The sequence below is a fragment of the Patiria miniata genome, unplaced genomic scaffold (assembly GCF_015706575.1).
Source record: "Patiria miniata isolate m_02_andy unplaced genomic scaffold, ASM1570657v1 HiC_scaffold_14, whole genome shotgun sequence".
Lineage (NCBI taxonomy): Eukaryota > Metazoa > Echinodermata > Asteroidea > Valvatida > Asterinidae > Patiria > Patiria miniata.
The window spans coordinates 6,025,604-6,269,396 of record NW_024037052.1 but is presented as its reverse complement, the minus strand read 5'-3'; the positions used below and the strand labels follow the sequence as shown (position 1 = coordinate 6,269,396).

General features: G+C 41.9%; 8 protein-coding genes and 1 long non-coding RNA gene across 16 annotated transcripts; 4 read left to right on the top strand and 5 right to left on the bottom strand.

Annotated features, from left to right (window-relative positions):
- Positions 1-1,649: 1,649 nt before the first annotated feature.
- LOC119721975 (NEDD8 ultimate buster 1-like) lies at positions 1,650-19,691 on the bottom strand. 3 transcript variants are annotated; one of them, XM_038191947.1, is made up of 12 exons: positions 19,553-19,691; positions 18,519-18,654; positions 17,592-17,833; positions 15,380-15,606; positions 13,220-13,415; positions 11,970-12,079; positions 10,447-10,631; positions 9,254-9,495; positions 7,940-8,135; positions 6,827-6,992; positions 4,942-5,086; positions 1,650-4,341 (listed from the first exon to the last, which is right to left on the bottom strand). In XM_038191947.1, the coding sequence occupies exons 2-12, from the start codon at positions 18,648-18,650 to the stop codon at positions 4,296-4,298; spliced, it is 1,887 nt and encodes a 628-aa protein (XP_038047875.1). In that variant the 5' UTR covers positions 18,651-18,654; positions 19,553-19,691; the 3' UTR covers positions 1,650-4,295. The 3 variants fall into 3 exon arrangements, with proteins under 3 accessions (XP_038047875.1, XP_038047872.1, XP_038047873.1); XM_038191944.1 differs by having other exon boundaries at positions 1,650-5,086; positions 19,553-19,689; XM_038191945.1 differs by lacking the exon at positions 19,553-19,691 and adding an exon at positions 19,348-19,532 and having other exon boundaries at positions 1,650-5,086.
- A 154-nt stretch (positions 19,692-19,845) lies between these two features.
- On the top strand, positions 19,846-92,774 carry LOC119721974 (1-phosphatidylinositol 3-phosphate 5-kinase-like). Its single transcript, XM_038191943.1, has 39 exons — positions 19,846-19,946; positions 21,390-21,626; positions 22,812-23,050; positions 25,666-25,881; positions 26,085-26,274; positions 27,216-27,405; positions 28,054-28,177; positions 29,097-29,254; positions 30,840-30,951; positions 31,853-32,003; positions 34,375-34,518; positions 36,610-36,696; positions 55,263-55,504; positions 56,236-56,373; positions 57,282-57,386; positions 58,429-58,569; positions 58,822-58,948; positions 60,036-60,130; positions 60,862-62,420; positions 64,077-64,248; positions 65,316-65,494; positions 66,727-66,840; positions 68,069-68,192; positions 68,706-68,890; positions 70,013-70,154; positions 71,153-71,378; positions 74,524-74,712; positions 77,107-77,190; positions 78,427-78,571; positions 80,121-80,216; positions 81,627-81,820; positions 82,873-83,046; positions 85,212-85,283; positions 86,742-86,921; positions 88,144-88,247; positions 89,329-89,554; positions 90,511-90,672; positions 91,589-91,663; positions 92,205-92,774. The coding sequence occupies exons 2-39, from the start codon at positions 21,413-21,415 to the stop codon at positions 92,318-92,320; spliced, it is 7,191 nt and encodes a 2,396-aa protein (XP_038047871.1). The 5' UTR covers positions 19,846-19,946; positions 21,390-21,412; the 3' UTR covers positions 92,321-92,774.
- Positions 92,775-95,254: 2,480 nt separating this feature from the next.
- Positions 95,255-103,653, bottom strand: LOC119721972 (EF-hand domain-containing family member B-like). The gene is made up of 9 exons (XM_038191942.1): positions 103,255-103,653; positions 102,944-103,003; positions 102,459-102,602; positions 101,615-101,798; positions 100,710-100,950; positions 99,331-99,637; positions 98,474-98,798; positions 97,782-97,963; positions 95,255-96,957 (listed from the first exon to the last, which is right to left on the bottom strand). Exons 1-9 carry the CDS (start codon positions 103,375-103,377, stop codon positions 96,793-96,795), a joined length of 1,731 nt encoding a protein of 576 aa, XP_038047870.1. The 5' UTR covers positions 103,378-103,653; the 3' UTR covers positions 95,255-96,792.
- Positions 103,654-103,932: 279 nt separating this feature from the next.
- Positions 103,933-117,882, top strand: LOC119721971 (ras-related protein Rab-5B-like). Its single transcript, XM_038191941.1, has 6 exons — positions 103,933-104,088; positions 107,314-107,650; positions 114,125-114,276; positions 115,054-115,176; positions 116,340-116,433; positions 117,584-117,882. The coding sequence occupies exons 2-6, from the start codon at positions 107,491-107,493 to the stop codon at positions 117,700-117,702; spliced, it is 648 nt and encodes a 215-aa protein (XP_038047869.1). The 5' UTR covers positions 103,933-104,088; positions 107,314-107,490; the 3' UTR covers positions 117,703-117,882.
- A 5,573-nt stretch (positions 117,883-123,455) lies between these two features.
- Positions 123,456-138,106, bottom strand: LOC119721970 (protein phosphatase 2C-like domain-containing protein 1). 2 transcript variants are annotated; one of them, XM_038191939.1, is made up of 3 exons: positions 137,985-138,106; positions 132,301-133,546; positions 123,456-124,695 (listed from the first exon to the last, which is right to left on the bottom strand). In XM_038191939.1, the coding sequence occupies exons 2-3, from the start codon at positions 133,502-133,504 to the stop codon at positions 123,665-123,667; spliced, it is 2,235 nt and encodes a 744-aa protein (XP_038047867.1). In that variant the 5' UTR covers positions 133,505-133,546; positions 137,985-138,106; the 3' UTR covers positions 123,456-123,664. The 2 variants fall into 2 exon arrangements, with proteins under 2 accessions (XP_038047867.1, XP_038047868.1); XM_038191940.1 differs by having other exon boundaries at positions 132,301-133,541.
- A 5,305-nt stretch (positions 138,107-143,411) lies between these two features.
- Positions 143,412-164,152, bottom strand: LOC119721969 (solute carrier family 35 member F5-like). 2 transcript variants are annotated; one of them, XM_038191936.1, is made up of 14 exons: positions 163,952-164,152; positions 159,138-159,271; positions 155,636-155,782; positions 154,260-154,316; positions 153,741-153,834; positions 152,779-152,835; positions 151,625-151,764; positions 151,203-151,284; positions 150,214-150,301; positions 149,371-149,540; positions 147,679-147,838; positions 147,037-147,127; positions 145,912-146,099; positions 143,412-144,355 (listed from the first exon to the last, which is right to left on the bottom strand). In XM_038191936.1, the coding sequence occupies exons 2-14, from the start codon at positions 159,240-159,242 to the stop codon at positions 144,262-144,264; spliced, it is 1,473 nt and encodes a 490-aa protein (XP_038047864.1). In that variant the 5' UTR covers positions 159,243-159,271; positions 163,952-164,152; the 3' UTR covers positions 143,412-144,261. The 2 variants fall into 2 exon arrangements, with proteins under 2 accessions (XP_038047864.1, XP_038047865.1); XM_038191937.1 differs by lacking the exon at positions 163,952-164,152 and adding an exon at positions 161,773-161,853.
- Positions 164,153-169,684: 5,532 nt separating this feature from the next.
- LOC119721968 (monocarboxylate transporter 12-like) lies at positions 169,685-188,635 on the top strand. Of its 4 annotated transcripts, XR_005270357.1 has the most exons (5): positions 169,686-170,200; positions 177,710-177,850; positions 182,724-183,563; positions 187,046-188,053; positions 188,291-188,635. XR_005270357.1 is itself a non-coding variant. In XM_038191933.1 (4 exons), exons 1-4 carry the CDS (start codon positions 170,005-170,007, stop codon positions 187,165-187,167), a joined length of 1,299 nt encoding a protein of 432 aa, XP_038047861.1. In that variant the 5' UTR covers positions 169,686-170,004; the 3' UTR covers positions 187,168-188,635. The 4 variants fall into 4 exon arrangements, 3 of the variants coding, with proteins under 3 accessions (XP_038047862.1, XP_038047861.1, XP_038047863.1); XM_038191933.1 differs by having other exon boundaries at positions 187,046-188,635; XM_038191935.1 differs by lacking the exon at positions 169,686-170,200 and adding an exon at positions 174,356-175,246 and having other exon boundaries at positions 187,046-188,635.
- Positions 188,636-190,669: 2,034 nt separating this feature from the next.
- On the top strand, positions 190,670-195,610 carry LOC119721967. Its single transcript, XR_005270356.1, has 2 exons — positions 190,670-194,634; positions 194,876-195,610. It is a non-coding gene; the product is annotated as an uncharacterized LOC119721967 (long non-coding RNA).
- Positions 195,611-223,962: 28,352 nt separating this feature from the next.
- LOC119722241 (snaclec mucrocetin subunit beta-like) lies at positions 223,963-224,765 on the bottom strand. The gene has a single exon (XM_038192286.1). It carries the CDS (start codon positions 224,665-224,667, stop codon positions 223,963-223,965), a length of 705 nt encoding a protein of 234 aa, XP_038048214.1. The 5' UTR covers positions 224,668-224,765.
- Between the last annotated feature and the right edge of the window lie 19,028 nt (positions 224,766-243,793).

Sequence of the window (243,793 nt, the reverse complement as noted above, 5' to 3'; positions counted from 1 at the left end):
ATTGTACAGTCTAAATCCAAATTGGGTTTTGTTATGATTATTACCCCTGACAAGGAGGTTATGTTTTCATCGGGTTTTGTTTGTTTGTTGGTTGGTTCGTCTGTTAACAAGATAACTCAAAAGGTTATGGACGGATTTGCATGACAATTTTATTAGGGGTGGTCCTTGGTACAAGTACAAATTGATTAGATTTTGGAAGTGATCCGGATCTGGGTCTGGATCCAGGATTCTTTTAAGGATTCCTCACCATTAATGCGAGTATTTCTTTTGGGCGTACAGACAATATGGCGGGGAATTGTTTAGCCTTGGAAGAGGTTTGTGCTCTCTGAGTGCTTTCTAGTTTTCAGATTAAATTCAAATTATTTTTTGAAGTTCTGTCTGCGATAGATAGCCCCCCTTTTAAAAGTACATGTGCATGGTTTCAATTGCGCTTTGTGCATTGTTTTCGTTTTTGAATTAACAAAATTGCTCAAAATCTTAAGTAGGGTGCTGAACAACTAGCCTGTTGAAATTTCAGCTCAGGCCAAGTTCGAGCAAGGACCATTAGTGGACTAGTTGTGAAAGACGTCAAACTCATCGTCGTTTACTACGGGACAGGCCAAGATGATCGAGGTTGATTTGTGACGTACCTTACGCCTGCGCACTAAGAGCAACGTGCGAACATCTCTAGTCAAACCCTGGTCAAAATGTCATCGCAAAACTTCTGGGTCCTGGCTCCCTGCTGTATGTTATGAATGCATGCGGCTATTGGTTACCAGCGATGCAACCAGCCCCAGTAGGTTGGTTCTAAATAGTCGACTAGCGTAGTCAACCATCGTCAACTAGACAGAGTTCGGGCAAGCATTAGTCGAACTACGGTTAACCATTGGTCAACTATTGTCCCTGCGCGAACTTACCCCTAGTGGATACTTTACATTTTGAGAAAACACAGAAAACGTATTCACAATTTTTGGGGTCTAGTAACTGGTTTCCATTGCAAATGCACGTTGGGCACACTTTTTTTAAAACCACCTTTATTTAAACTACCTTTAACCCTAGCCGCCCTGAATCCTCCAAAATCCTTTTTGCAAATTAAGGAATTTGCAGGATAAAGGTTACATGGCCAAAGAGCGTTGCTGATATCGGAGTACGCACTGTGTCAAGGTCTTGGGCCAGACCTTGTGTTTATTGCTCAGCCGTGCATAAATTTAGTCCTTGATTATACTTGACATCCTCCGCACTGCTCCAGGATGTCACTGCCTCTGCCTCAGCCTATTGACAGTCATAGCCGGAGGATTTTGCAGGATTCAGGCAGTGGTCACCCCTCCATGGACCACATTCAAGAAATAGCGGAGGAATTTGCAGGATTGAGGCTATATGCTATTTTTCCATGAGGCCAATTGGAGGATTTTGCAGGAATGAGGCTACATCCTAGCAAAAAGGCCTAGGGAGTTAGGGTTAATGATTGTTTTTTTTTTGATCGCAATTATTTCTGGTGGAAGAATTTCACAGGGTATTTGGTACCATCCTATCTTCACTTTGGACAAGGAGTCTCATTAAATCATTATTGATGGGTTCATTTCAGGGTAATTATCAATGTTCCTACATGCACTTAGATGAAACAAAAATCTCTTTAGAAAACCAATTAAGGAAAAATGAAAACCACGTAATTCAAAAAATCAAAATGAACATTTTATTGTGCATTACATTTACTTCTGAATAGGTAAATTAAAATTTTATCAAAAAACTTACACTATTCATTAGATTTTATTGAGAACAAAGTAAAATAATTAAGTAAAAGGTCAGCTGTCAATAAAAAAACAAACATTTCAGTATTTTAGTCGAACTCTAAACATCTTTTTTTATACTCCTTGTAAAATGTACGAGGATTCAAATTGTAACTTTAATATCACAATCTTAAAGTATCTCTTAACAAATTTTGGCTCCTAAAACTGAACTTCCAATAATGCACCAAATGTATTGCTTATTGAAACTTGGATATAAGGACAATCGTCCTGCATTCATAAAACTTTAATTTACTGAATAGTTCTTAAAATATAATCTCTGAATAACTATGGCGTGGGTAGGGAGTTTACAAGGCACTGATATACCCAAACCTGAGTAAATATTGGGGTTTTTTTTGGCAGCAAATAATGTCTTTCTTTTATCAAACCAGAAAAAAGACTTGGGCCTAAAATCCATGTTTCTGTTTTCCATGTGTTTATTGCGCTGTGCGTTGAACAGTTGCGGGTCCATGATGCGTATTCTGTAAATCCATGTATACGTATTTGTCTGAACACTTGACGGATGTAAAACTCAAATAGAGAACGCACAGCAGTTTTGCGAGAAGAAACGTAAAGAAAAGAAAAATCAAGTCTCAATCAAATTTTGAATTAGCTTTGGCAAAGTACACATTTTACAAAAATCAACAGATTATAACTTCTCAACACAATACAAAGGGTAGGAATATTGCATGTTTTATCAATGGGGTGCTTTGAAAAGTAATATCGAGGCAGTTCCTACTTTGTTTCAAAAAGATTCACATATAAACTGCTTCATTTTAAAACCAACCACTACATCGTTTCTTCAAGTTGCAAACAACAAATCCCATGCGTATTGTATGTGTCGCCCGTTTCAATCGCAACCTGAGGCGTACATAATTTCAACGAATAACGCACTACGGATAGCGCACTGTGCAATACGGATACATGGATCAGACCTTAGCCTTTCCATCCAGCCTGATTCAAAGACCTCTAGAAGCTGGACATCTAACAGTTCATTGAAGCCAGCCGGGCCTTGTACTCCTGTATAAACCTAGCCTCCTTCTCCAGCATCAGATGCTAGCCTCTCCATCCAGCCTGAATCAGTGACCTCTAGAAGCCGGACATCTAACAGTTCATTGAAGCCAGCCGGGCCTTGTACTCCTGTATAAACCTAGCCTCCTCCAGCATCAGATGCTAGCCTCTCCATCCAGCCTGAATCAGTGACCTCTAGAAGCTGAACAGCTAACAGTTCATTGGAGCCAGCCGGGCCTTGTACTCCTGTATAAATCTAGCCTCCTCCAGCATCAGGTGCTAGCCTCTCCATCCAGCCTGAATCAGTGACCTCTAGAAGACAGACATTTAACAGTTCATTGAAGCCAGCCGGGCCTTGTACTCCTGTATAAACATAGCCTCCTTCTCCAGCATTAGATGCTAGCCTCTCCATCCAGCCTGAATCAGTGACCTCTAGAAGACAGACATTTAACAGTTCATTGAAGCCAGCCGGGCCTTGTACTCCTGTATAAACATAGCCTCCTTCTCCAGCATTAGATGCTAGCCTCTCCATCCAGCCTGAATCAGTGACCTCTAGAAGACAGACATTTAACAGTTCATTGAAGCCAGCCGGGCCTTGTACTCCTGTATAAATCTAGCCTCCTCCAGCATCAGATGCTAGCCTCTCCATCCAGCCTGAATCAGTGACCTCTAGAAGACAGACATTTAACAGTTCATTGAAGCCAGCCGGGCCTTGTACTCCTGTATAAATCTAGCCTCCTCCAGCATCAGGTGCTAGCCTCTCCATCCAGCCTGAATCAGTGACCTCTAGAAGCCGGACATTTAACAGTTCATTGAAGCCAGCCAGGCCTTGTATTCCTGTATGGACCTAGCCTCCTTCTCCAGCATCAGATGCTAGCCTCTCCATCCAGCCTGAATCAGTGACCTCTAGAAGCCGGACATCTAACAGTTCATTGAAGCCAGCCGGGCCTTGTACTCCTGTATAAACCTAGCCTCCTCCTCAAGCGTCAGATGCTAGCCTCTCCCTTCAGCCTGAATCAGTGACCTTTAGAAGCCGGACATCTAACAGTTCATTGAAGCCAGCCGGGCCTTGTACTCCTGTATAAACCTAGTCTCCTCCTCAAGCGTCAGATGCTAGCCTCTCCCTTCAGCCTGAATCAGTGACCTTTAGAAGCCGGACATCTAACAGTTCATTGAAGCCAGCTGGGCTTTGTACTCCTGTATGAACCTAGCCTCCTTCTCCAGCATCAGATGCTAGCCTCTCCCTTCAGCCTGAATCAGTGACCTTTAGAAGCCGGACATCTAACAGTTCACTGAAGCCAGTCAGGCCTTGTACTCCTGTATAAACCTAGCCTCCTTCTCCAGCATCAGATGCTAGCCTCTCCATCAAGCCTGAATGAGTGACCTCTAGAAGCCGGACATCTAACAGTTCATTGAAGCCAGCCGGGCCTTGTACTCCTGTATAAACCTAGCCTCCTTCTCCAGCATCAGATGCTAGCCTCTCCATCAAGCCTGAATGAGTGACCTCTAGAAGCTGGACATCTAACAGTTCATTGAAGCCAGCCGGGCCTTGTACTCCTGTATAAACCTAGCCTCCTCCTCCAGCATCAGATGCTAGCCTCTCCATCAAGCCTGAATGAGTGACCTTTAGAAGCCGGACATCTAACAGTTCATTGAAGCCAGCCGGGCCTTGTACTCCTGTATACACCTAGCCTCCTTCTCCAGAATCAGATGCTAGCCTCTCCATCCAGCCTGAATCAGTGACCTCTAGAAGCCAGACATCTAACAGTTCATTGAAGCCAGCCGGGCCTTGTACTCCTGTATAAACCTAGCCTCCTTCTCCAGCATCAGATGCTAGCCTCTCCATCCAGCCTGAATCAGTGACCTCTAGAAGCCGGAGATCTAACAGTTCATTGAAGCCAGCCGGGCCTTGTACTCCTGTATAAACCTAGCCTCCTTCTCCAGCATCAGATGCTAGCCTCTCCATCCAGCCTGAATCAGTGACCTGTAGAAGCTGGACATCTAACAGTTCATTCAAGCCAGCCGGGCCTTGTACTCCTGTATAAACCTAGCCTCCTTCTCCAGCATCAGATGCTAGCCTCTCCATCCAGCCTGAATGAGTGACCTCTAGAAGCTGGACATCTAACAGTTCATTGAAGCCAGCCGGGCCTTGTACTCCTGTATAAACCTAGCCTCCTCCTCAAGCGTTAAGTCCAAGTGGTCTTCCTCGTGGTCCGGAATGTCCGGGGCGATGTCGGCAATGGCCTGTTTCTGCTCCTCTGTCAATTCATCTTCTTCATCATCTGGTGTTTTCGTTTGACTTGTTGATGATCCTGTAAGGAAAATAAATTCACAGACAAAAATCTGATATTTACTTTTTTCAAACCCCAGAAATGATTGACTTACTTCTCAACAGATGTCTTATTTATGTAAAATATGTTTTCGTTCATACAGATTTTGTGAGGAGTTCATGTTGTATAAGAGTTGTGTTAAATGGCAGTGTCTTGAGAATGTACTACGTGTAAAAAAACAACATGCCCTACATTTGGTCCTAAATAACTCTGTTGTTTACCAATGGAATAAACCAAAATTTCAGCTCATGTAAACAAGACATGACACATTTTATGAAGAGAGTTTCATCAGCTTTGTGCAAGAGGATCAGATTTAAACGGCATACAAAAAAAAAATACTTTCAGAATGTTGATACATCGCTGGAGACAGGTGGCAGAAGGCTGTGCTGTGGCCAAACATTTCTGAAGAAATGCAGGATCACCCCTGATGTCATTGCCCACCTCCTCGATCATGTGTTGCGCCAAATGATCGAGGAGGTGTGCAATGACATCAGGGGTGATCCTGCATTCCTTCAGAAGCTTTCGGCTGCAGCTCGCGCCTTCCACCACCGTCTCCAGCGCTGTATCGACATTGGAGGATGCTACGTCAAAAGTGGCAGATTCTGAAATTGAGTATTTTGTTCGTATGGCATTTAAATCTTCTCGCACAAAGCTGATGAAACTCGCTCTATAAAATTTGTCATGCCTTGTTTACATCATGTAAAATTTCAGTTTAATTCCATTGGAAAACAATACAGTTATTTAGGAGCAAAAGTAGGACTTTTTTTGGACACGTAGTAGGTATGCAGGTCTAAACCAAAGTTGGAGGTTTAATAAAAACTTAAATAAAAATAGAATTTGAGACTGAAGCACTTGTGACTCATCTGTGATTATCTTATGAGGATCTGACTGCAACTCTGGTTTTAAACCATTATTGGAACAGGGCGTGTGTCCTTAAGCAAGACATCTTACAAGAATTTAACTTGTATTGAGGAAATGGGTATGAGTTGAGAGTGTAAACACCCATGTAAATTCCTTGCAAAACAAAAAATCAACACAGTTCTGCAAGACATCGGGTTCCACAAGATATCGGGTTTCACCTCAACGACATCTGGCTCCCACTCCTTCAGACTGATGGGTCTCCTATACCCTAGGTCCTTAACCTTCACCTTAGACTGATGGGTCTCCTATACCCTAGGTCCTTAACCTTCACATTAGACTGATGGGTCTCCTATACCCTAGGTCCTTAACCTTCACCTTAGACTGATGGGTCTCCTATACCCTAGGTCCTTAACCTTCACATTAGACTGATGGGTCTCCTATACCCTAGGGCCTTAACCTTCACCTTAGACTGATGGGTCTCCTATACCCTAGGTCCTTAACCTTCACATTAGACTGATGGGTCTCCTATACCCTAGGTCCTCCCTCTACTGAGACTGCAACCCTACTGTTCCACTTCAGTGGGCAGTAAGCTTGCTCTAGGATCCCAGCTACTTGGCATCCTCACAGGATGCAACTTCACACTTCATTGACTTCGCCTTTTGCTACTTAAGTATTCACTTTCTTAGAGTTTAGGCACTCTCCTGAAGACGGTCAGAGCATACTGACCAGAACGTCGAGTTTATACCTCTGGTTCTTTTCAGAACCATTCTCTTAGTTGAGAAATTATTCGCACATGGTATTTCCGCAAACCTTTCATTGTTTAAAAAATCAACACGTTTATAACAGACTCAAATGATTTACCCGATGAAGATGCCCCTCCAGGCTTTGTTGACGAAGATGTGCATGCCGGCTCCGGAGGTAAAACCCCTCCTCTCGCGATCAGAACATCCACTGTTTTCCTGATATCACCACGGTAACGATACAGCGCCAGTCGTGCCACCTCCGGATCGAAGCCGAGCTCAGAAACCTGTACAGAATACAACAATGCAACAACCATTTCATTTCATTGGTTGATCATTGACCAATCACAAACAGTGTTACACAATCACATAGGGAAATAAGTTCTACTACGAGGGTTTGATACATGCTGGCACATGTGACATTTTACAACCGTCTGCCATATTTGTTTGAAAAAGAAAACCCAAAGATATACCATTAACATATTCTGTTTTTATTTATTTTAAAGTTTAATAGAAAAAAAGTTGTGAATTTATGACTGTGATAGCTCATAACTTTCTGTCTCATTTACCCTCTGTGTAACTGTCTATGACATCAACTTTGTGTAGGTCAAAAAGGTTAAGAAAAGTATCATCTGATTGGTCAGTGCTCATAGTGTTATGTCTGAATGGCAAATTTTAACCAATCGTATCACAGATTTAATTGCACACTTTCTTCACACTGGCCTATGCTAAATCAGATTGGTCAGTGACCGTAGTGTAATGTCTGAATGGCAAATTTCAACCAATCGTTTCACAGATACGATTGCACACTGACCTGTGCTTTAATCTTATTGGTCAATGCATACTGTGTTATGTCTAAATGGTAAATTTAGCCAATTGCATCACAGATATGATTGCACACTTCCTTCACACTGGCCTGTGCTATCATGTGATTGGTCAGTGTTCACTGCTCATGTTGTTATGTCTGAATGGCAAATTTCAACCAATCGCATCCCAGATGTGATTGCACACTTCCTACACAATGACCTGTGCTATCATCTGATTGGCCAGTGCTCATAGTGTCATGTCTGAATAATAGATAATTTCAACCAATCGCATCCCATATATGATGCACCCTTCCTTCACACTGACCTGTGCTCCCATCTGATTGGTCAGTGCTCAGAGTGTTGTCTGAATAATGGCTAATTTTAACCAATGGAGTCCTAGATATGATGCACACTTCCTTCACACTGACCTGTGCTATCATCTCATTGGTCACGTCCCCTTGCCACGGCTCGTCGATGCTATCTCCCAGTGCCAGGAGGTCAGGCTGTTCCTGCATGACCTGGAGTGAGTTATGGAGGTCGTTGTTGGTCTGTTTTAGTGCTGCCAGGACTGCTTGCTCAGGGAAACCCATGGACAGGAGGGAGTCGTAAACTTCAGATTTTATCCTAAAAAGAATACAGAGTAAGTACATTATTTCTTACTTGTACACGTACTCATGGAAATAGGGACCATTAGAAATGGTGCGGATACTATTATTAACCATTTCGCGTCAGGATTATTTTTACCTCGATGCCAGACGGGTTCAGGCCGTCATCTGCGGGTAGCACACCCTGATATTTCCACCCTCGCTCGCTGCGAGCGGGTCGCTGACAGATATTTCCGGGCTCGCTCGTTGAGTGATTATCTGTCATCCGTTCCAAATGCCGCTAAACCTTTTTGTGTATGCACATCATCCAAGGTGAACTGGTTATAAGAGCTCATTGGCCGAGAGCCCGTCACGTGGCCGGTCTTAAACGGATGATAAAGACATGGCTAGCTGGTCTTAAACACTTTTCCAGTGTCACAATAAAATGTGGACTCCTAAAAATCCAGTGCCTCTTATCGTTTCATTGGTTGAACGTTCACAATCCTCACGTAGGCATGCACAACACTACCAGGGAGTCAGAATTTTATAGTTCTAAATTCAAAACGCAACGCGCCAGGTGCGTTCTGCGCGATGTCGCGCAGAACATGATACGCGCGCGTCAATCTCCATAAAAGGGTTGTTTACATCTTACTCGCCAGCTGAACACTCCATTATTTTGCAAGAGGGATGTTTCAAAAAGCATAAAGTGAATTTGTTGAACAAAATCGGGATGGTTTGAACGAATTATATGATTTTTTTTTACCAAAAAGGTATTTATGAATGGGAATAAATATGTGCTCCGTCGGTATTTATCACTCTGTTTAAGACCACTTAGAGTCTGGGTGCTGATATATCAGCAGACAGACTCTAAGTGGTCTTAAACAGAGTGATAAAAACCTCCGGAGCACACATTTATTCCCTTATTAATAACATATGCTGTTAAATGCGCCCATCCCTATATTTCCCGCGACATCGCATCACTTACATTTTGCTTACATGAGTCCATGTCAATGCAAATGCATTTCGTACCAATGTGACTCGGACATGAATCAAATGACTCGTGACTCGGACTCAGAGCTGAATGAAATGACTTGAGATTCACACTCGAGACTCGACCCTAGAGACTCAGACTCAACTACAATACAGGGTCATACCCACCATTCACCGTTGGCCGTCTTTCCCAACTTTCGCTCCCTCGCCTTTTTCTTTCGTTCTTCTGCCTCCTTTTCTCGGATCTCCTTCCTCCTTTGTCTCTGCTCCGTTATCTTCGTAACGGCCACCGAGACGTTGCCGCTTGCCGCCCGCAGGCCCAGCCTGGCCTCACGGACGTCAAAGCCCATGGAGACCACCTGCATGAGCTTGTCCTCGTCAACTTGCAGGGTGGCCCGTGTGTTCTCTGCCTGTGGGCAAAACATAAGGTTGATAGACAGCATGGAAAAAATACGCCATCAAGATTGGACTCTTTGCAAACTGTGAGACATCCCAAACTTCAATTGGGAATAAGTTTTCCATGGTCCAGTGGTTGCGGTGTTTGAATCATGTATGATGGTACGTGGGTTCGAACCCTGCCAGGAACATGGCGTTTGTTCCCTTGGGCAAGACACTTTACTACAATTGCCTCTCTCCACCCAGGAGTATAAATGGGTACCTGTGAGGTTAGAGGACCGATTGAGCGCTGATATCGGCTGCCGCGTAGGCCCATGGCCTGATGAACGGGGAATAACTGTAAAGTGCTTGGTATTGTTGATACCATAGAGAACGCTATAAGCGTTACAATGTAATTAACTTTTTAAAATTTTGCAAACGAAAGTCAGTTGAAAATTAAAGGGGTAATTCCCCAGTTTTATAAACCTCAATGAAAAGAACTTTAAAAAAATCACCAAAAGCAACCAAAAAAATCCACGTATCATTTTTAAGCTTATAATCTGTATTTTATTGAAATATAGTAGTAACAACTGATACGTTTGATCATGATTAAAATGCACTTTATGATTATAAATTTTATTATGCACACGGTTTGAATTGTCCAAAGGGGAAGATCTGTATTAATTTTAACCCATTAGCATTTGTACTAGTTACATTGTATTACATTGTGTTTATTCACTGAAAAATCAGTAAAACCATAGAGTGCATGGGATTCGGGCGCTACAGTGAGTAATAGGCAGGGCAGTTTCGGCGCTACAGTGACTAAAGTGACAATATTTAAGAACATTATTTTGACCAGCTGGCTGGAAGAGTCTGTTTCTGAAAGAATTTCAAAAATTTTATTCAAAATCCAACAAAATCCTGTATACATGAGGATAATTTTGAGTCCCCCCCAAAAAACCCCACAACAATCTGAAATGTCACACCTTCTGCAGCAGTGAGCGAGCGACATCCATCCTTCCCTGATAGAAAGCCATAATACCCTGTAGTAAGTACAGCCTGACGTACAGCGCTAACTCTGTGGGACTGTCACCTTTTAGACTGGCTAGTCGCTGGAGATTATCACCGTAGCTGCGCCGAAAACCGTCCTCGCAGATCTTCAATTTGGCTTCTGCGAAGGAAAAAGCAAGTTCAAACGAGACAGGGCAAATTAAAGCTGATGCCAGAGTGCACAAAATCCTATTCCATTGATGCAGAATGGCAAAAAAAAGTTTGTAAACTAAGCTGTAGCTGAGCAATTCCGCAAAACATCCAATGTACATCCGACCACATGATGTACACGTACGTGGTCGTTAAGGTGGAGGTACCTTAGTTTGGTCGGTAATTGTTTTCTACTCATTAGATGTCACATTATAAGTGATGTATCACATTCACTTTTCAAACAGCAGCTCATTAAAGTGTCTGACATGCATGTCAAAATTTACGAGTATTTCCTATACCCTATCCTGAGTCCGAGTCCCGAGTTATGTGGATCGAGTCCGAGTTCGAGTCACGAGTCAAACAGGTTGAATCCAAGTCACCAGTCACGTTCAAGTAGTATATATATTGGAAATAAATGTTGAGGTGCTGCTAAAACCCCACATTGTAAATGTTTCCATTTTTTTTCACAGCTTTTCTCTTATTCAACGAACTGGAAGTACATGTATAACATGTCAAATTAACAAACCATGGGATAAGCCATTGAAGTTGATTTAATTTGTAATTACACATGTATTGTTGATGTATCTTATTGTGGCGCAGCCCCTAACGTGGCGCACTTTGATTTTTCGCCTGTAGCACCTAGCTAGAGCAAACATTTTAACTGAAATTTCCCAGAAAGTGAAATTACATCAAGTTATAAACACTTCCGTTCATAAATATCGAGTTTATCTACCCGTTACAAAGTTAGAAGAAAACTTTATTTTGGCGTGATTTTTCGATTTTATTTTGAAGTGCAACATGAACCCTTTGAAAATGCCCCGAAGACTAAGAAAATAATTTTCTGACAAACTTCTGGCTGGGTATGTAAGTAGAGATAATAATGATTTATCAGAATTTATCAACTTTACAGAAATTATTAAATGTTAATTTGTAGTTTTCCGAGATTTATTCAAGTGCGCCACGTTTGGGAACACTCCACCAATTTGTGCCCAATTTCCGGACGCCACCGTTTTTGAATTTTGGATTGAATTTCATGACACCAATATTTTTCACAGAGGTTAAAAAGCAAGCATTAATAAGGTAAAAGTACCAGTATTTCACTGCATGAATTTGAGGTTTGTCAACGAAGAAGTTTGGAAACGCTACACGAGGAAAGTCGGGTAAACGTTGAAGTGCACCACGTTAGGGAACACACCATATATTGTTGAGTCTCGAGTCACACAGGTCTAGTCCAAGCCTGCAGGGTCGAGTCCGAGTCCGAGTCACACAACTCTGTCAGTCAGTGAGATAGGTAACCAGTGATACTTACCAGCATCGGGCAGCTCACTCACGTTCTGAAGGCAGAGATAGCACCATACGATATCCAGGCAGAGTAAGGCGTAGTTGTCCACCGCTGTCAGGATTTCAGACCGACACTGACTGAAATTTGATAAGCAATAGACTCATTAAAAAGAAAGGCACTTTGCTGAATAGCTGATCAATGAAATTATATGCGAGATCAACTCAATGGAGTCTGTGCGCAAACAAGAGAGGGCGCTTTTTTACCACTTTCGAGAGCCCCGTGGACAGGACACACTGCAAGAATGCACTGTGCGTACGACTGAGTTTACTCTGAATGTGCACAAAACCATAATGTCTTTGCGTGAGCATCTGGCCCAGACGGTATAGACCATTATCATGTTGCAGCCATTTGACTTTTTCCCATTCAAATCAATGTAATCAAACCGAGGCTGGAAGGACAAATAGTCTGGTTCCTTTCTGCCCGAAAAACATTATCATTCAGTACTGTTATTGGATACAGAGAACATGACTGAAATGGTGGCAGCATGATAAAGGTCTACTGCATTCGAATGTCTCTCCCAGTGGTCTGTCCCAACTCTCCCTTTCTTACCATTGTGGGTGAGAAATTGTGCACGGAGCCCATTAAGTAAGGGGGGTGTAGTCTGACCCGCCTCTGTTTTTTTTCCCCATGCCATTTTTTTTTGTTTTTTTGGTGTCAAGCATTAGTCTTTTTGGACTGATGCTTGGGCACATTTGATATCAACATACTAGTCCTGCAAAATCTCAAAAATTCTATACAGGGTCCGTGCATAAGAAATTGCTCACTAACAGAGCCCAGTACAAATTAATGATAATGCGAACTAGAAAATACTTCTCCAATTGGGCTAAAAAAAAATAAATAAATAAAAATTTAGATGTTCTAAACAAACACACCCAAATGTGTGTTCACCATCGGTCGTGGACGTCCTATTGTCCCTCTTTTGTTTGTACTTTTTAGGAAGTCTCCCATAGGTTTTGTTCACGACCCCAATCGCGGACGTATGCTGGGAATCGTGGACAATATTGTTCTCTTTTGTTCTCTGGTATTTTTTGTGAATTGTTTGAAAAGATACACCTATTCATGCATTCTGAATTTCAATAACAAATATGCCCCTTTTACCAATGAGAGAAACTCTTCGAATCTCAGACATTTTTTGAGCAACGAGCTCTGAAGTGAAGTAGATATTTACTCGTCACGTGAGCCTACAACAGATTTCGAGTTCACAGAGTATACAAAACCTGAAAGCTTTTTCGGCCTCCAAAAGTATCAGCAATGCCTCGCCGTGCTGCTTTCGCTTTAGACACGCCCTTCCTTTCTCGTTCAGTGCGAGGGCGACAGACAACGCCTCTCTTTCGCTGTCCGGCAGATCAATAGGCTTTCCAGTCTGGTCGGCAATTTGGAGGAAGTACTGGTCCCCTCGACTCCGATGACCACCTATGGGGGAAAAAAAAAACTGAATGGGTAAAATGAAATGACGAGTAGCTTAGAAATAAAATACTGTTACCATCCAAAGTGGCATGCTTTGCACATTGTTTGTGAGAGTTTTTAAAGAGGTTGTGGAATGCTCGAAGACATTTCCGTCATTTTTCGGGTATATGTAGCCTAAGATGTGATGAAATAAAAATGACTATTGTTTCTGTCATAACATCAGTACAAAAGGTACTTTTGAGAGCTGTTTTTCAAGTCCTGTCATGCCTGTTTCGACCCGAACGTGCAATTTGTGAAAAAGTAGTCGTTGCGGGCAGCAAACAAAACACAGTAAATCGTGACGTAATAAACAGGACTCCCTATGCAGAGTAGCATAAACGAGTCCTGTTTATTACGTCACAATTTACTGTGTTTTGTTTGCTGCCCACAATGACGACTTTTACACAAATTGCACGTTCGGGTCGAAACAGGACCTGAAAAATAGCTCTCAAAAGTACCCTTTGTACTCATTTCATGACAGAAACAATAGTTGTTTTTATTTCATCACACCTTAGGCTACATATACCAAAAAAATGACGGAAATGTCTTTGAGCATTCCACAACCTCTTTAAGGCCCGTTCTAGACGATGTGCTACTGCCTTGCCGAACTCAATTTACCAGTTCGTGCCAGAGATGACGTGTATATACGCAAAGGTTTTGCGGTATAGAAAACGGCTGGGCACCATTATGTTCACGACACAGCTGACGAAGGATGTGCACTAGGCGGAGTGGCACTCAAAATACCTTTTTTTTTCGGGTTCAGCTTGATCATTTTGACATTTTGACAGGATCCTCTTCTGCATAAAGGATACATATTGTGTCATAGGTGAGTTTTTGCTTGTAATTTGAACGCAAATGTAAAATATTGGCCCCAAAAAAGCGTAAACCTCCTTCTAAGTCTCGTGTTTCCCTTTGACCCTATGGTCGCCCGATCATGTCCGAATGTTAAAAAAAGCCGATAAGTAGGGTCAAAGTTACTTGGACTAGTTGGGTCCGGTATTTCAACCGAGTCAATCGCAAATCCACTTCACAAGTCAGTTCACCATATATTATCTGGGGATGAAGCATGACAAATGAATATCAAGGTCCATTTGAATGTCACGGTTCATTTGATTTTTTTTGGGGGGGGCAGAGGGGCAACTGATGACATATTGTTGATGTACCCTAACGTGGCGCGGCCCCTAACGTGGCGCATTTTGATTTTTTGCCTGTAGCGCATAGCTAGAGCAAAATATTTAACTGAAATTTCACAGAAAGTGAAATTTCATCAAGTTATAAACACTCCCGTTCATAAATCGCGAGTTTATTTACCCGCTACAAAGTTGAAAAGAAAACATTATTTTGGCGTGATTTTCCGATTTTATTTTCAAGTGCAAAGTGAACCCTTTGAAAATGCCCCGAAAAATAGAAAATAATTTTGTGACAAACATCTGGCTGGGTGTGTAGGTAGATATAATAATGATTTATCAGAATTTATCAAGTTTACAGAAATTCTTAAATGTTAATTTGGAATTGTCCGAGATTTATTTAAGTGCGCCACGTTAGGGAACACTCCGCCAAATTGTGCCCAATTTCCGGACGCCACCGTTTTTTAATTTCGGCTTAAATTTCATGAAACCGAAATTGTTCACAGAGGTTAAACAGCAAGCATTAATAAGGTCAAAGTACCAGTAATTTCACTGCATGAATTTGAGGTTTGTCAACAAAGAGGTTTGGTAACACTACACGAGGAAATTTGGGTAAGCTTCGAAGTTCGCCACGTTAGGGAACACGACTATATAGCCCATCCATTGGCATCAAGGGGTAATCCTATATGATAGCACTGCCCCCTCACAAGTGATGTTCAGTCAGTCAGTTAGAGATAGGTGCAAAGAAGACACTAGCAATTATGACCTGTAATTATGAATGATTCACCCTCGCACAACACTGACCATCTTTTCTCTTGGCCAAGATGGCCGCTGCCTCTTTAGTCTTGACCAGCTGGGAAGCCCGCTCCTCACGTTGCCTGGCTTCACGCTCGCTCTGGGACAGACAGATGACCAGGACTTGCGAGCCGTTCCGGACGTGCTGGGTGTAGATGGAAGGGTCGTCCTGGATGACCGAGCCGCAGCTGATGAGTTTCAGGTGGTCTGTTGGTATGCTGCTCATGTTGGCAATTCTACAGGTGAAATTTAACAATATCATAATAATAATAATAATACCGGAGTCTTATATAGCGCACGTATCTACCAACAATTAGGTACTCAAGGAGCTGGTAATTATGTCTATTTTTCAAGACAGGTAAATGAAGTTTATGAGAAATGTGAGACCATTTATGAAGCACCTTATAAGGGTTTGCAAAGTGCTGCGGCGCACATTGCAGCCACTGCCAGAAACACCGGGCAAAACCCCTTCTCTTAGCGATAAGTGTTTACTGGGTTCTTTAACGTGCATTACACAACACACAGGACCTACGGCTGTACATCCCATCCCAAGGACGAAGCAATAATGGTAAAGTGCCTTGCTCAAGAGCACAAGCACCATGTTCCCACGGTCAGGATTTGAACCCATGCACCACGGCACACGAGTCAAACACTGTAACCATGGTAACCATTGGACCACAGCACTGTATTGATCTAAAAGGTATTTATAAATTGTGGCTGTTGATCAAGAAGGTATTTAGGGGCCTGGACCTGATATCCTTGCTCAGGCCCCCCCCCCCAGGCCTCTGACCAGTTTTAAACCACACATTTATAACAGCTCAATCACACTATTTTCCCTGCATTAAAAACACAATAAATTACATAATTGACTATGTAAGATTTTGTAAACAAAAGTCTACAAATTTTGCTAATTACAGGATTATTCACAAAAATACAAGAGTCCAAACAACTTTCCCGTTTGCTAAATTGACAGACAAAAATTCCTCAACACTGTCACAAAAATTGGCTTTAATGAGTATTTTTTCATTTTTGTACATTTTTGTGCCTTATACATAACTTTATTTTAACAGTGTTTTTTTTTGTACAAAAAGCGCTCCATACCATTTGGCGTGATTCTAAATTTTGGAATGTTCAACATACCATAGTTTATTCAGTTAAATGGAAGAGTCTAGCTTGACTCGCTAAAGTTAATTAGTCGTCATCTATGCTAAGCTCACCATTGTTTGAAGTTTCATATTCTTTTACTCTGCTAGGGCCAGAGAGTAAGTTTCAATGGTCTTTTGTTGGTGTATTGAGATTCCTCTGGCCCAGCATGTTACGTGCTCATTAGCCTCATTCCAAAAGGATTAAAGATATAGCCAACCATTTAAAACCAGAGTGCAAGGAATTTCAGTAGGGACATTTGTTGCCTGGGACGTGCTGGGTGAACATCCAGAGTACTGGGATGTTCCTGCGTTTTACTTTGGTTCTGTATGTAAGTTGTGAATTTGTTTTTTAAAACCTTGGGTCTGTTCTAGCCATTCCTTTTTCTCCTGATTGGTATGTTCCTTGTTTTTATGTATTTGTTTTCTAAAATAAAAAATAAAAGCTGCCCAAAAAAGTCTGGCGCGGCAAGTGAGGAAGTTGATAATTTGGGGCCGTATCATAAGTCCGACGCCTCATGAGGCGATGGACTCATGAGGCATAAATTCCGCCTCATAGGTCTGACGCCTCATAAGTCCGACAATGGACAAATGCTGTTTCCGACTTATGAGGTGTCGGAGCTATGCGCCGGACTTATGCGGCGTCGGACGGACTCGGACCTATGAGGCAGAATATATAAATGTTATGCCTCATAAGTCCGATGCCTCATAAGTCCGACGCCTAATAGGTCCGAAATTTCGGACTTATGAGGCGTCGGACGTATGAGGCGTCAGACTTATGAGCGGACCCCGACAATTTTTCTGTGATTTCAGTTGTTAACTCGAGTTGTTTATCGTATTTATTGGTTTCCTTCAAACCCAAATTTAGTTCTAGTGTCACCTTTAGGGGTTTTGTTACAATACCTTTATGTGTGCACGAGTCAGAGCTGTTATCAAGCCCATCTGAGGTCAATCACAAGTCAAAACACAAGCATGGCTCAAATGAAAGCACAAGTAGAGTCACTTGTAATGGGGGACAAAACACTTACTACTACAACTATGGTATGATTATCCGTAACGTAAAATGCAATCCGGCCCACCTTTCTCTGAGTTGTCTTCCAGTAATTTCCAACTCCACCTCCAGGTCCAGACACTTCCTGGCAGCCGACACGCCCTCTGGGACCTCCCCCGTTAGTTTGATCTTCAGCTTGGCCACGCCCACCCCTGGCTTGTTCTGTCGGGCGGCTAGCTTGGCCAGGGCGTGTTGCCGCAACCTCTCGAAAGTGTCCGCTATGGTCTGCTTCGGGAGGCTCAGCTCGGACGAGTAGCGGTCCAGGAGCTCCTGTTGGAGATGACAATGAGTCAAATTGACAGTGTACTGATGATGGACCACAAGTCATCACAAGTCCATAACAAGTGAACCACACGTCATCCAGTGCCATGTCACAAGCTATTCAAATGAATGGCGGCAAAGGCATTCCTTTTTCACAGTTATTGTTCATCCGCTGTTACTTGTGACTGGACTTATGAATTGACTTGTGATGTACTTGCATATGAACTTGTGATGTACTTGTGGTCCATCTGAAGTACCTCAACTACAGCAGTGCAGATTTCCTAGTCTATGGAATGTCCCCTTGCACAGCAAGGGTCTATATGAGCAGATTCAGCGATTAATTATGCAAAACAAGACTGCATCTTGACCTTAAGATTTTGACCATTCAGCGGGCGCCTTCTATCAGGTCTTCCGTAACCCATTGTTGTATTACAAAACCATGGCATCAAAATTACCCACAGCTTAGTCCACATTTCTAATCGAAATAACCTCAGTCTCTAAAGACCACTCCGATTGGCTGGCCCGGGTTCGCATAAAATTCACACGCTGCATCATGTTGCCTGTATGCAAAATTAGGCTTATTACAAAATCTGCAACACAGTCCATTTCAAGAGAGAATAACAAAAGAAGGTGAAAATGTTCAAAATCAATTTTATAAACTCCTTTTTTATTTGTTTAAGTTACACCATCAGACCTCAGGATATACTCCCATGGTTGCATTCTCCTGGGTGTATGGGGGCAGCCATAACTTCATCTTCTCACTGTTCAGCTTCTGTCGGATCGCTTGAGTTGCTGCCTCTTCATCATCTATGTTGTTGCTGGCCATTATTCTAGGCATGAAAATTTAAATAATACGTTATTTAAAAAGGGGACTATATTTTAATTTTAATTGTCTGTAAGGCCATGTAAATAAATAAATTAGTTTCTTGTTCCCACTTGCTGTCTTTTTGTAGCTTTCCTTTTTGTATTGTAGCTAGATGTAGAAAAGTTAGGTTTATGGCTCCTTTGGGCACAATATCAGCAAAATAGACGAGAAAATTGAAGAATCCATCGGCCATCTTGGAAAATCCACCATCTTTGGGGAAAAAAGAAAGAAAGAAAAAAACAGCACCCACCTCCTTCATTTTTTTTTTAAAAGGCCGGACGAGAAACTAGTTTTTGCTTTTACCTGGCCTAATGCATTATTTGCAAGTACACCCCCAGCATGCAACTCCTTTTTCGATTTGACTTTGGTAGATGCTAGTACAACCATGGTACGACCATTTACGACTGATGACCCAAGTCAAAATTTGAAAAAAAATGAGAACTTCTAAGTTCTAGCGCTCCCCAGTGGAGGCACACAGCAATGCTTGCTAAATTACCCAAAAAGATGCGTAATAAACTTCCTCACATCATGCACATAGAAAACAAGACTGTAGTCTATCTTGTCAATCCACAATCCCTATTTCTTTAAACTTAAAGAGAAATAAATAAATTAAGGCAAATATAACAAACACTGACAAAACTTGAAGAATGATACGTACATCAAACAGCCGTCTGTTACTCTTGTTCCCTACACGTACACAGAATGGCTCTTGTATTCAAATATGAAGCTATTTCATGTTTGTAACAGATGCAATTCAACCCAAATCAACAGCTAGAAAAAAGATCGTTAATCGTAAAGACCAAGCGAAATCGTTATTCCTCAAATGTCATACATGAGCAATGGGATCCGCTTTATATATTTACCTCAAGATTCGTTTTTACAATCTGCACCAACAGATAGATTAAACTTAGTTTAGTTTAAGCTGAATGTCAATTGTTTATTATGGTGAATTGAATGATGTTGCAAAAATAAATGCAATTTCCTCTCGATCAAAAAAAAAGTTAGCCTTTTAAGTATCCTATAAATGCGCTTTAAACATTAATTGTAACTACTAAAAGATTGCTTGATGGTAATATTTTTTTTAAAATAAAAAACACTGTTTAAAACAAATATTATTAGGGATTACTACATTGCAAAAATAATTAAATTGATCAAATACAAAATGGCGGCCTCCAGGGTGTTGACGTTTTGGAGGAGTGGCACGATTGGAATGAAAAATTAGCCTCAAAATCATTTTATTCTGAAAATAACAGTGAGGTAAACGTAATACTTTCGCATCTATTATTATTGCATGCAATTTGCTTTAGATATTATTGTACTAGACCATGTATTTTACGTGAAACTTTGTTGGCCTAAACTTTCTAAAGTTTACGTCGGAGACGGAGGCCGTACGCTACATGGCGTACACGAAGCCTTCGCCGCTCGTACACGACGTAGGTAACTGCAAGTACGTTCAGCTCAATTGTCAGTGTTAGTCACTCATGGGATGGGTGATCGTGTAGTTACGGGTCCCTCAGTCTTGATCGATCAAATAAGAGTCAAGGGTGCTTTTTTTATCATTCAAAAAGGGACCCTTTCAACCGAAAAGTAAATCAGACTTCTCTCAATATAATTATAAAATGACACCTTTTTTTGTAATTTTGAACAGTTCTTTTGGGTAGAAATTACGATTTTCGTACACAGTTTACTAGTAGCCCTAGCTGGAGTTACCCAGCCCTGAGTTTTATCATTGGGTTGTCAGTTTTATCATTGGGTTGTCATGTAGGACAACCCAATGATAAAACTCAGGGCTGGGTAACTCCAGCTATAGTAGTCCCATAATTTAAATGTGGCCAATTTACTGGACTAAGGCTCCGTAAATAAAGGCCACACTTGGAACATGTACCCGAAAATGTAGAACTTTGTCAAATTTTGATTTTCACATTTAGACTAGTATATTTGTAGTTTCAGTATGCAAGCACACTCACCCTTTTTAAAGTGATGGAAATGGAGTCCAACCTTTCTCAGACGTCTATTTTACGAAATTTACGTGTAATTTTCAAGTTCGTTTGCACACGTTTGCGTATCTAAATTCGTGCTGATGGATCGTTTCAACTGTCAGTCACGTAGACTTGAGTCAAGGTGCATGATGTGGCAACCCGGACACAAAAAAGACCATGCGAGTGGCAGAGCTTGTTGGCTGCGTGTGCCGCCACTGCACTCATGTGGTCTTTTTGCGAGGAAAATCTGTCTGATATCTAGCTAGGATGATCCTTAGCGTTATGTTTATGCATATCTCACCTCTTGAAAATCAAACTGGTTTCGGAGTATCAATAATGATATGATCTAGACATCTTGGCCAGTCCTACAACTTTTTCACTTACTTTCAAAAATTACTATTTCCCAGTTCTGTCTTATCGAATGCACTTCTCATTTTTTTCCTCAACAACCTTTTTACATCAAAAATACTTATAATGTACGTTTCTGCTGTCTATATTTGCTTACTTACAATCCACGTATGCTGATACCGCCTGATCATAAGGACTCTGTTGGCCAGTTTCTCCTTTGTGACTAATGTTGTGGGTAGTGGTGTGCACGACTTAAAGTCTCCATTATTTTTAGAGTATCGTCGAGCTTAAATGTTATCTCCCTTAATTAAGGCAAGTGACGACTCCAAAGGTGCAGTCACTGTGGACATGTGGTTTTATTTCCTCATGACAGTATCACAGTTTGATAACATCTAAATGGATCCGCGGGCTGTCTACGAGAAGAACTCAGAGGAAATCTCCACCAATATCTTCCGAGGCGCCACTGCTGGGGTGGTTCCTCAGGCTCAGCCCGTCATGGTCGTGGAGAATGACCACAGCAAGGACAAGATCACCTTCTTCCAGCGATTGTCCCCCGACCAAAAGAGCGCATCGCGTTTCTCCCTGCCGGATTGGTTTCGCCGTTCCAAAGGTACCTACTCAAAAGTTCTTGAAATCAAAAAAGAGTATTTGCCCGTCTTGTGAATAGTCTTGACTCCAGACTGGAGTTAGATTTTGTTAGCAGGTCCATGGCAAGTACAGCCAAACTGCATAGTGGTAGACGGTGATATCAAGAAGATGAATCAAATCCAGGCTTAGGAAGTTGGGCATTCAGGCCCGAGAAATTCGGAGCATACTGCACTCATGTTCTTTGTGAATATTGACTGCTTAACCCTAACTGTCTGAATCCTTCAAAATCCTCTTTGCCAAAGTGGAGGAATTTGGAGGATTGAGGTTACATGGCAAAAGTGCGTTACTGATTTCGTAGGATGCACTTTGTCAAGGTCTTGGGCCAGACCTTGTGTTTTTTTTGCTCAGCAATGCATAAATATAGGCCTGGAATCCTCAGTACTGCTCTAGGATGTCACTGGCCAAGCCTCAACATATTGACAGTCACTACCTCAGGATCTTGCATTATTCAGGCAGAGGCCACCCCTCCACGGACCATATTCAAGAAATAATGGAGGAATTTGCAGGATTGAGGCTAGATGCTATTTTTCCACGAGGCCAATTGGAGGATTTTGCAGGATTGAGGCTACATCCTAGCAAAAAGGCCTAGGGAGTGAGGGTTAATAACCCTCCTGCTGTCTGAACAGTCTCAGATAGTCAAAAAAAATCAATCCTCTCCCCTGCCATGCCTTTTACACAGGCTAGTCACCAAATGTCAGATCATATTTCAAGCAAGCACTGTGACTAGTCAAATTCAGTCAACAGACAAAAGTAGGCATTTGTCCCCAATTTACCAAATTTAGTTAGTCCGTATTTCATGTGCAATCGGTACACATCCGTGAATGGGTGCAAGCCAGCTAGTGTGGTTCCCTTGCCTGACAATTCAACGACGTTTATAAACTTCTCCGTTTGGTCTGAAGTAGGGTCAAGGAACCAGACTACAAGAACAGCATTTGTTTCTTGGTTTTTCCAGTATCTATGAACACAAAACTTAAAACAAGTCAGTGTAACAATATTTGCTATAAAATAGTAATCCCAGATCCATCCGTTTCTGAAAATTACAGCAAAAGCAAATGTTGTATATTACCTTTAATAATAACCAGGTAACAAATTTGATAAAAGTAAATTTCATCTTTTTTCTTTTTCCCTTATTTGTCTCTTTTAAAAGATACATCAGCACCGTCGGAGAAAGAAGCCTCCACAGCAAAGGGGAAAAAGAAGGACTCCTTGCCCCAACCCTTGCACTCTGCCTCCTCCCTTCCGGACCTCCACGCCAAGAGCCAACAGGAGGACAAGCCAGAACCTGTCAAGAAATCCGAGAGCGGTCTGAATGCCTCCTTCTTGGCACCGTTGGCTGAGCTGGGACAGATATCCTCTCGGCTGAGAATCGAGGTACCATGGAAGCAGGTACAAGATTCCTCTTTCTCGAAGAAATCTGGATGCATGTGGATTGTACAAATACAGCATGGTTTGAAGGGAAGTAGTGGGAATTACTGGTCTCGAGGTCAGCTTGACTTCCTCCCGACGTGAAGTGGAGGAAGGTAGTCAAGCTGACCTACACCGTGGGACCAGTAATTCCAACTACTTTCCAGAAATAAACCCTGTTTATTTGTTTTACTACACCTCATAAAATAGTAGCGTCACTGCCTTGTTATTAGCCTCACTGCCTTGTCGATAACGGCCTTCGTAGATTTTGCATCTATATTTAGCACAAGATATTCAAGTTCTTCGTCAGTCAGTGAAATAGTCTGGTGCCAACACTCTACATAAGCAGACTGGTTCCGTAAAGATTACATGCCAAAGACTACATGTCTACGAGGCGGGTTCCAGAGGGAATTTTTGATGCTACCAGAAAAAATACCGCACGGCAGCAAGCTGAATATTCACCGGGATGACCTGGGCGCGTATAATTTTTCCTTCCTGGACACGCGGTGGATCGGCCAATGAAGTGCTACAATTTGATCATGAATATTTATGAGGTGTAGTAAAAGTTTTTACACTGTCTTGCCTTGCATGACCATAGAGCAAGGACCCAAGGAGTCAGAACTCTTGGGCGATTTACATTTTGACCATTAACATACCAATCCCTTGGGAATGTCTATAGCTACAGTACTGTGACCGCAAGCCTCGACCATTCAAAGCGTGAATGCCAGCGGCCTTTAAACACGATGATCGTTGCCGCCTTTTTAGTTGGTAACCAACAACCTCCCTATATGCTGCATAATAAGTCATGTCACGTCGTTGCTCTTTTTTGAAAAATATATTTTACGACAAGATAGGTTTTTACAACTGCGCAGTTGTTAGATGTGAGTTATGAACTCAAGTTAGCAATGTGCAGTTGTTGGTGCTTAAAAGCGTTATCTGTCCCTGTAATTTGGAGATAAATTGGATTTCTTTCAGATAAGTTTTCATGTATTTTCAGACATTTTAATTGGCAATATATCATTGATGAAATGTGTTTTTTTGGAATATTTCACAAGTTTTCACACTAAAGGTACAGACCATTTTGTTCTTCATGAAATGATTGTTCCAGTGATGTTGACCACATTTATATACAGTATCATCCAACTGCGAACAAACACTTCAAAATCATTCATTTTTAGTGATGTATGACAACTGCGCATGCGTATTTACCATGGTACTGTCTACGAAGCCAAGCAAACTCCTTTTTTTGGCATTAGTGAGCGCGGATCTCTATTGTGTCGAGATTAGCGTAGTGAGCAACTGAGCAAGCTGGTGCCAGGTGATTTCTATTGTAGCTTTCGAGCGCGGCGACCATCATTTTACTTTTGAAGTCTTGGAGTACGAACTCCTTGGGTCCTTGCCTTGCATGACCAAGAAGGCTGCAGGCTTTCAAGAATTCCCACTTTTCCAACTTTTCCTTGTTTTTTACCTTGCTTCTTCATTTTTCTTGAAATTCCAACTTTTTCCTGTTTTTTTTTTCTCCACAACTCTGAAAAATGAAACCTCATTGAATATTTTTCATAACAGTGTTAGACACTGTCCTATGTAAATCGCACAATGAAGGGCTTGGGTGCAGGAGTACTGCAACGGTACTTCCAAGAGCTTAGTTGAGGATGGAGCACAAGTGTTGTGAGTACAGAACATGCCAAATGAGGCTTATGATGCCGTGCATTGGTGAATATCAAAAAGTACTCCTGAAAGCCTGCAGAAGTCCTATTTTTGACCTGATTTTGTCCTCCAAAGTCCTCCTTTCGTCCTTGTTTTTGATGAAAATTTTGATCTCACTATTCTCCTACTTTCTCACCTGTGTCTGCTTGAAAGCCTGAGACTTTACAATGGTCAGAAAATACTATACAATGGCTGAAAAGGTACTATACGCGGAAGAACCAAAGGTCTATGCATATAGTATACAAATATTGAATGCTTCGAGTGGTGTAGTAAAACTAGCCTCCCAAGGTGATTCATGGACATTTTTTTTTCCCGAGGCGAAGCCGAGGGAAAATAGAGTGCTCCATGGATCACCGAGGGAGGCTAGTTTTACTACACCGTGAGATAAAGCATTCAATATTTGTTTTATAACACTTCACCCACAGATTCTGCTTGGTTTTAATATATTAAATTATTTAAATCTGAACACAGTTTAAATAAACGTAAATTTCAATACAAAATTGGTGGAAAATGTGTTACCCCTTCACGAAATGTTTGAACCCAGCATGCATTTACACACAAATACTGCGCCGTGGATATAGTACTTTGGTTGCTAATGGTATAGTACTTTGGTTGCTATGGGTATAGTACTTTTGGCCGTGCACAGAAAGATAGCAAAAATAGAAAGTATCATGTGACTCGCTCTTGGCCAATCAAGACACAGAATCTGTGTGTGAGGTGTTATAAGTGCGCACATTGCTCATATTGTTTATCTTATGTTGAAAAAGTGATCTGTGGAGGATTCTATTTTCCTTGGCTTCGGGAAAACAAAACGCACCATGGATCACCAAGGGAGGCTAGTTCTACCACACCCCTTGAGCAGTCAATATTTGTATATTTTTATTCTCTAGGAGGTAACCAAATCAGCCTTCCAGAGCCCCACTCGTCAGGAGCGTCCACTGCCTCAGTCCAGGCTGTCCCTACCCCTCAAGCCTGGTGGCAGCCAGCGTAGCGAGGACTCCGAGTCACGCTCACAGTGGGAGTCCAGCCTTGGGAATAAGCAGCCGGCTAGGAGTCTGACCACGGTGCTTCGTCATCTGAGCACCGTGGTGGATAGATCTGGCCAGGTAACGATTCTAACACCATCCGTGCCTTGTAGTACATAGGTGAAGTGCTATGAAATGTTTGTTACTGAACAGAAGTTAAACACAAACAGCCATTGTAAAAGCTGTTCTTATCCTCATCGAAGCTGTTTAAATTATGTAAATCTTGCACATTTTATTTTATGGAATCGGCTGCTGGCACTGAACACCTTGCACTCTGCCTACAGGTACCGCAGGATTACCGGGACAGCGACTTCAAGCAGTACTGGATGCCGGACAGTCAGTGCAAGGAGTGCTACGAGTGCGGGGAGAAGTTCACCACGCTGCGACGGCGCCATCACTGTCGCGTCTGCGGCCAGATCTTCTGCAGCCACTGCTGCAACCAAGAGGTGCCTGGGAAGTTCATGGGATACACTGGTGAGTCAGTAGTTATGTTACACCCCAACTATACCATCGATCCTAACTATAGTTGGGCCGGCCTAACTATAATAGTCCTGGCCTCATGATAGTTTTCACTCCAGAATTCATCCAAAACGTGTCTAAGACAAATGAGTTTCTCTGGCACTTTGCAGCATATGTGACTGACGTGTACGTATGGCATGGTTTGTAAATGTGCTCCATCAAACATGCCACGCATGAGCATAAATAAGAAATAAATTAATCGACCATCATCCTACCCTATTTTTCCTGGCTATAAAACTTAGGAACCAATTTTTTTTCTCTTCAGAGTAATAGGAAACAGATCGTTTGTTGTTCTTAGCCTAATAACTTGACATGGATAATAAATATATAATATAGCAAGACTAGGCAAGCCTAGTAAAGCTGGTCCCACAGCAGTGTGGTCTATGGGATGTATGTTGTCATATGAGTCAATTTTTTGTGTCGCCTAAACAAAGTTTTGGGAGACACTAACCAGTCTTAAATTCTGTGTGACCATATGACCGTAGACTCGTATGTGTGTTGAAATTTTGCAAATTGTATAACTTCTACATGCTTTGATGGATTTTTACGAAACTTGGATGCAGTGACCCTTGATTTGGAGCAAGTGACAAGGCAAGACTGTTAAAGCTGGTCCCAGATTACACAAATTCTACATGTATTGGGTTTATTCAGAATGGCTATGTATTGGAAGTCGTTTTATGCATCTGTGTACACAGTGGGTCAGATGTAGCCCATTCATTAGCATTTAAGGCGTATTGCTATACCAAAGCACTGCCCAATTTTCAAGTGACAGTGAGTGGGTGAGTCAGTCAGTCAGTGAGGTACAAAGTGGACGCTAGCCGGGCCTTCTCCGGGACCTGCTCAAGTGTGAGACGAAATCGAGAGCAAGCATGTTTGAATCCATTCAATCCTGGCAGGAAATCTCCGCGTCTGTACCTACTGCTGTAAGATCGTCCTGAGCTATGCCCAGTCCTCCATCGGAGATCTCAAGATGCTACAAGAGGACTACTTCACCTTGGTGGCCGGGGAGATGCCTTCCTCCTCAACCACGCCCGACATCATGACACCCAGGAAGAAGGCAGCAGACCCCGGCATGCCGCGCCAGAGGTAAACTGGGCCCACGGCCCTATATCATGACGTTGTTGAGTAGAAAGTGTTGCCTAACAAAATTGGTTTGAATTTAACCCTAACTTCCTAGCGTCTTTTACTAGGAACTGGACCAAATTCATCAAACTCCATCAATCGCTGTGCATCCAATACAAAACTGTACATGACATAATGAAATCCACCACTGACGCACTGGTTGACATTCATGGACTTGCTACACATGGTTTTTATCACAATAGCAGTACAGGAAGCTAGGCAAAATCAATCAAATACCCCTAGCACTGCTTCAGGCCGTTAGACCCAAGTCCATCATACTCAATCAATATTTAGTCATGCCAGGCCTTCTGGACCAAGTCCCCCAAAATCCACCAAAATGGGGGGATGGATTTTGATGGATTTGGGGTGGTTAGGGTTAAACATGGATTTGTGTACGTTTATTTGCGATACGAAATAAGATGCCTTTAGAAAAATCAGTGATGTGAATTGACTCATGCGAGAATTTGACTACATTTGACTCCAGCAAACACACTAAACTCAATAGTGTTGACCTAAGTACTGGACTCCACTCGACTCAACTTGAGTGACAACATTCAGTAACATGTTACAACACCTTTAGTGATTTAATTTGTGGCTAATTTTTCTTTGGAGGACGTTCAGCAATGGCAGTACAGAGGGATGTTTTGACCCGTTTGAGTTGGTGCAAACCCCGACACCGTCCACGCTGGGGAGATCCTTTGATAGCGTTGCACAGGAGAGGCAGCATTTACTGAAGGTAAGTATCGCAACCAAGAAAAATAACACCGCAGGGGTCAATCTCTTACTTAGACATGGTCACAGTTGTTTACAAAATTGCATGTTGCGGTCACGTGATGTCAACTTTTAGCAAGCAGCTCTCTTCTGCACTGCATGTATATCTCTTGGAATATAAGAAAATCACTGAAGGTGGTTTAACACTGTGTGGGCACACTTTTTTTACATGCCTTCGCTACCGAAATTAGGTACGAGGCCCCAAAACCGTACATATGCTTTCTCTGTTTTCTAAAACTGTATCCACTGAGCTAAAAGTTCTACAGGCTAGTTGTTGTGCACCCTGCTTAAGATTTTAGCAAAAATGCGCAAAGCTAATGATCCTGTGTATCTGTGCAATGTTTAAAGCAAACACGACAAACCCTTGAAACTGGAATTAATATAATAATAATAATGATAATACCAGAGTGTTATATAGTGCACGTATCTACCAACAATTAGGTACTCCATGGGCTGGTAATTACGTCTATTTTTAAAGACAGGTAAATGAAGTTGATGAGAAATATGAGATCCATTATGTAGCACCTTTATAAAGGGCATACAACGTGCTGTGGCGCATATTGCAGCCACTGCCAGAAACACCGGGGCAAAATCCTTTCTCTTAGCGATAAGTGTTACTGGAATCTTTAACATTCATTACACAACACACGGGACCTACGGCTTTACGTCCCATCCGAAGGATGAAGCAATAATGGTAAAGTGCCTTGCTCAAGAGCACAAGGACTATGTTCCCTGTAAGGATTCGAACCCATGTACATTGTACCACGGCACACGAGTCGAACACTGTAACCATTGGACCAGAGCACCCCATATAATATCCTCATTTGATTGTCAATTGTCTACAACTTGTCTCCTTCCCATTCTGCTTTGCGTCCTGTTGCTAGGACTCAGCCCAACTCCACCAGCTGTGGCTGCTGATCCAGCACCCATCCAACGGCATCATGTTCCAGAGCCATCGGTTCCGGCTACGCACCTACAGCGACTGCATTGTGGGGAGTGAGTTGGTGGACTGGCTCCTGCTGAAGGACAAAGCCACACACAGGTGAACAGAGATGCCACTTTTCCGGTTTTAGCCAGAACTCCGTTTTTTTATTAAATCTCACAAAATTCCGGGGTTTTTTTTCCTTGTTGATTTTTACCTCATTAGTGCTCTCGAGTTTAGTACATGTAGGCCTACATGTTGTAAGGATTGCGCACGCATGGCACAACGTTGTTCGTTGAAGTAATCTTAAAACAAGTCTTTGTTGTTGCCGAGCCTGCATGCGACACAGGTGGCCAACGTACTTGCACGCAGTATACAACGGCGCCTCGGGTGCTGCATCGCGTGCTATAAGCACACAGAGCATTCAGCCTGGAAATCAAGTCTATCATTTCAGTAATCAGTGGTTTCTGATCGCAGTGACATATGTGAATACAAAAACGCATAGTGCAAAGGTCATGTACACCGACAGTGTTGTGGAATTGGGCATCTTTGGTGTGGAATAAACGTTGGAAATTGGGGTAGGCAGTTCCGTGGTTTTTCTTTTCAAGCAGACCCTGTGGCATCTCTGGGTGAAGAGATTCATTTCATAACCCTCCTATGCAAACATACACTCTGTGAAAAGTTGTCCTTTCAGTCAAAATCAGTGAAGTTACTTTTTTTTAACAGTTAAGGGCTCCCAGCCCACATAAAGCAGGATTGACTGGCTGTGACTGTTTATGTAACTTGATACAGCTATGCTTTGACTGTAGGTGATTGATAAGCCAGCTGTGCCTACCACTTACCTGTTTTTGTGTGTTGACCGAAGTTGACTGGTCACAGTGCTTGCAATTTCCAACGACGACCATCGTTGGGAAGAGACTGACTTTTTTTCAAATATGGCCCCTTTATTTACCAAATTTACTTAGTCCACATTTTGTTTGCAATTGGTTACACATCTGTGAAAGTGTGCAAACCAGCTAGCCTGGTTCCCTGACCCGACAATTCCCCGATGTCTATAAATTGCTCCGTTTTGTCTGATGTAGTGTCAGGGAACCAGACTACAAGAACAGCATTTCTTTTTCTTGGTTTTTCCAGCATCTATGAACAAAACTTTAAACAGGTCAACGTAACAATATTTGCTATAAAATACTAACTCCAAATCCATCCATTTCTGAAAATTACAGCAAAAGCAAATGTTGTACATTACCTTTCACCCTAACCTTCCCAACTCCATCAAAATCCATCCCCCTTTGGGGAGATTTTTGGGAGACAAGCCATCTGTACCTAGTCCATCAAATCCACCTATAGTAGTGGTGGTCTTGTGGTGGATTGCAGCAGATTTGGTCCTGACGCGTTATGTGAAGCAGGGTCAGTGATGGATTTTGGCGGACTTGGTCCAGCACGCAGTGAATACAGTAGGGAATTAGGGTTAATGAGGTGACTGTCACTTGTGAATTAGACTTGGACAAGTCGGTTACAAGTCTCACCTTGGCCCAGAAGTTTGAAGTACCTCATACCACCAACAAATGTGCGATATCTGGCCCATTGTGCAGTCCACATGCATGAAAAGACTTCCAGTGAATAGCAATCTTGTAGCAATTCAATAGAATTTGTGCACTGTGGGAGCTTTACTGGGCTTGCTTTGTGTTGTTGTTTTGTTTGCTAGGCTGCAGGCTGTCGCCATTGGCCAAGCACTACTAGACGCCAAGTGGTTGGAGTGTGCTGCCAGCCATGATCGTGTCTTCCACGATGAGTACGCATTGTATCGAGCTGGCAAAGTGAGTGTACTCCGTGCGCAAGTGCCCCCTCTATAGTCAGAAAGAGAGAGTCGAGGAGACCACTGGAAGGGACCCTCGAACACATTGAAGCCCACCCCTGAAGCTCACACGAAGATGTTGTGGGTCCGTGCACATTCAGATTAAACTGAGTCGCGCGTGCTTCGCGCCATATGCGCACGAACCAATATAAGATAAGATAAGATAAGATAGAACTTTATTATCCCTCAGGAGGGAAATTAAAATGGCCTTGACAAAGAATGGGTTATAAAAACATACAATCATTAATTAAAAAGATGTAGAAATGCAATGTAGTTACCACAAACTTATAAATCCAATAATTACAGGTAAAAAACAAACTACTACATATAATACACATATTACATTACATTAATGAGGGATCAGGGTCAGCCACACGGCAGTTCATCGTCCCAATTGCTCATTGTACCATTTGATAGCTGCTGGAACGAATGAACTGCCGTATCGCCGTGTCTTGATCCTTCGTTGTAAAAAGCGATTACTTATGGAGTTCGTTTGGAAGTCGGCATTCAGTGGGTGATGTGAGTCGGAAAGAACCGTCTTAATTTTATTGCACATAAAGAGACCTGTATAATGCCTCTGGAGACTCTTGTTGTAAACCAATAGCTTTACTGGCTTGCTTAACTATTCTGTCTAGCTTAATCCGATCCTGGCACCTCATATTTCCGTAAAAAAAATATGCACAAGCAGTGTGTCTTTCCCACTGGGATTTTGAAAATGTTCACAGAGCACCATCCAATGTTTGTGCACAAACCCCACAAATTTATACATTTCAGAGGAATGGATTTTTGCTACAAATATGCTCCAGTGTAAAATTAACACGGACCAACTTTTTACCAGGCTTATTTTCCCTTTTCCCCGTTAGACGGCTCTCTCCTCGGCTCAAGGGAAGGATATGGACATCAGTCTGACCGCTGAGGGAGAATTGGATGAGATCGAGGACAGGATGGAACCCAGCTGGTTCCGAGACATCAACCAGGAAGATAAAGGTGACCTGACTGATGACGACGGCCTGGGTGGGTATTCACTTGTCTATTTCTTTCAATTCTTTCTGGTAATTTTTACGCATAGTCACCCAGAACAAGGCTAAAAGCCGCCCAAGGTGCATGGCTACAAGAGAAATTTAAAAGGCGAGGTACTGAAGAGGTAGGGATTAACATTCCTCTTGAGACAGGACAGGTCATAGGTTGGAGGGAAACAAGCACCAGGCAAGGAATTCCAAAGAGATGCAGCACATGGGAAAAAGCTATTGGAATATCCTTTTGTTCTACATCTAGGTAATGCAACAGTACAGGGTGGATAAAAAACCGAAACCGAGATATTATTGCTAATTTGAACAGACGTAGGCCACATGTGAATCACAGGGAGATATCCTCTGTTAGGGTTGAATCTCCTCTTTAAAATGACACCCTGATCATGTCATTACATTCACGGTTGACTGAGCAGTGACCAATTTTATGAAAGGGTCTATTTAGAGAATTGCGCCACTTTTCATGGTGAAATCTCTTTTTCCCCCCACCTGCCTTGATTGGCAACCATAGCCTTTCACTCTGTGACAATTGACACAACAAAAACCAAAATTGAAAAGTGGCGCAGTTCTCTAAAAAGACCCTTTCATAAAATTGGTCACTGCTTAGTCAACAGTAAATGTAATGACATGATTAGGGTGTCATTTTAAAGAAGAGATTCAACCCTAACGGGATATCTCCCTTTGATTCACATGTGCCCTACTTCTGTTCCAATTAGCAATAATATCTCGGTTTCGTTTTTTTTTTATCCACCCTGTATATCGATGAGAACAGTCCGAAAGCCAAATTTCTCTCTCAAACACTCTGATTGGAGGAACAAGGATGGGCAGAGTAGTGGAGCAATTCTTCATACATATTCATGAATCAAATGTACCTTTGTCATTGGTTGAGGATTCATCGCGCTAGGGATGTAAAAGTAGCCAGCCAGTGAACGCATGATGCATTGCTCAAACTACCGCCCAGTTGGTTGGTAGTACTGTGAAAGCAATACCCAAATAGAACTCCTAGACTCCCAAAGTTATGAACAAGTTGCGTTGGCTGAGGTTGCTGGTTGTACCATACTAAAACTTTTATGACGGAGAAACGACAGAATATTTTCTGCTTTTGAGAATGAAACTAACTAAAGTCAACCAAAAAAGAAAGTCCCCCCTTCCAATACTTTTTTGTCTAACTCAAAAACTACTGAGCACCTCTCACTCAAATAACGACTAATCAGTACAGAAATTCCCTAGCAATCCAGCCATACTCTTTATTTGGCCCAAAACAGTCATAATGTGTACGAATTTATGCAATTTATGACAAATAATACTGAAAACAGTTGCACTTTTTTATACGTGTAAGTTGTGGTTCACACTCACCTTGCACGTATACAAAAGTGCAAATTTTTCCGGTACCATTTGTCATAAATTGCATAATTTTGTACACATTGTCACTGTTTTGCTGTTTTGGGCCAAACAAAGGGTATGGCTGGATTACTAAGGAATTTCTGTACTGATCAGTCATAATTTGAGCAAGATGTGCCCAGTAGTTTTTGAGTTAGACAAAAAGTATTAAGGGGGGACTTTCTTTTTAAGTTGAGTGTATGTATGAAAGGTAATAATGATAAAATGATAAAAGTAACAATGAAAATGACTGGAGCAGGGTTTGGACCTGCGACCGCCAGATTACCGTTCCGGTGCTCTACCAACTAAGCTATCCGGCCCTACGTTGGCAATTCTCATTATGTCAATGTCTTTGTTCAAGGGACAGAAGTCCGAAGCAATATATACCCGTGTATGCCATATAGACAGAGATCGCACCCTAGCAACATTAGCAATGCTGTAAACCTGGGAAATAGCAAACAGGAATCACTCAGAGGATACGGCTTTTTTATTAGAAATCGTTCAACTTTATATGCACTTAGTCCCTTTGTGGTTTATTTAACGATTTCTAAAGATGAAATTCGATATGAATTCTGTTCAAGGCAGTTTGCACTTTAACTCGTTTTAACCTGCCGGCTTTTGAATCAACTTTCAATAAATCTAAATGAATCCGTAATCATAAAGAATTTTTTGCTACAGAAGATTTGCCTTTTTTTAGTTTTGCTAATTTTTAAGGTTTGTACAGAGCAATAATACTGTCAATTTGCAAAAGCGCACTTGTTAATTTTGGTTTTATGTTCATTTTGCCTCCAAAAAATAATTTTATTGGCATTAAAATCATTTATAATACAAAAAAAAATTGTTGCGTTATTTTTCTTTTAAAAAAAAATATATTCTTTTACTGCTTTTTCTTTCTATTTTTGGTCCCCTAATTGCCTGTTTCACCCTAATTTTTGTTGATTTTTGCTAACCTTGTGTCCCCACCACACCTCTCGTAGTGAAATGTATGCCGACTCAGTCGGACGATGCTGAGTTTGTCAAGAAGCACCGGCGGGCCACGTCAGGGGGCGACTCGATCGGCACGTGGACCAGGGGACTGCGCCCCACCTCCGACCTCTTTACGTCACCCAGCTGTGACAAAGGTACTGGGATCGCAAGCGTTGTTTTAAAACTTTTGCCCTGTCAGCTAGAGTTGTAACCGAATCAAAGTACAAGTCAAATCGCTAGTCAGTCATAATTTAAAAAAAAAACATTCAAATGTCAAATATAAGTAAACCACAACTAAATCATGAGGCAAACACAAGTTAATTCGTAAGTCATTATAAAGTCAGTCACAAGTCAAATCACATATCAAATCACCAGTCAATCACAAGTCATCAAAAGTCAATCACAAGTCAAATCACATGTCAAATTACTAGTCAATCTCAAGACATTTAAATTTCAATCACAAGTCAAATTACAAGCCAGACACAAGTCAATTATAAATCAAATCATACTTTGAATAAGTTAACTCACGAGTCAATCACAAGTTGAATCACACGTCCATCACAAGGCAGTCACAAGTCAATCACAAGGCAGTCACAAGTCAATCACAAGGCAGTCACAAGTCAATCACAAGGCAGTCACAAGTCAATCACAAGGCAGTCACAAATCAATCACAAGGCAGTCACAAGTCAATCACAAGGCAGTCACAAATCAATCACAAGGCAGTCACAAGTCAATCACAAGACAGTCACAAATCAATCACAAGGCAGTCACAAGTCAATCACAAGGCAGTCACAAATCAATCACAAGGCAGTCACAAATCAATCACAAGGCAGTCACAAATCAATCACAAGGCAGTCACAAGTCAATCACAAGGCAGTCACAAATCAAACACAAGGCAGTCACCAGTCAGATCACAAGTACCAGTTGATAAACTTTGACTTAAATAAAACCTTACCCCCCCCCCCCCCCCCCCGAAAAAAGCTTACAAACAAGTGAAAAACGAAGCTGTTAACTCATAGCATAAGCTTGATTGGCACTAGCTGAAATTGTTGACGTACCTTTTTGATTTTGGAAGCTGTCTGGTTTATTTAGTTTTGTTTGCGTATTAACTGCAAATGCATGCTGTAGCGTAAACCTACATGTAAGTGCTGGAGCGGTTTGGGTCGTTATAAGGAGTGACAGCTATTTATGGCACAGCAACAGCAGGTTTTGTTTATTGGGCATGGGCAACTCTCAGCTAGAATAGAATAGAAAATGGACCATTTTAGAGAGCAATTCACTACAACAGTTCATAAGTGACTTTTATATAACTGACATACAGATCCTAGTCACTTACATCACGTGGCATTCGTTATTGCTCCCATTCATGCCACGGCTCAAAAAGTACTATCCGCCCATGGGGAATGGGTAATACTACTCAACAGTTGGGATCATGACGCGGTATTTGTGTGCAAATGCATGCTGGTGTGCGCGTTCAGCGTTGCGCGAACCGCGTATTGTCCAAAGAGCCAGCGCTACAGCGTTGGGTTCAAACATTTTCGTGAAGGGGTGGTTTGGAAGAGACAAATACATTTTCCTCCAGTTTTGTATTGAAATAAAAGTTCAAATATATCAAATGACAAGGATCTATATGTCAGTTATATAAAACAAATATTGAGTGGCTTTAAATTGTGAAATGGGAGGAATATTATCGCTCGGTAAAATCTGGACTTTTCCATTTCACTCGGCTTCGCCTCGTGAAATGGAAAAGTCCAGATTTTACCTTGCGATAATATTCCTCCCATATATTTGTATATTATTGAGTGCTTCCCGTTTATTTAGTCAATTCTTAAAGGCACGTACAGACATTGGTAGTTGCCCGAAAACAAACTTACGAATTTAACAAGAAAACCTGTCATCAAAGTGAAGATAGGGATGGTACCAAATACCCTGTGAAATTATTCCCCAAGGAATAGTATCGTTCAGAAGAAAACAATCATTGAAGATGGTTATAAAAAGTGTGCTCACATAACGATATTTATTAAATACTGCTGATTTAGGAGTTGTACTGGAGAGGGTGCAGTTTAAAATATGAAAAGGTATATAAAAGGTAAAATATGAAAAGTTCTAGAAAAGACTAGCTTTTTTTGCTTTTGTTTTCTTTTCAAAATGTAGAGTGTCCACGGAGCTGAAACTTCAACCATTTGTTGCTTCAAATGAAAAACAAATATCACAAAAAGCATATGTACTCTTCTTTGTGTTTGCAGCCGGTGTGGAAACTTTGCAAAGGGAACTCTCTGGACCGTGGGAACAAGAGGGACCTGTGCCGGGCCTTGGAGAAGTCTTTCCAAACGGTAAGCTCGATTACAATCCTCATTTTGTTAGGTTCATATACCGGTACTTCATTTCCAGTACAGTAGACTCATAAAGTTATATTTAAAAAAAAACAAAGATCATACTGTGTATACTACGCGCACATGCGAACGTGCCGACATGGACGCGCTGCCGCCATACTTTAGGTGAAACAATGGACCGATCGGGATTGGTCATAAGCCCCGCCAACCTTAGCAACGGCTTGGGAACGTCATACGCTTGGTCAAAGTCAACAAACTGCGCAAGTGCACTCAGTCTCCACTTCGCTCATACACCCCGCCCTGCAAACAGGACGCTGGGATACTCTGATGAGCTTCACAGAATCTTGTGAAGGAAGTGGCCTATGACCTATGTATAAAGCATCTGGCTGCAGCTGTTCAAGACCGCAGTTAGACAATGTGCGCAAATGCTATCCGAAAACTGCCATAGAAATGCACACGTTCCATACCGGATGTGATATCTGTTTCATTGCGGACCATGTGGACAAAATTTTGAGCGTCGCATAATGGATCCGACCGTTTGTGATTCGAAACGGAGCCTGAGCAAGTGACGGGAAATGTAAATTTACTTTACACTGAACACAGATATGTTTTACAGAATTTCCTACATTTTTACGCTTTTCAACGAAAACAAAAATCTCTAAACTGAAATAAAAGAGTAATGAATCAGTCTTAACGGCCGTTTCAAACCTTGCAGAGTCAGAATCCAACCAATCAGAGCGTGAATTCATCAGAGTATCCCAGCGTCCTGTTTGCAGGGTGGGGGGTACGAGCGAAAATCTCCGCATGCAAGATGAAACATAGATCATAGTACGTACGTACATGAATGCACGCACGTGCGCACATGCTATATCTAGAAATCAATTCAAAAGTGGGTCCATTGTTATACCTAAAGTATGGCGGCTGCACGTCCATGTCGGAACGAGTACATGCAACGAGTGCGCTCTCTAGTTTCTGAAATATAACTCTATGAGTTGACTACTCTGTGCATCAGTTTGGACCAGTGATTGGAAATAGGAAGAGGGTGAGGTTGCATTGTGACCTGCTCCGACAAATTGAGAACTAAGTCACCAAAATATCAAGTTATGAAATTAATGTCACAGCATCAAGTAGAAATTTAGCAATGTATAGAAATTCAACACCACTGGTTAATTGTTGGTCTTTAAAAGTAAGAGAGAAACTTGCAATTTTTTTAAAAGTACATTTATAAAGAATTTACCGCCAACTGATGCCTAGCATTTTAACTCCTATTTCTCCATGGTCGGATCAGGTCCAATGTAGTTGATGTTAATATGTGAGTTTAAGGAAAATGACGCCACTGCCTACAGATTGTCACATGCATTGGCATTTTGGGAGTCAAATTTTCGTGATGCGCATCAGCTGTGCAGTATTTCAAAGAAATTGTGAGCAACATGCGTGCGTGTTTAGAACATTTTGCACACTGCGCGCTAAAATGGAGTTGAACATGCAGTTGTAATTTGCCTACAAAGATGGCTGTCTATGAGAGGAGTCTATACAAGGAAAGCCTTGTAAAGCTGGTCCCAGAGTGCACAAAATTCTATTCAATTGATTCAGAACGGCTAAAAAGTTGGAAATGAAACATGGAAACCTGACTCATTGCCTAGCATGTATCATGTGTAAAATACATAAAGCAAGCGGCGGCAGACTAATTGCTTGACAGTCAGCGTGTCAGTAGGTGAGTCAGTCAGTCATGTGCACAAAGGACGCTGGGCTGGCCCTCCAGGATCAGCACAAACAGGTGACAGGGCTCAAAATGATAAAATAGCATGCAGTCGACACAGTGTCAGTATGTTTCAGTATCAGGGATGAGATTTGTCAGGATTGTTTCCTGATTTCAGGAATTCTTGTCACGATTTTTCCTGATTTCCGGATTTTTCCTGATTTCAGGAATTTTTTTGTCAGGATTTTCCCTGATTTCAAGATTTTTTGTCAGGATTTTTCCTGAATAAAGGATTTTTAAAGAATGTCTTTGGAAATTCGGAATTCCTGAGGTTTTTTACCCATACAAGTTTATGTAAAAAAAGACTTCAGGGGTATTTTAAGGGTTGCCTTTAGGCAAATTACAAATTTAAACATGTATACCATAGACCCGACGTTGCTTTTGGACTCTCAGCAACCTTCAAACCTTCTGCCGATTATTTTGTGGATTTCATATTCTCCCAATCTCACTCTTCCAGTATTCATTCATTTATCTGCCTTTCTTCGATGTTTTTGCAAAATTGCCAAAATCTTCTGAGCGTACAATTTTCTGCAAACAAAGCCTCCCTCCTCCATTTTTATCGAGGCCAGTTAATACAAAAGAGAACACGCTTTTTGCTTGTATGAGGAAAACATTGCTTAAAATAGTGACGCAACAATAGGCATTTCCCGAATAATCAATTCTAACTCCCTAGGTATTTCTGCTAGGATGCAACCTCAATTCTGCAAAATCCTCCAACTGCCTCCATGTAAAAATAGCATACAGCCTCAATCCTGCAAAATCTTACTCTGTTTCTTGATTGTGGTCCTTGGAGGGGTAACAACTGCCTCAATCCTGCAAAATCCTCCAGCAATCACTGTCAATATGTTGAGGCAGAGCCAGTAACATCCTGGAGAAGTGCGGAGGATTTCCAGTATAATCTAGGCCAAAATTTATGCACCGCTGATCGTAAACATCCTCCAAAATCAGCCATACACTTTCGCCGTATAGCGTCCATCCAGCAAAATCCTCCATTTTGCAAAGATGGTTTTGGAGGATTTGGGAAGGTTAGGGTTAAAACTTTATCTCTCAAAAATTTGTAAATTGAAATTTGATCACTGAAATCTTCTTTATAAAGTTTGTGAAGTTAATTTTTGATCTGTAAATCTTTGTCTGTAGTTGCAAAGATGTACATGTTTATTCAGCCACTTTATAGAGACACTGACATCCCATAATCGTTCACTGTGATGATAAGACGGGGAAAAAAATAAATGTACAAATTGTCACAGTGAATAGAAGCAAAGATCATATTGAAAGATAAACTTGAAAAAATGTTATGTCCAAATTTTGTACGGTAAGACTTGGAAGGTTTGTTTAACGGAAAATAGCAGTAGCACTATGTAGTCAGATCTCTTATGTGACTTTGTGAGGTTTTGAAAAGAACCGGCTGTGAAAAAAAATTGTTTTGTATGCATAATGTCAGACCATATGGTGTCATTTGCCACCCATTCTACAGTACGGTTGCATAACCCGTGCACTTCAGAAAATGTTGTTTAAACAAAAAAAAACTACTTTATTCAGATTTTAAACATTGCAAGTCTCTGAAAAATAGCTGTCATTTTGCGCACAAATGAACTGAATTGCTCACAAATGAGCTGAATTATTGTCTGGCAGTGAATTGTGCGAAGAAATAATTCAGTAGCTAAACACCGGTGGATTTTTTTGTTCAATGTCTCATTCAAAAATGAATAATTTTTATATTCCTAGGAAAATAGCAATTGAAACAAATTGATTTATATTTGGAGGTAATACTCGCAGATTTCATGGGGAATTCATCTTTTAAAGTATGTTGGCTATATCATTATTTGTTCCTTTTTCATGTAGCTTTTCTGTTCATGACTGAACGATATTGATAAAACCCACTTGCCATTAACCAAAGCAAGATTTGTATCTATGCCGTTCGGTCTTGCTGATATCATTTGGTAGTCATTAAACATTAACAGCATGGGAATAAGCCAGATTTTCTTTATTCCTTTTGTTGTTATCATAAAACTCCGGAGTCCGCAACTTCTCTTAGGCAAGAGACATGTACCCTTATCTTGCTGTATTGACATACCGATGTAGCAATATTATCGTGCGGACACTGAATAATCTGAACAAGCAGCTTCCGAGATTATATTAAATGCATACCCCTACTTCACTCATTGTTTTATCATTTACAAATTTTCAGAGACAAAATAAGTCAAAAAACTATACTATAGAGTGTCAACTGTCATTATGTGATGAAAGAATAGCCAATAGAAAACTTTCATAAGTTTTGCCTGAAACAGGGGAGAAAAAAAAACACTGGACGTTACTGTCCCACCCCTGGACAGTTATATTATTCTTGAATTATACAGGAAAAAGGAGCTGTTTAGGCCCCCCCAAAAAAGTCTCCGGTTTCTGGTATGGAGCTTGCCCAAAAAGTGGTGCGGCGATGCGGCTTTTTTTTTTTTTTTACCTGATTTTTTTGCTTCAAATGTCGGCTGATGACTGCAAATGGTGCCCGACTAAACTCAGTGCAAATTATATGGGAGTCCAGAGAGGCGACATAAAGCTTATTCTCGACCATAACCCTATCTAAAAACACGTTAAAATTGTGCAGCAGCAGGATTCCAGTCAGACCAGTGAGTTTGGCGGTTTTCAGACATCATCTTTCATTGAAAAAAAAACTTTTTCATTTTGTCGAAGCGCATGGCTACGGCGACTCGCGCGCATACCAGAAACCGGAGACTTTTTTTTTTTTGCCTTAGATGTGCTACATTTCTGGTGTCAGTTGTGGGTTATGTTTTTACGATGGTGTAAAAATCCTGGTAATTGTTAGGAATTTATTTAGAAAAATCTTTAAAAGGATGACACGGCAACTCTACCGTAACTTGCCTTTTGTGGAAGAAATATTTATAATTTTAATCTCGTCCTTACTAAGTGATATCTATCAGCTGCACACATGCGTATTTCTCAGATGTATCTATAGGCTATCTGACCGTATGAATTGATTAAGTTCATGGATAATGCTAGATTCTTTTAGGTATGAAGACTTTCAAATTTGACGGATAAAAGAAGGGTTTGTCACATTTTATCTTATTTACAAAGCATGCCCACTGCCTTCATTTCTCCTCAAACTTATCGGCAGGAAATTATTATTGACCTTTGGAGTTCGGTCGTGTGCAGTTTAGTGGAAGTGATTAAGAAAAATGCTTTTCAGTGAAAGTGCCGACATGTTGTGAGATAATAAAACATCCAATTACTTTGTTAAATTGATTTTAGGCATGCATGGGTTCTTGTCGTTGGTTCAAAGTTCATGATGTTTGCGAACGGAAAAGGCTTTCTTGGCAGGGACACCTTGATGCCCGTCTATTAAAGTGCATGTTTGTCATCCGTGGTTTTCAAAGGATGCAAAAACAAATACAGTTGGATCATTCTCTGTCAGTCGGCCGAAAGATCGCAGACAGCATGTATATTGCGGACAAGAAAATCTTGTTTGGGAATGCGTGGCTTCTGGCTATCAGATAAAAAGTGACTCTTTTGGAAAAAGAAAAGTCTACTTGAATGAAAAACTGGATACTGCATTATTCACGTCGGTCATCTGTGGTTTTGGAGAGATTTTAGGACAACTAATTAATAAGTATGTTGAAATTGAATATACAAACCCTGGAAAGTCATCTGCAGTACGTATATTTCGGAGAGAAATGAACACAGGCCAACAAACGTTTGCTGTATTGACCGATTTGTTCAGAAATGTTTTGGACTTTCACTTCAGCAATTTGTTTGCTGCAGAATTCATTTATGAAACTGGCCATTGTCGGCACATGTGTCACTGTAATATCTGCCAATGATGGACGTGTGCATTTGGATGATTCGTCTTTGTTATGGAGTAGTGACCTATGATCCTTCCTGTGCATTTTGAAACCTCTGTGGAACGTGTTTGATTACTGAACACGCTGGACCATTTTCAGCATGAGGACAGTTCCAATGCACATCTAAAGTTCGCTTTGGTAATACTGGATTTTCCCCCATCTACATTTTGTTGTTGTTGATAAGGCATGCCTGGACTTGTAGCGTTTTGGATCCAGCACGGAGTACTTTTGTTTGGAATGACTACAACTTTTGACAACGATATGTCAGCAGTTTGAATCTCTTCATAAGATGGAATTTACATCGGGGTGATGTACATGTAAATCAATGTTAGGTTTTGCCCTTCACCGACATATGAACACTGTATACTCAGTGTGTTACCTGCCCGAGTTAAGTTGGAAAAAAAGCTCCGGTGGGACTCGAACCGACAACGTCCTGCTTTTTAGTGCAGATCTTGATGGTTTGAGGAATCTGTTTAGATCTTTGCCAACCGTGGACAACAGCACACAATAGGGAAGTTAATATTCTATAAAAAGCCAACAGCCAGTTTGGTTTTCAGTTGAATTCGGTCATGGATGCAACCTTTTCAGTTCATCTTTTCGTATCTGTGCAAAGATTTTGTCTGTAAAATCATGTCTGATCCAGGGTATGACTACCTGAACTTGTCAAAAGATTGACTTATTCACAACTTGACCAAGTGACAAAATGGCATAAAGCAAACTCTGAAAATGTCAAAGTCACCAAATTCAGAAATGAGTAATTGCTGAGGAGCATCATCAGTTTATCTTTCTGGCACGGAGGAAAACTAGTTCGGTACGCCTCAGCTTTGTGTGGGTGTACATAACTGCAGACTTGGCTGGATTTATCACAGTTTATTCAATTTAAGAAACGGACCGAGTGCTGAAACCGTGTCAGCGACACAGTTAATTGTGTGAGCAAATAACCTGTTAGTGGGTCGCTGATCGCCTGTCCAAAATGATGGCACAAACAGGAATTTGGCAAATCAATGGCCACATCATTATACTCACTCGCTTTGTGCTGACATTTAGTGCTAGTTCACTTGATGCAGATTGTTATTTTGCAAAGGATCTGGAGTTTTGTTAACATTGGGTTTTGAACAACAGTTCTACCAAGAGCCGGAGCTGTGAACATCACCGATTCTTTGTGTTGCATCATTGTCAGAATAGCTTATTTTTGAGGATCAGTACCACGCGCAGAGACAACATGGATGATTACCGTAGTAGTAATGTCACTGGCGGGAACATTACAGGGACGACCGCGCCATCGTTGGAGGAGCCACTGCCAGCTATCATTGCTATGACGGTGTACATGTCTTTGCTGGCCGTACTTGGGTTGATAGGCAATACCTTGGTGATTATTTCCGTGGTCATATCCCCTCGCTTGCGCAATGCCTCCTACGCGTTCATCGTCAACCTGAGCGTGGCCGACCTCGCGGTGAACGTTCTGGTCATCCCTCTGACGATTGTGTCGCAGTTTCTCTACGGCTGGCCCCGCCATCCCTTCTGGTGTCACTGCATATTCTACCTCTTCCTCCTCTCCATCGGTCTCTCCCTGATCACCCTGGCGGCCATCGCGGCCAACCGCTACTGCCTGGTATCCCGCTCTTGGAATTCCTACCAGAGATACTGCAACCGGAGGGCGGTTACCATCCTCTTCATCTGCATCTGGAGTAGCTCCCTCCTTCTGGCCTTCCTCCCGGAGTTTGGCTTTGGGAAGATTCACTACGATCCTCAAGTCCGCATCTGCTATGCGGACAACTCGGACATCGGGACCTTCTGGTATCTCAACGTCTTGATAATCTACGTCATCATAGTCGGCATGATCTTTACCCCGTTTCTGTACTGGCTGACATTCCGGGCCGTTCGCGCCAGCAAGATGCGCGTCCGGAACATCCACCGCTCTTCCCGGTTCGCGTTCCACGCCAACGCAAACTTTCAACCGCGGATGCTTCGCCCGGAGGAAATCCGCCTGACGAAGATCATGGTCATCATATACGTCCTGATTATGGTCTGCTGGTTCCCGTTGGTGGTCATGCACTTTTTCAAGCATGCTTACGTGATACCGGTGACGTTAGAGAGACTCTCGCTCGTGCTTGTGTTCACCAATTCATCCATTAACCCTTACCTCTATGCTGGACTGAACCACCGCTTCCGACAAGCTTACAGAAGGATTCTGCTGTGTGGCCACCGCAGCAGGGCCACTGTATCGGTATTAAATGTATAGGTCAAAATCAGTTTCTAAATATCTGTAATTTGTTGCTGTAAATGTTTGCCTAATGTGATTTTTTCGGAAAGTATTTTTCTGATTTCCTTTTTGTTGTGCATATTTGTGCCTTCCATAATGGTACTCAGGGTAGGCAAAGGATGGTTCCGCAACGTTAAGGTTTCAACAAATGAACCTTTTTGGAGTTTTTTTTTTTGGGGGGGGGGCACACTCCTCAAATTTAATCCTGAAATTGGGATGGTACATGTACAGTTTTGTACACTAGTGTAATAAAAGAAAAAGTCAAAGCACATTTTTCAAACAAGGAGCAATTTCAATGAAGAACTGCAGTTCAACTAACCGTTGAAAGTGGTTCGAGGCTAGATTCTTGCTTATTTGAAAAGTGTTGGACCCAGAGTCTTTGGATAGTGTTAAAGGCCCTAAACTTATCGTTTCGGGTTGCAGTAACACCATGTGGTAATAACTACCGCTTAGAAGATATTTAGTTTTGAAAAGAACTTGTCCTGCTTATTATCAACTTTCGTTAAGTAGTTTTTAGTTCTGATCAGAACAGTCCTGCTTTAAGGCCCTAAACTTGCTGCATATTTTCCATACAAGGCTGATGTCATAACAGACTCTATTGACTTTATGGCTAGTTTTGCAGGTTGTGGGTTCGAGTCCAGTCTGGGGTTATGGTGCGTGTGTCCTTGGGCAAGGCACTTTGTAACTCATTGCTTCTCCTCACCTGGGAGTACATGGGTACCTGTGAGGGGAGAGATGGTTATATAAGCTGTTTGCTCCAGAAAAAATGGCTGCGTGGAGCTGTATACTCCCCAGGGAGCTGAGATGGAATAAGAATGCAAACCAGTCAATAAATTCCCAAAGGTACCAATGATAAATACCCACACTAAAAAATCAGGAGATTTTGTTTTCAGAAGTGATCAAGACATAAATCAAATGTAAGCTTGATTTACCGTCTTTCACTTTTTGTACACTTTTTTTTTGGGGGGGGTGTTAACCATGATTTTTCCCCAAGACAATCACCCTAAAAGCAGTCCTGAAGCCCATCGGCATTTTGAAGAAAAAAAAATGATGCCTACACTCATTGCAAAATAGAGCCATTTTTGATTCTATTTTCATCCCAAATATCTCTGATATACAACTTCAAAGACCAGTTTAAAGCTAGAACCCTTCATTTCTACAAATCCTCAAGTGCAGGTGCCACAAAACTCTATAAAGAGAAAGAACGACAGTATGAAAATCGTGATTTGGCCAGCATAGCCAATGCCGGGCCTATTTACTAGGAATTTTTTTTTTAAGGAATGTTTTATGGCTCCAATAATCAGGAGTAATAACAATGTATAGCAATTTAATCTTAGTCATGTTAGTGAAAAGTGCTACATGTATATAACTACCCATTGTTAATATTGTTATTATTAACTTCCTACATTTTGGGGTCTCTTTTATTAAGAGGTTTCTTGATTAAAAAATGAATAAGATTGATAATATAAATTGCCATTAATCAAAATGAATGCTTTTTGGTTTGACATCTTGCATTCTTTTATCTTCCTTCTCGGTCAGTCAGATGTTAATATTAACATGATTTTCCAAAAGGGAACGGCTGGGATGTTGGAATCCCAGTTTTGTAAAGAGGGAAGAAGGGGGGGGGGGGTAGGGAGGGAGGGGGGTAGGGAGAGATGAGCCATTGCAATCAGTGCGTACAAAGACCAAAGACCTGAAGTAATGAAGCAAGATTGACAGTATTGAGTGATGACGTTATTAACCCTAACAGGATCCAACAGGATCCAACTATATCATAAACCTGTTGGAGCCTGTTGGATTGAGCAGATTGAGTCATGTAATCCGGCAAAAAATTGCAGTGTCCACTTCCATATCAGCATGTTGGTTGCCTGATTAATACCTGTTTCAGACCAAGGGCGGATCCGGGGGGGGGGGGGGGGGGGGGGGCCAAAGGGGGCCATGGCCCCCCCCCCCCCAAAACGAAATCAATTTTTTTTTTTTATGTGACATCGCAATAACGGCAGGCAATGAGTACACCACCATCTTTTCCTCCCAAAAAAAACATTGGTTAAAGTGGTCAGAAATTGCCTCAGATCGCACCACAGAGCATCTAGAATCCAAAAAAATTTCGGGGCCCTTAAGCGGGCCCCGAACCCCACGCCGTAATTTTTTTGACCCACTTTTTGGGGGGACCAAAATTTTCTTGGCCCCCCCCAAAAATTTTGTTCTGGATCCGCCCTTGTTTCAGACCAGCAGTCCAGAGTTGTACCAAACGAAACAAGGGTCGTGACTAAAGTCGATCCGAAGAGAATTTGGTTTCAGCGAGGCAAACTTAATTTTCCATTGACTGACTCTGTAGTCATTCCAAAAGCCTGCAATAGTCCATCTTTCATGTGTAGTTGCTCCTAATAGACCTTTATCATGCTGCCGCCATTTCAGTCATGTTCCCCGTATCCAATAACAGTACTGAATGATAAAGGTTTTTGTGCAAAATTGTACCAGACTATTTTCCCTTCCAGCCTCGCTTTGGTTACGTTGATTTGGATGGGAAAAAATAACGATGGCCGCAACATGATAATGGTCTTTTGTTCAAAACGTGAAGCTTAATTCTCAGAATAAGTCTAAAACATGTGTAAGTAGCAGTGTGCATTTACATGTACAAGTACTACGTGAATACTTGCGGGAGCGCTTTTTAAGTTCACAGCAAAAATAGCGGCAGGCACGTGATGGTGAATGGACCAGTGAGAACTCGGCTCTCGATCATGAATATGTATGAGGTATAGTAAAATACAATAGTTACTTGTGTTCCCTGTTTTTTCTTCTACTCAACTTTTAAGTTTGTTGCTCGGCATACATCTACATGTATGTACATGTACATTGTACACGATAGGAAGTAAAGTATAGATTCACAGGCCGTTACATTCCCTGCATCCCCCTTGACGTAATGTGGAGTGCGTTTAAAAAAAGGTCAATAAATTACTAATAGTTGTGCATTCTGTGTATCATTTATTTCTATTAGATGTATTATTCCATGCTTAATCGGGCCAAATTTTTTGATTTTAATATTAAAAAATCCATCGTGCATGGTTCAAACAAATTCACTGCTGATCATGTAGTAAACTTACAATCTGAAATTTTTTGAAACACACCGATTTCAAATCTTTAATGTTCATATTCATAATAGGGCTGTCCTGAATATACCAAATATTTGAATTTCCGATCATCAATGGAATATTTGAGTAGCTTTTTACCGGTTCGAATATTCGAAGGAAAAAAATAAAACATGCACGTACATGACTGTGATGTTATTTTAATCGTAAAGTTACAGCTCTATATAAAGCCTCTGTACTGATGACGTCACACTTTGTTTACTTGTGCGCTTTTCTATTGTGCTACAAAACCATCGCCCCCATCAGGCTCCCATAAGAAATCAGAAAAACAAAGTGTGATGTCATCAGTACAGACATGGCAGAGGCTTATTACCTACCACTTGCCTGCTTTTGTCTGTTGACTGAATTTGACTAGTCACAGTACCGGTACTTGCTTGAAATATGATCTGACTTTTGGTGACTTGCCTGTGTAAAAGGCATGGCAGGGAAGAGGATTGATGACTCTTCAGACAGCAGGAGGGTTAATAAGTATTGAAAAACACTCCAGCGGCCATAACGTCAATCGCACGCAAATTTTATCGGATGCTTAGTTTTTTTAGTTGCAGCTGGCGCATGTAAATTTGATCAGCAAGTTTCGAATATTTGGATTCAGTCAAATTCAGTTTCCAATAATCGAATATTATGCGGAAATGGACAGCCCTAATTCATAAAAATTCATTATGTGTCCTCTTCTTAATTCCGCAGCAGATTTGATAAATGATCGTTAGTCTGCCACATGATTAAACAAATCTGCAGATTGAACATCATATTCATATCTTAAAAAATGTCTGAATTTGTACCTCGTGCCCCTAAACATTAAGTTCAATCATTAATTAAGTTCAATCATTAACTTTATGTACCACACCCTACCCTTTATCCTTGAGCTTAATGGACTAAACACAATTTAAAGGTATGGTTCAATTTATTTGTATGTGTTGAATTTTTTTTTAATAAGGCCAAAATGAAAAAGAAATTGTTTTGTTTCTGGTAAAAGCTAACCAACCCTAAATTTAGGATGTACATGGGGTCGGCAGTTCGTTTGGAAAGATAAAGAAAAAGAAAACAAAATTCAAGTCTGGAATACGTGTAAGTATACAATAAAGGGCCTACTTACAAGTACATGTGTGTCTATTTTGTGCAGTTTTTCTCCAATATATACTTGTATACATACATATTCTTTACATACTTATGTTGAAAAGAAAGGACTGATTTATTTTTTGCAAAGTTATTGGAAGCACAACTTCAAGTTTTTTTGGCCTGATAATAATTTTGCTGTTACAGAATTTCACTCATAAATACTTGGAATTTTCCAATGAGACACATTACTAAATCAAATCACCAACAAAAGTAAAGCCTGGGGTCAATTTCAAAGCACTGCTTAACAATACGCCATTTTCCCCTCTGCTTTTTATGAATAAATAGATATTAGTAAGCTTTTTATGAATAAAGAGATATTAGTAAAAACATTATTCACTTACATGTACAAGTGAGACCTCAAATGCAAAATGTGGCATAAATTTAGTTGCGAAATAATTTCTTCACAAACTCCAAATTATTTATGGCAACACTTATTCAGTTCTCGCTGGATAGACTTGTTCCCGCCCCACTACTAGCATCTATAATGCAATGATTGGGCAGGTGTCTACTCCTGGGGCGGATTTTGTTTTAGAGCATTGCAGATGCCCAAATTTATAGAAAAAAAATGTAGTGAAAAACAATACACAAGTTCAAAATTCATCAGAATAAAAATAAAAAAGATTATATTCATTGAAGAGTATAGAAAGTTCGTCATTAAGAAAGATTTTTTTGCGAACCATGACGAACGTGGTGGGTGAACTGAAGTGATAATGACGTTGGACAAACAAAGATATTCCTGTTGTAGCTATGGTTACTACAGGAAGTCAATTGTACAAACAAAGTACAATCGGGATTTATATTCCCTGGTGGGAAATGATTCTAAGCCACAGTCGTCTAGGCTTTTTTTTTCTGCTCAGTCTAAGAGATAGCGATTGGATGGGTGGGTTAGACTTGACTTATTATAATTAGCCACCAATGGACCATTCTTGATTGGGCAAGAAGTTCCGCCCACTTTTGGTTTATTTTCATCACCGCGTCAAACCTCTAGTTTAGAGCTATTGTCTGGGTCTTTGCCCCATTACAACTATGAGGGAACAAGCTGAAAACAGACGTAGCCGTAACTCTGGAAGCTCGCTTTGGACAAGTCCTGAGTTTGACCAATCTATCATGGTCAGCTGACCAAAAGTCACGATCTCTTTGGTCAATGTGCACTATTTGATTGCCAGGAAGGAAGGGTCCTTTGACTCAGGCTATAACACCAACAGGGTTTCTCCTGCACTTACAAGCGAAGCGTCGCTTGGATATCAGCTGTCTGAATGCGGAACGGAAGTTGCTGTTCAACCAGCCATAAATGAAAGGGTTCAGGGTCGACCCCACCAGGTACACGGTAAAGACGTGTTTCTGCATTTTCTCAGATGGCACAGAGAAGACCGTGATCAAGGTGATATTCAGCACAAGGGGCATCCAGAGGAGAAAGAAGATGATATAGATGAGGAGAAGGATCTTGGTCAAACGGAGCTCCTCTCTGGTCAGGCCGAGTCGCAGCGGCCGGCGCCGGGTCAGCGCAAAAGTGCGGATACGCCGCTTGCTCTTCCTGACGGCGCAGAAGGTCAAGATGAACTGTAAGGGGATCCAGATGCAGCCCAGAAGGACGAAAAGTAGCAGGGGAAGGCTCAGGACCCAGATTACGGCAGACGATGTCGATAGGATCTCCCGGCTGACGACTGTGTTGCAGGATGCGTAATCTGCAGAGAAAGTCATGGCCACAAGGCCTTGGTTTGATAAGAGCGACAGCGGGAGGAATGAGATGAAGATACCGGATGACCAGAGGGCCAAGAGGCAGATCACAACATTCGTGCGACTGCAGAATCGGCTGAAGGATGCCGCTGAGCGAGCCACCAGGAGGTAGCGGCTCGTTGCGATTGCAGCCAGGGTGAACAGTGCCACGCAGGTGATGTACCACATCATGTGGCCGGCGATGCTGCATGTGATGTCACCGAGGGGCCAGGAGCCACAGAGCGTTCCGATTATGTGAGCGGGAATCAGAACAAGGCATGACAGGAGATCCAAGACGGCGAGGTTCCCGATGTACACGCTGGTGGTCGTCTGAAGTTTGCGCGTTTTGGCAATGGCAAGAATGACAAACACATTGCCAAGCAGGCCCAGTACGCACATGATGCCCTGCACAGTCACTGACAAGATAACAGAGGCATCTGACTTCAAGGAGCAACCGTGATTGAGGTCAAACAGGGGCACGTCACTTGTCAAGTCCGGCGAGAATTCTTGGCTGTGGTTGGACATTTTGAAATCAGTGGTTACCTTTCCTGCTGCCTCTGATGACAGATGTCAAAGAAAAAGTCTTCTTCATATTTGAAGAGGCATTGCAACCGCTCACAGGTCAAGTCCAATGTGATGGTTAATCGGCTGTGCTTTAAAATCCACCAAATTGTCCTAAAATTTCATTCCATGTAAAGCCCTGAAGCCTCATCATTACATGAGAAGTTGACAGTTGCATCAACGGAAGTTTACTCAACTCAACTTGCGATATGCAAGTCTAAATGCTTAATACCAAATCCTGGTTACTGAAAATGGCCGGTATGGCATCCCCACAACGGAGATATTTCGCCGTAAGATTACCCTATCTGGTCAGTGCAGTCGAGATCCACTCCCAGAACCCACCTGTTTTGGGCCAGTTACAGCAGTCACGGCCAGCTGACAATGAGTGATGTACGTACTGTACTTTTAACCAGAATACCGTAGATAGTGCACACCTTAGCAGAGTCAGAAAACTCCCTGCTCAAAAAATATGTTATGTTCAAATGAAACTAGCATTAGACACTTGCTGAAGTCTCTAAGATGGTTAGGTGTTGGCCTTTCTCAAAATGAAGTGTCCAAGATTTGGATGGCTTTTAGGCAACCAGAACAGTTTGCCGAATACAAAACTGACGGGAAGACGTTCCTGCCACTGTATGCTAACTGCTTAAATGTCTCTGCTATTAGAAAGCATCTTGAGGTCTGGTTGATGGATTGTTACTTACTCTCCACGGAAGACGATCCATCATTCTCTCTTCTACTTCGAGAATTCTGCAAATTTACTAGCCACATATTCTTCAGCAACAGTTCCAGTAGGAGCGTCCTTCAATCCGTTTCAGTATTTTTCAACGGTTGCAGAGATTTTTCAAAACGTCAGCTGCACATTAATAAGTTACAGTGTTTCTCCTCGCTCGATGCTGTTCGCAGGCTTTGTTCCAAAAAAGCAATGTTTAACTGAAAAGCCAGACTGTGATGAAGTAACGCAAGATAAATAGAGGGTTGTGTCCAATCATTCCAATGCCTGCGTCATACCCATGAGTTAGAAAACTCATGCTTAATTTCTTGGCCGATATTTTTCCTGTCTACATCATAATTCATAGCTTAACTCCACCCCACTAAAAGAGAAAAAAAATACAAGACATCTGGATGTAAAGTTAAATGGGATCCAGTTTACCATTAACCACAAAAACCATGTACCGGTAAGAAAGAAGACAAAATAGAACCACAAATTAAGCTCTGCACACAAGCTGTCCAAAAAAGCTCTCACCAACGGTCATTTCTTTGTGATAAACAGCACAGCCTGTTAGCGGCCAAAACCTACATTAAAGGTTTTTACTGTTGGTATTAATCAACAGGAGTTAAATATTTCCCCGGCCCTACGTGCTTCCAACTTCCTTTTTCCTTTGTGGGTGCAGAATCCAGATGATCCGTTATCAGTAGTGCTGTGCATTTTTGTACTCGATTATTCCAACTTGGACTTGATTGAATATTCGAATATTTGAAATGCGCTGTACAAGTTTTACATGTACTAGCCTTAAAGGCAAGATACAACAGCTGCAAACATCAAAAGACAAAACTACCGAAATATTATGAAATACCTTACTTAACTGTAATAGTGAGCAATAGTCTCAAGCATCCTGTAAAATCATGGCACCTGGTGTGCCGTCAATTTCAAGAAAAGTGGAATTTTTGTATGCATTTGCAACGATGTTGGGGGTTTGAAACACAGCTGGCTTTTTTCAAATTCTGCTCCAAATTTACCAAATTTAGTTAGTCCACATTTTGTTTGCGATTGGTTACACATCCTTGAAAGGGTGCAAGCCAGCTAGACTGGTTCCCTGACCTTACAATTCCCCGACGTCTATAATTTGCTCCGTTTCATCTGAAGTAGGATCAGGACCAGACTACAAAACAGCATTTTATTTTTTGTTTTTCTATGAGCACAAATCTTTAAACAGGTCCGTGTAACAATATTTGCTATAAAAAGTAATCCCCAAATCCATCCATTTCTGAAAATTACAGCCAGTGCAAATGTTGTATATTCCCTATAGATAAAACTGGCTGTGGAAAAGTGCCATACAGTTTACAAAATTATGTATATACAAAAAATCATGTAACATGTATCAATATTTGTTTTCTAGGTAGCAGAATGGCTGCTGTTTGACAGATTTTAAAGAAGAAATTTGAGCTTATATCTTTAACAGACACTCTCAAATCATGCGAGCATTTGGTAAACTTACACCTGTGTCGTGCTCTGTCTTTTCATGTATGTCTGTCACCTGTCTGTCTGTCCATAGGCTGGGGAACAAAAGCTGCTGCTTCACCCCAGACCTAGATGTTGCCATTTATGCAGTGATGTAGTGCCTTGATGCTGGGCCTTGGCCTTAAGGCTGCCTTAAGGCTGGATTTTAGGGCCTTGGCCTTGGCCTCGAGGCTTGAGGGCAAAAGCCTTGGCCTTGGCCTTGGCCTTGAGGGTTCAGGGCCTTGCAATTTTGAGTCAAGGCTCTTCAAGGCACATAGATTTTGGCATTTTCCAGATAAATCTGTTCGAAATTTTGCTGTTACCATTTTAATCGTATTACCATGGAGGAGGGAAGCACCCTATAGATTTGTGTGTTGGGCACACTTCCACTTTTGTAGCATCATATTGTTACCATTGTAGTAGATTTGCTGCAAAAATATTCCGTACACTTGTGGGGCTAATGAGATGATCACTTTAATTGCATATAACTATGGAATAGATCTGATTGGTTGTATATGTCTCCCTGATAAGTGCTAAAGATTTGCATGTATCTGTTTTAGATAATGCTGATAATAAAAATTTCCCAAATCAGTTTCTTGGATCCCCCTTTTTTTACACTTGGGAGAATTGTGTGTCAATATAGAAGTGAATATTATTTTGTTTAGTTAAACCATATTGAAGACCTGAACTTATACTTAATAGATACAGTGCAGTCATAAAACGGTGTAGGCCTATGCGAGCATGTTGATTGCAATTAAAGAAATGTTGTTCTTCGTAACGAGCAATTCGTGATGATAAAGGCGGATCCAGGGGGGCCAAAAGGGGCCATGCCCCCCCCCCCCCAAAAAAAAACGAAACCATTTTTTTATGTGACGTCGTAATAAAGGCAGGCAATGAGTACACCACCATCTTTTCCTAAAAAAACATCGGTTAAAATGGTCATAAATTGCCTGAAATCGCACCACAGAGCATCTCGAATCCAAAAATGTTTCGGGGCCCTTAAGCGGGCCCCGAAGCCCAAGCCGTAATTTTTTGACCCACTTTTTTGGGGGGGACCAAAATTTCTTTGCCCCCCAAAAAGAATTGTGTTCTGGATCCGCCCTTGTGTGATGATGTGTCACTCATGTGACTATAATTAGTTCTATATCAGTGGTCATTTCATAAAACAGGGCCTTGGCCTTGGCCTTGAGGGTTAAGCCTTGGCCTTGGCCTCGAGGCTTGAGGGTCAAAGCTTTGGCCTTGGCCTTGGCCTTGGCCTTGAGGGTCAAAGCCTTGGACTTGAGGGTCAAAGCCTTTGCTCCAACACTGCATTTATGAATAGCATGACTTATCCCAACAAATTAAAAGAAACAGTGTTCACTGTTATATCAATTGTAAATATACAATCAACCAAAAAAGAAAGTCCCGCCTTAATACTTTTTTTGTCTAACTAAAAAACTACTGGGCACCTCTTGCTCAAAATTTGACTGATCAGTACAGAAATTCCTTAGCAAACCAGCCATACTCTTTGTTTGGCCCAAAACAGTGATAATGTCGTGAATGTGTACAAAATGATGCAATTTAAGACAAATGCTATCGAAAAAAATTGCACTTTTGTATACATGCAAGGTTAGTGTGAACCACAACTTGCACGTATACAAAAGTGCAATTGTTTTCAGTATCATTTGCCATAGATTGCATAATTTTGTACACATTATCACTGTTTTGGGCCAAATATAGAGTATTGCTGGATTGTTAAGGAATTTCTGTACTGATTAGTTGTTATTTGAGCGAGAGGTGCTCAGTAGAGGGTTCAACCCCAAAGTGGAACTTTTCCACATTGTACATATATACACATTATAACCTGCATTCATAAATAACTAGGACTGTTTACCCAGTTGTAAATATATATTCGCAGTGTTTATCACTATTGAATACTTAATGCCCGCAGGAGCTCTGTCTACTTTCGGGCTTGACCAGACGGATCTGGCCCGTGGTCCCATCCTGGCCCATGGTTGGCTGGACATGGACACCGTCAGCCAGGAGAACGGTGAGTTGGAGACCCTGGACACCCTGCGCTCCACCAGCTCCAAGACCCTGGTCAGCCTCGCTGAACAGCAACTGAGAGCCGAGGGGCTGGACCTGAGTTGGAAGGACACCATCCTGCCACTGGCCCAGAGAATCTGCTCATTGGTAGGTCTGTTATGATGCATGTCATTAAGGAGGGTGGTAGAGTCCTAGTGGGGTTGGACCTGAGATGGAAGGAATCATCTTGGCACCGGCCACTAGAAGCTGATCATTGGTAGGTCTGTGATGATGCATATCATTGGGGTAGGGTGGTAAAAATGGGATTTGACCTGAGGTTAAAGGAGACCATCCTACTACTAGCCAAGGGAATCTGCCTATTTGTAGGTATGGTGTGATGATGTTAGTTGGGGGAGGGTAATGGACCAATCCAGCCTGTCAATCAAACAGTGCGTACTGACCAATAAGATTACAACTTTGGGTCAGGTGACTTAACAACAGTTGCCACAGGTGTGTCCGCCATTAAACTCTCTCAAACTCGGTTACATGCGTTGCAAAAAGTGTACGTAAATGAATGGGATCTGTGGAGCCGCGCACGGTATTTTCGACATAAAATGTGGCTACCATCTGTGTACAATTCTTAATAAATGGACAAAATAGGCTGCTGCGGAACATGCGAATCAGACACCAGGTAGGCCTATCAAGGTCAAAGGTCACACACCAAGGTCACTCTTTACAGATAATCTTGAAAGCAGGCAAGATGCATGGTTCAAGCACCATCTTGTTGTGAATTACTCCTATTAAGGAAGTCAAGCTGCTATGAGTCTAAAGTTTCAGAATAGTTGCCATTTTCTTGTTTGAATGCCGGTCCAATTTTACGCTTCTGTTGCTTTACATAGGTCAAACCTGACGTGATGAATGGCGATGACATGGATATCCGCCAGTACGTTCACATCAAGAAGGTTCCAGGCGGTACCAGGGCTGACTGCTTCATGGTCAATGGGACCATCTGTACCAAGAATGTGGCCCACAAGAAGGTAGCTTGAAATGCTCCTCCAGTGACCCCCTCCCCAAAAATATAATGGGAGCAACAAAGCTACTTATAAATTTGAACGAAGTTTTACATTGATAGTAGACATTACTGGGATGGACTTAAAGTGTGGATAAGTTCACATTTAAACATACATGTAGATCATGCAAGTTTCTTTCAGTTTTATGCCCCCTCCCCTTCCCCCCAGTGCCCATCCGGTTCGTTAGTAAAAACATCATACATGTTCACGCACCACTGATTACTAGCGCTCATTGGATAAACACTCAAGCTGCATTAGCTTCCGGTTCCAATGGTTCCAATGCTACTTAATGTGCAGTTGGCGTGGTTTAAACTGAAGTGACGTCACACTAATGAACCGGATCCCCCTAGTTCAAAAGTGAAAAATGTCAAGGTTTTTGTCATCCCTCATTCATCCAGGAAAACATGATGTCCTTGGCCCAAAGCCAAAAAAAAAAAGTCTCCGGTTTCTGGTATGCGCGCGCGTCGCCGTAGCCATGCGTGTCGGCAAAATGAAAAAGTTTTTTTTTTAATGAAAGATGATGTCTCAAAACCGGCAAACTCACTGGTTTGACTGGAATTCTGCTGCTGCGCAATTTCAACGTGTTTTTAGATGGAGTTATGATCGAGAATAAGCTTTATGTGGCCTCTCTGGACTCCCATATATTTGCACTAAGTTTAGTCGGGCACCATGTGCAGTCATCAGCCGACATTTGAAGCAAAAAAGTCGGGTAAAAAAAAAAAAAAGCCGCGTCGCCGCACCACTTTTTGGACAAGCTCCATACCAGAAACCGGAGACTTTTTTTTTTGGGCCTAATGGTGTGTTACAAAAACATATAATATAAGTGTGTTCAATATGTAATAATTTTTGGGTATTTTGTTATGACATATTCTCAGATGTCGGGGCACCTGAGCAATCCCAGAATCCTCTTGCTGCAGACGGCCATTGAGCACCAGCGAGTGGAGAACAAGTTCTCGTCCATCGACCCTATCGTATTACAGGTACAAATCACATGTTGTAATCAAGTCTGTACCAGTCAGAACAAGCCAGTCTACTGTGGTTCAATAGTTAAGGGTTCGACGCATGTGCCATGGTACGTGGGTTCGAACCGTGACGGAAAACATGGTGCTTGTGTTCTTGGGCAAGACACTTTACTACAATTGCCTTTCTCCACCCAGGAGTATTAATGGGTACCTGTCAGTGTATGGGCTCTATGCGTGATCAAGAGAGGGTGCATTTTTACCACCTTCAAGAGCCTAGTGGATGGTACTCACGACCAAATCTATTCTGAATGTTAAAGGGCCCATGCAATGTAATTTGTTAAATGCAGTCCTTGAAAATGCACCTTTGTGTCCCATTTAACCTTATTTTCAATTTTCATTTTGCCATTGTCTGGGTATTTTGGTGCTTTTTTGTTTTTATGCTAATGCAAATGTCCATATTCATGAGGGGCTGAAATTTGGGGCTGAAACCTCAATGTTACAGCTATTTCAGCTCAAAAATTTGCTAGAGATTTTGATATTTTGCAGTTGTAAATTTTCTTTTCTTTGGTGATTCGTTGTTGTGTATTACATGGCCGTTAGCCAATCAATGAGCAAACCATTCTCACAAATGTTTTCAATGAGCAAATTTTGGGTTCAGAGCAGAAAACCCCTAAACCGAACAGTGTCTTCATGAAATGACATCACAGCAACAGGGCTTAATTTGTCTGGAAAAGCATGGACATTTTGTTAAATGTTTAAAGAAGTGCAGTTTTCTATCAAATTAACCCAACAGGGATGTCAATAGTTTTCATACGTTTAAGAGTAGTAGAAAGTTGCACAAATTGTGTTTCTAAGAAAAAAATCATCGCATGGACTCTTCAACAACGACATTACATCACAGAGTATTTTGGTACCATCCCTATCGGTATTTTGAGTTGAATGGTTTTTCTTATATAATGGATTGGTCAGTTTCTTGGTAACTACCAATGTTACTACGTGCCTTTACAACCGAAAACATTTTCTCGATACTGACCGCTCCTCTTTCATTTTCTGTCGTCAGGAACACGAGTACCTCAAGAACTGCGTTTTACGGATCGCCTCTTTGAAGCCAGATATTCTGATCGTTGAGAAGACCGTAGCGCGACTGGCTCAGATGTTTCTCCTCCATAGTGGCATCACGTTGGTTCTTAACGTCAAATCTGTGAGTTATCGGCCTTAAGCCCAATTTTAGTTATCTATTCTGTGCTAACTGTGCTTTGCTTGCTAGACATGAGGCTGAGCGATTGCAGTTCTCAGTAGTGGGACGTGTGGGCAGGCCCTACACACGGTACGCATGCGCAACGCGGAGGTAATATATATGCAACGCGGTTTATGTAAGGTAAATGAGCGTAATCATTCGCATGTGAAACCTGTCTATTAAATACTAACCCCGTTGTTGTTTTTGGTTTGGCAGTCTGTCATGGATCGCTTGAGTCGTTGCACAGAGGTCAGTGTGATTCGGTCCATTGACCAGGTCAACCAGACCACACCCATGGGTCATTGCCTCATGTTCCGTCTTCAGAGATATGAACTACCCAAAGGTAACAATCAGTCTTTGGATAAAGACATATTTGACAGACCCAAAGGGCCAGCCTGACTGACTGAGTCACTGACTGATTAACTGAATCGCCAAGTGTACATAATGTCCTAATAAACTGAGACTTTGAGGTTCTGCTCAACTAGACCAACCTGGGGCGTGTTTTCGCGACCGTGACCAGAAACATGTTTTGTGACGTCAAATTGATAACCAGAAACATGTTTACACATGCGCACAAAAACACTAAACCAAAAACCGTGTCAAAAAGTTATAAACAAACATAGCGGACATTTTGACACCATCGATTAGTTTTAGGTGTTCGCGGCCAGTCCTGACGAAGTTTGGAATAATACCTTGTGGGCTTGCAAACTTATGTACGCATTAAAAGTAAGCATTGCAAGCTTATTTTTCCCAACACTGTATTTTTACATCTTGAAATGCACTCCGTAACCGACCCTTGCCTTTGGTTCGGTTTTGCTCGGAACCTTGACATCACTCCAGCCAACCGCAGTCACGGAAAACACTCACAGAACACGCTCAACCAATGACCAAAGCCTGGTCACTGTCGCAAAAAAACGCCCCTGGTCTTGTTAACGTAAGCTTAGTGTATTCTACAATATCCTGTAATTGGTGAATTTGAAAGTGGTCTTAGTATGGGAACTTGTGAAGATGTAGGCTTCTCGCAAAAACCAGGTAATATACAACATTTGCTTTTGCTACCGCCACTGCAGTAGGCAAGCGTTTGGTTAGCAATCATGTCGTGCGTTGCAAACTAGACAGTAGGGCTTATTTTCATGTAAAATAACCGTGAATTCTTTATCAAATGGCATAATGATCACTACCTGTGCTGTGCACGGTTGTCATAATCATGCCAACCCAGCACTGGGTGTTTGCTCTGCATTTTTTCCCCAGTTTTGTCACCCATAACAGCTTTGAAGGTTGCCTACTACCTACTTTGCGCGGCTCTACACAACCTTGCCTACCACAATGGTGACACTGACTTTCCGGTACCGGGATGTAGGCTGGGTCGTTAGAGATACTCTTTTTTGGGCATGGCCCTTTTACTGTCATTTGTTTTTGGATTTGGGCAGGTTTTTCCAAGACACTGATGTTCTTTGAGGGTTGCCCCAGCCACCTTGGTTGCTCCGTGGTCCTGAGAGGTGGAGAGCATGAACAGCTTACTAAGGTAACTGCTTAAAGCAGACAGTAATTGCTAAGCAGATTTGTGCGCTAAGCAAAAAATGAGCTGAAGATCAGTTACAAGCAATCCCACATTGTACATGTCATCGCATCATTGCAATAAGGTCGTGGCTCCTAAAATGACATAAACCCAAAATGCAAAGTCAATGGACGTCGAGATATGACTTTGTTGCACGGAGCGTATTTGCGCGAGATATGAATTTGTTGCAGAATCGAGTTACTATCTTGCACTGACGCAATGATGTAAGAAAGTAACCAGTTAAAGCAAAATTTTGTTTAGATTGCCAAATATGTGCCAAGTGTGAAATCAGCCTGTGGTCTCAAAGATGTCAGGCTTTGCTTTGTATTTTTTTCCTGTGTTGTAGTCGAATACATCACAAGTCCTTACAAGTTCATCACAAGTCCTCCAGGCTCAAGTCAAGTCACAAGCTATTCATGTGAACTTTGACAAAAGTATTCCTTTGTTTATGTTACATCCCTGTTACCTGTGACTGGACCCGTGAAAGGGCTTGTGATTTACATTTAACCAGACTTACAAAGGACTTATGATAGACTTGACTGCAACACTGTCGATTATGTTGTATATTCTTGCTTTTCACTTCAGAGCTTCGAGGAAATGTGGGAAAGGGTTTAAACTTGGTGTTTTTTTTCAAATGCTTAATTTTGCAAGAACTTTTTTTGGCTTTCATATGTGTGGAAACTTTCATTACTTTCCAGGTGAAGCGGGTTCTGAATCTCATGATCTATGCCAGCTACCATTCCCGTCTTGAGATCTCCTTCTTGATGGATGAGTTTGCCAAGCCACCATCTCATTCGCAGGAGGCTGACTCCAAAACAGTTATCTCACCAGATGCCAGCTCAATCATCACCCCGACCATGGGAGCCTCGGAAAGCATCAGCGAGGGCCTGGCCTCTGTCCAGGATGGACTGGCTGATGGAGTGGACGGCGATCAAGTAGACATCGTCAGCGAGCAGGCTTGGGCCGAGGAGCAAGAGTTGAAGGAGGAAGCAGACGGAGGGAAGTTGGGATTCCGTGCCACCATGTCCTCCATGAAGAAGCGCATCCAGGCCACCGTGGCCAGCGTGAAGGCCCATGCCCACCCGGACGCTGAGCAGGAGCTGGTGAGCAGTCGCAACGGTGTCTTGGATGCTTGCAGAGACATTGAGACGTCAAAGGAAGCCACTGAGGTAGACACTCTGGAGAGAGACACTCAAGAAACTTGTCTTACAGAGGACCGTGGTGGAGACTCTACTGAGAGGACCGAGGAATCCGTCGAAGAAGGAAAACTTGAGCCGGAACAGATGACTGCAAATCGCCTGACAAAACCTACCCCCGGGGATTATTCTGAACAGGCAGAATCCTCAAGTGGCTTAACAAAGCCAGTTGAGTTGTCAGCAAACTGCGATCCACCTGCGGAGAGTCTGATGAAAGAAGCGAACCGACATTCTCAGGGGTCAGTGCCTGAATTTGACCACGAAGCAATGACCAAAGAGATTGAGTCCAAATTCCTGGAGCAGAGGAGGCACAAGCTCATCTCGGAAGACAGCACATCGATAGGAAGCCATGAGGACATTGCCATCATGTCCCCACAGCCCGTGGTTAAGACCAAGTCCCATTTCTCCACTGCATTGGAAGAGGTCCTGCTGTCCATTTCCCCTCTCATTAAATTCAGCCTACCGTACTTGGAGACCAAAGCGGGCAAAGAGTCACGCCTCCGATGTTTTTTCAAATCGAAGGATCTCTACTTGTCGCCGAAGCTGTACCCACCGTCAGATCCTAAAAGCTCAGAACATGGAGACAGTACAACCAATACAGTTGGCGGAGACCTGGCATATCATCATCATCTGATTTACACCAACGTAGACCGCTGCAGCCGCACCTCCGATGCCGTCATCATCAAGCCACCGCATCCTTTAACGTTCTCACAGCTGACAGAAGACGCAAAAGACGAGACCACGCGAAGTCTCCTGGCCGACTTCCGGGCCCGCGGAGGCCGGATCCTCCAGAGACCTGCGGTGGCTCCTCATTCCATGCAGCGGCAACTGACAGAAGCTCAGTCCAACGCCAGGGACAGTGCGGAGATGGCCTACCGTCGCCGGCTGGACTGCCTGGATATCTACAACCACCAGCGGATGCTGCTGCAGTTCTGCAGCTACTCGCACCTCTCCAGTAACGCTCCCAACCACTGCGTTGACCCCTGGACAGTCAACATGGATTTCTACAGCAGCAGACACGATCTGACCCTTGGAGAATTTCTGGAGAGATACTGCTTCAGGTATAATTCATCAACACTCTTGATTTTATAGCTCACCAGATTCAAACACTGAAATACTGAATGGTTTGCTGGATGCAGTATTTGAAATACTGATACTGAAAGGTTTCTCCCAAAGGATGGGTTTTTTGGGATGAGTATTTGAAAGATTTCATTTTACTCAATGGCTGTTTCCATTGCTTTCTATGTTGCAATAGTTTTCTGTATGCATTGCATTAATTAGTCATTTGAGCGATTAAATTCCAAATGAATATTGCAAACTGAAAATTGAAATTGGGAAATGTTGCTAATTTCCTGTAGAAATGTCTACATTCTGAACTATCTACAATGATGTCACTTTTTAACCCGCCAATGCAGACATACCGGTACATTTTGTCTAAAGTTTTCCTTTCAGTCAAAATCAATCAAGTGACTGTTTTCAACAGTTAAGAGCTCCCAGCCTACATAGAGTAGGATTGACTGGCTTTGACTGTTTATGTACCTTGACGCAGCTATGATTTGACTATATGTGATTGATAAGCCAGCTGTGCCTACCACTTGCCTGTTTTTATCTGTTGATTGAATTTGACTAGTCACAGTGCTTGTTTGAAATATGATCTAACTGTTAGTGACTAGCCTGTGTAAATGGCATGGCAGGGGGAGAGGATTTATTTTTTTGACTGTCTATGACTGTTTAGACAGCAGGAGGGTTAGGACCTGATAGTTGGATAACTGGATAATGTACATGTAGCTCTAGAATATTGGTTTTTATGATGTCTCCTTTGCTAACACATTCAAATTCATAAAACAATGGTAGTGTCATGTGTGAATTAGTGGAGATTTGTGGGGAGTGTGGCCTTAGGGCTTGTGAACTCATATTAAGAGAATCATGGGTTCGAATTGAGTTGCCGGCCATATGTTGTGTCCTTGGGCAAGCCACTTCACCCAAATGCACATGTACCTCTCTCCACCCAAAAGTATAGATGGGTACCGGCATTAGCTGGGGAGTAACCTGTGATGGACCAGCATCCCATCCAGGGGGAATAGAAATATTCTCAGCCAATGTCTTGCAGTGGACTAGTTACCCATCCCAACCCTATTCGGACTGTGAAGAGATTTGATTATCTTGTCTTGTTTCAGTGTGAGGGGCTGGTTCTTCCACACTTCGAGCCCACATCTCGAGTGGCCTTTGGCCTTGTGATGGGTGAATTTGCATTAAAAAAAAAAATTCATGCCACTGAAACTGAAGATGAACGCCAGCCTGATGAGCCATATTGGCTCATGACAGACTTTACTACAGTCGTACCTCGTTAATAAGTGGTCCTTCCAACTTTGCAGATCACCTTGTAATAACAGGAATCTTGTATTATCAGGAATGAAAACAATGAAGAACAAAGGATTGGGACCTATAAATGTGATTGTTATAAGCAAAATGTTGTATTAACAGTGCTCTTATTAACGAGGTTCAACTGTAGTTTACTTTGCTTATCCAAATTCATGTAAAAAGTGGGACAGGAAACGAACTTTCATGCTCGATGTAAAAATTGGTTTGTGAAGTAGTGGAGGTTTGTGGTGACAACGTCTGACAGTAAAACTCTTTTGTGAGTTATGCATGGAAGTTTCACCCATTGCCAAACTTAAGTCATCTCCAAATTTGGGATTGCCATATTTTGTCTCCAGCACCAAATACAAGTGCCCCAACGAGCTGTGCGATGCAGAAATGGTGGACCACGTTCGTCGGTTCGTCCATGGCAACGCCTCGCTCCACGTCCTCCTGCGCAACCTGGAGAGCCCCATCCCAGGATTCACGGACAAGATCCTGATGTGGAGCTGGTGTCGCAAGTGCAGACAGGTACATAGATAATTTACTTGTTGACTGCTGTGATGTGGGACATGGGGTTGAATTCACAAAGCCCTAGGATTTCAGCACTTAGTTACTTGATTAAAAAAAAAATCAAGAAACTTACCATGAGTTTAGTTCATCCTAAAGTTTAAATGAATTTCTTGGTCATCGTGACATGAGAAATTTCAAAGCGTCTTTTCATACCAATAAAATCAATTTAACGAGCCAAAAACCTAGATGTAAGGTATCAAGTTCATAAATTGAAGGTACATAAAAAGAAAAGTAATTTACCAAAAAAGATAAACTTGCAATTTCAACGTTTGTAAACAAAAGTATGAATTATACTCGTATTGAAGTTCATGCTTTACTGTTTCCACTTTGGAGCATTACAGTACGGCAGAAGGTCATTATAACGAGCATGATAGGGTCCATAAAATGTTGTTCCGAATAACGGTCGCTCATTAACCCTCCTATGCAAAACATACATTCTGTGCCAAGTAGTCCTTTCAGTCAAAATCAGTCAAGTGACTGTTTTCAACAGTTACAAATTCCCACCCCATATAAAGCAGGATTGACTGGCTGTGACTGTTTATGTAACTTGATACAGCTATGCTTTGACTCTTGGTGATTGATAAGCCAGCTTGGTGATTGATAAAACACTTCTCATGTTTGAGCACGGAGCTCATTGTCATGTAACAAAAATAACCATCGCGGTTGGTACGGCATGGTTTCAAACTGCAGTAATAAACCAGTTCGATATTCAACTGCGCATGTGCACAACGATATGGATCAGGGGTCATTCTGGATAATCGAACACTCATCGAAGGTGCATTAACGCGCACGGACCCAGGCGCATGATGCTCAGGTGTTAATTACAAGCAGAATGGGCGGCCGCGTAACATTGCGTATCATCACGTCAGGGATTTTATCGCGAATGATCTTTGACATGGACTACATCATCAAGGTACCAACCTGGCTCATTGTGAACAACAAATCCTGTAATGATAATGATCCTCTCATTGCCTCTAAGTGTCTTCCTTCTCTTAGTTGATACTTTCCTTACCTTTCTGTTTCAGGTTACCCCCGTCCAGCCCATGTCCCTAGACAGCTGGCATATGTCCTTCGGCAAGTACCTTGAGCTCCGCTTCCACTGTAAGGACTACGGTCGTCGGCTGAGTGCCCTACCCTGCGGCCACTCCTTACACCGCCATCACTACCAGTACTTTGGACAGCACAATATCGTGGCTTCCTTTAAGTAAGTTTTCAATTAACAAAATCTCCTTACGAGGATCACACCCAGCCACACCCTTAACACCTCTGAGTATTAAGCTTTCTCTTGTTCCTGTCTTCCACGGTAGACACAGCCCCACCCTTCTGAAGAAAGGCTATCTACTGCCACTGCGTCTTCACATCCAGCCAGCCCTCCAGCTACATAAGTCTGCCAACTACCTCTTGGCATCCAGCAAGCGGTCTAGCCACACTCAGCCACACCCTTAACCACCTTGTATTAACCCTTTCTCTTGTTCCTTACTTCTGTGGCAGATACAATGCTTTACTTACAGAAGTCTGCTCACTGCCCCTACCTCTCAGCATCCAGCAAGTGGTCTAGCCACACCCTAAACCACTTACTGGTATTAACCCCGTCTCTTGTTTCTGTCATCCATGGTAGATACAGCCCATCATCCTGAGGGAAGTCTGCTTAAGACCCCTGCCTCTCAGCATCCAGCAAACCTGTTTTTCACACCCTGCCACATTCAGCCACAACCTTAACCGCCTTCTGGTATTCACCCTTTCCCTTGTTTCTGTCTTCCATGGTAGATACAGCCCATCCTTCTGAGGGAATTCTGCCTGACGCCCTTACCTCTCGGCATCCAGCAAACCCTTTGGTCACACAGCCACTCCCTAAACCACCTCATTGTATTAACAATTTCTTTTGTTCCCGTCTTCCGTGGTAGATACACAAATGTACAACCCAACATCCTGAGGAAAGTCTGCCTACTACCCCTACCTCTCAGAATCTAGCAAGCATTCTAGCCACACCCAGTCACACCCAGCTACTCAATAAACCACCCACATGTATGAAACCTTTCCCTTGTTTCTACTGTGGTTACAGCCTCATCATCCTAATGGAAGTCTGCCTGCCACCCCTGCCTCTCAGCATCCAGCAAGCTGTCTAGCCACATCCAGCCACACTCAGCCTCTCACTAAACCACCCATGCATTAACCCTTTCTTTTGTTCCAGTTTTCCATTTTAGATCCAGACCTATCCTTCTGAGGGAAGTCTGCTTACTGCCACACCCGGCCCCACCCAGCCGCACCCTTAACCACCTCCTTGTTTTTACCCTTTCTCTTGTTCCCTGGAGTTTTCCTTGGTAGATACAGACCCATCCTTCTGAGGGAAGTCTGCCTACTGCCACACCCAGCCTCACCAAGCCACACCCAGCCGCACCCATTAACTCTTTCTCTTGTTCCTGTTTTTCACGGCAGATACAGCCCCATCCTCCTGAGAGAAGTCTGTCTGCCGCCCCTGCCTCTCAGCATCCAGCAAGCCTTCCGGTCACACCCAGCCTCAGCTGAAGAATTCAAGAACGTGTCTGCCATGTAAGTACATTATCGTTACAAACCTCACAAAATGAGAAAAGAAAATATGTAAAATCACGATGCTAGCAACATTATGGCCTGTCTCAATTCATATGCGGGACGAGTGCCGGACATTGTATCGGGTTCATGTTGCCAGATTGTGAACAACGTCCCCGCAATCTCCGGGCAATGAAGTTATCAGTATTGGTGAGTCAAGTAGTTGCTAATGAGAATTTCCCCGGAACATGTCCGGTACAAATGCAGAGCTTCTTCTGCACAAAGTTAACAATTCTACCCAAAACATGTCCATGACCTGTCTTCTTCTTCTTCCAAGAAAGTACATCTCTCTTAGAATCTAGAGCTCCAGAGGATTATCATACTGGATACGGTGCAAAAGTTGCAATGCAGGAACAAAATTTCACAAAAAGATAAACACGGAAAAAGTGATGACAAACTGCAAGTAAAAAGACAAGGGGGCTGAATTAACGCAGGGACAATGGGCTCAGCTGGTTCTGGAAGGCCTCCAGTGATGGGGCGGACACAACTGAGACGGGTACAGTGGAACGCCGCTATAACGAACATCGTGGGATCCACAGAAAGTGTTCATAATAACGATCGTTCGGTATAGCGATTTTGAACCGCCAGTACCCTCTTTTGACCAATAGTGAAGTCACTGAACTGGCATTTCTCACATCCCGCCGCCGCAAGAGCATTCAGCATTCAAACACGATGTAAGCATGGGTGGTTTGATGTTCGGGAATTAAAAGTGGCCCAAACAGTGTTTAATACATGTACAATCGATAGGTTTTTTTGTTAATCTGTTGACATTTTTCAACAACGATGTTCAGTACGTTTTGTACCTTGTAACCAGGAGCCAAGGATGATGTTCGGTATTGCCGAATGTTCAGTATAGCGGTGTTCGGTATAGCGGCGTTCCACTGTAGTACATTCCACAGGCATATGACGCTTGGGAAGAAAGTGTTTTGGTATGATTGGATTCTGCAGTGTTGTCTGAATTGTTGAGAGTGACCTGATGTGAAACTGGTAGTAGGGAAAAGATACGGTGGCTGCATGGGATGGCCACAAGTCCATGGACGATTCTGAAGAGCATGATGACCTTGTTGTGGGCACGACGTTCACACAGAGTTTGCCATTTTAGGTGAACTGAGACGGGCCCTTAGCAACTCTGTATACCCGGGAAATAGCACTCTGGAATCACCTTATTTATATTTTTGTTTATTAATATCAGGGGTGCCCAGCTGTTAAAGGAGATCCTGGTAAAGATTGATACGCTGACAGGGATGAATGGGGCCAACCCTCAGGCACAGCAGTATTTCGAGCAGAGGAATGCTGAGTTTACTTCCAAGCATCAGGTACTTCACTTAAAGCCATGTAGGATCATTTGCAATTAAATTCAAACATAACAAGGCAGCTCCATTTTTAAGGTTTTTTTTATGGCGAAAAAGCCATATTTTTTCTTCTGATTTGTTTCTTCTTCTTTCTTTCTTTCTTCTTGTTCTATCCCAAAACCCATAGACTTTGCACACAAATTTTCTAGGCGGTATTTTTGACAGCTTTCATGTTCAGATCTTGATCAAACTTTACAGTATCAATGACCATATAGTCCCCTTTGTGACTGATTGACTGACTGACTGTCACGTGTGAATTAGTTTGAAATTTCACTTTTGAAAAGTTTTGAAATTGGAATAACCTGCGACACTAATGAATGGGCCCAATCCGGCCCATTGTGTAGACCAGATGCAAGAAACGACGTCCAGTAAATAGTCATTCGGAATTAATTGAATAGAATTTGTGTGCACTCTGGGACCTGCTTCACCGGTTTTGTCTCGTCTTGTTTCCGTCAATCATTCCATTTGTCTCATCAGGTGGACAATCACAAGTTTTGGCAGAATGCCAAGGATTTGCAGAGCAAGATCACCACCTTGGCTAGCCTCATGTCTGCGGTGGATCAGCAGCCGGCAGATATTGTCAACACCCAGCTGGATATTGAAGACAGTGTGGTCAGTCTCAAGCACATTCTGTGCCAGATTGCCTTCAGCTGGAATAACAGGTGAGAAGAATACAATTTTAGGCACACAGATGTTTTCGCTAAAGGCAGTTGCCAAGATTCGTAAAAATATCAAAATGACTTGTCAAATTACTCTGAAATAGCTTACTTTGTTGTAAGTAAATATAAAGTAACAAGCATCCTGTGAAATCATAGCACCTGGTATGTTGTCATGTTTAAGACAATAGGAATTTTGTATCATTTTTTCCAATGATCACCTGGCCGGATCATTGTTTTCTTTAAAGGGCCCATAACGTGCATTTTACTGGGGAACACATTTAGTGTAACTTTCTATTCCTCATAAACGTATGAAAACTATTTGACATCCCTTTTTTGTTAATCTTATTGAAAAGTGTACTTTTTTAAACATTTAACATTTAAAATTGTCCATGCTTTCCTGGCAAATGAGGGCGCTGTTGCTGTGATGTCATTTCAGGAAGACACTGTTCAGTTGAGGATTTTCTGTTCAAATTATGAACCCAAAATCTGCACAATGAATACTGTGAGAAAACGTTACTCATTAGCCTTCTGTTATGTACTGAAACAACAACGAATCACCAAAGAAAAGTTTACGACAGCAAAATATTCAAAAGTTTGGCAATTTTGGTTCTGGAATAGCTGAAACATTGAGGTTTCTGCCTGACATGACATCACACTTTTACTCATGAATACACAAGTTGGAATCAGCATAACAACCAAAAATGCACAAAAATGTCCTGAACAATAGCAAAATGAACATTGAAAATAGGGTTGAATGGGACACAACGGTGCATTTACGAGGACTGCATTAGAATAATTACATTACATGGGCCCATTTATACCTCATCCATTAACGGGTGAAAGCCAGCTAATGACCTCATGTGTACCCTTGGTTATGCAAGCACATGTATGTACATTTTTCCATGACACAGGCACGGCCTATGTCCTATGGGTTTTATGCACGACAAGCTTTAACGTAGAATATTAAGAATGAACAGTTTTTCTTGTTTTCTGGCACCAAATGAAACAAAACATTAATCAGGTCAGTGGTGTGATGCATGCTGACATGTTGACTTGTGATTGGCCTGTAAATTATTGAGTAATTGACCTGTGATTGATTTGTGATCGATCTGTATCGACCTGCAGGTTCAGCGAGTTTGTTCAGCAAGAGAAAGAGCGAGCAAAGAAGAAAAACAGCCCGTCTGTTACCCGCCAAAACACTCCCATCACAGAAAAAGATGGTCCCATGTCTATATCAGCTGCTGCCGCTGTCAGAGATATAGACCAGGTAAGTGATAGTTCTAATAGTTTTACTATACCACTCAAAACAGGCAGTGTTCTTATGATATTGACTTCCAACAGTCAATATTTGTATAATATTGACTGTTTTTGAGTGGCATAGTAAAACTAGCATCTCATGGTTTCCATTGAACATTCTATTTTCCATAGGCAAAGCCAAGTGCAAATAGAAAACTCAGTGGATCAGTAAGGGAGGCTAATTTAACTGTACTACTCGAAGCAGTCAGTACTTGTACTGTGAGTTAAAGCAGTCAATATTTGTTTTTGAACACCTTAAACACGGCGTTTGCTTCTTTTTCTTTCTTTTATATTTAAGGCACATATCCACCATTATTGGTGCTCCAGGCGCTACATCATTTTTACCCTGCTCATTGGGCCAATGAAACATTCCAAAGACAATCTCAGCTCCCTGGGGAGTATACAGCTCGATGCTGCCATTTTGGCACAAAGCACCTAAAATCATCCACAGTAATCATCTCTGCCCTCACAGGTACCCCTTTACTCTTGGGTGGAGAGAAGCAATGAGTGACAAAGTGCCTTTCCCAACGGCAAGGTATACCGTTAGCTTGGTGGTCAAGTGGTAAGACATCTGCACTAGAAAGCAGGAGGTCGTGGGTTCGAGTCCCACCAGAGTGATTTCTTTCCATCTTTCACTCGGGAGGTAAAACACTGAGGATACAGTGTTTAAACGTCGGTGAAGGGCAAAACCTAATTTGAAGCATTATTAAGGTAATTGTACCAGTATTTAACTGTATGAGTTTGAAGTTTTTCAACAAAGGGGTCTGGCAACACTGCATGAGGAAAGTCAAGGGAAAGGTCGAAGTGCGCCACGTTAGGGAACTCCACTTTATTGAAGTGTCTTAAGACTTTAATACCTCAATCTGCACCTTACATTTGTGCAGTGTTGCATATTCTGGCTGCTGTTTTTGACAATTTCCTAGTTTAATTTTTTACATTCTATCAATTTTGTTCAAACATCACTTTCAGTTGTCACCGCATGCCGGCACCCCTCCCAGATCACCCAATCGGTCGTTACCCACCACCCCCAGAGACAACTCCCCGTCCACACCCCTGGGCGCCTCCCTACCGGTCACCATACCGCAAGCCATGTGGCACAGTGTCCCCACCCCCCTGGAGGTACAGAAAGAAGAGAGCTTTGGCAGCGTTGACGATGGGACCTTAGGATCGTCACACTCACGCGAGGGTAGCGACAGTAAGTCCAATCAAACAGCTTCCTTATTTCTTCCTTCCAGTCTGACTACATGTATTTTTCCATTTCCACCGTTGTTCTAGTGATGTCCTTTTCCAAATCCTCAAGTATAGGGCTCTCTAAGGACTGGGCCTACATCCGTATACCAGAAAGTCAGCGTCGCCATTGTAGTAGGCAAAGATCGCGCACCGCGCAGTAGGTACCGGTAGTAGGCAAGCCTTCACATCTGTGATGCATGGCACAAACTGTTAGAAAAACACAGAGCCAACAGCCAGTGCTGGGTCGGCACGATTATGACAACCGTACACGGCACAGGTAGTGACAATTATGCCATTTGATAAAGAATTTGTGGAGCCAACACCCAGTGCTGGGTCGGCATGATGACGACAACTGTACATGGCACAGGTAGTGACCATTATGCCAATGGATAAAGGATTTGTGGTTATTCTACGTGAAAATAAGCCATACTGTCTAGTTTATAACACACGGCGTGGTTGCTAACCAAACGCTTGCCTACTGCAATGGTGGCCAATCACAGGGAAACCGGATGGTCACATGGTACTTTGACGTCATGCGATTGGAGCCTATATTGATAGAAAGTTGTCATGGGCTCCATGCACACGTCCCCCTGACTCTAATACAAAGAGAGTTAAGTTCTCTTGTTTGGAATGCTTGATCATTTTCAGTGTACCTTTTTGTTAAAAAACACCACGCTGTTTAGTTCTTAGGTTTTATTCAACTGCACTACTTCCATTTCTAGTACACTTGTCAGACGTTGAAAAGGACCTGGTTGGAACACTGCATTCTACATGCTTGCACTGTAACTCATTCTTGTGTGTGGGGCCCCTTAACCTTGTTGGTGATTGTTATTGACAACACACATACATTTTGTGACATAGTTGAAGCTCAAATTGCTTTTTCATGGATTAGCTAAGGGGCCATCCATTATAATCAACACTTTCAAGAGGGTACGAAATGTGGGGGGGGGGGGGGGTGTTAACGACCCATGTACGCTTTAGAAATTTTCTAAAAATGTCGATCAATATTTTTGGTTCAGTATTTTTGTTTGTAATGGGCTTTCAGATCGTCTTTCATAAAAACCCCGATACCAGCCTACGGTGAAAAACATACGTGATGCACCCCTTTTCAGCCACCACTGTTGTAGCGATGAATTTCCATGCGTGTGCGCGCAGGACAAGCGCCTCATGTGCTTGATCTATCTTCAAGATGCTAATCCATAACTAATCGCGGCGCTATGAATGAACTGTTTGTTTCAGGATATCTTTGAAAATCAACATTTCTTTTTAAAGTACTCTTTCAGAGGGGGTAAGGGGTCTGCCAAAAGAGTATATTTGGAAACGCTACGTTACGGATGACCCCTAACACTATGTCTGTTTTCAAGCTGATTGTTTTAGATATCACAAAGGTTACATTACGCGTTATGCTAAACACGTACAGCAACGCGTACTGAAAATTATGCGTTTCCCCTTTTGTGTGTGCTTAAAAAAATTAAAGTAAGGGTTTAGAGAGTCAATGTACATAAATCTTTTTTTTTTAATGCTGAAATCCTCTAAGGCCTGTTGATTATGACAGTAGATACGTGGCCTCTAATGAAATTTCAGCACAAGTCTTTAACGTTTTGCACGAGTGAGAAATACAGGATTTTCCCCTTCCTTTCTTCATGTATTGAACACCGAAATCACTTCTTTGGCATTGTGTACGGCAAGCCAGCAGTTGACGTTTGTTGTTGGTGCACATGTATGTGACTTGTTAATGCGCATATTCATGACATAATACGAGTCCTAGTCATACATTTTCTTTCAAAATCTTGTAACTTAACCCTAACCACCCTGAATCCTTCAAAATCCTCTTTGCCAAATTCGAGGAATTTGGAGGATTGAGGTTACATGGCAAATGTGCGTTACTGATTTCTTAGGATGCACTTTGTCAAGGTCTTGGGCCAGACCTTGTGTTGTTTTTGCTCAGCCACGCATAAATAAAGGCCTGGATTATGCTTGAAATCCTCTGTACTGCTCCAGGATGTCACTGGCCAAGCCTCAACATATTGACCGTCACTGCCGCAGGATTTTGCAGGATTCAGGCAGTGGTCACCTCTCCACAGACCATATTTAAGAAATAACGGAGGAATTTGCAGGATTGAGGCTACATGCTATTTTTCCATGAGGCCAATTGGAGGATTTTGCAGGATTGAGGCTACATCCTAGCACAAAGGCCTAGGGAGTTAGGGTTTTTAAACTTGTTATTCTTGTGAATATACATCTGAAGCAACCGTCTAGTTTATAAACACAGATGTGTGCAAAAAGGTTTAGTACTTCACTGACAACTTCCACTTGCTGCAATATTTTTTTTCTCCAAAACGTAACCTTTTTCTTTCACTGTTGGCTTAAAAAATGCATTGATACACCTTTTCCAGCAAGCATTGTCCAAATATTTTTTCAATGTTTTTTGTTTTTTTTGGAAGCTATAAAAATGTTGTTTTGCTGACTTTGGTAAAGTGAAAGTTTGTAAAGTATTATTTTGAAAAGGCATTTTTTCCTCTTATATCACCTTTTGATGTTTTCTTGTGTTTATTTATCAACTTGACTTTGTTCATTGGTTCATCAGGTTTACTAATAAGCGTCACCTCAGTAAAAAAAAAAAATATAATTTTGTTTGCACAAATGTGCAATTTTTTTTAAGCTGAGTTATAAGAGCAATTAATTCTGATCATATACTGTTAACATAAAAACTTGTAACTAAAATGGTTTATAAACATAGATTTGCTTGCTTTTGATTTGGACTTGGATTTTTTTTAAAAATCTCTCTACATTAAGTTTCTCTAATTAAAAAAGAAAAACGGGAAAAATTTAAAAAAATAATATCTAAATTAAAGATAGCTTTTTTGAACAATTTGAATATCTTGGAATTTTTTCATGAATTCTTTAGTTTGTACACTGTATATATGGATAAATGTTGGCGTAAACCAATAAATCATTTACCACTCATTTTTCAGCTGATCATAACCAACAGCTTAAAAAAAAATATGTTTTGTTATTGTACTGAGTTGACATCTAACTAACAGCTAACATGCACCTTTCCTTTTTATGGTTTTGTTTGTCTTTTTTCTTTTGGTGTTCATTTATCACAGTCACTGCCATCCCACCTTCCCTAGCCTATCTTGACCACCTCGGTCTGCAAAAAATGCCCAATTATGGGATATCACCGGGGCTGTACGCTGGCCTGGCCTACAAGCCACCGAATGAGCCAGCTGACACCGTAAACACCGATAATGAGCTTCTTGTCATTGAGATGCCCGCCAAAGAAGACTCAGAACCAGGTCTTATAAAACAAAAAAAATCAAAATCCCCAAAATCGTTAATTTTGTTTTTCGGGGAAGCTGACTAGGTGCATTGGGGCGTCCCTTTTTAATTCTATGTTCTCATTTCCAACCGACCCTTTTTCTTTGGCTCCCGACCAAAGGCAATTAATCCTTTTTTTCATGCCCCCAACCCTGTCCTGAATTTCTTACCTAGAAAAAGAAGTAAAGAAATAAGGGTAATCTGTCCAATTTTGTGGGGAAAAAAGCGCCAAAGTAATGTCCAATATTTTGCGTGCATGCATTCACAATGGCGCGGTATGGATTGAGCGCAGGTACTGTGCTAGCCTTTCGCCAAGGCCATCGTGGCTTAGAGCGGCGGAGTTGCGAAGACCCGAAGCGACTGGAGCAAAGATTAAGTCAGCACGCACGAGTGGCGTTTTCGCCGCTTTGTCTAATGCGAGCAAGTTAAGCCACGATGGCCTTGGTGAAAGGCTAGTACTGTGCCAGCGCTATGCTTTGTGTGAGCACTACATGTACGATGTTTGCTGGTCCTCACCACCCTGTTGCATGCTGTTGGGAACAAGCGCTGCATACTGCTTTGGGGGCAACGGGTATTTAACTTGTTCAAGTCCTTACAGCACTTTATTTGTCATCGACGTGTCAGTGAAGTTGCAAGTAAAGTAATAAACAACCTTTTTAAGTTAACAAAAAATGAAGCTATTTCAGAACAAGACAGTCATATATTCAACAGTTTGCATCAATTTATGCAGCCTTTTGTGCATTCAACATGTACTTTTTTTTACCCAGATTTTTTTCAACCGCCCGACTGACCCTCCTTCAAGGCCAAAAACATATGAGAACCATAGAATTAAAAAGGTTGCCCTGATAGTAATTCTAAACTTGAGCAAAGAAATAGACTGGAGTTAGGTTTGAGTTGAACCTGCAACCTCCTGTTTCAACCCGGCTGCAGTCAAGTTCTTTGTTCAAGTGTAGCATTTTGTTTTTGCTGATTTTTGTGGCTAAAAACGCACTTGTTCCTTTGCGGCCCAGCTTTGTAAGAATGAAATAGAAAATTGTGGCTTGCCAAAGAAATAATTTGTTTTTAGCAGCACAAAGCTTGATGGATATTTTTGGAGTGATATTTGTTTTTAAATTGAAGTAAGAGAAACACTTTATTGTCAAGATAGTTGTTCACTGAATTACATTACTGTGAAATATGAAAAGCCAAGTAACAGGAACAATTTAAAGAGGTTGTGGAATGCTCGAAGACATTTCCGTCATTTTTTGGGTATATGTAGCCTAAGGTGTATTATGAAATAAAAACGACTTTTATTTCTGTCATGAAATGAGTACAAAGGTTACTTTTGAGCTATTTTCAGGTCCTGTTTCGACCCGAACGTGCAATTTGTGTAAAAGTTGTCGTTGCGGGCAGCAAACAAAACACACTAAATCGTGACGTAATAAACAGGACTCGTTTATGCTACTCTGCATCGGGAGTCCTGTTTATTACGTCACGATTTACTGTGTTTTGTTTGCTGCCCGCAACGACGACTTTTACACAAATTGCACGTTGAGGTCGAAACAGGCATGACAGGACTTGAAAAACAGCTCTCAAAAGTACCTTTTGTACTCATTTTACTACAGAAACAATAGTCATTTTTATTTCATCACACCTTAGGCTACATATACCCGAAAAATGACGGAAATGTCTTCGAGCATTCCACAACCTCTTTAAGGCAAACAGCAGTAGGAAAATGTGGGTAATGTTTCTGTCAGAGTGTTTTGTTATTAACAAACTCTTTCCATTCCCCAAAAACAAACTGGTAAAGATTTATTTGGGAACTAAAAAAATAACTTACAGTGGAATGTCGCCATACCGAACACCGCTAAATCGAACGTTCGGCTATACCGAACATTGTCCTTGGCTCCCGATTTTGTTGTACAAAACGTACCGAACATTGTTGTTGAAAAATGTCAACAGAAGAGCGACAATTGGCAATTTTTTCTCCAAGGAATAACAGGGGAAAGCCACCCATTGCTGTAGGTAGTAAGCTCAAACACTGTATAATTACATAATTCAATAGTCGGCACATGTTCAAAGTCGTCTTTCAGTAACTATCTGGGTGTTCAGGGTGAAGGGCGCCATTTATTGAAAAGTGAGTACCGGAGCACCGGCAGCTTAAGAATCTCTATACTGAACAATTGCTATATTACGAACAGTTTCTGTGAATCCCGCGATGATCGTTATAGCGGCGTTCCACCTTTATAACAATTTATCACTTGCACCAGTTCTTGAAATCGGAACATCACATACATTCATGTAAAATTGGCCTTCTAACTGGAAAATGGGGCTTAACTTTACAGAGGTTTTGAATTTATTTTGACAATTTGTTGGACTTTTATGTTTATCAGAGGCAAGTTTAGCTCCTGCCACTGCGACAGAATCTGCAGCAAACAAGGAGGGTGAAGACAAAGTGGCTGTTCTGCTGCCAGAGGGTGGGTAAAATAAAAAAATATCGTCACCTCTTAATCTTGTTCAACCTACCTCATGTTTTTTAGTTCATTGATTTTTATTTTCATTTTTCAAAATAACTCCTAGTTCTTAATAAAAAAAAAGTGTATTTAATGTTTATCATTCATATGTTTGCAATGAAAAAAATTTAATCTAAACGTTCTTAATACCAAACATCAAACCAAACTAAAGCTCCGTTTCCGGCAGATGTAACTTTGGAAGAAATGAGTAATTCTCACTGTTGCAATTGAAGACTGAAAATAAAAATCGAAAACTATAAACTGCGTGTAAGGCCCGTTCCAGACGCCGACGCTACTGCCGTGCTCAACTCAATTAATTTGACTTTTTGAATTTGGCAAGGCGATAGCACAGCGATGGCACGGCGGTTAGAGTGTCATGGCCTAGCGGTTAAGAGCACCGGACTCATGCTCTGGTGTTTCAGAGGCAACAGTGACGTGGGTTGGAGCCTGGGTCGACACTTGTGCCCTTAAGCAAGGCACTTAACCATTATCGCTTTGTCCTTCGGATGGGACGTAAAGCCATAGGTCCCGTGTGTTGTGTAATGCAATGCACGTAAAAGAACCCAGTGACACTTATCGCTAAGAGAAGGGGTTTGCCCCGGTGTTTCTGGCCTCCTGTTAAACTCCCACGCGGAGTTTTTAGGAGAAGAACCAACCAAGAACCATTTGGCTCGGCGAATTGAGTTCAGCACGGCACCATCCTTTAGGGCGACAGGGCTGCTGCCCTATCGTCGTTCCTAATGGCAGTGAGATGGCACTGTTCTAAACGCCGTGCCATCGCCGTGCCAAACTCAATTCAATTCCAAGTTGGGGCAAACATTTTAGGAATGCGAATGCTCACAATACCCTCTCTCGCGTCCAAATCACGGGGAGTGAAATTGGGGGGTAAAATAGTTTTAATCACGCTGAAAGTTCATTGTACTGCTTTAACCTGGCTCATTACTCCAGATGCATTAAGGTTTGACTGTTATGTTTGGTGTTTAGAGTAACTGCAGTGCTGTAGATGAGCTATTGCCGCACTCACTTCAATTGAGTTCGGCGCGGAAGTGGCACGGCAACTAGAACGGGCCTAAGATGATTGCGCGTCAATCTTTCTTTCGCTTGACCACCTTTCGACCTTTTGACCACCTTACGGTCTTAAGTCCTCTTTGGTTGAAACTTAAAGCTGACTGTTGGCCTGTCGTTTGTCTAAACATGTAGGCCAGGATCAGCCAGATGCGACATCGTCGAGAGGTGAGCTCCCGCCACCAAGCCCAGTCAAGACCAGGCAGAGCAACAGCACCATGAAGACGTTCTTCAGCACGCTGTTACCGGGAAGCGATTTGGCACGTGTAGAGATGCCATAGTAAGTCATATGGACTTTTCTCTTTTTTTGGGGTCACTTTTTCTTAAAAAAAATACACCTTGTTTTAGTAACAAAAAGGGCATAAATTTAAGGTGTGGTTGGCAACAGATTTTGCCAGAATTACATTTTCAAACCTTCGTTATTTGAAAAAGAGGTATCATTATTAAAGGTAGAGAAGATCATTTGCAGCTATTGAAAAAGTAACTGCTGAAATTATTGTTGAAAAACTACTTGGTTTAAAGATAGTAATGGCACTCCCTGTGAAATTATTCTTTCTGGCAAGCTGTCATTTTGAAGAAAACAATAAAAAAAGGGGCCAATTCCAAAAATACGTCAAGTGACACATTTTTGGAAATTTCCATTAGTAGTTGGTTTGTAATTCGGCTGATTTGGGTGTGCGGAAACGTTGACACAATGCACACGTGCGCGCAGTTGCTATTATTCGTCGGTTCAGTGCGTGACATCACGTAACTGGAATTTGGCTGAATGAGAACGTGTTCCAGACGCTGATTTTGGGCGTAATTCAAAACATGACTCCGCAACATTTAAATTGAAACTGAGATCCTAGAATGTTGTTTTTCTGGAATATACAGCATTCACATAGCTACTAGTTAATCTGGTTAGTTGTTAAGCAACCGTCTTTAGATTTTGAGTACTTTTGTTGCTTCAAACGAAAAAAATTCACACATGACAAACAATCTACCTTACCTTTAAAGATATAGTCCATCATTTGTAATTTGTGCATTTTGTTCGTTTGAAGCAACAAAAGTGCTCAAAATCTAATGAAGGATACTGAACAACTAACCTGATGAAGTTTCAGCTCAGCGTCAGCTGTATATTCCGAGAAAAAACAGCATTGTAGGATCTCAATTTTAAATCAAAAGTTGCTGAATCATGTTTTGAATTGTTTTGAATTGCAGTTATACGCGATGTCGCGCACTGATCCGAAGAATTATAGCAACCGCACGTGCCTGTGCGTCGTGCCAATGCTTGCGTGCGCTGCGCCGAATAACAAAACGAACAACTAATTAAAATTTTCCTACGGTGCGTCTTAAGACGCACCGTTGGAAAGGCCTTCTTTGTTGATTACTTCAAAATGATAGCTTGCCAGAAAGATTAATTTCACAGGGAGTTTAGTCCACTTACTATCTTTCAACCAAGTATGTTTTTCAACAATAATACGCCAGTTACTTTTTCGGATGGCTGCAAATGATGGACTATAGCTTTAAGTCTTTGGTACCTAGCGTTTGTTGCTAATTTTGTATTTTCAACAATCTAATGATATGTTTGGGGAAAAAATGAAGAACTGTTGTTTATTTTTGCAGCCTTGACCTTCCATAGTTTGCCGACCCATTGTCGAAAAGTGCCAACCACTATAGTTGGTAAAGAAAGATCTATACCGAGCTGTTTTCGCACATTTATGTTTCCATCAAGTTCAGCATGCACTTTATCTGTCTAGCAAAAAGAAGCATTCCTCCAATTGTGTATTGTGATGTTTTTTTTTACTTTTATTTTGAATTTGCTAACAAATTTTTTTTTTTCTGGCCAGCACACCCAATGAACATCATCTGTTGCCATCGTGTACTGTCATGCCAGTCATCATATATGATCAAGAATCCAGCTCTATTATTGCATACGCACTCAGGTAGGCTATTTGGCAGTGAGAGATCTGACTCAGTAAGTGTCTTACGATTTATGCCTTTAGATGATGCAAGTTTAATTGCACGGTCTAGCGAGCACTGTGTTCTCATTGATTTCCAAGAGCTTGTATTTGCTACTGTAGCAGCAGAAACTTTTCAGAAAAGGGTGTAAAATGCCCCCCCCCCCCCCTCATATCAAGAATGGCCTCTCCTGCCAATTTTGAATTTACAACAGCTTGCAGGGGTGTTGCTAGAAGGGTTGGGTGGTGGTGGTGGTGGGGGGGGGGGGGTAACAACACCCCGATTATTAATTTTTGTCAGCAAAATCATTTTCCTGTCGGCAGTATCAAATGTTTGTGTATAAAAATGCCACGATAAATAGCGCCACCTAACATCAGAAAGTGTCAAGTATTGTCTGGTTTGAACAGCGAATCTGTTAGTCAGATGGCATCTAGCCCCGACCCCCGACCCCCCCCCTCATGCGCCATTGTATATAGACCATAGACTGAACCAATTTGCCCACTTAAAGGGGCGTTCCTTTGTTCCACAGGGATACCCATGAGTAGACCTTTCGTACATTAATTGTTAATGAATTAAGGGTTATATGCAACATTTGCTTTTGCTGTAATTTTCAGAAATGGACGGATTTTGGGGTTAGTTTTTTATAACAAATATTGTTACACTGATCTGTTTATGCTGGAAAAACCAAGAAAAAGATGCTGTTGTTGTAGTCTGGTTCCCTGACCCTACTTCAGAGGAAACAGAGCAATTTATAGATGTCTGGGAATTGTCAGGTCAGGGAACCAGACTAGCTGGCCTTTCCAAGGATGGTCAGCTGACCGTCGTTGGAAATTGACACAAAAAATCCACCTTTTCTTGAAAATGACAGCACACCAGGTGCCATGATTTCACAGGATGCTTGAATAAAGCTACAATGGAACAAGCTTATAGATGTCAGGGAGTTGTCAGGTCAAGGAACCAGACCAACTAAAGTTGGTAAATTGGGGGCAGTATTTGAAAAAAAGTTATTTTTTTTAATGATGGTCGGCTGACCATAGTTGGAAATTGACACAAAAATTCCACTTTTCTTGAAAATGATAGCACACCAGGTGCCATGATTTCACAGGATGTTTGAAACTATTTTTCACTTACAGTCAAGTAAGGTATTTCATAATAATTTGGTATTTTTGGTCTTTGCAAATGTTGTATATTACCTTTAATTCATTATGAATCAAAATGACAACAACAAAAACACTCAAGATTGGTGCTGGATGCAAAGGGTTTGTAGGTTTAACTATGCAACAAACACAAAAGTGAACTGAAAATGTGCTTATTAAAAGGTGGCTAAAGGAGATCATATTGTGCAAAATTGCTGTTTCAAGAATCTCAAGCAAATTCCTCTCTTTTTTTACCAGTTCGGAACAGTACAAGACACAGCTGTACGAGCTCCAGCAGCCGGACTTTCCCAAGCCAAGCGAGGGCGCTCTACAGCCCGGCAGCAACCCCGGCTCCAGGAACACCAGCCCCACCACGCGGCGGCACGCATTCGCAGACAGCACGCAGGGGACGGCCGAGGGCAAGGAACGACCCAAGAAGGGACAGCTGACCAGTAGGCATTCATATTATTTGCAGTGCTTTGAACTTTAAAACTGCCCTCAGGTCAACCTTGCGACGACACAAAACAGTCAGCGACTAACTTTTCAGGATCAAGCTGCGCCTGAGCTACGACCGTCCGGAACATTTCAGTCGCTGATTTTTATTTTCATTTCTAAATCCCATTCCAGACGCCACGCTACTGCTGTGCCAAACTCAATTAATTTGACTGATTTAAATTCGGCACGGAGATAGTACGGTGTTTAGAACCATTTGGCTCGGAATATGAATTCGGCACAGCACCATCCTTTGACTTGACAGGGCTGCCAAGCTATCTTCATTCCGAATGGCAGTGGCACGGCACTGTTCTAAACGCCATACCATTGCTGTGCCGAACTCAATTCAAAGTTGTGGCAAACATTTTAGGAATGAAATGGGGAGTGAAATTGGCGCGAATATTTTGATCGCACTGAAAGCTCAGTGGACTGCTTTAGCCTTGGCAGTTACTCAGATGCATTGAAGTTTTACTATTAAGTTCAGCGTTTAGAGCAACTGCCATGCTGTAGACGAGCTATTGCCGCACCCATTTCAATCAAGTTTGGCGCAGCAGTAGCATGGCATTGAGAACGGGTCTAAGAGATCTAGAGTCCGTCTTTACTGATAACTAAATGTTTTCCGGTTTGTGCCATCACCAATTTGCTGATGTGTATGTGGGCCAATATCTACTTTAATTTTGTGGGGTTTTCGTACATTTGTTTGTCTCTGTTAAAATATGTGCAGGAATGCATACCTGCGGATAATAGTGGTTAACTTCTTAAGCTATTTGCAATAGCAAAATTCCTTCTCCAATTGGTAGTCAAAACAACAGGACAACGCCAAATTGTCACCCTGATGGTTTGCATCGCCCTCATATAGAAATGTTAAGTACAAAGTGTCGCCCTAACATAGAATTGAGGAGAATACTTTGTTTTAAAATTATGAAAGGAATATCTTTGTTGTAAACGTAGCAACCATAAACCAATCCTCAAATCTATATTTTACCTTCTTGATAAAATACCCTGTCTTTAGAAAGATCAAGCCGAGGTGTCATATCGTTCCTGCGGAGTAAAATACCAGACAGTCCGAGCAGTGCCTCGCCGGGCAGCCAGCGAAAAGAAGAAAGTCACTTTACCTACTCAGACACAATCCACTATCATGTGACTGCAGATGAGTCAACGTCATCCTTCTCCACAGAGAACAAAGGTTTGTATGTACAGGTTGTCCCACAAAAACCTAACAGTTGAATCGGGCATGTTTTCAGAAAAGTGGGGGTAGTATTCAAAATCTCACTGGTGTCTAATGAATGACTGAGTAGAATAATTGGTCTTCCAAATGCTTTTTAGTTGGTTTCATTAGGATGTTTTGTTCAAAAGATATCAATCACAATACGGGACTTGAAAAACCACTTGGGCCACTTTTTTATTTATATCTCCTGGTCTTCCAAAACTGATAAGCTGCGCTAAAACTTTTGACCCATCCTTTGTGAGTTTCTCTAAACTGCGCTTTCTCACTTTCAAGGAAAGTGGCCCAAGACGATTTTCAACCCTTGAGTTCGATGAAGCATAGCATTTGTTCCAATGCATCGATTTGAATGAAATAAAGTTTGTATGGCAGACTGGTTATCTGACTTTAAGAGGTAATTTGAAAATATTCCAAAACTCACATGCAGTATACCTTTATTAATGGGTTTTCGACTGTTAGGTTTTGGTGGGACAAGCTGTATTTTCCCTGTTTGTTTTGCTAGTCCCAGAGGGGCCAGCCTATGGGCTCCGTGCGCCAAGAGAGAGGGCACTTTTTACCACTTTTGAGAGCCCTGTGGACGGGGAACACTGCGTGCGCATACTGGTTCAAGCGTGGATAGCGTGAATTATGCACAACTTATTTTATTCTAAATGTGCACAGAGCCATAGGGTCTTTGTGTGAGCGTCAGGCATCATCGGCGATGTGTCTGAATGTCTCTCCGATGGTTTCCCCCTACTCTCCCTTTCTTGCCGATGAGGGGGTACTTGTGCACGGAGCCCATAGCCCTCTTTGTTCCTAACTGACTGACTGACTTACCGACTCATGCACTGCCTGCCACTTGTGAATTAGACTTGCTTAAGTCTCTCACAAGCTGACTGTCACTTGTGAATTAGACTGGTGACCTGTCTCCCTGGGTGCGTTCGAGTGTGTTACTCGTGCTAACACGATTATATACTCTTGAGCACACAAACGGCAGGAGTACCACCCAAGGGTAAGTGAGAGTAAACTCCCGCTCAGACCAGGAGTATTCTCTTGCACCGAGAGTAATGCGCACGCAACATTTTCTTGCACTCGGTGGTGGAAAGAGTAACACGCTCGAATGACTCACTCCCTGACTGACTCACTTTGTGACTTACACTGGTCTGGGAGCAGCTTTACGAAGCTTGCCTATTCATGTCATGTTGCATCTACATCACATGTGCATTAGTCTACATCACATGTGCATTAGTCTACATCACATGTGCATTAGTCTACATCACATGTGCATTAGTCTACATCACATGTGCATTAGTCTACATCACATGTGCATTAGTCTACATCACATGTGCATTAGTCTACATCACATGTGCATTAGTCTACATCACATGTGCATTAGTCTACATCACATGTGCATTAGTCTACATCACATGTGCATTAGTCTACATCACATGTGCATTAGTCTACATCACATGTGCATTAGTCTACATCACATGTGTATTAGTCTACATCACATGTGCATTAGTCTGGCACTGCTTGTTCCAAGTACTTTCTTGGTACATGTAACACTACAGCTTATTCTACGAATAAATAGAAGTGAATAGAATGCACTCTGATTCCAACTTTACAAGGCTTTGCAAGTCTTGTTTGTATGAATAAAGTAGACTTGAAACCATAGTCTTTTTCTCGTCACAGCCTCCTGACAATAGTTTTGAACATAATGTCCATATCTGCCGTGATGCCAAATTGAAAGCTCATGCTTGGTTTACATTACGTTACTGTGGGGGAAAACACGGAATTGACGGCAAGAAATGATGTCCACACATTGCATAAAATGCAGTGCATAGCATTACATTTGTAAGGCACTATGACCCCTTTCAGTGCCGTGCATTGGATGCGCTGTTTACTAGTTACTAGTTACCTGGAATTCTTGATTTTCCCCTGAATTCCGTTTTGTAAACAAAGCCTAACTTACATTGACAAAAGTGCCTGTTTTTCAATGTTACTTCAGTTCACCATACTGCATTATCCCCCCCCCCCTCCTTTCCAATAAAAAAATCTCAGAGACTGTTTTACCCTCATTAGTTTGGGGTCTGATAAGTTTTCTTAAAATAATTACTACTTCTTTGGCTGTTATTTTGTTTTTCTAGATGAAACAGACTTTGAATTCTTCAAAAGTGGAATGGAGAAGAGGGATGCCTCATCTCCCCACATTGACCTACGTGAGTTGCCGTCAGCAATTGTGTCCATAAAATCAAAGCTGAAAAGCCGATAAAGCCAGATTTTGATACTAAAAAGAATGATTGTGCACTTGATAATCTCAGTGATTGCCAAAGCAAAGGGCCATTTCAGATTGGGTCATAAGCCAAGCCAACCATTGGTATGAGTATCATCCGTTGTTCAACGGAGCCTGCAAGCTCCGCAACAGCGTATGCTATATTTGGGCATGCCAATTTTTAGGCGAACACACATGCCATCCAATCAGAGTCCACTGTAGAAATTGTGATGTCGTTTTGAGCAGAAATTCGGCCTAAGCTGTTGATTGGTCAATTGACTGCCATGTTTTTGTAATACAACAACGGGTTACCGAAGACCCGATGGAAGGTTCCCCGCTGACCGGTCAGAATCTGGAGGTCAAGACGCAGTCTTGTTTTGCATAATTAATCATCGAATCTGCGTGCATATCATATACACTTGCTTGGCAAGTGGCTATGACAGACTAGCCCACCGTTTGTTAAAATACATTTCTTAGAGTGGTTGTGACCAAGTGTGACCAAGCTACCATCATGATCACCTGCCCAAAAGTCTTGATCTCATTGGTCAATGCACAGCTTGTACCATGGTCACCTGACCAAAAGTCTTGATCTCATTGGTCAATGCACAGCTTGTACAATGGTCACCTGACCAAAAGTCTTGATCTTATTGGTCAATGCATAGCTTGTACCATGGTCACCTGACCAAAAGTCTTGATCTTATTAGTCAATGCACAGCTTGTACCATGGTCACATGACCAAAAGACTTGATCTTATTGGTCAATGCACAGCTTGTTTGACAGGCCAGAAGGGTTCATTCTTATTCATTAAAAATAAAGCAGTATATTTGCTCACACATTGAATGAATTTACACAATAAATCTGGCATCCCAAAGTTTTATTTTTATTTTTTTTACCACAAAAAGCAAACAACCTTGGAATGGTTGTTTGCCTTTTGTGAATTTCTTTTGTACAACTTAGATTTCATACTTTTTCCAAGCTGGTTAGGGGCCCCATGGGTGTCGCGCATGGGGGGGGGGGGGGGGGGGGGCGCAAGGGGGGTGGTTGCAAAACAAACAAAAAAGGAGAAAAAAAAGGGGGCAATAAGAAAAAGAAAAAGAGGCACAAAGTTATATTTCTGTTAATTTAATGGGGGGGGGGGGGGGGGGAATGTCCCTACCCAACCTCGAGAAATGAAAAACCGAGAATATGCTAGAAAAGTAGAGGGATTTCGGGGGAAAATGTGCTTTGCCCCCCTCTAGAACAAATCCTGGCGACGCACATATAGGGGCCTGATGCAGAAAATTCCCCAGGCAAAAGGTGAGGCCCATGATTGTCGGCCAGGTTCCTAACCCGTTTGGAACAACACATTTCGAACTGCTCCATCACCTTATTAAGCCCTTACTCGTTGATTCTCCTTCTCTCACAGAATTTTCAGACGCCACCAACACGCAGTTCTTCTGCCTAGTGTACCACGCCGATGAATTCCTGAACCTCAGGAAGCTGGTCTTCCCAGCCGGGGAAGAGACCTTCATCCGATCGTTGTCGCGTTCCATCACGTGGCTGGCTCAGGGTGGAAAGTCGCGCTCCAAATTTCTCAAGACAAAAGGTAAGGTTGGGGTTGGGTTCAGCAGGCATATGTGCTACTTTATTGCACGTGGGGTGGGGGTGTTTAGCCCCAAAACACCTCCCCCCAGATCTGCCACTGGCAGTTGAGCATAAATACAAAGATTGATTTACACTATCCAATGTAATGCACAAATAGGATTCAAAGCTTGGTCGCAGAAGTAGAACACCCCCCCCCAAAAAAAAAACCAAAAAAAAACAAAACAAAGAAACAAAAGACTAAAAAATATTCCCCCCCCAAAAAAAACACTGTATGGACGTAAAACAGACTCTTTTCCCCACATAAAACACCCATCTCTAGCCGAGTCTTCATGTGTAAAACAACCCATTGCTCACCCACCGTTTTAGTCACAAATGCACAGAGTTGTAATGACTCGAGTCAATGACTCGACTCGAGTCCAACTCAAGTCACAATTTTTGGTGACTCGACTCAACTCGAGTCACTGCGAGCAAATGACTCGACTCGACTCGAGTCCCTCATCAGAAGACTCGACTCGACTCGAGCGAAGGCTAATAGGACTCGAGGCACAAAAATAAAAGCACAACTTTGCGAAAAGTATTTGCAATGACTTATGGTGCAAAATTTATGCTCACTTTGCTTTGCGAATTAGTCATGTATAAATATACAACGTGTCACAGACTCCCACCTCATGGTTCTAGAACGCACAAAATACTATCCAGGAACCAGATTTTTTACACATTTTCTAATTCGCTGTTTCATCATTGGCTTTAGGCGATTTCTTACAAGGCTTCTGGATTCGAACGCTGGCTAAACTTATGGCCTCCTTTTATAAATTTTGGTATAGTGTTCAAATATTCGTGACTCGAATTGACTCGAGCTAAATATTTGACTCGACTCGACTCGACCTTTGGACCTAATGACTCGACTCGACTCGAGTCACTTCTTTTAAATGACTCGACTCGACTCGAGTCACTTCTTTGAAATGACTCGACTCACAACTCTGCAAATGCAATGTATACGTTCATTTTTGTCACATCTCTGTTTCTATTAACCTTTAACCGTTCAAGCAGTCAGGGGAACTAACACAGTACAATGGAGTATCAATGGAGTGGAGTCCAGAAGCTAGATTCACCATCATCATGTTGCTAACGTATGGACATGTTCTTGTCTTCTTCTTTTTTCAGACAAAAGCATTTATTATTAACCTTCCATGTCCTTGTTTGGTTTTGGTCTTTCTGTGCAGATGATAGATTTGTGCTGAAGCAGATATCCCGTTTGGAGTTCCAGTCTTTCAAGGAATTCGCACCGCACTATTTCAAGTACATCCAGCAAGCACACGCAGAGCAGGTAAAACAAAGTGTTCAATATAATCAAACACAACCAAGATTGTTGTGGTTAAAAAAAAAATTGACAAAAACATGTGTTTTAACCCAACACTTCACAATCAAAGATGCATTTTCCATGCCCTTTATTATTTCTCCTAATGAATTTTCAAATTGTATATTTTACTTTAGCAAAAAGTTCTTTAATTCTTTGCGCACAAATGGATATACCTTGCGAGTTCATTATCGATTTTGAAAGGGGGGGCGGAAACAGTCTGCCTTGTGAGAACTGCAAGATTGACTGGCTACAAATAACTTGAAATTTCTAATTATTACATAACTGAATATTGGCTAATTTCTTCATTTCATGTTTCATTCAAAAAGACCTGTTCCAGACGCTGCGCTACTGTCGTGCCGAACTTAAATGAAATGAGTGCGGAAATAGCTCGTCTACAGCACAGCAGTTGCTCTAAATGCTGAACGTAATAGTCAAACCTTAATGCAACTGGAGTAATGGGCAAGGTTAAAGCAGTTCAAGCAGTTCAATGAACATTCAGCGCAATTAAAATATTCGCTCCAATTTCACTCCCTGTGATACGGACCGAGAGAGGGTATTGTGAGCATGCGCATTCCTAAAATGTTTGCCCCAACTTCGAATTGAATTGAGTTTGGCACAGCAATGGCACGGCCTTTAGAACAGTGTCATACCACTGCCATTGGGAACAACGGTAGCGCGGCAGCCCTGTCCAGCCAAAGATGGTGCCATGCCGAACTCAATTTGCTGAGCCTAAATGGTTCTAAAACTTTTGCTATCGTCATGCCATCACCGTGCCAAATTCAACTAAGCCAAAGGATGGTGCCTTGCTAAACTCAATTCCCTGAGCCAAACGGTACTAAACCTTTTGCTATCATCATGCCATCGCCGTGCTAAATTCAACAAAGTCAAAAAAATTGAGTTCGGCATGGCAATAGCATGGCGTCTAGAACAGGCCTTACTTTTTGTATTGTTTGACAAGTAGCAACTGAAAAAAAAAAGGGGTGAAACTCGACATTAACACATACAGTTATGTTTAAGCAATGGTGTATACTGTCTCTCCTTTGGACAGAGACCCACCACCTTAGCCAAGATCCTAGGGGTCTACAAAGTGGGCTACCACAACCCCATCACCAACACTGCCCAGAAACAGGTCCTCCTCATCATGGAGAACCTGTTCTACCAGCGGCGCATGGCCCAGGTCTTTGACCTGAAGGGCTCCATCCGCAACCGCCACGTCAAGACCACGGAGAAGGGACAGCAGGACTTGGTCCTGATGGATGAGAATCTCTTGAAACGTGAGTCCAATTTGTAATGACTCGACTTGAATTGTGATTTTTTTTTTCGGTGACTCGACTTGACTCAAGTCATTACAGGCAGACCAAACTTTACAGACCAAACTGCAGAACATAGTCTATCAGATTGCCCCATCTACCAATCTCCGCATGGAGCAGATGGTCTAACTAACTTGGACCGGGAGACTAAATGATGGTTGACCCAACTGCAAGTTGATATCTGAATCTGTCTACCTGACAAACAAAAGAAGATTTCAGGCAAACGACTCGACCGTAGTCAACAGGAGTGACATCCAGCAAATGACTTGACTCAACTTGAGCCAAAGGCTCATTAACCTTTGAGTCCTTAAAAACGTGGAAAATAATTGCGCCGATTACCGCAACCTACAACTTGGAGTGCCATGGTCCAATGGGCCTTATGCACGAGTTGGCCATTTTTGTCGAGTTCCTTGAATGTATTTCATTAATTGTTAACTGTTGAAAGGGATGGCGCCAGACTATTTATGCAGGCATAATGCAGCCTTATTTTACTGTCATTTGTTTAAAATCTGGCTTTAAACATTAGGGAATGTTTAATTATTCATTAAAGCAGACTGGAATTAATTAGTAATTAAGTTGCTTTCATTTCTCTTCGCAAGTTCCAAAAATTAGTATTTTACCGCACTTTCAATTCAATATGGCCGACTCTTGGATAAGGCCCATGGCCACAGGGTCTTCTTACTAATGTGTGATGGAACGTGGGCTTGAACCAAAATGAGAAGCACGGTGCTTGTGTTCTTGGGCAAGACACTTTACTACGATTGCCTCTCAGTGACATGAACAAAGTCATTGAAAATTGGGAGACCATCAACATAAGGCTACGTAGCTCAGTTGGTAGAGCACCGGTGCAGATTTCTGGAGGTCGCAGGTTCAAACCCTGCTCAGGTAAATTAGTATTGATTCTTGTTGTCATGACACAGATATGGTGGACTCGCCCCTGTTCATACGCAGCCACAGCAAAGCCGCCCTGACCATGGCCGTCCACTACGACAGTATGTTTCTTGCCAGTCACTTCATCATGGACTACTCGTTGCTCGTGGGTCTGGACGCAACCTCCGACGAACTTGTAGTTGGCATCATCGGTAAGTTATTCCCACGGCAACAACACCGTTGCCTTGGCACAGACAGCTAGAAATATCATAGTAATTGGAAGCAATTTAGCAGCTTTATTTCAATCTTAAACGTTCAAAATGTAAATATGGAAATTGATACAAAAATTCCACTTTTCTTGAAAATGACAGCACACCAGGTGCCATGATTTCACAGGATGCTTGAGACTATTATTCACTTACAGTCAAGTAAGGTATTTCATAATAATTTGGGTTTTTTTGTTGATGTTTGCCAATGTTGTATATTACCTTTAACACGAAATTTGCTTTAGGGTAAAATTGGGCCCTGCTTTTGCCAAAATGAATCTATTTTGAAGGCACATTTTTTCAACATTTTCCATTGTTTCCCACAGTTTAAAGGTCATCTTAGGAACTTGGGTTCCAACCGTCTTGTTTTGTGGTTTAACCCTAACTCCCTAACGTCTTTTACTATGAACTGGACCAAGTCCATCAAAATCCATCAATCACTGTGCGTCCAATACACAACTGTACATGACATAATGGAATCCACCACTGACGCACTGGTTGACATTCATGGACTCGCTACACATGGCTTTTATCACAATAGCAGTACAGGAAGCTAGGCAAAATCAATCGGATACCCCTAGCACTGCTTCAGGTCATTAGGCCCAAGTCCATCATACTCCATCAATATTAAGTCACGCCAGGCCTTCTGGACCAAGTCCCCCAAAATCCACCAAATTGGGGATGGATTTTGATGGAGTTGGGCTGGTTGGGGTAAATGTCACTGGACCACAAATCTGTTGAATCAATTTTCCATTTTTCTTGAATCATTTAGATTGTATTTGTTGTAGCTTCAACAGCCCACCATTTGGATATTTTAGGATTTTAAAATTTTTACGAACTGTGGTTGACTTTGTTTTCCCAGACTACATCCGCACATTCACGTGGGACAAGAAGCTTGAGATGATGGTGAAATCTACAGGCATCGTGGGGGGACAAGGTACGTATTGTTTGTAAGACAAAAATTATTCTTGTAATGGAGACTGTGCGCAAGTACCCCCTCAACTATGACAAAGAAAGAGATACAACAGACTTTATCTTCAAGCGAAGCTGAATCCTTGATCCTGATTGGTTGATCCGTGGCAACACTGGTGTGGTATTATCAGTGGCGTAGCCAATAACTACCGCTATTCACTTTCCAAGGGACGTTACAATAAACAGCCACTCGCGGAAAAAAAAAGTTTTGTTGAAAAAATACGGACATAGTTGCGGAAAAAAGGGACTTTATGTTCTTCCAGCTAATCATGGTAACTTTTATGGCTGTTTTTTTCTCCGGATGCCAAATTTTCAGTGGGGGGGGGGGGGGGGGGGGGAGTGCGACTGGGGGGGGGGGGGGGGGGGGGGAGGGCGCAAACTTTTTAGGGGGGGGCGTGTACCCCACCTCCTTTTCATTATGTCACATTAAGAATTTGATGGCATGTAGAGCTGTATTGGTAAGATCAACCTATTAAATACTATAAATTAAACACTGTTTCTTTCAGGTAAAATGCCGACGGTGGTCTCTCCAGAGCTTTACCGGACACGTTTCTGTGAGGCCATGGACAAGTACTTCTTACTCGTCCCAGATCGCTGGACCAATCTTGGACAAGAGTTTTAACTCCCCACACATAGTGTTGTTGTTTTTGCCAAAACCAATCCCAGCATTGATTTAAAATCTCCTGACGCAAATCCCATCCTATAAAATAGTTTGGTTGCGTTAAACACTGCTACATGAGAAACGAACCAGCCAGCCAACCCCAGCAAGCTCGGTGGTCGAGTGGTAAGACATCTGCACTAGTAAGCTGGAGATGGTGGGTTCGAGTCCCACCGAGCTTGTGAATATTTTCTTGCAAGCCTCAGACAACACTGAGGTAACGGTGTTAATGAAAAAATATATCGATGAAGGGCAAAACCCAACATTAAAATGACATCTCCCTGATGCTAAGTCCATTCTACAGTATATCCCCCAAAAACTGTCGGTCTGACTATTCTTGAAGTAACTACAAAACCATGAAGTCAATTTTGAAAATTTTTGATTACTCAATTGTCAAATGATCACAACATTTTTGGACCCTGTCACCAAGTTCCTTGCCTTAATGAATTTCAGTGCTGTGTGTTGTAAGCTGTGTAAAATCCTGCATGTTGTGAAAAAAAAAGGCTGATGTGGTTTGGGATTGGAATCATTTGCCTTGAGCATTAAACTGAGGTCTTGCCATGATGACTGATAGCCAGGCAAATGATTCCAACCACAGCCCTTTTCACAACATGAACAATTTTCAAAATTTACTTGTTTTGTAGTTTGGGGACGTGCTGTATAGTCAGTCAGATATGTACTGTGGCACCCCCTCCCACTTTTGGAATGTTCTGTCCTCGCTGTTCCAAACTTACTGCTTTTGTGCGCAAAAAAATACCGGTGCGCAAAATAATTGCCGGTACCAGTACCTCAAATTGCTATCGTATGGCTGTTGCCTGCAAGAAGTTCCCTGAAATCATCCCAACATTGCTGTTTTATTGATGTATGTGGTCTGTGATTAATATGCTATGGATGCCTCAGGCTGTGACCATTGTTAAGATTAACAATGGCAGGTTTTTTAAAAGCACAAAAGATTTGTTTTCAAATAAATGCACAAAATAAATGCACAAACATTTATTTTTAAATCAAGATCTATAGCTTTTGTATTTGAAGTTGCGCATTCATCCATAAAGCAGGGGTGAGTTCCACAATACGCAAACAATGCTAACGTTTACCAATGTTTGCGCAAGTGGGACTGACTGTTTGCCGCCAACGTTAGCAACAAACGGCCTTCCCGAGACATTTGCTGTGTTTTCCAAAACGGCCGACACGCACCATGAATGTTCTGATCCTGTTGGGGCTGATCATACGTTCCGGGCATTGTTTTTTTTTTCGAGGATTTTTTTAAAAGCTGTTATCAAAACAGTTAAACTTGTTGGATCGGGGGGATACAGGGGCTGCCATTTTGAAAAAAGTTTTTCGAGGACATCATGGCTCCATTTTGGATTACATTTGTAGCATGTTTTTAAGGCATAGCTAACAAATGCAAACATGTTTCCGCGAGTGGAACGCACCCCAGCTTTGTGAGAGGGTATGCATTCACTTGTTGATCAAAACAGTTATTCCTATGCGAAGCGGTAAATAAACTTAGAGACATGAAATAACGGCATATATTTAATGCAATTTAATGTGTAAATTTATTACCACCTTTGCAGTACTGAACATGTTGTAAAGGCACTCTGATGTATGTACAAGAAAAATGATTGGACGGATTGGTTCTTTTTGGCATAAAGAATACTAACAAAAGTGAATTTTTGTAAAATGTGTACATGCATAGTGAATCAAAGTGTACAATTATTAGAAATGTCATAAAACAGGCAAATTCACTCTTAAATATTAATATTAAACGCCAGCATTCTTTGGTAATCACACAAAAAGCTTTTGCCACTGTATTTGTGCAATCTAGTGGTTGCACAAACTTAAAAATTGTAACATAATGATATAAGTACGCTTTACAAGAATTTATTTTATACACAAATATGTACAAAAAAAGTGAGTTTTTATATACATTGTTAACTTGAAATAAAGGCACTTTGTACATGTCATCTGCCAAGATCTGATTTGTTACCGTTGCAAACTACCGGACATAGTTCTTGAACTTGACAATTGAAAACATAAAATGGCGGTTGAGAAGTAAATGTAGAAAATGTATTTAGAAATCCGAATAAAAACTTGCCAAACTACACCATCAGAAATGTTTGACTGTTGACCAGTAATTACATTCAAGAAACTCCTCTAAAATTGAGTATATTGACTTGTGATTGTACAACGGCATGCATATAATAAAATTGGAAGTTCAAATTGAGACTGGAATAGTAGAAAAGGCACCTTTTAAGATATTGTTCGTTGTCATGAATTTTCTGGAAGATAAGAGAATTAAAAAAAAAAAAAAAATCGGTCAAAAAACATGTAGTGTTTGCATCCAAAAGCAGGTGGATTTTATCAGATTAGCCATAAATTAATCTTATTTTAACACGAATAAGTTTTGTGAAATCACTACTTTATGATTTTCTTCTGTTACGTAGAAAGTAAATTACCCTAGCACAGAATATCAAAGTACTATGCAAGTACTCTGATAGTCCTCCGTGTGCTATTTCTGATAAAATGCGACCAATTCCTAATTTTGGTCAAGGTTCTGGGGGCCAAAGAAACACGCTCGACTTGAAAACACAACTACATGCAACCTCATTTTTCCCACAACCAAAAACTGAACAAGTGGTGTGTTAGCACAAATGGTCATTCGTCATAATTTTTCATCATTTGTGCTGAAAATTTGGACATACCGCTTGCTTTAAGATTTTTTTTGCTCGCATTGAAATTTTACACTAGCATAAAGTGTGCTGATTTGATCTTCATCATCATTTTCCTCATAGTGCAATGTGTGTATAATTTAAAAATGGCAAATATTGTCAAAAGTTTTATGTCCCTCTTTTGAATACTTGTACTTTCAAAGACATACACAATGGCTTTTTTGGGGGGGTTCAATAAGGGCCAGAATAATTTGTTACATTACTTAATTGTGTACTACTTATTCCAAACTCTTTTGAGTGCGGAATAAATTGAATAATTTAGAAAGAATTAAAATGCCGTAATATATAACATATTTAATGGTATATTGGCTTGACCTCCATTACAGATGCCATTTTGAACCTGGTGTTATGGTGCGTGTGCCCTTGAGCAAGGCCCTTTGGCACTCATTGCTTCTCCCCACCCAGGAGTAGATGGGTACCCGTGAGGGCAGTGTTGGTTACTGTGAAAGATTGATTACGGGCGAGCGCCGAATGGCTGCCTACCGGCCGTGTATGCTCCCCAGGGAGTTGAGAAGGTTCTAGGAGAGTTTGCCCGTTGAAACAGGGGTAATATTAATAATTGTAAAGCGCTCTGATACCCCGTTGCTGCAATAAAGTGCTATATTAATGCCTGCCATTATTATAACGTGTATTATATATTAGAGAGGTTTCGCAAGCAAATGGATACACTTAGTGCGCTGGATATGTCATCAGTTTGTGTGCTCTTGTGACGTTATATGCAACCCGCTATCTGCTAAGCATGAACACAGCAGTGTGAAACACGTAGTAAATTGTTGATTAACACCCTCATTTTTGTAAGTTTGATTGAAGGAGGATGAAAGGATTAGCTGCAGATACAAGGCGTTCATCGGAGGCTGCTATTGTGGATGCGTGCTCCTATTGGTAGCGGTTCCGATAACTAAACGTATTCGTACACAATTCAAAACAACGAAATGGTAAAAATGGTTATGGATAGCTCACCATACGTGAACATGAATCTGTTTGGATGCGAAAACACATGGAGACTTTTAAAGTCTTGAACTGAGAATCTGAGGAACATTTTGTTATTTTCTCATTCAATGAGAACTACATGGAATTGTACATCATATTAATTTTTTGCGTATATTCATCATTCCAGATTATATATATATTTTTCATATTAAAACAGGAAGACAAAAAGTGTTCATTGGCAAATAAAGTACGACTATTATTCAGATAAAGTTTGTGTATTGCTGTATTGATCTTTGGAGAGTGAAACTGATAACATTTGTTGGAAGATAAGTATTGTAATAATTTGTCCTGGAAAACTCAACGTAGAATTGTACATGTTCTTTAAAAATTTGTTCTTACAAAGTTTACATCCAGATCTCTCATAACAAGGCACACATCCTCACCTTAGCATATACTTAAAGTGTACAGGCCTACAGTAGATTAAACCCGTTATTACTGTACCGCCCAAAACTGTCCTGACTTTTTCTCCCTGTATCGCAACAAACCACCCAACACTCAATAGTTTACGGATTCCTCAGTCAATAAACACCGTGTGATACAGGTGCTAATGGTTAATTGTATTACAAACCGATCAAGATTACTTGCGCATGACAAAAAATTCTGGAGAATTATTAAAAAAATGTGTAGACTTTTTATGGCAGCTTGCCCTAAGAGCACAGTTGCTTCTAGAGCTCAAACACAAACACAAACTTCCTTGCTTGGGAGGAATGAGACATGTTATGAGGATTCCACGCACTGACTGGCCTGTACCTCATCCAGCACACTGCGGAAACTCTCCACGCTGACCTGACCCTTGTCCGACCTCGACGTCGCGATCTCCCACAGCTTCTGAAACGTGTCGTTGTCCATCTGAACTCCGACTGACGTGAATATATCCTTGATCTGAGCGGGTGCAAGGCATAGAGAAAAAAATCCAAATTATTGTTGCAATCCAACACAAAAATTGGCTTGATGATAATACAAATGCCGGTTTTCAGAAGAATAGATTCTAAAAATTGTTTTTAACTCTTTTCCCCCTCATCAACTTTTGCTCCAAAACTGCAGCTGTTCCATGCTTCTCTTCATGCGGTGACTCCTACTCAAATTGAGACATATCGGCAAAAAACTCTTATGACTCGGACTTGACACTCATGACTTGTGTTTCAACACATATTTTTTTTAAATACCTTTTGAATACAAAACTCAGATGTTTATTTTTTGGAAAGTAACGCCATCAGAGAATGTTAAGCACATGAATCAAACTGCACCACTCTCCAGATGGTGTTGCAAATAATGGTTGTTCTTATTATATGCGCCCCTCCCTGTTTCCTGTGACCGGGCATCACTTATGTCACATGACTCAAGACTCGAACTCAACTCAAGTGACTCAAGACTCGGGACTCGACTGAAGTGACTCAAAACTCAGACTCGACTCAAGTGACTCAAGACTCTGACTCAACTCAAGTGACTCAAGACTCGGATGCAAGTGACTCAAGATTGGGACTCGACTCAAGTGACTCAAGACTGACTCGACTCAAGTGACTCAAGACTCGGACTCAAGTGACTCAAGACTGGGACTCGGACTCAAGTGACTCAAGACTGGGACTCGGACTCAAGTGACTCAAGACTGGGACTCGACTCAAGTGACTCCACTACAACACTGGTAATTACAAGCCGTCGACTTAATTCAGACAAGGGCAAAAAGTCCTAATCTTTACTATACCAACCTGTGTCTGGGGTCTTGCTTGGAAGAAGTCCTTTTCATAGACCCCCCTGTTGCTGTACATGGACGGGTTGATCAAGCCGAAGGCATCAGATTCATCCCCATAGTTCTTGTTGTCGCTGATTCTCTTGATCCTAGGAGCTGACAGGTCACTGCGAATCGTCGGGATCCCGTACATGCGGTAATCTGCAAATAACAAACGTGACAGATTATTACAAGTCTTTGTTGTAAGGTCTGTACTCATTTTCCACAACTTATTAATTTCTTCCCAAGTCCTTCAGGCAAGTTTACTCTGTCACCAAGCATTTGCATCACAGATGCCCCTTATTGACTTCACAGTGTTGTGGACAAATTAAAAGTCATCAAAACTTAATCACATATGAACTATGACAAAGGCAACACTTTATTATTGTTCAGCCTTGTTACTTGTGAACTGACTAGTGATTTACTTATGGCTGGACTTATGATGTATGGTTATATTACGGCCACCATCCTCATGGTAACCTCTGGTTCCGAATATGGCTGCTTCTGATTTACTTGGCTTCAGAACATTTACACATGCGTCTAAGGAAGTGGCTGAAGTGACTTCACATGTATTACTGCTCAGCCATACACTGGGTAAGGCTTGTACTCCAAATGCACTTTTGTCATTTTCCCCGTTCCGCAGTTCCTTTGCGATAGCAATCCAATTCTTACCTTTTGTGGACACCCCTCCTACTACGGCATTGATCATGGACGCAGACGTGCGGTGCTCCCCGATGGACTGGTCAATCTGTTTGTTGAGTCTCTCCACGTCCTCGGCTGCTTGCTCTGGCCGTTCGCCAACCGGGGGCGGCTCGACGCCCTGCTGCATCTTGTCCTTCCAGTTCAGGAAGTTGGCAAACTCGGCGTAATCGATGTAGCCGTCTTTGTTATTGTCGCAGTAGTCAATCAGCTGTTCTAGGAGCTCGGGCTCAATGGGGAGGCTGAACTGGCTGCAGCAGGACCGTAGCTCTTGAATGTCAATCTTGCCGTCGCCGTTCTGCACAAAGACAGGGTACTCAAACTTTAGCTGGGCTCAAAATCTCCACTGGATCGACTCTAGTACTTTTTGTGTCGGTAGTTCTTTCTGTGACTGACCTAGACCACTAGTGACATGGTTTTTGGAATACTGTTCATTGGTAATCCTACAAATGCTTTGATTGTAAATTTACAGCAGAGAAATTCGAAGGATTCGGGAAGTTTCAGACATAGATATAGGATTAGGAACACACACCTTGTCGTAGTGATTAAAGGCAGCCTGACATGGTTTTTGAAATACTGTTCATTGGTAATCCTACAAATGCTTTGATTGAAAACTTACAGTGGAGAAATTTGAAGGATTCAGAAAGTTTCAGACAGAGATATTGGATTAGGAACACATACCTTGTCGTAGTGATTAAAGGCAGCCCGACATGGTTTTTGGAATACTGTTCATTGGTAATCCTACAAATGCTTTGATTGTAAATTTACAGTGGAGAAATTTGAAGGATTCGGGAAGTTTCAGACAGAGAGATAGGGTTAGGAACACACACCTTGTCGTAGTGATTGAAGGCAGCCTGCAGATCATTAAAGTTGTGGTAGTTGGCCTTCTTGAGCTGTTGCCTGATGGCAGCTAGGAGCCCACGGTCCCTGTCCTTCCCTCGAAGGTAGCTCTCCTGGGATCGGCCGTGCATCAGGTCCCCGGCGCCGAACTCATCAGGCTTGATCAAGATCCCGAAGGTGTGGTCCGGCGGCACGCGAAGGGTTTCCTTGATTGGGTCGTGTACTTGGCCGAGTTGGGGCTGCGTGCGCTCACGGAAGTCATCCACCCGCTTGGCGACCACTTTAGTACCTTTGTCACTAAATCGGACAAAAAACGGTCAATTCAATATTATGTTTTTGCCCTTCACTAACATAGTTTCATAAGCAGTGCATACTAAGTATTGTCTGAGGGCTTGCGAGAAAAACTTCACAAGCCTGCCCAGTTTGGACAAGAACCAACGACCTTCTGTTTACTAGTACAGCTTCTACCACTTAACCATCAAGCTTGTCAGGGTATCGTAGGTAACCGCAATCACTATCGCGGACTTCCGCGCTGTGAATACTTTTTGTGAAATGTGACATAAATGGAATTATGCCATTGTGCACAGTTTTGTTAAATCAGCGCATGGCTTTAGTTACTATTCCCATTTCAAAGCTCCTGCATTGCCAGGAGTTTCGCATTCTCTTGAAGACGGACACGGCACAAGCTTCTAAAACGATCCGCGACGAAAGACATTCCTTTTGTTATTGTTCATCCCCTGTCACTTGCAGTGTTGTAGTCGAGACCCTGCAAGACCATCACAAGACCAACACAAGACCATCACAAGACCAACACAAAACCTCCAGTCTCAATTCAAGTCACAAGCTATTCAAATGAACTGTGACGAAGACATTCCTTTGTTATTGTTCATCCACTGTTACTTGTGACTGGTCTTGTGTCTGGTCTTGTGATGGTCTCGACTACAACACTGGGCCCAATTTCACGGCGCTGCTAAGCACACGTTTTTCTGCTAACAGAGCCTCCGTCTATTTCATGGAGACCGTAAGCATAAGCACAGCAAATGGCATGCTTACCTCAGAGGAAAAATTTGCTTAACTTAGTGACGTAACAATAGAAATCTCCATGCACGCGCGACCGTTAGCACACACACGCCGTGAAATAGTGCTTAAGGTTAGCAAATTTTTCTGCTATGCTAAACAAAACTTTTCTGCTAACTGTTAAGCAGCGCCGTGAAATTGGGCCCTAGTCACTTGTGACCTGCCTTGTTTTGATTTGTGATTTAACTTGTGCTGGACTTGTAACAGATTTGTGATCGTCTCAATTACAGCTCAAGGCTTTTGGTCTCTGTATGTGTTAAATAAACACCTCTGAAATGTCTTGTTAACTTACAGATGGTCATTTCGGAGCCACTTCAGCGTCTTGGCCACGTGTTTGCCGTCGTTGTCGTGAGGCGTTGCAATGCCGAACATGCTGTCCTTCGGATAGCGGCTCCAGTCGTAGTTGCGGTCCACCGCTTCCCCGACGTGGAACTCGTGGTGGGTCACTTTGTAAAGGTCGCGACCTGCTTCGCTCTCCTCCATGACCTGCTGGTAGGTCTTGTTGGGGCTGACCAGCTCGCCCGCTGTCACATCTAGGGGGAAAACGGAGCATAACATTTATTCGAATGTCCACTTCACCATGCATGCAATATTTTTCAATATAGTCAGACACGGAGACCTGTTGTTGTATGGATACAGTATTCAACTCAAATGGTGCAGTGCACAATGGTAGGTGGATTGGAACTAAGGGGAACACAGTGGTTGTGTTCTTGGGCAAGACACTTCACTACAATTGCATCACTCTACCCAGAAGTATGGGTACCTGTGAGAGTGGAAACCATATTGCGCTGATCTTGGGCTGCTGCAAAAAAATGGTCTCAAGGCCTAAAATGAACAGGCATAATAATTGTGAAACAATTTGGGACATTAGTATTAAGCACTACATAAAAACCACATTATTATGATTATTTTGTCATTTTAAACAAGACCAATGTTACCACTGTTTCAAGAAAAACAGCAGACATGATTTTATCCACTTAAACAAGAGTAGTTGAGTCACGTGGAAATCAATTCACAAGTTTGTCAAAATTTGAGTAAGGGGACAATGAACTGGTGACGAAAAATGACAAAAAATGACTTTGAATAATATGATTTGAGTCTGATAAACTTGTGATTGACTGTTACGGACTTGCAAGGACTTCAACCAAACTTTAACAATTTAACAATTCCATGAAAACATGAAAAAAAAAGACTCACCAAAAACATTCTTGATGCCAAACTTGGCCTCATATTGGTCCATCCCTTTGGGCAAACCCTTGCCCTGGTCATGTGACTTGCCAAGCGGGGCCTTCTGTTTGCTGAGGTAGAGGGACGATTCCTTCTTGTCGTCCAATCGCTGTGTGAATAGTGACTTTGGATCTGGGTTGATTAGCTCGCCAGACTATGGGAAAAAAAGATGTTTCAGGAAACATCAATGGGCAAGTCTGATTCCAAGGCCTGTTGGTTTATTCAAGATGTGTGTTGCAGGTGAAACTGCAAGCTGATAGTTATTAGAGTGCAAAGATCTCTGAAGTTAATGATCAGAGGTCAGTCACAAGCCAATCTTAAGACAAATCACAAGTCAGGCAAATGAGTAAGAGGTGACAAAGGAAGGTATTTGTCACAATTCATTGGAATGGTTCGTCACTTGACTTGAGACTGCATGTTGATGACTTGTGACTGACTTATGATGGCTTATGATGACTTATGATGACTACTGCAACCAGCCAATTTTATAGTGCTGCTTAAGCACAACATTTGCTTAAGCAAAAAAAACCAAAAAAAAAAAAAACTGCTTGATATAATCAGGTTACTGGCCAAAACTCCATGTGATGTTCATTGCTTGTGACTGGTTTTAAGCTGTTGTTTTCTTAGCACAACAATCGCATGGAGTTTTGGTGGGTAACCTGATTATATTAAGCAAAGTTTTTTGTGCTTAAGCAAATTTTGTGCTTAAGCAGCTCTATGACATTGCAGGTGATGGTGCTCGGGATGAGAATTTGGGAAACCGAGCTATTCCTCCAGTTTTTTGGTGGCAAGATCATCGGAACTTTGAACTTACAAAGAGCGAAGTCTTTGTTTTGACTCCATGGTTAACTGTGGAAGCTACGTCTGGATCCAGAGCTTTGCCGTAGAAAACTCGTCGGACTTGTGGCTCAGGTTGGGTAAAGTTCCGGAATTTCTTCACTTGATCTGGGGTTTGCACCTGAAAAAGGGATTTACAATTTATTATGTCAAAAGAATTTCTTTCAATTTGCAGATATTAATAATTATTATATCTCTATTTACTACTTTTTTTTACAATTTGGTTTCATATCACTTTGTATATTGGAGAACAAAAATGTTTTGTTAATGAATTTATAAAACTATGAGTTTTTGTTTTAAATTTTCAATAAGAGTGAGAAATGAAACAAAGGAAAAAAGAGCGAATTAAATTATACAAAGAATTTTTCGCCTAAATTGTAAATTGTGTTTCATCACTTCACAACACTAAAACAAAGAACAAAATTCGACAAAATACAAAAGTGACAATAAGTTGTTACATACCCTTTCAATATTAAGGCAATCTCTTGTTGTTTCTCCTTCCATTGTGATCAGTTTGCCCGCCTGGGAAATAAATCAAATTTAAATATCACTGGTGAAACACACAACTTGATTTTCCGTATTCCGTGGACAGTTTGAGTTTAAACTTCTTTCTGAAAATAATACAATTTAAAATACCAAATTTAAGTACCAAACAACATTTTCAATTTTCAATAGGCCTTTCCAATATGATAAACAAGTGAATTATTTCAGTATGGCCCGCTTGTAAAATTAAGACAGGAGTTGGCATAATTAATTATAAGATAAAAACTTACTGTAGTCATGTCCGGGTTTCTGTCCTTAAATCTGCCGCTGTTGCTCCCTATCGTGGGTTGAGATGACTGCCTTGTGCTCGGCGCAGAGCGTGACTGCCGTGTACTTGGCGCAGAAGCCTCCATGGTAAATTTACGTTGTCTGTCGACGTTGGCACAATTTTGCTTGACTCGAGTTTAACTTTAGGAAGTTCAGTCAGTCACGTCAGTGTGCTTGCCTTTAAATTAATTTGTTTTGCCCACCAAGTTATGTGTAGCTTAAGACAGAACTCTCTTTTTGTTAAATTAAGACGTCTTACTTTCGGTTCTTTTAAAGTTTGTATGCATGAACACGGAAGTCACCGGCGATTGCAGCTGTGATATGTTTACGTGCATGTACAATGCGCTATGATATGAGGGTGTCCCACATCACAGCGACCATGTGTAGTTGTTTACGTAGCAACCACCCCCAAATAGAAAACTCTCACAAAATGTTAATGTTGTCAGGATTTTAGTTAATTTTAAGAAAAATACTGATCAATAAAAATATATGTTACCATTTTTAAAATAATTTAATTGCAATTAACAATAAGAAGTTTTTAAAATAGACATTATGTTAACGTTATTCTGTCATAATTCTGAACATGGCCAGCTTCCTTTGACCTTTGCACCTAAGTCAAATTCACGGACTTTTTTCTATCGCAAACGAGACTTCGTCACGAGATTTGTCACCGAGCCGATGTCATCATCGTACGGGTTTCACGCCCTAATCTGCATGGTCAATGTCTCTTCCTGTACTTTTTATGTGTCGTCGCTTCGAAGAAGCAAAAAAGTTTTTTAAAGTTTCGGACCACGTAGGTGAGAAAATGTATTATTTTTTTAAAGGGAGGGGTCAGTACGGTTTATAAAAAATCCTACAAATTAATTTTTGTGGCATTGAAACTTTCTGTTGTAGCATCAGTTTAACTTCGAATGTTGTCTGGAAAATGGCACATATTTTTGCATAGCCATCCCATAGCGTACTGTGCACTGCCACTGCCCATTTAATTATTGCACACAAACAAAATAAAATGGGAGTCTAGTCTCTCTCGAGCTCAATGTTATTTTGAATTACGCCTACGAATTCGATTAAAACTTAATACAAGGGAGTATGAAATAGCTTTTACTAATAAAATTAATAAAAGCATACTGCTTGCATGGCTTGCATAATCATTGTTTGTTTTTGGTCCGTTTAGTTAGTGTAAAAAAATCATGATTGTTCTCAAAATATGTCGTCATGATCGTGTTTCAATGTTTTTTAATTTCATGTTTGGTTTTGGCTTTTTGCATAACAATTTGATCAACATTACATATGATTTAAGAGTTTATGAAATACCATTGCCAAATAACGTCTGTCTCCCATTAACCATCCATTCTTGCCTAATTACAATGATACTTGATCATTTGATAGTGTGTATGAACTATAATTTTGTTTTTACGTCACATGAAGCAGTTCAATTTTGTTTTCAGTTTATTGCGTTGACAAACAACTTAACAAGGACAAGGTCACCCAGCATCAACACTTTTCTTTTGAAGCCAGTGGGAATGGCCTTGCATACTTGTTTAATCTCCAATTACTTTCCATAGCAGAAATGCAGAATACCCCGCAACTCAACCACCAGGTGTGACTCGTACCCACGACCTCCAGCTTACTACAACTTGAACCTACAACTGCAGATATTCTTGTCACTCGATCATTGTCGATCACCAGGCTTGCACTTGCAGGGTCGGCTGGCTGGTTCGAGTCTGTTGCAGCAGCAGCTACCAGAACCAAATTATGATCATATGATGGAATTTGCGTCTGGAAGACTTAACTTTTACATCGGGTTTTGTCCTTTACTGAAGTAATTTGTAAACACTGTATACTCGGTGTTGTCCAAGGGCTTGTGTGGCTTTGTGAGAAAAAATTCACAAGCTTACTCGAGTGGGACTCGAACCCACGACCTCCATCTTACTAGTGCAGACATTGCCACACGACTACCAAGCTTGCTGGATTCGGCTGGCTGGTTTGAGTTCTAGTGTTCAGACAACTCCAAGTATACAGTGATTATAAAATACATCGATGAAGGGTAAACCCCAAAACAAAAAGATGTACGTTTACTGACAAGGTGAAGGACTAACGATGTGCATTTGATGTGGGCACCAGTGTGAAACAAGTTTGAAGTTTGACTGGACGAAAATGATTTCCCCCTTGTTAAATTTTCTGATGCGAAGAAATATTTGTTTCTGGCTTCTGGTCTAGTGGCCAAAAGTGTTTCATCTAGAATTTTAAAAAGTGCCTAACTTCCCGTGGCTCAAAAAAAAAGGGGGAGGGAGGGGAAGGTGGAGGGGTGGGGACTGGAGGGGTTGGGGGCAGGGTTTGGGCGGAAGTGTGTTACAAATCACTTGTGTTGGCAACGGTCAGTACTGTCAGTTAGGAATGTACAGAGCCTAAAAGTTCCATTGGTGATCCATTCATGGTGACAGGTACTGGAAAACCCGGTCACCATTATAAAAAAAAAAATTGAATTGGAAAATGTATGTAGCACGGCTGTAACCGAAATGAAACCAATACCATGTATAAACACTGGGAAATTCCCTATGGTAATAATCCTGTACGACGATTGGGAATTTTGTGGTAGAGTGTGTAAATTTGGCCTGAATTAGATTTGTATGTTTTTCTGCACTCATGGTCCCAATCTGCCGAGCGGCTGAATAGATCTATCTCAATTTAGCTGCAAAGTACTTGACCATTTTCAGTGTTAGTCTGGTACATGTACCAAATGCAGATTTGCCCCAATTCAGAATAGATTTTGTGTCTGTATTGGCTTCCCTTTTCTGCATACAGAAACACTTTGCCTGACCTTTTACTTTCAACTTAACTTAATGAGCTGGAGTGAAGTTAGGCTCAGTGACATGATCATTGCAAAGTATGTTAAGAGTGAAAGAAAGTGCGGTCAAACCAACCAGGAATAGGTTCATTTGAACGGCATGGGAGGCTAAAAATTGGTTTGTGTCCACTGTCCAACAAATCACTTCTGTTGGCAACGGTCAGTTGGGAAATACAGTGCCTAAAAGTTGCATTGTTTATCCATCTACAGTGAAAGGTGCTGGAAAACACGGTCATCATTATAAAAAAATAACAAAAATTGAATTGGAAACTTTGTGTAGCACTGCCAAAACAAAACCAATACCGTGTATTATAAACACTGGGGAATTCCCTAAAATAATAATTCCCTGCAATGATGAGTTGATGGCAAGTAATGCAACCTGACGTCTTTGCTAGATGGTGTAACACAGCTACATGTACCAGGGCACCAGCATGTCCATAGCAGTGCACACACTGGTACCCTCACAGCTACTTAAGTGTTGGTTAATCAATGTGGACCATTTGCCCAACAAACTTGGCTAGTCTCAAAACCTGTAGATTTTACACAATTCTGTTGATTAATATGAGCTAGATTTAGCAAGGCATTTTTTGGGGGGAAAGATTGTATTTCAAAATATTTTGATAGTTTTGTTTCTTGGTGTTTGCAATATAACCATTAGGCCAAAAAAAAAATAAGTCGGTCTCTGGTCAGCGCGCGCGTCGATTTTAATCATGCGCGTCGATCTTTTTTTTTTCCAAAATGTTCCGCGGTAGCTTCAACAGCGCCCTCTATTTCCGCACCTCATCAATTTTTTTTTACCAAAGAGCACCAAGGAATGGGAAATTGCACCAAGGCAAATGATCGAAAGCAGTGCACCAAGGCAAATTATGGAGGACACCAATGTTCATGAGAACACCAAAAAAGCAAAATAGTACCCCACCTTGTCTGTACAATCCAAGCTTGAAGAAAAGAAAAAAAAGTAAAAAAAAAAAAAAAAAAGCCGCGTGGCCGCGTCAATTCCGGAACTTTGGTCTGACCAGAGACCGAATATTTTTTTGGGGGGCCTTACATGTAAATTTGTGGTGATTGTAATAAAGCCATTTTGTTCCCAATCCAACTGAACAACTTCAGATACATTTATGAGTCTTCATTCTTACCAAAAATAAAAAAAAACCTTCTTTATTTGTTCTTCCAGGATGTCAACTTGAAAGTACCCGCCTTTTTTCTCTTGGATAGACTGTGAAACAACAGAGAGATTTCTGTACTGTGAGAGTCAAGACACAGACGAGTCAATTTCATATTGACTTGAATGTCGAGCTAAAGAAACATTCCCACTAATTAAAAAAACAACAACAAAAACTGTGTTTGAGACATGGCAGCAAGAGGCGGTGCACAAAGACCAAATGGGACACAGGGGAAGATATGTCAGTTTAAATTGGTGTTACTGGGGGAGTCGGCCGTGGGCAAGTCCAGTCTAGTGCTACGGTTCGTCAAGGGTCAGTTCCACGAATATCAAGAGAGCACCATAGGAGGTGAGTGCAAAGATCTCTTTTTTTTCCGCTCTTTTGATACTTGCGGATCCAGTTTATAACCAATATGCTGCCTGATTTGGGAAGTTACTCTGAGGCAAACTTGGAAACCTGGTGGTCAAGTACGCTGCATTAGTTTGACTCGCCTTCCGGAAGGGAAAATAACGACAAATTTGTGGTACTTGCTACTGTGGTGAGCCACGCCCACTGCACATACAATGACATAGGGGTATTGCCCTAACCCTCCAGGGTATGTTTGCTAGAACCCTGCCAAACGTTGCAACATGCAACACTTGATTGAGTGACAAGCCTGCCCAGTGTAGCAAGATCCATCAGGGGAAAAGTCTCAAGGCCACACTGCCTCAGAGACCTTGGTAACCGCTTGCAGCAGGATAATACTGTGGCATTGTTCAATGGGACTTGGCTCTCATTGTTTCAGAGCCGGCCATTCATGCACTGGTGTTGGTAGCTGAATGCATCAAAGTGCACCAGTTCTTTTCACCTGATGCACTTTGTTGCGTCTGGCAGGGTTAGGGTTAATACGTGTGCCTGTCTTCAGGACCACATGGCATGTTCAAACTGCATGCAGCGTAAGCACGTGTGCAGTTCTCGGATGTTGTGCATGTAGATCAGACAATAATTGCCACTGTGACTGGTCAAAACATCATGCAGTGGGGCTGAATGGATGGGTTTAAAGTTAGCTGCAAATTACGTAACCATTTTCAGTGTTAGTCTGGTACCAATTGCAGATTTGCCCCAATTCAGAATAGATTTTGTGTCTGTATTGGCTTCCCTTTTCTGCATACAGAAACACTTTGCCTGACCTTTTGCTTTCAACTTAACTTAATGAGCTGGAGTGAGGTTAGGCTCAGTGACATGATCTCTGCAAAATACATTGTACATCAGGACGATTTCTGTTTGATCTTGTTGACCTTCGTATTGTGAGAGTGTCATGATTACTACAATTTTGTGAAATGTCTGTCCCAACATGCCCAACATGAAACTAATGTAAAAGTGAAAGAAAGTGTGGTAAAACAAACCAGGAATAATTTCATTGGAACAGCACAGAGGCTAAAAGTTGGTCTGTGTCCAACATCTGTAACTTCCATTTAAAGCCAGAGTCCATCATTTGCAGCTATCCAAAAAGTAACTGGCGTAACTGTTGTTGAAAAACATACTTGGTTGAAAGATAGTAAGGGTACTAAACTCCCTGTGAAATTATTCTTTCTGACAAGCTGTCATTTTGAAGAAATCAACAAAAGAAGGCCTTTCCAACGGTGCTTCCTAAGAAGCACCGTAGGAAATTCAAATTAGAAGTTTGTTTTGTTAATCGGCGAAGCGCGCGCAAGCATTGGCACTACGCACATGCGCCCGTGGTTGCTATAATTCGTCACATCAGAGCGCAACATCGCGTAGCTGCAATCAGCTCAGAACGTGTCTCGGACGCTGAATCCAGGCCCAATTCAAAACAGATTCAGCAACTTTTGTTTTGAAATCGAGATCCGAGAATGTTGTTTTTCTCGAAATAAACAGCTAAAGCTGAGCTGCAATTTCATCAGGTTAGTTGTACAGCACCCTTCTTTAGATCTTGAGCACTTTTGTTGCTTCAAACGAACAAAATGCACAAATTACAAATGATGGACTATACCTTTAATTTTACTCTCAGTATTTAATCAGGCTATGAAGCCAAACTGACAACAAGGAAATGTTTCCACTGGAGGTTGTTTATCCCAAATACATGTATACGTACTGTACATGTATGCAGATTCATATTGGGCATTCACCTGTGTGCATGCAAGTTTTCATGAGTCACTGCATAAGAAATGACTAGACACTTTGACATTTGACTTTCTTTGTTTCCCTGTGGTGATGAAAGAAAAATTGCAACAGCTAGATAGCACACATAGGTAGCACATGCCATGACAATGAAAACTGAACATGTTTAGGTGGGACATGAATGTAGGTTGGCTTGTTTTCATTCTGTTTAAAAACACAGCTTCCGATTACATGCCGTTTGAAAATAGGGTACATGTACATGTAGGTCAGATTTTTTAAAACATTTTCAAACTCTTTTTGGCTGTTCCGCAAAGTTGCGGAAAAGCCTTTGTTTTTGTTCTGATTGTTTTTCTTTCTTCTTCATCTTGTTCCACACCCAAAATCCCATAGACTTTGTACATGTCTTTTGTCGGCGCCACTTTTGGCATTAATCTTTGTCCTTCATCATTCAAAGTTACCATAGGCATAGTCCCCATAGCAAAGTTGAGTCTTGAAGATTGACGTCATCATGACGTCATCATGTGTCACGTGACGTCATCTGAAATGTGCATATTTTAAAGTCCTATATCAACAGTACTGTAAGTCCGATTGGGTTGAAACTCGGTATGTAGGTAGACCGGGATGTGTTATAGGTAAAAATTAAAGTAAAGTCATGATGACGTTATTATGCAATTTTATAGGATTTTTTGAATTTTTGGACATTCAAGCCATATCTCACGAACGCAACATGCAAAATTCAAAATTCTTTTTGCATTATGTTTGTTAAGAAGCAGAAGTAATTTTCTTTTAGCCTCATACGGCTTTACCTTGTTTGCCAAAGGATGGTTCAGGTGGAATGTCCTGAATCTGAGGAGAAAATCAATTGTAAAAAGTGCAACTTTTGTGGTAATATTCTTAGAGTTTGACTATGTGTCATAAGGTTGTGATGGTAGTTGCGAATATTATCATTGTTTGATTCCAAGGTTCATCTGTAATTCAAACAGTAGTTGCCCTTTGACCCTCATGACCCATCCTTCATTGGTGAACCTCTATCAGTTTTACACGTCACTGTACAAATGTACATGTTTGTGGTTAATAACCAGAATTAGTAGGAAAACGACCAATAGTAATATACAAAAATACATTCATGGGTAATCATGGTTAAAATCTTCAGCAATCAAATCCAGCGTTCTGATGATTAAATGCAACTGACTGTCATTCTGTGTATCCCTGCCCATGGCATTGGGCTTATGTGTACAGTACATACGTGTACATGTACTGGACTCTGTGCATGTGGACACAGACGCATTACATTTTCTGTGTTCCACTTGCTTGTGGGATACCTGATAATGCTTCATAACTACTTTTGAAAGCCTACATGTAGCTTGCGGTGTACACTGCGTATGTGTATGTTTGCACACGTGGCATGAATGCCCAATTAGTTGATCTTACGGCTTGAAATCCCCGAAAATGTTATGCTTTGAATTGTTTACTTATCCTATTTCAAAAGTCTTTCAAATTAACATTGTTTCGTTTAAAACACGTTTTGTAGCCCAATTGGGCGCATTCCAGCAGGTAATGTCCCTTTAATTAACTTAAAGTAGTAAAACCTGTTTTCTCGTCTCGTGGCATATATAGTACAAGGCGTTCAGGAGCTCTGCCTTTTGTAACCGTGGGGGGGGGGGGGGGGGGGGTACTTGTGCACAGAGCATGTTGATGTTTACATGTGTACATATATACATGTACATTAAGTGTCATGTCATACTTGTTCAGCACAAATGTGCAGCTGACTTGCATGTACATGTATGCACATGTACATAAATGATACTGATTTGCACAAACATCACTGTGGCTGTGGGAAAAAGAATAATCAATATTATTCTAAGCGGAGGCACTTGTTCTGTGCAAAGTAATTTAATTATGCATAACATCACAGTTGGGCTTCCTAAATGCAGAATTGCAGATGTATGACATCTACCGGGTACGTTGCTGGTATATATACAACACAATGTATTGCCTTTGCTTTTGAGAAAATAGTACCAAATATTTGAATCACAATTTGTTTACAAAAATTATTAACATAAACCACTCCCGTGAGGAAATAAAATTGAACAAATGTCATCATGAAAGCCAATTTATATTTCATACAACTGCAAATGCTATTAACCCTAACTCCCTGGGGTAATTTACTAGGAACCTTCCTCATTCTTGCAAATCCCAACACCATATGGTAAACTGTGCACATAAACAGTTGGACACCCAAAGCACAGTCAGTTTACTAGTGCAGTACTCATCCTAACAGATCCCAACACTTCTGGTGTTGGAGCTTGGCTGGTTGGGGATCGTTAGGGTTAAACGAAAATCACATCATGGAACATTTCAGAGGAAATTCAGAACCATTAAAAAGCGTTCGTGTAGATACTTGCCAAGACAACACAAATTTGCATAATTTACACATGTATGTATGCATTCACATGAACTGGCCTGGCACATACATTGTACATGTACTGTGTGTAATACTCAATAGTATTCAGAATAATGATTTTCCGATTGAGTCATAAATTGTGTGGGAGTGCCTTATCCTGGTACGCTGCATGCCTAGGCAGGCAGGTCATGCAGTAAAAAGACAACACCTCCAAACGAATTACGTGGAAATCAGTTCCGATGCTCAGTCAGCAGTCTTCAGTTTTTCAGTGTTTCGAGTATAAACACGGCTAAAGGGCAAAGGATGTGTTTCGTGTGAGTGTTTGTGTTCAGGAGTCGATCGCAGCGAAGCTGCCTGCCACGCGAAGCTGGCAAGGTGAAGCCTTGTCTCTAAATAGGCTTCATGAGAATTTGATTGAGGTTGGTGTAGTGAAATAAAAGAGAAGTTCTGTTATATTCATATCCTTTTCCCTCTGGACTATTGAGCCCGTGGACTGTTAAGCCCCTCAAATCACATTCAGCTTGTATATGGTGTGGGTCAGCCTATAATCTAATAAGCCGACTGGTAGTGTTGCAGAGCTGTGTAACTCATCAATTGTGCCACAGTGTCGATTATACAAACCCCCGGCCAAGCGTTCGCAGGCCTACATGTAGCCTGCGCCACTAATGAAATGTCTCGGTTTCTCAGTCAACGCTGTCACCGTGCTCATGTTAAGCCCCGGCACTGATACACACAAACACAGCGCGTACATGCGATGCCTGTTAACGTATGATAATCACAGTTGTGAAAGTGAATCCTCGGTTGGGTCTGATAGGATCGGGAGAAAAAACAGATGTGGCCCAGTTGAGTGGCATCTTCTGAGGATTCCAATGAAACGTGCTGCAGATGATTGTGACATGGATGCATCTTGTGTGTTGCAGAGCACACAGTCACTTGCTGCAGGGGAAATTGATGCTTGTTTATCTCTTACTGTCTGCCTCAACTTAATGGAAATTATACTGGAAATCCATTAGCCATACGCACTCCACCGGGAGATTGTGCACGTTTATGAGTATTGTGATTTCATCGTACTAAGGGCAAGTGACTTTGGCAGAAACTAGACCAATGTATTTGTAGCCCAGCCCCTTAGTACATACATTTTGTGTACGCATTGCCCAAATAGGCATAACTGTTCATTTGCATATTGTGCACATATTTTATTATATGTTGGCCATGTGTGTGTACATGTATGTGCATCCATCAATGGTAACCCCCATTGATCATTCAAGCTATGATATTAAGTGGGGCATATCGTGCATATCATGTATTTTCTCCCCTGTTGGCAATTGATAAGAAATGTGACAATTTGTCACTGGGTACTGAAATTCAGCAACACAAAATTCAAGCTACCCAGACCAAGCCAATTATGAGTCATGTGATATTTAGCTAATGCAAGGAATGAGCTCGGAAGTACAGATCGTTGAGCTGATAAGAATCAATAAGTGATATATTAAATCATGGTGGGTATGTGCATGCACAAGTAATCATCTTTATTCCCGCCTTGGCCTTTTTTGTTAGGATTCATCCTCAATCCTTCAAAATCCTTCAACATCCTCCAACTGCCACCATGGAAAAATTGGATACAGCCTCAATCCTACAAAACCATCAACTATTTCTTGAATTTTCTTCAGTGGAGGGGTGACTTCTGCCTCAATCCTTTAAAATCGTCCAACAATCACTGTATTACAGTGTGGGTGATTTCAGTATGACGCAGGCCTCGATTATGCATGGCTGAAAATACAACATGCTTGGTAAGGCTTAAGACCTTGACACAGTGCATTCTTCATAAATCAAATGACAATTTTTTGGGCACACAGGCTCAAATCCTCCAAAACCACCTGATTGATTTTGAAGGATTGATGACAGTTAGGAGTAAATGCTCTCAAAAATGTATTAACCCTCCTGTTGTTTGAACAGTCACAGATAGTCAAAAAGCCTGCCATGCTTTTTACAATCACCAACAGTTAAATCATAAGGTCAGGCAAGCACTGTGACAAGTCAAATTCAGTCAACAGACAAAACCAGGCAATAAGTAGGCACAGTTGGCTTAACAATCACCGATAGTCAAAGCATAGCTGTATCAAGTTACACAAACAGTCACAGCCAGTCAATCCTGCTTTATGTAGTCTGGGAGCTCTTAACTGTTGAAAACAGTCACTTGATTGATTTTGACTGAAAGGACAACTTTGCACAGAATGTACATTTGCATCGGAGGGTTAACTGAATTTCTGGGCTTGTTTATTTCTTTTTTTCTGCAGCTGCTTTTTTGACACAGACAGTCTGCTTAGACGATACAACAGTAAAGTTTGAGATCTGGGATACAGCGGGACAGGAGCGATACCACAGCCTAGCACCGATGTACTATCGGGGAGCCCAGGCAGCCATTGTAGTCTATGACATCACAAACCAAGTGAGGCTCAAATTTATAATCAGGCAATTAAATAACAACCAACTACCATTCTGTTTTTCATTTCTTTCCCCCTGGCTTTCAAGGCATACAGGGGGATATTGCGATCGTGTATTCCTTGTGTGTGTCCGTGTGTGTGTGTGTTCCAGTTCACTGTATTCAGTTATCAATCTCAACCAATACTGAAAGGTGGTCTGTGGAGAGAAGGTTAAGGTCAAAACAATCCTTTCCAATATGGATATTTACGAGGTCTCTGGAGAGCTCAGTTCAGTATTACTAATGACTCCAACATGTGGGCCTTTCCACACTAAAAGCCTTGTACAAAAGTGTGACATGGGTTTAGGAAATGAAGCAGGATAATAATATCAAGTTTGTCCCATTTTCCACTCGTACATTCCCACCCCATTGTTGAGGATTATTTAAGACTTTCCAGGCACATTTGACTGATTGTCCTTACTGTCTGTATACAAACTGCCTGCATGCCAGGGGGATCGCACACTTTGTACTTGCAGTATTTTTTATATCTCAAGTCTTCAATGCTGTTAAGATTAACAACAGTAAAAGGATTTTTTTTTCAAGACTAGACAAAAATTGTTAAAAAGTGCACATTCAGTCAGATATCCGTTGTCTACTTCATACATCCATCCCTAAAAGATAAGGGCACCCTCAAAATGTTGATCGTACAAATAGTGAGTATAGCTTGCATTATGCATATCATGTACTCGATATTCAAGTCAGTCTGGTTATATGCGTGTGCATTCTATTTTTGTTGTTTTTTAGGACACATTTGCACGGGCCAAGACATGGGTGAAGGAGCTGCAAAGACAAGCGAGTCCCAACATAGTTATAGCGTTAGCTGGCAACAAAGCTGACTTGGCCAACAAGAGGATGGTAGAATATGAGGTAACAAGCTTTTTTTTTGCTTAGTTTAAAGGCACATATCGCAACATGCCAAGTCACGTCGCTTTGTGCTCAGTGTTCGCTGGTATTCGCGGTCTCCCCCAATGTAAAACCTCAAAAGAAACCGCCCGTTCTGGACAAACTCTCGGTGCTGAGATTTGTTTTTGAGCAATTTGCTCCAGAGAAAGCTGTAGAAAAATGGGAATCTAGACTTATTTATTTATTTATTTTTTTTAATCAAAGTGTCATCTTAACGGTCAGTAACTTTTACATGGGATAATCGATATATCGAATATGCACGCTATTGGATTTCCAATACATCGATTATTGAAAATTGACGGTGCTTACTACATGTAGCTCACTAATGCTGACTGACTCACTGTCACTTGTGACATAGCCTGGTTGTTGGTTAGTGGAGAGAGCTGGGCAGTGCTATTGTATAGGATTACCCCGTAATGGGCTAAATCTGGCCCATTGTGTACACCACATGCATGTAGAGAGTTGTACTGACTAGCCATTCTGAATCAATTAATCAGAATGTTGGTGCCTTTTTAGCCTTACTAAGCTTGCCTTGTTTTATGTGTCGTATTATACAAATAATGTGAGTGCAATGGTAAGAATAATTTCATGAGGTGACAGATGACATGTTCCATTCCACGAGGCGAAGCCAAGTGGAATGGAACATTTCATCTGTCACCGAATGAAATTATTCTTTCCATTGCATGAACGTGAAACATTAATTATTTGTTTTATATAACACCTGTATAAATCCTTGTCATCTGATTGGTTGACTTTTAATAGCCAATTTATTCAGGTTGAAAACTGTTTAAAAGTTCGACAAGTTCATCATATTTATATTTATGCAAACTATTCGACAGGTTGAGAACAATCATATTCAATTTATCAATTTATCTTGATATAAAACAGCGCCACCACCAGCAGCAGTGACAGCGTACAATGGACAGTGCAATAGAACTTCCATTGCACTGTGCGCTGCGCGCCACGCGCGCACCGTGCGTTGGTACGAATAATTCAATGACATGTGATCAACGATCCTCCAATCAGATGACGGGGATTTATTCAGGTGTTGTATAATTGTAACTGTTTTTGTTGAGATTTTTTTTTACCTTTTGTGTGTGTCCTATTTGCCCTTTCCTCATTGACAGGAAGCCCAGGCATATGCTGAAGAAAACAGTTTGTTGTTCATGGAGACATCAGCCAAAACGGCAATGAATGTAAACGACATATTCTTGGCAATTGGTGAGTTCACTTGAAAGTTATTTGCACTCGTTTCCAGTTTCAGACTGCCAATCCAGGGTCGTTCTGAACAAAATTTTATTAAAAGCAACCCAAATCTACCTTAATCGTAACTCCCTAGCGTCTTTTATTAGGAACTGGACCAAGTCCATCAAAATCCATCGATCACTGCGCTTCCAATACAAAACTGTACATGACATAATGGAATCCACCACTGATGCACTGGTTGACATTCACGGACTTGCTACACATGGCTTTTATCACAATAGCAGTACAGGAAGCTGGGCAAAATCAATCGGATACCCCTAGCACTGCTTCAGGCTATTAGGCCCAAGTCCATCATCCTCCATCAATATTTAGTCATGCCAGGCCTCCTGGACCAAGTCCCCCAAACTCCACCAAAATTGGGGGATGGATTTTGATGGAGTTGGGGTGGTTAGGGTTAAGAGATTTTGGTGTAAAACTACATCTCCATTGCCTAGACTCTATAGAGTTATTCTGAAAGTCTGCAACAGTCCAACTTTTGATGTAGTGCTCCGAACTGTTTCAAACATTGAAATGTCTCATTTACTTGTATTGGAATCGTCAGAATAATTTCATTCAGAGTGACTTTGGAACGCCCAACTAAAACCGGCATGTGACATTTGTTCTCTATCTCTAAGACTGAGAGTGATTCCATCATATCAGAGAATTTTCGGGATACTTGCGCTGATAGCTGAATCATTTTGCAGCATTCCAGATCAGAAGCTGGCTTGCGTCTGTTTAAAAACATGGATCCTGGTATCAATAACATAACACAAATTTCCTCAAAAAATATTGTTTTCTATATTTCATTTTAAATATTTTGTTTACATGTTGCAATAGATTTATTGTTCTTGGAATTGGTCCCACACAGGAAGCAGTCCATAATTTGATCATCCTGATGGTTTTTTTGATGGACTTTTACAACAGTCATGTAAATTTCCCATTTTCATGCTGACAGTAGAATACAGTTGTTGCTTGCATAACATGGGTTATGCATATATTTTCTGGCTTTATATTTCCTGGATATCGCTATAAAATTATTTTATGAGTATGTGTGTGTGTTCGTACAATGAAAGAATTACCCAAGCACAAGAATATAACTGACTTTTTTATTGATATCTCCTTACAGCCAAAAAGCTTCCCAAAAGTGAGCAGGCGGGCGGAGCCGGGACTGTTCAGAGGCAAGGTGGGCGGGGCGTGGACCTGACGGAAAACCAACAACAGACGTCGGGTGGATGCTGCAAATGAAGGCTAACTTCACCATTCTATTATCTCCCTGTACAAATAAGAAGAAATTACCGTCGGGGTTAGGAATGGTTGGAATTGGGGGAGGGGGGAAGGGGGGGGGGGATATGAAGATTTTGGGGGTTGTCGATGGCCGTTTTTGATTTGACATGATCATAGATGTATAAATATACAGGAATTTGACAAATTAATGTGCACACTCTGAGTAATTTTTCACTAATCGGAGAGTGATCATCATTCTTTGAAATCCACCGTTTTGCAAGATTGAGGAAGGTTAAGCCCAGCCACTATGACATCACGTACGGCTCCATACCCGTTGAAAGTTTGAAAATATTGTGTACCGTGTGCATTTGTCGTCATTGGATTTTGGGTTTGAATCTTTTCCCTTGTCTGTTTTGTTAGAGATGCATCAATCAAATTGGCGCAAGATTTGGATTTCTGTAGAACTTGAATCATGGAGTCGATCTATTTAATTGACAAAATAATCTGGCTGTCTTTTTGAGTTGAAAAGACCCACTGTTCAAGGAAAGAAGGCATATCCACGTTGTGAATATGCTCGGACTGAAATTAACAATCTTGCTCTATGGTATAATGCCACTCTGAATCCTGTTAATTGGGTGGTTTTTGTTTTATTTGCAGCATAGAATCACTCCAACTAAAAAAAAGTAACCAGTTAGATCACTTTTTATCACGTGAATGGCTGTCACTGAAAACAATTGCTCTTTTTTTCTTCAAAAAGCATTTTAATTCAATAATTGTTTGCAATTCAACACTTGCTTGATTGGTAAACTTTGAAGCTTTTGAATTGTTTATGTTTACTTATATTGTATCATTTGGGGCTGTTTAGCAAAGACATAATTACACAAAAAAATGTACATACCAGCCATGCAACTTTTCCTCGGATCCGCTGATTTCCTCGTTTTTTTTACTTTTCATGAATGCCATTACAAATTGAAAAACACTGTACAAAATCCTGTGTGATTTAGAATTTCCTCGTTTTTGTTTCTAAATTCCCAGTTGCATGCCTGACATACAATGTGCAAGCCTTTTTTCGGAATAGAAACCCATGTCTAGCTTTCGATAGTTTCTTGCACTTTGAAATGTGATTTCGGTGTAAAGAATTGCTCAGAGTGTGCCGTCTCTTTGAGAAAACCACGTTTTTTTCAGCCCGCCCTAAAACACCAATGCATTCTTTAACACTTTCTGGCAATCAATTAGCGTATTAAAAGACAGAAAGGAACACTTCTCTGGCCCCACAAAGTGTATATGAGACCAGCTCCCACAAAACCTGGACAAAGTTGCAGAAGTTGTTTCCGCACCAAGGGCCTGTGATGTCATTTTTGGGATGGAACTGACCATGTTGAGGTTTAAAGATTTTCTGAATCAGTTACTAGAAATCTACAACCTCAGTGACAGTTAAACTACAAAGATCTACTCATGCTTTTACATCACAGCGGAACAAAGACCTTTCTTCAATTATGCAAGGTGTTTACTCCAGGTATTACATAGCACCAGTCAAGATCCAAAATTTGTAATAATATAGTTCGGAAACAGAATTCTCTCATTCAATATTTTGAAGAGAAAGCAAGAACATTGGGCTATCATTTGCCTCGGAACAAAAAATAGCTCAAAGAGAAATAGCACCCAAGTACATTGCAGTGCAAATAAGGTGCTTCTTGTGTTGGGCGGATTTCTAAAGTCTTTGAATTCCGTAGAGAGAAACGTTGGGTGAAAGATCTGTGACTAACATTTCCAAAAATATGTCATTTCCATGCCGACGACTGCCATAGGGGAAGGAAACATGACTAAGTAATGTCACGTGACAATCAAAGTGCTTGCAGTTCATGTGGACTTCACTTTGGCAGAGACAAAGTTTGAAACTGAATATATAAACTCAATCCAGTGATAGACCGCTATTGTGGCTATTTAATGTGGCAATGAGGTGGTTGTATATTATATAATGAGGTTATTGTTACAGAGAGGCAAAGTAATCCTTCTCTTGATTCGCTGGGTCTCTTTGGGCTTCATGTTTTTAATGCAGTCGGTCAAGAACATAGTATGCATCTTTCGTTTAGTTTTTTTCTGTTTTTGTTGAAACATTGGCTGTGTCTCTGACTTTGGCTTGAGTAGAAGCCAAAGTCAGTCATGAACCCAAAGTTTCGAAAAAGCCCATATATATCCAAGACGCCAGCATCCTGGAGTTGTTTCAACTAAAGGTGTGCGGAGCAATGCTTTTGCTTAGCGTAATGTGTTAACGGTTGAAAATGTTTTATGTGCTACTGCATTCAGCTTGCCAGTTGAATTTGATGGCTTAGCACAATGAATTGTACTCTCAATAAGTGTAGAGTTGACACTTTGATGTGTTAGTGTCACCATTATAACAGTTGAGGGCTCTGTGTACATGTAACCCCCTCAACGGTAAGAAAGGGAGAGTTTGGGGTGACCATTGGGAGAGACATTCGAAGACGCTATGGCTTGTGCACATTCAGAACGAAAGCAGTTGTGCAAACTGCACGTGTCCCCTCCAGGGGCTCTCAAAAGTGGTCAAAAAGAGCCCTCTCTTGTTGGCGCATGGAGCCCATAAAATGCAAGGTGTTGCAAAAGTGACGTCAATTAATGGGATAGGCTAAACAAATCCATGAAAAGGAAGACTTTCAATCAACTGTCTGCGAAGGTCAAAGGCATTTATGACACCACCCACTGGAACTTCAGAAAGTGAGATATAATAATTATGTATAATGGTACCCACAAAAAAAATGTCAACATAACCAAGGTTGATCAGATGAAAATTGTACAGACCATGTTGAACATTTTGCAAAAGAGCGGACTTATTTGTATGTAGTGGGTAGAAAATCGGCATTTAATATATATTGTGTATTGACTGTTTAGACCTCTTTTTTTCGCCATGTAATTATTTTTTATTTTGATCATGAATAATTGCTGTTCCTTTATTAAAAATTGGAATGGCCGACACATGTAAAGTGAAATGAAAGCCAGGCGTGTAGAATCTTTAATAATATAGTATTCATGAAATGTACGGTTTATACGCTAAATTTGGGGGAAGCTTAAAGGCTTGAGAATGTATTGATCAGTATGCAGTAGCACCAGATTGAAGGCTATTAATGATATAGGTGCATCCCCCCGTAGAATATAATGGTTTCACCCAAATTAATGGTGTAGCAGTTGTCCATAGATCACAACATTGAGCTTAGGAGGGATGGTTCATGGTTGAAGGGGAGGGGGGCTTAAAGGAGGGGGAAAGGCTGTATTGTAAATTAAAGGTGGTTATGGTTACTTGTCTCAACTGAGAGGACACACATTTTTGCATACTTGTAAATTGTATTACGTAGTTAAATTAATATGCTACTTCCCCCAAAAAACATAAGTGGATTCACCCAAATTATTGATAAGTGGGTTATTCCACTGACTGGAGGGTGGACCACCGGGGGAAAATCGAGTAGAATTTGGCAGTTTCTATCAAAATAAAAATGTTAATTATGTTGTACAAAAAGTGTCTCGCCCATAAAGACAAAATTCTTGCTTTTCTTGTGAAATTCCTTCTGTACAAATCTTTAATGTTTATAGATAACATCAAGCTAAACCCCCCATAAATTGTTTTTTAATCATTATTCGTGTCCATTTTTCGTTTGATGTATTTGTTTATGTAGGTTAGGTTTTCAGTGCATAATCTCCATGTTATTAACTCCTAATTTAGGAATTGGGGGGGGGGGGGAGATAGTCTTTCAGAAAATGACAAAAATGCATATACTTGCGCATGCAACTGCATTACATGTACTGTCCATGAGTGAAAAACGCCCCCACTTAACACTGTCATTTTAAAAATATTACTTTGAAATAACTATCGTTTTAAATTATTTGGAGGTCTTAATTTTACAGCTTATGAACAGAATTACCACTTGTACATCTACACTTCGTTAGTTTTTATCAGCTGGTCGAAGTAAACATTTTTTTCTTTGTCACTATTAATTTGGCAGAAATATTAGTTCAATTTACATTGATTTACTTTTCAAATGGTACAGCCATGGAAGATACAGTTTTTGTTTAATTTAATTTTGTGCATGTTTATTTAACCATTATCGTGCCCACATAACCATAACACAATTCATGTATGTTATACCCATTCCATAGCAAAATAGTCCTATTAATGCACGCGTATATCCTTGAAATCTCAAATGTCCCAAATATGTAGTTTTTTAATGTGCACTGTGAATTCACTTAAACAAATACCAAAAAAAAAAATAATAACTTCATCTCATTTAAACTCGGATTGGACCAAGTACAAGCGCATTGTGTCTGATGTTTATAGATTTGTGTATTTCTTTTTTCTTTTCTATATCTGCCAGTTGTTTAAAATGATGGTGTTTGGCTGTATATTATCTTGCAATGGTAAGTAGGCAAATAGATTTGTACCAAAAAAGTAACCAAGAAGGGAAAGGAACTTGTTCCACACTGATTTGGTCTGAATAACCAACAAATAAATACATTTTCTGATCTACATATTACCATGACAACATATCCCTTATGACTTATGAATGTGTACAGGTTTATTATTATTTTGAGTAAATTGCTAGAAAGAAAAAAAAAACGTATGACAAAACACTGCTAATGTTGGAATATCGTAGCAATGGGAAAAAAAAACCAAACAAATGATAACTGTATTGTATTAAAGATGATTAATTATTAAAGGTGTTTCGTGAATTTGTGCGCTTTTCTGAAGTTGTCCGCCATTGAATACAATGGAAGTTCAAAGTCGTGTTCTTCTAAATAGTGTTAAAATGATGTTTGAAACAAAAATGAGAACAAAGAATTTAGAACCCCCCCCAAAAAAAATAATATAATAATACGAGACAAGCTAGTTACTAGCCCTAATTTTGGAATAATCATTCAACGGAATATATACATGTATTCGTTTTAATTCACTCAATCATTGAATGCAAACGTTTTTTAAACCAGAAACAAACAATGATGTACATGGACCTAGACCTACCTAAGCACCAAAGATGACATCCAGAAAAATGTGTTATGTATGATAAACAAGACGCACAAAATCGGTTACTCACGTTACATTTTCGTAACGTGAGTAACCAATTTTGTAACACATTTTTCTGGATGTCATCTTTGGTGCTTAGGTAGGTCTAGGTCTACTCTATCTACCATGGGGATAACAGTTATTAAACCTTTTCAGTAAGGTAATTACAGCCCAAGGAAACTCAAAAGTACATCAAAAATGTAACGTGAGTAACCGTGGAATTGCCCATAATGTACGGGTACTTTATCATGAGTATCAGTACGAGTACCAAAGAAGGTACATGCACTCAAGCACTGATAAGCAGAGGTCGTGGGTGCGAGTACCATCCGAGCAGGCTTATGTATTTGCTTTCAGTACTGCGTATACAGTGCTTGTACAATTACATTGAAAAAGTTCAAAATGCCACACTAAAACAGACAACTCCCTCAACATAACATACCAACAAAGTATTGTAAACTTTGCCAAATAGGATACATTTGATGTTAGGAGTTTTGTTAAAGCTTCATCCATGGAATAATCAGAGACTTTGCAATCAAGTCCACATACATGTATTAAGTCTTATCAAGTCAATTACAAGTTTTTTTAGTCTCGAGTTAAAGCATGAGCTATTCAAATGGCTCTGACAAAGGGATTCAATACTTTATTATATTCGTTTCTGACTGGCATCGAAAAGTGCTGCCAAACAAAAATGTATTGAGAACAAACTACATTCAGAACTTGGTTTTAGACCGCGAACTTTTGTTCAAATTTCCACTGATTGCACTCTGGTCTTATCTTGAACGACAAGTCAATCATATTGTTTTTCAAAAGTTGACCGTTATTCAGATCGTCGCAATATTTTGTAAGTACAAGTAGTAAGCAGGTTGTGAGATCAAGTCCCATTTAAGCCCTGGAAAAGTCTGTCCAATTCTGATGTCAATATTTGCATCCAGGCAATAGGATGACCATGACCGTGATGTTGTCCTTAGAGCCACCCAAGAGGGCGCTCTGTACCAGTCGCTCGCTCATCTGTTGGGCCAGGCTGCGGTACATCTCATGCTTAGTCTGTCGTCCCTGCTCTACCTCCAGGAGCCGAGACTGGGCGTAGATGGTGTGCAGCTCTGTCAGGGTGTCCACGTCCGCTTCGTTGCCATCGTCATTCTCCATCAATGCCGAGATCATGCTATCAAAATCTGTCTGCTCGCTGATGTTGTCGTAACCATTGTCATGTGGAGCATTGCCTGGGCATGCCTCCCTGGTTTGATGGGGTAAGAGGTGGTCGTGCTCTAGAAGTTTGGGGGTGTCTTTTCGGTTTGACGCGCTGTCTGATGCTGGTGAAGCATTTTCCAGTTTTATTTGTGCCACGCTTGGAATTGGACTTTCTTTGACATTGCTTGTTTCGTTTATTTGGGGACTGTCCTTTTCTCCTTGTGTACTCTGTTGCTCAGATGGCACATCATTACCATTGTCCATGTCTGTTTTGGTGCTTTGGTCCAGATGATCTTCATCGTCTGCATCCATGTTCTGGTCGTCCATGCCGAGCGAGGGTGCCAGATCCAAGCCCCCAACCCCATACAGCTCTCTCAGGGGATCGTCGGGGGCCAGCTGCTGTCTTGGGGAGACCTCCTGGCCGGGCATGAGCTGCTGGACCAATGAGACGGCCTCTTGCTCAGACAGGACCTCCCAGACGCCATGCGAGGCCAGAATGAGGAATTCCGATTGGCTGTCGATGGTGACACTGAGCGTGTGGGGCTCGGCCAGCACGGCCGCTTTCAGTAACGGATCGCCGTGGTTCCCTAACCCCCTGGTCGTGTCCAGCACGCCGTTGACTCGTCCTCCGTGGGCACCGTCCTTGACGGAACCCCCTGCTCTGAGGACACGAGCTCTCTCGTGGGAGGATTGTGGAGTGTGTTTGCGAGTCAGTCGCACAGCCTTTCCGTTCTGGCACAGCACAGCATGTGAATTTCCTGTATTTGAAAAAGGTTTGGTATATCACAACCGATTCTTATTGTTTAAATGACTTTCTTTGAGTGGACAAAATAATTTCAACAAAAGTTGTGTGTATTCAAAGTAATTCCACTCAAGAATAAGAATATTTAAATTCAAATACAAAAAAAATAATTGAAGGCGAATTACTGGCAGAAAATATTTCAAAACCAGAAATAAGCATTTAATAGCTCGAATGAAATCTGTCTTTTAAATTTCATTAATGTGCCACTTGAGTATTGAAATATGGCATACATGTAGTCTATACAGGGTGGCCCCCAAACGAATTGTGCAAGCAGACACCGTTAACTTTCTCTAAAAGTATCCAACATCAGCATTTGATGTTGATGGAGTATGTTGTTTGTACTCTTGTGTATAATCACAGGGAAAATCTCCTTTAATAAGTACTTTATGAGAAATTTGATATCTGCTTGCCCATCTTTTTTGGGGGCAACCCTGTAGCGAGTTCACATTTTTGCTTAAAAAAAACAAGATAATTGCAGTTTTCAGAAAGAATCAGGGGTATTAACTTGACATATAATCAGTATGCACGGACTGAAATGTTGAGTTAAAGCACTGTAAATTACATTTGTCTGCTTCTTATCTCAGCTCCAGAGTGTCTTCCCATTTGGAATTAGTTTGTTAATTTTACAATGTTTCCACAAACTGTTTCAAGGCTGCACTTTAATGAGCTGCCCCACATTATACTTACGGAAGTCTGAATTGGCACATATGGTTTCTTTATTTTTATTTTTTTTTATAAACAACAGGGTGGATTAGTCTGAGTAACTAGGACTCTACGAATCGCCTTTTTTAACATTTGGACATGGTGGGGCGACTATCGCCCGACCATGTCCAAATGTTAAAAAAGGCGATTCGTAGAGTCCTAGTTACTCGGACTAAGGGTGGATACAAAAAAATGAAACCAAGATATTATTGCTAATTGGAACAGAAGTAGGGCACATGTGAATCAAAGGGAGATATCCTCTGTTAGGGTTGAATCTCCTCTTTAAAATGACACCCTGATCATGTCATTACATTCACGGTTGACTTAGCAGAGTCCAATTTATAAAAGGGTCTATTTAGACAATTGCGCCACTTTCAATTGTGGTTTTTGTGGTGTCATTTGTCACAGAGTGAAAGGCTATGGTTGCCAATCAAGGCAGGTGGGGGAAAATAGAGGAGTCTACATCACTCTACTTACCTGTAGAGCGAATACTACATATGCATTGTTCCCTATGCCGGCAGGCAATTCGCTAAGAGTTTTACATACAATAGCGCCCTCACGTGTCCTACCCACGACGCCCTGTGACATGCGCACTACGTTAGCGTCCTCTTTTTCTCTTAGCCGCAGGACGAGGTACACGTGAAATTTCAACGACCTGAATTTCGCTATTTTATTGGTACCTCTTTTGCTTAGAGAAAGCTATTTCGAAAAGAAAGTATTGTAGAGTTGTTCTAGTGAAGTATTGTAGAGTTGTTCTAGTGAAGGATTTGAGTGAAAGTGAAAGAAATGAGTAATAGGAAGTTGGGGAGGACCGGGTGTGTCGATAATGGAGGGACGTACATCCCACCAGACAAGCCCGAGTTCTCGGGGGACTGCACCGGTGATGGTACGTCACCGCGGCAGCAGTCCCCTAGTCGGCCCCTTCAGCCACTGCCGGCTGTCGGAGCTGACGGACCCGTTGACCAAGCGGGGGGCCGTACAACCCCACCGTCTTCGGTCAATGTTCGCGGGTCCGCCCAACTGAAGGGGAAACGCACCGGCAAGACAAAGAAATTGTCTAACGCCGGGGCAATACCCAAAAAGGGACGTACGGCAAAAGGTGGCCCCGCTACGGGGCGCACCGTGCCTGTCCCTGGCCCGTCTACGGGGCACACGCAGCCGGAGGAAGTACTCCTCCATGGCTCAGTGCACCCAGGCCCACCCAGCCCCGTGATTACCACGATGCCTGGGGATGGGCTGTTATATGGCCGGTTGATTGACCGTACAGCACCCGCCTATGTTACCGGCGTGGGGGCGCTGTCGGCCGCCCGGGCTATTGATAGCGTAGAACCGAATCCCAGGGATTCCCCCAGAGATTTAACACTACGCTCGGAGGGCCCTGCCTCCACATCGGATTTTATTCGTTGTTCGGGCATCCCCGTGTCCCCGCAATCCTCGGCAACTACTCGGAGTCGCTCCTCAAAGAAGAAAAATCAAAAAAGAGCCGCCGTTCCCGCCGTTCTTCGACGAGTTCCAGCGAGTCATCCGGCCGATCGCACCGTGGGAAACGCCACAAGGGTGGCGACCCGATCTCACGCGATGATTTTTTGGAGGCCTTTCACTCCCTCGCGGCCTCATTGTCGGGCCGCCAGGGAGATTACGGTCACAGTTGGCCGACTCCGGGCCAAAGGGACATACCGCACACAGTTAGCTGTGCGCCGGAGTCCCCTCCAGAATTACAGCCCCCACACGCCGGTCATCACGGCCGTGGTGGGGTGACTACAGACCAGCGGACAATGCCGTGCACGGAGGGCCGTGCACCGGCGTCCCCGCCCGGTATTAGTTTACACCCATCGGCGTCACTGGACTCTGAGCGGGGCTCGATACCGGGACGCCGTGACGGCGCTGCTTCGCCCCCGGGGCCTGGTTCCCATTCCCCGATGGCAACTCGCCCCCCGGACTCTGACAATTCGGCGGACGAGAGCGAACTGACCCGCACCATGCAACGCCTATCGGTGGCTGAGACCGAACTCCGCTTGGTCCAACGGGATATGATCAGAGTTCTGAATCTTCCTGCTGGTACCGAACCTCCTCCTCCTCCTGAGCGTCAGTCGTTCAAGAAGCGATCGGGACCGACGGCAGAACCGGTCCGGGCTTTTCCCACAATGCCCTTGGACCGCGTGTGCGTTGACCACATCGACGGTATAATGCACGCAAAGACTTGGAGTGCCTACGCTAAACGCGTAGACTCATATTATCATTTCCCCCCAGGAGATTTTGAGAAATATTTCTCAACTCCAGTCCTGCCGGACTCGGCCATTGACAAGCTCGCCGCTGACCGAGGGACAGCTTCATCCAAGGTTCCTTTTACAGACAAGACCCGTGGAAAGCTGGAAGATGTCACCCGCAGAATGGACTCGGCGGCACGCATGGGTATGCGTGCGACGTCCTTTCTTCTTCTCCTGTCAGAGTACCTGGCACTGGGATATGAAGAAGATTCGGTGATACCAGCCGACATGATGGTGGCTGCTCTCCATTGCCTCGATCGCGGCCTGTGCTCCACTCTCGACCAGTTTGCTAGAGTGTCGACCTTAGCAACATCGTCACGCCGCGCCAATGTGCTAGATGCGCTTTTCCTCCCTTCACCAGGAGCACGAAAGCGTCTCGACGATCTCCCGCTCTCAGGCCCGGACTTATTTTCTGGTAATTTCCAGGAGGCCATGGAGGCCGAAGCAAAGCGCCTCAAGGCCACGGAGAAAATAAATCTCAAGAAACCGGCCGAGCCGAAAACCGCGGACAAGAAGAAACAGCCATCTTTTGTCATTCCCCGGCGCCGCCCCCCGGTCAGAGCGGCCCGTGGTGGATTTCGTGGGCGCGCCGATAAGGCGGTCGGCCCGCGCTATTCACAACCACATACCGGACAACAGCGTCCCCAGTCGGGACGCGGTTTCCGTGCGCCCACTCCCCGGTACACCGGGGCGTGGCGCAAGTGACTTATGCGTCTCCGGGCGGCCTCCCACCGCTGGACCCGTGGGAGGCCGCCTTCAGGAGTTCGTGGGGTCCTGGGTGCAGGTGACTTCCGACCGGTGGGTCCTCGAAACAATCAGCAGCGGTTACGCGCTCGAGTTTACGAGGACCCCCCCGTCGGACATGCTAATTCGGACAACGCCCGTACCGCCCGACACAGCAAAACGCCGCTCCCTCGAGGAGGAGATCGACGCCCTCCTTCTGAAGAGAGCAGTTCGTGTTGTCCCCCAAGGGGGGACCCGGGCAGGTTTCATGTCAACCTTCTTCTTGGCCCCCAAGAAGGAGACCGGCGTGTGGCGTCCAATACTGAACTTAAAACCCCTCAACAAGTTCATACGTCCGAAACGTTTCCGCATGGAAACGTTACGGACCATTCTTGCATCGATCATGACACCAGCGTGGGCGGCCAGTATAGACTTGAAAGACGCGTACTTTCACGTACCGATCAGGCCGGAACATCGCAAATTCCTACTTTTCCAATACAAAAATACACTGTACGAATTTGTGGTGCTCCCGTTCGGGCTATCCACTTCTCCGCGGGTGTTCACCCGGATCGTGAAGACGATCGGGGCGGCACTGCGGCGTCGAGGGGTCATGATATTCATGTACCTCGACGATTGGCTAGTAGTGGGCCGTTCTCGAGGGGAGACGGAAGCGGCGCTCCAACTAACGTGGCAACTTGCTTCCGACCTGGGATTTCTCATCAACACCAAGAAATCCCATCCAGTCCCCTCTCAGGTTCCCACCTTTCTAGGTGCATCCCTCGATCTTCGCAGGGGACTGGCCCGGCCATCGGAGGACCGCCTGCTGAACCTTCGGCAGTGCGTGTCCCTCTTCCTCCCGACGGTAGTGGCTCCGGCCCGAGCCTGGCTCAGGCTGTTGGGCCTTATGGCCAGTCTGGTGGACTTGGTGGATTTTTGCAGGCTGAGGATGAGGCCAATTCAACTTCACCTGCTGTCTTTCTACAGACCCCGCTGGCACCCGATCAACCATCCGGTGCCCACTACGTCTTGGCTAGTCCCCCACCTTCGTTGGTGGCTAGTCGAGGCCAACATAACGCAGGGCCGCGTTTTCCGCCCGCCCCGCCCGTCGGTACTTATCACAACCGACGCGTCAGGGTACGGCTGGGGGGCTACCCTCCACCCGCGACAGGTCGCGGGCGTATGGGGCCCCGCACATCAGTCATCCCACATCAACGTCCTGGAAATGCTGGCAGTCACCAACGCACTAAAACATTTCCAGTCGGACGTCAGAGGGCAAGCAGTCCTGGTACGATGCGACAACGCCACAGTGGTGGCATACATCAATCACCAGGGTGGCACTCGGTCAGGCCATCTGTGTGCACTAACGTGGGATCTCACCCTCTGGTGCATACATCACGGGATAGCCCTGTCGGCAGTCCACATCCCGGGGGAAGAGAACGTCACAGCCGACGCTCTCTCCAGAGGCTGGATCGCCCCGACAGAGTGGTCACTGCTCCCACAGGTGGCTCAGTCGATCTTCAGACTAATCGACCGGCCGCATGTGGACCTATTCGCGTCGCGAATGAACAATCAGCTACCGATCTACTGCGCGAGGGGCCCAGATCCCAACGCGTGGCAGACCGATGCACTGTCGGTGCGGTGGGACGGCCTACTGGCCTATGCCTTCCCACCCATCTCCCTCGTTTCTCGAGTGCTGACCAAGATCGAGCAGGAGGATTGCCGAATTCTCCTCATAGCCCCGTTCTGGCCCCGCCAGCCGTGGTTTCCCCGGCTCGTCCGACTCTTGGTTCACCGCCCGGTAATTCTACCAAGGAGGGCCGATCTCCTTTATCAGCCCAGCTCGGGAATCAATCACCAGGCTCCGGGGGATCTTCACCTGACGTGCTGGGTATTGTCACGCGATCCCTCTGCTCAGCAGGCCTTTCGCGACGAGCTGCAACAATTGCAGCCCAGTCCCGTAGAGCCTCAACCAGAAAGGTGTACGATAGCCGACTACGCCATTTCTTTAAATGGTGTAGACGGCAATCCATTCATCCCCCCAATACTTCTGTAGGGGAAGTGGGGGATTTCCTCCTATACCTTTTTAACAGTGGGCTCACGACGGCCATGGTCAAAAATTATCGATCGGCCGTTGCCGCGATCCATCAGGGATTTTCGGACGGTTCCTCCGTTTCCGGCAACCCTGCAATTAGCCAACTGATCAAGGGGATGTTTAATACTCGTCCCCCAGTACGCACATTAATCCCATCTTGGGACCTCTTCGGTGTATTATCTACACTGGCGAAGGCTCCCTTTGAACCAATGAATTGCTCAACTTTGTTACAGCTCTCCATCAAAGTAGCTTTTCTATTGGCTGTTGCTACGTCCCGACGACGTAGCGAACTACACTCGTTATCGATACAGACGGGACACATCCGGTGGGAACCGGGGGGTGTCCGCCTGATCCCTACGGCCGGTTTTCTCGCAAAGAACCAGTCGGAGACCTTTATGCCCCCGGACATCTTTGTCCCGGACATCAAGTCTTTTTCGAACGAGGCAAACGACAAACTTTGGTGCCCAGTTCGAGCACTTAAGTGGTATGTCAACCGTACGAAGTCACTTCGTACGGGACACGAAAAATTGTTCATCACGACGACCCCGCCCCATGGGCCGGCGTCCCGTGATACAATCACTCGCTGGATCGTGACAGCTATCCGGTCTGTACCGGGCGGCTGGCCAGCGACCCAGGGACCCATTCGAGCGCATGAGGTCAGGGGAGTGTCCACCTCGTGGGCCTTTTTTAAGGGTGTCCCCCTAGGTGACATCGTCAAGGCAGCCTGCTGGAAGAACCCTAACACGTTCTCCGAATGCTACCTGAAGGATGTCCTCCAGGCAGATGGCAAGGCTGGAAGAGAAGTGCTGCTAGCGGCCAGTCGAGCCTCACGGAAGCACTAACGGGTGAGCATATCAATATACATATATATATTTGTATGGGCATTAAGTTTACTTAGGTGTACCTATCATGTGTTCATTCCCATAATGGTTACACCCCCCTGACTTCTTGCGCACGAGCTCTTTGGGTTCCCCTGACGAGGTGAAACCTAGAGCGTCTGGGGTGTAGGTTTTGGTTGGGTGTTGTTTGCCTTTGGACACGCCTCATGTCCTACACCCCTGTAGACATACGGTAATTTGCGTATACCCACCGCCTTACTCGGTGCGAGTCTATGCATATGTAGTATTCGCTCTACAGGTAAGTAGAGTGATGAAGACTCCCCCCCCCACAGTAGTGTGGTTGGGGTCTACGAGCGAATACTTACCTGTAGAGCACCCCTCCCTCCTTCCCCACTATACTCGATTCCTTGAGTGCTTACGCAAGTAACGCTTGAGAAAAAGAGGACGCTAACGTAGTGCGCATGTCACAGGGCGTTGTGGGTAGGACACGTGAGGGCGCTATTGTATGTAAAACTCTTAGCGAATTGCCTGCCGGCATAGGGAACAATGCATATGTAGTATTCGCTCTACAGGCAAGTATTCGCTCGTAGACCCCAACCACACTACTGTGGGGGGGGATTTCACCATGAAAAGTGGCGCAATTCTCAATAGACCCTTTCATAAAATTGGTCACTGCTCAGTCAATCGTGAATGTTAGGACATGACCACGGTGTCATTTTAAAGAGGAGATTCAACCCTAACAGAGGATATCTTCCTTTGATTCACATGTGCCCTACTTCTGTTCCAATTAGCAATAATATCTTGGTTTGTTTGTTTGTTTTGGATCCACTCTGTATTGTTTCATATCTTAAAAGTCTTGCAAGCATCACCAGCAGCATAAGATTTGGAAACTTCACAAACCTATTGAAAAGTTAGAAACTTAAGGATCACTTCCTTACCTGCATTTGCCACATACAACACACCCAGTTCTTTGACCTGTGTCTCCTCATCTGTTTCCGTCTGTTTCTCTTTACCGTTCTCCATCTCATTCTCATCCTCCTCCTGATTCCCGTCCTCCTCCATGTCTCCTGTGCTATGGATGACACAGGTCAATGCTGAGCAACCGCTCCAGCGCACGCGCGACTGTTCATCAATTCCATACGACAAGATGTAATCAACCAGCTGATACGCATTCCGGAGCGCAAACTCCATCTTTTCTGCAAAGGGATCGTTCTCGCGTTTGTTGGGGATTTTTGACTTGGTTTCTTTCTTGGATGGCTGGTTGTTGGTTTTGACTTCCAGCTTGGACACGTTCTCCTTGCACGTGTGCATGATCTGCTGGATGATGTTATGGCTCTCCTCGTGGAGAATGTGCCGGATGCTGTCTTTGCGGACGACTGGTTTTGGCCGGTCCAGTTTGTAACCGATGAGATCGTTGTGCTCGGCCATGTTCAGGGTGCAGGTGCAGGAGGTCGTGGGGTCAAACTTGGTCATCTCGTTCAAGAGAAAGTGGTGAAGGTCATTGGCGGTGATGTCGGCAGCGAATCGCCCACTGTGGCCATCATAGATGGCAAAGAAGCACTTGTTCTCGTCATTGCCAAAGTAGTCTTGAAAGACGCGAGTGTCCTCCATACTGCGCTTCCAGCGTTGGTTGTCATGGGAACAGATGCCCATGGCTCGGGCACATTTTGCGCTGCACGTCAGAGCCAGTCCCTGGCATTCTGGGTAAACCATCTCCCGCGTCTGAATAAGATCCTCGTAAGTGTCTTCCAGGTATGACTTCAGTAGCTCATACGCATCGTTGATCTTTTGCAATGTCGACATGGACAGCGGTTTGTTCTCTTGGGTTGCTCGCCGGGTCATTTTAGCCAGGACTGCCTGACGGCGTTTCAGAAGGGCCTCGGCGCTCTCCGGCCGCTGTCGCTGTGATTCCTTGTACTCCAGTGTGGCCAGGGCACCATGGTACTTGCGGTGCTCCTGCAGTAGACGCAATAGGATGAAGGAGCCGCATTTGTCGCAGAAGAGGGTGATGTCTGGCTGTTGGGGGTGCTCGGTGATGTCGGTGTCCGGGGTGGAGACGCGGGGCTGGAAGTTGCGACTTCGGAGCTGTGCCTCTGTGATGCGGCCCTGATGCTCCGACACTGATGACGTATCGCTACTCATTGTGGTTGAATACGCTGCGTAACATCAAACAACTCAGCTGCACTGTTTCAAGAGAAAACCAATATATACCTTTTATTAAGACAAAAGTGACAAATCACACATTTGAATGAAAATAGAACCCCACAATTTCAGCTATCCCCAGTCTTATACATATTTGTTGAACTTTAAAGTTTCAAAGAAAAGAACAGAGTTGTAACGAGTCACTGATTTTTGTGACTCGAGTCGAGTCGAGTCATTTTCAAGAAGTGACTCGAGTCGAGTCGAGTCATTAGGTCAACAAGGTCGAGTCGAGTCGAGTCGAGTCACAGAGTGTGGTCGAGTCGAGTCGAGTCGAGTCAAGTATTTAGCTCGAGTCAATTCGAGTCACAAATATTTGAACACTAAATTACAATAAAAAGCAACAAACACAAGAGAGAAAGAAAACAAGGCACCAGTCTATTACGGAAATCCAAAGACATAAAGTATGCTGTATGGTACCCAACCAACAGTTTCCATTGCTAGCTCACGTCACAGAAAAGAAGATGTGAAACTTCGGTCTTATAACTGGTTTGGCTTCGGGTCTAGATTTTGTTGTTCGCTGATCGCTGACAACGTTAAAACCTAATTGCATTATACAAAGCTTTTCTGATTATTTAAAGGTGGGCCCGTCCGTATCCATTTTTTTGTGTGAAATCGGGACATGAATTTAGCCAGCGTTCCACCAAGAACTTCAAAATCGCCCGAAACCAATGATGAAACCACGGATTGAGAAATGCGTTTTAAGTCTGGTTCCGGGTTTAGCATTACATGCTATAGAACCACAAGGTGGGAGTCCGCGACACGGTGTATGTTTGTTGTTTCATTATGGAGGAAGGAAACAGACTGCCGCTGTATATAAACATACATTATTCGCGAACATTAACGTGACGTGAACAAAAACTGGTAACGCGAACAGCGCAGCGTAAGTCATTGCAAATATTTTTCGCAAGTAAGTTTTGCTTTTATTTTGGGACTCGAGTCTTATTAGCCTTCCTCGAGTCGAGTCGAGTCATTCTGATGAGGGACTCGAGACGAGTCGAGTCATTTGCTCGCAGTGACTCGAGTCGAGTCGAGTCATTTACCCGTCGGGACTCGAGTCGAGTCGAGTCGCCAAAAAATGTGACTCGAGTCGGACTCGAGTCGAGTCATTGACTTGAGTCATTACAACTCTGGAAAAGAATGTGATATTCTGACGCCACACTAACTGCAGTGGTTGTGTACAAAGTCTACAGGGAATCAGACACTTGACAATTTTCCCAGTAGGGCCTAGGCTGTGCTTATTTTTGAAAACGATGTTTTTCAATCCATTCCTCGCAGTGATGATATAAAAGATAACTACCTGACACACACAGTAAGCTAAAAAATATTGTGGTTATCCCCTTTCTTAAGTAGTGTCAGGATATAACATTCTTTCCATCTGAACTTTCTTAAACATTAGTAAAACAAATCGTTTATGAATTTTATTGCCAGTGGCAGTGTTAATTGTTTGAACATTGTTGATCTTGACTACTAGTACTATCAGTGAGACAGTTCCGGATCATTTTTATACAAACCGCTGTTCACCAGCTCATGTTCGGAGTTTCTGTGTCCGAGCGACGTCGTTTCATAGTAAAATTCCTCCCTTTCAAGTTAAAACCAAATAGGGTCCTATGTTCACACAGACTCAACATAAAGGGACATAAATCATGTCTTTTGTACAGGACTGAACCCGGCAGTTGTGGATCACTTTCCACAGTTCCAGATCACGCACGCTGCGCTTCGTCATGTAATCTACTCACAAAACTGCATCGTGTGCATGGGTGATCTGCAACTGTCTCACGTGGGGATAAAAAATCTTTCGGCGAATATGGCAATTCAGTTAATACAAATGCCCAAACCGTTATTTCTCAGTGATACTTGAGATTATGTCCTTACCAGAAAATATAGTGAAGAAAAAAACGATAAATGTTGACTACGTTCCACAGAAAACCAGATCTTTACCTTAGTTTAAGTGCTTCCTTTCACAGGACAGTTACAAAACACGTGGATATGCCTATTTCGCCAAACAGGATCTTGGGTAATGTTTAAGGGATATCCAAAATTTCTTTTCCCCGACAACTGCAAAATGATAGACCTTCAAATTGGTGGAAAAAATCTCGGAAAAGAAAGTTTGGTTACACTTGAATTAATTTTTATTTATTTAATCAAGTGATCCGGAACTGTCGCACTACTGCAGTAAAGCTTAAGTTGGCAATAACTTAAAAAGTGGGAACACGACGATACATGTATCCTCGACCCTCCATTATCTGCGCAGGTAACGCTTGCTTACGCGCGCGCGTCGTTGTCACGAATACAGGTCAACTCGTACGCGAACCAACTCGTACGCGACCAACTCGTACGCGGGACAATTCGTACGCGAACCGACTCGTACGCGGACCGACTCGTACGCGGACCGACTCGTACGCGGACCAACTCGTACACGGACCAACTCGTACGCGTGAGTTTAGACGATTGGTTTAGCTCACATGGACAGATGAAATTAGGTTCGGTCGGTAGGTCGGCATAATTTTACCTTTTCTGAAAGGTTGAGATTTTCAAATTAAATGTAGTTGATTTTTGAATCCGCCAGTGCTACTTACATTCGCGATTTTTTAGAGAAGATTTCTGTGTTTTTTTTTTTTTAACAAGTTCGCTTGATTGATTGGGAAGTTGTCTTCGCGATAACCAGTATGATTGGTTCCCGCCGCACCGCGCACTGTTTTAAAGAATGCATGATTGAATCGCTGTAACCTGTGTATGCCGCGGTACCGTTGCTGGTTGGTTAGACAAGTAAAATGACAAGAAAACACCGATATTCGCGAGGTCTATTGTATAAAAAGGAGTTACTATAAAAAAAGGTATATAGCATCGCGCATGCTTATACAGTTGTACGAACAGTGTCCGCCAGTTTTTTGCTTGGGTCAGATAGTTTTTTAGTCCTAATTATTATGTCTCCAAATTATATTTTGTAAAATAAAACAATGGGGAGGTGAATTTTATTTATTTTTAAAAATTTGAATTTTATTTATTATCACTGCAAATGCGTGGTGGCCCTGTGTTATGCTGCAAACAGATTTTAAATGGCTCAAAGGATAGAATTAAAAAGGAGAGGAAACGAAAATGGAGAGGGCAAGGAAGGCTGGGGAAGAACAATAATAAAAAAAGGAGAGAACAATTACATTGGGGCGGAATGTGCAGGGTTCGACCACAACTTCTTTTGTTCACTAGCCAGCCGGGCTACTGGCCCACGGGCATTTCTACTAGCCCGCATTTTTTTCTTATATCAGATACAAAATGGCGTATTTTCAAGCGCAATTCTGAGGGACTTTTGTTGGTGTTTTTGATTAACAGATCAGATAATTTAATCCTTTAAAACAGTTGATAATTAGACACAAATTAAAGGGGTTTCCTTTTTGAATTTTATGATTTTTTTTTTTCTGTTCGTTGATCTTTGCCGTATCCCAATAATTTTTCACTCGCACGCCGGCCTGGTTAAGGAATAGTTTGTCTAGCCCCGGCCGCCGCTGTTTTGACAAGCATTTGGTTAGCGGGCTATACCGCTAATTTCGAACCCTGATGTGTTATGTGTTATACCTCCATGGTTATACCAAGCATTTCAGTTGTAAATAGAAATTGCTAGGCCTACGGATGTCCCCGCGTGTCTGCTTTTTAATTGATCTAATTGATCAATGGTTGTGAACCACAGTGAAAGTTGAGTGACAGGCAGTTGACAAGTCTGATCGATCTCTTTTGATCTTCTAAACCCGCCGGTTCTTTTAGGACACCGAACCGCGAGAACAGATCCATGGTAGTCCAGAGCGTTGCAATTGGGTCAGTTTGACAATGGTGACAATTAATTGACTGACAGGTACATTGATTAAAAAAACACGAAAAATGCAACTGGTACATCGTTGCATTAATATATGGAATTAAATTTGACGTGACAAGGCTACAGGTATGCACAAAACAAAACAACACTCGTCTAACTACAAAAATCAGTTACTTTATTATCATCATTCACGGGTTCACTCCCAATCACACACAACGGTCACACATTGAACTACGGACTACCCGTCACACTATTCCCAAATTCTTCCCAACCATGCCAACCCAATCCTCGAAACCACTCCTAAAACGGCCCGCGTACGAGTTGGTTCGCGTACGAGTTGGCTCGCGTACGAGTTGGCTCGCGTACGAGTTGGCACGCGTACGAGTTGGTTCGCGTACGAGTTGTCTCGCATACGAGTTGACCAATCCGCGTACGAGTTGACTCGCGTACGAGTTGGTTCGCGTACGAGTTGACCTGTTTCCGTTGTCACACACAAATTGAAGGTAAATGCGTAGAAAAAGGACCGTGTAGTTCTAGTTTTAGGGGGTCCGAGTGACGATACGTACGTCTACCCGCGTCGCCGGTTATTTAGTTTTTACAAAGCATCATACTTACCTACGCACGTTACCAAACAAGTACGATTATAATCAATGTTAATTTGGCAATCTCTGATTTCGCCAGTAAACAAACTTTGTAGATTGGCCAAACTTCAGTGACGAAACCGACCGGTGCACTGTTGTGTTTTCACTCTTTGCCCATAGAGGGCGCTATCTCAAACAATTTCATGTTACCATGGTTGAAGGGGCGGGGCCGGGGGGGTGGGGGTTGAACAAATAAGCCCTTCCCATGAAATATTTTAATTTATAATTTCGCGCAGATGAATTTAGACAAGTTGATGATATCCACATCCAGTCAATTTCAAAGCAACTGTTATGACAAATGAATTTTGCCCAATGAGCCCTTCGCATGAAATATACCAACCCGACCTGACCGTCAATTTCAATAGCTCGCTTGCACTATGAGAGCTGAGGTTTTACTCTTCCTTGTAATAGCATTCATTTGTGCATATTTTGTTGAGGGAAAACATTATACTTACAATTTTGGATGTCCGAGCTCAACTCGGTCACCGTTTTAATATTGCTCGAGTTAAATTAGTTAATCTTTCTTACTCTCTTCCTTTTTTTTCTTCCATCAGACAATGATTCTCAGCGACAATAAACATGAAACTTTTCTTGGGGGGGGGGGCCAAAGCACATTTTCCCCGAAAATCCTTGTACTTTCTCTAGCATATTCTCACTTTATCTTTTTTTTCCCGAGGGTGGGCGGGGGACATTTACCCATCCCACCCCCATTGACACCTCTAGCCTGCAAGCGACCATTTTGTTAAATGTGTATTACATTAAAAGAAAATGTGACTTCACACCTCTTTTTTCACCCTCATATTTTTTTTGGGTACTTTTACGATGGGGGGGGGGGGGGGGGGGGTGAAGCGCCCCCTTGCCCCATCCTTGCGACGCCCATGATTGCCATCATTTTAATATCCCAATCCTTTCGATTTTTTTCACACAACAGTAACAAAACATAACAGAAATCTTTTTCAATTCATTTCCAGTTCACTTTATGGTTTTTTACAATATGTACAATTCAACAATTATTTCTTATAAATCCACCATCTGAATTCACAACTGAAAAAAACCTTTCAGTTTTGAAAGTTATTCTTAAAAACATTAGCCCTAGTCAGAAGGGAAAGCTAGCCCAAGCATTGTTACACTAAGCACCTCCAAAAAGGGAAATAATCGCAATAAACTATTCTCCGACACAAAAAGTAATGACTGGTTAAAGAATATACGAGATATGTAAATAAGCCCATATGAAAGCAAAAAATATTTTTAAAAATGCACGTACAAACTATATAAGACAAAATGTTTGTGTCGAAATGAAAAACGAAGAAACACAGAAACAGATCAGTCAAAACTTAACGAAATGAAACACAGCGACATCAATTCCAACCTGTTGTATATCCCCAACGTTATTGAAGGGAGGAAAAAAAAAACATTTTACATGCATCTTGATTCTCTACAGCAAACGTACCAATGCTGTTTCCACTCTTGATACATACACTGAGTAACGCAACTGCAGGTCCCATTGGGTCAGCCTTGCGTCCTCTTTGCAGATATTTCACGGATTGACCGATTCACTGACTGACTGACTATCACTTGTCAGCCGGGCAGTGCTATCGTATAGGATTACCCCATAACACCAATGAATGGGCTAAATCCGGCCCATTGTGTAGACCAGGTGCATGAAAAGACTTCCAGTGAATAGCCATTCTGAATCAATTAAATACAGTTTTGTAGGCTCAGGGATCAAGCATTAATGTCTTGCCTACCCTTGTTGTATCATTAAGACAAAGCAAGCAGTTTATCCAACAACTATACACACACATATCCTGGACGTTTAATCTGTGCCAACATTTGTGTCAAATTGCTCATCGGGCATTTGCATTCAATAAATATAGAAAGATCAATAGGTATAACTTAAAATCCAACTGCATGTTTTTTTTTGTTGGAATCTGTTGGGAGTGAGTACTGCACTAGTAAACTGATTATGCTTTACCGGGTCAGGCATAACGCCATAATCAGAGTCCAACAGTTTGGGTGTTGAGTTTACCATATGGTGTTGGATTTTGCAAAAGTGGGCAAGGTTCCCAGTAAAATCACTCAAGGGGGTTAGAGTTAATGAAGTAAAGCAACTGACAATGTGACCCTATGAAAGCCCCCCCCCCCCCCAAAAAAAAAAAATCACTCAGAAACAACAACAACAACAACAAAAACATACACAACAACCAAACACAAAAACATTAAAACAACAAAAGTCAGCAATAATTTAAATATTTTACAGTGTTTACACACTTGAATTGTAAATGAATGTACTTTCATACACTAATTGCTATTAACATTTTACTTTGATTGCTATGAAATACTCCTTTTTCTGGCTTAGTATAGGCTTTTTTTTCTAGTGGTAATGATAAGAGTAGAAAAATCACCATGTGACAGGCTCTTGACCAATCAAGAGACATAATCTGTAGAGGTGGTGACATACAGTACAAGCCCCTAAATTCTACAGTGTACGTGTATTACACTATCCTAGAGAATACAATAATACTTTCATATTGCCAAACATTATCTATATATATACATTATATTGCAAAATAATTATCGATACGAAAACACTGCATGGAAGCATACTTGGCATCCTTTTGCAAACATGCAATCATAATGTATATGTTGATATGCATTTTTGCATTCTTGGCACAATGTTGTCACGTTAATCAACCTTTTAAGGCATTTTAGTGAAAATTCCAATAAACCGGAATACTGTTAATGAATATCTAAGAATAAGGCTAACATGCAGCTTTGTATTATGATCAGGGCAATTCAACTACTCATGTCACACAGATGTCATGTCTTTTAATTGTATGAATAAATATTTCTACATATGTGACCATCTCAGGCAAAACCAGTTGGAAGCCACAAGGCAGTATTTTGAGATACCGCCTATGATGCACTGTACAGGCAAATTTATCGAATTTCAGATTATTGTTTAGAAGCAAGGATAATGGAAATATTTCATTTTCAATGAATTTAATTTGTAAATTTAATGCGGAGTTCATTTGGGAAACTTTACCAGCAAATTCTCCGATGTTTTTAACTTTCCGAAGCCTGAAAATTGGGAAATGAAAATACCTCTGTCGGATTTCCATATTCTATACAAAGCTTATTTCCTTTCCAATGAGCCTAAAATCCCAGTTTTCAAAAATTGGTCCAAGTGCTGGAGGGTCACATATAAATTCATCAATTTATCCCCCCCCCCCCACCCCCAATATTAATATACAATACAATAGTAGATAATGGTTTGAGGGAAATAGTGTGAAATTACGGGTCACAAAGATTTTGCTCTTTTGACTTCTAACACAAAAGTAGAGGAAGTCAAAATCAGCCAACACTCCACCAACGCTGCGACACCAGAATGTTTGCACTTCTTTCCCTAAATACACCATGTTGTTTACATAATGCCATTTGTTATTGAAACAAAGTCCACAGAATTACTTTGCGTTATCAGTGCATTTTGCCTTTCGGGAAGGTTTTAGTCAGGTTTTACTAACAACACGGCCTGTAGTTCCATGGTTGGAAATCTGGGAGCTAACCTTGATTATTGACTGGTTGGAAGTACATGTAAATGCACGGATCATGGAAGGTTTTTAGTCAGGCTCCACTACCAACCTGGCCTGCAATTGATACAGTTCCATGGTTGGAAGTCTAGGAGCAGGTACATGCATCTGAGGTATGGGATAGTTTTGTTGTCCCCGATGCTTTGAAAAAATGACAAAAATAAAGGAAGTGTGTTTGGCTCATAAATTTGTATGAGGTAATCAAATATTGAACACATACCATGGGGGGAGGGGTTGATTTCAATATAATTCAATCAATTTCATCATCATGAAAAAATATTAATTTGATGTGTTAGAATATCTGATTCTTATTTTCACTAGTTTCATCCTTTCATTGCACCATCCACATTCTAAACTATGACTAAAGTATATGTCTTCACACCACAATACACATCTCGACATGAAACGCCATACTCTACACAACTATTTAAACCAAAAATACAAATCAGAAGATAAATCACATCATTATTATCCTCTTGACTTTATAAGTTCCATCCAAATCTGTACATTTTCTTGACATGTGAACAATACTTATCCATTATTTTTTTCTCACAAACGCTCATCATAATTATTTACATTTGGGCCATTTTTCAAACTATGGCTTTGTCACCAGCTGTGGCTTCACCTCAAGAATTATTTAGAAGCCTTTGATATGAAAACTTAATGGAAAAACTCTAGACAGTGGCCTCATAGTATGGACTCGGTGCACAAGTGAAACACCCCCTCGTTGGTTACAAAGAGAGAGTTAAAGGTAGAGTAAATCTTTTGCAGATATCCAAAAAGTGACTGACAAAACTATTGTTGAAAAGCTTGCTGGGTTTAAAGAAGGGGATGGCAATAAACTCCCTGTGAAATGATTCTTTCTGGCATGCTGTCATTTTGAAGAAAACAATCTAAGAAGGCCATTTTCAAAGATGGGTCAAGTGACACAGTTTTGGAAATTTCCGTCAGTAGTTGGTTTGAAATTCGGTGAATCCGTGAATGGGTGCGCGAAAGTATTGACACGATGCACCCGATTGCTATTATTTGTTGGTTCTGTGCCTGACATCGTGTAGCTGCAATCGGCTGAATGAGAACGTGTCCTGGATGCTGATTTCAGGCGCAATTCAAAACAAGACTCGGCGACTTTTAAATTGAATCCTAGAATATTGTTTTCTTGGAATATACAGCATTCACAGAGCTAGAACTTCATCAGGATAGTTGTTAAGCACTCGTCTTTAGATTTTGAGCACTTTTGATGCTTCAAAGGAAAAAAAGAATGCACAAATGACTAATGATCTACCCTATTTTTAAAGGGAATATACAACATTTGCAAACATCGAAAAATAAAACTACCAAGTTTTTGCGAAATACCTTAATAGGATGTTGGTAAATGACAGTCTAAAGCATCCTGTAAAATTATGGCACCTGGTATACTGTCATTTTCAAGAAAAGTGGTATTTTTGTATCAATTTCCAACGCTGATCGGCCGATCAGCGTTGGAAACAACTGGCTTTTTTTCAAATACTGGCCCCAATTGACCATTGCACTTGTTTGCAATCGATTACAAACCTATGAACGGGTACGAGCCAGCTAGACTGGTTCCCTGACCTTACAATTCCCTAATGTATGTTAACTGCTCTGTTTCTTCTTTTATGGAGTCAGGGAACCAGACTACAGGAAAATGATCGTTTTTCTTGGTTTTTATAGCATTTTCGAACCCAAAACCTCCAAAAAGTCAGTGTAACTATATTTGCTTTATATTTCCAACCCTCCAATTCCATCCATTTCTGAAAATTACAGCAAAAGCAAATGATGTATATTCCCTTTAAGGGGAGTTGAACGCATTGCCATTGTATGCCTGGCTCATGCGACAACAATAAGGATTTGTGTGCATACACAATAAACGTATTCGCCATACGTGCATGAATCAAACAAGCATGCAGAGTGTCACCTCCCATCGAGGTCTCATGAGTGGTCATGAAGTGCTATGTACTGTTCATGCATGAAGTCCATAAAATTTGTGTTCCTAAAACGGAATCTGGACCCATGGACTCCGTGCACAAGTACCCCCTCAATGGTTACAAAGGGAGAGTTGGGAAGGACCTGGAGGGACGTTCCAAGCACTGCCAATGGCACCTGACGTTCACACGATGATGCTACAGGTTTCAGTACATTCAGAATAAAGTAAGGCCCCGTCTCATTTCATATCCGAGACGAGTTCCGGACAAGTTGCATTAGCTGCGGTACAAGCTGCAGGATTCTCAACAACTTCCCCACAATCTTCCCGCAATGAAGTTATCAGTATTAGAGAGTCAAGCACTTGCTTATGAAAATTTCCCCGGAACATGTCCGGGACAAATGCAGAGCTTCTTCCTGACAAAGTAAATGATTGTACCGCAACTTGTCCAGAACTCGTCTCGGATATGGATTGAGGCGGGCCCTAGGTCTAACGTACATCGTACCAAGTCTGCGAACCAGTATGCCAACACGGTATATCTCTTCTATTGGGGCTGTCGAGTGTGGTCACAAACCATCATCTACTGTTTGTGCACTGAGTCCATACTGAGCAGGAGTCTGCATAGTCCGAGGCCCTAAATATACCGTAACCACAGCAGGAGACAAAGTCAAAGCATGGAAAACCCCCTTGGTGGCAGTTTGTGTGATTTGGCACAAGAGAATTCAGCAACTCTCACTGTCTCTACTGGCCTCAGTTTCGTCCGAGTCCATGCCGTCTTCTATGAGACTCTTTGATTGTTCCTTGTCCTCAGAAACTCTGTAAAATTAAATACGGGGGAAAAAATGGGTCAGTCAATGGGTTGTCTTAACCTATTCTGAGTTTTTGAAATACTTTTTGCAATACTTTTACGCAATCGGCCAATGGGTATAAAATCCAGAGTAGGGCGTTGACTAGGTACTTGGAGGCGAGACCAGGACAGACACTACAACGGGCCCACTTTTGTTGATGGAGGATATGTAATGTATCTGTGGACGCCACAGATAATTTAGGTAATTTAGTTATTTCATTCTTAATCCCGGTTCAAACTTCATGCGAATGCGAAGCAAATTTGATGTCATGAAACATTCGCTGCGAAATTCGCCTGAGTTGAAAGATGTTCAACTTTTACGAATTCACAGCGCAAATACTTGCCATGACGTCACAAATTCGCGTTTCTTTCGCGCAGAGTATGAACAGTGCTTTACTGTATAGTTGTGCACGGCCAAAAGTACTATACCCGTAGCACCCAAAGTACTTTACACGTACCAACCAAAGGACTATACACACAGCAACTGGTATTGCATGCAAATTCATACGGGCGTGGGCGTTGTGCATATTGTTCCCAAGCACTAGTGCTACAGAGCTGGGTTCAAACATTTCGTGAAAGGGTAGTTTGGAAAAGTGCTAGAAAATTTTGAACTAATTTTGAACTAATTTCATATTCAAATAGAAGTACATTTTAATTGTATTTAGATAAAATTAATCATTTATCGCTTAAAATCAAGCAGAATCTGTGGGTGAGGTGTTGTTAAACAAATATTGACTGCTTTGACTCGTGGTGTAGTAATACTAGCCTCCCTCGGTGATCCATGGAGCATTCTATTTTTCCTCGGCTTCGCCTCGGGACAAATAGAATGCTTCATGGATCACCTCGGGAGGCTAGTTTTACTACACCACTCGAAGCAGTCAAAATTTGAATACCAAAAGCGCTTTCTGAGTACTGTTGCAGACTCAAAATTAAATGTTAGATCATATTTTTTTCAAGCAGTTTGTGTATGTGTCAATCATAGAGCTATATTAAATTACTAGAGCGCCAACTCCTCATTCTTGGGAGCGGAGACACTTTGAAGCCGTCCTGGGCGCAGACATTTTGAATTCATGCGCGTGTTTGTAGAACACAATGAAATTAGATGGATTGAATTTTGAAAGCGTACTCTAAATGCAACACCCAAGTAGAACATACGCAAACAACTTAAGCTCGTCATGATGATTTAAAAAAGTCGCAGTTAATCATCTGCAGCGGATATGCGAACACGTTGCGCGTTTTGCGTAGAGCAAAATGAAACGCTCATTTGCTGATTGTACGTTTTGTTTTTGAGCTTATTGGCTTTGATAACGCACCGGAATACAAAGGTAAATATGCAAATAGACGTACAAAAAACATACAAAATTTCGAATTCTCCATAGGTTTGTGTACAAACATGGATGCGCCCAGCAGGCATTACTTCTTGCATGAGTTAGCGCTCTAGTAATTTAATATAGCTCTATGGTGTCAATTCACTCTCTCGGAGAAAATCAGAGAATATCTCAGAGAAAAAGAAGGGTCCAATTACCTTAACAGGTGTTTCCGTCTTCGATTGCACCAGCAGCAGGAGTTCAGGTAAGGTCTCAAGATGCTGTAGAGTTGCCGTATGCCCACCCAGAGTGGGTCCCAGTTATTGTAGTGGTTCAGTAGCGAGATGACGAAAAAGGAAACGAAGATCGGCACAGCACCGACGAAGAAGAGGAGTGAAAAATGCACCTGGGATAAAAGAGGATAATGCATACAAACTAACAATAGATTTCATGGGTTTTTGGTCATTAAGAGAAAGTGGGTTTATTAACCCATTAGCAACTGTATTACACAGTATTACACTGTCTTAGCCCTCCTACTATTTAAGAGGTCACCAATGGTCAAAATGTTTGTATCTCACCTCCTGACATACTGTGTACAAACCAATGACGGTCTTGACCAATATTGACCCAAGTAATAACCAGGCTGACAATACATGTTTCCATAGGAGGGTTAATCACTGAAAAATTCATAAAACTATTGAGTACTTTGGCAGTTTCAGGTTCTACAGGGAGTAACTGAACAACTTCCACGGATTCTTCCTGCAATGAAATTGTCAGTATTAATTTAAAGGGCCTATGCAATGTATTTTTCAATGCAATCCTTGAAAATGCACCCCTGTGTGTCATTTAACCCTATTTTCAATTATTTTTTTTTGCCATTTTCAAGGGTATTTTGGTGCCTTTTTGGTTTCATATGGTACTACGAATTTTCACATTTATTAGCAAAACTGTGGTGTAATTTCTTTTCTTTCGTGATTCGTTGTTGTGTCTGTACATGGCAGTAAGCCAATGAGCAAACTTTTCTCACAAATGTTTTTAATGAACACATTTTTTGGTTCTCAATTTGAACACAAAACACCTAAACTGAGCAGTGTCTTCCTGATATGACATCACAGCAACAGCGCCCTCAGTTGTCCAGAAAAAGCATGAATCAAAGATTTTAAATCCCTCTGAAGTATAATAGACGCATTCATTGACCTGTTTGCATGGCCACAAACAACGGCCACTGCATGTGGCGGAGTATGTACACATTGTGTACAGCAATGCGTAATCTTTTCTGTCCGTTATCTGGTCAACATACACAAGCGTAAGTCTTGTCTTTTCTTCTGATGAGTGTTACTTACTCTGCTGAGGTACATATCCAGGAGAATGGAGATTGGAATGGTGAGGCTCAGAGCCAGCGTTGCAATGAGGGAGGACGTCAGAAAACAACCCCTAAAAAAAACCAAAAGAATGTGTGAGTGGTTCAGGCACAATAGATTTCAGTTCCTGCGAACAGTGACCAAAGTGATAAGCACACTAATTGACAAAAACATAAAAACCAGTCACTGAATTCCAAAATAAGATTGTGCTAGCCCCCAAGCTGTAGATTGGCCGAAAAAAACTCCCAAGGCTATTTTGCTAGGATGTAGCCCCAATCCTGCAAAATCCTCCATTAATTCTTGAATATGGTCCATGGAGGGGTGACCACTGCCTGAATCCTGCAAAATCCTGCGGCAGTGACTGTCAATAGGCTGAGGCTTGTCCAGTGATATCCTGGAGCAGTACGGAGGATTTCAAGCATAATCCAGGCCTATATTTATGCAAGGCTGAGCAAAAATAACACAAGGTCTGGCCCAAGACCTTGACAAAGTGCATCCTACGAAATCAGTATCGCACTTTTGCCATGTAGCCTCAATCCTCCAAATTCCTCCACTTTGGCGAAGAGGATTTTGAAGGTTTTGGGGCGGTTAGGTTAAGGTTAAAAAGACTAAATGTGGACTCACCACAGCCACAGAAACTCTGAAATGACCGTGCCGATGATACCGTTCAGCGCCAGGTACAGAACCACCTTGACCGAAGGCATCTCCAACGTCTCCCAGTTAGAGAAATGGAGAATGATTAAACCGGGCCAGATCAGAAGAAAGTTGAACAGACCAACAAAACCTGAGGAATAAAAAAGAAGACAAGGCATGCCAAGTAAAGCTGGTTCCAATTTGCACAAAATTCTATTCTCTGTGCCTATTCACTGAAAATGTTTTCATGCATATACCAAGGGCTCCGTGCACAAGTACCCCATCAACGGCCAGAAAAGGAGAGTTGGGGGTGACCTAGACTGGTTCCTGATCCATCCACTGCGTATTTCGAATGTATTCAAAGTTATTGGAGGCGGGGATTAGTCTCGGAGACCATCGTAAGTTGAATTCGAACGTATTCGCGCGCCGATGACGCCTGTCGCTGACGCGAAGATGAGGTGGCTTTAGCTTTTGAACGTTCAGGAAGTCGTGCGTACTTCACGCGCGAACCAATACAGTACAGTACGCGCATGCTGTATGTCCCGTCCACAGAGCTCCTGAAAGAGGTAAAAACGTGCCCTCTTTTGTTGGCGCACGGAGCCCATGGGCCCTGATTTGGCCCATTCATTGACATTCTTTACCCCTCTTATACAAACATACATTCTGTGCGAAGTTGTCCATTCAGTCAATATCAATCAAGTGACTGTTTTGAAACAGTCAAGAGCTCCCAGCCCATGTAATGCAGGATTGACTGACTGTGACAAATGTTACTTGATAAGCTATGCTTTGACTGTAGGTAATTGATAAGCCAGCCGAGCCTACCACTTGCCTGCTTTTGTCTGTTGACTGAATTTGCCTAGTCACAATGCTGAAATATGATCCGACTGTTGGTGACTAGCCTGTGTAAAAGGCACAGCAGGGGAAGAGGATTGATTTTTTGACTGTCTGTGACTGTTCAGATAGCAGGAGGGTTGATAGTAGAAATGAATCACAGTGCTTAAACAACAAACAAGAACATGGGTTGGAGTATATTCATTGGGTTTGAACAGAGCAGGATTCTGATGAAACTTGGTTCGGTAACCTCGGAGGTGAAGCCAGTGTTTCTTAAAGCTACAGTCCATCATTTGCAGCTATCCAAAAAGTAACTGACATACTTATTGTTCAAAAACATACTTGGTTGAAAGATTGTACGGGAACTAATCTCCCTGTGAAATTATTCTTTCTGGCATGCTGTCATTTTGAAGAAATCAACGAATGAAGGCCTTTCCAATGATGCGTCTACAGAGGCATCGTTGGAAATTTCCGTTAGTAGTTCGTTTTTTTAATCGGCGAAGCGCGCGCAAGCGTTGACACGACGCACACACGCGCGCGCGCAGTTGCTCTAATTCTTAGGATCAGTGCGTGACATCGGCTCAGTGAGAACGTGTCTCAGACGCTGAATTCAGGCCCAATTCAAAACGTGACTCAGCAATATTTGATTTGAAATCGAGATCCAAGAATGTTGTTTTTCTCGAAATATACAGCTGAAGCTGAGCTGAAACTTCATCAGGTTAGTTGTTCAGCACCCTTCTTTAGATTTTGAGCACTTTTGTTGCTTCAAACGACCAAAATGCACAAATTACAAATGATGGACTGTACCTTTAAACCTCCTGCAACTCGGGCATATGGCTAGCTACAACTTACCAAAGAACATGGGGATATCCAGAGTATTTTCATTGTCCACTCTGCGCTTCAGCATCACCAGGTACACTGCGTAGAGGAACGCCCCGCCCAGGGCCCAAAATGACCCCACCTTGACCTCTTCGTGGGCGTTGTCCGTGGTGGTGAAACTCACCATAGCAACACCGCCAACACTAAGACAGAAAAATGCGTAAAGAACACCACATTTAATTTGGTACCCCTGGGGTATTTCGGCTAGAACACAACACTTGTCAAAAATGCACCACATGTCAAAATGACATGTCTGCTCATATTAAACAGTTCACATCGGATGACATGTATACAGGCAAAGGTTTTCGGAACCGATGACGGATAGACACACAAAGAGCAAGGCAGGAAATATCTGTCTGCGACCCGCTCGCTGCGAGCGACGCCGGAAATATCAGGGTGTGCTACCCGCAGATGACGGCCTGAACCCGTCTGGCATCGAGGTTCATGAAAAACAATCCCACGCCTGGGTCCAGTCAATCTCCAGTTTCAGTAGCATGAAACGACTGAGAATATTTCTACTCCCCCTGGATGGGATGCTAGTCCATCGCAGGTTTCTCCCCAGCTAATGCCGGTACCCATTTACACTCCTGGGTGGAGAGAGGCAAAGTGGGGGTGAAGTTGCTTGCCCAAGGACACAACATATGGCCAGCAGCTGGATTCGAACCCCTGACCATCTGATCATGAGTCATGAACCCAAAACACCAGGCCACACTCCCCACTAAAAACTGACATGATGGAACATCAAATCTGACTCAACTCCAACGTGAACGAGGAAATATTCACAATGTTTGGCTTCAAACATACAAACCAATTTACCTGAAGAGTACGCTGACTAATTTTGTCAAGGTGAATTTGTCCCCGGAGGAGCTGGGAAATACAGAAGCTAGGAGCATGGTGAACAAACCTGAAGCAAAAACACAGAACGAAAAACCATCAGAGAAACAAATCATAACCCCATCATTTTCCTGAATCCTCACATTTTACAATGATTTTTCATACACCCTAGGGGGTTAGGAGTAAGGATATAACCTGATCAAGGCTGAGTCTGACTGAGTCACAATGACCTGATATAACATGATTAGGGGGTGTATGACTCACGACTCAGACTTGGACTTGAGTCTGACTCGAGTCACAATGACTCTGACTCCGACTGGGGCTTGGCACTTCAGATTCGGACTAGGGACTCCAATTTCAATGTTAGTGACTTACACTCAACAACTAAATGACAAATACCGGTTTGTTTTTTAAGTTGACAATTTAATATTTTTCTTGCAACAGATTGGCTCAACATTGTTGACTTCCGAGTTGGACTCAGACTCAAACTCAACCTAAATGACTCATGACTCGGACTCGGCACTGAGGACTTGGACTTGAGGTTTGAGAATTTGAGTACAACTCCTCAATGTCGAGTCTGAGTCCCGAGTCATTTAGGTCGAGTCTGAGTCCGAGTTCAACTCGGAAGTCACAAATGTTAAGTAGTATTATGCAACAAAATATATTTATTTTTTAATTCAAAAGCGCATCTTAATTTAAAAAGTAAGGTGTGATCTGCTTAAACCTTGACTCCCAGGGGATTTTGCTAACATTATTCCCTTAACCCCGACACTCCAAAACATGCAACAGTTGTCTAAGTGAGAAGCCTGCTCAGTGTAACCAGTTCAACAGGTCCAAATTTCAAATTTTCCCAGCCAGAAAAGGAGGGTTAACATGCACTGAAACTGTCAAATAGTTTTTTTCTTTTAAAAAGTAGCATATTACATATCTAAATTCCACTTGAGATTTGCCAAAATGCTTGAGAAAATTACCTGAAGTTGAGGAAAGAGTGTTGACAATTGCCATTTGAGTATCATTCAGAGCCTCTTGGTAAGAGAAGTTTGCTAAAAACCACTGAAAAAGAAGCAGATATGAACATCAACTAAGATTTACAAGGGAGAGTTGGGGGAGACCACTGGGAGGGACATCCAACGCATTGCCAACGTGCCTGATGCTCGTGTTAAGACGACTGACGCTCACGCGAAAACGCTACAGCTTTGAGCACATTCAACATGAAATAAGTTGTGCGTAGTTTGTGCCGTACCCGCATGAACCAGTACTGTTGAACCTTATTGTCGATCCGGACTATAGAACCTTATCGTCTATTCATTTCCCACCCAGTAGTTTTTCGCGTCTGTTCGTTCCCACTATCTTCTACCAGTGTCTATTACAATGATAACAAGGGAAGACTCACCACAACACAGAAGGAAAGGCTGATTTTGATGACTTGAGTCATGGGCAGTTTCTCGCCTTCTGGCGGTGGGGGGATCAGGCTGTTACGCTGGCTGGCATTGTAGGGCATTCTGGACAGCATGGCATCCTGCCCATGACACTCTGTAGTTGACAAGGAAAAAAAACGACGAGGGAAAACAATTTAGCGCTTTCAACCCTTGCTCTTCTTCACTCTTTAATTCAGTTCAATATATGGCCACATTTGAATTATTCCACGGATTAATATTTCCTTCTTTGAGAATGTCGCTCAGAGAACGTAAGCGGTGAAGCAATACCATGATTAACCCTAACCCACCTCACTCCTCCAAAATCCTCCTGGCGGTTTTGGAGGATTCTAGAGGATTGAGGATGAATGGTGATTGAATCAAATGAGGATTCTGGAGGATTGAGGATGAATGGTGATTGAAGCGCATGAGGATTTTGGAGGATTGAGGATGAATGGTGATTGAAGCACAAGAGGATTTTGGAGGATTGAGGATGAATGCATTTTGAGGCTGGACTGTCTGATGATTTTGAAGGATTTGGCGTTGGTTATCCTTCATTTAAACACGAGTGCAAAGTTTTGGGATGAGGAGGATTTTGGAGGATTGAGGATGAATGCATTTTGAGGCAGGACTGTCTGACAATTTTGAAAAATTTAGGCGGAGTTGCACAATTTTGGAGGATTTTGGAGGATTGAGGATGGTTGTAAGCAACAAGGGCCTAGGGGGTTAGGGTTAATTCAGTAGTTTGGATGGAATCACTGCAAAACACTAAGTTCTCGGACTCTTCTTTTCCCTTAAATTAAAATTATCCCGACGATAAACCAGGGATCTTTCGATCCATAGTTCTTCTCCCTATCCACTAGACTACTTTTTGAACTTATCGATAAAAACTTTAGGGTGACGCAATAAAATTTGGGTAGGTCAGGTAACTGGAAGCAGAACGCTTTTTTTTGTTCGGTCCTGTGATAACAGATGATAAAGGAGGCAAATTACACCCAGACTTGTTCATGTGTGCGAATGGAAACCAATATGCTTGTCACCAATTTTCAATTCAATAGGCACAAAGCTGTTGTGTCTTAGGGAAAGAAGAACACGACTTTTCATCTTGATGACTGAAATGTTCGCTACTCACCAGACAACTGCCTGACTTCCATCAGATTGCTGAATCTCACTCGGCCAATTTTGACAGCTGCAAAAAGACAAAAAGGAGAAAAATATACAATTAAAAAAGGAGAAGAAAAAAAAAAGGAATGGAAACATTGGATTGAAGTAATAAAAATCTTATCATTGAAAAAGTGAGAAGCAACAAAGCTTCAAAGAGGGAAGAATCTGTAACAGCTTGAATATATACAGGAGTCCCAAAATATGGCACACTTTCAATTACTCTGAATTTCCTCATAAAGAGTTGTCAAACTTATTTCTTGATGAGCTTAAATTTAATTCAGTAAAGTACTGAAATTAATACAACCGATCCCGTTAGCTCAGTGGTCGAGTGGTAAGGCGTCTGCACTAGAAAGCAGGAGGTCATGGGTTTGAGTCCCACCCGAGTGATTTTTTTCCAACTTTCACTCGGGAGGTAACACACTGAGTATACAGTGTTCATACGTCGGTGAAGGGCAAAACCTAATTTGATTAACAATTTTAGCGTTATATAATGAAGCTCTCAGGTCAAAAAAGGTGGTGCCTGGAAATTGGGCACAAGAGTTGGCAATGGGCCTTTTCATACTATCGTGTTGCTTACCCATGTTGAAATCAACACGGGTAAACCATACATGTATGTAGGTGGAACTGGATATCCCATCGAACATAGGTGGGCAAGGCATTCCGTTCACACTAACACTGTAGTGAACATAAGTCTGCTGTACATATATGCATTTTCTACCCTGGTAGAGACTGGTCCTGACCCGGGTTAGATTTTACCCGTGCGAAGCACTGGACCCATGTAGAAGCCGTGTTGCATTCTTGCTAGTGTGAAAGGGGTTTCTGAGATCTCCTACTCAAACACGGTGATTATGGAGTAGTGTGAAAGGCCCTTAACATGGCAAATAAGTCAACTTTGACAAACGTTTCATTCGGAGACAGGTTGCCACTTACGTGAATCACATGGCTCGCTGATGCTACTATGTCTACTGTCTATGCTTTCCTTGTCACTGTCAGTGAATTTGACGGGAACGTAAAGGGGGTCACTCTGTAACAGAAATGACAAAGAAATGTCAAATACTTCCAGAGTCCTATAAACTTGTGCAAATCATCACAAAGTTATTTAAAATTGAAAAATAAAATAATAGTGTCAACCATATTGCAAGGAAAACAAGAATCCTTCTTAGATTTTACGTTAATTAAAATTAAGGAACACGTTGTTAGCGTATTCCCAATGAAACTCACAATTACAAATACTTCTTACAAACGAAGGTTTTGACCTCTAATTAGCAATTAACCAGTATTCACAAAGACTCTTAATAGATGGAGGTTTTCCATTGTTCTTTTCGCCGGGGAAAATTGGAAACCAAGTTCAAATGGAATCACGATTCCTGGATGGAATCAGAATGGATTGCAAAAATGTTGGAGTCGGCCAAGCCTACAGACATAGCCAAGGACTTGACTGTTTCTTACCAACAAATCATGCTTCTCCTCTTGAATGTTTGGCACTGTACTTTGGACATCTGTCGCCTGTTGATTGCAAAAAAAGTAAAGATATTCCTTTAAATCTCATTGTTAATTCATTCCAGTTATGCTGGTGTAACGTCATGGCTCTGCTAACCACGGAATTCTTCGCTTATGATCACCATTTTGTGCTAAGTATACTTTTAGCACTGAAGTTCTGTGCTAAGCATCAAATCCATATCTATGGAATGTAAGCTTTCCGAAGATGAACATTCCCTGCTAACCCGTGAAATATTCCAACTTTGGCATGGATTTTTTTAAAAATAGTTTAGGCTCCATCCATAACAGATTTTTCGATATCGATTATAAATTGAACACGCGGAAATTATTGCCAGGCACACAGGCGTGTATTGGACTGATGTGCTTTACAGAAAAACTTGTCGAAAAGACATAAGTAAGCTTTGAGGTTACCTCAAAAAAGAATGCAAGAAGATGGTCTATATTATGCTTCGGACTTCTTTTCATTGTACAGTTTACAATCTATTTTTTATATAAACTTGGTGGTGACAGAAAAAGCAGCCTTCTTGATGGTCTTTTGTTAACAGAATTGGTCTGACCATGCTCCGACACATGAAACAAATCAGCTAAGGTTTTTTGTGCGATATCTTTTTCTCATATCAAAATTTACAACATTTTAATACAATTAAAAAGATTGGTATCGGTACATCAAAGACGCCTATAATACACAGTTAGTGGGAATTTTCTGCTCACAGTAAAGCAGAGCCATGACATTGGCCCTGATCAGGTTGAATATATGTTTTTAGCCGTACAGATGTTGTGCGAAATTCTCTTAAGTCGCATCCAACCTTGGTCAAAGACCAACCAACATGTGCTTAACCAACATGTGGCACTGTTCATAAGCACAGACATTTGCAAAGCAAAGCAAAACCAATTTTTTTTTTAAAATGTGCATAGCCAAAACAGGTTACCAGCTGAATCCGAAAGGATTCATATAGTTTGTGGCTGGTCCCAGACATGCCAGATAATTATAGCTAAGTGCAAATCCCTGCTTAGCAGCTCATCTCACTTCTCATGACAAATTTTCACAATAATAATTATTAACATAGCTCCGAAGTCTGCCTAAGAGACGCTCATACATGATACCGGGTACAAACCGCGAAGGGAACTGACTACAATGTAGGTGCAATATAATAATTTTACAGTTGAACAAATCCAGCCCTATGTTGGCAGTCCCCCATTTCGTCATGACTTTGTCATGATCCTAGCAACATTAGCAATGCTGCATACCCGGCAAATAGCAAATGGGGATCACTCAGAGAGGATACAGCTTTTTTATTATTTTTTTTTGTCAGCATTTTACTCACAAGTGTAGTTGGCTTTCCAATGCAAACTGAGCACATCCGTTGCCATGGTTTCCAGAAGATAAAGCCAAGGAGATACAGCATAAACATGGAGGTTTTCAGGTATGTGCTGAAGAAGGGCTTGTCATAGCCCTTGTCTTTGAATATGTACTGCAAAAGAACAAATATGGTACTTGGTTAATTTCAAGGTAGGAATACATCTTCTTGCACAGTCAGTGAAAACCAATACCGTGACATGACCAGGCTCCCCCCCCCCCCCTAGTCTGGCGCCATCCCATTCAGGAGCAATTAATGAAATACGTTCAGGGAACTCGACCAAAATGACTGACTTGTGAATAAGGCCCATGGGTTGGAGAAACATTGTGACAAAAGAGCTTTCCAATATGGGATCAAATTGAAAGATTGAAAAACGGAGTTGCAAGGGTGGGATTTTTCCAGTGTTGATGAGTGTTGATGGCCTGCCCCCTTCATACCCCCCCCCCCCCTAGGAAAAATTCCAGCAATGCCTATGAATTGAAAACTTCAATATTAGGGCTTAGGTTGTTCAGAGTCCGACAACAGTCAACTCTAATATCGGTAGGGCCTACATGTATGCTATAAAGGTATCTCATTTTACAATCTGGATGCTAATAAAATACAGCCTTGACTTCGACCCGTCAGAGATAAAAACTGACGCTGAAAGTACAGACTTATCAATAAAAAGAAATCAAGGTACACTGTAAACCTGTAAACAAAAAAGTTTATGAACCCTCAAATATTTTCATGCGTGGGACGCACAATGCTGTGCATTCAACACACAGACTGCAGTCTGCACAAGATAAAATAAAAAAGGGTGCAAAATGTACACTTTAATTTTGAAACTTTCAGTCAGTTCTGGAGCAAGAATTAATTGATTTTTTTTAGAAAACTGTGTACAGAAAAACCTCTCAGTTGTGTTTAGTGTGTAATAGTAACCAGTGTTCTCCATCAGTGGTTTTAGGTGGGATGCGGATGGCTAGGTTTGCTTTTGTATGCTGCCCCGTTAAGGTTTTGCACCCCCATATTTATGACCAACCTATTTTTGTTTTTTTTTCACATCATTATGCCACACAACATTTTCAGCTAAACAAAAAAGAAGACTACATTGTTTCATGGATTCCTGATTATTAAAAAGTGGAAGTTGACAATCCTTCATCTGCGGAGCTTTATCCCTTCATGTTATGGTCGGACAAAATATGATTTTGAGTGGTTCATATTTTATAAATACACATACCAGTAAAACCTACACATACAATACCATGATTCAGTATTTTTGTTATCACGTGTGTGAAATTGACTTCAGACACGCAACGTCCGTAACAACAAAAACATGACGTTTCCATAACATCAAAGTAGCTTTTTGTAAGGTACTTGTAACGAGAGAACCTACATATATATCAACCACAACATAGTTACTTCATTAAATTCTTGTAAGAAACTTCACAGACTTTTATCAATGCCTACCGAAAGTCAAAACCTATGTCAGAATGGGTAACGTCCGTAACAGTCATTTACAGTGCTTATAACCCCCCTATGCAAACATACATTCTGTGCAAAGCTGTCCTTTCGGTCAAAATCAATTAAAGCTATGGTCCATCATTTGTAATTAGTGCATTTTGTTCGTTTGAAGCAACAAAAGTGTTCAAAATCTAATGGAGGATACTGAACAACTTACTTGATGAAGTTTCAGCTCAGCTTCAGCTTCATATTCCGAGAAAAACAGCATTCTAGGATCTCAATTTAAAATCAAAAGTTGCTAAATCATGTTTCGAATTGTTTTGAATTGCAGCTTTACGCGATGTCGCTTACTGATCAAACGAATTATAGCAACCGGGCGCGCCTGTGCGTCGTTCCAATGCTTGTGCGCGCTGCACCGAATAACAAAACGAACAACTAATTTAAATTTTCCTACGGTGCTTCTTAAGAAGCACCGTTCGAAATGCCTTCTTTCGTTGATTTCTTCAAAATGAGAGCTTGCCAGAAAGGATAATTTCACAGGGAGTTTAGTCCCCTTACTATCTTTCAACCAGTATGTTTTTCAACAATAATTACGCCAGTTACTTTTTTGGATAGCTGCAAATGATGGACTCAGGCTTTAAGCGACTGTTTTCAACAGTAAAGAGCTCCCAGCCTACCGGTAAATAACGCAGGATTGACTGGCAGTGACTGTTTATGTACATGTAACTGGATACAGCTATGCTTTGACTGTAGGCGATTGATGAGCCAGCTGTACCTGTCACTTTCCTGCTTTTGTCTGTTGACTGAATCTGACTAGTCAAAGTGCTTGCTTGAAACACGAACTGACGGTTGGTGACTAGCCTGTGTAAAAGGCATGGCAGGGAAGAGGATCGTTTTTTTGACTGTCTGTGACTGTTCAGATACTGGTTGCAGGACGGTAAACTCAGCTACATATGTAACACTGCGTGAACCATGTCATGTTATTGTTGTCCGAATATAAAAAATTTGCTGTCACTTCAAGCATTATTATTATTTTTTTTCATAAACTGTTTAGTAGGCTTTGAATGTAGCATCTGTAATGATGGATTTGCCCAGATATAGAAGACTGCTGTTTTACAACCTTTACCACCCCAACTCCATCAAAATCTATCCCCCCATTTTTGTTGGCCTGGCGTGACTAAATATTGACGGAGTATGATGGACTTGGGCCTAATGGCCTGAAGCAGTGCTAGGGGTATCCGATTGATTTTGCCTAGCTTCCTGTACTAGATAAAAGCCATGTATAGCAAGTCCATGAAAGTCAACCAGTGCGTCAGTGGTGGATTCCATTATGTCACGTATAGTTTTGTATTGGACGCACAGTAATTGATGCATTCTGATGGATTTGGTCCAGTTCCTAGTAAAAGACGCTAGGGAGTTAGGGGTAATGAAACTATGTAACAGTTAAACAAATGCATATTGATCAACTTAAAGGGAAAATACAACATTTGCAAACATCAAAAAATAAAACTACCAAATCATTTTGAAAAACCTTGCTGGACTGTTAGTGAATGACAGTGTAAAGCATCCTGTAAAATCATGGCACCTGGTATACTGTCATTTTCAAGAAAAGTGGTATTTTTGTATCAATTTCCAACGCTGATCGGCCGATCAGCGTTGGAAAAAACTGGCTTTTTTTCAAATACTGGCCCCAATTGACCATCGCACTTGTTTGCAATCGATTACAAACCTATGAACAGGTACAAGCCAGCTAGACTGGTTCCTTGACCTTACAATTCCCCAATGTATGTAAACTGCTCTGTTTCTTCTTATATGGAGTCAGGGAAACAGACTACAGGAAAATGATTGTTTTTCTTGGTTTTTATAGCATTTTCAAACCCAAAACCTCAAAAAAGTCAGTGTAACTATATTTGCTATATATTTCCAACCCCCCAATTCCATCCATTCCTGAAAATTACAGCAAAAGCAAATGATGTATATTCCCTTTAAACTTCTCCCAGATTTTTTCAAATGAAGGACCAGGTCTTACCCTGGTAAGCTCAGATGAGGCTACCCAGATGGCGTCAACAGTCAGTAGCACCAAGATACCCAGACAGAGACGTTTGGAATGACTCAAACCACTGGTGATGCTCATTGTCTTACTTCATTGACAGCTGAAAAAATCTGCAATAAAAAAAAATAAAAAAAACAAATACCTGTCAAAACTCATCCTGTTTTATCATTTTAAATTTATCATTTAAAAAAAAAATCCTAATTGTACCTTAACTGGGCTACCGGGTAAAAAATGATTAGGGTTGCAAGACCACGTTTTTTTCCACCGTGAACATGTATTGCCAATTCATGTTGAAAAATATGAGTTTGGAAATAAGAAACATTAAAATACTCTTTTAATTTTTCATGACTCCTATAATAGACCTTTGTACACAACCACAGTAGTGGAATCAGTATACATGTACCGGTACTACATTCTTTCGCGAGCCATGTGGAAACCCACAACTGAGAATTTTTCCTAAATGCGTATGCTGGAAGCGTCTTCCTGTATAACAGTGAACTTTGGACTCTAACAAAAACCTTGGAGAACCAAATTGATGCTTTCCACAGACGTCATCTTAGATACATACTAGGAATTCGCTGGCCAGAAAAGATATCAAATGAAGACCTGTACACCAAAACCAACCAAAAGCCGTGGAGTGTAAACAGGCGCGGATCCAGGGGTGGGCCGCGGGGGCACGTGCCCCCCGTCCAATTGACTCCACACAAAAAAAGGGGGGAAAAGAAAGGAAAAACGAGGGAGGAGCGAAAAGAGGGGAAGGAGGAGGCAACCCTCCTTACAAAAATACCGGCGCCGATATTAACCCTAACTCCCTAGGCCTTTTTGCTAGGATGTAGCCTCAATCCTGCAAAATCCTCCAATTGGCCTCATGGAAAAATAGCATATAGCCTCAATCCTGCAAATTCCTCCGTTATTTCTTGAATATGGTCCATGGAGGGATGACCACTGCCTGAATCCTGCAAAATCCTCCGGCTATGTCTGTCAATAGGCTGAGGCAGAGGCAGTGACATCCTGGAGCAGTGCGGAGGATGTCAAGTATAATCAAGGACTAAATTTATGCACGACTGAGCATAAACAACACAAGGTCCGGCCCAAGACTTTGACACAGTGCGTACTCCGAAATCAGCAACGCACTTTTGCCGTGTAACCTCAATCCTGCAAATTCCTCCAATTTGCAAAAAGGATTTTGGAGGATTCAGGGCGGTTAGGGTTAAACATCAGCTTGCAAACATTGCGTAGTGGCAGTATGACAGCGAGCTCGAGAGTCGATCGAGAAGCTTCGAAATAAACCGCGATCCCACCGTACGTACCCCGTATAACGTAACCCTGCATGTACGTATACTTATGTACGTACGATGCATTCTCTACAAAAAAGCACATGCAGCTTTTTGCTGTGTTGCGCGACACAGGGGTGTGTTTTCGTAAGAACAATTTGCCATTATTTCCACGCGCTTGTAAATTCAAACTTATACTTTTCACAGAGTCCAAAACATTTCATTGTTTTAAAATGAGTTCTTCAACGTCATCATAAAATTTTCGTAAAGACTTTATTCGAGAAATGATGTAAAACCCTGAAAAAAAATAAACACCCCTGAAGATATACATGGATCCGTCCATAAAAAAGGTTGTTTTTTTACGAAAAATGGCGCGATCCGTCTGGTTTTGACATTATTACGCGTTGCTGAAAATACAAATCTGATAAGTTTGGTACTTAAAAAGGATCTGTTTGTTTTTAGGACAAAAAATCAGCAGTTATAGCCAAGAGGCAAGTTTCAGCACCCGAGACATGCTCTGGCAATTTAGACGGAATGCGGTGTGTTGCTTTTTCAAGTGCAAGCGAGGAACTTTGTTATCGGAGTTCGCCGGTGGCGGCCGCGGGCCGGCGCCCGTCCGTGCCGGGTCGGGATACACCAATTCCCGATGTCTAAAATTGTAACTTTTTTGTTATGAGTGGTAAAAACCTGATTCAAAAAGCAACTTATTGTTTATTTGATGGGGATTCCTATGATATCAAACATTTTGATAGGTTTGGAAAATAAGATTTATAAATCAGGCTAATAGTAAATAATGTAAATCTCACAGAATTAAAACTCCAAATTTGGCCATTTTAATTTTTGTATCTCCAAAATGCAAACACCTGTGAAGCTGATTAAAATACCATTGATTTTGTTATGAAAATCTGGGAAAAAATGTTGCAACCTGACACCGCTTTGACTGAGAAACATTTCCAATTTTGTTAGGGAATACTTAAAAAATGTTCTTGACTCTCCATAGACTTTGTACACAATCGCAAGAGTGGCGTCAGGTTGCAACTTTTCAGTGATACAAAAAATGAGATTTCTTTTTTTCAAAAAGGAAATTCGCTGGACTCCCTTGTCTAGGGACCAAAACAAAAAGAGGGGCTTGTAACTACCATGACTACAAAATCGCTGGAAAAGGCACAGAAATTACTCCTTTTCCTTCCCACAATACTGTAGCCATTGTATTTGTAGCTGACGTTAGTAATACACTAGCCCAGGTTGGACTCTGTTCCGTACGCAACTGAGTCCAGGGTATGAACGTCTGCTGCCATAGCGAAAAAAATTATAAACCATTTTTTTCATATTTTTACCTTATGGAGGAAGCTTACATATTAGGCCTAGTATCACTGAGTACTGTGGCCTCGTGGTTAAGGGCACTGATTCGTGGTCTGCGGGTAAAGCTGCAGGTTGTGGGTTCGAGTCCTGGCGGGGTCATGGTGCGTGTGCCCTTGGGCAAGGCACTTTGTCACTCATTGCTTCTCTCCACCCAGGAGTAAATGGGTACCTGTGAGGGCAGAGATGGTTATTGTGATTGAATTAGCTTCCTTGCGCCTAACAGGCTGCATCGAGCTGTATACTCCCCGGGGAGCTGAGATGGTATTTGGAATGTTTCATGTGCCCAATGAGCAGGGGTAATAATGATGTAGCGCCTTGAGCACCAGTCCTGGTGGATACGTGCGCTTTATAAATATCCACTATCCACTACTTGTGTCCAGAATTGTGCACGAGCTGGGTTTAGAAAAAGGCAAATATGTCCGCGGTTGGCGTGTTTACCAAAAAGAAACTGCAATTCCATGCTTTCGTTGAAAACATTTTCAGTACGAACTCCCCGTGTGAAGATTACGTGCGCGGATGCATGCACACCTAGCACGCAGCCGCCACGGCAGCAAACGGCACGCGCGTGTACGTCTTCACGCAGAAAATGTTTTCAACGAAAGCGTAGAGCTTGCGGTTTATTTTCCGTGAACACGCCACCCGCGGACATATGTGCTTTTTCTAAACCCAGCGCAGGCACAATTCTGGACACAAGGAATATGTAAGCTAAATTTCAGCTTCCTCCGTCAGGTAAAAAAATGAAAAAAAAAAATTGTTATAATTTTTTTCGCTATGGTGGTACATTTTATACCCTGGACGTCAGCCGTAATGCAATGAAGACGTTGTCCAACCTGGGCTAGTAATACGGTGATCGTGAAGTGTAGGGCCCTTGTTGGAAAGATTTCCATATACGAAGTTCACTCAACACCCTGTGTACAAACCCTATGAGATTGGACTGAAAAATTGTAAGTGTTTTCTAAGAAAATGCTTGTATTTTCTCACTGCTCAAATTGACTTTGATGACATAAAATTGCTATCTGGGGGCTTGTTAGTCAATACAATGGAAAATTAGTGAACTTCGCATATGGTAATCTTGCCCACCATTTTCCTGCGCGGTTTGTGCCTTGCGATTCAGTGGGCCATGCGTGCTCACGGTACATCGCGCGGTGATCGCCATCTTTATTTTCGGGTCGCATGTTGTCGCCGCAAGTGTCATCATCATTTTACCCGTGCCGCGGGGGTACGGTACATGCACTTGTACATGTACGCATGCGCATACTATCATTTCGCTTGTACCGTACCCCCTGCGGCGCGCTCCAAGCGAACCGAAAATCATCGCTGGATCATATGCGTGCACGTTTCAAGTGTCAGGTTGGCTCAGTGCGGAAAGGGCATATTTTTCATCATTTTAGCCAAAAAAAAACGAGAAAATCCAGCGATGTTTGTTCTGCACATATTTTGTGAGTATGTCATGAGGTGTAGTACGGAGTTTGGGGGCAAACTGTGCAGCGGTTCTGTGGAAAATTTCTGCATTTTGATGGACATTTTTGTACTTAATTAGTGTTTTGTGCTGACAACAATTTTGCGGGGTTCTAAATCTATGAGGCTCCACTATGTGGAGCTTCATAGTTAGGAGTACTCTGCGGTGAGAAACTGATGAAAAGAGTCTACAAACACGTACACGTTTAACGTTGCTTTCGAGTATATTTTACAGATTAAGGTCGGTAAGCATCGTATATGGAATTTCTGAAACCAGCGGCCCAATAGGCTACATAGAATACTACGACGTGAAAATTAGCTTTTCTAACAAGGTAAAAATATTGAAAATACTGGTCATAATTTTTTTCGCCCGGTTTTGAGCATTTTATACCCTGGACTCCCTCCGTTACGTAGGGAGGAAAGGGAGTCCACCTGGGCTACCCCCCCCCCCCCTGACTACCCTCCCCCCCCCCCCGCCTACCCCCCCCCCCCCCCCCCCGTTACGTAGGGAGGAAAGGGAGTCCACCTGGGCTACCCCCCCCCCCCCCTGACTACCCTCCCCCCCCCCCCGCCTACCCCCCCCCCCCCCCCCCCAACTGTATTGCGATAATGTCCGGGATTTGGGCAACTACTAGCCTAAAATAAATGTCATAAATGTGCCTGAAAAACGATGGACATTATTGTTTTTATACTCACCGTAAACCAGTTCGCCTTCTGTCACAACTAGTAAACGCTACAGACCAGTCAAATCATCATCAAACATTAGTTATACCTCATAATGCAGTGAAAAAAAGGCAGTCTTATTAACGTCTCTTGACTCGTGTTGTTGTTCACTTGCAGTTACACACCCATTAATCTTGACTCCTGCATGCAGACTCGACTACAGATGATCCTATCCTCTCGACTACTATACTGCATTAACTGCAGCTGGATGATCGGACACTGGGGATCTTTTTGTAAAGTGACCTATGAAACACATTGACGTCATTAAATTTGGCCGTAGGGAAGGGCGCCCCTAGCGTTGGATAGGTAAACGCGTGTGGGGCTTCCCTCGTCCCCTGTACCCCCGCTCTGCCCCGCCCTGTTTGCAGGGCAGGGGTAGGATGGAACGCCGTATTATCGCGGTACTTATCACGTTTCTCGTTCGGAATAGAGATTGCACACTAACCTTCCAGAATTGTCCTGTCTTATGTGTAGTATAACTCTTCCTTTTTAAATTAATATACAAAAATCTGACGGGTGGTGTGGTTTATTCCGTGTACGATGCCTGTGAAAATAGACATGCGCGGCGTGTGCGAACGGAGGTGGACTCCCTATTATCGCGGTATGCGGGAAGTGGTTTTTATAATGATCCCAACTTTTTTGTTCATAGTTTATGTTTGACCAAAACACCCCCTGAATAAAGTCTGATATTTTCCCTGTAACGTTCAAGTTGATTAAAGACAAAATGTCTGCAGGATGATTTCTTAAAACCCTGCCCTTCCCCCGAAAGGAGAACACAAATCCCTGAGGCAAGTCCACTGATCGGCGATTGAGGGCGCCATTCACTTTACACGGTGTGCCGTTTCATTTTCGCTAACGCGCGGTGCTTATTTTGATCCCGTAAAAGTTGTTACGATTTCGCGCTGCAAATATCGTCGTTCGACTTCATTTTACATTTGCAGCTGAAGAATGGAACTTTCATGGACAGAGCGCAATTAAAGATTTATGTTAAAATATAAACGGTACCTTTTAGCAGACACGGTGAGGGAAAATTTTGCAAGTTTTGGAAAACGTTAATATTTATTAAAATCGTTAAAAGTCCCGAAAGACACAACATTTTTTAATCGTCCTTTTTATACAACTCGGTAGAAAATCCTTGATGACTGGTGAACTGGGTAAAAATCGCCACTTGAAGGAGTTTTGACACTGTAAAAAGAGAAATTTCCCATGCCGCGATAATAGGGATGCCGCGATAATAGGGAGTCCGACTATACGAGCGAAATGTGGGGCTAGTTAGGTTTTTTTTGGGGGGGGGGGGCGGAGGACCGGACAATGTAACCAATAAGCGATTGCTTCAAAAGTCTACAATCTTCCTGAAGTTGTTAAAAATGGAAACTAGCTTCAGGTTTGTTTGCCTTGAAAAAAATCCGCATTTACATTTGTTATTAATTATGAATAAAATAGTTTTTTTCAAAGTAGAACCCATGCTCATAACATTAAAAGAATGCTTGTCTGATCCCCTTACACTTTTTCACGGTATAATAATAATTAACATTATTTTAAATTCGCTTTTCGTGTCACTGGGACATTACAAGCACTTTTGTACACTAAAACTAAAGGAAAAACACAAATTCTTAAGAAAGAAAAATAAAGTCAATTAACAATTAAATTAATTAATTGGACAATTAATTAAAAAATATGTTTTCTCTGAATCCTGCATGTCCCTGTTCAGTCATTAGCATAATACGGTACACTGTCAAGTTTTTAGGCACTTTTAGGCATTTTCCCATGAAGCACGTGAGTGGTGCTAGTAATCAGAGAATAAAACTGCTTTAAAATGTTACACTGATTTTACCAAAGAAAACATAGTTTAGCAACCTCGTCCTCAGTGCTAACTTTATTTCCAACCTCGTTTCCAATAGTAAGCCCTGGATAGGAAACCTAACTTCCTTCCTGTATCCTGATTCGATACCGCAATTGGCTATAAATGGATTTTTACCGTGTACTTGTGCAGTACGTGTTTTCGCGATCATTCGTCCACACCTTCTCGAAAACATTCATTTCCTCTTTCAATTTGTTCATATTAATATGAAATGTACGGAAGCGTATTTAGGACATGACCCAAAATATTTTTTAGGCCCACTACTTCGCCCGGGCGGATTACTATTTCGCCCGGGCGGATTACTATTTTGCCCGGCTGGGCGGATTACTATTCTGCCCGGGTGGACTACTAATTCGCCCGGGCAGACTACTAATTCGCCCGTGCAGATTAGTAATTCTCCGCGGCCGGGCAGACTATTAATTCGCCCGGGCGAATTAGTAATCCGCCCGGGCGAAATAGTAATCCGCCCGGGCGAAATAGTAATTCGCCCGGGCGAATAAGTAATCCGCCTGGGCGAAATAATAATTTGCCCGGGCGAATTAGTAATCCGCCCGGGCGAAATAGAGGGCCGGACATTTTTTATTTTGGTCATGTCCTAAATACACTTCCGTAGAAATGTGATAGTGCATGTTGTCTCGTTAAGATCGTAACAGTTTAATTAAAAATAAAATCATGTTTTCGTAACTCACCCCATGCTCGCGCTGCGACGAATTGAGTCTGCTTTTACCCCAGACACCGCATACACAAACAAACACAAATGTAACGCCGCGGGCAGGCACCAGACTATTTCTCATTTGCATACGTGTTCAAAAATCTTGCACATGCAAATGATCCAATACCAGGGTGAGAGCAGGTAGTGGTGGTCGCGTACTGCTCGACACCCTGGGGACGAAGTTGATAGTTTAGCGGCTTTTCACAACTTATTATCACGTTGAGAGGCATGGTCAAATGTGTTTTTTCCCCTACCCAACGCCAGGTGTGCCCTTCATCATCTTTCAGTTTCTTTTCAATTTTTGGGGGGTAATCTGATGACTTTTGGGAGAAATTTCCATCCGAAGATGATCCTGAAGCCCATCGCCATTTTAAAAACGGTGCCTACACTCCAATTGCAAAATAGATCGCTTTTATGGCCCCAATTTCATCCGAATTTCACAGAAATACAAGCTCACGGTCCTTTGCACGGCTTCCACCCTTATTTTATTTTACAAATCCTCAAGTTCATGGCCCACAATATGCTCAGAAGAATTTGAGGGCATGCAAATCGTGATTTGGCCGGCGTAGGTAATTTCGGACCGATTTACTGACTTAATGATGTACTTACCCCTGATGAGCAATTACGGTATTTTTATTCAGTGTCCGATCTACAGTGCAAAGTATCAATATTCATGATACACGCTGCAACATGAATATGCATGACGTAATGTTTAATATCGGTGATGAACTTGTTACTTGATTTTTTTTAGTAGTAGGCAGAGAATCTTTAGAGCACAAGCCGACAGACATCATTAACATGATGAGATTTCATCACTGGTAGTGTGCATGCTGCATATAGTATACACAATAAACCAAAAACAAATTAAACCAAATTAGGCTGCGTTCCCCGTGCTATTTTCGAGTTTCATCAAAAAGAAAAATAGATTCGTTTTCTAATTTGCTGTCTTTACAATAGTTATTCACTATTGAATAAGACATCGGCCGAAAAAAATCAGTCCATGTTTAGTTATTGCCTTATTGCTTGACCATTTCGAATAGCTGTTAGACAATAATGGGCCTTATAATTATGTACGAGTTGACCATCACTTTGTCGACAGCCAAGCCCTATTTTAAAAGATTCCGATAAGAATCCATTTACTAACACCGAAGCTGTCGCTCCACCGTAAAAGACCCGAAACCATTTCGGTATAGAAGGGCCAAATTAAACTGGTTCAAAATTTCCAAAATCATGCGAAACCGAATCAAAAGCTTTCTCAAAATCGATCAATAAAAACATACCAGGAATCTTATGTTTTTCTGTATAATTAAGAAAATCATACATTAAACGAATATTCTCACCAATATAACGCCCTTTCAAGAAACCCTTTTGATTTTCATGAATAATAGAGGAGAGGCATGTTTTAAGTCTCTCTGCTATACATCCAGAAGCTAATTTGTACGAAGTGTTCAATAGTGAGATCGGTCTCCAGTTCTTTGAAAATTGACGAGGTTTATCCCCTTTAGGCAACAAAGTAATAATACCGTACTGCTGAGTAACAGAAAGTTCACCGGTTTCATAACCAAAATTGAGGGACCGTAATAAATATCACGATAAATCGGAGAAAAAAACCTTGTAAAATTCAAAACTAAAACCATCTGATCCAGGGGACTTGCCATTTTTTTGTGTTCTTCAAAACATTTAACATTTCTCGATGAGACAGAGGACCCTCTATGCTGTCACGTATCATATTTGAAAGAACTGGAGAGTCCGAATTCTCAAAAATAGATTGTAAATTAACTGTTGTTTCCCCTTCTGAAGACGAGTACGGTTTTTTTTTATAAAATAACGTGCCTCGTGTATAATATCCCTAGAGGATTTTAATTCGGTAACACGATTAAAAGTCTTGTTAATACAATTACGTTTCTCCATATTAAGGAAGTATTTGGATGGTTTTTCACCGTGTTTCATCCACCTTGTTCTAGATCTAATCATTACACAATCCAATGTAGTCTTACGAATATTAACGAGGCTAGTTTGTTTAGACTTCAATGTATCCAACAGACTCTCATCACCGTGAGCAACCTTATTCGACAAATCTTGAATTTCGTTTTCGAGACGAGATTCATCTCTGCAAGCACTCTTTTTCTTCCAGGCTGCAAAAGAAATTACTTTTAGTTCTAATCGCCATTAATGACATTTCAAAAAAAAGTTGATCATTAATAACAAAATGAATATCTCTGGGGTGAATGGTGTGTAAATTCGAACGTACATAAGGCAAAGCTGCGTGTGTTTCTACAACATCCGTGATAACTTTTTTCACCTGGTCAACATAATTTTATCTGCAAGAAGCGAATTTTTAAATTTCCAATAACCCGGTCCTCTCTCGATCTGATTGAAATCGAAACAAATATCAACCAAGGAATGATCTGTCCGATAACCTGGCTCAATTTCAGATGAAACAAAATTGGAACTAAGTTCAGAAGATATTAAAAAGAAATCCAGCCTAGACTGTTTCAGTGTAGAAAGACTCCAGGTATATCTCCTGCAGTTTGGGTTTTGAATACACCACGGTTTAATAAGGTCGAGATCCCTACATAAACCCAACACCCTGTTTCTTGCTAAAGAATTGTTGACATGAAGGTAATTATCACAATCCAAATTACTGTCTAAAACTAAATTCCATTCGCCACAAATAATGTGTAAGGGTTATCAAACTCAGAAATAATATTATTGATATTCTCGTAGAAATCTGAATCATCCCTGTTTAGACCGTATAATGAGCGTTATATTATGGTTATGTGTTTCCAAACTTAAAGACTAAGAACCAAAACATTTCCATTTACATCATTATTGGAACTAAGAATTTTTAAAATCAAACGTATTGTTAAAAAGAATAGCCGCACCTCTGGCATTACTTTTATGAGAACAGAAGTAACAGTCCAGCCCCCACTCGGCCCTATACCTGTCTTCCATGGAATCTGCACAGTGGATGTCTTGCAGACAATAGATGGAATCATGCTTAGACCTAAAAAAAAAAAAAAAGCAAGACATCTCTCCTATTGGAGCGGTCAGCTAGGCCACGGCAATTCATTGAAGCAATGGACAAGTTACGTAAGCGAACTGTGTTAGAACGGTGGGAGCTAGACCCTTTACATATTCAAAACAACACAACACAAAAAAGGATGGGGTTAGCCCGATGTATAACCTGGTACAAAATAGCGACTTAAATGAAGACTTTAATGTTTCACAATGACAAGGCTGGACATTAGTAAGTAATGAAAGGACATTAGCAAGCAATGGAAAACAATATTATAATAAAAATCGAACCATGGAAGAAGGTAAAACTTCACTACATGTCATTATAAGTTCATGACCCTGAGTTGTACGCATAGTTCTCAATGCACTGCGCCATCGAGAGTTTGCCACCATCATTTGGTCTAAACATTAACAGCAAGGCCATACAGCATCGTTATGTCGCAAGGAAAAGCTGAATTTTCTGGGCCGGGCTGGGTCGCAGTCCTCTGCCTGCATGTCAACTGCATATTGTGGGCAGGTATCTTGAAAGCCCTCGGAGTCATGCTGCCTACCCTCGTGGAACAGTTCGCCACAGAAACCTGGGTAATTGGGTGGATGGTGGCCATCATCAACGGTGCTATCAATATCGTGGGTAAGTATTTCACTTTGTTTCCCGACTTGAAGGTTTAAAACCGATTATTTATGGTCAAACAGTTATCAGTCTTTTGCTAAACTTAAATTAAGCTTGGTAATAGTATTGAAATCGACGTCCCCTTCTTTAGATAGGGTCAAATGGAAACTCTTTTGTACAGGGTGCGCGAAAATTCTGGGTCTGTGTGTCAAGAACATGTTCTAGTGAAGTTTCCGCAGTGGGCAACGAAACAACACCAGAATTTCGATAACATTCAAAAGTTATGCCTTTTTGATATTATTGATTTGAAGGCCTAGCCTATAAGTAAATTGTTCTCACAAGCAATTAATAAAATTGACGTCTTATTCAAGTTGAATAGTTCTTTTCACCGTCAAGATGCCAGTGAAGGCCTGCCAGCTCAAGTGGCACCCAATGACTCCAATATAGCACATTGGATGATTATAATCTACCGATGCCATGTTTTTTTCAGGTATAGGTTTTTGTGTGAGACATTCCCATCGCACAAAATAATCGATGGCCCGTAACCTCAACTGAATAACTGGGGTCAAGTTAGGGACGCAGTATTAACAAAGAGAAATGCATGTACAGAATACTAACGGTACAGCATTCATACAGGGTGAGTCCAAAAAAGCGCAACCCAAACCCAAAGAAATATATTTCATATTTAAACAAATATGTCGCACCAAGAATAATTGTGACTGGTAATAGGGAGTCCACCGGTTTGGGGCCATATATCTGTAACCACGCAAAATTAGTCAATTTCAAACTGTGCTAATAAGTATTCATAAATACCTCAGACAGTTTACGCATTCCTATTGGTCGAGAGCCCGTCACGTGGCCGGCCTTAAACGGATGATAAAGACATGGCTAGCTGGTCTTAAACACTTTTCCAGTGTCACAATAAAATGTGGACTCCTAAAAATCCAGTGCCTCTTATCGTTTCATTGGTTGAACGTTCACAATCCTCACGTAGGCATGCGCAACACTACCAGGGAGTCAGAATTTTGTAGTTCTAAATTCAAAACGCAACGCGCCAGGTGCGTTCTGCGCGACATCGCACAGAACATGATACGCGCGCGTCAATCTCCATAAAAGGGTTGTTTACATCTTACTCGCCAGCTAAATACTCCATTATTTTGCAAGAGGGATGTTTCATAAAGCATAAAGTGGATTTGTTGAACAAAATCGGGATGTTTTGAACGAATTATATGATTTTTTTTTTACCGAAAAGGTATTTATGAATGGGAATAAATATGTGCTCCGTCGGTATTTATCACTCTGTTTAAGACCACTTAGAGTCTGGGTGCTGATAATTACCCTCGCCTCCGGTTCGGGTAATTATCAGCACCCAGACTCTAAGTGGTCTTAAACAGAGTGATAAAAACCTCCGAAGCACACATTTATTCCCTTATCAAAATGACTCTAAAAAAACATAAAAGTATCCTGATACTAAGAGGAATACTGACTCTATTATCAAAAACATTAATTCAGAACTTTGCATTCATTTGGATGGAAAAAAAACGAATTCTTAACTCGCGCTTTCTATATCGACAGTCACGACAGATGTCCCAAACATTACCGCGTGAGCCGGCACTTTCATTTAAACCACCGTGTAAAATTAAAATCTACTTGATAAATTGAACTGTTTTTATCATAACTTTATCAATAAAAATGGCACGGACTGGCCCGCTCGTACCCAGAAAGTTCAGACTTTTATTTAAACAGTGGTATAAAAAGAAATGATTAAGAGCTTTCTGCACCTTTCCGCAAAGTATTTTTATAGGTCAGGGTACAGAGGCGAAACGAGAGAATTTTGTACAACGGCGAGACGCCATTGCAACCAGACTAGTCTACTACCGCATGTTATTGTATGCTCATGGTATTGGTGCCAGACTTACATGTACTGTGTAGTCTGGCACGCGGTAACAGTAACAACGCGTGCACGCATGTTCCGTGTTGCATGTTGTGTGGAGCGGGATCAGCCATTGCCAGACTTTGTCTGGCACGCTGTATTTATAACAGGGATAATGCGTGGACACATTATTATGTATTCCGTGTGCTGTGTGATGGAGCGGGACCGGAACTATACTTTGCCCGTGCGTAACGCCGGCGGGTCATCTGGCATAAGCCTTTTCGGAGTTTTAACTGCGCGCATTCGTAACCTGTGACAACGCACATTGTTTGTCTCAAATGCCCTTTGACAGTACCCACAATGCATGAACAGCCTTTTTGTAAAGTAAGTGGCGCGATGAAGTCAGTTGTAAAGTCAGTGGCGCGATGATGTCAAAAGCCATTTGAGACAAATAATGCGCGTTGTCACAGGTTATGAATGCGCAGTTGGAACTCCGAAAAGGCTTATTGTCTAATAATAATACGAAGTATTTATATAGCACTTTACAAAGAACAAAGCGCTTAACACTCATCCACAACAAAAAATAACAGGAAAGAAAAACAGACACAATACGATTACGAATGGACTTGGAACAGATGTGTCTTTAGGAGACGTTTGAATACAGGCAGCGAGACCGCCTCTCTCAGACAAGAAGGAAGCTCATTCCACACGCGAGGGGCGGCCACAACGAAAGAGCTATCTCCGGCCTTCTTCCTACTTCTAGGGACAGAAAGTCGGGTCTGATCGGATGATGAGCGGAGTCGCTGTCTGTAAGAGTCAGGAATATTTGAGTGATGTGAATGTAATAGGTCAACCAGATATGATGGAGCTTGAGTGTTGAGAATTTTGTATACAAGGGTGCAGATTTTGAAGGTCATCCTCTGTTTAACAGGTAGCCAATGTAGCTCTGCCAGCAGGCCCTCAGATGGCTGGTCCCGGCTGCATGCGAAGACCAGCCGAGCAGCCTTGTTTTGTAGGCGCTGTAACCGTTTAAGATCTTTCTCAAGAGCACCTAGCAAAAGAGAGTTCGCATAATCAAGACGGGACAGGACCAGACTTCTGACGGCGTGATGGCAGGCATCCTGTCAGTGATGTAGTGCCTTGATGCTGGGCCTTGGCCTTAAGGCTGCCTTAAGGCTGGATTTTAGGGCCTTGGCCTTGGCCTCGAGGCTTGAGGGCAAAAGCCTTGGCCTTAGCCTTGGCCTTGAGCGTTCAGGGCCTTGCAATTTTGAGCCAAGGCTCTTCAACTTTCAAGGCCCATAGATTTTTGCATTTTCCAGATAAATCTGTTCGAAATTTTGCTGTTACCATTTTAATCGTATTACCATGGAGGAGGGAAGCACCCTATAGATTTGTGTGTTGGGCACACTTCCACTTTTGTAGCATCACATTTTGTTACCATTGTAGTAGTTTTGCTGCAAAAATATTCCGTACACTTGTGGGGCTAATGAGATGATCACTTTAATTGCATATTACTATGGAATAGATCTGATTAGTTGTATATGTCTCCCTGATAAGTGCTAAAGATTTGCATGTATCTATTTTAGAAAATGCTGATATTTCTGACCATGTTGGGCCAGGAAATAAATGCCCCCCCCCCCAAAAAAAAACCACGAAACCATTTTTTTATGTGACGTCGTAATGAAGGCAGGCAATGAGTACACCACCATCTTTTCCTGAAAAAACATGGGTTAAAATGGTCAGAAATTGCCTCAGATCGCACCACAGAGCATCTCGAATCCAAAAAAATTTCGGGGCCCTTAAGCGGGCCCCGAAGTCTAAGCCGTAATTTTTTGATCCCCCTTTTTTTTGGGGGGGGGACCAAAATTTATTTCCCCCCCCCCCCCACCCCCCAAATTGTGTTCTGGATCCGCCCTTGCGTGATGATGTGTCACTCATGTGACTATAATTAGTTCTATATGTGGTCATTTCATAAAACAGGGCCTTGGCCTCGGCCTTGGCCTTGGGGGTTAAGCCTTGGCCTTGGCCTCGAGGCTTGAGGGTCAAAGCCTTGGCCTTGGCCTTGGCCTTGAGGGTCAAAGCCTTTGCTCCAACACTGCATCCTGTGTAATAAACCGGCGAATACGCCACAGGTTGCGGATGTGGAAATTAATAGTTTTACACAGAGAGCCAACGTGATGAGACATTGTCAAAGACGAATCTAGTGTGACTCCTAAATCCTTAATGGATGTGGAAGCTGGAATGGATAAGTCTCCCAATTCTAATTGGAGATCAGGGACACTAGCAACCACATAATTACTGGCGAAAACAATGAACTCAGTCTTGTCTTGGTTAAGCTTCAGCATGTTTTGAGACATCCATTCATTGATCATGAAAACGCAAGATGATAAATTGCCAAGTACCTGATGACAGTCGCCTTCAGATTTAGGGTCAAACTCAGCATAAAGCTGGATATCATCTGCATATTCATGAAATGAAATGCCTTGCCTACGAATGATCTCACCGATGGGACTGGTGTACATAATGAATCCCAACGGACCTACTACGGATCCCTGGGGTATGGAGTAGGTGAAAATGTGCTCTTCAGACAAATCTCCTTTGATGGAAACCTTAGCCGTGCGGTCTTTTAGGTATGTGCTGAACCAAGACTCAACAGTTCCTTTTATTCCAAATTGGCTCTGGAGTCTCTGTAGAAGGATGCCGTGGATGCAGAATAATACTGCATCTTTGAATCAGTGATCAGTCTATTTACGTGGTCTTTTTGAGCCCGGAGGGCATGTTCATCCTCAGCAGAGTTGGTCTTTTTCCATTTCCGCTCAAGGCGACGCCGAATACGCCTTTCAGTATGGATGAGGTCGTTGTACCATGGAAGTCTTGGCTTGATAATTCGTTCCCTGGTGACCAAGGGACAAACTTCGTCGAGGACCGTAGAAGTTATCTTCGCATAAGACTCTGCAAGACTGTTGGGATCGTTGTTGCTGTCTGGGAAATCGGTAAACCGATCATGGAGTAGCTCTGGCAAGCGCTCATGGTCCAGCTTGCCGTACTGGCGGGATGTTGTTGAGACCCTCAGTGGTGGAGGTTTGCCACACTTCATGGTACATGTGACGACATTATGATCAGAGTGGTGCAGAGGGTCGACATGAACTTCATGGATTAGATCATAATCATCGCGGGAAATGACCAAGTCTAAGGTATGACCATGTCTGTGAGTTGGGCCCTTGACGTGTTGGCTGAAGCCTGCATTTGAAATAATCTCAGTGAATGTTTTGGTGTCCCATTTATCAGGTGAGTCAATATGCACATTGAAATCACCCAATAATGCAGTTTTATGAGGAGTAACGGACGTCTCATCCAGAAATCTCTCAAACTCCTCCAAAAATTCGGAGGTTTTCAGTCCATTAGCACGTGATGGAGGCGGACGATATATTCCGATAAGTCGGATACAGTTGTTGAGCATAACAGTGCAGTGTTCAAAGTTAACTGAGGAGAACCCAGACGGGGTAGAACGGGGTAGAACACAGTGTCTAGTCGCATCGTCCGGTCTAGCCAGACGGAATTGTGGGGTGATAACATTGTGTTCCCAATCCATTATCCCTCTTTGTAAAGATCCTCTTCTGGGGTGATGTTTTTCTAATGTGAAAATAGTGGGGTGATGTGTCCTGAAAGGAACACCACCCCACAAGGGGGTATGGTCAGAACGTGGAGGTTGCTCGGTGTGCGCCTGGACAGTGCGAAGGTCCAGGGGAAAAAATCATAACTTTTTTGTTATGAGTGGTAAAAACCTGATTCAGAAATCAATTTTATGTTTATTTAATGGGGATTCCTATGATAGCAAACATTTGATAGGTTTGGGAAATAAGATTTATATAAGATGCTAAAAGTATATAATGTAAATCTTACAGAATTGAAACTCCAAATTCGGCCACTTAAATTGTTGTATCTCCAAAATGCAGACACCTATGAAGCTGATTCATTTTGTTGTGTAAGTCTCTTCTCAGTGATACAAAATATGATTTGTTTTTCTCTAAAAAAATGAAATTCGCTGGACTCCCTACTGGTAAAGCCAATTTCATAAGGTACTTGATGAACAAAATACTTCAATTGCTCAATCCGTTCAAACTTTTTCACAATTTAAACGGAATGACTTTAAAATCTGTTACGTCCAAAAATGTGATTGCAGGAATTGTCGTTACCATTGTCTTCAAGCATTACCAGCGATAAAACCTCAACTTGAAAGTTAAAAATATTCAACAAAGCCCTTTTGAAGGCCCGTCCTGAAAAAAAAAAGTGGATGTAAAAATCATATTGTTAGCCAAAGTAGGGTTGTTAATACAGATATTATGTACTACAATTGTTGGAACAAGTAGTCTATGTCATTTTCTTTGTTGTTCCAAACAGTCAGAACACACAATCATTTTGTTTTTGGACGAAACTGATTTAAGGGTCATTTCGTTTGAACGGATTGAGCAATTGCAGTATTTTTTTCATCTATAAAAGTAGTTTATTAAAATGGGTCTTTACCAGTCATAATTATTTTAGGTCCTACATATTTTTTTTAAAATACGAAATAAATTTCTTTGGGTTTGGGTTCTGCTTTTTTGACTCACCCTGTAGTATTGATCTGAGTCAACTCAGAACGATTTTACAGTGCTCTTTACGGGGCAAATTTTAAGGTCGTTGTCAGCGATTTTGAGTTTTGAGAAAACTAGTATAGGCCTATGTTTCTAGCTAAGGCTAACGTTTTAAGTTCATATTTTCTGAGAGAGTCTTACGTACAGACAACTTGTGTATATACAACCTCAACTGGATGTACAATGCCCAACATAAACGATCATGTATTAAAAACTAATTGTATTTAGTCGTTGTCGTTAACTAAGGCCAATAAAACAATAGTCTCGTGTGCGCGCGTTGCCGTAGCCGTGCGCTTCGGCAAAACTAAAACAAGTTTTTTTTTCAAAGTATGATGACTCAAAAACCGCCAAACTCACTGGTTTGACTGGAATCCTGCAGTTGCACAATTTTAACGTCTTTTATATGGTGTTTAATACGATCGAGTATAAGCTTTATGTGGCCCTCTCCGGGTCTCCCATATATTTTGCACTAAATTTAGTCGGGGACAATTTGCACGAGGTGTTGCAATTTTGTAATCAGCCAGACTGAGGGAGCGATGGCCGTGTATCTGGAACCCTTAAACGCTTTTTAATTAGTGCAAATTAAAGGGAAAATACAACATTTGCAAACATCAAAAAAACAAAACTATCAAATCATTTTGAAATACCTTGCTGGACTGTTAGTGAATGACAGTGTAAAGCATCCTGTAAAATCATGGCAACTGGTATATTGTCATTTTCAAGAAAAGTTGTTTTTTTGTATCAATTTCCAACACTGATCGGCCGATCAGCGTTGGAAAAAAAACTGGCTTTTTTTTCTTCAAATACTGGACCCAGTTGACCATCGCACTTGTTTGCAATCGATTACACACCTATGAACGGGTACAAGCCAGCTAGACTGGTTCTCTGACCTTACAATTCCACAATATATGTAAACTGCTCTGTTTCTTCTTAAATGGAGTCAGGGAACCAGACTTCAGGAAAATAATTGTTTTTCTTGGTTTTTATAGCATTATAGCATTATAACCACCCTTCTTTGTATAGGACCCTTTTCCGGACCAGTGAACTCCTTGTTTGGTACCCGCTATGTTGTGATGGTCAGTGGTATCCTGATTGGGACGTCATTGATCGTTGCTTCACTGACTACCAGCGTTGTCCAAATGACCGTGACTTTGACATTGGGAGGTACGTATTTATTTAAAGATGTACTGTCCGTTCGCTTCAACGAACTTATACTGCAACGAATGTTTCATAACAAGTTAACCCTCCCAAAAGGCTTTGCATTTTGTGCCTCTAATTACGTACAAACAGATCGGTTTGATTTCCTGTCGGGCAGCATATTGGTTAGTCCATGGAGGAATAAAGTATCACCCGTTATCCACGGAGCAAGTCTCCTGTATAACATCTGATACTGTCTAGACATGCAGATATAATATGCAAACTGCACGCCAGCTAATCGGAGTCGACTTATATTAAATCATGACGTCATTTCATTCCTAAATCAGGACTAAATGATTTGATTGGTCAATTCGAATCATTACAGAACTGAGCCCAATCTAATGCATTTTCTGAAACCTCAGTTTCTGAGGTTCAAGCCTAATGAAGCATGTAGTGCCTGCAGCGGATTACCTGATGTGTTGGCATGTTTAGACTGATGAGCCTTCCTGTGGTCAGCTGCAACTGATCCACTAGCTAAGAGCAGTGTCTTGCAGGTCGTTGTCGGTATAGGTGTTACCGGACGCCAGTGTCTGACCATCCATATTATGATGCTTTTATGTAATCACTTCTGCACTACATGTAGAATAGCATGTACATTGTGTATTTACAATGCATTCTTGGATGCCTTGAGCAAGGATAGCGATCATGGTTAGCATTGGCTAGGAAAATATAATCAAGATCGAGACGACTTTGACGTGAAATTATATGAACTTTGGGATTATTTTTCGCTTGCTTGTCTGAACACTTTAACTGGCCAACCAAATGCTATTAATGGGGGAGTAACAAAAAAGCGGAGGCAAACCCCCACAAATTAAATTATATATTTAAAACAATATGTAGTACCAAAATAATAATGACTGGAAAGCCAATTTCATAAGCTATTGTTAGATGAAAAAATGCTGAAATTGCTCAATCCGTTCAGAGAATATCAACATTTTAACGCAATGGCCCTAAAACCTGTTTCGTCACACACACAAAAAGACAATTTATTGTGTCCTCCATAGTTTGCCTTGGTGCTTTCGATCATTTGCCTTGGTGCAATTTCCCATTCCTTGGTGCTCTTTGGTAAAAAAAAAATGAGGAGGGGCGGAAATAGAGGGCGCTGTTGGAGCTACCGCGGAAAATTTTGGAGAAAAAAAGATCGACGCGCATGATAAAACTCGACGCGCGCGCCTTACTGACCAGAGACCGACTTACTTTTTTGTTTGGCCTAATATATATCAAAGTAAGCTCTCAACGTTAAATTGAAATCCGTTGTCACATGAAAATCCGACTCCTTTGAAAATCGGACTCCTTTTCCCTTTTATTGGTTAATCCCTCTCACGTGACCGGTCACTTTCCTAATTATCATACTTACGCATGCGCAGTATTACCAATGAGTCCGATTTTCATAGAAACCTAAATTCACGCTACACCGTCCCTTTGTTGAAAGAGTGAATTAAAGGAATAAAGCTCTAAATTGTCAACATTTTAAATCCGCCCCTTATGAAAAGCGCCGATTAAAATAAGCTTTAAATTGTCAACAGAATTTCTCCCCCAGTATATAGTGGGAAGATGAATCAAAGCATTGAGCTATGATCAAAGTAATCTCTAATTTACTTTTCATCAGAAATCCGATGACTGAATCACTCTGGAAATATGCAACACTTCACAGGGTTTATGTTAAAATAAAATCTGGACAAATGTCCAATAGTTTGGAGATTTGTCATTATTTTTTACAGAGTGTTTTGAATATTCATTTAAAAGTTTCTTTGACGTTGCTAGCATTCTGTACTCAACATTAACAAATATAAAGGTTCACCGTGACACATCCCCAACCTAATAGGAGTGGGACGGGTTTTCATTGAAACTAGTCTTGATTTACGGCAGTTCCAGTGTAGTTTCGTTTTAATAAAAAAAGCTATTCATGTTTTACCCTCTGCAAGTTTTTCCTCATAAAATCTCAGTAGACCAATAATGAAATCCTTGCCATAAAAAAGCTATTCATGTTTTACCCTCTGCAAGTTTTTCCTCATTAAATCTCAGTAGACCGATAAATCCTTACCTAGCCCCAAACTTGCTATCTACCGAGCATAAACATAAAGGTGCATTTGGTTTTTAGTCTTTTATATTTGCCATTCCCTGTAACAAACAAATAACACTGCAAATATATCGAGAGCTACATGTCATCGTTTGGTGAGATAGAACTAAAGCGCCCCCTGGCCCTGTGGCCCCACGCCGTAATGAACAAAACATACGCGAAGGAATTTACTAAATGTAAGAAAGCAGCCTTGCAACAATAATATTTACATGCGATATCATGCATAATGATACAATTCTTTTTCCAGAATGAAATGGAACCAAAAAATGGAGATAAAAATACAGGGTCCTCCACTACAGTTAAACGTTTTAAGAGCAACAGTATACTCTAAACAAAAATTTAAATAAATTGTCTTTATAATCTCAAAAAAACTATTGCTAAAAAAGCCAAATGAAAGTGGCCAGGAATCGCCCCAGATTGCACCACAGAGCATCTATATGCCAAATAAAGCCACGACGTAAGGGCTTGCGCTCCGCTTTCGCATTAATTTTGTCCGTCCTTTATTCCAGCACCCCCTGGCAAAAGTTTGTTCCAGCAGCAGTGCTTGAAGTTTGTCACAAGTTTAATCATGCGGGGTCTGAACTGATTGCTTGATGTATCATGCTTTACCTATAGATTGGGTATACTAGACCCATGCGTGTACACCTTTTTTATATTTTTTTTGTACAGTATTTGTATTTCACACTTTTAATGTTCATTGGCATATCAGTACCTCAATAAATCACATTATAGGAAGTTGTCGATAAATTCTTATCAATTTTGTTTTATCAATTTGTTGTAAGGAAATAGTAAACCTAACGTGACAATGATACATCAAATCCCAGTCGTTAGTTGTGAACGAAGTATATAACGCAGGGCTAGCATGCTGTACCTTCAAGTAGCCTTGGTCAATGCTCTCGTCGTTATTCGTCCCGTACGCGGTCAATCGTTGGCATATATACTCACGCGCTATGCACATGCATGTAAAAATACAGCGCAAACAGCGACCTCATGCGCCCACTATTTTTTTTATGCAAATCAGTTGGGGACGATCTCGAGCCTTGGTTCAATCGTCGGCAAAAGCTTAAGTTTTTCTTTATTTTGCGCTGGATTTCTAGCGCACGACCTCGTATGCGAATACAGATAAGTGTAGGCGGGGCTAATATGTACGAGTGTCCAATCACACCTTGGTAAATCCGGACGTCATCAAATTATTTGCTGCTATTCGCCTTTTGCGGACGTGACAGGAACCACAGTTGTTGTGCATTGGTGCCACACAACGTGTACGTGTATGGATTATGTACGGTGTAGTATGACATTTAAGGTCAGCTAAGGCTATTAACATAATGAGCACCACCCCGAAAACCTCACATGGACGATTGAACCAAGGCTCTCGATCGTCCCCAACTGATTTGCATATAAAAATAGTGGCCGCGTGAGGACGCTGTTCGCGCTGTATATTTACATGCATGTGCATAGCGCGTGAGGATATATGCCGACGATTGACCGCGTACAGGACGAATGACGACGAGAGCATTGACCAAGGCTATACCTTGAAGTTGAGATAAACATCTTAATAATTGCTTCACACGGGCATAATGCTGACCACGGGGGTATAAAGGGTCTGTGTGCGGCGTATTGTGTGTTGCATAACTAATAATAACCACTCTTCACAGATTGACAGATGAAGTGAAGTGGCAATAATGTCGGTTAGTCCTGGGCTCCACCCAGTGTAGCGGATACCTACTTTATCTCAGATAAGAGCACAGAGGCGCTAATTACCCCACAAAATGTACACTCCCGTTATAACGAGCTCGGTCATAACGATAACCCGGATGTAACGAGCACATTCTCCCAGTCCCGATCAATTTGTGTACATTACTATGGGGAAATATTTGGTTATTACGTGCACGGACATAAGGAGACTTCGGCTATTACGACGATTTTGGCTGACCCAATGCGAGGAAAAGCATTGTTCTCAACCCATTTACAACGATATCTTTTCAAAACTACGGGTACTGCAGCTTGTCAACGACAGACCTTTTGTCCCGAAACGGGTATCATGCTCCCGTCTTCCAATTCAAGCAACACACTTAAGCTTCACCCATCAATGTACCTTTGTAAAGACTTCAACCCAACGTTATTTCATCTCGCCGATCTTTTCAAATAAATTCAATGGGACTGTGATAATCTGCGCAGTGGACCGCTGGTCTAGTCGCTAATCCCCCGCTGCGGTTTCCTTTAGCGTGACCAGGTTTGAAGTTTGCTTACGACTGCCGTACCACTTTTCTAGATTATTACAAACTAACAATAGGGGGCGCTCAGGAGTTAAGTGTTGAAATTGTAAGGAATAGCCTTTAGTACTACCGCCCGAACATCGGGTGCTTAATTGCTCCCTATTGTTGGCTTGTGGCTATAAAAAAATGTACGCACATGTACCGTACCTTGTGCACAACGAATGGGGAATACTGCGCTCCGGTTTTAGCGAGGTTCCGGCTATAACGACAGTATTGTGAAAGTCCATCGGACCTCGTTATAACGGGAGCCGATTATGGCAGTGTTTTGTACAACAGCCCGGGCGCGATATCGCGTAACATGATACTGAATGCGTGATGCATTTTGTTTAATCCATTGTCTATGATGCCCAACGGGTGAATGACCGAAGACCCGATATAGAAAGCGCCCGCTGATTAGACAAAATCTAGGATGTCAAGTGTGGTCTATTACATAGACTACATATTAGCCCGTAAAATAACGTTCAAAATTGTGTGTGTTTTGCAGTTTCTTGTCTAAGTTGCTCCAGTGTTCTCATGAGGGCGGCAGTCGCACGGTGTTTTCCAATCAACTATGGCACAGCCACCGGTCTGGCGATGTCAGGATTTCCCGTGGGTACACTCCTAATCGCGCCTTTGACACAGCTTCTGCTAGACACGTACGGCTGGCGAGCCGCCATGATGCTCCTCGGTGCCATGAGTTTGCACCTATCTGCCTGTGGCGCCCTCTTCAGGCAGAGATCAAGGGGCAGCGAGAAAAGTAACCAGTATGAGACGCTTCGTGAAGACGATGATCTCGATGACTCATCTCCTAACAACATTGCCAAAGAGAAATCACGATTGCGCGCTTTCAAGGACGCCCTCACAGCACAGACTGAACATTTCGGTTTCTCGGTGTTCTTGAAGTTCTCCTTTTGGATCGCCACCCTACTGGAAGTCTGTATTCGCTTTGTTTCCGACCAGTGGCTGGTGTATTTCGTCCCCCAGGCAGAGGCCAAGGGTTTCTCCCCCCAGGAAGCCGTTACGTTTGTCACCGCTGCCGGCATCGGCAACATCGTCTTCAAACTCGTCCTAGGCGTTGTCGTGGACCGGGGTCTGTTAAAACTGCGACCGGCAATGGCAGCGGTGATCGTCATGAGCTGTGTGAGTTTCGTCATCGTGCCGTGGGTGACGTCATACTGGATGACGTTAACAAATGCTGTTGTCTTCTATGGTTCGTGTGGTGCCATTGGTTCACTCATTGACATCTTCACAAGGGAACTTCTGGGCGTGGATCTCCTGATCAGCGCTTTCAGTTGGATGGAAGTTATATCGGCGCTTGTCAGCTTAGGTTTTGGATTCTATCCAGGTAAGCTAAGCGCAGTTCATCAATGTTGTAGTCGAGTTTTCCGAGTACCGAGTACTGCCGAGAACATAGGTTACCGAGTACATCTTACTCGGAGACCTGTACTTATACTTCCGAGTACAGGTACAGGTCTCCGAGTACGAGTACTTGTACTTTCACGACTCCTTTTCCTTTGTTTCTTCTTCTCCCCCCCCCCTTTTTGAGTGGTCGGGCACAACCCGACCACTCTTTGGATCTGTTACGATTAATCTTTCTTTCTTTGAGTGGTCGGGCACAACCCGACCACTCTTTGGATCTGTTACGATTAATCTTTCTTTCTTTCTTTGAGTGGTCGGGCACAACCCGACCACTGTCTAGAATTGTTCCGATTAATCTTTCTTTTTTTTTCCGTACGGCACGTTTCCGCGGGTTTTCTCTTAAACGGTATATGGTATGAACTTGTAACTTTCAATATATATCGATCCTCATCCGAAGTGGTGCATATTACTCTGACGTCATGATTACGTCATCGGGTGTCAAATTACAAGTGATTTTATCTGAAAAAGACCAATTACTTTCACCTATAACTCTTGAACTAAACTTTCAATGATGTTTGTATTCTGTCATCAGATAGACCATTAATCGCTTAACAGTGTTTGTCGTGTACGTGAACTCGCTTGACCTTTACTTCCGGGTCTACCGGAAGGTCAAAGCTACGTGAATTCAAAATGAAGACTTTAGCCTGACATCAAAACAAAGCAACATTTCTTCCGAACGGTTCATGGTATGATCACAAAACCTAGTGTGAACTTGTACCATGTTACGAAGATGTTATAAATTTTGTTACGTCATCATGACGTCATCAGGTATCAAATTACAAACGATTTAAGGGCAAATTTTGACAAAATAGTTTGCGTTATATCTTTTGAACTGAATAGAGTATCGTGTTCGTTTCTTCGTGAGGTTGTAGACTATGCCGTGAGAAACATTTCGTGTTCCCAGACGCAAAACCGCTTGACCTTTACTTCCGGTGTTACCGGAAGTGCAATAAAAACTGAATATAACTCAAAAGCGGAATTATTTTTACTACATTATGAAAGTGTTTAGTGAGGAATGCAAGACGAAAAAAAAACAGTGTGATGACGTCAACATCCGAAAGGGCGCCCCCTATCGGCACATACACTATTGTTTGCTTTCTTTAATTTTCAAACCATATATCCGTCCAAATTTTACCAAATCGCCCCTTGATATTCTCTGATTAACCACAGATAACATGGCAAGGTTTCAAATTCATGACGTCATTAGACCGGAAGTTACTTTAAGGAGAATTTGAAAAGGATCAAAGTTTTAATTTAATTCTATCATTTGATCCCTGTCATATCTTCGGAGTCTAAATAATAACATCCATTACAATGTTCACCTTTGGATCTCTAATGCTGTGACGTCATCAAACCGAAAGTTAGGTGTTATCAAAACGTCATCAAACCGGAAGTAAGGTGTTATTCATACAAACAATTATATATTCCATATTTTTATACGTTATGTTAACTTTACAATGAAAAATTATTCTCTCCGAACTTTATCAGAATTCACTAACCGTTTTTGACTGATGACGTCATCAAACCAGAAATAACTTTTTTGTGCACATAGAATGTTTACTGAAATTTATCACACCGTTAAAGATACCTTTTTGAAACATTGATTGTACTTGAAGGGATTTAATTTCGTGATCCTTTTTTCTACATAAACATTTATTCCTGGGCAGTGTATAATGAAAAGGCTGTCCGCCCGACCACTCTGCGTTTGTAACTCAACAAACGCGAAACTCTAGTTGAGTGGTCGGGCACAACCCGACCACTCTTTGGATTTGTTGCGATTAATCTTTGTTTCTTTCTTTCTTTCTTTCTTTTTTTTCTGCATAGCACGTTTCCGCGGGTTTTCTCCTAAACGGTATATGATATGAACTTGTAACTTTTAACATATATTGACCCTCATTCCGAGTGGCGCATATTACACTGACGTCATTATGACGTCATTGGGTGTCAAATTACAAGCGATTTTCGTTGAAAAAATGACGATCTCCTTTGATCTATAACTCTTCAACAAAATGATCAATTATGCTCCAACCTTGTATTCAGATAGACCATGAATTCATAAACATTTTTTGTCGTGTACGTAAACTCGCTTTACCTTTACTTCTGGGTCTACCGGAAGGTCAAATTTAGGTGAATTCAAAATGAAGACATTGGCCTGAAATCGAAACAAAGCACAATTTCTTCCAAACGGTTTACGGTATGATCATAAAACCTAGTGTAAACATGTACCATGTTACGAAGATGTTATAACTGTTGTTACGTTATCATGACGTCATCAGGTATCAAATTACAAGCGATTTGATTGCACGATTTGACAAAATACTTTGACCTATATCTCTTGAACTAAATAGAGTATCGTGTTCGCTTTTTCGTGAGCTTGTAGACGGTGCCTTGAGCAACATTTCTTATTCCCGGGCACAAACCTGCTTGACCTTTACTTCCGGTGTTATCGGAAGTGCAATAGAAACTGAATCTAACTCTAAAACGGAAGCATTTTACTACAGACAAATACATTATGGCAGTGTTAAGTGAGGAATGCCAATCAGAAAAACATTATTTTGACGTCATCCACGAAAGGGCGCCCTCCAGCGGCACATAGAAAACAGTTTAATCTTTTAAAATGTTAAAACCCTCAATCAAATTTGTATGATATATTGCCCTTATATATCCCGTGAGCAACCACAAATGAATTTGTACGGTTTCATAATCATGACGTCATCAGACCAGAAGTAACTGTAGGGAGAATTCAACAATGACCATTTTATTTTTTAATTTAAATCCATCATTTGATCCCTATCTCATGACTTTGTTTTTTGCCCCCAAAAATGACATCTGTTACACTTAATTTTGACCTTTTGCTTCCAAATACTGTGACGTCATCAAACTGGAAGTTAGCTGTTATTATTACATACACTTAATTTCCATATTTCCATGCGTTATTTTTACTTAATGATAAACAAGTGTCCTCCCTTCCCTGTTTTGACTGATGACGCCATCAAACCGGAAATAACTTGTACGTGTACCCAACTGTTTACTGAAATTTATCATACCTTAAAAGACGCATTCTTTTTGTACAAAATAATTGGTACTGGAAATGTTGAAGTTCTTGGTCCTTTTATCATTCCCCTGGTTTTGCCACTCATAACGGTCCGTTCCATTATGTCAATTGTTTTGATGAATTCGCTCCACAAGGTATGCAATTCGGACTTTAATCCCAATATTTCTACCCTCCATAAAGCTATCAAAACAAAAAATAACTGGTCTGCTTATTAGGCTTCTAGCGCAGATAAGTCAGCAATCCGTATATTCGGCAGACTTCTTGCGCGCATATCATAGTCCATTGGAAGTTTTAAGTTTTAATTTTGGTTGTATGAATGGCAGTTACTACTGTATTTTCGCTCTTTTTTTTAGGTTGGATTTACGACGAGACCGGAAGTTACGATTTGGCCTTTGTTTCATTGGGATGTGTGTGGGCCCTGTCGCTGGTGGCGCTCTTAATGGAACAGGTGAACGCGAGATGGTATAAGAAGTAATCTGTGATGAGTTTGTTAGTTTTGCTATCAAAGATCAGTTCTGTTATGATCTAAATATTGAGAAACCGTGTATCAGTACACTGTAACACTGGTTGTTTAACTATTTAACACAATGTAAACGCTTGTTTGCAATAGTTTATAACGTTTTAACGCGTTTAAGGGGAGACGTAAAAGGCTCAGGCTAAATTTTGAGTCGGATTAATTTGCAGGTGTCTGTCACAAGTTGATTTTAAAAGGTCTTGTGAATATTTTATTTCCAGAATTATACTGTATAACTTTTTCTTTTTGTGATTGTATTATGGGGAAGCGACCCCAACCTAATTGATATATATATACTTTGAAACTTTTTGTGATTGTATTACGGGAGAGACCTCAACCTAATCCACATACTCTGAAACCTTTGTGTGTGATAATATTAAGGGAAAGACCCAACCTAATTTTTTGATGTATTAGAAGTCCACGAAGTTGGAATTGGGGTAATCTTATCATGACTTGACTCCAGTTGAACACTTTAGCATTACAATGTATAAGCTGTAAATCCTATAAGTATTTAACAATGGTGGGATTTAACTGAGCAGTCCGTGCCTGTCAGTAGATTAACTTGACATGTTCTGAGGTTTTGAAATACTTTTAGACCATCAGTCTTGGGTATAAAATCCAGATTGGGGCGTTGGCTAGGCACTTGTAGGCGAGACCAGGACCGACACTACGTCAGGGCATGTTATGCTCATGTGTACCCACATTGGGGAGTTGTAGGTTCCTAGTGAACTGAGTTTGCAATTATTTGCGCCGTTGGGAATGAGTCCCACAGAGTCGGTAGGCTGCGGCCGTCCTCGTGTCCTCGTCAAAGTCAATAAAATGTAGACCAGGTTATTCGCCATAACCTGTATTATTGCATTACAATTTTCAATCTGAATTTAAAAAGTGAAAATTTGTATATGTATAACTGTTGTAAAACATTGGAAATGTGCCTTGGCAATAACACATTGTTTGGGTTTTGTGTATAAAATGTACATTGCATTTAATGCTATGTTAAATGAGCTTAAACTGCTATGGATGTTGCATGTAATAATCTTGTGTAAGAGAGATGCATGGTGACAACTTGTACTTAATTCTAAACCAGGGTTTTTGGGACGTAACGTCTGGTTTTGGGAACTCCGCACAGTGAGATAGACATCCTCGGCGGGCCGAACTCAAGTCGACCATACCAGCAGGATTGTCGGCAAGGTCACACGTGGGCAGAGGACTCTACGGACACAGACGGTACTACCAGGGCAGGCACCGGTGCACCACACCCACAACCACACCAACCCGAACACTTCACACGGACCGTTGATTTGGGCCCACTTTCGTTGATTGTTTTGTAATGTATTAATAATGATGTATTTATTTAGTTTCTTTGTAGGATGAAATTTAAGTGTATGTTAATATTGGTGATATTGTGAATTAAATTAATCTTGAAATTATATCCAGATTTGTCCTTCTTTCATTTCGTCTGAGTTGAATCTTTACCATCAGAGTTTGATCTAAAGTACCATTCCGGGGTCCTCCTGGTTGAGGGGGATCTTGTGACATTGGGGGATTGTCCGGGAAATTTTTTCCTTAAAGATTTCGGTACTATTGGTCACGACTCTGTGGTTAGACGATCTCGGACAGGTGATGAAGGATTGTCTGTAGGGTATTGGAAGCGTAGTACTTCACTCACCTACTTGATGCACTTTCATCATGGAACAATTTGAATTTTTTTTTGAAAACTGGAAAGGACCTAGGGTTAGAGGGCCAATACCTTCTCAAGTTTGCTCAAGAGCGCGAGGAAAAAGTAAACAAAAAGAATGAAGATATAACAGTGCGCGCTGAGCGTCAGCAGGAACGCGAGCATGCTAGAGAGTTGAAAGAACTGGAACTCAGAATAGCAGAAAAGAACGCACACAGCAACTCAAATGTAAATAATTCAAGAGCGTCGAGTCTCTTTCGCAATATTAAGTCACCGAAGTTACCTAGGTTTAGGGATAGGCAAGACGATTTAGATTCGTACATTAGACGTTTTGAGAGATACGCCACTTCAGTAGAATGGTCCCAAGCTGATTGGGCAATATCACTTAGTACATTACTAACAGGTAGAGCCTTAGATGTTTATACATGTACTAGGTTACCTGATGATCAGGCCAATGATTACCAACAGTTGAAGTTAGCGCTTCTCAAAAGATATAGGCTAACTGAGGATGGGTTTCGAGAGAAGTTCAAAACAGCCAGGCCAGAAGTAGGCGAGACATATTCCCAATTCGCAGATAGGCTTAAAGAGGTTGTGGAATGCTCGAAGACATTTCCGTCATTTTTGGGGTATATGTAGCCTAAGGTGTGATGAAATAAAAACGACCATTGTTTCTGTCATGAAATGAGTACAAAGGGTACTTTTGAGAGCTGTTTTTCAGGTCCTGTTTCGACCCGAACGTGCAATTTGTGTAAAAGTCGTCGTTGCGGGCAGCAAACAAAACACAGTAAACCGTGACGTAATAAACAGGACTCGCTTATGCTACTCTGCATCGGGAGTCCTGTTTATTACGTCACGATTTACTGTGTTTTGTTTGCTGCCCACAACAACGACTTTTACCCAAATTGCACGTTCGGGTCGAAACAGGCATGACAGGTCTTGAAAAACAGCTCTTAAAAGTACCTTTTGTACTCATTTTATGACAGAAACAATAGTCGTTTTTATTTCATCACACCTTGGGCTACAAATACCCGAAAAATGACGGAAATATCTTCGAGCATTCCACAACCTCTTTAAGGACTACCATACAAGATGGGTTGAATTAGCCGAGGTGAAAAAGGATTACCAAGGTCTTGTTGACCTGACTGTTAGGGAACAGGTCATTGCAGGTTGCCCCAAGGACTTGGCAGTATTTCTAAGAGAGCGTAGGCCACAAAGCAGTAAAGAACTCACGAAACTTGCAGACCAGTATATGCTTGCTCACACACCATTCTCTCTCTGATAAAATTAAACATGAAAGAAAGGTATCAGATGGTTCAAGGAATAAAACAAGCGAGCGTAATGTAGCTAAGCAGGCTAGTCAGGACAAATCAATCGATAATCGTTCCCAGGATAGACCAAAGTGTTTCAACTGTGGCATGAGGGGACACATAGCTAAATATTGTAGGAAACACCCTCGGGAAAACACACAGCAGTCGCCAAGGAATAAAGTAGCAAGTTTAGAGGTAGTCAAGGAAAGTAGAGATGTAGGAAAGGAGGTAGGTCCTCCAGTATCTCAGCCCTTAGGTGCATATTTGAAACTAGAGTCACCGTTTTCCTTGCTAGGTAAGATATGGAAAACTGTTAAATTGGCGTGCGGGCATGAGCTGCCAATGGTTAGTACGGCATGTACTGTAGGAAGTGGAATGCCGGTGTCACATGAAAATCCGTCTCCTATGAAAATCGGACCCCTTTTCCCTATAATTGGTTAATCCCTCTTACGTGACCGGTCACTTACCTAATTACCATACTTACGCATGCGCGGTATTACCAATGAGTCCGAATTTCATAGAAACGTAAATTCACGCTACACCGGTAGTGAAAGGAATTGTAGGCTCTCACGAAGTAGATGTGTTACGAGATGCAGGTTGTAGCACAACAGTAATTAGGAAAAGTTTGGTTAATGAGGATCAAATGTTAGGATCGCAGAGCCATTGTGTTCTATTGGATGGTACTGTGCGTAACTATCCAGTAGCTAGGATTGAAGTAGATTCACCTTATTTTAAGGGCACTGTTGAGGCTTTGTGTATGGAGAGTCCGTTGCATGGGTTAGTCCTAGGCAACATAGCAGGAGTAAGAGAACAGGACAATCCGGATCCATTGTGGTAGTTGCCAGTAATGAAGGATGAGTTAGCTCGTCAAGATACAGTAGAGGATACAGTAGGAGCAGTACAGACTCGTAGTCAGAAGGCTAAACAGGAAAAACCGTTTCCATGCCTTAAGGTCCCTACTAAGGAAAATGTTGCTAGTACAGATGAATTTGCTAAGGAGCAGATAACAGATGCAACTTTAGAGAAAGTAAGAAATCTTGCTGAGACAGGTTCTGTACGTATTACAGGTAGTGCAAACGAGACCAGATTTGTGAAGAACAGAAACCTGTATTACAGAGAGTTTAAGTCGCCAAAGATAGAGAAGGGTCGATTGTTTAGACAGTTAGTTGTGCCTAAGATATTCAGAGACAAGGTACTTAAGTTAGCGCACGATTCGTTAGCGCACGAGGCCTACACGGCGATGTCAGGAGATACTGTGCTTCGTGCGACATATGTCAGCGTACAGTCCCGAAGGGTAGAGTAGGAAAGGTTTCCTTAGACAAAATGCCTCTCATAGATACTCCTTTTCGTAGGGTAGCAGTAGATATCGTAGGCCCCATCCATCCAGTTACAGATCAGGGAAATCGTTACATTCTGACAATTGTAGATTATGCGACCAGATACCCCGAAGCTATAGCATTGCCTAGAATAGAATCAGAGAGGGTAGCTTAGGCACTTCTTACCGTTTTCACTAGGGTAGGAGTTCCACAGGAAATACTTACCGACTTAGGGACTCGGTTCACCTCTGAAGTAATGCAGGAAGTGGGGCGCTTGCTTTCAATCAATCAGTTGCATACTACCCCATATCATCCTATGTGCAATGGGCTCGTCGAGCGCTTTAACGGCACAATGAAAAGAATGCTTCGCAGAATGTGCGCAGAACGCCCCAAAGATTGGGACAGGTACCTGCCTGCGTTATTGTTTGCTTATCGTGAAGTGCCGCAGGAAAGCTTAGTTTTCTCGCCATTTGAGCTACTGTACGGGCGTACGGTCAGAGGCCGTTTGGAAATTTTGCGGGAATTATGGACAAACACTACCAGTGAAGAAGAAATCAAAACGACATACGAGTATGTCATTGATCTCAGAAATGGGCTTGAATACCTGTCAAATGGCACAGGAAGAATTGTCAAAAGCATCAGGGAGGTATAAGAAATACTATGATACCAGAACCAGATATAGGAAATTTGTAGAGGGAGACCAAGTTCTTGTACTATTACCCATACAGACTCAAATAAATTGTTGTTACAGTGGAAAGGTCCTTTCGGAGTGACAAGTAAAGTAGGCAAACACGACTATCGAATAGACCAAAATGGCAAGACAAAAATATATCATGCCAATTTGTTGAGAAAGTATGTCAGAAGGGAAAATACATAAGACAGGGTATCTGCAGGTTCATGTTTACAACTGTTAGGTGCAGGAATTGTAGAGTTTTAAGATGATGTTGATGACGTGGTAAATAGTGAGCTACCATCAGTCGAACAAACTGAAACTGTTCAAGATGTTCACATTGGTCAAACAGAGAGTGAAACTGAATCTGCCAAAATTCAAGAGCTGTTGAGTGAATTTGGGGATGTTTTGACTGATTTACCAGGTAAAACAGAATTAATCGAGTTCAAGGTAAAACTGACCACCACAGATCCAGTAAAATCCAAAGCTTATCAAGTACCACATGCAGTTAGGGACACAGTTAAGCAAGAAATTGATGCCATGTTGAGAATGGGGGTCATAGAAAAGTCGGAATCGGCTTATGCGTCACCAATTGTATTAGTTCATAGACCAGATGGCAAGGTGAGATTCTGTATCGATTACAGAAAATTGAATGCAATAACAGTTTTCGATCCAGAACCTATTCCGAATGTTGAGGATTTGCTTGTTCAAATTTCAGGTGGAAAATTTTTCACTAAACTAGACCTATCTAAGGGCTATTGACAGATCCCCGTCACAAAAGAAGATAGAGAGAAAACAACCTTTGTTACTTCAGAAGGAGGATTATTTCAGTTTACCGTATTACCATTCGGGTTAGTTAATGCACCAGCCGTATTCAGTCGTATGATGCGTAGATTACTTGATGGTATAGATCATGTGGTTATCTATATCGATGACATATCAATTTTCACAGACACATCCGGGCAACACATTGAGGTAGTTGGCAAAGTTCTAGAGAGGCTCCGTGGAGAGGGTCTCACTGCAAGACCAAGCAAATGTTAAGTTGTATATAAGTCACTTGAGTTCTTGGGGCATGTTGTGAGTAAAGGGTTAATTAAACCAGTCCCGAGAAAGGTTGACGCAATTTTGGCCACACAGAGACCCCGCACAAAAAAGGAGGTCAGGTCATTTTGGGGTTTGGTAGGGTACTACCAAAAATTCATACCAAATTTCTTGGCCATTGCCGCACCTCTGGCAGATTTGACAAAGCACGGGAAGTCAAATAATGTTGAATAGGGAGAACCACAAGAGTTGGCGTTCAATTTTACACCTGCCGATTTTACACCTGCCAGATACAGATAAGACATATGTAGTTCGTACTGATGCATCCGATAAAGGTCTAGGTGCTGTACTCATGCAAGAAGTGGAAGGGGAAAAGTTCCCTATTTGTTTTGCAAGTAAGAAACTTCTAAAAAGAGAACAAGCGTATTCAGTAATTGAAAAAGAATGTCTGGCTTTGGTATGGGCAGTGAAGAAGTTTCATGTGTATTTGTATGGGAAACAGTTCGAAATTGAAACAGATCATCACCCACTTGCATACATAGCTAAAACCAAGCTGAGTAATAGCAGAGTGATGCGTTGGGCTTTGAGCTTACAGCCATATCGATACGTAGTGAGAGTAATTAGGGGTAAAGACAATATTGGAGCAGATTTTTTTGAGTCGTTGTCTACCTTGAATGTACGAAAAATCAAATTTGTGAATTATAAGAAGGATGAAATTTAAAATCATTCCATCTTCTTCCAGTGGGGAGTAATTGTCACAGTTGATGTGAATATTTAATTTCCAGACTTATACTGTATAGCTTTTTCTTTTTGTGATTGTATTATGGGGAAGCGACCCCAACCTAATTGATATATATACATGTATACTGTGAAACTTTTTGTCATTGTATTACGGGAGAGACCTCAACCTAATTCACATACTCTGAAACTTTTGTGTGTGATTGTATTAGGGAGAGACCCAACCTAATTTTTTTGATGTATTAGAAGTCCACGAAGTTGGAATTGGGGTAATCTTATCATGACTTGACTCCAGTTGAACACTTTGGCATTACAATGTATAAGCTGTAAATCCTATAAGTATTTAACAATGGTGGGATTTAACTGAGCAGTCCGTGCCTGTCAGTAAATTAACTTGACATGTTCTGAGGTTTTGAAATACTTTTGGACCATCAGTCTTGGTTATAAAATCCAGATTGGGGCGTTGGCTAGGCACTTGGAGGCGAGACCAGGACCTACACTACGTCAGGGCATGTTATGCTCATGTGTACCCACATTGGGGAGTTGTAGGTTCCTAGTGAACTGAGTTTGCAATTATTTGCGCCGTTGGGAATGAGTCCCACAGAGTTGGTATAGGCTGCGGCCGTCCTCGTGTCCTCGTCAAAGTCAATAAAATGTAGACCAGGTTATTCGCCATAACCTGTAAGTATTAGTGCATTACAATTTTCAATCTGAATTTAAAAAGTGAAAATTTGTATTTGTATAACTGTTGTAAAACATTGGAAATGTGCCTTGGCAATAACACATTGTTTGGGTTTTGTTTATAAAATGTACATTGCATTTAATGCTATGTTAAATGAGCTTAAACTGCTATGGATGTTGCATGTAATAATCTTGTGTAAGAGAGATGCATGGTGACAACTTGTACTTAATTCTAAACCAGGGTTTTTGGGACGTAACGTCTGGTTTTGGGAACTCCGCACAGTGAGATAGACATCCTCGGCGGGCCGAACTCAAGTCGACCATACCAGCAGGATTGTCAGCAAGGTCACACGTGGGCAGAGGACTCTACGGACACAGACGGTACTACCAGGGCAGGCACCGGTGCACCACACCCACAACCACATCAAACCCGAACACTTCACACGAACCGTTGATTTGGGCCCACTTTCGTTGATTGTTTTGTAATGTATTAATAATGATGTATTTATTTAGTTTCTTTGTAGGATGAAATTTAAGTGTATGTTAATATTGGTGATATTGTGAATTAATTCATCTTGAAATTATATACAGATCTGTCCTTCTTTCATTTTGACTGAGTTGAGTCTTTACCATCAGAGTTTAATCTAAAGTACCATTCCGGGGTCCTCCTGGTTGAGGGGGATCTTGTGACAGTGTCCATGTTCCAAAAACAAATAGTGGGGCTGTTGAGTGATGTGATTGTGTACTTTGTGACTAAAGCATGAAACTTCGCACGTTGGTTCTTCATGCCATGAAGAAAAATGTGAGATGTAGAGACTTTTCATATTTGACCTCTGGTGACCTTTGAGAGGTCAATGACCCTTCGTACACTATTTATAACAATTTGTTCTTGAAAACACCACTTTCTTATTGCCCAAGTCTGTGTCATAGGTCCTCAGGTAGGGAAAATAAAGATCAGATGTGAAAGCCAAAAAAACCCGTCAATGACCTTTGTTTACATATGACACATTTTATCAGCTTTGTGCAAGAGGGTCAGATTTAAACGCCATACGAAAAAAAAAATACTCAATTTCACAATCTGCCACTTTCGACCTGGCGTCCTCCAATGTCGATACAGCGCTGGAGACGGTGGCGGAAGGCGCGAGCTGCGGCCGAAAGCTTCTGAAGGAATGCAGGATCATCCCCTGATGTCATTGCACACCTCCTCGATCGTTTGGCGCAACACACGATCGAGGAGGTGTGCAATGACATTAGGGCAGAGTTGTAATGACTCGAGTCAATGACTCGACTCGAGTCCGACTCGAGTCACAATTTTTGGTGACTTGACTCGACTCGAGTCCCTAAGGGCAAATGACTCGACTCGACTCAAGTCACTGCGAGCAAATGACTCGACTCGACTCGAGACCCTCATCAGAATGACTCGACTCGACTCGAGGAAAGCTAATGAGACTCGAGTCCCAAAAATAAAAGCAAAACTTTGCGAAAAATATTTGCAATGACTTACGACGGTGCCGGTTTTTGTTCACGTCACGTTAGAATGTTCGCGAATAAGGTATACATATACATACGTGGTTTGAATTGTATCCCCATTAGTTGAATGACGATCAGCTGGCACCCCCTTCTTATTTTCATTAAGAAGCAAATGTGGTGTCGCCACATGTAGTAGCCCGAATGTAAAATTTAAAAAGCCAAAAAATGACTTTCTCTCTTGTGTTTATTTATTGTATAGTGCTCAAATATTTGTGACTCGAATTGACTCGAGCTGAATACTTGACTCGACTCGACTCGACTACATACTGTGACTCGACTCGACTCGACCGTCTTGACCTAATAGCTGGACTCGACTCGAGTCACTTCTTTAAAATGACTCGACTGGACTCGAGTCACAAAAATCAGTGACTCGTAACAACTCTGCATCAGGGGTAGTCCTGCATTCCTTCGGAAGCTTTTGGCCGCAGCACGCGCCTTCCGCCACCGTCTCCAGCGCTGTATCGACATTCTGAAAGTGAGTATTGGTTTCGTATGGCGTTTTTATCTCACCCTCTTGCACAAAGCTGATGAAACTTGCTCCATTTAATTTGTCATGCCTTGTTTACATGATCTGAAATGTTGGTATAGTTCCGTTAGTAAACAAAAAAAGTCATGTTAATACTATTAAAACATACATTTCTACCCAGAAATTTGCCTTGCAAACAAAGAAAAAAAAAAGAATTTCATTAGGGGACAGCCTGCCCCAAGCAGCCCCTACCCCCACCCCACCCCATTTTGGTTGATGTTATTGTCGTGTCATTGTTTTTTTTTTTGCTTCCATCATCAAAAACAGCGGCTTAGTTGGTGGGAAAAACAGCACTAAGGCATGTTAGGCCCCCACCCCCCCGCTGAGCAGGTGAGTCTCCCCGAGGCCCCCTCCCCCACGGCTGAGCAACTCAACCGGCCCAGAAAATGTCTCTGTCCCAATTCCTTTGAAAATGTTGTATAACTTATAAGCCTGCTGAGTATTACATTACGAATAGTCTTTACAAACAAAAAGAAGAAATAAAACTTACCGATTTTAAACCATCTCGATTGTCATAAAAAATTTGAGGATATTAGCAATATTTTCCCGTAGCGTTTAAACGTTTAGTCAAGACTTCAAAAAGACTGCCACCTGTGTCCCAGTATAATGTGTGGTAACTGCGGTCACATATATACTTACTTTGTATATACACTTGTATACACTTTAACCACCATTTTTCCCATGTTCTTTTGAAGTCTGCAGGCTAAATAATTTAAGACGAAATGAATCGTCTGCATTCTGCAAGTGTTGTCGAATCACTTCAAGAAATGTCAAGGCCTGAGGAAAATCATTTATTTGTATTTGGGGGGGGGGGGGGGGCTGCGATTTTCTTAAAAAGAAAACAAAAAAACAACCTTTTAATTAACGGAAATGCAAACTGCATCCAAATTCCAATTTCCAAAATATGAAAAACTTTGCCTGCACAAATGTCCCGAAAGCGGCAGCATTCCTGAGCTGCCGCTTTCGGGACATTTGTGCAGGCAAAGTTTTTCATATTTTGGAAATTGGAATTTGGATGCAGTTTGCATTTCCGTTAATTAAAAGGTTGCATATATTAAAAGGTTGCATTCCTGAGCTGCCGCTTTCACATACAAGGTTTCAAAATAGTCACATACAAGATTTCTGGCTACGCAACCGGCAGTCCCAGGCATCACAGGGGAGCCTCCTAGCAACAGTATTTCTAAGCAACCAGGTTGGAATGTGATGGGCATGCAGCCATGCACCTGTGGCTCAGATAGCTAATCACTCCAGTTGCGCGTGGAAGGAAGTCATATTCATGAAAGCAGACGGTCCGTGATGAAAGTAACCAATGGCATATTTATTTGCCGGGAACCGGCTCATTTCTTTGGCTGAGATACTATCATTACTGTTTATCATCTAAGAATCTTCCAATTACTGGCGGCAAGTTCTCAAAAGCCTGAAAGTTCGCTGGCCTACCGCTGAACCCAAATTATATGCTTTGTAACGAACAAGAGTGGCATTGTATCAATTTGAACAATGCGGCTATCAATCATTCTCTGGAAAGGCTTTTCGGAGCTGAGTTCGGTGGCCTACAGCTGAACCCAAATGTATATGCTTTGTAACGAACAAGAGTGGCATTGTATCAATTTGAACAATGCGGCTATCAATCATTCTCTGGAAAGGCTTTTCGGAGCTGAGATTTTATTTGGGCATTTTTTTTCTCAGAGACAGAGAAAAACTTTATGCGAAAAATGTGGGAAACCGAATTGAACGTGAAATTTCACCTCCGTGTTGTGTACATGCACATAGATAAACGATTGGGGGATGATATTCCAAGTCCAAATAATTCATTAAATGTAGGGCTCCCGATGTCTTTTTTTCGTAGTACGATTTTATTCTTCGCTTATTTAAAAAATAAAACTGCATGGTCTACATTATTTTTGTAAATGTTACTCTAGAATATAATTATTTCGGAATACATTTTTGAAATTAAGTTTGAAGTCAAAGGGCTGTTGATAATCTTATTCGTATTCCTTTTAAAATTAGGAAAAACTTAGCCTTGACCAAGGCTATCAGCTTGTTCCCATACGAGCTTGTTCCCGATACCGCACACCGCGCGCGCCGCGACACATTCACTAGTTTGCCTCAACGACCCTTGCGTGTGCTTTGTGTGCATGTACGTACGCCCCACACACACTTCCGCAAACAGCCGTACAGTAAGTCGAGGCGGCAGATAGCCTTGACGCAACCGTGGCGAATTCTTATGTGTTTCTTTATAGTTTCGACCGAAATCGGCCGAAAATTTCTGATGCGCATATATTACACGATATCCAATCAAAGCCCGTAAACTTTGACCCGCGACTTACATATTCATGACCCGCAAATTACTGTATACACCACGTACATGTATGTTCACTCACCATGGTATGTCCAGGTATTTCAATCCCATTTTAAATCATTTCTCCAGTTTTATTACAAACAAATGAAATATGCCGCTATTATGAGTGAACAATTGTTCAAAATGATATTATTTCCAATGTATTGCGAATTGGACAGTTCAAGACAGTCCGCCGACGTTTTGTCGGTGCAACAGCGTACATTATCACGCCGCTAACTGCCCGTGCTATTCTGACAGCGAATGTAGGGAGAAGGTCAACTCGGACCCAGGTCAAATCGTACCCATTTAATCGAATGCAGGTTAACTCGTATCTAGTATAAGCACCCGTATGAATTAACTGCATTGACTTTGGGATGGAAATATACGAAACTGTCAGGTACATGGTGAAAAAAACTCTCCCTGAATTCGTACCATGTGCAACATACATCTCATATGTACGACACATGTATTTTAATGCGTACGTATGGATCGTATGTCGTATATATGTTGTATGTACGACATAATCGACAAACAAGTCGAACATACGAGTTACAATTCATATTTTGTACACACGAGATATTAAGTCGTACTTATATATACGACTTTGTCGTATGCGACATATATCGTACCCTGTCGACTCGACTTATGCACGACATATATGTCGTACCGGCACCTGGCGACATTATGTCATATGTTTGATATGTCATACCCTGTCCACATATATGTCGTACCCTGTCGATGATATTAGTCGTACCCTGTCAATGATATTAGTCGTACCCTGTCGATATATTAGTCGTACATACGACATATAACTTATAAGTTGTTCATACAAGTTAAAAACAGTCTTACAGAATAAGTTTGCTGAAGGAGAGATATTTTTTCCCATATCCCCTTGACAGCTTAGAAGAAATACCCCCCCCCCCCCCCAAAAAGTCAGCGGTAGATATACTCAACAGTGTGAGCGCTTTTTTGGCCGCTGAACGTGAAAGCGCAGCGTGTCTCACTGCATGGTTCCAGCCGGGCCGGTGCCTACAGTGGACGGCCCCAACGTGGCTTCTGTGCATGGTGACATCGTTTTTGCCGGCGTGCGGTTTTGTACCGTTTGCCGTTTTTTGAAGGTCTAATTTTTCATCCTTTTCATTTCATTTTCGACCCAAACTATGTGTAACTTTATAAATATTATTCTACTATTATTTAAGATTTTAAGGGGGTGTTTTACAATAATTATTGTTACCACAGGCCGTCTGGTTTATAAACCTTTGGTCGCATTATGCAATTTTATAAATATTCATTTTTTTGTCAGCCGTTATCCAATGAGAGAAGACTATTTACCATAGCGCGTACTAATTATCATATTAAGCATACACGTTTGCGTCAAGGCTATCTTCTGCCTCGATTTACTGTACGGCTGTTTGCGGCAGTGAGTGTGGGGCGTACGTACATGCACACAAAGCACACGCAAGGGTCGTTGGGGCTAACGGTATATAGTACAACATTGTGTTGCTGTGCGCGCGGTGTGCGGTAGCGGGAACAAGCTCCTATGGGGACAAGCTGATAGCCTTGGTCAAGGCTAGGAAAAACTAAGCATAATTCGTATTAAAATTTCCCCTGGAATCTACAAAAGAATTAACTGAGAGTTCAGAACTTAATGGGCTAGGGTGTTTGAAATCGTTTACTTTAAAAATAAATCGAGAGAACAAGACATACTAAATCGTATTAAAATAACCCCTATTTATTTGATGTCTCTCTCTATCTGAGGCCGGGACAATATAAAAGGGATGACGATTAATTCTTCGTGAATTTAAAAAATAAAATGCATGGCCAACATTATTTTGTGAAAATATTTTACTCTATAATATATTTTGACGCTATTATTTGAGGGATGTTGTTAATCCTGATCATATTCATTTAAAAATAAGAAAAACCGAGCATAATTCGTATTAAATTTCCCCTGGAATCTACAAAAGAACTGACTTAGAGTGCAAACTTTAACGGTAAGAATTGAGGCTTTGCATGGTGGAGATACTAAATAATGAAAGGTTTGCGGAAACACCATGTGCGAATTTCTCAAGTAAGAGAATGGTTCTGAAAAGAACCAGAGGTATAAACTCGACGTTCCGGTCAGTATGCCCTGACCGTCTTCAGAAGACGGTCTCCTAAAGACGGTCAGAGCATACTGACCAGAACCTCTGGTTCTTTTCAGAACCATTCTCTTACTTGAGAAATTATTCGCACATGGTGTTTCCGCAAACCTTTCATTATTTAAACTTTAACGGGCTAGGTTTTTTTTTAAATCATTTTGCTTTTAAAAAAATATTTAGAGAACCAGACGTAAATCTCTCTCTGAGGCCGGGAAAATAAAAAAGGGGATGACGATTTTATTCCTCATTTATAAAAAAAACCCCACATGGCCTACATTATTTCGTGTACCGGTACATGTTCTACTCTAGAATATATTTTGGAATATATTTTGACATGAAGCATTAAATGCAAGTGCTGTATCAAATGTGCCCCCTTTTCCAGCCGGGAAATAGAAAAGTGTCTTATAAAAATATATTCTTGCTTTGAAAGCCCGCCCGCTCTAAGATGACTCGTAAAAAAAAAAAAAAATTGCGAAAAGGGGGGGGGGGGGGGGGCACTGTCCGGGTGTGCCCCCATCTGGATCCGCGCGTGGGGAGGGGGGCAGGGGGAAACTTCCCCCCTCCCTGCTCCCACATTTTCCCAGGCCAACAAAAGTGCCCATCTCGCGGTTATTAATGTGCCCCGTCCAGATGAAAACAAAACTGCCCCTCAAACGCACACGTATGAAAGCATAATCGCGCTACAAATAAAATTGCCTCCTCTCTTGTATGTAATGCAAAACTGTCCCTCAAACTCACAAGTACCTATCTCGCATTAACTAGATTGTGCACCTTCTCTAGATGGAAAACTATACCCCTCTAGATGGAAAACTATACCCCTCGAAAGCACAAATACCCCTCTCGCAATAATGAACTTGTGCCCCCTCTCGAGATGGAACATTGGCCATCATAAACAACAGTGCCCCTCTCACGATTAAAAACAAATGGTCTCTCTACATAACTAGGTAAAAGAAACACAAAGAACAAGATGCAAGATGGACAACGTTTTCATAATTTGTCCCTCGTCAAATAGGTTTATAGCGAAATGAACAGGACCATATTCTTTTCCTCCACTTTCACACCGACGGAAGGTGCCCCTTTTTCTGAGAAAGTGCCCATTTTTGGTGTTTCCCCCAGTTTGAAAAGCGTTCCGCCGCGCCCTGGTGAAAATCATCTGAATCTGTGTATTGCTCCTACCGACAACCTGTAGCACGTGCTTAAGCAGGGAATAAGGCAGTATAACACACTTCTAACAAATCATGAGGCCCATGGGCGTATCCAGTCCTCGGACCGTAGGAGTATTTGCCGGTAGCCAGAAACGAGCTTCTGTTTTTTTCAAAGACCACTTGGGGACTGGGTAACACTGCACCATGGGCACTGTTCCATCTGGACACCACCTGACACTCGGTGGCGCTGTTGATCAGTAAAAAGGGTCACTCGAGAGGGGATGCTTTAACGAGGCTCCCCCAACCCACCTTCCCCCACCCCCATCCCACCCAACGGCTTCACGGATTAAAGTTGCGAAATTCCTATTAGGGCGACATTTTTGCTTACCTTTTTCTAATATGAGGGAAACACCTGATTAGGGCGACCATGTTTTAACTACCATTTAGAGAAGGAATTTTGCTGTCGCAAATAGGCTGGATCTATTGCTCGCGGCCCAAAACATAAATAAACCGAAATTCGTGGGGGCAGGATAAGGTAATAATGGGGTTAGGTGACATTTAAGATGGAAAGAAAATTCGTGTCGCCCTATTGTTAAAACGACCCTTTGTGACAAGGGATTTTAATGTCGCAAACCATCTAGATCGATTGCTCGTGGTCCAAAACATATCTGCACAAAACTATAATTGACATTAATTCATATGAATTTTTTTTAAGAGGAGGAAAAACGTGGAACATGACGGGTCCATCTGTTTTGGCTCCATGGACAAAAAGAAGTTGACATTTCGGGCAATAATGAGCTCACTGTTTCATTTCTTTGGAAGATTGTATACGGCAGCCTCGTTAGTCGTTGGCCAACGTGCGCTAAACTTACTTATCGTTACGCAACAATGGACACCATTCTTATGCAGGGCTTTTATTAAAAAAGTAATCAGGCTTGCAGGGGCGGATCCCATTTTTGGCGGGGAGGAGGGGGTCAGGCCAGTTAGATGTTTATCCGATCGTCGAGGACAGGCGCACCTTTCATTATTATTGTTATACATATTTTGTGTGTGTCAGAGCGAGGTTGGGGTGGGGGTGGGGTGGGGGTTCGACCCCCTCTGGATCCGCGCCTGACTTATACTCTTTGTATTAGGACAGATTCTCAACTCCGTCTACTATACTATTTCAACATTGTACGCGGACGTCTTTAAACAGGGAAACGATCATTGTTTTTACGGATTTGTTTGTTAACACCGTAAATCAGGCTTATATTCCGTTCACTGTTCCCAACAGTCCTTCGTCAGCCTGTCATCAAACATTATATCCGTGAAAAGTCATGTGAACAGCAAGTTCTCTTCCTTAAAAAAAAAAACAAATATTAAAATGTAGACGAAAACAACATTTCACCAGGACACCACATTAAACTACGGGGCGGTGTTCATGATACCGATGTTCATCTTATGATAGCGCTTCGCTCGTTTAGTACCCCGCCCTGGAAACAGGGCCTAGGTCGCTGGGCCGGGAAGGGATGATGAGCTTTACAGAATCTTGTGAACGAAGTGGGGATGGCATTCTTGGTAACTTATCATGGCCTACATAATAGGACATAAAGCTGCTGCAGCTGTTTAAAGGGTGCAGGCTAGTCTGGTTCCCCGACCCCATTGTCCATTGGACTGCAAAAATATCTTTAGGGCACACACCTGTAAGTAGGCCAAAAATCCGTCCGCCGAGCTCATGAATAAAAGTTATAATATTCTATATTAGAGAGTTCTTTGGGGAAAATAAGGGGGTCGTCTACTTTTGGGCGAAAATATCTCAAGAAGTCAATGGTCAACCCACCAAAATGAAAAGAAAGATGACATGTTGATCATTATTTTTTTCTGTGCAGCTTGAATATCGGTGAGTGTTCTGAGTATTTTTACTGCAGGGTTGCACCCTTTAGGTGGGTCCGGGAAACAGTCCAGGTGCAGGCTAGTAAATCGGTCCGAAATCTGCTTACGCCGGCAAAATCACGATTTGCATGCCCTCAAATTCTTCAGTATTTGAGCATTAGTGTGGGGCATGAACTTGAGGGTTTGTAAAAAAATAAAGGTGGCAGTCATGCACATATGAGTTTGTAATTCTGTACAATTTGGGTGAAATTTGGGCCCTTATAAAGCGCTCTATTTTGCAATGGAGTGTAGGCGCCGTTTTTCAAAATGGCGATGTGCTTCCGGACTGTTTTAAGGGGTGATCATCTTTGGATGGATATTTCTCCCAAAAGTCATCAGATTTCCCCTAAAAATTTGAAAAGAAAATGAAAGATGATGAAATAAGCTTTAATTTTCATGTGTTTTTCGAACACCTTTAATTGTGAGTATTTTCCCTGAATTTCTGAAGTGTGGGCATTTATCATTGGGGTCTATGGCAGTTTATTGCACCCATAGGGGCACTGTATGTTAAAAGCGGACACTCATGGACACTCTCGGACAATAGCGGCGCTCTTCATCCCCTGCCGTCTGACGTGACACGCTTTTTCCGACAGTCCGATGTCGCCGCCCCGATTTTGCTTCTATCAGCGACCCCGCCTGGCTCGCTCTTAAAATCTGTAGCCCGTTGCAATTTGCCACTATGCAGCAACAGGCCCCCCCCCCCTCTGCAACTGCCTGAGGTGGGTAAAATGGACGCTAAGAATATCGGTAAAAGGAAAGGAAAAACAAATATCCGACAAGGCAGCACTAGACTGAACTATTTTTTTTTTTAGAGATCAGCGAAATACTGCATCGTCACGCACATATTTCGTAAAGTATCACTGTTTTTGCAAGTTGATATATAGGGCCTATACATGCTAAATTTGCTTGCTTGCTTTTGCAGGCCTTTAGTTTTAAAAATGTGTGTTTAAATGGCGCGCTCCAGTTCAGAAATTTCACACATTGTTCAGAACGAATTAGGAGCGTCCCACTCTTAATTCGGAAGCTGAAATCAATTAATTTATAGCTTGTCATGGGCCAGGTTTTTTTTCTCATGCCGATGCCTTATTGGAAAGATGTCACACCCAAAAACTACGTATACCCCAATTTTAAAATAAATTTAGAAAAATCTCAGAATGTCCGATGAACCTCCTTACTTTTTCACTTGGGTACTACAATGTCAAAAAAGTCCAACTTTTTGATCTAAAATAACTGTTGTTTATCAATGGAATTAAACCAAAATGTCATATCATGTGAAAAAGGCACGACAAACTATTGTATGGAGCGTGTTTCATCCGTTTTGTGCGAGAGGGTGAGATTTGGACGCTATACGAATAAAATACTCACTTTCAGAATGTCGATACAACACTCATGCAGGAGACGGTGCACGGCAGAAGGCGCGTGCTGCAGACGAAATCTTCTAAAGAAAGCAGGATCACCCCGGATGTCATTGCACATCTCCTTGATCATGAATTGCGCCAAGCGATAGAGAAGGTGTGCAATGTCATCAGGGGAGATAATGCATCCCTTCAGAAGCTTTTGGCCGCAGCACGCGCCTTCCGCCACCGTCTTACAATCCGAAAGAAGAAAATTTGATGTAAAACAACACACTTGTGTTCCCGATGATTACTAAATAACTATATTCAAAAGATTGGTCGTAATATACTAAACACATTTCTTGAATATCAACAGAAATCGTCGAGCAATAAATATATTATAGCAAAAAAAAAAAAGGTTGTGTACGCGCGAAAAATAACCATCCGAATAAACGTAAACTTTCAGGGAACAAAAACAACACACTCGTTTTCCAGCAAAAAAACCTCTCCAAACATACGTATTGTATTACATTTTTATTTCAGCCCCTGCAGGATTGGTCGGGATATAGGCCTATAACAGAAATCTTAGAATATAAGAGAAATCCTCAAAAATATAAATGTACTTGTACAATCAAAACAATGCGGTGTGTTTCTATAGGCTGCGCTAAGTATATCAGCCGAATTGGAAACAACTAAAATTTTCTTTCAATAATTATTCTAAACCGTTCTTATAAAGCGCATTTTACACGGGGTTCCAATGCGCTGAACAATAAATAGCAGAGAAAACACAACATTATATATAATTTCAAGAGAGGGCGCGCTACACACAATGTGGTCATGTACAACGTAATATTTCTGTCAACACGAAGAAAAATCTCAGCCTAATTGAAGTCCAACACCTTCGTTTCCAGAAGATAAGTCAAGACATACCTGCTGTATTAAATTAAAATATCGGACTATTGTTGTATATCCTATTATCCTGTTGAATATCGAGAAAACTTATAGTCATAATTGATCGAACGAAATTTCGTTTTGATTATAGTCAATTATTAAAAATTCATTGATACATGACGTAGACCTTTGTTTTGTTTTTAATACTTCCGTAGGCCTGCCGAGCAGATGTAAATATCAAACTAAACCAAAGTTTTTACAGAAATATAGGATAAAGTAAATCAAAAAGTTATGTGCTGGCCAAGCTTTCAGGGTTCGGTCTGAGCCATAACAATGCCCCAGCCAATCCCTTAGTTCTCTTCCGGGCTCTCGGGGGTCCCGACCAATACACACTTCCTTCCCTGTCCATCCATGTAACCCCGGAGGGCCAGTCACCGTGTAAAAGCAAAGAGCTAAGGGAGGAACAGGGCGGTACCCTAAGCCCTGATCCTCCGAGTGGACCACATGCCCTGAACCTGTACGAAGGCGCCAACCTGGAACTCACGGACAGTACCAGCCGCAGTGCTTACCGATTAAGCTTAGGTACGATACAGTTGGTATTTTACGACGGGAAATTAAACATCTTATAATGACTGAATAGAACGCGCGCGTTGAAAAGCAAAAAGACACCGGGGGATTCGAACCCGTGCCCCGCAATGCGTGGAAGACTTCTCTAACTACTAGGCCATTCGCCTTCCTTAGAGGTTCTTCTTAAAAATAATTTGTCTTAATAGGAGGAAAAAAACGTGGGACATTGGCAGGTCCAACTGTTTTGGCTCCCTGGACGAAAAGAAGTTGACATTTCGGGCAGTAATGAGCTCACAGTTTCATTTCTTTGGAAAATTGTATTATGGCAGCCTCGTTAGTCGTGCGCTAAACATACTTATCTTTTACGCAACAATGAGCACTATTGTTATGCAGGGCTTTTATTGAAAAAGTCATCAGGCGTGCAGGGGCGGATTCAGGAATTTTGGCGGGGGAGGGGTCAGGCCCGTTAGATGTTTAAATCCGATCGTTGCGGACAGACGGACCTGATCGCTATATATTTTGTGTGTGTCAGAGCGGGGTTGGGGAATATGGCGGGGAATGGGGTGGGGGTTCGACCCCTCTGGATCCGCACCTGACTTATACTCTTTGCATTTGGACAGATTCTCAACTTCGTCTACTATACTATTTCAACATTGTACGCGGACGTCTTTAAAAAGGGAAACGATCATTGTTTTTATGGATTTGTTTGTTAACACCGTAAATCAGGCCTATATTCCGTTCACTGTTCCCAACAGTCCTTCATCAGCCTGTTATCGAACATTGTATCCGTGAAAAGTCATGTGAACAGCAAGTTCTCCTCCTAGTTTTCAAAAAACGAATATCAAAATGTAGACGATAATAACAAACTACGGGGTGGTGTTCATTATACCGATGTTCATCTTATGATAGCGCTTCGCACGTACCCCCGCCCTGCAGACATTTTGACTTTTTCAAAATTTGACTTTTTCTGGAAATTTCAAAAAGAAAGGTGTTAGCCTTGCATTTTTATCAAAATTGGGCAAAATTGGACTTAATTCTGAAAAATCACCAATGTAAAGGGTTAGCCTTGAATTTTTATCAAAATTGGGTTCAATTTGACTTTTTCTGGAAATTTTAATGTGTAAGGGGTTAGCCTTGAATTTTTATTAAACTTGGGCAAAATTTGGCTTTATGGGTAAATTCAATTATGTAAGGGTTTTTTATCAAAATCTGGCAAAATTTGACTTTTCTTGAAATTTCAAAATGTAGGGAGTTAGCCTTGGATTTTTATCCAGATTGGGCAAAATTTGACTTTTTGGGTAATTGCGAATATGTGAGGGGTTAGCATTGCATTTTTAACAAAATATGACAACATTAAGCTTTAACTGGAAATTTCAAAATGTAAGGGGTTAGCCTTACATTTTTATTAAAATTCAGCGAAGTTTGACTTGATCTGAAAAATCACCAATGCTAGTCGTTAGCCTTGCATTTTTTTCAAAATTGGGCAAAATTTAGCTTTTTGGGTAAATTCAATTATGTACGGGTTTAGCCTTAAATTTTTATCAAAATTGGGCAAAATTTGACTTTTTTCTGAAAAATCACCAATGTAAAGATTTAGCCTTGCATTTTTATCAAAATTGGGCAAATTTTTACAATTTGGGTAAATTCAATTATGTAAAGGGTTAGCCTTGCATTTTTATAAAAATTCGAAAAAACTTGACTTTTCTAGAAATTTTAAAATGTAAGTGGTTAGCTTTGCATTTTTAACAATATTTGACAAAATTTGGCTTTTACTGGAAATTTCAAAATGTAAGGGGTTAGCCTTGCATTTTATCAAAAAATGGCAAAATTTTGCTTTTCGAGGAAATTCTCTAATGTAAGAGTTTAGCCTTGCATTTTTCTAAATATTGAACAAAATTTGACTTTTTTTGGAAAATCAAGAATGTAAGGGGTATAGCCTTGCATTTTATCAAAATTGTGCAATATTTGACTTTTTCTGGAAATTTCAAAATGTAAGGGGTTAGCCCTGCATTTTTATCAACATAGGACAAATTTTGACTATTTCTGGATATTTCAAATTTTGAGGGGTTAGCCTTGTATTTTTATCAAAATTGGGCAAAATTTGACTTTTAAAAAAAAAATCACAAACTTAAGGGGTTAGCCTTGCATTTTTAACAAAATTGGACCAAAATCGACTTTTCTTCTGGAAATTGCAAAATGTAAGGGGTTAGCCTTGCATTTTATCAAAATTGTGCAATATTTGACTTTTTCTGGAAATTTCAAAATGTAAGGGGTTAGCCTTCAATTTTTATCAAAATTGGGCAAAATTATTTTTTTTTTCTGAAAAATCACAAATGTAAGGGGTAAGCCTTGCATTTTTATCAACATAGGACAAATTTTGACTTTTTCCGGAAATTTCAAATTGTGAGGGGTTAGCCATGTATTTTTATCAAAATTGGGCAAAATTTGACTTTTTAAAAAAAATCACAAACTTAAGGGGTTAGCCTTGCATTTTTAAGAAAATTGGGCATAATTTGACTTTTTCTGGAAAATCACAAACTTAAGGGGTTAGCCTTGCATTTTTAATAAAATTGGACCAAATTTGTAATTTTTCTGGAAAATCACAAATGTAAAGGGTGAGCCTTGAATTTTTATCCAAATTCGGCAAATCTTTACTTTTTTGAACAATCACAAATGTAAGGGGTTAGCCTTGCATTTTTATCAAATTGGGCAAACTTTGACTTTTTTGGAAATTTCTAAATTTCATAATGACTGAATACAACGCGTGCGTTGAATTGAATGCAAAAAGACACCGACGGGATTCGATACCAGGCTCCGCGATTCGTGGACGACGGATCTAACCACTCGGCCACCAGGCTTCGGATGTTTCGGGCAGTAATGAGTCAACTGTTTTCGTTTGTTTGGGAAATTGTATACGGCAGCCTCATTAGTCGTAGGCCTACACGTGTACTAAACATACTTATCGTACGCAACAATGAACACTATTTTATGTGGGCTATTTTGAATTTTGACGGGGTGGGGGGTCAGGCCCATTTTAATTCTATATCCAATCTAAGCATTTTGATAATTTAGTCTATTTTGTGTGTGTCAGAGTGTAGGGTGTCTGGCGGGATAGTGGAGGGGGAGGGGGGAGCAGTGGCGTAGCCAGGAATTTTTCAGTGGGGGAGGGGGCGCTGGGGGGGGGGGGCTCTATTAAATCAATATTTCGTCCAATGATTGGTCGTAATACTTTAAACACATTTCTTGAATATCGGGAAATATTGCAGAGCAACACATGAAATATAACCAAAACAATGTGGTGTATTAAGCGCGAAAAGTATATACCATCCAAATAAAAGTCAACTTTCATGCAGGGAACAAAAACAAGACACTCGTTTTCCGAAAGAAAACTCCAGAAATACCCATTGTATTATATTAAAATTTTAGCCCGGGATTGGGGTTGATATGTAACAGAAATCTGTAGAATATAAAAAGAAAGTATTATAAAATAAAAATATTATATTTTTCAAACAATGTAGGCCAAGTATGTTTGTAGAGAGAAAAATTCAGCCAGAACTGAAGCCAACTTCAATTTTCTTTCAAAAGAGGGCACACTCGGTTCAAAATGCTATACAATACACCTGCTATATTGAATTACAATTTCGTCCAATTATTGATCGTCTGATATGACAAAAATCTGTTGAATATCGAAAAAAATTCTTAAACAATAAATATAATATAACCAAACCAATGTGGTGTGTTGTGCTAAAAAAATACAATCCGAAAAAAAAAGAAAATTTGATGTAAAACAACACACTCGTGTCCCCGATGATAACTAATAACTATCAGCAAAAGATTGGTCATAATATACTAAGCACATTTCTTGAATATCGACAGAAATCGTCGAGCAATAAATAGCAAAAAAAGTTGAGTATGCGCGAAAAATAACCATCCGAATAAAAGTAAACTTTTAGGGAACAAAAACGACACACTCGTTTTCCAGCAAAAAAACTCCAAAAATGCGTATTGTATTGAATTGTAATTTCAGCCCAGGGTTGGTCGTGGTGTATAACAGAAATCTTAGAATATAAGAGAAATCCTCAAAAATATAAATGTACAAACAAAACAATGCAGTGTGTTTCTAGACTAGTGCTAAAAATATCAGCCGAATTGAAAACAACTAAAACTTTCTTTCAATAATACTAAACCGTTCTTTACATGCTGAACAGTCAGCAGAGAAAACACGCCATTATAATTTCAAGAGAGGGCGCGCTACACATAATGTGGTCATGTACAACGTAATATTTTTGTCAACACGGAGACAAATCTCAGTGCCTAATTGAAGTCCAACACATTCGTTTGCAGAAGATAACTCAATACATACCTGCTGTATTAAATTAAAATATCGGACTATTATTATATATCCTATTATCCTGTTGAATGTCGAGAAAACTTATAGTTATAATGGATCGAACGAAATTTCGTTTTGATTAAAGTCAATTATTAAAAATTCATTGATTAAAGACATAGACCTTTGTTTTGTTTTTAATACTTCCGTAGGCCTGCCGAGCAGATGTAAATATCAAACTAAACCAAAGTTTTTACAAATATAGGATTAAAAAAAAATCAAAAAGTTATGTGCTGGCCAAGCTTTCAGGGATCGGTCTGAGCCATAACAATGCCCCAGCCAATCCCTTAGTTCTCTTCCGGGCTCTCGGGGGTCCCGACCAATACACACTTCCTTCCCTGTCCATCCATGTAACCCCGGAGGGCCAGTCACCATGTAAAAGCAAAGAGCTAAGGGAGGAACAGGGCGGCACCCTAAGCCCTGATCCTCCGAGTGGACCACATGCCCTGAACCTGTACGAAGGCGCCAACCTGGAATTCGCGGACAGTACCAGCCGCAGTGCTTACCGATTAAGCTAAGGTACAGTTGGTATTTTACGACGGGAAATTAAACACCTTATAATGACTGATTGAATGAGCCCGACTAAAACCAAAAAGACGCCGAGGGGATTCGAACCCGTGCCCCGCGATGTGTGGACGACTTCTCTAACCACTAGGCCATTCGGCTTCCTTAGAGCTCTTCTAAAAAATAAGTTGTCTTAAGAGGAGGAAAAACGTGGAACATTGGCGGGTCCATCTGTTTTGGCTCCATGGACAAAAAGAAGCTGACATTTCGGGCAATAATGAACTCACTGTTTCATTTCTCTGGAACATTGTATACGGCAACCGCGTTAGTCGTAGGCCTACGTGCGCTAAACATACCTATCGTTACGCAACAATGGACGCCATTGATATGCAGGGCTTTTATTGAAAAAGTCATCAGGCGTGCAGGGGCGGATCCCATTTTTGGCGGAGAGGAGGGGGTCAGGCCCGTTAGATGTTTATCCGATCGTTGAGGACAGGCGCACCTTTCATTATTATTGTTATACATATTTTGTGTGTGTCAGAGCGAGGTTGGGGTGGGAGTGGGGTGGGGGTTCGACCCCCTCTGGATCCGCGCCTGACTTATACTCTTTGTATTTGGACAGATTCTCAACTCCGTCTACTATACTATTTCAACATTGTACGCGGACGTCTTTAAAAAGGGCGGACGTCTTTAAAAAGGGACGCGATAATTGTTTTTATGGATTTGTTTGTTAACACCTTAAATCAGGTTTATATTCCGTTCACTGTTCCCAACAGTCCTTCATCAGCCTGTCATCAAACATTATATCCGTGAAAAGTCATGTGAACAGCAACTTCTCTTCCTTAAACAAAACCCTCATACAATCCTTCTGGACACTTACCGCCACTTACCTGTGAGAACTGGGCAAATTCTGGATTAGCCAGCATGGGTACGTGGCAAAGCAGTTCATGGCAACAGTCACTGACAACAAAACCATAAAAACCAAAACGTTATATCTGCAGAAACGAAATATTACTTAGAGGAACAAAAAATAACATTATCACCATACACATTTCACTGTATGATCTTTTTGTTTATAGGTCTACAGAAATAGACATTTCGCAAACGGCGCCCCCATTGAGGCCTGGACATGCATCAATTTCCCAAACAACATTAATTATAAATGATAACGGTGAATAACTTTCAGTCAATGAATATAATTTAATGAAATTTAGAAACCACACCGGTGGGTTTGGAGTGGGGATCATGGTAAGGTAGAAAAAAAACCCCTAAATGCAACACATGCAGATGCGGCACAAAAGTGCGTTGTGTGCGCGGTGATGATTGCGGTGATATACGCGCAGGTGGATGATTAAGCACCCATGCAGTTATTGAAATGTTAGCACTTTGGTGATTCGTGTATTTATAATGAAACGAATGTCACTTTACCGAAGATGGAAACGTAACTGTCAACCGTGGTAGGCCTACCTTCGAGTATCGGTAAACGTCGGTAAGTTTATTCTTTCGGTTTACCGTCGATTTCGCAGATTGTTCCGTGTTTGAGAATGACTGATCAAATATTTAACTATGAAATATCTAATGATGAGATTTTTTTGAAGCAGATAATTAAAAATTGATGAGTTCTGGATTGTTTTACTGTGTTGGTGAAAGATGAATCATATCCGAGTTCAGCACTGCAGAAGTGTCCTCCTTCCCAGAAGTTAGACCCTCATTACGCCACCGAGGACAGGTCTTTGCTCCTCAGGATACGATTGAGTAAAGTACTGCACTTTCATTGTCGCTGAGAGTAAATGTTGTCGTCGTTGAGGGCGCTCTGTGCAAGGGGTACATCGTTTGTCGTAAACGCGCTACTTACGGTTCGGGTGTATGAGCGGGGGACGAATGATGGCGTATGTACTGCGTGGTCAGAAAGGTACGGAACGCCAGACTCGTCAAGAAATCACGCAAAGTCAACAGACCAGCGACTGGGCGAAGTTGGAACTCAGCCTTTTCTGTCAGTGGAAAAAACCACCAAAAAAACCCCCCCAAAAAAGGAAAGCAGTACAAATTTGAAAATCATATTCAATCGTGTTTTATTTATGTATTTGTTTATACTATTTTCATGATACAGGGCGAGTCAAAAGTAAGAAAGAAAAGCGGAACCCAACCCCCCAAAATATATTTCATATGTAAAAAAAAATCTGTAGCACCAAAAAATAATAATGACTCGAAAACCAATTTCACAAACTATTTTCAGATGAACAATAACTGAAACTGCACAATCCGTTCAAGGAATATCACCATTTAAACGCAATGATCCCAAAACCCCTTTCGTCCAAACTCCAAAAAAAAGCAACAGATCTGACTGTTTGGAACAACAAAGAAAATGACGCAGAATACTTGTTTCAACAACTGTCTTCAACTGTAGTACACAATATCTTTATTTACAAGCCTGGTTAGGCAAACAATATGATAAAATCCACTTTGTTTAAAAGACGGGCCTTAAAAAAGGACTTTGTTAGATATATTTTTTGACTTTTAAACTGAGGTTTATCGCTGGTGATGCTTGAAGACAATTATGAAAACGATTTGTGAAATCACCATAGGACGAAAGAGGTTTAAGGGTAATTGCGATTAATTTGTGATATTCTTTGAACGGAGTAACCAATTTAAGTTATTTTTTTTCATCTAAAAGTAGTTTATGAAATTGGCTTTCCAGTCATTATTAGTTTTGGTGCTACATATTTTTTAAATACGAAATATATTTGTTGAGGTTTGGGTTCCGGTTTTTTTTTACTCACCCCGTATTAAAACGGGTAGGAGTAGAATATGAGTACCACAACCCTGCCACGTATTGGAGTTTACTTTGAAGTTTTTAAACAAAGTCATAGCTTATATAGATCAAAGCGTCAAATGAGTTATATTTAAATTCATGAAGTATAACGGTGAAGTACTAACTATGAAGTATTATTTTATTAGAAAAGCATCTTTTTACATTGCATGGCCTTTTTAGCATTAATGTTTATCTTCGAAAAGTGACATATCTAGATATTTCAAACAAGGTGGGTGAAATCCGAGACGGGGGCAATAAATAATGACTTTACAGGGTGAGTAAAAAAACGAAACCCGAATGTTGGGAGTCTTGTTTTAGTGAAGTTCTGCTTGTAGCACTTTCAAAATCCATGATTTGAAAACACAATTTAACAGCTTTCTTTTAGTACAAAAATCATTCAAATCACTCATGTACTTTTCAAGTTACGGAATTTTAAACACAACCACCGTTTTATAGTTCTGTCCAGGGATCACAAAAAAGGTGTGCGTTCTTTCAGCAAAACGATAACAATTCTCACACATCCCTATGTGATTCGTTTTGTTGAAAGAACACTTACCTTTTTTGGTGATCCGTGGACAGAACTTTAAAAAGGGTGTTGTGTTTAAAATTCCGTAACTTGAAAAGTACATGACCGATTTGAATGATTCTTGTACTAAAAGCAAGCTTATGAATTGGGCTTTCATATCCTAGATTTAGAAAGTGCTACATGTAGAACTTCACTAAAACAAAAACAATGGTCCCAACATTTGGGTTTCGGTTTTTTTTACTCACCCTGTAGGCTAGTCACACTCACCAGGAAATGCTGAAAAGGGTGGCAAACCAGCCTTCTCCCGAAAAGGGTATGGGGGGGGGGGGGAGGGCGACAAAAGGGGGAGGGGCGTTTGACAAAAGCAACGGCGGTTTTGGCCTTTAAAAACAAAGTACGATTTTGAAGTGCAGGGCAACCAAACGCATCACTCAGTCCGTTAGACGAATCATCCCTGGACCCGGTATGGAGTTCACTGGCTTCCGATATCATCTCGTGATGAAATGAAGTACTTTCGTCCAGTGAGATAAATCAAGATTTTCACTACACGGAACTTTGGAGCTTTTTTCCAGGTCTGTACGGCCAGCTCTGGCAAGTAGTTTGTATGTCGGAGAATCGAATGGGTTTACGACGCTCAGATATACAGTGTAGTCCCAAATTTTAATTTCAAATTTAATCCAAGTAATTTATGGAACTCCAAAACCCAATCATTTAGCTGATATCGAAAAGCTAATTTAGTATTTGGGAAAACAAGGCTAGCCTATAAACCTGGTTCAAGAGCTCACAAAATCCTATTTAATTTTAATGGCTTGTAATTATTGCAAATTCATCCGTGTTGAATTTGCAAATGTATCCTTGTTTAATTGGTTTTTACCATTATGTCTTCGTAATGTTGCGTTTAAGTTTTACAAATTTAACTAATTTGTCCAGAAGAGGGTTTTGTTAAAAAAACCCATATGAATTAATGCAAATTATGGTTTTGTGTATGTTGTACTTGCAATTCTGCCGCTGGCAGCCGGCATTGTTTTCCTTTCAAGAAAATCATTTATAATAATAATAATAATAATTTTTACTAATGCTCCAATAGGGCGACTTCCCATAGACTTGTGCACAAACCTAAAATGCACCCAACCCAAGTTCAACTTGTCCCACCTCCACGAATTTCGGTATACTTATGTTTTGGACCACGAGGAATCGATCTAGATGGTTTGCGACAACAAAATTCCTTGTTCCTAAGGGTCGTTATAACAATAGGGCGACACGAATTTGTCGCCCCAATAAAGCGTGTCGCCCTAATGCAGACGCGGTTAGCAAAATCTGTCGCCCGTTTATGTTATTTTGTAGTTGTAGTAATGCTGTACAAGGGGGACACTTCCATAGACTTGGGCACAGATTTTTTTCCAACTTAAATGTCACCTAACCCCATTATTACCTTATCCTGCCCCCACTAATTTCGGTATATTTACGTTTTGGGCCGCGAGCAATAGATCCAGCCTATTTGCGACAGCCAAATTCCTTCTCTAAATGGTAGTTAAAACAATACGGCAACACCAAATGGTCGCCCTAATCAGGTGTGTTGCCCTCATATAGAAAAGGTAAGCAAAAAATGTCGCCCTAATGGGGATTTCGTAACTTCAATCCGTGCAGCCGTTGGGTGGGGTGGGGTGGGGGTGGGGTGGGCGAGGGTGGGTTGGGGTTGGGGGAGCCTCGTTAAAGCACCCCCTTTCGAGTGACCCTTTTAACTGATAAACAGCGCCACCGAGTGTCAGGTGGTGTCCAAATGGAACAGTGCCCATGGTGCAGTATTACCCATCCCAAAGTGGTCTTTGAATAAAACCCAGAAGCTCGGGGGGGGGGGGACAACACCAAAAGTGGGCCCTTGCTCAGAATAAGGGGCACCTTCCGTCGGTGTGAAAGTGGAGGAAAAGAACATGGTCCTGTTCATTTCGCTATAAACCTATTTGACGAGGGACAAATTATGAATACGTTTTCCATCTTGCTCTTTGTGTTTCTTTTACCTAGTTATGTAGAGAGACCTTTTTTTAATCGCGAGAGGGGCACTGTTGCTTTTGATGGCCAATGTTCCATCTCGAGAGGGACACAATTTTAGTATTGCGAGAGGGGTAATTGTTCTTTCGAGGGGTATAGTTTTCCATCTAGAGGGGTATAGTTTTCCATGGAGAGAAGGTGCACAATCTAGTTAATGCGAGATGGGTACTTGTGTTTTTGAGGGACAGTTTTGCATTACAAGAGAGGAGGCAATTGTATTTGTAGCGCGATTATGCTTTCATACGTGTGCGTTTGAGAGGCAGTTTTGTTTTCACCTGGACGGGGACATTAATAACCGCGAGAGGGGCACTTTTGTTGGCCTGGGAAAATCTGGGGGCGGGGTGGGGAGTGCTCCCCTGTTCCCCGGTTCCGCCGCCTGATTTTAACAGCAGCCAAGCATTGAGTAATTTATAATTCTCATGCCATTAGGGAGCGTCGTCAATCATTGATCAGGGTCAATTCCATTAATCCTCGCTTCTTTATCCTCTCGTCAGTGTTAAATAATTTTCGACAGATGCTTTTGATATCTTTAAAAATTAATAATACTTGATTTAAGCTTTTGTTTTATGGTCGACCTATATGCGCAGTGAAGGCTCTATTGCACAAGGAGGGACGATTCAGCTTTTTATATTACCTCCCTCGCAATATTTTACACCAAACAGGTACGAAGAGAAAAAAGGGTCCAGGCACTCAGGATTGCAATGAATTGAATGTTGTAAAAAAGTAAAACTGCTGCAAACTGCTTACTGACTGGATGGACCTGAAATATATAAATCTTAAAATTAATGTGGCCTGACGTTGCGAACTTAGCAAGTTCTTCTTCAGAGGCTAAAACAGAAATGACAGAGGTACATACATTAACTTGGGGGTGCACACAAACATGCAGGGCTGAAAGAATAAACACAAAAGGAGGATTAAGTGGGAAAGGTGTAGAAAGATGCAGGGGAGGGTGGATGAGAGAACAAAGAAACAAAGGGAGATGGCAAACCACAAGGGGTCTGGTGTGAACAGGGGAGGGACCAGAAAGGGGAAGGATCAAAGGTCACAGGGAGTGGGAACGGACAAAAGAGTGTGAGAGTGAAGGGATGATGCGGGGGGGGGGGGGAACAGTATGGAGGTGGAAAGGGATGAAAGATGGGGGAAGATGGGTAAACACAAACAAGGAAGACCAGATGGATTATCTGTAACAGAAGACAATGGAGGAAAAAAAGGATTAATCATTTCCAAGTTGGATGTTGAGACCATGTGGTTGAATAGTTCGAAGACGATTCATCCACACTTTTTCTCTGCTGAGGCGAACTGAGTCCTTGCGATGGCCAAGAGATTCAATGCCCTGCAAAATCATATCAGAAATGGAGTGGTTAGGCAGGTTGAAGTGATGACCAAATGAATGTTGTTTGTAATTCACAGAACTCGCATAGGTACTACGTGTAAAATGAAAAATGTCCTACTTTAGATCCTAAATAACTCTGTTGTTTACCAATGGAATTATACTAGCATTTCAGATCATGTAAACAAGGCATGACAAATTTTATGGAGCGAGTTTCATCAGCTTTGTGCAAGAGGGTGATTAAAAGACGCCATACGAAAACAATACTTACTTTCAGAATTTCGATACAGCGCTGAAGATGATGGCGGAAGGCGCGTGCTGCGGCCAAACACTTCTGAAGGAATGCAGGATCACCCCTGATGTCATTGCACACCTCCTCCATCATGTGTTGCGCCAAACGATCGAGGAGGTGTGCAATGACATCATGGGATGATCCTGCATTCCTTCAGAAGCTTTCGGCTGCAGCCCGCGCCTTCCGTCACCGTCTCCAGCGCTATATATCGACATTGGAGGACGCCAAGTCGAAAGTGGCAGATTCTGAAAGCGAGTTTTTTTGTATGGCGTTTAAATCTCACCCCCTGGCACAAAGCTAATGAAACTCGCTCCATAAAATGTGTCATGCCTTGTTTACATGATCTAAAATTTTGGTTTAGGCCTAATTCCATTGCTAAACAACATATTTTAGGATCAAAGTAGGACATGTTTCTTTGGCACATATAGTAGTTATATGCAGATCAAGAAAACAAGGTAATCTACTGTCCTTTAGCGTCCAACATAACAATCATTATTAGCGAACACACATCAATTAAATATAAGTCGATTTGCTGAAATTTACTTTGTCCAAATTAAGTTAATTGTCTTTCTTTACAAAAAAAGAAACAGAAATTTAGTCCACAATGGTCAATCGCCTCGCAACTAACGCATTCTTGCAAAGTTGTATTCTCAGTGTCTCACAGGTTCATTTTGAATTTAAATGGTCCATATGGTTTCCCTCATTTCATTGGCTCGTTTTTTCCCTATTTTTTCAAATTTAAAACAATAAAGTTTGTTGTTTTTCAAGATGATTTTCTTTGTCATTTCTCTCAACATTTTTTGGACAGTATCACCATACTTCTAGTCGATCTCGTAATACACGCAAGTGTCGTCGGTTGCAGTCTCTCCATTGAAGTTGACGTCAGAGCGCTGGGCTGTGTTGAGTTGGCATGTACTCCCAACGAGGTTGAAGGAGCGGCATCGCGGGTCGTCGACGCACTTGATGCAGCACATGGCGGGGTCTCTGACTTGGACTTCTCTCAGGACGTGGTTCAGCAGGCAGCCGTGGATCGGGTGCCCCAGGCCGCCCCGCTGATGGCACCGGCCCTGCCGCGCACACTCCGCACTGCCTCGGCGCTGGCACGCGGTGAACCTCGGCTTCCCGCAGTTGACGTCGGACCACTTGGGCAACCCGTGCCACATCAACACACAGTCGCCAATGCCGTCAGGTTGCTGGTTTCTCCACGGTGCGAAATCTAGCGTAGTGGTGTTTGTGCAGCCCCACACCCCGCCGGTCCGCCGACAGCCCACCCAGAGCCCTGCGTCGGGTTGCAGCTGGGCCTCGCTCAAGTTCTGTGCCCGGAACGTGGTCCAAAGGAAGTCTACCTCTTCCCCCGTTACGGGCACGGTAAAAGGGCCTCTACTTTTTCCGCGATAGCCTTAAAAAAAAATTTCGCGACCCGAGCTGTTATGGCTTTTTAGCCTCGAGCCTTGCGCATCTTTTGATACCCAAAATATAAAAATCGGATCACGTGTTGCCGCGCACCGAAAAATTTCCGGCGCTATGCTCCGTGAAAACTGAATTTCCCATAATACGTTGTTTACACAGAGCAGAATTACCATTCGTACATAATTAATTAGCCATAATTCCAAAACCCCTTGACCTATAGTCATGAAATTTCTTGGGTATGTTTATGATGAGTTGCTCTATGCATGTACCGAGTTTCAAACGTTTTCGTCACTCGATGGCCGAGTGAACCCCCCCCCCCCCCCCCGGCTGAGAGATGGTCAAAATAACCCGACCCTTTTAGGGATAAAGTTCCCCCTTCCAACCTTGTTCCCAGAGCTTACTTTATTTCCAACCTCGTTTTCAATAGTAAGCTGTTTTGGGAGAGCAGGAAGTGGTGGGAGCGTAAACTGCTCGTCATCTTGGGAACGAAGTTGACCTCATCCCAGGCCAAGTTCGGGCAAGGACCATTAGTCGACTAGTGGTTGATTTGTGACGTACCTTACGCCTGCTCAATGATAGCAACGTGCGAACGTCTCTAGGAGTCAAACGCTGGTCAAAATGTCATCGCAAAACTTCTGGATCCTGGCTCTCTGCTAGCGTTATGAATGCGCGCGGCTCTTGGTTACCTGCGAAGCAACCAACCCCAGTAGGCTGGTTCCAAATAGTCGACTAGCGTTGTCAACCACCGTCGACTAGACAGATTTTGGGCGAACTATAGTCCTTGCGCGAACTTGGCCCCAGTTGATCCCGTTAGCTGAGTAACAGCGCCACCAATGTCCAGTCTCGTCCGTATTAAACAGCGCCCATGCAACGGAGTCATTTTAGCCAGCCTGCATGCTAGTTTCTGGCGACTGGCCACACCCCCCAACATGATTTCAGGTCAGGAAATGCCATGAGACCCATGATTATAGATACTGTCAATATAGAGCATCGTTTCCTGCTTAGGCACATGCGTGAGTGTAGGATGTCAAGGGAATTAAGCAATGCATTAACAGATTCATCAGTATTTTTCACAGCAGTCAAGCACATGCCTTTGTGTTGCTTAATTTATTGTTCTTTGACTATTAGAGGGCGCCATCAATTATTGATAAGCGAGTTGAATCCATGAAACCTCGCTTCTCGCTCCCATTCGTTAAGTGTGATATAATGTATCAGATGCTTTTAGCATCATGAATATTAATTCTTCAATGGGGCTTTTATTTCATGGTTGACCTACTTGTGCAATAAAGGCCCTATTACAAAGGGCAGGGGCGGATCAATCTTTGGCCCAAGAGGGGGGTTTTGCTGGCATGTGCTACTTTTTCTGAATGATTTTGCCATTTTTTCTGCAGCCCAGGGAGGGGAGGGGGAGGTTGAGTTAGACTCCCTACCCCCCCCCCCCCCCGATTCGCCATTGCAGGGAGGTAACCTATAACCGTTATTCATTTTAAAGGGACACTACGTCAGGGAAAGCGCCAAATTGGGCTACAGAACGCGTTTTAAACAATATTAATTGGAAAGAGCACTTAAAGGTAGAATCTAAACGTCCACACGGACTTCCTTTGAAAATTGGCCTTTTTGTGTTATTCTTGCGACAACAAATTTTGGGGGATGAAATTTTGACTCTCAAAACTGGAGCTGTTGGGTGCTAGTAGTGATTCCAGTCTCGCATGTTCCATGAGCGCATCACATGCTGCGGACGTGCTGGAAACAACGTGTGTATTGGTGCTGTGTGCACTTGTACATATTTTGTGTACACACACAACGTCTGACAACTGCTGAGGGCAACGTAATGTCCAAGAAAGAGACCTATATTTACGGCTAGAAAAACGTATGCGTATGCCACAAAATGACCGCCGCGTCAGAAGTAAACAACCGGTTTCTCCGTCTTTTCTCGATATTTCAGGAACAGTACGACATTACCTTTCAACCAGACCTTTGAAATAGGATGAGTAAACAATCAGTGGCGAATCCAGCTTTTTTCCGCGGACACTTTGCCTCCGTAAAATCAAACAGCGCAGGGGGGGGGGGGCGCCCTGGTTCCCTTCTTCCAAATGCGGGGGGGGGGGGGGCTTTCCACAACAGACCATTATTGTACATACTCCAAAATATATGCCGATTTTCACGGCGCAATGTAATGGTTTTGGAGTTTGGTTTTCTTTTTTTGTGTTCATGTCTGAAATCTCTAACCATTTATGGAAATTGTTACGGGAAAAAATATCGTTCCAAAAAATCAGCCGGGGGGGGGGGGGGGCAAAGTGCCCGCCTGTCCCTCTCTGGATACGCCACTGTAAACAATCGTATAAACATACAATTTTCGGCGATTTCAGGACGATTTGCCCATTTTATTTAAGTCCACGCACTTATAAAGAGAAGCGAATGAAAACGGGATTAAGACATGCATGAAAGGCAATGAAATGCAGGCTATTGTCAACAAGTTTGAAGTTTACAGGACATGCGCACAATTTTGTTTGTAAACATTGGCGCCATTTTATGTGGGCTGCCGAAAGCGCATAAACTTTGAAGCTGTGGTTGGCAACATATTTTCCCCCAAAAAAGTCCTCATAATGCCTTCAATACAATAGTAAAAGGGCATGTTTAGGAATTATGTTGTAGCTTTGTTGACAATGTTGTATTTCCAACAATCAAATAATATTTCGGTTACCTGTAATAACTCTCCTTCATTTTTGCAGTGTTGGACCTTCCATAGTTTTGCAACCCTTGGTTGGCAAAATGTGCAGTTTGTCAACCAAGCTTAGAAAGGTCAAGAAATACAGGGCAAGTAATCTGCTGCCCTCTAGCGTCTAAAATAACAATTATTTTTTCGAACTATAATATATAAGCGAACACATGTGAAGAAATCAATCTAAATATTCTTTGACCACAATTAAGTTATGGGCCTATTAGTCTTCGTTGAAAAAAATACAACATCGTCAATATATCCCCCAATTGTTGCAAAGAGTATCCTTTTCCTCATTTAAAGATGAAAGCTTATTTTCGAGTTTGACCTGGAAAAATAAATTGCTATTTTCCTGGAATTTAAAGGTTATTTACCTTTGAATGAGACATCGAACGAAAAAAAATGCACCGACGTTTACTTATTGAATTATTTCTTCACAAAATTCGAATTCATTAGCTGTCATACAATAATGCAGCTATCGCAAGGCTGATTCGTTTTTCGCGCAGAATGGATTGCCCCTTTCCAAGTTTCAGAGGTTGCAGACGGACGCCAAACATCGGTATAAAGTAGCTTTTTCCGTTAAAACGAAACATAGGCCTATACACAAACTGCAATTTGTTAGGTGAAATAAACTCTTTTTTTTCGAGAGCACGGGGTATGGATGCAACTTGAATTGGCTCATTTTATTCCTCCAGATCCCCTAAAAAGTTCCCCGATTAGAAACAATGAAGTTTGTTGTTTTCAAAATTGAACTTCTTTATAGTTTCTCTCAAACATTTTATTCCTCCAGGTCCCCTGAAAAAAGTTTGCTAGCAAGTTCTCCGATTTGAAACAATGAAGTTTGTTGTTTTCCAAATTGAATATCTTTATAGTTGCTCAGTGTCAATTATTGGACAGTGTCAATATTCATGAACATCTAGTCGATCTCGTAATAAACGCAAGTGTCGTTGGTTGCAGTCTCTCCATTGAAGTTGACGTCAGAGCGCTGGGCTGTGTTGAGTTGGCATGTACTCTCAACGAGGTTGAAGGAGTGGCATCGTGGATCGTCGACGCACTTGATACAGCACATGGCGGGGTCTCTGACTTGGACTTCTCTCAAGACGTGGTTCAGCAGGCAGCCGTGGATCTGGTGCCCCAGGCCGCCCCGCTGATGGCACCGGCCCACCCGGCCTCGCCGCTGGCACGCGGCGAACCTCGCCGTCTCGCATTCGGCATCAGACCACCTGGGCCCGTGGTGCCACATCACCACACAGTCGCCACCGTCAGGCTGACCGCCCAACCACCATGCGAAATCTAGCGTGGGGGTATTTGAGCAGCCCCACAGTCTGGCGGCGGTCCGCCGACAGCCCAGCCAGATCCCCCCGGAGGGTTGAAGCTCGGACTCGCTCAGATTTTGCGCCCGGAACATGGTCCAAAGAAAACGTATCTCTTCCCTCGTTACGGGCAGGGCCAATTCACCGCCAGCCGCTCGGCAGCGACCATCGGCCTCGGACCAAGTCAATTTAGTCGTGGTGATCATCAAGTAACAGAACTCAGCGTGTTTGGTCCATCCCGCGGGACAAGCAAACTGGCTGCTCGCGTGTAGAATGAAACCCGACAACAGGAGAAATGTTAATATCATCTTAACACTGTCAACACAATGAGTTTTGTAAAATATGACAACAAGTTGTTGCGACAGGATAGACACGAGAGGAGGAAAACTCAGTAGACTATCGAAAGGTTTACGTGTTGACAAAATGACAGCGTCATAATGGGCACCCTTTATAATAAGCGATGCTCTTGTATGCGGAAACTGCAAATGCCAATGCCAGCCACACTGCAGATTCTCAACTAGTTTGAATAGCCTCACGGGAGGTCACGGCAGTCACTTATTGATGAGGAAATAATTCGCGTAGGATTAGTAACATGCATTTTTTAAGCGTAGTCATGGCAACGTTGTCACACCAAGCATGGGCGTCGGAAGGGGGCGGGTAGAGTAAAAAGAAAGAAAAGAAAAAAAAGAAAAAAGAAAAAGAGGTGTGCAGTCATTGCTATTAATTTAACACACATTTAACAAAATGGTCGCTTGCAGGGGGGTCAATGGGGGTGGGATGGACAAATATCCCCGCCCACCCTCGAAAAAAAGAAGATAAACTGAGAATATGCAAGCGAAAGTACAAGGATTTGGGGGGGGGGGATGTGCTTTGCCCCCCTCTAGAAAAAAATCCTGGCGACGCCCATGACACCAATACAAGCGAAACAGTAATATAGTGCTTGCCGTGTATGTAACCAGCGGAATAAATGGTGGCCATTTTTAATCAGAATTGCTGTCGCAATTTGCGATAGGTTTGGAGCTGTCTACAAAATTGGTTCATGGAGGGGAATTTATGTATAATGCGATAAACGCTTTGTACCTATTCTGCAATTCACTGCCATCCGCTCGGCAGCGACTATCGGCCTCGGACCATGCAAATCTATGAGTGGTGATCACCAAGTAACAGTTACCCGTTGCCAAACTTCTTTGTTGACAAACTTCAAATTTATTCAGTGAAATACTGATACTTTTACCTTATTAGTGCTTGCTATATAACCTCTGTGAACAATCTTGTTGTCATGAATTTTAATCCGAAACTTAAAAAACGGCGGCTTCCGGAAATTGGGCACAAAATCGGCTGAGTGTTCCCTAGCGTGGCGCACTTGAATAAATCAACGACAATTTCAAATTAACATTAAAGAATTTTTGTAAAGTTGACAAATTCTGATAAATCGTTATTATCTCTTCTTACATACCCAACTTGAAATTTGTCAGAAAATTATGTTCTTATTTTTGGGGGGAATTTTGAAAGGGTTCACTGTGCACTCCGAAACCAAATCGGAAAATCACGCTGGTACCCATCTCCCAAATAAAGACGCTCTTCAAAACTGACCATTATTATGCATACTACATATTATATGGACATTTCCATGGCGCATTGTAATTGTTGTTGAGCGGGTTTTCTTTGGTGGGACTGATGTCAGAAGAACTCTAAAAAACATTTATTTAAATCAATGCTGACAAACAAATTTGGTTGAAAAAATCCGCCGGGCAGAGGGGGGCGGGGGGGGGGAGTTCCCCCTGCCCCTCCCCCGCTGGATACGCCACTGGAGGGCAAGTTCGAGCAGTCGATTATAGCCTCACGACAGTCACTTACAGATGACGCAATAATGCACGTATTGAGACTGGTATAATCATGCATTTTTGTAGCGTATTCATGGCAACGTTGTCACACCTAGCGAAAACCGTGCCAAGCGGGTAATGGACTGATTGCTCGTAAAGGTGCAACCAGTGGAATAAATGGACGAGGCCATTTTAATCAGAATTGCTGGAGGGGTGAGATTTGACAAAAACGAAAAATCCACAAACTTCGGTTGAGGGTTGACATGTATGAGTGTAAGGGCGGATCGGGGGGGGGGGAGGGGGGGCCAAAGGGGGTCATGGCCCCCTCCCCCCTAAACGAAACCAATTTTTTTTTATGTGACATCGCAATAAAGGCAGGCAATGAGTACACCACCATCTTTTCCTCAAAAAACATTGGTTAAAGTGGTCAGAAATTGCCTCAGATCACACCACAGAGCATCTAGAATCCAAAAAAAATTCGGGGCCCTTAAGCGGGCCCCGAACCCCACGCCGTAATTTTTTAACCCACTTTTTTGGGGATCTAAAAAATGTTTGGGCCCCCCAAAAAATTGTGTTCTGGATCCGCCCTTGGCGTGTATATGTACATGTTAGTGTAATTGTACATATAATATTGTACATTTACTTGTATAGATGTACATATATACATGCTCATGCACGTATGTACTAGTTATAAACTCCCACTCTCCCAGGCTTCCAAAACATTTTTGTGTTGGTGGTGGCTAGTTTTCAAAGCGCTACTGCTGTACTGCAGCTCAAACTGATTTCCATCCACAGTGACACTTAAGTACCAGTTCATCCAACCATACTCTTAAATTCCTTGACAAAATCTCGCACTGCTGATGGGTGTCATCGCGGCAATATTGACACCAATGTGTTTGTGAATTGCTAGCTCACGATCGTCACTGCACAGTACATGCAAAATACATCCACACGCGATATACAAACATAGCTTCAAACGTGGATGCAAATATATCTACCACTGTGTGAACAATTCGGATGACGCGGCAGCTGACGTGGTTGTTCAGGGGCCAATTTCATGGAGATGCTAAGCATAACAATGTGCTTAGTACGAAAAAGTCTGGCTTACAAAAGCAGGTAACCACCCAAAACTCCATGTGATTTTCATGCTAAACAAACAACAGCTGAATACCAATCACAAACAAAATACATCACATGGACATTTGGTTGGTAATCCTGTTTTTATTGCCAAGGCAGACTTTTCATGCTAAGCAAATTGTTGTGTTAAGGAGCTCGTATGCGCATGCCACAAAATGTCTGCTGCGCCAGATAAACAACCACGTTTTATTCGTCTTTTCTCAGGAACAGTACGCAATAGGTTAGTTCTCTTTCAACCCCACCTTTGAAATAGGATGAGTAAACAATCGTTTGTATACATACAATTTCCAGCGATTTCAGGACGATTTACCCTTTTTTCATAAGGTCCACGCAGTTACAAAGAGAAGTGTATGAAAACGGGATTAAGGCATGCATGAAAGGCAATGAAATGCCGGCTATAGCTATATATTGTCAACAAGTTTGAAGTTTACAGGACGCACAATGCTAATTATACATGTATATAGATCAAGAAATATAGGGCAAGTAATCTGCTGCCCTCTAGCGTCTAAAACAACAAGTATTATTAAGAAATGAGTGGACACACTTCGCTGAAATCAATCTCCGAAAATGTTTTTCGATCACAACTAAATAGGCCAAATAGTCTTTGTTGAAAAAAAAAACCAAGTGGCTAAAATGTAGTCCCGCATCGTCAATGCAGTCCCACATCACCCCTTCTGTTGCGAAGTGTATTCTTTCCTCATTTAAAGATGCGTTCCCCGTTCTATTTTCGAGTTTCGCCTCAAAGAAATTGCCATTTTCCTTGAAATGTAATACTTTTCACTTTTGAATGAGACATCGAAAGAAAAAAATGCACCGACGTTTACTTATTGAATTTTTTCTTCACAAAATGTGTTTTTCGCTCAGAATGAATGGCCCCTTTTCAGGGTTCAAGGGCGGATCCAGGGGGGGGGGGGGGGGCCAAAGGGGCAATGCCCCCCCCCAAACGAAACCAATTTGTTTTTTCTTTATGTGACATCGCAATAAATGCAGGCAATGAGTACACCACCATCTTTTCCAGTGGTCAGAAATTGCCTCAGATTGCACCATATGGCATCTAGAATCCAAAAAAATTGAACCCCACGCCGTAATTTTTTTGACCCACTTTTTGGGGGACCAATTTTTTTTTGGGCCCGCCAAATTGTGTTCTGGATCCACCCTTGTCAGGGTTCAGGGGGTTGCAGACGCCCCAAATCGGTATAAAGTAGCTTTTCCCGTCATACATACAAACTGCAATTTGTCTTGTAAAAAAAAAATCCAATTTTTTTTTAGAGAGCACGGGATATGGATGCAACTTGAATCGGCTCATTTTATTCCTCCAGGTCCCCTGAAAAAGTTTGCTTGCAAGTTCTCCGATTTGAAACAATGAAGTTTGTTGTTTTTCCAAATTGAATATCCTTATAGTTGCTCAGTGTCAATTATTGGACAGTGTCAATATTCATGAACATCTAGTAGATTTCGTAATAAACGCAAGTGTCGTTGGTTGCAGTCTCTCCATTGAAGTTGACGTCAGAGCGCTGGGCTGTGTTGAGTTGGCATGTACTCCCAACGAGGTTGAAGGAGCGGCATCGCGGGTCATTGACGCACTTGATACAGCACATGGCCGGGTCTCTGACTTGGACTTCTTTCAGGACGTGGTTCTGCAGGCAGCCGTGGATTGGGTGCCCCGGGCCGCCCCGCTGATGGCACCGGCCCTGCCGCGCACACTCCGCTCTGCCTCGGCGCTGGCACGCGGTGAACCTCGGCTTCCCGCAGTTGACGTCGGACCACTTGGGCATCCTGTGCAACATCATCACACAGTCGCCACTGCCGTCAGGCTGGTGTTTTCTCCACGGTGCGAAATCTAGCGTAGTGGTGTTTGTGCAGCCCCACACCCCGGCGGTCCGCCGACAGCCCACCCAGATCCCTGCGTCGGGTTGCAGCTGGGCCTCCCTCATGTTCTGTGCCCGGAACGTGGTCCAAAGGAAATCTACCTCTTCCCCCGTTACGGGCACGGCCAATTCACCGCCAGCCGCTCGGCAGCGACCATCGGCCTCGGACCAAGTCAGTTTAGACGCGGTGTTTATCAAGTAACAAAACTTAGCGTGTTGGGTCCATCCCGCGGGACAAGCAAACTGGCTGCTCGTGTGTAGAATGAAACACGACAACAGGAGAAATGTTAATATCATCTTAACACTGTCAACACAATGAGTTTTCTAAAATATGACAACAAGTTGTTGCGACAGAATAGACACGAGAGGAGGGAAAACTCAGTAGACTATCGAAAGGTTTACGTGTTGACAAATGACAGCGTCATAATGGGCACCGTTATAATAAGCGATGCTCTGTATGCGGAAACTGCAAACGCCAATGCCAGCCACACTTTGGAAAAAAAGATGCAGATTCTCAACTAGTGCCTTAAGGTCGACAGGTCGATTATAGCCTCACGGCGGTCACTTATTGCAATTGATGAGGAAATAATTCGCGTAGGACTGGTAATCATGCAATTTTTCAAGCGAAGTCATGGGCGTCGCGAGGGGGGGGGGGGGGGCACTTGCCTCTCCCCCCCCCGAAACGGAAAAACAGGAGGGCAAAAAAGAAGGGATCAAAAGGAAACTGAGAGGTGTGAGAGGAATTTAATACATATTTAACTGGTCATCAGCAGGGGTGTCGATGGGGGTTGGATGGGAAAATGTCCCCCGCCCATCCTCGAAAACAGTAATTATATTGAGAATATGCTAGCGAAAGTACAAGTAGGGGAAAAGATGTGCTTTGCCCCCTACCCCCTTTCCCCCTTGGAAAAAAATCCTAGCGAAGCCCATGACACCACAAGCGAAACCGTGCCAAGATAATGAATGGACTGCTCGCAAATGTGCAACCAGTGGAATAAATGGTGGCCATTTGAATCAGAATTGCTGTCGCAATTTGCGATTGGGTTGGAGCTGTCTTAAAAAAAATGGTTCGCGAAGGGGAATTTATGTATAATGCGGCAAACGCTTTGTACCAATTCTGCAATTCACCGCCAGCCCTTCGGCAGCGACCATTGGCCTCGGACCAATCTAGGAGTGGTGATCACCAAGTAAAAGTACGTAGCGTGTTGGGTCCATCCCACGGGACAAGCAAACAGGCTGCTCGTGTGTAGAATGAAATATATGATCATCGGAAAAATGTGCACGTCAACGCATGTGCAGTGATTTTACTTTCGTCCGTTAAAGGGAAGATACAACATTTGCAAACATAAAAAAACTAAATGATCAAAATATCACGAAATATTTTACTGGATTGTTAGGGAATTACAGTCCAAAGCATCCTGTAAAATCGTGGCTCCTGGTGTGCTGACATTTCCAAGAAAACTTATATTTTTCCAATGCTGGTCGGCCCGACCAGCGTTGGAGAAAACTGGCCTTTTTTCAAAACTGCTCCTAATTTTTCATATTTGGTTATTCCGCATTTTCTTTGCAATTCTTTACACACCTGTGAAATGGTACAAGCCGGCTAGACTGATTCTCTGATTCTCTCCCCAAAGTCTATACATTGCTCCATTTAATCATAATTGGGGTCGGGGAACCAGACTACAAGGGCATGGTTGGTTTTCTTGGATTTTATAGCATCTCCGAACCCAAAACGTGAAGCAAGCCAGCTTAACAATATTTGCTACAACATACTAAACCTCCAAATCCATTTATTTCTGACAATATTGCAGCAAAAGCAAATGTTGAACATTCCGTTTAAGCCAAAATAGTATCTAGCTCTTCGACAGTTTTCTAAAATACGACAAAATGTTCTGATGACAGGAAATGTATAGACACCAGAGGTGGAAAACTCAGTAGAATATCGAAAGGGTTAGTGTTGACGAATTCCAGAGACAAAATGGGCACCGTAATAGTAAACGATGCTCTGTATGCGGAAACTGCTAACGCCAATGCCAGCCACACTTTGGAAAAAAAGATGCAGAATCTCAACTAGGGCCTTAAGGTCGACAGGTCGATTATAGCCTCACGGCGGTCACTAATTGCAATTGATGAGGAAATAATTTGCGCAAGACTGGTAATCAGGCAATTTTGGAGCGTATTCATGGCAACTGTGTCACACCAAGCGTAATCCGTGCCAAGGTAATGAAGTGGCTGACTGGCTGATCGCAAATGTGCAATCAGCGGAATAAAATGGTGGTCATTTTAATCAGAATTGCTGTCGCAGTTTGTGATTGGTTTGGAGCTGTCTAAAACTTGGTTCACGGAGGCGAATTTCCGTATAGTGCTGTTAACGCTTCGTTAACCTCAGGATTTTGTTGCCGTGTTTATTCACAATTTTCACGGGGATCACTTAGACAGGATCAAGGGCGGATCCGGGGGGGGGGGGGGGCAAAGGGGGCCATGCCCCCCCCCCCCAAAAAACGAAACCATTTTTTAAATTTTTTTTATGTGACATCGCAATAAAGGCAGGCAATGAGTACACCACCATATTTTCCTCAAAAAAAACATTGGTTAAAGTGGTCAGAAATTGCCTCAGATCGCACCACAGAGCATCTAGAATCCAAAAAAATTTCGGGGCCCTTAAGCGGGCCCCGAACCCCACGCCGTAATTTTTTTCGACCCACCTTTTTGGGGGGGGGGGGGGGGGGGGGGTGGGACAAAATTTTTTTTGGCCCCCCCCCAAAAAAATTGTGTTCTGGATCCGCCCTTGGACAGGATACGTATTCTCTGCGAGTGATCCCCGGTTGCTGTATCCCAGGTCTGTCTGTATTGGGCGGGATCCCTGGCTACATTGCGTGTACGGGTTTATGGCTGCTGACTAACGCCCCTTGAACAACGATATTGACGAAATGGGCCCGATCCGCCAACATAGGGCTGGATAGCTCAGTCGGTAGAGCACCAGAACGGTAATCCGTAGGTCGCAGGTTCAATCCCCGCTCCAGTTCTTTGTTCAACTTCTTAATAAATTATTTAAAATATCCTACGCTTTTCATGACAACTGCATGAGGGCGTTGTTGCTGATGTCATTTTAGGAAGGCGCTGTTCAGTTTAGAGGGTTTTCTGTTCAAACTGTTAATCCAAAATGTTATCATTAAAAATATAGAAAGGCTTGCTCATTGGTTAACCTCATACATATTCATGAATGACAGCCGAATTCTAACTGGTTCATTCACCGTCACGTGCCATCCGCTATTTTTGGTGTTTATCAATCGCGCACGCAAGTGTTCACGCACATGAAAAATACGCATGCGTAGTAGACGTACAAAGGGGCGCTTTTATCACAATATGTAACAAAGCTTTCCCTCCTTAGCCGCTCTCCATAGCCGCACTCTTTCTTTAGTCACACGGTTTTTATACTTTGTTGCTCAATTTTTGGATGAAACATGATTTATGCATCCATCCTCTTGCCTTAAAATGTAATGTGGTCTGGGGTGAAAGGGTGCCGACCTGTGAAAAGGCCCAAAATTGCCCACGCCGGCCAAATCACGAATTGCAGGCCCTCAATTTCTCAGGTATTAGAGTACTTTAAGGGCCGTGAACTTGAGGAATTGTAAAAAATGAAGTGTGGAAGCCGTGCAGAGGACTGCGAACTCATATTTCGGTGAAATTTGGATGAAATTAGGCCATAAAAAAGGCACTATATTGCAATTTTTAAAATGGTGATGGGCTTCAGGACTGATTTTAGGGGGTCATATTTGGATGGAATTTTCTCCCAAAGGTCATTGGTTACCCCCCCCCAAACTCCCCCTCCCCCCCAAAAAACATTTGAACGGAAAATGAAAGATGATGAAAAAAAGCTGATGTGTGTCTCAAACGCCTTGGAGAGTTGTGAGTATTTTTTAATAATTTTGGGAAGTGCGCGTTATTACCACTGATGTCTATGGCAGTCTATTTAATGGTCTGGAACCACTACCCAGCCTCGAAGCTAGTTTCTGGTAACAGGCCAATCTCCCCCCCCCCCATTCGCTACGCCAATCCCATTTGTTGAGTGTTGAATAATTTACTAGATGCTTTTAGCGTCATAAATATTTATGGAAGTTTTATTTAATGGTCGCAATAAAGGACGCCAACAAGGCCCCATTGCACAGGGCAGGCAGGGGCGGATCAAGCTATGGCTTGGGAGGGGGGGGGGGGAGTTGCAGACACGTGCTACCTGTTTTCTAAATGATTTTCCTAGTAATTTTTGGCGGTCCAGGCAGGGAGGAGGGTGTGTTATAGGTCCCCTACCCCCTAGATCCGCCACTGCAGGGAGGGCGCTATAATCGTTCACATCATATAGGTTTTCCCGGCCAATTTCCTAAAATGTTCATTCACTTCTGAAAATCGGTCATTCGTTTTCGTCTGAATTTGAATGCCCGTCTTGAATCCCATTTCAATTCAACGAAAGTTCAATTGTTTTTATTGTCCGTGCATTCGGTTTTGAGAAACAGACGGCCAATTACGTTACATGTGCATTCATTTACGCAAGCGTACCTTTTTAAAATTGATTTCAGGTACAGCTAATTTGATTGACGGTTGATGAAAATGAAACCCCCTAATTGTATCTGGTGCTGTTGGCATTAAACTAAAAGTGAAAAAGAATGGTGAATGTTTGAAATCGCCCCCTCTAAAAGCGAAAAAGAAGTCTTGTAAACGAACCTAAATATATATTTTTAAGTCCACTTGAGATTTCCGCCGTCCGGCTGCCATTTTGTCCGTTCCATGGAATGAACAACGCATGCGTGTGACGTATTTTCACCACTCTGCTCCACGAGTACGGTCTGCCCCCCGGTGAGCCCCAAAAATGACGTCAGAGCTAATCGAACGGCACGGGGCTGACCCCTGTCGACCCGGGTGAGCTACACGAACGCACCCTTAAAGGGACAATACGTCCTGGAAAACTCCCAATTGGGTCACTAAACGCTATTTAAATATAATGATATTAATTGGAAAGAGCATTTAAAAAGTAGAAAATAAACGTCCACACGGACATCCTTTGAAAACTGGTCCTTTTGCGCTATTCTTGCGAGAACAAATTTCGGGGTTCAATATTTTGACTCTCAAAAATCGAGGTGTTGGATGCTAGTCGTGATTCCAGTCTCGCATGTTCCACGAGTGCATCGCATGGTGAAGAGGTGTTGGAAAACACGGGTGCATTGGTGTTGTGTGCACTTGTAAATCATGACTGTGTATACACACGACGTGTAGGCAACACATGTCCAAGAATGAGACTTATATTTGCGGTTGAAAAACATATTTTTCGTAATTCCCTATACCTTATAGAGACGTTTGTGTAATAGGGAACAAAACATTGTAAAGGTCCCCACAAGGCAATTTCTATAGGTGAATTCGTCTCCACAAGGTTTTCACGAAATAGATACATGGATTTTACTCAAAAACTAGGAATTTCCAAGGTGTGTTTATCGGTCGCAAATTGAAGTATTTTATGTTACGGATATTTGGTCCGAATTTCAGTCAAGGAAATCAATTCTGGTTAAAATAGGAGCATTTTGAAACTAGATGTTCACACTCTAAAATTTTATTACACGAGAACAAGGAGATGAACCAGGGTGTATTCGTCTTTTCTCAGGAACAGTGAGACATTAGGTTCGGTTCCTTTCAACCAGACCTTTAAAACAGGATAAGTAAACAATCGTATATTGATACAAATGTCGGCGATTAGCTAACATGAAGATTATAGATCAAGTAATATAGGGCAAATTAACTGCTGCCCTTTGGCGTCTAAAATAACAATTATAGCGGACACAGACCTGAGCGGACACATATCGAATAAATCAATCTCCAAAAATGTTCGTGAAGAAAGTTGAAAAAGAAGTGCGAGTGCACAATAAGCTCTGGCCGTCTTGCATGAAAGTCTTGCATGAAATCTATAAAAAAATGATCCCTGCCAGAGCTGGAAAATGCGACGCCAAAAAAACCCCAAACAACTGCGACGCCGATGGCACTTATGGGACACCATACTTTAGATGTTTACCTAGATTAATAGCGATTTGTGATAAATATCACGCGACTATAACATTACTGCGCATATTTTGCCTCCATTTACAATCTTTCCATAAGCATCTGTCCCAATTGTTACAAACAATTAGTGTTAAAGTATTTAATTTAATTTGTTTGATTTTTTTGGAAAATTAAAATTTGGCAGTTAGATTTTGTGGGAAACTTATGGGGCCTTATTTTGGTCAATTTTCCCGGGGACAGACCGACCGACCGACCGACCACCAAGTGACATGTAGAAGTTCCTGCCAGAGCTTAATAACAAGCGGCCGAAATGTAGCCCCACATGGTCAATTATAGTCCCCCGACTATTCAAGGTGTATTCTTTTCTCTCTTAAAGAAGTCATATTGAATTTAAATATATATTATATTTTCCTCATTTTAAGATGTGGTCCCTGTGCTATTTTCGAGTTCACAAAAAAAATTGTTATTTTTCCTGGCTATGTAAAAAGTTATGCACTTTTGAATGAGACATCTAACGAGAACAAAAAACACCGACGTTTAGGCCAAAAAAAAAAGTCTCCGGTTTCTGGTATAGAGCTTGCCCAAAAAGTGATTTGGCGACGCGGCTTTTTTTTTTTTTTACCTGATTTTTTTGCTTCAAATGTCGGCTGATGACTGCAAATGGTGCCCGACTAAACTTAGTGCTTATGGGAGTCCAGAGAGGCCACATAAAGCTTATTCTCGACCATAATCCAATCTAAAAACACGTTAAAATTGTGCAGCAGCAGGATTCCAGTCGAACCAGTGAGTTTGGCGGTTTTGAAACATCATCTTTCATTGAAAAAAAAACTTTTTCATTTTGCCGAAGCGCATGGCTACGGCGACGCGCGCGCATACCAGAAACCGGAGACTTTTTTTGGGGGGCCTTAGTTATTGAATTATTTCTTCACAAACACTCGAAAAGTACCACACATAATCCAGCTCTCACAGGGTGGATTCGTGTTTTGCACAAAAGAGTGCCCTTTTTTTCAGAGGGCTGCAGACATCTAAAATCGGATTAAAGTAGTTATTTTACGTTACGCTGGGAAAAGAAAGCCATTTTTGAGCTCAGGGCATATCACTTTAATCGTCTTATTTTATCCCTGCTGTCGATTAATAGTATAACGAAAGAGTTTGTTAGCAACTTCCCCGATTTGAAACAATGAATTTTGTTTTTTTTCAAAATGAACGTCTTTATAATTTCTCTCAAACCTATTTGGACAGTATCAATAATATACATCTAGCTAGTCGATCTCGTAATAAACGCAAGTGTCGTTGGTTGCAGTCTCTCCATTGAAGTTGACGTCAGAGCGCTGGGCTGTGTTGAGTTGGCATGTACTCCCAACGAGGTTGAAGGAGCGGCATCGTGGATCGCCGACGCACTTGATACAGCACATGGCGGGGTCTCTGACTTGGACTTCTCTCAGGACGTGGTTCAGCAGGCAGCCGTGGATCTGGTGCCCCGGGCCACCCCGCTGATGGCACCGGCCCTGCCGTGCACACTCCACCCGGCCTCGCCGCTGGCAAGCGGAGAACCTCACCCTCTCGCATATGCCGGTGGACCACTTGGGCCAGTCGTGCCACATCACCACACAGTCGCCGTCAGGCACATCGTCTCTCCACAACGCGAAATCTAGCGTGGGGGTATTTGAGCAGCCCCATAGCCCGGCGGCGGTCCGCCGACAGCCCAGCCAGATCCCCTCGTAGGGTTGCAGCTGGGCCTCGCTCAGATTTTGTGCCCGGTACATGTTCCATAGGAAACGTATCTCTTTCCTTATTACGGGCAGGGCCAATACACCGCCAGCCGCTCGGCAGCGACCATCGGCCTCGGACCAAGTCAGTTTAGAAGCGGTGTTTATCAAGTAACAGAACTTAGCGTGTTGGGTCCATCCGGAGGGACAAGCAAACTGGCTGCTCGTGTGTAGAATGAAACATGACAACAGGAGAAATGTTAATATCATCTTAACACTGTCAATGAGTTTTCTAAAATATGACAAGAAGTTGTTGCGACAGGATAGACACGAGAGGAGGGAAAACTCAGTAGACTATCGAAAGGTTTACGTGTTGACAAATGACAGCGTCATAATGGGCACCGTTATAATAAGCGATGCTCTGTATGCGGAAACTGCAAACGCCAATGCCAGCCACACTGCAGATTCTAGTAACATGCATTTTTCAAGCGTAGTCATGGCAACGTTGTCACACCAAGCATTGGCGTCGGAAGGGGCGGGTAGAGTAAAAAGAAAGAAAAGAAAAAAAAATCGGCTGAGTGTTCCCTAGCGTGCGCACTTGAATAAATCAAGGACAATTTCAAATTAACATTAAAGAATTTTTGTAAAGTTGACAAATTCTGATAAACCGTTATTATCTCTTCTTACATAGGCCTACCCAACTTGAAATTTGTCAGAAAATTAAGTTCTTATTTTTGGGGGGAATTTTGAAAGGGTTCACTGTGCACTCCGAAACCAAATCGGAAAATCACGCTGGTACCCATCTCCCAAATAAAGACGCTCTTCAAAACTGACCATTATTATGCATACTACATATTATATGGACATTTCCACGGCGCATTGTAATTGTTGTTGAGTGGGTTTTCTTTGGTGGGACTGATGTCAGAAGAACTCTAAAAACATTTATTTAAATCATTGCTGACAAACAAATTTGGATGAAAAATCCGCCGGGCAGACGGAGGGGGGGGGGGGAAGTTCCCCCCTGCCCCTCCCCCCGCTGGATACGCCACTGAAGGACAAGTTCGAGCAGTCGATTATAGCCTCACGACAGTCACTTACAGATGACGCAATAATGCACGTATTGAGACTGGTATAATCATGCAGTTTTGTATCGTATTCATGGCAACGTTGTCACACCTAGCGAAAACCGTGCGTGCCAAGCGGGTAATGGACTGATTGCTCGTATAAAGGTGCAACCAGTGGAATAAATGGACGAGGCCATTTTAATCAGAATTGCTGCAGGGGTGAGATTGGACAAAAACGAAAAATCCACGAACTTCGGTTGACATGTATGCGTGTACATGTACATGTTATTGTAATTGTACATGTTATATTGTGCATTTACTTGTATAGATGTACATATACATGTACATGCACGTATGTCTGTATATAGGGTATGTACATTTCACGTACCGTAGTTTCTGTAATGTTTGCAAATTTTGTCGCTTCAATTAAGAAAAAAAAATGCGGGAAAATGAGGAAAGACATGTTTGGTCTTTAAATATAATCCATACATGATCTCAATAATGTCTTTTTCTGTGGTGATGTCATTACTTTCGCATGTTTGCAGAGAGAAAGAAACGATTCACAAAAATACCAATCTTACTAGTTATAAACTCCCACTCTCCCAGGCTTCCAAAACATTTTTGTGTTGGTGGTGGCTATTTTTCAAAGCACTACTGCTGTACTGCAGCTCAAACTGATTTCCATCCACAGTGACACTTAAGTACCAGTTCTTCCAACCATACTCTTAAATTCCTTGACAAAATCTCGCACTGCTGATGGGTGTCATCGCGGCAATATTGACACCAATGTGTTTGCGAATTGCTAGCTCACGATCGTCACTGCACAGTACATGCAAAATACATCCACACGCGATATACAAACATAGCTTCAAACGTGGATGCAAATCTATCTACCACTGTGTGAACAATTCGGATGACGCAGCAGCTGACGTGGTTGTTCAGGGGCCAATTTCGTGGAGATGCTAAGCATAACAATTTGCTTAGTACGAGAAAGTCTGGCTTACAAAAGCAGGTAACCAGCCAAAACTCCATGTGATTTTCATGCTAAACAAACTACAGCTGAATACCAATCACAAACAAAATACATCACATGGACATTTGGTTGGTAATCCTGTTTTTTTTGCCAAGGCAGACTGTTCATGCTAAGCAAATTGTTGTGCTAAGGAGCTCGTATGCGCATGCCACAAAATGTCTGCTGCGCCAGATAAACAACCACGTTTTATTCGTCTTTTCTCAGGAACAGTACGCAATAGGTTAGTTCTCTTTCAACCCCACCTTTGAAATAGGAGGGGGTAAACAATCGTTTGTATACATACAATTTTCAGCGATTTCAGGACGATTTACCCTTTTTTCATAAGGTCCACGCAGTTATAAAGAGAAGTGAATGAAAACGGGATTAAGGCATGCATGAAAGGCAATGAAATGCAGGCTATAGCTATATATTGTCAACAAGTTTGAAGTTTACAGGACGCACAATGCTAATTATACATGTATATAGATCAAGAAATATAGGGCAAGTAATCTGCTGCCCTCTAGCGTCTAAAACAACAAGTATTATTAAGAAATGAGTGGACACACTTCGCTGAAATCAATCTCCGAAAATGTTTTTCGATCACAACTAAGTTAGGCCAAATAGTCTTTGTTGAAAAAAAACCCAAGTGGCTAAAATGTAGTCCCGCATCGTCAATGTAGTCCCACATCAGCCCTTCTGTTGCGAAGTGTATTCTTTCCTCATTTAAAGATGCGTTCCCCGTTCTATTTTCGAGTTTCGCTTCAAAGAAATTGCCATTTTCCTTGAAATGTAATACTTTTCACTTTTGAATGAGACATCGAAAGAAAAAAATGCACCGACGTTTACTTATTGAATTTTTTCTTCACAAAATTTGTTTTTCGCTCAGAATGAATGGCCCCTTTTCAGGGTTCAAGGGCGGATCCAGGGGGGGCCAAAGGGGGCCATGCCCCCCCCCCCCCCCAAATGTAACCAATTTTTTTTCTTTATGTGACATCGCAATAAAGGCAGGCAATAAGTACACAACCATCTTTTCCAGTGGTCAGAAATTGCCTCAGATCGCACCATAGAGCATCTAGAATCCAAACCCACTTTTTTGGGGGGCCAAATTTTTTTGGGGGGCCCCCAAAAATTGTGTTCTGGATTCGCCCTTGTCAGGGTTGAGGGGTTGCAGACGCCCCAAATCGGTATAAAGTAGCTTTTCCCGGCATACATACAAACTGCAATTTGTCTTGTGAAAAAAATCCAATTCTTTTTTTAGAGAGCACGGGATATGGATGCAACTTGAATCGGCTCATTTTATCATCCAGATCCCCTGAAAAAGTTTGCTAGCAAGTTCTCCGATTTGAAACAATGAAGTTTGTTGTTTTCCAAATTGAATATCTTTATAGTTGCTCAGTGTCAATTATTGGACAGTGTCAATATTCATGAACATCTAGTCGATTTCGTAATAAACGCAAGTGTCGTTGGTTGCAGTCTCTCCATTGAAGTTGACGTCAGAGCGCTGGGCTGTGTTGAGTTGGCATGTACTCCCAACGAGGTTGAAGGAGCGGCATCGCGGGTCGCTGACGCACTTGATACAGCACATGGTCGGGTCTCTGACTTGGACTTCTTTCAGGACGTGGTTCTGCAGGCAGCCGTGGATTGGGTGCCCCGGGCCGCCCCGCTGATGGCACCGGCCCTGCCGCGCACACTCCGCTCTGCCTCGGCGCTGGCACGCGGTGAACCTCGGCTTCCCGCAGTTGACGTCGGACCACTTGGGCATCCTGTGCAACATCATCACACAGTCGCCACTGCCGTCAGGCTGGTGTTTTCTCCACGGTGCGAAATCTAGCGTAGTGGTGTTTGTGCAGCCCCACACCCCGGCGGTCCGCCGACAGCCCACCAAGATCCCCCCTTCGGATTGCAGCTGGGCCTCCCTCATGTTCTGTGCCCGGAACGTGGTCCAAAGGAAGTCTACCTCTTCCCTCGTTACGGGCAGGGCCAATTCACCGCCAGCCGCTCGGCAGCGACCATCGGCCTCGGACCAAGTCAGTAATAGACGCGGTGTTTATCAAGTAACAAAACTTAGCGTGTTGGGTCCATCCCGCGGGACAAGCAAACTGGCTGCTCGTGTGTAGAATGAAACACGACAACAGGAGAAATGTTAATATCATCGTAGCACTGTCAACACAATGAGTTTTCTAAAATATGACAACAAGTTGTTGCGACAGGATAGACACGAGAGGAGGGAAAACTCAGTAGACTATCGAAAGGTTTACGTGTTGACAAAATGACAGCGTCATAATGGACACCGTTATAATAAGCGATGCTCTGTATACGGAAACTGCAAATGCCAATGCCAGCCACACTTTGGAAAAAAAGATGCAGATTCTCAACTAGTGCCTTAAGGTCGACAGGTCGATTATAGCCTCACGGCGGTCACTTATTGCAATTGATGAGGAAATAATTCGCGTAGGACTGGTAATCATGCAATTTTTCAAGCGAAGTCATGGGCGTCGCGAAGGGGGGGGGGGGCACTTGCCTCTCCCCTCCCCCCCCCGAAACGGAAAAACAGGAGGGCAAAAAAGAAGGGATCAAAAGGTAACAGAGAGGGGTGAGAGGAATTTAATACAGATTTAACTGGTCATCAGCAGGGGTGTCGATGGGGGTTGGATGGGAAAATGTCCCCCGCCCATCCTCGAAAACAGTAATTATATTGAGAATATGCTAGCGAAAGTACAAGTAGGGGAAAAGATGTGCTTTGCCCCCTACCCCCTTTCCCCCTTGGCAAAAAATCCTAGCGAAGCCCATGACACCACAAGCGAAACCGTGCCAAGATAATGAATGAACTACTCGCAAATGTTCAACCAGTGGAATAAATGGTGGCCATTTGAATCAGAATTGCTGTCGCAATTTGCGATTGGGTTGGAGCTGTCTTTAAAAAAATGGTTCATGGAGGGGAATTTATGTATAATGCGGTAAACGCTTTGTACCAATTCTGCAATTCACCACCAGCCCTTCGGCAGCGACTATTGGCCTCGGACCAATCTAGGAGTGGTGATCACCAAGTAAAAGTACGTAGCGTGCTGGGTCCATCCCACAGGACAAGCAAACAGGCTGCTCGTGTGTAGAATGAAATATATGATCATCGGAAATATGTTCACGTCAACGCATGTGCAGTGATTTTACTTTCGTCCGTTAAAGGGAATATACAACATTTGCAAACATCAAAAAACTAAATGATCAAATTATCACGAAATATTTTACTGGATTGTTAGGGAATTACAGTCCAAAGCATCCTGTAAAATCGTGGCTCCTGGTGTGCTGACATTTTCAAGAAAACTTATATTTTTCCAATGCTGGTCGGCCGACCAGCGTTGGAGAAAACTGGCCTTTTTTCAAAACTGCTCCTAATTTTTCATATTTGGTTATTCCGCATTTTCTTTGCAATTCTTTACACACCTGTGAAATGGTACAAGCCGGCTAGACTGATTCTCTGATTCTCTCCCCAAAGTTTATACATTGCTCCGTTTAATCATAATTGGGGTCAGGGAACCAGACTACAAGGGCATGGTTGGTTTTCTTGGATTTTATAGCATCTCCGAACCCAAAACGTGAAGCAAGCCAGCTTAACAATATTTGCTACAACATACTAAACCTCCAAATCCATTTATTTCTGACGATTGCAGCAAAAGCAAATGTTGAACATTCCGTTTAAGCCAAAAGAGTATCTAGCTCTTCGACCGTTTTCTAAAATACGACAAAATGTTCTGATGACAGAAAATGTATAGACACCAGAGGTGGAAAACTCAGTAGAATATCGAAAGGGTTAGTGTTGACAAATTCCAGAGACAAAATGGGCACCGTAATATATAGTAAACGATGCTCTGTATGCGGAAACTGCAAACGCCACTGCCATCCACACTTTGGAAAAAGATGCAGAATCTCAACTAGTGCCTTAAGGTCGACAGGTCGATTATAGCCTCACGGCGGTCACTTATTGCAATTGATGAGGAAATAATTTGCGCAAGACTGGTAATCAGGCAATTTTGGAGCGTATTCATGGCAACGTTGTCACACCAAGCGTAATATCCGTGCCAAGGTAATCAAGATGCTGACTGGCTGATCGCAAATGTGCAACCAGCGGAACAAAATGGTGGTCATTTTAATCAGAATTGCTGTCGCAATTTGCGATTGGTTTGGAGCTGTCTAAAACGTGGTTCAAGGAGGCGAATTTACGTATAGTGCTGTTAACGCTTCGTTAACCTCAGGATTTTGTTGCCGTGTTTATTCACAATTTTCATGGGGATCACTTAGAGAGGATACGTATTCTCTGCGAGTGACCCCCGGTTGCTATATCCCAGGTCTGTCTGTATTGGGCGGGATCCCTGGCTGCATTGCATGTACGGGCTTATGGCTGCTGACTACCGTCCCTTGAACAAAGATATTGACGAAATGGGCCCGATCCGCCAACATAGGGCTGGATAGCTCAGTTGGTAGAGCACCAGAACAGTAATCCGTAGGTCGCAGGTTCAATCCCCGCTCCAGTTAATTTCTTTGTTTAACTTCTTAATAAAGTGTTTAAAATGTCCTATACCCTTTTCATGACAACTGTATGAGGGCGTTGTTGCTGATGTCATTTTAGGAAGGCACTGTTCAGTTTAGAGGGTTTTCTGTTCAAACTGTGAATCCAAAATGTGCTCACTAAAAGGTTTGCTCATTGGTTAACCTCATACATATTCATGATCGACAGCCGAATTCTAACTGGTTCATTCACCGTCACGTGCCGTCCGCTATTTT

Bases quoted from the DNA above. Each gene is read 5' to 3' on its own strand.
- LOC119721975 (XM_038191947.1), bottom strand. From the start codon at position 18,650: ATGGCCAGCAACAACATAGATGATGAAGAGGCAGCAACTCAAGCGATC. The intron at 13,416-15,379 runs GTCAGTGTTGTG...TTTCCCCCATAG, and splicing joins CTTGGCCAAGAGAAAAGATG to GTGGTCATCGGAGTCGAGGG. The intron at 9,496-10,446 runs GTGTGACATTTC...TTTTGCCCACAG, and splicing joins CTCGCTCACTGCTGCAGAAG to GCAGAGAACACACGGGCCAC.
- LOC119721974 (XM_038191943.1), top strand. From the start codon at position 21,413: ATGGATCCGCGGGCTGTCTACGAGAAGAACTCAGAGGAAATCTCCACC. The intron at 58,570-58,821 runs GTGAGTTATCGG...TTGGTTTGGCAG, and splicing joins TGGTTCTTAACGTCAAATCT to TCTGTCATGGATCGCTTGAG. The intron at 60,131-60,861 runs GTAACTGCTTAA...ATTACTTTCCAG, and splicing joins AGCATGAACAGCTTACTAAG to GTGAAGCGGGTTCTGAATCT.
- LOC119721972 (XM_038191942.1), bottom strand. From the start codon at position 103,377: ATGGAGGCTTCTGCGCCAAGTACACGGCAGTCACGCTCTGCGCCGAGC. The intron at 103,004-103,254 runs GTAAGTTTTTAT...TTTATTTCCCAG, and splicing joins GAAACCCGGACATGACTACA to GCGGGCAAACTGATCACAAT. The intron at 98,799-99,330 runs GTGTGTGTTCCT...GTCTTTGTGCAG, and splicing joins CCTTCAATCACTACGACAAG to AACGGCGACGGCAAGATTGA.
- LOC119721971 (XM_038191941.1), top strand. From the start codon at position 107,491: ATGGCAGCAAGAGGCGGTGCACAAAGACCAAATGGGACACAGGGGAAG. The intron at 114,277-115,053 runs GTGAGGCTCAAA...GTTGTTTTTTAG, and splicing joins TCTATGACATCACAAACCAA to GACACATTTGCACGGGCCAA. The intron at 115,177-116,339 runs GTAACAAGCTTT...CCTCATTGACAG, and splicing joins AGAGGATGGTAGAATATGAG to GAAGCCCAGGCATATGCTGA.
- LOC119721970 (XM_038191939.1), bottom strand. From the start codon at position 133,504: ATGAGTAGCGATACGTCATCAGTGTCGGAGCATCAGGGCCGCATCACA. The intron at 124,696-132,300 runs GTAAGGAAGTGA...TTTCAAATACAG, and splicing joins GTTGTATGTGGCAAATGCAG to GAAATTCACATGCTGTGCTG.
- LOC119721969 (XM_038191936.1), bottom strand. From the start codon at position 159,242: ATGAGCATCACCAGTGGTTTGAGTCATTCCAAACGTCTCTGTCTGGGT. The intron at 152,836-153,740 runs GTAAGTGGCAAC...GTCTTTTTGCAG, and splicing joins CAGCGAGCCATGTGATTCAC to CTGTCAAAATTGGCCGAGTG. The intron at 147,839-149,370 runs GTAAGTTGTAGC...TTTATTCCTCAG, and splicing joins GGATATCCCCATGTTCTTTG to GTTTTGTTGGTCTGTTCAAC.
- LOC119721968 (XM_038191933.1), top strand. From the start codon at position 170,005: ATGTCGCAAGGAAAAGCTGAATTTTCTGGGCCGGGCTGGGTCGCAGTC. The intron at 177,851-182,723 runs GTACGTATTTAT...TGTGTTTTGCAG, and splicing joins CGTGACTTTGACATTGGGAG to TTTCTTGTCTAAGTTGCTCC. The intron at 183,564-187,045 runs GTAAGCTAAGCG...TCTTTTTTTTAG, and splicing joins AGGTTTTGGATTCTATCCAG to GTTGGATTTACGACGAGACC.
- LOC119722241 (XM_038192286.1), bottom strand. From the start codon at position 224,667: ATGATATTAACATTTCTCCTGTTGTCGGGTTTCATTCTACACGCGAGC.